General features: G+C 43.1%; 7 protein-coding genes, 2 long non-coding RNA genes and 1 other non-coding gene across 31 annotated transcripts; 5 read left to right on the top strand and 5 right to left on the bottom strand.

The window, feature by feature from the left end:
- Positions 1-55,399: 55,399 nt before the first annotated feature.
- Positions 55,400-72,990, bottom strand: LOC142082563 (uncharacterized). 2 transcript variants are annotated; one of them, XR_012673747.1, is made up of 3 exons: positions 72,685-72,990; positions 71,960-72,096; positions 55,400-58,073 (listed from the first exon to the last, which is right to left on the bottom strand). It is a non-coding gene; the product is annotated as an uncharacterized LOC142082563 (long non-coding RNA). The 2 variants fall into 2 exon arrangements; XR_012673748.1 differs by lacking the exon at positions 55,400-58,073 and adding an exon at positions 65,860-69,944 and having other exon boundaries at positions 70,312-72,096.
- Positions 72,991-73,232: 242 nt separating this feature from the next.
- MIS18BP1 (MIS18 binding protein 1) lies at positions 73,233-100,694 on the top strand. Of its 5 annotated transcripts, none has more exons than XM_075150680.1 (16): positions 73,237-74,195; positions 76,946-77,071; positions 78,165-78,673; positions 80,420-80,496; positions 82,515-82,645; positions 86,650-86,740; positions 87,138-87,301; positions 88,512-88,678; positions 89,638-89,746; positions 91,871-92,750; positions 93,659-93,831; positions 96,075-96,217; positions 98,354-98,505; positions 99,164-99,248; positions 99,886-99,947; positions 100,153-100,694. In XM_075150680.1, the coding sequence occupies exons 1-16, from the start codon at positions 73,628-73,630 to the stop codon at positions 100,193-100,195; spliced, it is 3,480 nt and encodes a 1,159-aa protein (XP_075006781.1). In that variant the 5' UTR covers positions 73,237-73,627; the 3' UTR covers positions 100,196-100,694. The 5 variants fall into 5 exon arrangements, 4 of the variants coding, with proteins under 4 accessions (XP_075006783.1, XP_075006781.1, XP_075006780.1 ...); XM_075150679.1 differs by having other exon boundaries at positions 73,238-74,195; positions 99,886-99,943; XM_075150681.1 differs by lacking the exon at positions 99,886-99,947 and having other exon boundaries at positions 73,238-74,195.
- Positions 100,695-101,049: 355 nt separating this feature from the next.
- Positions 101,050-180,967, bottom strand: FANCM (FA complementation group M). Its single transcript, XM_075150678.1, has 23 exons — positions 180,335-180,967; positions 179,435-179,607; positions 178,850-178,927; positions 177,995-178,153; positions 153,329-153,460; positions 152,417-152,549; positions 150,415-150,543; positions 149,814-149,915; positions 145,595-145,788; positions 144,743-144,949; positions 141,242-141,476; positions 133,558-133,715; positions 132,789-132,941; positions 115,337-117,323; positions 113,274-113,353; positions 113,090-113,158; positions 112,414-112,551; positions 109,551-109,707; positions 108,424-108,530; positions 105,855-106,421; positions 104,187-104,571; positions 102,346-102,637; positions 101,050-101,867 (listed from the first exon to the last, which is right to left on the bottom strand). Exons 1-23 carry the CDS (start codon positions 180,828-180,830, stop codon positions 101,720-101,722), a joined length of 6,279 nt encoding a protein of 2,092 aa, XP_075006779.1. The 5' UTR covers positions 180,831-180,967; the 3' UTR covers positions 101,050-101,719.
- Positions 109,582-113,068, top strand: LOC142082564 (uncharacterized). Its single transcript, XR_012673749.1, has 3 exons — positions 109,582-109,988; positions 111,037-111,177; positions 112,478-113,068. It is a non-coding gene; the product is annotated as an uncharacterized LOC142082564 (long non-coding RNA).
- LOC142082560 (heme-binding protein 2-like) lies at positions 161,531-172,398 on the top strand. The gene is made up of 5 exons (XM_075150676.1): positions 161,531-161,756; positions 168,652-168,743; positions 170,040-170,181; positions 171,605-171,788; positions 172,227-172,398. Exons 1-5 carry the CDS (start codon positions 161,531-161,533, stop codon positions 172,396-172,398), a joined length of 816 nt encoding a protein of 271 aa, XP_075006777.1.
- A 64-nt stretch (positions 180,968-181,031) lies between the features above and the next one.
- On the top strand, positions 181,032-186,015 carry FKBP3 (FKBP prolyl isomerase 3). Its single transcript, XM_075150675.1, has 7 exons — positions 181,032-181,210; positions 181,277-181,378; positions 181,460-181,567; positions 181,951-182,086; positions 183,084-183,151; positions 184,752-184,849; positions 185,773-186,015. Exons 1-7 carry the CDS (start codon positions 181,100-181,102, stop codon positions 185,825-185,827), a joined length of 678 nt encoding a protein of 225 aa, XP_075006776.1. The 5' UTR covers positions 181,032-181,099; the 3' UTR covers positions 185,828-186,015.
- Positions 186,016-186,531: 516 nt separating this feature from the next.
- PRPF39 (pre-mRNA processing factor 39) lies at positions 186,532-202,913 on the bottom strand. Of its 7 annotated transcripts, XM_075150669.1 has the most exons (15): positions 202,818-202,913; positions 199,341-199,695; positions 198,942-199,067; positions 198,183-198,301; positions 197,255-197,422; positions 196,301-196,466; positions 195,525-195,632; positions 193,158-193,322; positions 192,720-192,846; positions 192,358-192,626; positions 191,571-191,755; positions 190,090-190,164; positions 189,357-189,477; positions 187,321-187,379; positions 186,682-186,979 (listed from the first exon to the last, which is right to left on the bottom strand). In XM_075150669.1, exons 2-14 carry the CDS (start codon positions 199,668-199,670, stop codon positions 187,329-187,331), a joined length of 2,010 nt encoding a protein of 669 aa, XP_075006770.1. In that variant the 5' UTR covers positions 199,671-199,695; positions 202,818-202,913; the 3' UTR covers positions 186,682-186,979; positions 187,321-187,328. The 7 variants fall into 7 exon arrangements, with proteins under 7 accessions (XP_075006768.1, XP_075006774.1, XP_075006773.1 ...); XM_075150667.1 differs by having other exon boundaries at positions 186,532-187,379; XM_075150673.1 differs by lacking the exons at positions 199,341-199,695; positions 202,818-202,913 and adding exons at positions 198,429-198,591; positions 198,695-198,763 and having other exon boundaries at positions 186,532-187,379; positions 198,942-199,032.
- Positions 192,191-192,276, bottom strand: LOC142083315 (small nucleolar RNA SNORD127). The gene has a single exon (XR_012674015.1). It is a non-coding gene; the product is annotated as a small nucleolar RNA SNORD127 (small nucleolar RNA).
- A 106-nt stretch (positions 202,914-203,019) lies between the features above and the next one.
- On the bottom strand, positions 203,020-247,572 carry TOGARAM1 (TOG array regulator of axonemal microtubules 1). Of its 4 annotated transcripts, XR_012673742.1 has the most exons (23): positions 246,034-247,572; positions 234,644-234,800; positions 233,109-233,243; positions 230,764-231,060; positions 229,050-229,315; positions 226,905-227,137; positions 224,772-224,872; positions 221,125-221,286; positions 218,946-219,044; positions 218,336-218,505; positions 217,006-217,174; positions 216,542-216,676; positions 215,657-215,810; positions 214,965-215,070; positions 214,323-214,558; positions 210,617-210,775; positions 209,894-210,020; positions 209,467-209,585; positions 207,816-208,005; positions 207,429-207,522; positions 206,633-206,852; positions 205,748-205,834; positions 203,020-204,028 (listed from the first exon to the last, which is right to left on the bottom strand). XR_012673742.1 is itself a non-coding variant. In XM_075150658.1 (22 exons), the coding sequence occupies exons 1-22, from the start codon at positions 247,570-247,572 to the stop codon at positions 203,775-203,777; spliced, it is 5,115 nt and encodes a 1,704-aa protein (XP_075006759.1). In that variant the 3' UTR covers positions 203,020-203,774. The 4 variants fall into 4 exon arrangements, 1 of the variants encoding a protein (XP_075006759.1); XM_075150658.1 differs by lacking the exon at positions 207,429-207,522; XR_012673744.1 differs by lacking the exons at positions 203,020-204,028; positions 205,748-205,834; positions 209,467-209,585 and having other exon boundaries at positions 206,684-206,852.
- Positions 247,573-247,935: 363 nt separating this feature from the next.
- Positions 247,936-262,656, top strand: KLHL28 (kelch like family member 28). 8 transcript variants are annotated; one of them, XM_075150662.1, is made up of 6 exons: positions 249,085-249,176; positions 251,158-252,056; positions 254,539-254,982; positions 257,842-258,050; positions 258,534-258,582; positions 258,674-258,759. In XM_075150662.1, the coding sequence occupies exons 2-5, from the start codon at positions 251,158-251,160 to the stop codon at positions 258,557-258,559; spliced, it is 1,578 nt and encodes a 525-aa protein (XP_075006763.1). In that variant the 5' UTR covers positions 249,085-249,176; the 3' UTR covers positions 258,560-258,582; positions 258,674-258,759. The 8 variants fall into 8 exon arrangements, with proteins under 8 accessions (XP_075006764.1, XP_075006766.1, XP_075006767.1 ...); XM_075150663.1 differs by lacking the exons at positions 249,085-249,176; positions 258,534-258,582 and adding an exon at positions 247,936-248,045 and having other exon boundaries at positions 258,674-262,656; XM_075150665.1 differs by lacking the exons at positions 249,085-249,176; positions 258,534-258,582 and adding an exon at positions 248,158-248,514 and having other exon boundaries at positions 258,674-262,656.
- The last annotated feature ends 25,030 nt before the right edge of the window (positions 262,657-287,686 follow it).

Here is a 287,686-nt window from a genome sequence, read left to right as displayed (position 1 = left end):
GTGCAACACTGAAGAAGAAAGCAGCAGACCAGCAAACAAAGCTCCTCACCAGTCTGACCAGAAAGAAACTTCCTCAGCCTTTTTGGAAGTTTCCCTAGGACGCACAAGCAAGAACAGCTAGAAATTCTGCATTACCTCAGGGCCATGGTCCATGCTCTCCCCTCAGCCGACACAGGAAGGTTGGGCAAAAGTTAAAGCGCAGAACAGAAACAAGCATCCGTCTGGGGGAGCGTGCAGCGGGGAGACAGCACCTCCCGCCTCTGGAGAGGGCTCAGCTGATGCCCAGAAGGCTGGGGGTTTTGTTACTCAGTGCAGACAAACGTCAATCCTCTGCAGAATTACTGCAAGGTCCACAGTGACCCACAGGCCACCCGCTCTCCAATCTTCATCTTGATGATACTTCACGCTCCACAGTTTGGGTACAGTGGTATACAGCACTTGACACAGAGCTCAGCACTTCTCCTCCTTCTCAGCGCCCTCCATAGCAGAGTCCAGCCCTCCATACCTGTTTGCACCTCACACCAGTGCAGCACCTTCACAGCACGGCGTGCTCCTTCCCACCCAGCAGCTTCCCTGGTATGCAGCCTTTGCCGGCGTCTCTGACTTCGCCTTACACCAAAGCCCTTTCCAAGACCCCACACTGACACCAGCGTCAGTAGGAGCCATCTCCTTTCCCACACACATGGAGAACATCCCCAAGTTTGCTCAGCCAACGCCCCAAATCACATCAGCATGGCCACTAAAAGCCTTCTCTCCCAGGCTGATGAAGCAGATGGCAATTAACAGAGAGGTGATGACTGCCCAGAGCCCCACCTGTGCCTGTGCCGAGGTAGAAGCACAGGAGTCGGCTACGGTCTGAGGCTCCTCTCTAACTGCTTTGTCAGATGTTTGTTGTTATTTTTAACATGTTTATTATTAGTTACTACCCCTCCCCTTTTATTTTTTACATTCATCGATAGTGTAACTGGTGTGGCAGCCTCAAAGCTATTATCTCTTCAGGGAGACTATTATAAATTCACTTCCACCATAACATCTTATAGACATTGTTCACATTAGGTATAAAGATTTTATGGAATGTACTAAAGTTGGTGCACACAGCAGCAGTTTTTCAAACATAAACATCTTGGACACTTTAAAGATATTTCTTTCTAAAGACCAAGCAGCATTCGGTCACACTGCGAACTGCATGCCAGGGAAATATACATTTTAATTAAGTTTAAAAAAATAGTCAGGCACAGCTCTAAAATAGTTTTTGAAACTAGACATATATTGGTTTTTTTAGCCGATACAAAAATTCATTGTGCAAACAACGTACTTGTGGTATAATTAATATTGTATCTTTCAAGGATATTGAAACAACTGCTTCAGAAGGAAGAATTTAGTAAGGAAGTATGAGTGGGCTTCACTTACGCACTGGAAGTTGCAGGCAGTTCCAGTGCCAGGCCAACGCACAGCTCTCCTCTCCAGTGCCCCAGGGCACGGAGGGCATGGCTAGGAAGACACTGGACAGGTGCTGTGCTGATGCCTAGCAAGAATACCTGAGGTTTCAGTCATGCCCCTGGGTGGGAGCAATTTTTAACATAGCTTGGGGCTCATTAATTCAGCATAGAGCAGCTTGCTGCTGCCTTCTCATCTCTGTGGAGGGCAGAGGTGCCTGTATCACAGGATGGCTCTGAAACCTGTGCATCTGCTGCTCCTCTGCGTAGGAGCATGCATGAGAGCTAAGTCATCCCAAGATGCGAGTCTAAAGTGAATAAATCAGAGTGCTCTCAGTAATTGTGTGGATCGTCTCATACAGAAGTACTTCAGTGCTCTTAGTTCATGTGTAGCTTAATTCTCTGAATCTGTATTTGAACCTTTTATCTTCTTATTTTCTCATGCCTATCTTGCTCCTTATTCTCTTTCAAGAAGGATTTTGCAGAGACGCTCAGTCTTGGTCATTACAAAATCTTGCACGCAAGAATCCTCAGAGCTTTGTAGCAACGTGGGCAAAGCTGAATATGATTTTTTAGGACAATGTATCACCCTGAACAAGGATATCATCTGGACACATCCTCTCCCCTCGCCAAACCCAGCCCTTACTCTCCCTCTAGCTTCAAACTTTTTCATTTGGGATGGTGAATTCACCAGTGCCTCAGACAAAGGCTGTCACCAGCCACCATTTTACTGATTTTTGGGAGTTGTTGGCCATATTTCAATAAACTTTTCTTTTTTTTTCAGAGCAGACTGAAAAATGTTCTATATTAACCATGGAACTCATTTTGGGGAAAAAAAAAAAATCTTTTGTCGGCTCTACAATGCTTAAAATCACACATTTCCTCCCTGCAAAATCATTGCTTCACATTTACATCGTCGCCATTTACAGGCAGCTAAAAACCACATCAGAAAGCAGAAAGGTGGGAAAAGGGTCTATAATTCTTCCTGGGTTTTTTATTGATCTTTGACGTCTGTTCTTATCAAAACTCAGGAAGTGCCACCACAGCCACGGGCTGGGGGAGGAGGACAAGTCTAACAGCAGAGCTGCAGACATAGGAATGGCCGGCACCAGCACGCCTGCCCCAGCGTCCAGCGCTGGCCGCCCACGCGAAGCCGCTGAGTGGAGCAGAGGTGGAGAGAGCCAGGCTCCTTTCGCTCACCTGCAGGCGTCTGGGTACGGATGCGCAGTCCAGGCGCGTGCTGACTTCGGCAGCACCAAGCCTTGCTGCAGTCAACAAGCAAAAGAAAGCGAGAAGACTGATAAATAGCATGATAACTGCCCCTACTTGCAGGGAATTAGCGTCAACTGTAGAGGAAGGACTCTGGGCCTATAGAAGCATCTTTAAATGATGCAAGATTAGGCATTGAAGGATATGAAGTGAACGTACTCAGGACTGGTGGGATAGGGCAGAGCGCTGTCAGGGTGCTGAGTCCCTTCTGCAGGCCTCCCTCTTTGGGAGAGCTGCCAGTCCTGCCTGCAGAGCTCAAGGGGAGGTCTTGCACGGCACCTAACCCACCCAAGGCGACGGGGGTCCGGTGCAAAAAGCAGCAGGACGATAGTTGGGAGGGTGGGCAGGGCAGGGCTGCCTTGCCTGTTTCTGATAGCATAAAGGAGGTTTTTTTATTTATCCATAAATTAACCCTGGCAATAAACCGATACAGCTTCAAGGAACTCCAGCTCTTTGGGAACGGCGAATCCCTGCACAGGAACAGCAGCCACCAACAAGTGCTGCCTGTGGAACTCCTGGGCTTTCAAGAGCACAGTGCAACTAACACCAGGTTAGACAGGGGAGATGCTCAGAGAGATGCCCCAGCGGATTAGTACCCTGGCAGGCAGTCACGGGTGCTGTGTTAGCAAGCAGCGAGGACATGAGAAACAGCCTTGACACACTCCTCCTCCAGCACATGCCATCTTCAAATGACTGCATCACTGTGAACTCTCTCAGCCCGATGAAGACGTTTACCTGGACTCTGCACAGCACCCAAGAGCAACCAAGGTCTCATTCGGGGACTACAGCTGACTCGCACCTCTGCTCATCAGTTATGCTACCTCTGGTCAACCCATATGTTTTTTTATAGCTGCGTTTCAGTGGGGAGTGAGTTTATTTCCACTCAATTGTTGTTTTGCGTTAACATTCCTAAAATTCCAGCAGTTCCTCCTGCCATCTGAAATTATCATCAGCTTCAGTGGAGGGAATTGTTAAACCTTGCTACATAACTCAGCACTGCAGATCACCTCTTCCTGATGCCTGAGTGTCCTTTCTCAAATTGGTAATATTATCAAAAGAAAAAATAATGGGAAGTTAAGTGTGCAGGTAGTTTCCACTCCCAGCTGGAGAGAGGAAAACAATTAGCCCTGGAAGCTTTACTCTCCCAGTGAGAAGTATCCTCAGCTCCTTTTACACTGCAAATGATAAGTAGATTTATACACAACAGCATGTGTTAATGACAGCAACAGTAACTGAAATGAGTCTGGTAACACCTGACCAAAGCCTGTGAGCGCTCAAGAGATGAACCACATTATGGAGAAAGACAATCAAAGCCAACTAGTACATCCATTTACTAATTTTATGAGCTTGAGTCAAAGCCCACTAAGTCGATGTCTTTTTCCACTGATTTGCAGTGACGCCCACTGAGGGTAGAGTGAAAACAGGCATTAATGAACTATTTTAGTGTCTTTTTGCGAGAAGCTCACCCGCACGTACCCCCTGAGCGTCACGAGCACTGGGACGGGACGCCAAGGGGACCACCCTCCCACCCTTACACAGCACAGGGTCCCACCAGCCTCCCACCTCCCCGGCCGTGGGCCAGGCAACGCTGCCAATGGGGAGGCTGAGGGCTATGTCGGATGGATTAAATACGAGCCCAGAGAGCGCGTCCTCTCCTGCTCCTGCTGCCCTTGCAAGAACAGTCCTTTGTCTGCTCCAGCCCAGCAATTTGAACAGCTTTCTGCCCTGAAACAACAGCCACGCCGTCCCTCTGGATCCACCAGAAAGAGTAGTTCTCCATCATTTCAGGAATATTCTGCTTTTTTATGAACCCAAAAACAAACCCAAAGAGTAATGAACAGGACACTCTTTGCCATAAAATACGCTAGCGTTGATTACTGGTTGTGTTCTGTATTAAAAAAGATTAGTCAATACCATCAACTGCAAGTTGTACGTGTGCTGGGAACGGATCATTAGAGGATGAAAGACACCTGGACAAAAGGCAAAAATTGCTAAATGAAAGAAATCGGGTATTTCTCTTTTTCCTACCTGCATTCCTATACTCCCTGCACGGGAAACCCACTCTTCTAATTAGGTACTTGGTATATAAACTTAGTTGGTATAAACACTTTTCCCCGCAACTCCCTTCCAGCAAACACAGCAAGATGAATGTGATGATAGCGAGTGGTGTAATATGTTTTGGATTGGGACAATATGTAAAAAATCTTTGAGATTACATTGGAAATATTTCTTCCCCTAAGTGCTTTTGTAGAAATTGTTGACTGTTTTGGCTGAATTAAAAAGAAAAAGAAATAATTGAGGGAAACAACTGGCATAGAAAAATTTCAATTCATACAGTTAAAACTTTGCAAGGAAAACCAAATCTCATAAGGAAAATGCTGACGCTTAATGCAAAGCTATGTCACTTGCCTTAACTGCAACTTCTTACACAGTTTTACAAAAGTAAAGGTAATGGGTTATTTTCCTAGCCCTTATACTTTAGAACAGCATTTCTTTTATTTCTTTCTCTTCTTTCTCTCCAGGTTCAAGCCAGAAGAAGTCACTATATATACTACGATAAATAACATGAACATATACGGATGGAGAAGACAAACAGTAAAGCACCCAGCCATATACAGTATCACCAAGATGAAACATCTTAAGATTACAAGTAGTCTTCCAGTTGAAAAACCACCTCAGGGTAGGTCCCCATATGAGCTCAGTGGCTATACTGTCACCAGAGACGGGGAGATCCCCCCAAAAGCTGCCTAGGCAGCAGTCAGACAGGTCTCCTCCAGCAGTAGCATCAGCCATTCCACCAGCCCAGCTCCTCTGAATTCCAGGCTTGCACCAGGAATGTGTTTCCCCCACATCCTGCAGAAACCTGCACCGACACCTACCCCTGCACCCACATGCCTGTCATCACCAGAGGTGCTGCGTCCTGCCCCAGGCCAACCAGCCTAGAGAGCAGGAAAGCAGGAGAAAGACTTTGCTGAGACCCGGCCGCTGCGCTGGCGGAGAGTCGTCTGGGTCAAGAACTTTTTACAGTGCTGGAGGCTCAGGTTAATTACCACTTCAGTGAGCCAGTGGAGGCAAAGGTCTTAAAGACAGTGTGATTAATCATTAAAACACATCTAACCTTGAAACGTGCTTGCAGCTTTCCCCAGGTTTCCTGCGCGTGGAAGCTGCTGCGGTAGGAGCCTGAGTGTGTGCTCACCTGCAGCGCTGAGAAAGCAGCCGCTGATAGGGGAGATCTCTGTCTTGGACTAACGAAGCTGAGGTCCAGGCCCTGCTGGGAGGCATCCGTTTGCATCTAGGACTTGCAAAGATTTTTCAGAGGAATTCTCTACTTGTACCAGACCTCAGGGAATGGCGCTGTGCATCACACAAAGCACAGAGCAGTACGAAACTGTCCCGAGAGCGTGTATTATGTCTTTTCCCCAGAAACTGCTATTCTCCCACATACTCTCTGTCATCTCCATTGACCAAAGCTCTCCTCCCCTAACCCTCATCCCTCCTGCTTTTACCAAAGAGTTGCCCTGAAGAGACAGAAGTAGCTGCTCAGCACTCCAGACGGATCGCTGCAAACCCCCTGATAGTGAATCTGTCTCTCAACAGCCACAGCATCAGTGTACCTGGGAAAGCACGCTGCAGACAGCTCAAGGTATGTTCCCTCCAAGTCCTTCGTAACCACCAGTAAGATTTTGTTTAAATTTCCCTTAAATTACCCAAAATCAGACACAAAAAGCAGGGGAATTTATATCTCTGTTTTAAGCCCTTTTCTTCCATTTCTGTAGCTGTCTCAATATGGCAACATAAAAATTAAGTGAACAATTTATTAACCAAACAGAGTAGCAGATGCAACAGAAAGGCCTGGGAAGAAGTATTCAGGTGGGAGGTGGGGATTTTGTAGGCTATCGCAAGGAGACCTGAGGAGCCCCGTCCTGCCAGCCCCGGCAGCGCCCACGCTGCCACCCCTGAGCTGCTCTCTGTCTCCTGCAGATGTGCAGTTCTGCCCAGGCTCCCTCCTAGGAATATGAAGATGCTGTAAAACTTGTTTTTCAATCCTAACTTGCTACCACATTGGCTTCCTAAATACCCTGCCCTCAACATAGGAAAACTGCATGTTTTCTGTATCTGTAAAGTATTTCCTAGAGACACACTAATGGCTGAAGAGAAAAAAACTTCAGAAAGCCTGCCTTATCTCCATTAAAAGCTCCAGAAACTTCACACATAAAACTGGATGTACAATGCAAAGAAAGACTTTGAGACTCATTGCAGACTTTGCTCAGGGAATAAACACCACAACAGCTAGTGAAACCTGTCCTCAGATGAAATCCCTAGACAGTGCAGAGGGAAAAACCTCATCTAGGGCAGAGATACCCTGCAATACTCGAAGCAGAGATGTGAAGGGCACCGACCCAACCCACAAAGGGAACTACTCTGGATTCAACAAGCCATAAATCATCTACGTGAGTGACGCAGAAATCCAGACTCGAGGATTACTGCGAGGGTATCTGAAAGCAGATGCCTTGCATGCTGCAGCAACGACAGCTGTTTCCCAAACCCCACACAGCTCAGCCCAGCGCGAGGTTGCAGACTCGCCGCCGGCAGCACGTCCCATCTGCCAGTGGGAACTCAGTCTGGAGCATCAGCGGAGCAACAGCCCAGAGAGTAGATCCTGCTCTTGACGAGTCGTCTCCCTGCGAAGCAGACAGAAAGTATTAGAAAGCAATGGGTGGCCTCACTGGAGAGGAGAGCCTTAGTGCCAGGCGCGGCACAAATAGACTACGGAAAGGCAGTCTCTGTCCTCAGAGAGTTCATAATAACTTATGGCTGGGGAGAAAATGCCTGAGTATGGACAGAAACACAGAAAGCACAGGAGGTTTATTGATCGGAGTCTTAGGCCACCCACGATCAATCTGCTGTCAAGTATTTTTGCAAGGATCACGGCCCCTGTGACGGATTGGAAAAGCTGCCTGGGCACCTACAGAGAGCTCCTCCCTCCACAGGGAAAGGGAACGAGTGGAAAGGTGCATCTCACGAGGGAGCAGTTCAGCAAATGAGCAAGCCACTCGGGACTGACACAACGAAGAGCCAAGGCGGAGGGAGAAGCTGAGAGGAGGAGTGTGGAAGGGGCCAAAGAGGTGGGCTGACAAAGCCATCTGCAGCACCAGGGTCCGAGCCAAAAAAGCCCCGGTGCAACAACTGAGAGACAAAGCACTTCCTTCTACTCAAGGGTCTGGACGAGCCAATGCCCAAAGCACAGACACAGGGAGTGGTCTGTATCAAGCAAGGTATCAAGACGAACATTTCCCCACTTGACATTCACAGCAACACAAAAAGAGTATGAGGTATGACCCTTTCTGTGAAGGCTCTCTCCCAACTTTCCATACAAATACTAGGGACAAAGTTGGAGCCCAGTCATGCCAGGGTCCCTCAAGAACCAACAGAGAGTGGCAGGACTGCTAGAGCATGATTCAGGTCTTGGGTGGCCTGAGTTGCCCTTGGCTGGCCCCCAGTTCATCACGGCTTGCAGAGGAACACAAGGTGACCAGGATCTTTAGTTAGTCTGTAAGTGCCTGGAGATAAAGGAGACGAGTCTGTTCATTGACACTTGTGGGTAGGAACATGCCTACAAACATGTTAGCAAGCTATTTTTTAGGATTTGGGCAGGGCTCAGTTATGGTAACAGTCTTTATAAATCCAAATCCAGTCCCTCTTTTCTTGTTTTGCTGCCAGCAACACATGGCAGGAGGGTGGTAATAAAAGTTGGTTAGTTAATGGCTAGGGAAAGCAAAGAGTCCAGTGAAACCAACAATCAAATGAGTATGATACACTGGGAATCGTGACAGACACTACAGTACTGCCAACCCAAACTCATAATAACGACTGAAAAAAAAAAATCTATAAACCATTTTAATAGTTAAGAATTTATTTTCTTTACTTGAATTTTTTCTGAGCCTTTTATCTGTACAACCCACGAGCAGAGTAAAGCTCTGAACTGCAATATGACTTCAAATTTTTATTTGGAAACCGGTCTTCAATTATCACATGACTAGAATGTAAGGATTTCAGAAAAAGAGTTAATAGTGTGATATTCATGAAGGAAGTCACACATGAACACTAGAGCCTTTGGTTACGCTTTGATGGATGCATTTTCATGCAGCTGATCTCCCAGATCTTTAAACAACCTCCACGTTCCCTTCGGGCTGCAATGGGCATACAGGTTTGATGAAAGCGCCTTGGGTAACCGGCTGAGCAAATGACCAGCAGGCTGGGGAAAACGCCTTCGGGTATCTCTGAACATGCAAGCTAGCATTGGCTGAGCTGGAGAAGTGTTTGTACCTGTAAATGTACAATCATAACGGAAAATAATGCTGGGAACGGACTGCAAGAGGTCACCTCATCCACTCTCCCTGCTAAGGCAGAAGCAGGCAAATGCAAATCACTCCTAACACAGGTTTTTCTAACCCGCTCTCAGCAGTCCGGAACGGTGACGATTCCACGCTGCCCGCAGGCAGTCTGCTCCGGGACTCGGTGCGCTCTGCGGTTCTTTCTGCTTCTGCACTTACAGCCCTAACTACAGCAGAACAGACTAGTCCTGAGAATGCACATAACATTTTAAAATATAGGCTTCCAAAAAAGCAACACAAAAGGGGCATTAAATCATGACACCGGTTTGTTAAAAGTCTGATTTACGCTTCAGAGCATTCGGTGGATTATTTTTGGAGAAAGCTTCCAACAGTCAAGACCTGCAACCACTTAAAACTTTTTATTGGCAAAACCAATCGACCTGCCAACATTAAGCACAAGGTATTTAACAGCATTAACCATCCCATTATCCATTTCCTCACTTATCATGTTCTCTCGTATATGGAGTTTTATTGTGCTTTTTCTTCCAGCTCCATTAAATGCTGGTGAAATCACTGTCTTTTAGAAGATCGAAAATACCAGGCTGCTAAGGACAGAGGGAAAAGGAACCCAGATTATATTTAACTCGCTTACAAATTTGTCATTTAAGCTGCTAAGGCCATTAATTTGAAGCCATGATATGCCCATCATTTTAATTTTGGGTTTATTTAAGCCACATGTACATAAAAGAAGTAATTCCCAGGCTTTCTTTCACGTTATCACACAAATGCATTGCAGAACCAGTGCTAAAAGGATATTAGAGCAGGCACCCCTTAACTTTGCTGTAATTTACCAGAGTGATAATTAAACTCAATCTCATAGCGTTAACATGCTCTATGTGACGCGAAATAAATTCTGAAAATAGCATTTCTCTTTAACAAAATAATTGTAAAAGCTTGAAGCGGGCTTTAGCAGCAGAAGAGCTATGCCTTTGCACTGACCCCTCAGACAGCAGGAACGCCCTCCTGCTTCCCCGTCCTTAACGCCAGGCCAGGGCATCACCCACTGACTTCCCTGAAACTTGCTCAAAGGTCCTCAGGGCTTACACCACCCCGCCGCGAGCTCTGGGAGCCGTGCTGGTGCTGTTCTCCAGAGCACCCGAATAGTTACAACTCCCGGTTAAAAACTCCTCCATACATCAGTGAACGTGACGGGCTACTTCTGCAGAGCCCTTTTGGTCAAAGAAGGTGCCTTGAAGGTGGCGCGGAATTATTTACATCTCAGTTACAGGGCACTTCGGCAGGATGCAAACTCCTCAGGTGAGAAAATCACCAACCGAAAATAGAAAGAATTACTGCAGGGCACCTTGGTCTCTCTCCAGGAGAAGAACAAGTCCTTCCCCACTCGCCTTCATGCCAAAGCATTTCTTTCAGCTGAGACCAGAATTTTGTTTTATATGTTACAGCTTCCAGGCCTCAACCACTGAGAAGGCTTGCAAGGAGAGCTGGCTGTCTCCAAACCTGGTTGCAGGACAAAGTAAACTTGAGGCACTTTCTCTGCAGCCTGGGCTTCAGGGCAGCTGCGGGTGGCTGGATGGCCAACCTTCCTTTTTCTCCCTCTTGTCATCCAGCATGAAGAAAAAACCCTCCGCTCACGCTTCTGCTACCTCTGAAAAGCAGACCTTTGAAATTATCCTTGGCATAAGCAATGCCCTGATCACATCACTATTCATGGGAAACTATGTCAATAAAACCATAGCTCCAATTCTACAGAGATCCTGCAAAAGTCTAGGAAAAATTTGATGGTTGTTGTTACAACTTGAAGCATTTCTTAATGTCATGTGCTGTCAATACCAGATGCACACTCAGCTCTGATAGACGTTGGAGGCTGCAAACATCAATCACTACTTACAGAAAAGTGCCAGTAGCTTTTATTGAAATGAATCCTTCGATCACATTAAAACTTTTCTTCCTATGTGGATCATTTTTTAATTAAATTTAAAATAAGGTAATTGCCCACTTCAGTTGTTAAGATTCTCTGGGGGACACTTACAATAATAACCATGATTATCTAACATGGGGATTGCCATATGCAGCGTTCCAGATTGATCCACAATGGGGCACATTAAAAATCAAAATCCAAGGAGAGATTAGCACTCCTTTGCCAATTTAACATCTTAAAATGACTATTTAGAAACTTTTAAAGGCGTAATGAGACATGTGTGTTATGGCTGGTGAAATAAAAGCTAATGCAAATTGTTAGATGGGAGGAGGAGAAAGTAGTCTGGCAAAAGTACATGGACCACAGTCCAGCCAACAGGTAGACCAGGTACGAGATCACCAGTTTCTTGATCTCGCCTTCCACCAAAGCCTTTCTACCAGATATCAGCAGCTGTTATCATTTGGAGGCCTCCTTGATACGAGTACCGCAATGACAGGCAGAGGACCTAGAGCCGTCTGCAGTTGTAGTGACCATGAAACTGGGCTGCTGCAAGCTCAGAGGATTTGGGAATACACAGGGCTTTCGCAAGGAAATAAAGTTGAACATCCAAACTCCATTTTATCAGGGTGCTACACATGAGAATGAACTAGAGCCTTTTATAACTTCACAAGATAAGAGCCTAGGATCGACCAGCTCTGCCTCCTGTCCCTCTGCTCCAGGTTGCTCTCTAAAAGATATACACCATACGCAGCTCAATTATTTACTTCCTTGCTATGTGCAATCAATCATCTGTAGCACCATCACTGATAAAGAATATCCAAAAAAAGTAGAATTAAGAGTACCAAGACTGAGAGTGACTACTTAAAAATCAACTGTATATACATCCTTTTATGTCTTCAGTGCATATCCTTCTACCTTATTACCATGACACTAACCGAGAAATAATGGGGTTAAATATCCTATCACTAGATACAGGATTTTTGGTGGCAAGGAACACAAATATAATTCTTTTGCTCTATTTCCGAACAGATAACATTTACGGACAGAGCGCTTCCAAACAGTGTAAGTGGAGAGGCTGACTTCACGTCACCACATAGAAGGCCTGTTCTGCACTGGTATGACCCCATTGAAGCTGAGAGCAAATAACTGAGTGATCTTGGTACAGATTACAGTGGAATAATGCATACATTCAGTATATCATGTTCTGTTTGGTATTCATGTGAACCTTCTCCAATATTAACCTGTTTTATTTTGAAGGGCTTCCCACCCGATTGCTGAGGCACACTCATACTCATAAATGGTCCAACAGCTGTATGCACATGCTCACTTTTCCTTGGCTTCTACATGTGAAAAATCAGCACTCGCACACAGAAGAGTATCTGAAAAATAAGTGCCAGGTTCCTAAATGGGAGAGGTCATCTGGGTCCCTGACACCTTCTCTGCTCCTCTTGTTGAACCATAAAGGTTTCCATCTCTAATAGAGAGGTCTATGCAGACAGCATCAAGCTGTAAGTAAAGAAGCTCTAAGATATTTAAGGAAGCAATTCTTCCTGCTCCTAATCCTGCCAACACCAATTTCAGATCAAAACCATAAACCCCAGAAGTTTCTATTGGAATGGATTTAGTTATTATGCTAGCATGTAGGGGGAAAAAAAAAAACAAAAAACCACAGCACTATGCAAGCAGGGGGATGCATGCTTTGATTGTGACTCATGGGGTTTTCAAAGAAATAAAGGAAATTATCCCCTCCAAATTTCTTCAGTTGTGCTTTATGTTACAGCACCAGGCTATTAACTGTGTACAGAGCAGAATAGAAACGAGCTGTGCCTATTCCAGGGAACAATTAAACAGGGGAGTCGTCACCCTGATTTAGAGCAATGCAGCTAATAAAACTCAGAATGGCACCATGTTTGAATTTCTTCTCACAAAAAAAGGATGGGAAGTAGAAGGAGGGTATTCCTCAAATCTCTAAAATCCTGGAGACCAGCAGAGAAGGTAATGGTATGGTAACTAAACTTGCCGGTAGATTAGAATAAAGAAGCACAAGATGTAGTATATAGTGCAAGGCATTAGAAAGCACCAGAAATAAAGGAATTTTACAAGTACTTAACCTGCTGTGTTAGTTTTGTGTCAAAAGAAATTTAACTTTTTTTTAAGTTTTCCTTTTCTATTGCCTCTGTTTGAAACATAATCCACATGCAGTGCTGTCTGGCACGTATTTGAAAAGTTGCAGAGACCATAATCAGGCACTATTACCTCGCTCCACAATGCTTCCCCTCTCTTCTGGTACAACTGCAAAGCTGCTATATAATCCTCGGCCAATAATTTCTGTGTGTTGATTTAAAAGCATGGGAAGAGGAATCAATCTCAAAGTCTGTCGGCCATTTCGAAATGCCAGCTGGTTTCATCCCAATCAAGCTGGAGGGGGCTTCCTCACCAAGGCTTGGAAAAACTTAGTGTCCTCCACGCTATTTATCTTGTGAATGAGAGCACCTCTGCCACCTATATATGGGGAGTGCTTCAGCGAATATGTGAATGCCATCATCTAGAGAGCAGGATAGAAACACACCGCACAGACAGCGAGAACAGCTTCTCTTGCTAAACCTGTAGTGGAGATAATTGCTCAATAAGGAGGTCTTTCCTTCTACAAACATGCATGTGTTTAACTACAGTCCCGCTGAAATCAATGGCGCTTCTTGTGGATATAAAATTAAATGTTTGTGTTTGTGCCTGTGGAGCCCAAACACACAAACATTTTATGCCATCTGAAAGTTGTATTAATATGGAGATCATTGTGGAAAGCACTAGGGGATATTATGCTTTTATTATATCTAACATATGGAAAACATTTTATTATATGAGACGCAACATAATCATTATAATTGAATACTATCAAATGAAAAATCCCATATGTGTCTGAAAACTGTGCACCACTGTAATTACAAATGGAAAGTAAGAACATTAAGAATGAAAGGCTGGCAAAAATTATTCTTTTGCTCCATTTTGTTAGCTTTGCAATCCAGGCAACGTTTCCTCAGCAAGGTAAGTTCTTGCTGAAAAAGCAGTTAAGTACACCAGCAAGGGAGCAGAAAATGTTTTATATAAGGAGGAATTTTATTTTTTAAACTCCAGATATGCAAGATAACAAGTGTAAAACATGTATTTCATAAATGTTCATCCCAGCGTATTCTCACACCCACACAGCAGAGTGGGAACATGCCCCAGGGTGCTGCAGCCACACAGTATTCCAGTAGAAGAGCTGGGGTGGGAAGCACAGCTGATACCCAGTCCCTATCCCTACTGCACACGCACGAAAACCACGCTGGCAGAGCTTTTTTCCCTTCCCATCCTTGCCAGCGGTACAGCTGTTAAGGCAGTGACAAAAGCAGGACAACTGAAACAATGGGAAATGCAGTTATCGGAGGGCTCGGTGATGGAGCAGGCAGCCTGGCTCAAACAAACAGTGAGCACAAAGGTAAGTGACACTGAAGCAGGCAGTATGTATTCATCGTTGCATCCCGTATCAAGGCAGGGAACGACAAAGTTCCCATAGAAAATAAATTTGCCATCTAGGAGAACGGAGGCAGCTGCCAAGACCATGAAGCAGGAGTTTGAAGCTGGCAGTTTGCTTCGTTCTAGACAACCCGGCATTCACGTTAAAATAGGATACAAGGTTTGCAAAAGCAGGGTGATTCAGCACACTGGGTTTGTGCCAGTTTCAGAGGTTTCTGTTTCCTCATCGCTGTACCAGCTTCCCTTTCTCCTCTCAGCATGGTGAGCTTCATATGTGGGATTCATTCTTAAAGACACGATGGGAGGAAGAGACCCAAAGGAGGGCCCAGAGGCAGCTCCATCCCCTGCTCAGCCCAGCTGCACGAGCTGAGGTGACCCCCAGCCAGCCCACCCTCCCCACGCCTCCGCACTCCTACCAGAGGTTGCTACCCCACCAAGACATCTTTGCTGACCCAGTTCACACCGACTGCACGACCAGCAGAGACCACAGATGTGAGAAGAGGACTCGGCAGCAAGGCTGGAATTGCAACCCTCCAGCCAGCACTGCCACTGGCACAGGCGTACAGAAGACCAAGAGGGCATTAAGTGGCATCAGCCCATTGCTCACAAGGGCCAGATACTAGACCTCAGCCTCACCGGATAAACTACTGCAGTTTACCAACGCGCTTGGAAAGAACTCTGGCTTGGGGTCTGTCCCAAAGATCATGTCACTCTGATGGAGGACACAAACAGAGCAGTGAGAGTCCTGCGAAACTGGGTCCATCTACAGTGAAGTTAACTGAGAGTATTCCCCACACCAGTATTTGGCCAAGCGCTATTAGGAAGCTTGGTCCCAGGCAGCTAACAGGTAGGACAACAGTGGGATGATCCAAGGTGAAGTTGGGGATGTTCCATTTGGTAACCATTACGCAATACCCCCCTGCTCTGCCTTGCCAAGGTCACCCTGGCTCCAGGGTAAATACACTCCCTCAGCAGCTGGGTGAGTCCCTCTCACCTAACTTTTGCTGTTCGGGCTTCCAGAATCACCAACGGCAAGAAACGGGCTCGTCCCGTGCAGGCTGGTCCCACCTGGCTTGGCTCTGCGCCGGCAGAGAGGAAGCGATGGAGCTCACGCTCCCGGCGAGGCGGCTCCCTGGCTACTCCCCTGCTTAGTCGGGGTGCTTAACGAGCAGGGAGGCACAGCCTGGGGTTAGCACAATCTCTGCACTCATAAGCAGGGTTTTTTTTCAAAAATCAATTGAGATATAAATTTCATTTCAGTTCTGATATTCTTGATTGCTGCTTGCAGAAAAACATAAATAATTAATTGCATTAGAGAACTGTCACTCAGACCCAATTTTGCTTCACCAGAAGTAAAAAATGACCACTTTAAAGACAAAAAATTGGCAGGCACTTAATCTTTATTCTGTGCTGCTGTCTTTTCCCCTATTTTAAAAAAACCTGCTTCTCCATGTAACCAAGTAATTATTTTTGAAGAGTATTAGCCATCCTAATGCACGGTGATTTATCAATGGTGATAGGATGTTATCCCAGTTTGACCCTATAAGAGGAGGAGGATGCCACCGAGTCTCTTATGAAATTAATAGCAACAATGTCAAATCCTAGAAGGCCCGCAGAACTTTGCCAAGACTGAACTGCTTCCAGAACAACTTCAAGACCATTTTTAAAGGACACATAAAAGCTTTTTTTAATCTTACAGCTACAGCATCAAGACGTGGAGAGGACACGGAAGGTTTGTTTGAGTAAAGTAAGATCTTATCCCTACCTCCACTGGTTCTTTAGGAACATGCACAGAGCAGCAGTGATGGGATCAAGCAGAGCTTCTTCCAATGCTTCTCAGCAGCAAAGGTCAATTCATTAACTGATCAGCAAAGAAGAAAGCTCTCCTGCAGCCTGTGAGTGTGCATATCCACATTCACTTCTGGTACGTGCAACAGCACCCTGACATTAACAAAGTTACACCAGAGAACCTCGTTGGGATGACACCGCTCATTACTGCTTGAGGGCTCTGACACAGCAGCAATGAATCCACCTTCAGACTTCTACAAATCATGAAATACAGCGTTTTCCATGAACACTGATGGAAAATGAAAGGAATGATAGTGCATCGATATCGCTAGATTCTGCGTTCTTCTGCTGGAAGAAGCAGCTAGAGAATAATACAAGAAGAAATGTTTCCAGGACTTGAGAGTTAATTTGCACCTTCATATATGCCATATCTTCCTTGAGACCAGACATACAAATAGCCACACTTCACTTTTTTGTGTCTCCCTGGTGGAGGAACACACTGATGTGGTTTCCTACCCAAGCCAAAATAATAGAAAATTGAGTTTTAAACACAGAAATAGCAGATTCAAATCTCAAAGAAGGCCATAGCTAAAATGAAAAGCTGGACGCTCATGTGTTGATTTCAGCTCTTGTGACCGATGCTCGAAGAGCCACTTGTCTTGTTGGAGCAGGTAATGTAGGATGTTTCTCAAAGGGAAGAGCTTAGGCAGTGGACTGACTGTTAGTCTAGCTACTCTTTCCCTGCAGCCGAGGCTTCCAAACAAGACAGATTCCATGGTGGACATAAGGACCATTCGAGTCTGTGGGAAGGTGAAGCTTTGCTCGAGTATGCTTAATTTCATCCTTTGTAGGACTGTAACACCTAGATGCTCCATTTAACGTGAGAGCTCTGCAGGCACCTAGTGCAGACTTGTTGCTCAGAGCAGAGAAAGGCCACAGAAACAGTCATTCTGCCTGCGCTGGGCTAATGAGGGCTCTGAAAGCATACTTCAAAGGCCAGACGCATGCAAGCCTTCCTCCCATCTCAGCTGGGAGAGGCCATCACCAAGTGAGTGGAAGATCTCCACACAAACGATACATGATTACTGACAGAACTCACCAGTAGAGACTTCTCTTCTGAAATGTGTTGCAGGTCTGGTGGCACAGCCAGTGCATCACCCCGGAGAAACACAGCGCGCAGCGAGTGTGGATATGACTGTCCTAGCAGAAAGGAATTGCTCCAGCACTGTACTGTCGTGGGGGCAAACCAGTCAGCTGATCACAAAGCAAAGCTGCAGTTCTGCAAAAAGCCCTCATAAAACTCCAAACCAAGTGGTCAAATAAAAATAAAGCCACTGTTGCATTTTATTTTCAGGGTGGAGGGAGAGCTGGCTAGCTTAAAAGGAAAGAGAACGACTCTGAATAACAATGCTGTGGCAAGAGACACCAGAAGTGCTAACTGTAAACATGGGGTGGCTTGAGCAACAGCCTCCGAGTTCATTTATTCCCATCACAACTCCATATATGTCCCGGGGGGGAATTATTATTGAACAGTAAGAATGAAAACAAGTATTAAACTGCATAAAAAGATTTATTACCCTCACAGTTGGAAAACCACTTCAGAAAGGCACTTTTAACTTTAGACAGTCTCAAATTAAAATCTTCACTCATCTGTCCATTTTGCAAGGTAACTTCACTCCATGGAAAAACCACTCGATTTCAAACGCTTTAGGACAACGTGAACAACAAGCCAGTTAGCTCTGCTTCCCTCTTGCCGCATGCAGCAGCGATAGAAAGCCTGGCTGAGAGCACCCCACGGTCTCCTCCCCTACCTGCAGTAAGCAGATAAATTGATCTACATTGAAGTTACTCTCCATTTTATGAAATGAGGCTGTTTTGAGGATAACATCTACAGATACTGGTTCCTGAAGGATACTGTGTTCATTCAGATATGAATTTGAGATTACAAGTTAAAGGATAATTAATATATCATAGAATCATAGAATAGTTTGGATAGGAAGGGACCTTTAAAGGTCATCTAGTCCAACCCCCCTGCCGTGGGCAGGGACATCTTCAACCTTCGTCTTTCACTTTCTTGTCTGGAAGAAAGTGAAATGGTGCCTCCATCAAGAGAACAAACCACCTGCCTTAAAACGGTGTCATCTTAGGATGATGCACCAAAGATACTTAATCCAGTATGGCATCACATTCCCTGTCTGACCTGATAAATGAGTCTCCTTCTACTTCTAATCTGCACGGGAATTAAAGTCTTCAGACTATCTGTACCACTACAAATAAATTACATGTTTGTTTTAATGACTTTGAAATTTCCCTCTGACAAATTCTAAAGGTATAAATAATCTCAGAAGTCTTGCAGGAAGATAAACAGTCATGCTTTAATAATCATAATTCACAAAGCAAACAACACTTGGGTTTATATTGAAACACAGCATCATTCTGCCAAAAGAAGGGAAGATAGAATATGAGAGGCATTGTGTTGATTGTCTCCTAAGCAAGTCAGGTTTAGATGGGTGCCAGGGTGTGCAGTATGTACCCTGAGATGCCCGGATACAACTTACAAGCCCCAGAGGAAGATTTCTAGGCATGCCAAAGTCTTTGCATTTCAGCTCAAGGGGCAGAGCACCACGGGATGTATCGCACAATCTTGTATCAGAGCCAGCTTGCCAAAAACTAACATCTCACCAACATGACATGAAAGACTGACTCATAAGGCATCTCTCTTGGGAAACACACAACCCCTCAGAAGTGACCACTCTGTCTTTGTCTCATTGATAAAGCCTCTGCAATGAGAGAGAAACAGAAAAACAGAGACAGCAACCCCTTCTTGGCCTCCAGCTCTCCTTTGTGTGTGGAAAGGGAGTTAAGGACAAGTTGCTGAAAAGGATCACTATTTTCTTGCATAAGATGATGCAAAGTAGTGCACCTATTGGAATAACCCTACGTTTTCCCCCTATGCTGGCTGAACCAGGAACAAGGGTCTCAAAACAAGACCATCCCGATGAGCAAGAGACAGAGTCCCTCAAAAACCAAAACCCAATCCTGCATCAATGATGGCTCTCCTAGACGACTGAGTACCTTCTGTTAGGTGAAGAGGACACCATGCTGCAAAGTAATCTACATACAAAGTCCTTCCTTCCTTCCCCAGCTCCCTCACAATACCTCTTTCCTGGTTTTACACTTGAAGGTAAGATCAAAATAGACCTGACCATTGCAAATACATGTAATTCATCTTTCAAAGGCACTAAGGCCAAGGTGTGGGCAGAAGCACAAGGGTTTCAAGAGGTACTGCTGTTCAGCACAGAGATCAGGGCTACAGGCTGCTCCTCTTTCCCTTGCACCTACAGCCTCTACTCCCACGGAGCAAGGGCCTTGCTGCACACCACAAAGGGTCCGTATGGCAGAGAAAGGCATTATCCTGCTCCCTGCTTGTGGGGTGATCACCCAGCTGCAGTAGTGCTCTTCAGGCAGGGTGAGCTGTCCTCGAGCTGCAAACCAAACAGCCATCCAAAACAACTTCCCGAGGTATGGCCCACTACTGTTTTCTCAGGAAAAAGCAGGTCTCTGCAAGTGTGCTGAACGTCTCCCAGCTGCCCCACCAGAAAGCAAACCTGGGATCTCTAGAGCTGTAAGACATGAGCTACTGCCCGTTGCTGTAAGAAATCGTTGCTTCTCAAGTAAGACCAATAACTGTAGAACAGTAACATGCAAGAGACACTCTGGCTTAAAAGGGCTGGGGGGGTCCTAATGATTGTTTCTGGCGAAAACCAGCAGTTTTCAGCATCAGTTTTCCCTGTCTTTGGTCTCACACCAGTCCTTTCTCTCTTTTCAGTCTGTGAACATCTTCTGAAGAGCTAAAATCGACCTTTAGGTTGAGTGAGGAAGAAGTCCACAGTATGCTAAAAAATCAAGATTCACCTTCAGGAGCAAATAAAGGCATTCATCTTCCATTGGCAATTAAGTCAATTTACCTGAAGGACTGATTTTTACCAAGTTATTAAATCTGAGACTCATGGTATTAGATAACTCCGTTGCCTTTTACTTCTGGTTTTGAACCATCAAGTGGCAGAAGGGGAAATGAGTACGGCAGAAAAGAAAAACTCTTCCGAGGACATAATGGTCCATTAAGCAAAATTTTAAACCAACTTGTCTTTGGCTCTCTATTGCTCAAATGCAATTCTGTTCCTTCCCTTCAGGCTGTTATTAACACTTTTATAATGAGTAACTAAAATAAAACTCAAGTGAATAAATATGCTCAAGGCATTTTGTTATTTCTGCAATTAGGGACAAACTGCCACAGTAAAGCTAAAAGCATTTGGGAAATTATATTCAAGGAAACACTTACCATAACTACAGTAATCCTTGGGCTGCTCTTAGCAACTGCAGCGAATGCTGTGAAGAAGCTGGATCTCTGTCATTTGCCACTGATAAAGGACCATTTGTCATCTGTATGGCACTGTGAGGCATGGCAAAATTAAATAGTGAAGAGGATCGAAGTTCTGCAAAATCTTGTATTAGCAGCAATATTCACAAATTGCCATAAAGTTTAAACCAAAAGAAAACAAAACCAACCCCATAACTATTTATTCCTCAGAAGAGAAGCATTTGCTCAGGTGGGAAGCAGTCCTGAAAGGGGAGAGCCCTGTAATTAGGGCACCTGCGCTGCCCCGGTGAAATCCCCATACCCTGAATAAACCCCAATCTGTCAGGTGTCGGTTCAAGTTCTGGCTTGTTTTATCATTCATACACCTTTGATAACCAGCAAGCAGGAAGAAGACAGCCTACAGGCTTTTTTGACATGATGTTGGTCATGAAGACGAGACTTTGCATGCTGAGTGCCCCGGGCTCTGGGAGCTCTTACGGGGTCCCCTCCGGGACACAGGCACAGAAGCATGGTGTGAGGCTCCCAGTTCTCACCAATCTACACATGGCCTGTCTTCGTCACTCCTCAGTGACAAGGTTTTATATCAGGTATCAGAACTCACTCTTGTGAGTTTAGCACTACATACCCACAGGGCACCATGCCCAGCATTGCAGGTAACTATTACATTAACTTGGTAATTATTTATTCCAGCAAAACTCAAAGGGAATTTATTCTTGGAAGAAAGGATGGTAGAAAAAGGGGAAGTAACAGGCAGCCAGGTTTTACAAAAAACTAATTTTCTTCTGTGACTGGCTAACAGGCTTTTGGAAAACAGAAGACAGTAAATGTCACTTATTTTGACTTTAATAATGCTTCTGAGGCCCTTTTGCATGACATTTCCAAGCAAGCTAGGGAAACATGGTCTGGATAAAAGAAAGAAGAGGTAGGAAGCCAGAACATCATACTGAGAGAGCAGTTATCCATGACCCAGGGGGGCACGCTGAGTGTGCTTCTGCATCTCTCTGGGTCTGATACTATTCGACTTTTCCCTTAACAGCCTGGACGAGGAAAAACAGCACATGTGTGATAGGCACAGCTGAGACCGATCTGGGGCAGTCTGTAAGTAGCTTGGTCAACCAGACTGAGAATTCAAAAGCATCATGACAACTGGAAAACGGATTTGAAAAAAATACTTAAATTGAAGAATGAAAAGTGCCCAATACTACACGAAGCAGTACAAGCTGCAGAAGTACAGGCTGGGGAGAAAACGCGCTGGCCAGAAGCTCCTCAGAAAGGGGCAGGGTTTACAGTGGGTTGTAAGTGAATTGCAGTATTAGTTAGCAATTCCCAGTCACTGGGGAAAAAGGCAAATGCCAATCTGCGATGCACGAACAGCAGTGTGCTCAGAGAGGGCTGTGGAGTGGTCCTGTTCTCTTCAGCATCTTCCCTCTCTGCATAGTATGGCCCCAGGGGACCCGCTTCCACAGCCAGCCACAGTCCGGCCCAAGCCCCACGGAGGTCGGCAGAGCCACCGGGAAGCAGTTTTGGAGCATGATGTGTCCGGGCTAACCTGGCACACAGGGCTCGGACAGGTTTAGCCTGATGCCACTCCAGCTGCTTTGCAGAGCTGGCGTAGGCAGGCCCCTGCCTTTAGCAGCACAGACATAAGGGGGTCTGGAGTAATTGCCTCAGGGACCAGACTGCTACCTGCAATGAAGATCCCAAACATATTATTCCCTCTACCTAGTATCTCCTGCCTTCAGTCACCTAATCCTCTCCTTGTTTGGCAGCGTAAGAACAGCGGGGTAGCTGTCCTTCCTTTGGCACTGTCTTGCAACCTGTGCCTGCAAACACCTGATTTTCCACCAGAAAGTTTGATCAACTTGCCCAAAAAGCTTCCATCCAACAGTTATGATCCAGCTATCATAAATACTGCATGCAGGTGACTTCTGTCCTTGTTTCTGTTTTCAGGAAGACAAGACACTCAGGAGCACGACACAGTTGAGTCTCTACATTTCTAACATATGCTGATGATGGACTCTGATTGCCTCTGTAGTAATTTGGGTTGTTCTTGCATTTTATGGGCTTTGAATAGATTCCTTTACAGCAAAATGCTGCCTGGGAAATTAAAGGGCTGCTCCTTTTCTCTTTCAGATTCAGATCTTGAGTTCTTAGGTTTTGTCTTCTTCTTCCTTTGCCCTTAGCAAATCAACCGCATTTTCAATTTTGATAGTAATTTCTCTTCAGAGAAGAAAATAATTGATCAGGAAGCCATTTGCAAATGCGTTTCAAAAACAGTGTAATATGAATGGGAACATCTAACTACATGGAAGTAGAATAGCAAAACTTAACCGATAATAATTTCTGTTTCCCCAGGGTCAACGAGGATGAAGTTTCTGTGTGAGCCACTCCCCACGCTGGGTGCCCCCACGGGCAGCAGCCAGACACCTCAGGGGTGATGCAGTTCTAGAAGCGATTTGACCATTGTTCCACAAGAGCAGGGAGCTAAAACTGGTATGAAGTCACCTGCTACCTCCTTAGCAACCTCCCTCTCACAGCGAATGCAGTTTGCGGCAGGATCCACACGAGACATGCTCATTTTGCTTTTGCGTGATGAAATGCCCCTGCAGTGGAAGGGGTACGGTGAGAGGCATACTCCAGTGTATCTGGAAGGCATCCCAGCACAAACACAGCTCAACCCGCTGGACGCCAGCCTGAGCACAAGTAGTGGCTTCTCTCTCTGACAGTGAAAACAGGAGCCGAAAGACGAACCAAGCTCAACACAGGTGACGTGCCCACGGTCAGGAATGAAAGTTTCAGAAGCTGCAAAAAGCCAATTAGATAAATCCACAGAAGAAAAATCCATGAAGAATTGTTAAGCAGAAAGATACCACGGCTGATTCAGAAGGTCCTTAAGCCATAAGCTGCTGAAGGCTAAAGGAATACGCTGCAAAATTATCATTATAGACGCCCCGCCTCGTTATTATACTCTTCCCCAAGCACCCCCTCCTATTACCCGCTGTCAGAGGTGGGACACTGGGCTGCACGGACCTTTGGCCTGGCGCAGTGCAGCTGCTCCTGAGCTCTTTGGAGGTAAAAGCACGCACAGTGCTGCCTGCGCTGCGGCACCAGCACTGACATGCTGGTGGTACGGATGCAGGGAATGGAAATGTCACGCTGTCTCTCCTGCATGTCTGCTAGCTAGGCTACAAAGATAGAGCAGTAATTGGTGTACATTGCTGGAAGATTAATAACCACTTGAAACATCTTATGACATTGCATTTCATGCTATGGTCTGATGGACATAATCTGCCCATGATCCACACAAAAGCTGTTTTATAAATCAGTTAACAGTCATCAAAAGCAGCATTGATAATAAATGCATTATTTTTCAGTATTAATGTATTACAGCACTTTAATCCAAAAGAATTTTGGTTTTGTCACTTATAAATGAAAACCTTATCTCTCCCTGCAGTGGTAAAACATCATTTTTGTATGATAGATGTGAAATGCTCTCTGTATTTTTCTACTTACAGTGTTTTTGTTGCCAGATAGATTACTTTTAACATGGTTCCTTCAGATATTACTGAAAAGTATGTAGAAAATATCTGGATTCATATTCAATCACTCAAACCATTCATTCCATATAAAAGGCTAGTTTCACTTTAGGCTTTAAACCTACATATATATTATCAGACCATTTCCACGAATTGTGACTTGATGAGGCTGTAGATAATATGCACAGACACCACGCTTGCTGAATGCCAATGGCTAATACAAATTTCTTGAACACTAGAGTTTTCTTCTTTTCCAGCCGCAACTCTGGGAATGACGCCACTGCCTACCACCTCCGGGTTTGAACTTGCAATAGGCTGAGGCAAAAACTGATGCAAACAGGTCTAAAAGCATCACACAAGACCATCAAGAAAAGACACAGGAAGAAGAACTGAGTCTCTTCTTCCTATTCAAGACCATTCAATGACCCCCATAAGCAACTGGAGTGATTCACCCACATCTGGCAGCACAACGGCCAGGTTAAAGCAGGTGTCACTGGATTTAATGATTCCTCTGGAACACGAGGAGAGTGTTACTCGTCTCTATCCTTATTGCAACTAAGTGTGGTTTGATGCCTATTTCAGACCATCTCCCCTGAACAGTGATGCATGAGGCATGAAAAAGCACTCTCGCTCAGCAATGGAAAGTGCTGCTCTGTTGACTGTAAGGGTAAAGGAGGGTACAGGTCCAGTGGGGGCATGCAGCATCTGCTTCTGCTGAGGCAGGATGTTGCATACAGAGTCCAAAGGGACAACTCAGTATAACAGGCAAGATCTGCATTTCCAGGCCTAGGATGAGCTGTGTGTCGTGGTTTACATTTGCAGGCGTTGCCTTACGGCTGCTAGTTTGCAAGGGAGTCAGTAAAAGGTGTCGCTGGCTGCAGCAGAAACACACTATTATGGTCTTATGTGATGTGACACATTTTATTTGGTATGTCATACCCTCACTTGCGGAGGCTAACAAATGAAATCACAGCTGTCAACCATCCAAATTAAAAATAAATCACTCCACTGACCCTTGAACCCAAGCTGACAAGTCATTCCTCCACCCGACGGCATCGCGTTCGCTCTCAGTTTCCAATCCTCTGCTATCATCCGTGCCTTAATTTATTTTCGGCTCTGGCCTGCCAAAGCCAGCTCTACCCACCTTTAGCCACCCGGGTGCAGCCTCCATTTGCTGTGAGGGTGGTGGTGCTCACGAGCGCAGTGACCCACAGCCGCGCTGCGGGGCTCAGGGGAGATGGGACGGATGGGACCAGGCTGAGGGAGCCTTGCCCGGAGCTGCTAGGTCCGGACACGGCTCCTGCTCGCTGTGGAGGTGCTGTTCAGGCGGCAGTTCGGGGAGGATGAACAAGGGGGTCATCAGAGCCAGCTGAGCCCCAGACTAGCGCCCATGTTCCTGCGTGCCCTCTTCAGGCAGCTGGAGAACACCCTACAGACAGGCCCCGGTACTGGGGGTGACTTTAAACACCTCGGTATCTGCCAGGTGGGCACTATGGCCGGGTGCAAGCAACCCACGTGATTTCTAGAGTGTATTAAAGATAATTTCGTGATGCAAGTGATTGATGAAATGACCAGGGTAGATGCTCTGTTGGACCTGCTACTCAAACAAGGAAGAGAACTGTTGGATGATGCAGCCTTGGATACAGTGACCATGAGAACATGTGGAGTTCAAGATCCTGAGAGGAATGAGCAAGATAAACAGTGGAAATACAACTGTGGGCTTCAGAAGAAAATCATTTTAGCCTCTTCATGGACCTACTTGGCAGGATCTGAAAAGAATATGCCCCCGGGGGCGGGGTCAAAGGGGCCCAGAAGAGCTGGCTAATCATCAAGGACAGCCTCCTGAAAGCACTTCCAAAGAACAAAAAGTCAAGCAAGTGTGACAAAAGGCCAGCACGGATAAATGCGAAGCTCCTGACCGAGATCAAACACCATAAAGAAATATACAGAAGGTGGAAGCAGGGACAGGCTGCTCGGAAGGAGAACCAAAGACACTGCCTGTACGTACAGGAATGGAATCAGGAAAGCCAAAGCTCAGCTGGGGTTGAAGCTAGCAGGGCAGGAGACAGGCAGCGAGAGAGGTTTCTGTAAGTAAAGGGAAGCAAAGGAGAAGCGAAGGAGAATGTGGGCCCACTGCTCAGTGGGGCAGGGGAGCCAGTGACAAGTGACAGGAAAAGGCTGGGGACTCAATGCCTTCTTTGCCTCAGCCTTCACAGGTAAGGCTTGTCCGCGGGCCTCCCAGGTCCCTCAGCCTTCTGGTAGTCTGTGGGAGAGAAGCAGTACCCAAAGCAGAGGGAGAAAGAGTCACCGATCATGTAGCTGACTTGGATACACACGAGTCCGTGGGACTCTCTTGGGCTGTAGCAGTAAGAGCGTGGCCAGTAGGTCCCGAGAAGTGATCCTCTTCAGCACTTGGAGCACCACAACTGGAGTGCTGTGTCCAGTTTGGGGCTCCCTTGTACAAAAAGGATATGGACACATCTGCTGCCTGACAACACGTACACCAACTTTATTTTCAGTTATCTCATTTTTTTGGTTGCCTTTCTGTCCTGTAGACTGACACTGTGAACCCATAGTCAGATCTATCCATAAGTGAAGGCAACTGAGAAGAACCAATGTTTTTAATAAAACTATTTCAGATTGTATCCACAGAAGATGATATCATGGTTACAGATGAAAACCCCAATCTGTGTTTTCCATTTCAGACACATATTCTGAGTAAGAAAAGAAACTCCTGTATATTTTAATAGTGAAACTCATCAAGAACTCATGTTTCCAAGTAAACTGCTGCTAGGATGTTTAGCAGCATCAAAAAGACCTTCAAATAGAGTATTTAGCAAATAGCCTTGCCTATGAGAGCTGAAAGATTTGGCAACGTTTCGTAATTTATGTTCTGCTTTTTTTAGGGGTAGGTAATAAATCAAAGAATGTATTTTACCTGAAGATACGGAGAGAGAAGGTGCTCTCTGCTCTGCACCTTCATTATTTGTCTTCAGCTTCAAAGCATACAGCCGGTTGAAAGCTCCAAAAGGGACATATAATGATGCCCCGTAATCAGCAGAGTAATCATGAGATGGCTGTGTTACATTACTCTCTCCAGAATATTAATGGAGTGAGGACATTGCAGACTGATGTGCAACAAGGGTTTAAAATCCTTCCAAATGGTTTCTTAGTCCATTATTTCTTATGCTGTGCCACTCTGTTATCAAGGCTGAGAACAGTAGGAGAAGGCAGTCGCATAATATTTGCAGCCAGTTGAGAAGCAGTGCACAGTCTGTATCTGCTCTCTGCTGCATCTCCCTCCTTCAAAGAGCCACACATGCAGAATTAAAATATTGTGCGTTAAAAAGCAACAAGGTTTTGACCTCCAGAACTGATCCTGGACTTACTTAGGCTTTAGGCTGTCCTGAGAGGTGCCAAGTAGGCAGAGACGCGAACTTTGGCCATGGAGTCACGACGCACGTGCTCTCACCTGCTGTGCCGGCTGCGAGCCTGTGGTCAGCCCTTGCACAAAGCAGCCGCACCACCTGCACTTGTGCCGCATCTGCCCGGCCTGCATGGACAACGGACTGGGACTGTCCTATGGCCCCCAGCATACAGGGACTTCCCCTCCAGAAACTCGGGCTGCGTTCGGCAGGATGCATGCCCAGAGGTAAGCAGTATGGATGACGAACAGGTCTGGATTTGCAGATGGGCTCACACCACACTTACAGGGCTCGGGGCTGTGGGGTACCGTCAGGAAATCAGGGCTCTACAGGATGCACTAACAATAAGGAGGGTGATCCTGTGGACAAATTTCAGGTCACTGCCTTTGGTCAGGAAGCACAAACGGTCTCCCAGAAGACAGCAGATCAGGCATTTGATGCATTGAGCAGATACCCACAAACTTCTGCTGGGAGCAGGGGAACCATGCCCAGTGCTGGGCTGGACTGGTCAGGGACGTAGGAAGGTGACATGAGACCTGGGAAAGACAACCACTCCTTGGTAAAGTGTCTTCACAGGCCCAGATCCAAACCGTGGACTGTTTGGTATTGTCAGTTGTGCAGCTGGAAATGCAAAGGAAAAACTATTCACTCTGCTTCTGTCCCTGGGTCAGGAGGAAAAAGACTTACTAACGCTAAGAGCATCAGCTGGATTATCTGTATTGAAAACTTAACTTTCACTAAAGAAAATACTAATTCCAAGTAACTTCACAGGAGATAACATAGCTCTTGTTTAACAACAGCACACAGAAATCCATGCTAGCTAATGCTGAGCAGCAGCTGCAGCGCAGAGCAGCGCGGGAAGAGCCAGAGACGCGTCTGCAATTCACCTGGCTCTGCCCAGGCTGCTGCTGTCACGCTGTGTGCAGGTGCCAGCGGGCCGCCAACGAGGACAGGCTCCGAGATGTGAGCATGGGAATCAAGACAAACTCAAATCTCTGTCCTGACTGCTTTTTTTCGACGAAATTTTTCAATGAAAGACTATTTTCAAAACAGTATTCAGAAAAATGATTGTTTTATGCAGAACGTGCTTATTCAAAAGCCACAGCACTCCAGCTGAGCATGTCGAACAAAATACTTTCCATCACAAATGTTGCTCTCCTATCTTGGCACAGCCAACCAAATATGTGCTAATGCCACCCCATCTATGCACCAATCCCCGATACCATATACTATAACGCCTCACATAGGAAGGGATGCCATGAAATCCTAATGAGAGGGATGCACAAGGCATCACGGGAGATTAATCCAACCCAAACCCCGCTCTTAAGAGTCAGCACAACACAGCGCTCTGGCAGCATTTCTAGCCTTAGCCAAATGTTTCTATTTTTCAGGTTTTGCCAGGAAGTCGAGGACACATCTTGCAAGAAATGGTTTCAGTTTCCTCTCCTGAAATAATCACAGAAAAATTAATTTTTAGAAAGTTCTTTCTGTAATTTAATTCAAGTTAATTTGTCAGGGAAGAGAGGTTTGTTGTTTCACTGTGTTCTGGTTATTTCATTCAATGCCATTCTCTAGTTAAGCTGTACTAACAACCCTTAACTCTTACCAACTTATTTATTTCCATAAGTCAATACAGGGCTGGTGAGCAGGGTAACACAGACTTGAAGGGATACTCTTTGACCTCTTTATCTTCACTTTAGCAACATCTCCGACCTGACCTAACTTACTTGCCACAGAGCGATTAAAAAAATATGAAAAAGAGCAAGGCAAATGGCCGGAGAAGTTTCAGGTAGCCGAAAACTGCTTCACACGCTCCCGTTAATTGCATTTTTCTGTCCTATTCTCTTTGCATGCAATTTTGACTCCCTGACAGGAAGGCATTTGCAGAGGTAAGACAGTACAAAAGACGGAGGTCAAGATTGCAGATATTCTTCTGGGCAGCCCTGAAAGTTTTCTAAATTGCGTGTGTGTGTCTCCATGCCACCGGCGTGGGTACTGCTGAGGTTAGGTGTTGTGCTGAGGCCCTGCAGCCCACTGTGCCCACCGAATCCCAGACTCTCTGAACGGTGGAGGTTGGAGGGCACCTCTGGTCCAACCCCCTGCTCCAGCACCGCCTGCTCTTGGTGCAGAGGTGGGAGTGGCTGATGCCGAAATAGCTTTCACCAGCTGAGAGCTCACCTCCCCAGGAGTCCTCCAAGTACTTCCAGGCAATTTCAAACCCTGCCATAGACTTTAAGTGCACGAGGTGAAACAAGTGCAGCAGAGGATCCATCACAACCTACCACATTGCACTTCGGCTGCTGCAGCTTAGGAAAATGCTTATTGCTTGTGTTGATTTTAAAGCCTCGTCCTTCATGGGATGAACACTGTAATGTTTCTTCCCCGGGTGGAAAAGACTGGGAGGTCCACTTCTGTGGGACAATTCCATGGCATACCCTGCCTAGGGAAAGCATTTGCCTCAGATCCACACGAGGAGCTGACACATCTTGTCCCACCCACCTTGTGATACTAATGCAAGTGGAAGAAACAACTATTTTCTGTCCTCTCTAAGACTGCTTTATTGCTGTTATTGGCATTATTCCTGCCAACTGGTGCTGGGCACTGAACAGGACATGAAATAAAGACTGTTCTCGCCACCTGGTGCTACTGATGGTAATTACAGGAGAGCAGTTAAGGGATGCTCTAGATTTATGCCTCATCTGCCTTCTCAGGGAAGTTGCGCATGGGACTGGACTATTGTAATTGCCATCAGTAGAACTAGATGGAGAAAACTGTCTTGGAGCCCTGCTCAGTGCCACACAGGAACAATGCGGTAATAACACTGTAATAATGCAGTCTTTTGAGAGGACAGAAAACAGTTGCTGTTTCTTCCATTTGCATCAGCATTGCAAAGCGGATGGCCTGGGACGTGTGGTTTGGTGCAGATGCATTCCCCAGGCTGGATATCTGATTTGTTTTCCTAGACAAATCTGCTTGTGTGATGGGAGCTTTGTGTCTGCAGGAATGGACCACCTTCTAGATTCAGATATGCTAAATACCTTCCTGCTGTTACAGAGTGCTTTTGCTGGCACTTTGTGTGTGTCTGTGTGCCACCGTGCGCTACTTCATCCAGATTCTCATGAAGAAATAACTTCAAAGCCCATTGAAGCTAGCAGAAAACCTCCAACTAATATGAACTGGCTCTGCATCAAGGCTCCGGTACTCTGATTCTGAATCCACAGGCCAACCCACATCTAAAACTCCTGTCTCCCTGTGCCACACGAAAACAACATTCCAGTGTTCCAGCATGACACAGGTTCAGTGCAGGAGTTAGCTTAGCACTACTGCTAAGCCCTGGACTGTTTCTCAGTTTATCACCCAAGCAGGAGAAACTCTAGCAGGATTATTTGTATTTAAGTAGCCACTGTCCTCCTGCCTGGGTACAGGATAAAAGAGTGAAGCGCTGCTGCCTCATGGCAAGGAACCACGCTGTTCTAACAGCCCTCACGTCTCCTCTCCACATGGCACATCCATGCACTCACTGTAGAAATGGTTCCTTCAAACTACAGAGAACAAGTCCCAGAGCGTGATCTGCGTGGGAAGTTTCACATGGGGACCTCTCAGCATCGTCCCTGTGCAAATTCGGGGTGACAGTGATGTCCTAAGGATTTCACAGATTCTCTGACGTTCAGTGTTTTCAGTGTTTTGAAGTTCTTCATTCCAGTGACTGTGTGCTCTGTGCCCTGACTACAGAGCTGGGAAATGACCCCAGGGCCACCATTATACACAGTTCGGAGCACTCGCAGGAGGCCTGTGAGGTGTGAACGCTGCAGACAAGTGTGGTCTCGGGGCTGCACCACATCTACCCACTCTCTTCCCCCGCTGGGGAAGAGGGGACTCTACAGCCAAAGCTTTCACCAGCAGGCAGGACAGCCAAAAACCACTGCAGGGAGCAGACCCAGGAGCGGACTTTGGCCCCCTGCTATTAACACTACTGGATTTGACGGGAAAGAAAGCAACAGGCAACCAAGAGGGCAGAATCAGCATCTGGAACAATTCAATTTAAAATTAATTACATAAATTATGTAATGAGAAAAGATTAGCTAAATTAGTGTTTCTGTGTGAACTCAGAATGCAGATAGCATGACCACAGCCTGTGCCTTGAGCGCACTCCTGCTCTGCATTAACGCTCTCCATTGCTGCAGACAATATCTCATTTGGTGTAGTTGGCGACTGAAATATTTCAAGTTTCAGACAGAGATGAATTGAGGTCTGCAGCATTAACTCTTTCCCCCTAGTTGAGCCCCTGCCGGAGTACCCGACAGCACCTCCATGACACCACGACCGTCAGTGCCAGGCACAACAGAGCTCTGGCTCAACGTGAGGAAGCGTCATCTCGAGCTGACACTGTCGCATAATGGCTGACCTTGGGCTGCTTCTGAAGAAAATGAATTAGCTTACAGAGGTAGTCAACTGGAAAGCTGAAACTATCATTTTCCAAAGATATTCAGGGTAAAAAGCCTCAGGGACAATCTTCTGTCAGTTTCTGAGACTTGATTAACTGCCTTAATTCCACATGATTAATGGCTTTCAAATCTCAGGAGACCCAAGTCTCTGTGCGCATCGTATGACTGGAGTGTCTTTAAAAAAGCCTTTCTCTAAAGACCCCTACGAGTTGCTCGAGAGCCGCAGCCACTGGTGTCCCCAACAGACCGTACAACCCTGTGCCCTCCTCGTGCTCCCAGCGGCAGCTCTTCCTCCTCCTGTCCCACCCGCTTCACACACAGAGGGGATGCAGAGAGAGATCACACTTCACATCAACCGGGAAAAGCTGTTTGCCTACAACAGCTGGACAGCGGCTGTCTCACCCACTGAAATCCCAGAGGGAAATATGTCTGCTGGAAAAACGACTAGTGACAACCCCTCAATGAGTCCCAGCTTTGAGACACCCAACACTTTCCTCTGAAAGCATTTACGAGCTAGCTCGCTGATCTATGCATCGTGTCAGAGAGCTACGAGCACGAGCACAGCAAGGAACTGGGAAGGCAGGCGGGGTTAGCCCAGAGATCTCCCCTCATACGAACTGAAGGGACTCTCGTGAGAGGGCCAGGACTGTTATAGACAGCCAAGACCTGGCAGGGGTGAGAACTGACCGGTGAAGCTTCTGGTCTGCAGATGAACAGAGAGAAAGATGGGCCAGACTGGAGAACCTGCTGGAAAGATTGCTCCTTGGAAAGGACTCTCCATTGCTTCACGGCTGCTGAAGAGCAGCTTTGCATCACAGGCTGAAGATTGCCACCACTTTGTGCCCTGCAGCACTAACCAGGAAAGGGACCTCTGTGGGTGGCACTTCATCTGCGCAGAAGTTGGCTATCCAGAGGGACAAAGCCAGCCACTTACCATTTTCCTGCCAGGTCTTGGCTGTGGAGGACCAGATGTCTGCATCTCTCTCCACAGAGAAAAGGACAGACTCAAAAATCGAATGGCCTCATGTGGGTTGCTGTTTATAGCTGTGGTGAGACTATGTTAAATACCTCTTTGGTGGGCCCCTCCTTGCTTGCGTTCTGCAGAGAGAAAGAGATGTGGGTTTAGGAACACAGGGTCACTACAGTAGAAAAACCAGATAGAGTCACACAAGGTGGTGGCTGGAAGAGACCTCTGAAGGTCCTACCTCTCACTTGGTGTGAGATCATCATCAACACTAGACCCAGTCAGCTATGCCTTTGTCCACTGAGTCTGGAGGGGAGGAAGGCACGGCAGGGTGAGCTAAGATGAGGGGAAGCTTTTTTCCCAAGGCTCAGTTTTACTAAGACCTGCAGGGCCATGCTGCACATCAAATGCTATCACACCACACACAGGCTCTGGGCAGGGAGTTCAGCCACTGCCAGGGATCACTTGTCTTCCCTCATTTTGCTGACTTCTCAGCTCCCAGTGCTTACGTGCTGGGTTTGGAACAGGGAGAGCTGGCTTCTCCACACCTCGGTTCAAGCTCTTCACTGAAGAGCTGCAATGAGGGAGATGCAGGCACCTCGGAAAGAGGTCTGCTGCACCCAGAGTGGTGGGAAGGGAGGAGAGGCAGTGTTCATACCATCTGGCTTGGTGCTTAACCAAGAAGACCAGGTTCTGTCAGTGGGAGAAGGCTTCTAACCCCCCTTCACCAGCCACAGAAACCTAGTCCCTACAGTGGGCACCCTCCCAACCTGGACAACAGGAACACTTCCTTTTGCCAGGATCAAGTCAGCTAGTAGAAAAGCCTACCTCAGCATCTCTCTCACCACGAGAGGAGTTTGCTGGACTTTGGTGGATAACCACAAGCCACAGCATCCCTCTGTATCTCAGGGACCAGGTCTCTACTATTTTAGGGATGTCGTCTTCTCTTCTGCTCTCCAACAGAAATGACTCTAGAGCGTGAGAAAGGTGTTCAGGTCTGTATTTCCATGTGCCTCTGAGAACCACCAGGTCCTTCAATGGCCCTGGCAGGGGGACTGCTGTGCTAGCACTCTCATCCTGCTGACGTTGCTCTTCAGAGCCACAAATGACGCCTTGGGTGTCAGCCGTGACACCTATACAAGAGACCTGTGACACAGAGCAGAACAAATGGTGGAAAGAAACCTTAAGAAAATGATCAAAACTCTACTGAAGAGTTAGCAAAACCCTGCTGATTATGGCTGTTGTCCATGTGTGCAATAACAGTCAAAACCAATTTCATTCTCTTCAGTGATCACTAGTGGATGCTCCCAAGGGATCAGCAGTGAGGGGAAGCCCAGGCAGTATGGTCCAGTCTTGCAACCTAACGCGGTGGTCGAAATGCAAATGGAAAGAGAAGAATATGAAAAGAAAGAAGCAAGCATTGGCCTCGTCACCTCATATTACTTGCCACATCAGCATGTGTTCTCCAGATGAATAATGCTTGTTTCACAGTTCATGGTAAACATGGTGATGTTGAACTCTGGACTTCTTATTATAAACAAAATCAAATTAATGTATTGAATGAGTATGAAGTTGTTAAGTACACATGCACCACACGGGTCTTATACAAGACATCAGTAAAACACTGGTAGCTGAATCATTCATCACTTCTCAAAGGTTAAAACAGCAGAGCCTCCAGTAAAAATGCACAGTATTTTATGCAGCACAAGGTCCATAATGGATAAAAAATTCATCCCGTTTCTGCCCTTGTTAATAGAATGCAAGAACTGTGCATCTACAGGATCTATAAATAAACTACCAAGGCTGACTTGCTTCTACTGTACTTAATGGTAGGAAATTGCATAGAAGAGCTGCTCAGACAGCCAGTGACCTTGAGAAGTTGATGTGAAGAGAATACATACAGGTTGATTGCGCTTTCCTGAGGTGGGCTTCTGAGCGAGGTTATCGCAGCAAATATACAGCAGAGCTGAAATTTTCTGATTTGTATTATGGAAAGTCAGAACGTAGCTCAGATGAACTGAACTGAATTACACATGGATTGGATTATTATTTTTATTTATTTATATTTATACAGAAAATGAAAGTGCTGCATGGATCAATATAGTGTTCATTCTCAGAGCGAAACCTGGCTCTGTAGAAACAACTATTGAACTTCATTGGGCACCCACTCTCACACTTATTTATTTGTACCATTTTCCATTAAACGCCTCTGAGCTTTTGCTATTAAATGAATCTGTGCTGACTAAGGCATGGGGCAGATAGTTTCTGTTAACATACAGGCAACAGTTCATCTCTGTAGTGCTTCCCTGTTTGGGGCACTCGCTAGACTTCCCCCCTCTGCCCATATGCTCAGAGGCAGGCAGACATCCTAACACACTTAGGAGAAGGGTTTGAAGCTGAATTTGAGATCCCTGCCTGGGCGCTCCCTGCCACAGCCCACAGTGCCCATGCCTGACCCTGCTCTCTGGCAGGGAAAACATTTGATAAAAGGACAATACCATTACACCTAAGGACTTTACTTGGTGTTTCCCATTGTAGTACCTTGTTTTCATTGCTTACACCTTGGACAAGCTTTCAGCATCTTAGTTTACATTTTCTGTGCTAGGTCAGTCCCAAGCTGATCTTTCTGGAATGTTTCCACTGCAATAAGTAGGCTATTTTAAGAGCAATAGCAGATAAAAACATGAGGGAGGGTGAAGGCCCAAGGTCTGGCTGGGAGGATGGGGATGGGAACTGGAAGAGAAAGGAGGGAACAGTGTTGAGAAACCTGGATGGACCAGGCTTATTTATAGAAAAGTGCAGGGACTGGATGATGAGGAAGGATGAGGACAAGCAAAGAGAAGTCAAAAGCTCATGACTTTGGGGGAAAAGGGCAGTGCTTACTGGACCACAGCCTCCCAAACAAAACCTGCGCCTCACCATATGCTGGCATCCCACCGTACCATGCACGCCCTGCTCCCCTCAAGTGCTGGTGTGCAGATCATCCTTCTGCTCCCTTAGCTCTGCTAGTGACAGAGATCTGTACATGGATCTAAATGTCTCAGCTGTGCTGCGTGATTTAAATAAAGGCTGTATCACAATGCATATCTCACTCCTGGTTTGTTCAGAGGGAAGCCTTTCAGTGACTGTGTTATGCACAGACAAGCAGATCTAATTAAAGCTGTTTGCAGGAGTGTCAGGGATCTGTGCAGAGGCTGAAAAGGTCACAAGGCTGTGAGTGTCAATGGGACAACTGAATTTATTTTTCCACAAACACAACTAATAAAGAAACTTCAGTAAGGTCATAAATCAAGTGTTAAAATTTGAGGATACATACTGGTCTTGTGCCTAGACCCCTGTTGCGTATGCAATACATTGACTGATGGATTAGTACCATAGGATCATAGAATAACTCAAGTTGGAAGGCCTCTTGTCCAACTTCCTGCTGAAGCAGGGTCAGCCGTGAGATCAGACCAGATTCCTCAGGGCTTTATTCAGTCAGGTTCTGAAAATCTTCAAGGACGGAGACTGTACAATGTCTCTGAGCAACCTGTTCCTCTCCCGGACTGTCCCCATGGGAGTACAGCCTATTAACCACCACCACCCTCTGAGACCAACCATCCAGCCAGGCTTTTACTCAACTGTTTGTCCACTCACTCAGACTGTAATGTCCAAACTTGGAAACACAAATATTGTAGGACAGAAGAATATTGTGTTAAAAAAATTGCTAAAGTCAAGGTAACTGCCACCCGCTGCACTCCTTTTGTCTGCACATTCAGTCATTTTATCATAGAAGATAATCAGGTTGGTCAGGTGTAATGGCACCTTCTCCTCCTTCATGTACCCAAAAGTATGGCCCAAGGCAACTTGCTCTGTGATTTTCCCAGGGGTAGGTCCCTGGATTGTTCTTTCAGTCTTTTCTGAAGATGGCTACATCATCTGTCTTTCTCTAGTTGCAAGAGAACTCCCCTGATCACCACGACTTTTCAAAGATGATAGAGAGCAGCCTTGCAAGGACATCATCTAATTCTCTCAGCACTTTCGGATGCATCCCACCTGGTCCCATGGATTTGTATGGATCAAGTTTTCACAAGCAATCCCTGAGTAGATAGTGGATAACACTGCTGGTAGTTTTTCTCCTCCTTGAACCCCTTCTCCATGCACAGAGGCCCAGGAGACCTTGCTGGTAAAAACAGAAGGAAAGAAGGCATGGAGTGCCTCAGCCTCATCTGTATCTGCTGTCTCTAAATCACCCACCCCATCTAGCAACTGGCTCACGTGTTCCTTCTTCAGCTTATTATTGCTAATCTAGTGGTAGAAGCTCTTCTTGTTGTCCTTGACATGCCTTGCAAGTCTCAAATCCAGGTGGCATTTGGCTTTCCTGATACCATCCCTACAGGCTCAGACAGTATTTCTAAATTCCTCCTTTGTAGCCTGTCCCTGCTTCTCCCTCCCGTGTGCTGCCTTTCTGCACAAGACCCCCATCCTGACTTCCCTGCTTAGCCAAGCTGTCTTGTCTCCTTTGTTTGGGGATGGACAGTTCTTGTGCTTGAAGGGTGCTCTCCTTACAGACCTGCCAGCTTTCTTGAACATCTTTGTCCTTCAGAGCTGCCTCCCATGGGATCTCACCTACCAGTTTCCTAAATAAACCAAAATCTGCTCTCCTGAAGTCCAGGCTCTGTATTGTGATACTCTTTCATCACTTCCTTCACAATCTTGACTATTTCCCGGTCGGTTCAGACAAGGCTGGCATTGATTACCACATCCCCATTAGCAGTAGCTGAGCTCTGCAAGACCCTGATCATATTCTGCAAGGCTGAGCAGACTGGGACTGCATTCATAAGTGGCTTTAATGTTCATAAAGAAATAGTCTTTAATGACATTATCACCTTTTTTTTTTCACAAGGTCAAGACCCTGCAGTGATAGAACAACGAGGAATGAATACTGTTAAGTTGTGCCCATTTCAAGATCTAAGGATTCAGTTTTACTAAAATGTAAACCAGAAAATTACAGGAACACAAACCAGAGTTGAAAGAGTGTGGACTCTAAAATGCCACTGCCTTGCCGGTTTCCAGAGATAACATTAAAAAGTGCACTTCCTCTCTGCTGGCTCTCCAAACTTTGCCTGGTGTTTGCAAGTCAAGTTAGGTTCTTGTTGATTCATGTATCCGCAGGGAGCCATGACCGCAAGTCAAATTCTGCTCTGTTTCACAAGCAGATTCTCAGTAGCCTTTGGAGACACCAGAGGAAGCTGACACAACACCTATTCTCCATTGTTTGCTCCAGAAATGTTATTTCCATCTGCCTTCTGCCCAACCGTGTCTTAGAAAACAGTAACCACGAACTCTTTCCGCTGTTCCTGCAATGGGAATGTTACACATCAGCAGGGAAACAGCACTCTGTGGACATCCAAAAAGATAAAGCTGCTTTCCCCCGAAGCCTACTGCTGACTGCAGCACTGCCTGCAGGCTCTCTGAATTAGTCACAGCAACAACTCCGGCTCCTGCAGGAGATCTGGTAATCTCCTGCTCTCTCAGGGCACTGTCTAGTTCTGGAATGTCAGTTCCAATCCAACAACTGTCTCTTAAAACCAGCAAGACAAATGTTAACCCTTGGTTAACAAATGTCAACCCTTTGCAAGACAAATGTTAACCTTCCGTTGAGTCTTATCCCTTTAATTTGGAGTGAAACCGGAATGCTCAAAATACTTTGCAATAGCCAGGAAAAGAAGCATTTTAAAAACTTAAGTTTCCCAAACTCGTGGAAAACAAAGGCATCCCCAAATACTGAATGCCAACATGAAGATAGTCAGTGTGGCATGGTGGGACTGGCAGTAATACGTGCTGCCTCTGGTTTAGTAGATGACTTTGGTATGGTCACTCTTGCACCCCTAGCTAGGCTCCTCTTCTAAAAAATACTGAAAAAAAGGATTAGTGACACTGGACTCACTCGTAGCGTGCTGTGTGAATTGCACATGGCGAGTACTGTACAGATTCAGGTATCTGTATTACAATAAACTGGTCGTTACGTTGTGCCATTGCCAAAATCATTCTTCTTTTCCCAGGCAACATGGATCTTACTGAGACAGAAATGACTGTTCATTCACAGTTTAGAGTTATCGCAGGCTTTTTATAATCATTGCGCTTCTTTCTGATACTTGCACTATTATGAGTTTTAGTGCCAGTCCAAATTAAATTCATTTTACAATATGTATTTACTTTCCTGCTTCTTAATAGAACAATTTGGAAACCTACTGGCCGCTTTGAACAACAATACTATTTTTTCTTTATGGCAACAACATGGGTTCTGTGCCTTTCTTTTCTCAGGGATAACAGTCAGCCACAGCAGCACCTCAGCTTGCACAAGGTATTTTTTTACCTGCTGATCGCACACAAAACTATTCAGCAGTTTAGCATTTCCAAACTGTCATTTTGTCACACTACTGTCTGGTAATTACATTTATAATTCCTTATACTTAGGGGTGGGGGTGTGTGTAGAAATAGAATATCAAGTGAAATTTACTTTGTCTCCCATGTAGTGAGCAAATAAAACTTTGCTTATCTTATTGTAATTTCATGACCCACAGCATAAGCTGGTGAAAAAATCCTCAGTAATGTTATTTATCACTAACACAGAGTGCTGGACTCTTCCTTTAATCTTTGTTATGACAAAGACCGTAGAAAGGCTCCAGAACACATGGCTGGGAACACAGAGTCTTTGTGCCTGGAAGAGCACCAATGTTGCTTCCAGACCGAACAGTTTCTGCATTGCTCTCCCTTCACTCTTCTCTCTCCACACCTTAAGTATATCTATGTCTCTTCTTTCATAACAACTGTTTTTACAGCTGTTTCCTAGTCTTAAGTGATAAACATACTTGTGATACTCTGACTATTTCATACAGGTATCCCAAATGATTTGGGGAGAGAGAATACACTGAGATGAGGAGAACTTTGGGAGGAAACAATCTCCTTATCATGCCAGATGTCACTATGAATAAAGACCTTGGAAGAAAAAGTATCATTAATGCAGCTTAGGTGATGTTGTTTTTGCAGGTGTGCCAGCATCAGTGGAATACATTACAATGAAGGCTGGTTTTCTTTGCTGAGGAAAGAACAGGAAGAGTTGACAAGAGAGCTTGTGGAAATTCCAATCAGTCCCTTCCCATTTTCTTTAAAATGGCTCCGTGTCCTCGGGAGTGGTGCACAGCCTGGTGTGGTTCAAATGCACAGTTCAAATGAGGCATAACTCTGGCAGCCTAAGTGGATAAACAAAAAGGAAAGAACTTGTCCCATCATCGTTATTTCACTCCAAAGCGTGTTTACTGTCACTGAGTGATGATTCAGCTCCGAGTTCAGTGGCACTGAAGGCTATAAACACACAAAGACAGTCTCAATGAACAAGAGTAAGGAAAGTGATTCTTGCATTCATTTTACAGAGAGGACTAATGCAGAAAGCAAGGAATCATCAAAAAGACACTTGCTTTTATGCATTAGGTTACTGACTCTGCCTTACAGGATTGCTGACATGCATAGAGCACATACCAAACTGTCTGTCCATCTCACATAAAGTCCTGCCAGTGCAGGGAACCAAGTCCAAGATTCAGACGTCCCACAACTACACTGACGACAGTCCCATCCTCCCCCTGCTTCCAGCCTGCTCCGCTCCCGAGGACACAGAGCCACTTCTAAAAAAATGTGAAGGGGCTGTTCTGAATTTCCTATCTAATCTCTTGTGAAAAAACAAGTCAGAAAACATTCCCTACAGGTCCAGAAGTGCTGGTGGCAGAGAAATGTCCCTCAAAAAGCCATCCAGTCCTTGTGTGATGACACCCAGGACAGAAGAGTTGCTTGGGACCTGCCCTGGAAATGCTGGGAAGACCAGGCAGCTGCAGTTTCCCTCTCCACGTTTCCCCTGCGGCACTCTCAGACGGACGTATGCCCGAGGACAGTGAAAACATCGGTACAAAAGAGGGTTTGTCACCTCATCTTCCAGCCACCAGAGCTCATGAGCGTGGTGGTGCCAGAGGACAGTCCCTGGCAGCTCCCTTTCTACGATGGGTCTAAAATAGCAATGTCATTTAGCAAAGCAAACTTTAGTTTATAGGATAATTAATGTGAGGCAGCCATGAAGATATCCTTAGGAGGATCAGCAACATTCACCACAGTGTTAAATCCTGCTGTCAGTGCACTGTGAAATAAGATAAAAATAGACTGAATCTGGTGGCAGCCAGCACTGCCTGTGTGAAGCAATCCTGCCTGCATCCTACATTTTGGGGCTGGTAAGAGAACAAGATGGCATATTTCCGCTTCCTCAGCTCTGTTTCTACTGCTCTTCCTGTTTTAATTGAATATTGCGAGTGAAAGCTGAGGTGAAATTGCGATTTCAGGGGTTTACAACACAATATTTTCAGAGGAAAGCATGTACCATGAAGTTGCAATGTTCTGAAATTCTTCACAACTGCGAAGCAAGGTAGCTGCTTGCCCAATTTAACTCGTAAACCCTGAGGAAAGAGATCTTACAGGGGATGCTCTCCTCTCAGTAGGAAAACATAGATTTGATCTGTCAGCATCTATATCAATCAAATCATAGTTCGTGTCTTAATTTCACCAGAAGGGATCACTCTGAGTAACTGAAAGGGCACCATCAGGCAAGTTTTAAGCATTTGTGAAAATGAAGGCCTTCTCTGTGTTGCAAAAGACACCTCTAAAGAACAAAACTACTTCCAAAAAAGGATCATTCATCACTGCCTAAAATAGTAACCTTCAGTTCTGCAGCATCTAAAGAGTAAAATTTCAGAATCTCTTTTTGTACCTTTTGCCAATTCTTTAAAAAGAAGCCAGAGAATAGTTCAATAACATTCTATAATTAGTCTAATAATGCTCCTTTCCTTTTTTTGATTATCTACTCATAGGCAGAGCTGATTTTGTCTAGTAAGAGGGGGAGAATCAGGAATACTCCAAAAAAACCAAACCAACCCCACTACGGATCAGTTCATGGGATGGAAAGGTCTGGAACACCATTCCAGGCTACTCAGCCAGGGACTCACCCAGGACCCAAAGCATACCCTTTGCACACTCATCCTTACCTGCACTTCAGAAGAGCACTGTGCCACGGCCACTCACCTTATATATCACATTTTGCCTGCTTCAGAGTGCACAACCTCAGCCTAATGTGTAGTTCAGATAATTGCTGCTTTGTTCCATCTATCTCACAGAATAAACCCCAAATTAAACTAATAACCATTACTATGTTGTGCTGTTGTTCTGAAAAGTGCAAGAAAACCTGAAGATCCGTAATGTACCTGGCTCTAGCAAGGTTTTCATAATTAAACAGTTCTTCAGAATTTATCTTTTCTGCATTTACACAGAAAGACCCAAATGTTACAAAAACCTAATTTCTGCAGAGTAGCTCCATAGTATACAATGCAACAACAAAAATCTTATTTGGTATTAATCCCATTCATTATAGAATTAAAAACACTACACAAAGGTTTTCTTGTCCCAAATGTCTTTCAACTGTGCCCATTCTGCAAACATCTTGGGCTTCAATTCAGTAAACAATAAAACAAGACTGAAGCACACAGATACGCTGCCAAGTCATTATTTCTGTCATTATTAAGGTAGAAAGTTGACACCCTTAGCTAACTTGGAGCACCAAAACCAATGACCAGTAAATTGTGTGCGCCATGAATAACTCATGAGTCCTTTTGAGGGTTTTTTGCCAGTTCTCTTGAAACCAACCAAAATAATGCAGGATGATGACAAAGATGTATCATCTCTGTTGTTACGATGTGAGTCTTATCTGCCCAGCCAGCTCATTTGTCTGAAAGTAATCATTGTCTCATGGATGGTTTGTATTCCTGGTTTATGCTCTAGGAGCACTGTGTTATTTAGATCCGCACTCTGTTTGAAGTTTGAAAATAAGCTACCAGTGAGCTTCACAGCTCAAGTGGTGCCCAAGCACCAAGCCCAAGCCGAGGCAGAACAGGCAGTCCTGCTCAATATCTTCTAACTGGGTATTTCAAGAGCCCAAATAGATGAAAACATCATCAAAAATAGAGAAGACTTTGGAACAAGTGAAACAAGAAACAGAGAACACAAGAGGCCAGGAACAGAGAAGATTGCTGTAGACTTCCAGCCAGAAACCCTGGGGTGTTGTTATCAGATTAGCCAGAGTGACCAGTCAGACCACCCACTGATCAGTGCCCCAGAACCAGGTTTAAAGTCTTACTCTGCCCTACGGCTGTCCTAGAGCATCTCCAGCGCAGAGCTGCGTGCCCATGCTCTCAGGACTGCCTCACCTCAGGGAGCCTTTTTTGCGCAAAATCAAGACCCTCTAGGAAGTAGTTTCTGTGTGACCTCTCTGTCCCAAGATGTCTTCACAAGGACTGATAGGAGAGATGCAGCAGACCTTGTGCACTGTCCTTTTCACATGGCTCAGTGTTGCACAAGGGCCTGCTCCTCCCAGTGACATGGAAAAGGACACAATGCCATTAAACACAATTAAGATTTGTACTGTAATAAACTGTTACGCAGTAGTTTACTGTACAATCCAGCCCTAAACAGAAACTATGACATTCACGGTATGATACTGTCCCCAAAACCTATGTAAGTTGTGTGAATAGAGGTCTATGTTAATGACATCATCGTGACAGTGTGCATTTTCTGCCTAACCATTCCAGTTTTAATACAGCACTGTATTGCCAAAGCCCTTCTTAGCATCTGGGGAACGTGAGACTTTGTCGAGAGGGTGTAAAAATACTACCAAGGTATTTAGAAAAATCCAGACTAATTCTGAACAAACTTCTGAGCAGAGCAAATTAGCCCCAAAAGGCCTGAGCGCTAACACAGGTATCTTGTAACGGCACCTGAGTTCTGTCACGCACAGCAAGCAGGTATCAGCCTGAGATTGAACTGCACTCCTATACCAACGCTTTCTCCTTCCTACCTGCTCTGAAAATGTATTTCACCTGAGCTCCTCCTGGCTGGGAGTAGGAACAAAGAGGAGGGATATTTTTGTGGTGCTACAGCTTCTTTTGGAAATTTAATAACAATTTTAGAAAAAGATTAAAGAGTGTTTTAATCAACTTCAAACAGACAACAGATGTTGGCTTTAATAAAAATGAGTTATGAAAGAGAAGGGAATAACAAGAATTAATTAGAGGATGCTGAGGAAAGAAAGAAAGAAAGTCCAGAAATCTGACATTGCCTTACAATTAGTTTATAGATTAGCATCCCCTCAGGACAGGTGGATACTCTTTCTTTACTTGTTTTTAATAAAGACAGTATCACATTGGTATCACCAGTACCAAAAGCACAGATCATTAGCTCTCTATTTCAGTCGTGTAAACACAGCCCACAGAGTCATCACTCCAGCCTCTAGGAGCATCTCTTCTGAAAGCCAAGCACCGCGCCGGCAGTACGCACGTCTTCTGAACGCACATGCAGTGTTTGCAGTGCCTGGGTGCAAACCTCACTGCAGTGACAGTAAAGGAAGAACAAGTTGCTCACAGCAGGCTAACAGGTGAAAGGGAACATTTGTTCTGGTACTTTGGGGAGCAAGGTGATGGGTAATCAGCAGAGAAAAGAAATATTGCCAAATGAATGATGGAATGTGGACCGACTGTCTTTTTTCTTTTGCAACAGCAATAGACCCTATTGCAGGCCTCTGAATGACCTCCTCCAGTACAGCGACTCCCACGCAGTAATAATGAAGAAGGATCAGTAACAGGCATCACTGAAATTACAGGCTATGCAGAAGTCATTCTCTGCATAAACTGTAGTAGCTGCAGTAGTGTGGAGCTCTCTCCTCTAACATGGAGAAGCACTCCATCACAAAATACTGGAATGGGAAAATGTGCATGATAAAAGTGAAATGATATCCAGAAGCATCAGATATAAAACCAGTACAGAAAGCTAAACTGACCGCTTGGTCTTCTAAAATACATGGACTTGGAATAGAAGACAGAATGACTGTAAAATATTATATGTAGAATCATGGAAGGGGAGGTGTTAAGGAGTAATTCAGAAGTATTGGACCTCCCAAATGATGGGTGCCATTTCCCACAGTCAGGCAGGACAGTGTGGGATGCCAAAGCTTGCATCAAAGAACCCTTTTGCTTTGTTAAGCCCATTACTTAAGCAGGGTGTCCTGGCACAGCGACTAACAGTAACCATGAATAACAGGCCGAAGGTACAGAGGGACTCATCTAGAAGGACTCCAAAGGTATAACCTAAGGGAATCTCTCACTAGTGGGCACCCACGTCCTTTTATGTCCCACTCCAACAAAGACATCCAAAATTGAACAATTCTTTGAAAATCCAGGCTCTGATGCTGCATGGCATTATGTGGTTGGTGACATCAGTGTCACTGGAGTAATCGGAGCTAAGAGCCTGCTCAAAGTGCTTTGCTAAATGAAGGCTATGAACTGAGATGGGGGGAGGTAAGGGAAAGTATAGGCTTACGTAGTGCTGCAGGAATAGGAATAAGGCTTCACACAGGAGAAATCTCACTGGGGGGGTCCCAGTTTGGCCATAAGCATGGCAGTCACCTTGTGCACAGAGTTTACCTCTAAGCGAACAGAGATGTTTTCCATCATCAGGTGCAAACACCAGCAGCTGGCTACTACAGCAGTCATTGACAATCATGGTTAAATGGAACTTACTTCCCTGAAAGATGAGGGTTATAAAGACCTGACCAGTTTCACCCCTCCTGCTCTGAGGAACTATGTCACTGATCAGCAGCCCTGACTCATAATCCTCCACGCACCCTGCTGAGCCTCACTCCCCACCAGTGAGCTGTTCTCTTCACCTCCATGAGAAACTGTCACATGCAATCCAGTGCGTTGTCCTTGCGGATAACACCACCAGCTTCAGCTGACCTGCTAGATCCTTGCAGCCTGCTATGAGTTTTACTGGGGGCATCAAGCTGTACCTGCCACTGGCCATCTCATGGTCACAATGCCTGTGCAACCCAACACTGGAGTGAAGAAATCCAAAGGGATACCGGAGCACAGAGGTACCGAGTAGCCATAGCAACCCACAGTGGCTATCTATTTTCCTTCCTACTATGTTAGTGCTTTTCTCTTATGCTACTGATTTTCTATCATACTGTATAAGCCGCAGGCCCAACTGTTCTTCAGCCAGCTGAGATGCTAACATTCTTTGAAAATAATTTTATTAACAGGTTTTCTTCTCATCATCTTAAAAGCACTGCAGTGAACTTGGACTTTATCAAAAAAGGAGAGAGAAAGAAAGGAAAGAGATGCCACCAGTGCTTAGTCTCACCAGACTGCAAGCTGGTGTAACCATTTACGTATCTTACTCTCATTTACTAGTCTTATGTGAAAATGACTGACAGCTTCATTTTGCCAGGATTCCTGTGACTAGGAGAGCCGGGGAGCCAGCAGCCACTCCTGGTTCGGCATTTGTGCTCAGCCCCCTGACCGCAGGCAGCTATGGGCTCCTCCTCTGCCCTGTGACCAGCCAGTGGTCCTCTTGGAGACAGTAGAAACGATGGTGGAAAGATTGGACCTGGTCATGCCACAGGAGGGCACAGGAGCTCCTTCGGGCAAGTCAAGCAGGGACTGCAGGACTCGGTCTTTACATCTCAGAGAAGCCACGGCAGCAAACAGCTCTTTCTAAGCTTCACCCACTGGACTTGCTGGCGCTCTCCTCCTATTCCACTTCTGCAATATGAAGGGCTTATCATATAAAGGTCAGCCTTGACCTGTGGTCCAAACAAATTAATTTAGGGCAAAATTAGGATGAGAGAAAAACCATACAACTGACACCAAATTTCATCATAAATGGACTGATGAACCTCACCTTCAGAAAAGAAGAGACAGGTCATTCTGTCAGAACTGGCTGCCTCCTGCAGAATCTTAACGACTTATTTACTTATTATTTATTTACTATTCCTGTTAGTATGTAAGGAAGAGGGGACCGAGTGAAGAAAAGCAAGAAATGTATTTGAAATTTGTAATAATGTGTACTCCCTGTCACGCTGTATTAAAGTTCTGCCAGGCAAGCACTAAATTGGGATGTTCTACAAGAGTTAACTAAATACAAGGAAACCAATGTGCCATTTTTTTATACTTGCACCTAAGGAGCAGGAACGCTTACCCCAGCAAATGGTCTGCTGTCAGCATATGTATTTAGGACCAGCTGTGCACCTGTCCGATACTGCAGTAGCCATAGCTAGTGTCCCTGAACCCCATCTCACTGCAGAGGAACTTACTTCGTGTTACCATTATAAACATGAAAGTAACCCAGCTTTTTCCAGATTACAAATTTTAACTAGAAAGGAAACCTTCCTGCTTCAGAGTAGATTTGGGCTACTTAAGTTTTGGCAAAGAAATTATCACCCCTCTTCTACAGGAAGGAAAATTTCACTGGAAGAAAAACAACAGTGCTGCTTAATGAACAGGACATGCAGGTGTGATGAACCTGTGAAAACATGTCCGAATCAAACATCATTGCGTGAGGCCATAGCTGGTGCATGTCAGAAAGACAAAGTGTTCCAAGACCTTTGTCAAGCAAAACCTCAAAGCAAGATATATGAGGAGAAGACCATTTTATCACACACTGCCTAGAACAGCACTGGATAACATTTTCTGGAGGAGAAAGTTAGCTAACACCATCTCCTGAAAGGGGTTGTGAATTAGGTTCGGGAGCTTGTAACTACCTTCCAACTCTTTATGACTTTAGGCGAGTAGAAGCCTAAAAATTCCTTAAATTGTAACATGGGGTCACATGAAGGAAAAGGTTAATATCTACCACTACAGAATCACAACGTTGGTGTCACTGAAGGAATGCATGGCTGCTAGCTGCAGAACTTTAATTCCCTCAGATACTTTATTACTGATAGTTTTTCTGTGCAGTACCAATGGCAAGCCATCTATATGACTCTGGGACACCCAAAAAACCAAAATGCAAACATACTTACATTTCCTCCACATAGCTGTGTAAATTGCCAAAGACCATATCAACGCATTCATTTTAAAAAGGCTTGTTTGCACTGTTTCCTTGAAGGAATTTGAAACTGTTCTTTCTCCCTTCCCTCTTAATGGCACTTTGGAATTAGTATGTCATTGTGCGGATCAAGGCCATTTGCATGAATATAAAATATTCAATTAATAAGAGACAGGAATATTTAATCATGACATTGAAATGCTAAGGACTGCATTAACATTTATTATGCTCTATAAAGGAAGGACCTCCAGCACTCTGCCTGCAACTGTTCTATAATAGCTCTTCGGAGCTCGATGTGGGTTTTTGGTCTCTTTCCTAAACCAATGCTAAAAGGCAGTATTAATGCAGATTAAGCTAAATTTCATAACCACTAAAGTAACACTCCAAGAGAGAGTGAAATTACTAGCTCTTGATTTAAAAAACTGGGAGAAACATTTTTTTTTCCATTTTCAATTAGCAGAGCTTAGATGGCAGAGAATTATGCAGGCGAGTCTTTCCATTACTGGCTTAGGCCACGATGAAGAGTTATGAGATGCCAAGTACTGCCCATCTCGGAGCACGAATGTACCAGAGAGACTGATAACTCCAGAAGGAGACAGCCATTTGGATACCACTAAATGAGTTCTTTTTCAGGGTTTCAAATATTTACATCACCTTCAGCCACTTGGTGTATCAGTTTGCTGCATTTCATCATGTACTTCAGATGAAGAACAACAGTGGCATATACAGATTCTTCATAGATACACAATTGCTTAATCACCTCACATACCTGTTCCAAGTAGCCAAATACTTAGATGCTATCTATTAGGGAAGATATTCAACAAAGATGAATCTGCCCTATCCTTATGGTTTAAGTCACCAAACAGAAGACATCAACACAGCAAGTATTTTCATTTGTATAATACAAAGAGTTGTCTGCCAAAAATCAAGTGATGCAGCCCTACCTAGTGCAGGTAATTCCCTAGCATGGACAATACGAAGGGAGGTTTATCCACATCCTCCCCCATCCCTGACCCACTCTTCCATGGCACGATCCTTTTCCAACAAAAGCCCCTGCTTCTGCCTTGGATGTTACCTGGGTAACACAAGGACATGGGCTAGCCAAGGACTCACTTTCAAAGAACAGAATCATCAACCCAAGATTCAGGTTATATGGGGAAATCTAACACTATCCCCAAACCCATCCAAAGTTTTATTTTGTTGGTTCTGGAGAGTCCCGACTTCTGCTGGGGCTGCATAAGGTTCTTGTAAGGATGCTCACTGCCTCAGAGGAAGGTCCCACCACTTCATAGGTTTGGACCCAAGCGTTGTAGTAAAGCCCATGGTTGCTGTCATTGACAGCAGGCGGTCAAGACACCTTGTCTGGACTCTGCATTGATACCGTATTTGGCATATACACGAAAACAGCAAAGAACAAAACCTACGTGAGAAAATTACAGAGGTCCTTCTGACTGTGAAAGCAGCTTCAGAGCCCAACTCCCTTCCTTCATTTGGGAAAGAAGATTCTCCAAGATAATGGGCCTAGAAAACAGGTTTCCCTCTTTATAGGCAAATATTAATGTATTATTATTTAGGTACTCTTAAATGTCTTTCCCAAAGAACTTCAACTCTGGGCAGTCCCTGTACAAGACATACTACTGAACAGAAGGTCAGAAGATCAAAGGAGCGAAATAACACACGCACATGCCTGTGGGACTTTAAATAAAGCTACGCTGAACCCCTGACAGCAGTTACCTAAGAAGGTGTGCAAAGGCCTTCCCTTTCTGACCACGGCAGTGCTCTGTTCTCCAAAAGCCCGATGATTGATTCTTTCATCTAACTTTATTAATTCATCTGCACAGTATCTAGGAGTTCTCTTTTTGACTGATGGCAAAACTGGACCCATACAACTGGACTGCGCAGAGTTTCTCCTAAGTTGCAAGGAAGTGAAATTCAATTGGAAGTGAAAGATATTACAGATTACTTTAAACTATATTTTTTAGAACAAAAAACTGATCTTGCTAATAACAGTAGGGCCCGGATAGTGCACTCAATATGTATCTTCACCAAAGAATCACCGAAATAAAAATAGGCAATAATATTTCAACCTTGGTCTTGATAAAAATAAGAGCATGTCTAAGAAAGGCTTTAGACAAGTGAAGAATCATTGGCTTCATTCTAATGAAAAGGTCTGTAAATACGGCTCTTGATTTCCCCAGTTTCTTATTAAAGAAGCAAACTGGACTGAGGTGTTCGTACCCATCGGTGAGATGAAAGTCTTAAGATGCTAGAACTCCTAATCCAGCAAGATGAAAAAACAAGTAGGGCTATTTATATGAACCAGCCTCTTCAAAAAGGGTATTGGGAACACAGCATCTACAATTGCCACTTTGAAAATTGGTAGAAAATATATGGACCACCTGACATCTTAGAGGGCACATAGAGAAATATATGGGAATGTCAGAACTGTCAAAACCAAAGTTGGTTAAGACCTTGCAAATGACAGCAAAACAGCAGCAAACACATCACGTGAAGCACGGAACTAACCTGTAATGCGGAAATTCTCACGGCCAGCCCTGGCCATACTAACGTATTGATGCCAGGCTCAATCTTTTAAACCAAACGCTTTAGCAGGATTTATTAGCTTTGGGAGCAGTGCCACTCTGCATCTGTCACCAGGCCATCAAAAGCCCAGCTGGATGAGAGATTTCTGTACCACGCTCACAGCACGACTCAAGCAGACCCTCAAAGAGCTTGGCTTATTTCATTCAGGGAAAAAAAACCCAAACTACGCTGTAAGAGGGCATTTTTCCTCAGTGTATTCAGGGATACAAACATCAGAGAGGGAGAAGAGTTGTTAAAACCAAAAGGCAAAAAATGCTTGCAAGAGAGTAAATGGTATAAAATAGTCATAAACCCAGGCTGAAAATCTGAAGATTTATAATCCTGACAGCAGTGGAATTTTGAGACAGCCTCTCAGCAGTAGTGGTAGAGGCAAAAAATCCTCTGCCTTGCTTTAAGATGCAGTTTGCTCAGCCCGCAAGGATAATTATATGAGAGGGGCTTGTTAAAAAGGTTGGCCAGGATATGCAAACCAGAGCTACCTTACATCAGTGCTAGTATCAGAGAGGTCCCCATCTGGATGTCAGTTCCATATGTGGTTACCTGTATGTTTACAGGCAGTCCCAGTGTAGCAAAACCGCTCATTCAGTTGAAGTCAAGCACCTGCCGAAGCCAGATTTATGCTACCATCATAACTCAACTGGTAATATCAGGAGTTTGAGGCCAGGAGGTTGGCTGCTTTTTGGATCACCAAACAGCTCTCTGAACTTCTGCTTCAGTTTCATGGTCTGAATGGAGTTACTGATTGAAAAGGTTTCTCCACTGCCTCCCACTTTCACACCAACCAACCCCAAATATTTATCACCAATTTTATTCTGGAAAAGGAACGACAGAACTAAAATTCAGTAGAAAAGCAGTTACATGAGGAAAACGGAGTCAGGAGAGACACCTTGTAACCCTCGCGCTGCTGTTAGCCTGCCAGCTGACTCCAGGTATGTGCTTCTGCTGCTCCTCCATCCCTGCTCTGCCTGCTCAGGCTGAGCTCCACAGGGAAGGCACCGTACCCCAGGGGCCAATACCGTTTACCATCTTCATTAATGACCTGAATGATGGCACAGAGCACAGCCTCAGCAAGCTTGCAGATGATACAAAATTGGAAAGGGTAGTTGATAGACCAGATGGGTCTGCTGCCATTCAGAAGGACCCGGACAGGCTGGAGAAATGGGCTGAGAAGAACCTCATGGAGTTCAACAAAGGGAAAATCAAAGTCCTGCAACTGGGGAGGAATAACCCCATGCACCAACATATGCTGGGGCCGACTGGCTGGAAAGCACTTGGCAGTGAAGGACCTGGGGGTCCCGGTGTACAACTTGAACATGACCCAGCAGTGTGGCAAAGACAGTCACCAGCCTCCTGGGCTGCGTCAGGCAGAGGTTGCCAGCAGGTCGAAGAAGGGCGCTTACATGGAGAAAGTCCAGCAAAGGCCCACAAAGATGACGAAGGGACTGGAGCATCTCTCATCTGCAGAGAGGCTGAGAGAGCTGGAACTGTTCAGCTTGGAGAAGAGAACGCTCAGGGAGATCTCATCAATGTGTATGAATACCTGAAGGGAGGGTGTAAAGGAGACGGAGCCAGGCTCTTCTCAGTGGCACCCAGGGAAAGGACAAGAGACAATGGACATGAAATGTCATCAAAACATACGAAAAAACTTTTTTAGTGCAAGGGTGATTGAACATTGAAACAGGTTGCCCAGACAGGTTTTGGAATGTCCACCCTCAGAGACAGTGAAAACCCACCTGGACACAACGCAGAGCAACCTGCTCTAACTGACCTGCTTTGAGCAGGGAGTATCTGCAGACATCCTCCAACCTCAACCACTCTGTGATTTATCCACAGCACGGCTCTACTGCGCACTAGAAACTGCACCAGGCTGGATTGCCCTGAGCAAGGCATCCCAGAAACACATCGTAGTTGCCTGGAAAAGTTCATCTTCCTGCATGGACATGCTGCACAGCTTTTTGCAGGAAACTGAAAAAATGGGAAATTCAGAAATCTTGAGTGTGACTTGGACCTAAACTGCATTGTATGAGCTCTCATACCTGAAAGATATTTTTTCCCAGGCAGATGCCTGAGCAAGGCAATGCATTTGGCAAACATCCAACTGACTTGTAAAATGACATACTAAAAAAATGGCAATACCAATATGAAATTGTTTTAAGTGCTTACCAATGCATAATCTGCAGGTAGACAAAATCTACTTTGATAATGGCTTTATAATTTGTGTTGTGTTAAGAACAAGCATTAGCATGGCTAAAGATTCCTGCATTTTGCTAGATCAAAATGTCTCCTAAGTGACAAAAATAGAAAGCAGCGCTGAAGAATTTATCCCTCAGACAAAACAGACATTGCTTTCCCGTTTCTAATACACAATGCATACATATTTTAACATTTACAGTTAGCATCCACAAATAGCAATACTACTGCAATTTGATATTATTTAAAAGCAGTTGCATATACTTCACAGGCACTAGACTGCCCAAGCACTTTGCCTTTATTTTTAAATTTGTTTAAATTGTTTTAAATTCTTTAAATTGTTTTAAATTGTTTTGCACGTGCCTTTGGGAGATGTCCCTGGGGGTCAGCCTGGAACAGTATCTGAGAGGGGGGAACTTCTCCATCCTTCCTGTACGGCAAGATCACCAAGACCCATGGCTCTGGGAGCTCCTGTGAGCACCAGGCACTGGCAGAGGACAGCACAGGAGGTGAACAGGCTGAATTTGCCCACAGCAAGCCATGCTAGGGTCACTGATGTGAAGCTGTTAGTACTCCGCAGCTACGAGGGATTCAGTTGGGAAGGGGACACACATTCCAACTTGTCCAGTGCCGAGGTGAAACCTGCCTCATGGAGTGCAGGAGTCATGAAGGTCAGTTCTGCATCTTCTTTCCATGCCAATCTAAAGAAGCTTTTTCTGTGCCCAGCGCTTCCACTCCACAGCCCATGCCCACTGGCTCACTGCCCCACCAGCAGCAACACCAAACCCGTTACTCCAGCAATCAGCATTACATGCTACAGGCTGTTAATTCCCTGGACTTCACTAGTTTACCCAGGATCATGCAAAGAAGCTTTCGGATTTCTCTTTTTTCAGCAGTGCCTGCCAGGGCCACCTTGGCCTCTGGCTCCAGGGGGCTGTGCTGCTCCACAGCTCCCAAACCGGGACACTTCCTCTGCTCACACCTTGGTCTCACCTACTTCCCCCTGTGTTCACCTCAGCCCTTTTCCTAGCCCTCACTGCCTCCCCTGGACATATCGCTGCCCACAGAGAGATGCAGGTACAGAGAGATGAGGTGCCTGATGCAGCTCTGAGGCAGCAGCAGATGCAATGCCAAGTCCCATGGGGCTTTCACAGTTGTAGGAAAGGGCTGATCAATCAGAAAGGGTTCATCAAGAGCCAGGAGAACCATTAAAGAATTTGGAAGTTTGCCTTAGAGAGACTTCAGGAGTTGCTCTATTTAGCGTATCAAAGAAGATTAAGGAAAGACCTGATCACAGTCTATACAAATCAGCATGTGAACACAACCTGCAGAGCAAACTCTCCCACATAACAGGGCAGGGAAGGACCATCACCTGTGTTGGACGGACAATCAGATCGCCTGACAGGAACTGCCCCTTTTTGCCCTCATAGCCCATTTTTTTATGCTCCTTAAGATTCAAAGCCTGAAGGCTGAAATTAGACAATTTCAGGACATAAGTAACAGGAAAATTTTACTGGGAGGGAGGCAAGTAGTTGCTGAAGCAGCAGAACCATGGATGTGATGGAGGCAAGAACATGAGCATGGTCCTGCAGCTTGGACCTTGGCCACCCTTGTCCCCAAACTCTGCTCTGACAGCAGCAAGGGGAGATACTCTCTGTGGGGGCAGCAAACTGGGCCACTCTCTGTCGTCCACCCTCTCACACCCCCCAGCACCTACCACCACTGTACTGGGGATGTCAGCAGGTTGGCCCTTGATGACTCCTTTTTGGACTGGTCTCTGTCAGGGGTGATTTTAAGTTGATTGGATGCATTTCTAAATAGGTAAAGTGGAACAGAAGAATAGACTTCATTACACAAGGGACTGGACTGCGTGATCACAGTCACCCCTCTCTGCCCTCATCAGCAGTTAAAAAAACAGCCTTGCGGTAAGCGTTCCTCAGGGACACTGCAAAGCGATTCCAGGCAGCTCCCGCACAGAAGTGACCATGGCAATGTTGTTATACAGCCCACACAAGACCTTTCTCTGAAAGCACCTCACACCTAAAACCTTTCCTGGGTATGTATTTCTCAAGTGAAAAGAACAGATTTAAAAACACACAAAAGCATGCCAAAACCATAATTTTCTCTCTGAGATTTCTGTAGTCTAACTAGTGCCCTGGTCTACACCACTAATTAAAACAGAAATGCACTTCAGGACTGGTTCTGGACAGGCAAATTGGTTTGTGCCCTGAGAGCGTACCAAGGAAGCATCACTGCACGCTCCCCTTGGCACGTATTCTTTACCTGAGCATCCACTAGCAGCTACAGTCAGAGCAAGGGCACTGCCCTACACGGACCTCTGCACTGACCCACAGCGAGGCCATTGTGTCCCTCTTAAAATACTGGCCTAAGACCTCCAGCTCTGTCACAGTCTCAGATCAGTCACTCAAACTGACCTGCAAGATGGGGTCAGTGTATTTCTTCTCTTCTTTCATTCAGCAAGGCTGGAAACCCTTTGGACCAGGAATTCACTTACTGACCTTTGTTCAGCATTTAGGACAAATCACCTTTACTACAAAAGAATAAAAGAATCAAAGGTTTGTGTAGCTCAGCGCCATGGCTCCAATGCTGGCCTAAGCAGGTATTTTGGAAAAAAAGACAAAAGTAGGAAAAATACAGAGGACTCTGCCGAAAACACTGTCCTCGTTTGCGCCCTTTTAGGTCAGGGACTTCTTCAGATGCATAAGTTTTGACATATTTGTTTCTTCTGAGGTGATTTCTCTTCCATGAATGGAAATACTGCAATACAAATAACACTGCTAGGAAATTACTATCACAGCAAAATTCAGTTTCTGTAAGACAGCCCTAATTATGAGCCACAAGATTTTTTCAACTCCTACGTTACTTTTGCATAACTTCTTGCAAAATCTTGGGACAGGTTATGACACTGTGAAGCCATCTCACCTCTCACGGAAATAACGTCAAACTCTATAACCACAGTGTGCTGTTTGCTACTAACAGGCATCATAAATCTGTCTCTCCTAAATAAAAATCAGACACGTTTCCTTGCAATCAATGGAGATTACTTAAAGTGATCACTTATGAAATACAAAAGATAAGGAAAGTTACAGATACAAATAAAATAAACTCTTACCAATAAATAAGGACAACAAGCGTATTTTAAAAGAACAGTAACAGGGGAAATTATTGTAATAGCTTACATCCGTTCTTGGGAATGGATACAGTAACAGCGTTAGAGAAAACAGTCAACAAATATTTATCTTTTGTGCTTGTAAAGATACTGAGTGGGGTATTCACTTTTTACAGTAATAACAAAAATATTTTCTGTTCAACAATGACTGTTTAACTAAGCAGATTATTAATGCTAATCACAGACAATGTTCAAGAATCTTTAAAGTCATTTTTGTGAGTAGTTTTTCAAAGCAGTTCCTTGGCTAATTACATAAACGTTTACCAAACGTTTACCTTGGCACCTTTAGGAAAGGACAGAGGAGTGGAGGTCTGGAGAAGCAGAGGCTGGGATTGAAAGGGGCAAGTTGAGGGCAAGTTGGATGCCCCTGAAAGCTCCAGAACAGTTAACGTGGCAGACCAGACAGGCAAAATGAGGCAGGCTGATAGTGATGGAGTTCGGATGGTAGCATTAATTACCAGGATGTTGTGAAATTGATTGGATTTTATAAAAACCAGACCTGAATAAGCCAAATGCCTTATAGAAACATCTCATGCCACAACTGCAATTATTAACCAAAGTAAAAATTCTCATATCAAGCATCTGAGGACACACAGAGAAAGGTGCTCCCAGTAACGACATGAAATTCTTATTGCTCCTGTATAAGCTAAGCACTGATCTCATTGGAGAATTGAGTACAGCTCTGATCATCTGCTTCAAAAACACGAACTCAGACACAAACCGGTCTAGAAGCAGGAGCAAAGTGACATTGGTTAGTGCTTCCAGCTGAGGCAAAGGCTGAGGCAAACTGTGACTGCTCTCTAGAGATACACCAGGGAGTATAGCTAAAGCAAGCTAAAGGGCAGGGCCAGCACAAGAACCAAGAGTTATAAATTAGCTCTGAATATATTTACACTGGAAACAAAAAGGCAGCATCTAATCACTAGAGAAGAAATATTGAGGAATACACTCCAGTAGCAACAGTATGGCAACAGGAAAAATAAGCAACTAGTTAAAAAATGAGCTCAGCTTATGACAATGGCGGGATAGGACTGAAAGCAACAGTTCAGGAGTCCTTTATGGTACATGTTCCTAAGGAAAGGTTATGGCTGATCCCAAGGGAAGATGCTGAAGGGTTAGCTCAAGTGCCTAAGAGGTGAACCTCAGATGCGCAGGCAGGAGAACTGAGACTAGGGGCAGGGACTGGCACTGTCGGTGTATCCACCACTGGAGACCATCTTTTATGAAAGGGCTGGAGACCCAGGATTCAATCTCCAAGTGGCCTCTGTAAAAGCAACAGGAAGATCTGAAGTCTGGAAAACCTGCCCTGCATGGGGAGATGAGAGAAGCTTTTCATATTCCACTTAACAGAGTGAAAGGATGTGACCTCTTCACCACCTGCATGGGCTGAAAGTTTCTGGCATTATACTGCTTTTCATTCCAGCTGAGAAAGGAAGCGTCTGGAAACTAAAGCGAAACAATTTCAGGTAGGAGGTAAAGTACACAGTTTTAACACTGAGGTGACGGTCATCGGAACAACTTGGTAAGGATTGTGGTTGGTTTCTTAATCCGATCAGAAATCATTCCACAGAAGGTGCTGAGCTCTCCTATAAGCCAATGGGTCCAACTGAAACTAAACGGGACAGTAATTTTTATGGCCTGCATGACAGTAAAATTCAGCCTGCATAGCCAAAACACTTCTCTTGTCTCGGGATCCATGAGAGCGGGTGTAACCGGCAGCAGAGCAGAGCGTGACGAGGAGCTTTCAAAATTCAAGACAAGCTTAGCTTAGCTGTGCTCCACACAACACATTTTCCTGAACCCTTGCTTGTGCTTGTGTTTTTCTAAGAATCACAGATGGGGGGGCATATTTAAATGCTAAACATTGTAAGCATTATGATAACTGTGTTTGCAGCATAAGTACGTTTCAGGCAGAGCTGTGTGCTGGCCAGAGACCCCTGCTCCAGAGCCGGGTGAAGCACTGAAGGCAGCTCCTGCCATCTCGTGGACACGGGCCCTCCGCCGTGCTGCTCCGGCATCACACATCAAACCAGCTTTGACAAAATGCAGTGCTTTTCCTCTTCGGTACCCCCCCTCTGGAAATGCTTGTCAGTCGAGCCTTTCCACCTGGATGCAGAAGAAAATACTCCCTCACGTGAGGATCCCTGCTACCAGTGCACGTACCACCTATGGCATCAGGGAGAAACGCACAATCTGTTTATGGATTTTGTGAGACTTTGCAAGCCCAGCAAGACTTGAAAGGAAATACTTGGCATTTAGAGGCTGATCCCTAGAGCTTAGCTATTTCTGCCTCTACACCTAAGAGTGTGGGACCGTTTGTGACAAAATCCAATTTTGAAAGGTTTTACGAAGTCGATAATCTCTAAGCAATAACACATTTTAAAGACTTTTCTTATACCTTACTTATGCAAAATGTTACAAAGATCGAAGAAACTGTCATTTTTTTATACATTATCCAAATGTATCTTTGTACAACAAATTATAAAGTACCTCCTTTTAGTTTAAAACAAGTATATTGATAATGTTTGAATAACACCACTAATTTGGTTTTAAATTTTTTAAAAAAATGCTTAGCCAAATTAGCATGTTAGCAGCTTAATACTGTAGCTGAAGACATTTAGATCATGAATAAGATCTCAACACACCAAACAAAACTGGTTCTGAGTCCGTACTGGATATGTTTCTACCATGGCAATGAATGGGCCTTGGAAATTCTAATTAGCATACTTAAAAGCAATTTTAGGCTTTAAGTGTTTTTGCTTATTCTGTAAGAAGTTACAAATTGCCACACTACCAAGTATCCCCTCCTGAGTCTGCTCCTAAGCCACTAAAACCTAGAGCTCTCAGAGTTTAGCAGGTGTTGAATCACAGCACATACATCTTCACAGGAAAGTAAACATTCCCTCGTTCTTACTTTCTTCTCCTTTCTGTCTTCTCTGTCTGGTTCTCAACATCATCTGAGCTAAAAACCACTTCTCCTTCAGGACCTCTCTGCTGTCTGTGGCAGTCATTGTTGGCACCCCACTGGTCCTGCCTTCGGTCCCCATTTACCTCTGCGCAACATCAATCTCATTCACCAGCCCCAATTCAGCTACCATTTCTGTGCTGATGGCTTGCAGATCAGACAGGAGATGGGCATCTACCTAATACTAGGACAAATGGATCAGAGGTGGGGTCTTTTCCCCCTGTCTGGTCACTATTCTTTTCCCCCCAAACTTGAGTTTCCTATCCTCTATCAACTGTGACTCACATGAGCCGATGAAACCAAAAGTCTGTGGCCAGGAGTACGGGCTGAGTGAGGGAAGGAATAGCAACTCGGCTGTAGAGACACAGCACACCAGCACATCTTGTTTCTTTATGAAACCAGCCAAAAACCTTTGTATCTCGACCATGGGGAAGCTGAAAGCGCTGCTAACCACCCTGACCAACACTGCCTCATTGCTTTCCTCAGTTCCATCCCATCCACCTACTGTCTTCTGGCTTATACATTGCTTACATGCCTCTAGAACACTTGTGTACAGTGCCTGGCATAAGCAGTTCTGACCTATGACTGTATGTTATAGCTGATGTATAAACAGAATTATAAAAATAAAACAAGTATGCTCTAGCGTTTCTGAGGAGGCATTCTCTCCTAACCCTGGTTTGCTGAGCAGATGTCCTGAAACAGGAGTATTTACAGTTTTTATAGCTCTTTAGCTTATCTGTCATGTAATCACAGCTATCCTGAGTACTCATCTAGAGGTCACATTTGTTCCTCTATCAGTATTCCTGTGATGATTCCCCAGAGAAAACTAGTGAAGCGATATACACCCCGCAAGTAACACCAAGAAGTACAACAACCCAGAAAAAGCAATTTCAAGGCTAAGGTAGAAACATGTTTCTTACCTCAGTGTGACCCTGCCATCAAATCAGTCTGTGCTCTTGCTTGGCTCTGAGATTCATGAAATGGTATTGCTGTTGGAGCACACCAAGGCCAGTAACACGGCTGTAAATGCTCCGGCCGAGGCAGGCTCCCTCTCGGGCATACGTAGGGAGGAATCCACTTAATCTAACTTCAGTTGTCTGCAGCACAGAACTTGTGCACCTGCATTGATCATCTCTACATAGCCAGTGGAAAGAAACAGGCATTTGGACATCTACTTTTAAGTGGCTTCACAGGCTACCTTTGCCTCTCCTTAGACTATAGAGGAAACCTAGGGAAATAGGCTCCGTGGGTGTCTCACTGACAACTTCTACCTGCAGGGACAGCCACAGCCTTAGAAAACTCATGCCCTTAGGAGACAAAAGATAAGGGTGAACAAAAAAGGGGGAAGAGAAAAGGAAGAGGGAGGAACCCCCTTTAATGTGAGCTGTGCAGGCTTGCACTTGCAGTGGGAAAGGGAACAAAGGTTTGTAAAAGGAAGTGTTGATGGGAAAGGTGTGAAAGGGTGAAACACTGAAGCAATCCAAACAGAAATTATCACATCAATCAATGAAGGAACATGCTACGGCCGTCGTACCAAACACAGAAATATAATCCTGGTACCACAGTGAAAACTACTGTGTTAGAAGTTGGATCGCACTGGTGGGCAAAATAGGGAAGTATAGGCCATTCCATGCACCACAAGATCCCTCTGACCTCAAAAAAATAAAAGCAGGAATTAGGAAGGGAAAAGGGTAGAGAACATAGCTGAAAGGTACTGAGAAGAGGAGCAAGGTCTGTATCATTAGGGAACAGATAGATACAGCTCTCTGACCTTTGCTATGCACCACGGAGGGACCACCCAGGGACATGGAGCTCCTCTTCCATCTTCCCTTCTGCATGCCCACTCCCACACACCCCATCACCTTCTTCCTGCTCTTTCAGCTTTTCTCTTTATCCTGAGACCGGCTGCACTATGCAGCATTAAAAGAACACGGCAAAAGAGCACAATCAGCTCTGGTCAGCCTGGGATTTCTTGTCCTAAAGAAGCTAAGCGCAGGAGTTAGGCATGTCCCAAATCAGGGAAATGAGACAGTCTCAAGAACCGGCTGTCATGGTTGATCTGCAGGCCCAGAGCATTCAGCTCTGTTGCCGTTTCCTGACAGTAGCATCAGGAAGCTGTAATTCTTTTTATCCTCTCTTTTTATTCCTTCGTAAGTGCTTTTTTCATCACAGCCCTGAGAGGTAATTATCACTGGAAACTTAGACTTAAACAGAACCAACCCCACCTTCCCTTTTAAGAGTTAGCTTAATAGATAAAATGGCTTCTACAAATATCCTGTTCAGAGGAATGAGGAATAATTTGGTATATCTGAAGGCTGACTGCATTTCTGTTCCAATCTGTTTGCAAGGTACTCTATCTGGTCCAGTCCTTTCTCTTGTCCGTATCCTAGTTATATCCCAGCTCTTCTCCACTTTTTCAGGTCTTCGCTCTTGTGACAAAGAAGGACATAATCTCAAACTCCTAAGCCTGTGAGTCTGATGCATAACCTGTCGATTATGAGACAATCAAAGTGCTCAGTGTGCCACTTGGCCACTCCTCAGTGCCTGTGCTTTGTCTCTTTCCTTTCTGCTCAGCATTGTGGTTTTTGTTCCTGGTCAGCCCACTGACCTTGTACTTCTGTCTCCTTGTCTTGGCATTTACCTTAAATTAGAGGTTTTTCAATCTCCTGGCATTCAACCCAGGGCCCTGATCATGCTTCTGCCTTTGATTCAACATGCCTTTGGCTCATCCGGCTTCTTCTTGCTCAGACCTCAGGTCCTAATTTTGCCTCGGCTACCTTTGGCCTCTGGTTTCAAACCTCTTCCTGCTCAGCCCCTAATCTTTGATCCCAACTGCCCACAGCTCGGCTGGGATTCCATATCAGGCCTCACACTTCCTCCCCAGGGATGCAGGGTATCTCACTGGCTTTATGGAACCAGTAAGCCAACCCCAGCCTGTCCTCCATGATGTCTTGCCAAAGCATGGCTCTGTTCTGTTTCTAGTTTTCTTTTGAGCTTCCTGAAAAGTATAACAAATACACTGCCAAATGACAGGGAAACAGTAGAGGAACTTTAAAAAAAATGAACAGGGGATATTAAGAGACTCTCATTAAAAAGCAGATTGCTCAGTGAAATAACAATGAGAAGGATGTGAATGGTTACTAAGGGAGATGGACCTGGCACTGCAATATCTGATACTGATATGCCAAGCAGAAGAATAAACAGGAACAAAAATACAAGCCCTAGAGAGAAGCAAAAAGCTCTGAGCACCATTGCTAAATCAGCAGGAGAAGAGTTCACAGAAATCCAATTAGCAAGGCCAGAAGCAGGCCAGAATGTCAATCAGCACATGAAACAGCCAGCGTAAGGATGGAATATAATAAACACGTCTAACCGCAATCTGAAATACAGGCAAGCAAAAGCAAAGCATGCATAGTAAGGACAGAAATGGTTGGCTACTCCGAAAGAGGAAAAAATGCTCTGAAATGCTTAAAATAAGGAATCCAGGAACAGCAGCAGGGGCATAGGAGTAAGTGAGCTGTATAAGGCACGTATGACAACAACCCATAGTCTAACCCATTACAATTGCACAAACTTAAACAAAGGTCTTGGGATAACTTCAGCAGCAAACTAATTCTTGTGCAGTCCAAGAGCATTCCTCACAGCTCCTGACAATTTCCCCTCATCTGAAGGAGCTGGACCTGTTCCAGACCTTTCACCAATCCTGGCCTCTCTTCAAGCTCCCCATGGTAGATAATCCTATGCCATCCTCACTCTCCCTCGGGCTTCTCTCACGTGTGCCAGAAGACCTAGATTTATTTCACATATTACTTAGCTAACCAATTGTGTTGCTTCCACGCATCTTTCCTCCAGAAGCCAATTCTAGTAGTCAAAGGCAGGGATGCAAAATAACACCCACACCTGCTAGGCCAGATCTTCTCTTAGAAGAGTGGTACGATCATTAAAACAACAAATCTCTCCACAAGACTGAGTAACAGATTTTTGCTAATAGCACAGTGAGACAGATTCCCAATGGGCACTAATTGAGATCACCTTCTCAGCTCGTGTTGACATTCTTTCCAGCAGCTGCAGAACTAGACCAGTAGCTTTAAATCTGATTGTTGATTTTGAAAAAAGAGAAAAGCACCACTTCAGTCAGCTAGTTCAACAGCTTCATCCATCTTTCCTGAAGGGTTTATAACTGAAGCACATTTCTGAAAGTCTTTTTTTCTTTAAATGTAAATCCAAATGGTCTGATGGTATGGTGAAAAGATCCACAAACATTGCCAGCATTCCATCTAGAAAGTCTTCTGAGAAGGCAATATAAAACCAAACCCACTTCTTTCTTCTCTTTTTTTCATTTCATCATTTGCACCTACTGCAGAATATTCTCAAGAACAACATGTTAGCATATTGGTTAATGCAGCCCATGTCATTCAAGCTTTCAGTCCATTATTTGCCTGAATATCTCTTCAGTCATGAATAAAGCTTGAATAAAGGGCAAATCTTTCACAGCAAAACAAATTAGTTTCACTAACACATTTGCATTCCAACCAAAATTACTAAATAAGCATGAACAAGATGAATGCAAATGAATTCATTGTTAATAAAATGAGAGCAAAATTTATGCACCGAATAATAAATTCCATATATCCACTGCTGAATAGTACTGCCTGCAAAGTCCTCTTATGGTGCCTGCCTAGTGATATACAGCTGTCAAATCTCACATCAAGTTTCACTGATCATAAGGTGACACACGGCTCTTAAATGACTGCAACTGCTCTATTAAAATGGTGTTCATACAGTAATCTCACTTGCTATTCTATATGAAACAGAAGAAAGGCTAAAAGGGACATATGGTGACATGCTGCAGCAAGACAACATACTGGTAACAAGCAGCACAAGGTTGGCTTCCAGTGTGGCCTCTACTTGTCAAAAGATTTTGTTTGATAAAAAGCTGACTGGGATTCCAGCTGTGGAGAGGAGGCCTGAAGGACCAACGTGAAAAGCATTGGCAGAAGTTATTGTCCTGGTTTTGGCTGGGATGGAGTTGATTTTCTTCCTATTAACTGGTATAGTGCTGTGTTTTGGATGTAGTGTGAGAATAATGTTGATGACACGCTGATGTTTTGGTTGTTGCTAGGTATTGTTTACGCTAGTCAAGGACTTTTCATCTTCCCATGCCCTGCCAGATGTGCAGGGGGCTGGGAGGGAGCGTGGCCAGGGCGGCTGGCCCAGCTGGCCAATGGGCTATTCCATACCATATGACATCATGCTCAGCATATAAGGCTGGGTGAAGAAGAAGGAGGGGGGGCCTTCGGAGTGATGGCGTTTGTCTTCCCAAGTCACCGTGACGCGTGATGGAGCCCTGCTGTCCTGGGGATGGCTGAATACCCGCCTGCCGATGGGAAGTGGTGAATGAATTCCTTGTTTTGCTTTGCTTCCGTGTGCGGCTTTTGCTTTCCCTGTTAAACTGTCTTTATCTCAACCCACCAGTTTTCTCACTTTTATCCTTCCGATTCTCTCCCCCATCCCACCCGGCGGGGGGGTGACCGAGCGGCTGGGTGGTGCTCAGTGGCTGCCTGGGGTTAAACCACGACAGTTATTCAGAGTCTAATGGGAAACTTAATGCTGTCAAACCCTCACGGTGTTACCGATTCTGACGCAAAGCCATTACCTTTTATGGCACTTGTCTATCCCAGATCTGACTTTAGAGAACAATGTTCAAGTCTTATTTCAAAGTAATCTGTCAATTAGAATTACATTTTCCAAAGAGATATATGGGCCAAAGAAAGTTCTTTCAAAAGATTCTCTTCACATTGGCTCCTCTTCTCACTGTTTTAATTTTAGAGTTAGGTACAATTCGAGACGGCCATATACACCGTGTGTACCTGAAATAATGAGTAACTACATTTAGGAGGAACAGTGTCATACAGCCTTGGCTTAGTATTCATTAGGGACACTGTGACATTATCAATGTGAGATCACAGTTCTAGATTCCTTTGCTTAGAAGCTGTTTTCAGGAGTCAGCATAGCATGGAGCGGAACTGCTATACATGTAAATCTCATTTACTATCTATAAAGTCCATTAGAAGAATGAACCATTGTGAAAATATAACAATGAAAAAGAAACAGTAAGAATTAAGGGGTTACTGCAAACTCTGAATTTTAATGATAGAATATCTTTTAAGAGTGAGAAAAAAAAACTAGAAAAGCAGTAGAGAGCTGAAGACTAAGACTGCAAAGGAAGATATGTCAAGTTTTGTTTAGGACAAAACCACAGGGAGGACTTAGAGCAAATACTAAGAAATGGTATAGCTGATTTTGGTGGAGGGGAGGGGACAAACAGAGAGGGACTGGAAAACTTCCAAATAAGAAAAGGTTCCTGCACAGAACATGAAGCTTAAGCCAAGAACTTTCCTGTGTGCACAGCTTTACAGAGGCTTACTACACTGAGTACACAGGTGCATGCACAAGCTGCTCCAGGGTAAGCACAACTGAATTTACATGCATTAGCTGCTCCACAGAACTGCCTCTGCATATCCTGACCCCACTCCCTCAACACAAAAGGAACTATCATTTTTTCCACTGGATATGAACATCCCTGTTTTGGGAAGCAAATTGTTCACAGTGATTTGATGTGCCAGTTTTTAAAAAATGTTAGCACCTGCTCATAAATCCAGTGCTTTTCCAAACAAACAATATCCAGATCTCTCAAACATAACAAGTATTGTACTCCTGGCTAAGGAAAATCTCAAAGGTACATTGGAAATCACAGACCAACAAACCTCATTTATGCATAAACTATTTCTGATTTGTGAAAATCACCCAGCTTATTTAGATAAGAAATATGCATTATGACCTTTGCAAACTAAATCATCCCTCTGTCACATATCAGAATGAATAAGACACCAGAGACAAAACTGAATCCCTAGAGGCTTCTGAAAAACTCTTTACAAAAAGCAATTAAGGAACCAAAGTTATCAAAGGTAGTAATCAGTCTTGTATTAAAAGGTAGGTCCAGATTCAAAACACATTAGTCAATTTTCATGATGTCAGATGCTTGAGGAGTGACATTTCATTTCATTTATTCATTAAATTCATTTAATTATTTTTTTGATATCCCTAAACCACAGCCTCCTTTTCCACTCCCTCTTCCCTTCCCCTGAGCTGCTGGCTGAGAACATAAGTAATATTACACCATTCAAAGAGGCAAAAGGATAAAATAAAATAAAATCTGATGGCAGCAACCCATTGTCACCTAAAGAAGAGTGTGGTGGTGTTTTGTCAGTGACAGGTAGTGCTTTCACTAAGAAGTGTTTGTATAGAAAATCAGTATTTGTTTACTGCTCAACTGACAGACATACAGATTCACAAAAGACACTTCAGCTTTTTTTGTTTATAAACCACCTGCTGCTGTGAATAGCTATTCAGTTATCATTTGTTTCTACACCACCTTCCTGATGGAATATCAGCAGAACTTTTCAGAAAAACCAATACACATATTTGAAAACTGGGTAATTCCAAACTGTGCTAGATTAAACTTAAAAAAAAATTAAAAATAAACTTATTAGACATTTTGCAAGAAGTTGCACTTAGAAGACAAATCAGATTGTTCTGATATCAAAATCTGGAATGGCTTCTTAAATCTGGTTCATGTTTCCAGTAATGACAAGCAAGCCCTTGCAGAAGCCCCATTTTAGCCAAGCTGAACATGATCCTGTCAAAGGAATGCCATTGGAAACCACAGCATTACGAGCTGTACGAGGCAGCAGTGTGCTGGTGGAAGCTGTTGTTCTTCTTTCTTATTTTCCTTCAAGGGAACAGTAGTGTTATGCACATCCTTACAAATAAATTCACTGCGTTGAAGAGCATTTAAGAGATCAAAAACTTGTATGACAGAGGCCCCTCAACAACATAGAGCCTACTCATATATAAGATTTAATTCTCTCAGTTTTGGAAGGTTCTTCAGAATTTGTCCAAAGACATCCTCTGAGTCTGACAGGCGGACAGCAATGACATGCTGATGAAGAAACAGTCGAGGAAATGCTCTGTCAGACAGCTATAACCTCACTACTTTGAGACTAGTATACGAAGTAGAAGCACTGGGACAGTGCTTGCATCGAAGGATGGGAAGAAAGAAAAAAAAAGACGAGACAAAGTATTTAGCAAAAGGCCCCTCCTTGTCCAACAGCACAAGTTCCACCAGAGTTCTTGGGGTGATCATGTTTACATCAGTATATTACATTTAGAGCAAGGGCAAGTAAAGAAGCCCATAGGCGAGTGCACTTCAATTAATCAACATCATTTAAGTGAAACTTCAAATCTGATCTAACTTAGTTAATTTATAGGAAGGCCTTTATCTAGGAAGTCTGACCAATATTCAAACTAGCTGACTGTTAGCCACGACAGAGAGAGGATACAGGTATTGCTAGGGGTTCAGGAACCTGAAATGTTCTTAAAATTATTTGTTAAATGAGACCTTTAAATCTGAAACAAAAGATACATGCTAAAAGAACATCCTCAGAGAGCTGTCTCCAGTTGCAGGCTTTGGACTGGATCCAACTTGAGACACCTTACCGGTGACCCACTCTCAACAGGAAAGGCTCACATCTTTCTGAAAACTGAAACCTGTAATGGTTCTCACAACCAAGGACAGGAACAACTGAAAATCATCTGATGCTTTCACAAGTCTCGGACAACAATTATTCTGGTTGTCTAAAATATGTTCTGCAGCAGAGCTCCACGCGGCTCTGTTCTGATGCCAGTTTGACTGAAGTTTGACTGAGCAAGGCCTCAGCCTGCGATACATAGTCAATGTGTGAAAAGTTGTGTAGAAGTTGTGCTTAGAGTACTCCACAGATTTCCACTCTTCATTCTAATGGTATGACTGGTTAAACTTATGCTTAACTATGCTGACTAGTCCCATTAATTTATTAATTCTGGCTGGTGTTGAGAAGAGCAGCTAGTAAATGAGTTTTGTGGAAAGTTAGCTGAGAACACAAAGCTTGCTTTATTTGGGAGAGAAGGAAGAGAAAGTTCCTTATCTTTGGAAAATGGAGTACAAAATACTGCAGAGATTTCTCCCAGCAGAGAGCACACATAGACATGAGCGAGTCTGATGATCCAAAGGCATTCAAGAAGCACAACAGCAAGTGGGCTGAAATGCAGAACTCCCTCCACTATGCTTCTTTCACACAGAATACCCATGTTTTCAAGTGTTGCTCCCAGAGGTCTTTGAGCGTTTGAAATGCTTAAGGCAAACCCTCAGGCTGGAGGGAATCCTCAGTCACAGTCAGCAGGCTGGGAAAAAATGTCACCATCTGCCTCCACTGATGAAGGCAGACTCTTGTGCTTACAGACGTGATGTCCTTCCTGAGCTTGGCACTGCAGCCCTTAGCCACTGCAGGACTTGGTGCCCTTTACCACCGAAGCAGAAGGTCAGCCATGTATTTTCCAAGACAGCAGGTGGCAAGGAACAACCTTTTTCTACGGGAGGATGGCATCCAATTATCACCATCAAGATTTCTTCTGGTAACTGCAGCAAGTGACTGGCATAGGCTATAGCTTCTCTAATGTAAGTAAAAACATACATGTCTCAAAAATTTCCTTTAAGGTCATCAGAAAAGCTGTAAGAAACCTCCCCATCCCCACTTTGAGGAGGGAAGACCAAACTGCTGTGGCCAAGACCAGAGTGGTGCAGGAGCAGAGGCAGAACGAAGAACCAGCCTGAATGAAGACTTGGCCACATTCCCCAGACCCCGCTGTGCCTGCAGCTCGACCATCTCTATTGACTCCAGCAGGTCTCACAAGTAATTGCGACTTTTAATAATCAGGCTCTCAGAAAACTGAATATTCCCTGTTAGAGTCTGCCCATGAAAATGTTGCTTTAGGACATTTGCTGAGCTCTGTCAGAAGCAGACGGGAGACAGCACAAAGTTCTCACAAGGGAATACTTGCCTGCCTAACCACAAGATCATTTGTCTTGAGGACACTGACTGTTAATTCACTGAATACCTTCCAACTCCCTGGAAACTGAAGCAAGCTCAGGTAAAGTTTCCACAGCTAATAGCTTTACTATAATTGATTCATTCCACTGCCCCAAGATCATCCTACAAAAGAAACAGGAAAGTAAAACAGGCTAGAGTTCTGAGATGCAATAAAGTCCATCAGTAATCTGCAGCAGGAGAAGGTTTAATTAGGTTTAATGAAGATTATTCTGTATTTCTGGATTTTAAAGCCAGTAATAAACCATCCTGTATATACCTATATGTATACATATATGAAATATATGAGTATCTGGTTCTGCCTCCCCCCCTAAACAAAGGAAGCAGTAGGGGTTTTTTTCAGCCATACAAATAACTGATTTAAGATCTCAATAATCTGAATGAAGGATAAACTGAATGATAAAAAAGTACGGAAAATTAAGAAAACAATTAGCTTTCTCCCAGAAATGGGAGTATGCCTTTCATAAAAAAACGGGTAAAGCTCAGTAAGGGTATTGCCAGTAAGTTACACAACAGTTAGCTAGGCAGATGTGTAGATATGACCAATGTAATTACTAAGCTACCAGAAAAATAGCTCCAGAAAGGAAAGGAGCAATAAAGACTACGCTTCTTCAGAGCTTCACAATAACTACAGGAATACAGAATGGAAACCCTGAGGGCAAGACGACATTTCTTTAATTATCAACAGTAATCTATCTTGGCTAAATAGGATACAGTAAAAGATACTTAATTTTAAACAAGCTCCCTCCCTTTACTCTATTTCTCCCACTGGAACCTTGTTTTGGGAACACAGGACATTTGGCATTGTCTCATGGGTGCTGCAGGTGACGAAGGACTAACAGCAGCTGTTCGTCCCCTTGGTCTTTCATTCGTTAGGCATCTCTCCAGGACAAAAACATTACACAGAAGAGTGACTGCCAGACTGCAATAAGGTAAAACCACTCAGAGGACTCCAGACATTTATTCTTATGCCTCTACACTTATTATACATATATATAATTTGCAGGACTGCTTCATTGACAGTACCTGTTAAAAGGACCCAAAAAAAGAGAAAACCTTAAGTAATTCAATGAAAAAAAACATGAAAAAGCATGCACCCCTTAGCCAAACAGCAGGCAAGTTGGGTTTTTTTCAATTTAACCACACACTACAGATCTGTCTCTGAGGTTACTGGACCTACATGCAATCTACAACACAGACTTTCTGGCTCATATTTTTGCAGCTGCTGCCAAAATAGCTTATACGAGACCAGTCAGGAGAATGACATTTTAGATTTGCACGTGTGGCATTTCTTTCCATACAAGTATTTATGATCGTGGTGGTTGCTGAACCAGCTCTAAGGGGTCCACAGCAAGCAACTTACAGAAGCAGGTCTATTGATTGCATACTTTACCTAAGCTCACACGGCTCTAAGCCTTGAGTTCAGCAGCGTGGATTGCATCTCCACTGGAAACTAAAGAGGCAGAAAGTCTGAAAAAACTATCTTGGAAATCCCTTTATAATGCAATCATGATCTGTCCCGTGATGAATCCTTTTTTCCAGGGAGACTGTCATTGGCATCAGCAGTCTGCCCAAAGAGATGCCAATTTTCAGGTCCTTTCTTGTAATTGCTGAGATTGAAATAGATGCATTCTAATTAGTGAAACAGGTATGTCTCCTTTTAAGCCCACAGCACAAAGACCTGATAAAACTATCAAGTAGCCGTCACTGGGAGGTGTGGCATTGAGCTAAAGAACTTCCACTTTTTGCCTCCAGAGGTATCTGCTCTCCCGCAGAATAAGCTCTCCTGTGTACACAGCTGCTGTTCCAACTACACGCAGTACCTGAACTCACACTACCCAATGAAAATCAAACTATTCCACTCATTCTTTTTACCTTAACAGCTTTCTGTACGTAGTCTGGACTATTCCTTCTTCTCTATACAATCAACCTCTTCTCTCCATTATGGAACAAAGAATCAGTAAACAAGCTTAAAAATTATTCAAGAGATGCTATTCAGGAAGCTCCACTGGCGTCTGGTAGTATGTACAAAAGGGGACTTGCTTTGCCCTGTTAACAAAGTTTATAGTAAGTATGGGCATCTACAACTTTCTAAACTACACCCCCAAATCTCACAAACCTATCTTTTTTTAGTAGAAAGAAGGAACTACCACTCACTCAACTTTCTGTGGATCCTACTTTTTTTTTTGTCCTGAAAGGAAGAAAAAGTATGATGGCTTCTGCAAGTAACTGGAACAAAACAAATTTTCTTTGCTTTTGATTACTTCGGCAAAAGCTGATCTTATAAGTATTTAAGAAACTATGCTAGCACTAAGATATCATTAGAGATAAGGACTAAATTTGGGTTGAACGGGTTTTTTTGCTTTTTAAGAGGAGCTGAACCATTACAGTGCAATACACACCATTAGAAACTGATATTACAGTGTATTAAACAGATTGCTCTACTACTTTTGGCTTACCAGTGCTGTGCTAGCCAGGCTGAGACCACACCAGCTGTATGGACAGTCAATTATATATAAACCACAATAAGACATGTAACAACTAATGTAAAATGTAAAAAAAAGCTTTTTCTTGCCATTCTTGTTTTTTCATGCTTTTTCATGCTCTTCTTTTGTTTTCCCCATTGCCCTCCCCACCAACGGGACTACTAGCTGCAGTACTTCCCGCAGAGCACCCAGCTCCATGAACGGCTGCAGAAGGAACAGTGCAGGGAGCCAAGGCCAGCGGCAGACACCAGAAGAGCTAGCCCAGCTTGTAGAGCCCCCTTCTGTGACTGAATGCCTTCTGAAACGCTTGCTTTCAGCCTCCGAGTGTCCATACACCGCTGTGTAACAGGCAGTACTTGCCCAGCTTATTCACTCACAGATTTTAATCTCTGTAGCAGATATTCTTTCTCTTCTTTAACTGGGGGAACAGCTCAGAAGCACGTGAAACCCTCACTAAGAGGCTTCAAGGCCACATAACCTGTTCTCACAAAACATGCTTCTCACTGAACGATTTTCTTTATACCTCATGACCCCACTCCCCCAAAACACACCTACCTTTGAGTCTTAACACTGACAACTGTGTACCTGGGTTCTTCTCCTCCACATATGAATTCTTAGAAATTTTGGGTAGCAGCAAGCACAGGATCATTGTCTGCTATATAATCTGGGCTACTAATTAGCATATGCATTTCCTGTAAGAAGCCCAAAGACTTTAATTACCCAAAAGAAATTAAGTTGCAAAATACCAAATAGAACCCCAAAATATCCAGCATAACTTACTTTTTTTTTTTCCCCAAATGTAGCTATTCTTTATTAATAGGCATTTGGTCAATTACAGTAAACACTGAGGTAATTTCTTACCCAAAACTGAATTTCTAAGCCTACCTACTTGGACTAATCTAAGTGTCAGGCACACCTGATTCCACAAGCTATTCACTGTGCCTTCTCGTTAGCTGGGAGAGCCAGGCTGCTGGGTAAAGCTGCTTATTTCTGTTATATGTATTATGCAAGTAACTTCCCTCCTCTCCCACTTGAAATATGAAACTCTACCGCTCTACCTTTTGGCCAAGACAGAGACAATAGCTTTTCTATGCTTTCAGAGCTCTAATTACAACCCCCATTTAACCTAACGGTTATTGACTGGATTTATTGTTGCCTTTTAAAAAACCTACACGTAGTTACAGCTCGGGATCACTTTGCAGGCCAGGTCCTAGAAGTCTTGATACTGCTAAAATGTGCCAGCCAACTCTTTACACCCATTTCCTCTGCTTTTACTTTACCTGAACGCAGGAGCAAGGAGCACACGTGCCTCCCTGGCTGCGCCCCGGTTGCTGTTCCACCCTGCAGGCTCTGGCCCCGCTCTCTGAAGCACTGGGGCACTCCAGCTCATTTCCAGCACCCTATTCCAGGTCACCTGGGCCGACCCTGGGTCACCTGGGTCTGTCACCCTTCCCTGGCGGGCTCGTCCTCCTGACACTGACGGTGCCGCACTAACGGACACAATGGACGCCGGCTGGCGGCTTTAGGGGCCCTTCGCGAGAGGCGCCGTGCGGCAGAGCCCCCGCCGCCCAGCTCGCCCTCCTCTCGCCGGGAAACCTCCCCCGACCGCCCCTGTGAGCGCCAGCCCCGCAGAGGCGCTGCTGCAGCCACCCCCCATTCCCTCCCGCCCGGCGAGCCCCTCAGCCGCCAACGGCCGCCCGCACCTCAGCGGCGGCAGAGCCACGCCCACCGCGCGGGGCGGACTGAACCACCCCGGGGGGGGGGGGAGGAGCTGCAGCAGAAGGCCGCGCTGCCATCTCCCTAAATGCCGTTCCGCAACTTCCGGTCGGCAGCATTCCCCCCCCTACCATTGATTGTCCCCGCCCAGGCGGGCAGTGACGCCGTGGGCCCTCGCCACCAATCCGGGCGCAGCGGCTGCGCTCAAATCCTCTAACAGCTATGGCGGGCTGTGCCGCGGCGCGCGCGGGGCCGGGCGCCGCCGGCGTGTGAGGGGGCGGCGGGGAGCGACTGAGCGACCGCCGTGAGGGGCCGGGGAGAGACCGCCGAGGGGCCGGGGAGAGACCGCCGAGGGCCCGCCGTGAGGGGCCGGGGAGAGACCGCCGAGGGCCCGCCGTGAGGGGCCGGGGAGAGACCGCCGAGGGCCCGCCGTGAGGGGCCGGGGAGAGACCGCCGAGGGCCCGCCGTGAGGGGCCGGGGAAGGCCGCGGCCGGACTCCGCGGCGAGATGACCGTGACGCCCACCCGAAGCCCCGCCGGCACCCCCGCCAGCCGCCGGGGAGAGCTGCCGTTCCGGTCGGTGTCCCTCAACAGCATCCCCGCGGGCACGCTGACCCCCCTGAAGGAGCTCCTGAGGTGTCAGGGCACCCTCAAGGTCGCTCCGGAGCCGGCGGCCCGCGGGGAGAGCCGCGCCAGAGGGCCGGCGGCCGGCGGCGTCTTCCAGTCCACGCTGCTGGCGAGCAGCGCGGGCGGCGAGGAGCTGCTGCATGTCGGCGAGATCCGGGCCGGCCCCAGCCCTGGCCCCGAGCGGCGGCTGAAGCGACGGGCGTGCGAGCCTCCCGCCCACGAGTCCCCGGCCAAAATCTTCCAGCGGATGAAGGCCAAGGCCTTGCGGCAGAAGCAGGACTGCGGGCTGCCGGCAGGAAAGGCGCCGCAGAGGAGCTGCGGCAGCGACCTGATCCTGACTCCCACCCTCAACCCCCCGGAGCAGGGGCGAAGGCATACGAAACCTGCTACTGCAGGAGGTCGGCAGAGACCCGCCGAGGTGCCTGGTGGGTGTACCCGGCCAGAAACAGGTTTGTTCGATTGCTTCTGCGGGAAAGCTGTCTCCTATCTATGGTTTAGCTCTGTATGACGTCCTCTGCGTTTCGCTTGCAACTTCTCCAGGGTCTGGGAAAAGCAGCCAGTGTGTGTTCATAGGTGTAAAAAATGTTGGTACCAGTACTGGTTTTCCCCCAGGTGTCTGGGATTTTTTCTTAAAAAAAGTTTGGATAGAGGCTTTTTTTAATGCTAAAATGTGTCTGTACCATAGTTGATTTCTCTTACCCTTTCTTTACCTTAGAGGAATCCCTCCCATGGTATTTTCTCCCTTTCTCGCTCAGTCTGGCTTTAACTCCTCCCTCTGTTCTGTTTGTGAATGGGATTGACCCTTTGCAACATCAACAGAGAACTACACTTTATGAGTTAAGAAAATCAAAACAAACAATTACTTTAACTACTCCTACAGTCAATACAGAAAGGAAGGTGGAAGAACTGTTTGGGGTTTGAAGTCCTGGGGGGTTTCCCTGGGCACTCCGGTCTGATGACTTTTCCAGTGCAACTCCTGTGTCTGACTAGTCGGCGTTACGTGAACTTGGGAGCGCTGTGCCCCCTCCTGTAAGGTACTGTAGCCGCTATAGGCAGGTAGGAATGGCTTCCTTCTGGTGCATGTGTATCTGTAAAGGTAGCAGAGATATTTTAAAGAGGAAGATGTCCTGCGGTAGTGCTTTGTTATTCTCATGCTATGATCCCCTGGAGCGGGAGACCCAATGAAATACCAGCTGGTTTATCAGAAGGGTTATGCTTCATTGCTACATGTATTCCTGTGTGAAGTACAGTACTTATGAATCTCCTGTACTAAACTTTTATCCAGTTTTGGGTGGGGGTTAAGACCTACCTAGTTTGTCCGTGTTCATTTTAAGACATAATTGCAGAAAACTAGGCTAACTGCTCAGCCTCTCTTGGCCACTAGCATGGGCAGCTGTATGCTGTTTTCACTGGGGGGGTTTATCAAGTGGTTCTCAAAAGAACTTGCAGTTGCGGGGGTGGCAGGGCCCTCGTTTTATGGTTAGATAAGAGAAAGTCTTCCTAAGTCGTTGTGCTGCAACATAAAACCACTTGTTACTCTTAGTATTTCTGTTGGATACAATAAAAATGAGATTAAACCATTATTATGGTGAGTGGAAAAAAGGAAACATTGCACCCATTTTTAAAAAGGGTAGAAAGGAGGACCCTGGGAACTACTGACCTGTCAGCCTCACCTCTGTGCCTGGGAGGTCACAGAACAGATCCTCCTGGAAGCTATGCCAACACATGGAGGACAGGGAGGTGATTCGAGACAGCCAGCATGGTTTCACCAAGGGCAAGTCCTGCCTGACCAACCTAGTGGCCTTCTAAGATGGAGTGACTACATCAGTGGACAAGGGAAGAGCCACGGATGTCATCTGTCTGGACTTCTGTAAGGCCTTTGACATGGTCCCCCACAACATACCTCTCTAAATTGGAGAGATATGGATTTGATGGATGGACTGATTGGTGGATGAGGAATTGGTTGGATGGTTGCATCCAGAGGGTAGTGGTCAACAGCTCAATGTCCAGATGGAGATTGGTGACAAGTGGTGTCCCGCAGGGGTCCGTACTGGGACCGGTACTGTTTAACATCTTCCTCAATGACATAGACAGTGGGATCAAGTGCATGCTCAGCAAGTTTAGAGATGACACGAAGCTGAGCGGTGCGGCTGACACCTCAGTGGGCTGCATTACAAGAAGCGTGTCCAGCAGGTCGAGGGAGTTGATTCTGCCCCTCTACTCTGCTCTGGTGAGACCCCACCTGCAGTACTGCGTCCAGCTCTGGGGTCCTCAGCACCAGACAGACATGGACCTGTTGGAGTGGGTCCAGAGGAGGCCACAAAAATGGTCAGAGGGATGGAACTGCTATGAGGAAAGGCTGAGAGAGTTCGGTTGTTCAGCCTGGAGAAGAAAAGGCTTTGGGGAGACCTTATTGTGGCCTTTCAGTGCTTAAAGGGGGCTTATCAGAAAGATGCAGACAGACTTTTTGATACGTCCTGTTGCAATAGAACAAGGGGGAATGGTTTTAAACTAAAAGAGGGGACATTCAGATTAGATATAAGGAGGGTGGTGAAACCCTGGCACAGGTTGCCCAGAGAGGTGGTAGATGCCCCATCCCTGGGAACATTCCAGGTCAGGTTGGACGGGGCTCTGAGCAACCTGATCTGGTTGGAGATGTCCCTGCCCACAGCAGGGGGGTTGGACTAGATGGCCTTTAAAGGTCCCTTCGAACCCAAACCATTCTATGATTTTTGTAAAAAGTTAAAGCTCCTAAAGTTTTATTTCCTTTTTAACAACGGATTTCCAAAAGGTATATTTTTGCCCTTGCATCATCACATCACAAATTGATAATGACTTTTGATGAAATATCAAAAGGGGTTAGTATTGGTGCTACTTGTTAGACCTTAATACTATGAAACACACCCCATGTGTATGCACCTCCAAGCTCCTCTTGATTCCTGTGGGTTGGGTTGCATCCAGACATGCATACACACACCTGAGGGTGCTTCTCACATGCAGCTGAGGCAACATAACAGCTAACCCCCTGATGAAAAGGGAAAGGTCGCATTGCCCATCCATCTTGGGAAAGAAAAGAAAGCGTATTGTTTTATAGTGCAGTTTAGTATCTTACAAAATATGTACTTCGCTTCCCCTGCCCCCCATGTGAAAATGTTTTTCTTCCCCAAATTCCAAGATTTTTTGTATTACTGTTTTCTAGAATTATTTTGCACTCAGATTCCTGAGAACCGAAACACGAAAGCACTAGCTGTAGACCCTCTTGTATTGGAATCCCCTCAGAAGTTCTTCTTGCGTGTAAAGCGGAAATTGCAGCAGCAGCAAAAAGGTACTCGGTATTGCTCTTAAAAACACTTCAAAAACTTCCCTTGACTTCAGGGTTTCTGTTCTTGCTTATAATCTCTTGCGTGCTTTGGCAGAGTATCATTCTTCTTTCTTTGTAGTCTGCATGCAGTGGAAAATGGAGGAAGAAACCTTCAAATCTGCCTTTTTAAACCTGGAGATGGCATTAGACTTATGGTTTAGGGCTGTGGGCTTCTCACCTTGAAGCTTGCCATCATTAGTCCGTTTGAGTGCACTATCTCTTCTGACAACGAAAGCCATCTACCTTGAGGCTCCTGATGTGGTTAAGAGTTCTTTAGAGACTAGGTGTGATACTTTGCCATTTGAATGTGAAACTTGGTGGCAAAATCCTAAACCTCTTATTTGCTGGCTCTTTGTTGGTTTTTTTTTTTTTCCTCTTAGCTTTTAATACATAAAGAGAAAAGGCTTAGTTCCGTGAGAAATTCTCTTGTATTTGTTTTTTTTTCATACTGTTACTTGATAGCAACTCTGTATATGCTTCTGTCCTATAATTCAGTTTTGAAAATGCAGGTGAAGAAAATGATGCATGCCAAAGTCTTAGTAGTGTTCAACTTCAAAACTGAACTTAATTTATCTGAAAACTCAAACCCCAATGCTTGTAGCTCCCAGCATAGCGGCAGCATGGCTAGAAGTCCAGATCTTGAAGTCTGGAAAGATGAAAATATTTGAGATGTCGGTTTTCTCTGAAAACAGATTTTTTTTTTTTTTTTTTTTGCTCTGCAAGGAGGATTCATTAAAGAAAAGATAGGAAGAATGGTAAAGATATACTATTAATAGGTATGGTGTGCATTAGCTTGGTTTTGGGGGAAAGTGGGATATCTGTAAGTCTTTAACAGAGGGGTATTGATCTGGTGGTGAGGAAAAGCTAGTCCGAACAAATTCAGAGTGGCTTGCTGTTAATATTAACAATTGCAATAGGCAGTGCTTTCACAATTGTTGTAATGCTAATCAATACAACCTTCTCTTATTAAAAATGGAGCTAACTTTATGAATGTGGTTTTATTAGTTCTCAAATGTCACTAATTTCTTTGTTATTCTCTTTTTTTTTTAATGGGCAGATCCAACACCTTCAAACCCAATCAAGCAGAACATTCCTCCTTCCACAACTACAGAAAAGCCATTAGTCAAATCTGCTTTTGCTGAGCAGCTCAGGAATGATCCTACAGAGTATGTGGCCACTGATAGAGATGATGAGGATAATTTCCTTATAGAATCAATGGATGCTGATGATGAAATGTCTCAAAATACAGTGACTAGTTCTGTGAATTTAAACTCCGCCCCTTTTAAAAATGGGGATCAGTCAGAAGAAAGGTGGGGAAATGGAGAAGCAAAACATACTGAACTTCATCAAGACAGAAGAGAGTTGCAGCCAAGTAACAAGCAAGCTGCTCACGGAGTAGAAAAGATACTGGAGACTAATTCTCAAAAGCCCTCACAATGCTTTTGTAGTATTATGCTCTCTTCTCCCAAAGTCCACATTCCAAGGAAGCAAAAGCCGAAAGAAGGCTGTAAGATCCCTTTGGATAAACCTCATACAGAGCAAGCTGCTGGCAAAGCAGACAAAGAGGTGGGAGAACTTAATACTTTAGGGCAACTGATATATTCCTGTGGGTTGCTTGTAGCTCATAGTTGCGACTTACTTATTTTTTTCTTGTCAAAAGTAATGAGCGCTCAGAATGGACTATTATTTTATTAGATTGTACTGGTAAATGCTTTCCCATCAAAAGGATTTATTTTTTACCCATACTCTAAGGTGACAATGTTCAGGGTTTTTTTCGTTGGGGTTTATTGCGTTTTTTTTTTTTTTTTTTTTTTTTTTGATAAAAGAAGGCCTTTTGGTTTAGTATTCGTAAGCCACAGTATGGGCTGAAAGAGTTCTCTATCTGAAGGAGCCTCCTACGTCATCTCTTTAATATGTTAGTTGCCATGTGTTGGTATGATGGACATGAAACAAATCACTGGCCACTCCAGCTCTTGGCTGTCTGTGCAAAGCCAAGGAGGAGAGATCTTTCTGTAGGCTAGGGACGGTTCTAAAGTTAACTGCATCTGTACAGTTGATAGTGAGGTAGAAGTCTTGGCTTTCCTACAGAATATCCAAACCTCTGATGAATTAAGTGGGACAAGAATCTTTTCCTAGGAGACTAGCCTGCAGATCTTATTTTCAGTTCAATACATGCTTGGCAGTATTTACAACTTTTTGAATAAATCTCAAGGAAAGCAGTGTATTTTGAAGCGTGCCGCATTCCTCAGTGATTAGGCTAGGAAACTGGTGGAAGCATACCTTCCTAAGGGTTGAGTTTCCTTTGTTCCCTGGAGATATCTGTGGGATTGCAGTCCTCTTCAAATTACGAAAGTTAATTGTTTCATTCTCCCTCAGCGTTGTCAAGCATGTTTGATATGTTTTCCTATATTAAAAAAAAAAAAAGTTACCTTTATGATGAGCTTTGATTTAGATAAGGAACAGATATCCATTAATATTAAAGGTTTGTAGCTGCGTAGAAGGTGCTGAAAGAGATGGTATTGGACGCTACAGATCGGAACATCGAGTAGGTGCTGGCTCTACATGTCAGGTACCTTTCCTCAGTCAGGGTTAAACCATCAGTAAGATCTTTAGTGAAGTCAAGGCTGATGGTCAAAAGGTGAACATCATTAAAGAAAAGATCTGGAGTTTATTAACTGAGGTTGTGAGGAGAAACAGTGATAGTTTCAGATGTTAAAAAATTGTTCTCCGAGAAGCTTTTTTTAAAACAAAGTCGTATGTTTCACATGCAGTTTTCCAAACTGCAACTCAAGTGCAACTGGCTTGCTGGCTATTTAATGCAAAATGAAGGTACTGCAGCTGTATGTGTGTCAGTAGTTCGCAAGATACAGCCATTTTAATACTGTCTAAATTTTAGCAATAACGTAGCTAATAAATACAATTTTATTTTTTCATGGATAACTTTTTTCCTGAACAGTAACAGAGGACAAATGACAAAGCGTAAGAGGTATGGCATAGTGTTGGTCTTTTTTGTGAGGAGGTTTTTGGATTTGCTGGAGGTCTTGGCCAATGACTTTGTCTTCTGAAAGTCAACATTAAACTACTCAAAGTTTCTATAATTTAAATTCCTGTCTTCACTTGCGCATTAGATTCCAGCTTGATTATGCTTCAACATTTATGTGTATAATGATTGTTTTCAGTTTTTTCTGGTCTGGAGGATGGTGCCTAATCATCTTCTCAAGCTATACAGGAGTTAATTTCTATTTTGCTAATGCCTTGGTGATGTTGCATAGCTTAGTCTAATTTAAAAATGACTTTCTCTTTTTGTAACAGAAAAATGTCTGCCTAACCAGTTGGAGAATTAAAGTGATGGATGGTAACACTGCAATATGTGTTGAAGGAAAACGGAAGTAAGAAAAAGTTTTCTGATTTAAATGCAACGTAAAACATGTTGGTGGGCTTTCAGCATCTGAGCTGGAAAGGCTATACCGTCTTCGCCTGGCTGAATAGCTGTAGCTTTGAGACTTGTATTCTTGGAATGTCTTGGTAACTGTTGGAAGCAGTTCCACACACTTTTGCCACTTTCCTCCCCAGCCACAGGGAACACGGCCCTTTGCTTGCATCCTAACCCTTGAGACAGTGCTTACAGCTCTTACCATTTTTTTTAAACATAGTTATCTATCTTCTGACTAAGCATGCCGAACCCATTTGCTTCAGAGCCTGCAGAACGGCAGAGCTGGCGCGGGGGGGCTGAGGGACTGCACGGCTGGAGGCTGAGGAACGGTGGGGGAGGAGGAACCGTGGTTGTCCTGGCTTAGATTGGCTTAGGTGGTCATGGGATCTGCACCTTGACGGAACTAAATCTTGGCCTTTGGTAAATACAAAGTGATGTTATAGTTTATACTTCTTTATCAAGGAAGAGGTGAATTCCTTCATGTGTGCAAGAGGCAGAGTGCCTACATACAGAAAACTAATGGTTAAATAATTATTTCAAAGTCCAGTCCTGAGTCGATGAAAGAGCTTAAGAGGAATAAAGACAAATGTGTTTGTCGAGTAGATCCCCAAACTGGTGCTGACTAGGGGTCTTATGAGCTTCTGCTTAATTTCACAAAAATTCTATTTTGTGGCTGCTTTAAGTCAAACTTGGTGCAGACTGCCATCAGCTATATGTTCCTGCCATATCATTTGTGACGGCACTATTACTCCTACAGCTATATGGTGAACCATGGCAGCAGCTGATCCACCTGAAAACTGACTCTGCGGTTTTTTTGGTTATGTTTTTGGTCAGATTGTATTCAAATAGCTATAAGATCAGGAAAACAAGTGTCAGAACAAAGGAGTGATTTAGCTTGCATAAAGTTGTCTGAAGACATTGTGAGAATATACCCTAGGAGAAGAGCATGCTGCTATTTCTGTAGTTAGTAACTACCTAACATATAGTTACTTATCTACTGAAAACTCAGAACCTCACTCCACAGCAATAGCACTGTGAAAGGAAGTAATTCAGTATGCTTACTGAGAGATGTCAGGAGGCTACATGTTCCGTGGTAGGATTTGTAGTAGGAATTGACATTTGTTTCATGGCTGTATGGAAACAACTGATCCTCTCGCTTTGCACCCTTCACTGCTAGCAAGATGTTCTCTTTTCATTTGTGTTGGTGTGTATCTGATACATGTTGCTTACACATAATATATTTGATTTGTTTATAGACCCTCTGAATTGACTGCTGTTAATATTTTGTGACAAGTTATACAGTTGAATGTTTTCATTGTCGTCTTGGGTTTCAGTCCTTAATACTGTTCTGTAGTTTGGTCTGTTGGTTACTGTTGTAAAAGTATATTTAAAAAAAAAACCCACAACACCAAAAAAAAAACAAAACAAAAAAAACCCCCAACACTGTAGATTTTCTACTTTAATTCTTGGGTCTGTTTTTTATTTGTCATGGAGAAGTCCCTTAATAATTTCTTAACAACTCCAATTTTTGCACATATTAGGGCTCCTTCTTCAGTTGTTCTTGTCTTGAAATAGGAAGGTCAGAAATAAATACAATAATCATGGGGAAAATATACATTTGACCTGTACAATGGTAGTTTTGTAACTTGCATAATGGTATCACTGCAATAATGAGCTGGATGGAGCCCGTTAGTCCATCTTGCTTCTGCAGTCTAATGTCAAGCTAATATTCTGTGACTAACATTTGCAGTAGTTGACACATTCATTTTGTCTCCTGTCCAAGTATTAGACAAGGCCAGAACTGTTTCTCTTCCAAGCTAAGAAAAGAAAATCTAGCACATCCTGCCAGTGTCTGTACCGCTCATAAAATATGTAACACTGCCAGTCTCATATGGAATATCAATACTGTAGTTTTAAATTCCTTCTTCTGTGAAAACAATGTTTTATTTCTGTTCTTCATGTTATCTGTCTTAGAGATATGAAAGATCTGTCTTGGCATAGCAATACAATTGTGGAACGCATAGCACACAACCAAGTTAAAACATCATCTGGCAGTATCTACTTGCTACAGGGAAATATAGATTCAACTTCAATGAGAAAAGAAGGTAAGAAGATGATTCTTAATGTAACGTTTCAAACTGAGAAGGGCTTTAGATTTACGATTGAACATACTGCTGAAGCGAACATTTTGTCTTATGCTGTTAATTGGGCTCGGTGGGTATTCAGCACATGCTGGAAAGTGACTCCAGCATCAGATTTCTAAATACTATCTAATGTTCATTGTAGCTGGCATTTTTAGGGTGCTGCAGTTAAAGAGAGGGCTCTCGGAGCACGAAGTTGGCTAATTCTTTTAAGGAAATTGTTTTTTGTTAAGATTGCCTTTATGTAATTTTGGTCGATGTTTTGGCATTTAAATAGTGCTAAGACATTCAAATGGAGATTGTTTATACACTACGGAAATTACTCTGGTGTTCGCATTCTGTCTGAGACTTACTATTCAGTGATTAACGACCAGCTCCGCAATGCTACATGGCATTTCTGGAGACAGACTAGTTATGGTGTCAGTGCTTTATCATTTAGTAAACTGAACCATCTTTAGGGTCCAAGCGGTATGTTATACCAAATCCAGCAAAACTTCCTGCTTTGGATTGTTTTGAAGCATGTGGAATTTTAAAGGAGATTTAATTTACACACAAAGTTAAAGTTAGGCTAGGCTTTGTTCTATTTTTCTTGCTTCACGTGCATCCTCTGTCGTGTTCACTAGTAAATGAACTGCCATGTTAGTGCTTACAGGCAGCTCTAGGAACGCAAAGATCATCTGTGGCATAGATGGAATAAATGCTTGCCTTAATAGAGATTGCCTTGTGTGCATGATCACACCCTTTTTAAAGGAGCATATATGCACTCTTTGCTCTCTCAGGCCCAGCACAAGGCATCCAAAGATGTGTCTGTGGCTTTAATTTTTTCTTCTCATTTGCAGTATTGGGATGCATTCTGATAAATACCTGACTTGGCTGCTCTCTGACTTAAATTTTTTTATTAGTTCCTCTGCTAAATACTTATATTTGTTTTTATTTTAATATTCTGAGAAGGAAAAGTGACAGCAAGACAGAGCAGAGTGGCTCAAGTACTACAGAGGTTTCCTAAGCTTAAGAGTTAATGGACTGTGCTGGGTCAATTCCTCTGATCTTCGGACTTAGCCCTTACGGACAAACGTCCTTCCTTCTCAGCTTCCCCCTCGCCTCCCAATATCCCCCAACACACAAAAAAAACCATCATAGGGGCGGTGTGGAAAATACCCTGGAAATACCCTGAACAGATTCACTGCTGATATACGAATCAAAAGAAAAGTTAAAGACAAGCTAACGTAGGTCGAGAGGAGAAATGCCACATCTGAAGTCTAACCTGAGGACTTCCCTAAGCCAGTGGTACTGGCAGCCGGGAACGGCTGGCACTGCCAGCACTGGCACCATCCGTTTGTGAACAACGCTGCACCAGTGCAGAACTACTTGCCTGTGGAAAATATTTGACTGATGTGTACCGATACTCCAAGTGACTCTTCAAAGCGCTGAAATTATTAATGAAATGTGTTGCCGTAAGAGCATTAAGTTGTTTCCCAAGTCCGCTGAAATTAAGGAATGTGGAATTTGGCATTCCTATGAGGTAAACCAATAGAAACTGTAATAATGAGTGGGATCGGTGGATGTACAGATAGTGAGGTATGGGGGAAGGCATCTACAGTGCTGCTATAGAGGAAGTAATGCCTTACAATGGTGTAAGACCTCTTTGATGGGGCCCCTAGACTTTGGGCTTCTGGAAGGGCTCTTGGGAGGATTCTAAGGATGCGAAGTAGTTATGTGATAAGGGGGAGGAGCTTCTGTGGGTTTAAATAACAATAAAAACAAGAGGAATAAAAAGAATCCCATAATGATGTGGGCTGTTGAGCAGATTCATAAACTTTGTAGAAAAGAAGACGAGCTGGGAAGCAGCAGCTGTAGTCTGATGTTGCTAAGTCGCATCAGGATGGTGAGGGTGAGTGCTGTCCGCAAAGCACGTCATAAGAGCTTCAGAATGGGCATTACATTTATCAATGAATTTCATCATTTTAAAATGATGCATGTTGGTGGTAGGCGAAAGCATATTGTTACATATATCGCAGAGTGGTTTCATAGTTTGGTTTGGGAGGGACCTTTAAAGATCGTCTCGTCCAACCCCCATATGATAGTATATGATGATACATGATTGTAAGACTCTCAGTTCACTGTAGAAACTGAGGAACGAGGTTTGGGGGGTTTGATAGATGGTTCTATTAAGAGGTCAGCTTAATGCTCACTAGCAGTTAAACAACTTGAACACTGAAAGTGAACGGAACAAAAAAGCTGCTATCGGCTGTAAACCTATATGATACATGAACATCTTGAGGACTGAGTACAACTCCACATCTTTCCTTCCCCTTCTTGCAGAAACCCCAACAACCTACCTTCAAAAAGAATGCAGAAGTAGGGAATGTGTGGAGAAGAATGACGTGTTTAAAGTTATGAAAAAGCTTTCATAGGGCAAAGGACAAACTAAGCTAAGACTTTTTGGCCTGCAGAACAGGAAACTGGGGAGGAGGTGTGGGAGAGGTTAATGAAATAACAAAGGGAATGGAGATGGTAAATAAAGATCAGTTGTGTGTAGTCTCTTGCAATAACAGAATAAAGGAAATAAAAAAAACCTAGTAGAGGGGAAATAAAAAGTTTTTCATGCTACGTGCATCATTTGTGGAAATCCTTACCAGGATGTTGTAGATGCTGAAGTTTTAGATGAGTTCCATTGGAGACTGAGCAATTTCCTGGAAGACAAATTCCTTTAGGGTTTTTAAATACATAGAAATCAGTGTTGATTTCTCAGTTGGAGGTTGGGAGATTGCTTGGAGGGAATATTCCTGTATACTTGCCTTGCTTCTAGACTCTTCTTTGACTTCTACTGTCAGTATCCTTTCCCTGGTTGGGGCTAGATGGGCCTTTGGTTGTACACTAAATAAACTAATGGAAGAGTGCCTTTCTCATTTCCCGTTCTCCTGGAACTCGCTGTTGGTGCAGGCTGATGTTAATGGCCTTTCAGCTCCCAAGATTAACACTTTGATTTCTTTTTCTTTTTTTTTTTTGGCTCTTGTGCCTGTTGAATGCTTTCCAGTAAAGATACTGCCTCCCAGAATTTCAGATAAATAGGCTACTACTTAAGCTTGTTTTCTAATCACGTGTTGCAGGCCCTTCTTGTGTAGCCCATGACTCAGTGTCAGAGGCTGAACGCTGCTGGTTTTTTAGACATTGTGAGCAGGCAAGCGGTGGCTCAATGCTGGTTTTGTGCTCCTGCATCTGTACAGGTTCTGTCCTGTCAATGAGAAGCTACGTGATAGCCTGGTATCCACGAGAGTGTTAAACGTCCAATGTTTTGCTCAGAAAGGCTGGAGCTCAAGTGATGCTTTTTTCCTTGTCTGTTGCGACAAAAGATTACCTTATACCTTTGCATCGATATTTGGTTTTATGGTTGTTTTCCAATTTCAGAGACAAAACTAAAGTCATTCTGTTGTATCTGTACTACCTCAAGAACTTCCCAGGTTTATAATATTGTTGCTAGATACTTTCACTGCACCTGATCCCGATGCAGGTGTTCTTTGTCTAAGCCTCACGAACAGTCTTGTGCTCTTGACTGAACAGCTTCTGATTCAAAGCAAAATAAAGTTTTCTTCCAAGGGGAGTTCCCTTGATACGGTAAGACCTTGCCGGATCCCGAAAACCTCAGGCTCTGAGGGACTTCTGGCACTCTGCAGAGAAGCCACGTGCCGGCCCCGCTAGATGAATGGGGAAAGCTTACGCTCCTGCTTCCCAGGAAACTAGAATGCTGCCTCCGGACACTGACGACTGTAATTAATGGCCCCTTGGTCGACTTTTCTATGAAGTATGCTGTTCTCTTAAACTGGGGAAACCTGTCTCTCTCTACCCTTCAAAGATGTAGTGAGCTGCTGAGGTGCTTACAAAACCATGATTGTACTGGACATTATTTCTACCCTTTCTGATTAAAAGTATGGCTCAGCTGTTGTTAATGCTACTTTTGTTTCAAACAGGATTTCCCTACCGTTTCATCAAAAGATTTACTTATGGGTTTTCCAAAAAGTGGAAGGAATATGTTGAAGAGTTTCTTGAGGAAAGAAGAAGGTAATTTCTTTGGCAGTTCTGTTTCGTTGCAATGTTCTTCTAAGGGATTTTGCTTTTTAAGAATGCTATACTAGAGGAGTATAAAAGACTGTAGATGTGTGCATGAAGACCGTGTTCCAGGCAAACGCTGGTCACTGCTTTGGAAGGATACCCTTCTACCTTTCTTCTTTATACTGGTTTGGCTTTGTTCCATTGTTTACATAGCCCTAGAGTAACCACAAGCAAAGGCCTTCCCTGAGGCAGTGGCTCGCAGTGCCTGTGTGAGTACCGCTGCGCTGTGCTGTGGGGCTTTCGCTGAGATGAGGAGAAAACTTTGAGTTGACCTAAGTTAGTCTGTTGGTAAAGGGCAGCTTTTCCAAATGTTTCTTATTCCTTTTCTTAAACTCCAAATCATTAGGAAAGAACGAAAACAAAATACTGGTGAGGATGAAAATGACAAGAGTGACTCAGTGGTGGGTACAGATGTGTTGAAAAATGCAGGAGACTCAGCAAGAGATGTAAAAAATCCTGAAACCAGAAACACCACCTATGAAGTATTACCGACGAATGATGAAAACGCTTGTGAGTATTTAATAATCCTTTTCTTTGGAAAAAAGTTGGGGTTGTTTTGAGAGCTGTTTTCCCCAGCAAAAGATATCTAACGTCTGTCTGTTTTGTATCTTAATTAGGCTGTACGGAAGAGGTAACAAACTAGTTGGGTGAAGTTTTTTGTTTGTGTTCACTGAGACTGCAGTGATCAAGAGCATTGACTTGTTTCTTTATTGCTGGTTTGCTGATGTACAACAGCTACAGCAAGTGTTCAGGGCCTGTCCTGAGGGTTAACCTTGGGAAGGACGCAGGAGTCTGTTTTGGTCCGCAGTAGCGGAAGGCAGTGACTCCAGAGCTGTTTATTCCGACAGCAAACTTGACTTAATTTTTGCCAGTTGCTATTTTGCATAACGTACTCTCTTAGCCCTTCTGGGACGCCTGTGGGATGCAATACCTCTATCAAGGCTCCATCCGTGGGACTCCTCCCCTGCAGTGCCCACCCCCTTTTTGAGCTGGGTTAGTTTTAACTCATGTCAAGTCCTTGAGCAGGTTTATTTTACGGTATCTTAATATTTTTGCCACAGTTGAGGCATAGAGTGTGATAACAATTGGGGATGGATGGAATGGATTGTGGAAAAATTCATTACGTTGGCTTTGTTTCTAAAGGAAACGGTTGTAAAGCCATAACCTATTGATCCACCTTTTTTTCTTTGCCTGTAATGCAATCCTAGCTTTGTTACGGACACTAATAGCTTTTGCTTTTAACTTTGACTTCTTTTTAATATCTTGTCACAGGTTGCAGTAGGGCTTTGGCCAAACTTCATTGTACTATTTGTTAATACTGTAATCAGATTTTCTTGCTAACACTATAAAAACTGTTTTTTTTTTTTTCTCTCATTACAGTCAGGATTTGTTCAGTGTGACAACTTTTCTTTATCAGTCCGCTTCCCTATATGACTTTTAATGTATTTATAACCTTCTAAACAAAGTAAAAATAAAAAGTTCACAACAGTAAATTTTGTAATTTGTGAAGATTATTACTTCAATCATGTTAAGGTATGCTTATTTCTAACCTGAATACTTTTAAAAGAGTAACATAACATTGTAGTATATTTTATATTTTCCATGTAGTCAGAGCAAATGAGCTTAAACACAGCACTGCTCCTATGCTTGTGAAGTCTGCAAAGCTGAATTTTCAATACAACATTCGGGACAAAAGTGCGTTTCTTGTTTTCTCTTGTAGATACAACGCCGAAGCACAATTCCATATTGAATGACTCCAGCAGAGTTTACACTCGTAGTGGCCGTCTTGTTAAACCACCATTAAGTTTCTGGTGTGGGCAACGTGAGTTTGTTGATCAGAAACTAAATGTTACTATAGAAGAAGGTGGAATAGATTATTTGAGCATGGTAAGTGTCTTTTGCATATTGTTACTTAAGTGTCTTAAATATAATGAATAAACTTGGCTAGGTATCTAACAGAAAGAGTCCGGCTCTTTTAAGTACCCGAAGAGGCAGGAAATCTTGAAAACATAAAAACATTTTAAAACAAACAAAAAATAGTCTTAATCTCTGTATTATCAGATAATTGTTGTTGTCTGTAAGATGGGGATAATGGGGAATTAATTCTGGAAAAATGAGTGTTTTTTGGAAAGGTAACTATATCAAACGGGAAGTTGCACAGAGGTACTGGTTTGGGTCACAGAGGTCGCAAGTAAGACATTTTCTGTAATGTTGTAAAGCTGAGTCCCTGCCGCGGTGTTCGGTGACACGAAGGATGCCAGCGCTGCAGGTAAGCTCGCGTGTTAATCTGTGCTGTGCTCCGTGCTCCCCTTCCTGTGTAGGCTTTCACATTCATTAGGACCAGATACTTCCTCATTTCGTGTCACCCCAGTTTTGATTGGGGTGTGCTGTTCTTACTTATTATGACACGTTAAGCAACTCTTGATAATATTCTGGTAACGAGTGAAGGAAAACAGCATTCTCGGTGGTGGTTGTGAGCTTTTTTTGGTTTTTAATCTCTCAGATTAGTTGGCCTTATGGAAGGGGGGTGTACTAACGCTTGTCATCAGCTGCAGCAGTGAAGATGAATGCCCAATTTACCACCAACTCAAGCAGTTCTAGGTCTTAAGATTTTAATTCGCGTTTTAGAATATTGACATTTAAAGGGAGTGTGGCTAAGTTGCTCTGGTTGCATGCACTTGTGTAAACACCTGTGTTCATCAAATAGTATTTAGTAGATACTGGTCAATATAGGTGACTTTTAAATCTACCCATCCTGTAAACATTTGGCTTTTTCAGAGCTGGCGTCGGTAGGCTTGATATGTAATCTCTTGCAGAAGTTTAGATTAAATTGTTTTATTTTGAAGATGTTCAGTAGTGAAAAATCCCAAAGAAAGACCAGTTCCATCTCTAAGAAGAATAAAAAAGAGGAAGTAATGAAGACAACAGAAGAAACACCAAAGAGCCAAAGTAAAGGTAAAAAATTTTTTTTTTTCTTTTTTTGAAGTTATTGACTAGAATCAGTGGGATTATGAGTTGGGTGCTGGAGCAGTATGGTGATGTCCTGTTAATGCAAAGAAATTATTTACATCTTTTAATGGTCAATTCTCTCTTCTACAAAGAATTATCAGAGTAGCATTATTGCATAGTTTCCTAATTCTACAGCTCCGAATATAAATTACGTTTGTAAATCACTTCCTTATTTACATCATGGGAACATGCAGATTTCTTTCTGAAAATTGAAATGAAAGGACTATTTTTTTGAAGTGTCTGCTCCTGTACTTTGGATCTCTCAAGATAGCTGTTGTATGTGACTTGAAGAGAAGCGGAGTTCACCAGTCCAGTGAACTGGTGGTCTGGCTTTACTTTTTAAGCTGGATGAATTAAAATAAATGAAATGCCTACGTAGGCAAAAAAAAAAAGTATTAACAGAGTTTTAAAATCTTTATTTTTAATAAAATTTGGGAAATAATAGAACCCTGAAACAAATGTAAATATAAAGCAGAAGTTTCTCTTTTAAAGCAACTGTAATGTTTCCTGCAGAAAAGCTATTTGTAGCTCAAATAAAGCTTTTGGGATATTAGTGCTATAACCTCAGTCATAGCATTTTAGCACCGTTTTGCGTTTACTATTTTATTCTCTATCTGCTCAATACTTTCACATTCCCTTTTGTAGCCTTGATAATCCTAATTCTTTTAGTCGCCTGGAGGTAGTCTGTCATGGGAGCGACCTGGGCAGGAACAGGACGTCTCCTGTACGTGAGGACCCCTCCCCACTGCTGGCTGTACTCCCTCTGAGCAGAGGGACACTCAACGCTTACAGCTGGTTTCATGCTATAGAATCATAGAATCATTAAGGTTGGAAAAGACCTCTAAGATCATCCAGTCCAACCGTCAACCCAACACACCATGCCCACTACACCATGTCCCTAAGCACCACATCTACACGTCTTTTAAATACTTCCAGGGATGGTGACTCCACCACTTCCCTGGGCAGCCTGTTCCAAGGCCTGACCACTCTCTCAGTAAAGAAATCTCTCCTAATGTCCAATCTAAACCTCCCTTGGCGCAACTTGAGGCCATCTCTTCTTGTCCTATCGCTTGTTACTGGGGAGAAGAGACCAACCCCCACCTCGCTACAACCTCCTTTCAGGTAGTTGTAGAGCGCGATGAGGTCTCCCCTCAGCCTCCTCTTCTCCAGGCTGAACACCCCCAGTTCCCTCAGCCGCTCCCCATCAGACTTGTGCTCCACGCCCTTCACCAGCTTCGTTGCCCTTCTCTGGACACGCTCCAGCACCTCCATGTCCTTCTTGTGGTGAGGGGCCCAGAACTGAACGCAGGATTCGAGGTGCGGCCTCTGTCGTCTAAGAGTCATGTGTGAATGGATTTTCTCTGCTGCTTGACTGCCATGCGCAGGAGCAGCCTGCCTGCTGGGACCTGCTCTCGTGTCTGTATCACGTCGCCTCTTGTTCCTGAAGAATTTAATCCCGAATATATAGGAGTGTATGTGTGAGGGCAGAAGGCCTTTACTTAATCCTTCCAAGATACACGTATGGGAAAGGAGGCGTAGCGATCTCGGGCAGCTTCACTAGGTGCTGTTTTAACTCAGTCATGTTTGGCAAAGTTACGGACATCCCTTAACAGCAGAAATGAGTTTATCGTTATCTGTCAGGTAAATCTCTGGAAATGGGTTGCAGATAACCTGTGCTACGTGTCTCTTAAACGGGGAAGGGGCGGGCAGTACAGAGCATGATGAAATGTTTCCTAGCATCACCAATTTCTCTCTTAAGTGACATTTTGCTGTGTTTCGGAGGGAAGCAGCATTTAATTTATTTCTGTATCCCACCACGACCATTCAACAGAATATCTCCTTGTCCTGAAGAACTCTAGTGTTCTGTTGATGTGGGGAGAGGCTTCTGCAGAACGCTGGAGGTGTGCTGCTTGGCTCTTCCTGCAGACCACAGTCGCTGTAACAGAAAGGAGTTCACAGATCTTAACGAGTGCGGGATGCATGGCATCCTGCAGCAGGCTAGTCTTTGCTTGTCTGAGAACATGATTTGCATTACAACGTGTGATATTGTACTGACATCCTCTCTTTCAGGGAAAAACAATGAAAAAGGAGTAAGTTCCAAAAGAGAAACCAAGTCCGCTGGAAGCAAGGAGGCCAGGCGCTTTGTTTCAGATGATGATGAAAGTGATCGTGCAGTCGATAGTACAAAAATTAAAACACAGCTTTCTGTTGAGCTGACTGCCTTAAATAATGATGTACTAAACAAACATAACTCTAATAGCAGAATCCCAGGAATGACAAAGGAAAAGAGAGGAACAGAATATGGAGAATTGACAACATATCCGCAGGCTTACAAGTACTCTTTAAGGTCAGCCAAACAACTTCCTCAACACAAGCATTTAACAGAAGAATCATCAAGCAAAGGTGAGGAAGAGGAATCCAGTGAAGATATCCCACTGTCTATCAAAAGGAAAAATAAACCTTTGTTTAAAAAAGAGACTCAAAACTCTAAATCTTCTTCTCACTGTAAAAGTTCACAGGATGATGCAAACAAGGTGCCGTGTGAACGAAGGACAGTAAAACACTCTGCTGTCTCCCACAATGTGCAGCCGAGGCAAAGTGTGCCCGAATCCATCGATGGTTCTGATTTGCTTGAGGGAAAAACACCTTCTAGTGAGTCTAGTACTTCCCATCTGCCTGATAAGGCAATGAGGACAAGAAGCAGAATCAACCCTCCAAGGTATTTGCTTGAATCTGACACTGAGCCCCAAACCGATGAAGAGGAATTTCAAGTAAAACAAAAGAGTTCAAAAGTAGCTGATAAAAAAACAAATCGTAAAGTTTCTGACACTGCCAAGTCTTCAGCAGCAAAATCAAGAGAACCCGAGAGGGAAAAGGTGCAGAAATCTCTAGAACTTTTTCCAAGGGCAACTGATGGTTGGTCTGAAAAGGAATTACAGAAGCTGTACAGGCAAGTGGTTGCCCTGTCTTCACAGGGTGAACATTCCCTCGGACATCAGGAGGCATAATGTACTGGAGGGTTTGGATGGTCTGAATTTGGATTTTTCAGATTCAGTCCCTTTCACGTTATTTTAAAGGTTTCCTTTACGTTTCAGTTCCCTCTTACAAAATAAATTCTGTTAACAAAATAAAAAATAGTGAAATAAAGGAGACAACTGAGTATTTTCTAAAATAACTGTAGATGCGTGAGCCCATAGCAGCCCCTACCACTGTCATCAGTGTAAAGTGAGAGGAACACAGATATTAGGCAAAATTGTTTGAATCTTCTCTACCTGTTTTTCAAAAACACATACTTAATCTTGTTAGAAGTGAAAAACATTCCTACGAGTAAAACTGAAAAACAGGAGTAGGTAAACAATATGGTAAAAATATTCATATTTATGATTTAGACAGTAAGTCAGAGGTAGCATATTCTTTCCCCTGATGGAATAAAATGTTAAACATGGCGTGCTTATATATTTAAGTTTTGCAAAGGGGAGATTAATTGCAAGAATGTTTAATGCATTGTCCAATTACTTAAGCTACTGGGCAGTATTTAATACATACATGAAGTAATAAAATGACCATGTTTTGGTTTTGCTTCTTTTAGATTAGAACCCTGAAAAAGCATAAGCTTGCGTCTTGGGGGGGGGGGGGGAGGACCTGCTGCAAATACGGAAGAAATTTATCTTGTAACAGAGCTGTTAGCTTCAGTTGTTCAAATAAATTTGCACGTTTTAAAGACCCCAGAGGCAAGATTCTCTACATCCAATGCACAGTGGCCTTTCTAGGAAGGGCAGTTGGTCTCTGGGTGTTTGCATGGCAGTGTTGCGCAGGTTCTTCCGCATGATGAAGGTTGTGGCTTTGCTCTCTTGGCAGGGCCGTTGCTTCATTTCCAAAGCACAGGAATGGCTTCTGGGTGGAGGTAGCCATGGCGGTGGGGTCTCACTCTGCTGAAGAATGCCACCAGAAGTATGTAGAAGAACAACAGGCAAAAGGTTCCAAAACGCATGCCAAGAAGACCACCACTTCAGGAAAACCAGAACAGAAAGGTACCAACATCTTGGTTCTGGGTATATTGTTGTCTTTAAATAATTTTAAATTCAGTATTTATTATGTAATGGGAGGTACAGACATAAACACACATCAGAGTCTGACAGTGAAGGTGGTTATCTTCTATAGTATAAAGGTTTGTTGCAGAGGATGGCATAAATGACTGAAGTAACAAGAAGAGAAAGGGTATTTTTAGAGTTTTCTTGTTTTTGGCATGATGGGAAGACTTAAACTAGCTTTGCCACCTAAGCAAAAATAGCTATTTATATCTTAAGAGGCTCTTGGAGGCCTAGTAGATAACGAGTTACTTGTAGGAGCTATCGATCCAAAAAGGATCATGGGGCGCTTGTGCGCACTAAGGGCAGTGTGGAGTAAGAACAGGGAAGTTATCTTCACTGGTGTCTGGCCCTGACGTGCTTGTTACTGTTCTGTCCAGTTCTGAAGTCAGTAATTCATGTTTATGGAGAGCAAGTATGCCCTGAAGTGAAAGGCAGAAGGTGCTCACTCCAGTTATTGAACACAGAGGTGGTCACAATGATTTAGCAAGTGCTTAGGTAAGGAAAGCTATTTGATAGCAACTCTTCCAGCTGACAAAGACATGCCATCACTCGGCCATTGGAAGCTGAAGCTTTAAGTGTTAAGTGTGGGCAAGGACAACTCTGGTGATGTTTCTCAGTGTTTAAAGCTATGCATCGGTCTCCGTTTACTGAAAGCATTAAAATCATTTTTTCTGTCCAAATGAGGTGATCCAGGTTACTCACAGTTACTGGACTTCACGCGGGAATGCTTGACTCCAGTTCTGTCGCCTCCGAACCGTAGAACAGACTGGCTGATCTCAGTAGGTTTCCCTGCCCTTAAAGTCAGTGAACTGTGATTTTGTGCAGGCTTGGAAAAGCAGCAGACTAAGGGTTCAAGTGTGAGACAATGCACTTTATTTTTACTTGAATGTTTCTTTGAAATGTTTGTTGCAGTTACAGAATTTGTGTGAGATTCTGCTGGGCGTGAGTTTTGTAATGAATTTTATTTGGCTTTGATAGTGGTGGTATTGTTCTCAAGCGCTTTGGAGCATAGATAGAAACCATCTCATTTTGACTATTTTGGTATCAAAATTCCCTGCATTTCTGTGATTATGAAAGCTTTTTCTAATGTTGCTGTTCATTTCCCCACTGCTGATATCCTACAGAGAATTTCTTCCTGTTTCACCCTGGCATTTGACATTACCAGACTTCAGACTGCAGACTCTTCTGTTAAGACGACACAGTTGTTTTGGTTAGTGAGCGTTCGTAAAGGCTCAGTCTGTCACAGTGGTTTTAAGGGTTTTTTTTTACTTTGAGGAAAGCAATGTTTGGGACCTCTCGAACTCACCTGGGCCTTTGAATGCTAAGACACTCTAAAATGACTGTAGCAAAGCAAAGGACTGAATTCAGTCCTGCACGATACTTAGGAAGGATCCTTCTTGGCACTTAGGAGCTGTTCATTGGCTCTCTCTCTCAGGCGAGTGCATCCTGTTAACAATGAATCTTAGCGTAGGTACAAAAATGCTTTGTTGTTCTGAAAGTCTGTGAACTGCGGATTAATTTTCTTCTTTACTTGACTGTCTGTGTAAGCAGCTGTTTTAGTTTTTGTCTGAAGATGAGGATACTGGAAAGATGTTCTTCTAAATTTGCCCAGAAAGTCACTTGTAACGGAAAGCAGAGGATAGGAATACGTACGCCAGTGGAAGTGACAAAGTCCTTTCTTTCCTTCAAGTAGGTTTAGTGGCTCATTGTTTAGGCGTGGTAATTGGATTAAGGTTTGCAAAGGATACAGCTGTATATGCCAAAGTCTCAGATGAGCATTCCATAAACCTCGTGTCGAGGATGCTAAATTGGTCTCTGGGCAGCAGAGCCGTTGTTTGAGCACTTTATGCCTCTTGACATGGGTGATACATCTTGGTGTCTTTTGTCTCTGAAATGCAGATGCGTGGATAATTCTGTTAAAACAGCAATAAAATAGCTGATGCGTGTAAGACACTTGCAATGGCTATGTAAGGCTCTAGAGTAAGCTTCTGATCAAGATGTGGTAGAGAAATTCTTTTTGAAAGCATAAATTGTGTAAGAACACAAAGGATCGCAAAGAAGCCATAAAACACTTCCACAAAGGAGAGACTGAACCGTACCACTAGCATTGATGTAGTTAGCGAATTTTAAAACCATGCTACATAACTAATGTCTTAGAACAATTAATATTTTGATTCATGTAGATAAGAAAGAGCTGGTTATGATAACTGCCAAAGTGGGAACCTTCAAAAGAAAGGAGCAGATGAGAGATTTCCTGGACCATTTGCCAAAGGACAACCATGATGATATTTTCACTGCGACACCCTTTCAGAACAGAAGAGTAAAGGTAAATCTGGGAAAACAGCAGATATATGCGTATGCTTTTCTGGTTGGTATTTCAAGGGTGTGTTACAAGTCTGCTGGTTCAGTTCCATCGATAAAATCTTGTGGATTTGGGGGAAGAAGCTTATTTCCTGGATTTGTTATTGCAATACTTCGATTGCCGGCAGTGAGAACGTGTGGAATGTGGCTTCTGCAGCCAAGGATTACTGCTGAATGGGGGTGTAAAACCAGGCTGTGGGAGGGGTGTCCCTTCTGCCTCTGTGTGGGAGGAACTTCTGATGCTGAGCATTGGCTGTGCAGTGGTAGCGCTGTCCTGGGGACGACCGCTGGATCCTTGTGCTGTGGAACCGGGTACTTTCTAAAGTCGTGCTGATACTTAACAGGATTGTTTTCCTTCTCTCCTTTCAGCACATCTCACATGACATGAGAGGTGACCACTCACCTCTCGATGCTGTCTGGGTGGGTTTCTCTTTGGGAGTTCTGTTACCCTCTCGCCCTGGCCCTTGCCTGTTTGGCCGAAGAGCTGCCCCGTTTCCCTGCTGAGGCTCACCTGCAGTAACCAGAGCAGGAGGGGTGCCCTCCCCTCCGCTCCACGTGCAGCCCCCAAGCACACCGGCAGATGCAGCACCAGAGCTGGAGAGCGTTGCCTACCTCCCTGATAAACCTCCGCTTGGCTGTGGTGAAGCGCGATTGTGCACTCTAGATGTTAGTTAAGACGCTGTTTTCATTTTTAAGGAAAAAGCCACTCATTTATCAAGACAGTAATTTAATTTTTTTTCCCTGTAGAGAATTTTTGAAGTATATTTCATGACGCATCTTTCTTTTTGCCATTATCCGACTCTGCCTATTAACACTAGCGCCTCAGTTCCAGCAGGGACTCCGGTCGGCACCTGTATGTCTCTTGGTACGTTTGTTCTTTTGTGGGTTTTCTGTGTAGCAACAGTGCATTTCTTATTCTGGCAGGCATCCAGAAGTCGAGTAACGCCATGGCTCATTGGGAAGTCAACATTTAAGCAGTGGTACCTTCATTGCTTTCTATAAACTGCAGTGTGCTACGGAGAAATCCCCAGGACTGAGCGGATTGGCTATGAAAGAATCGATGCATCCATGTCCAAGACACCCTGTTTCTGCAGAGGGGTTCCCCAGGAGACTCCTCTTTTCATAGAATACAATTTCAGCCAGTGATTCAAAAGGGTTCTTGTCTTTTTTTTTTCTTTTTTTTTTTTCAAATTTGTTTTGCCTAGCTTGAGCTGTGCAAAAGAAACTAAGCTCCTTCTGTAGTGTATGGTGAGAGGCGTATCTCCAGGGAGAAATTCTGTATATTTAGGAGTCATGAGCGGATTCCCCTTCCATAAGCTATTCCAGCCCCTCCTTGAACCTGTGCGGACTCTCCACAGCTGCAGTTTCTTGTGCTAAGTTTCAGAGCTGAATTATTTGCCGTGTGAAGAAGCATAATCTTTTATTTGTTCTGAACCTGCACCTGCTGACTGCGTCCTCCTCTTCTCATGGGGAAGAGACAGTGAACAGCTGTTCTGGTCCCCGTTCACTCCTGATGCCAGTTACAGCTCTTCCTGCCCAGGACCTGCTGTGCTTTTGATCAGCTGTGGTGTTCTTCTCTGAACCTTTCCAGTTCTCCTCTTTTCAAATGGATGGACCAGAAGTTCACTGAGTAATCCTGAAATCCTCCTCCTGAGCAGTAATGGTCAGCTTTGAGCTTGTAATTTTAATCGGAAATTATTTTTTGAATGTGTAGTAGCAGCCAAAAAAGGCCAGCAAAATGTTGGGCGTCAACAGGAGGAGTATTAAGAGCAAGATGGAGGCATCATTTGGCTGCCATGTCGAGTCCTTGCGTACCTGCGTTCTGTGTACTGTGCACTTTGCTGGCTTCTGCGTCTCAAGAGGGACGTAGTGGAGTCAGAAACGCAACTGAAGTGAGCCAGGGAATGGAGCGGCTGCCTATTGAGGAGAGAATAGGAAGTCTGGGACTCTTCCCTTTGGGGAAGAGGGACACAGCCAAGGTTCGCAGAGTCGTGAAGAGGCTGTGTCCTATTGCCACTCTGAGACAGACCCGTGAGAAGCCTTTTCAGCAGACTTCTGTTAAAAAGGGCAGGTCACTGATTGCTCTGATGTGGCTTTGTAGTTGCCAACGTTCCGGGGAAGCCAGGATGATGATGACGATGACGACTTTGCACTTACGGACAAGCCGATCACGCCTTCCTCAGCTGTCTTCCCTATGGTGAAAACCCCTCAGTGTGAGCATATCAGCCCTGGTATGCTGGTACCCATCAACAGGTAGGAACTCGTACTACTGTCCCTCTGCTAACCTTTTCCTTTCTCATTTTCCCCAAGATTGTTTTTTGTCTTCTGAGAAAGATCACTCTCGGAACTGGGACACCAGTTCAGTTCCAGACTTAGAGCAAGCGTAGTAAACCCTGCAGTCCTTGAGGGATTTGTTTAGAGAAAGCTTTTTCCTTTGACAGCGCGTGCAGTTTGAGCCACTGTGGGCAACACAAGCAATGCCAACCGCATGGCCTTTTACTCTTGGAGAAGGTAGCGATTTGGGCTTCAGCCTCAGCAGAGGTTTCTCTCCTCATTTTGAGTCTTAAACCTGTTAAACCGATTGCTTCAGGCTTTACTGAAACTGGAATAATCTTGAAACTTGCAGAGTAACTGGCATTTTATCTAATGGACAAGAAATTAACATCATCTGGGAAGATGATGAAGCTTTGTCTTATACTTGTGTTAGGAGTTCCAGCATGTGATCTAATTAAGCACTTCTGTGTTGTTACACCCAGAGCTGCTGTTATATTTAATTGACCAACAACTGTTTTTAATGGCCATGCTAATTTTCTTTCTGAATTAGAGCTGTATGTGTAATGCCTTTAACTGTATCCAGCGGATTCTGTAGGCGGCACACCAGCGATGCTAACGTGCTTGATTACATCCACAGGAAGGATTACGACAGGCACGTGTTCAGAATGCAGAAGAACACGCGGGGCAGCAGAGGCACTTGGGACAATGTCAAGAAGAAGTCGGTAATGCTGGTTTCCTTGAACGTTGCCTAGTTCCACCTTAACGATGCAAAGCTTTGCTAAGCAGCAGGCAGAAGAATCCCGGGATCACAGACTAGTTCTGTATATTCAAGATGGCAAACAGGATCCCTCCTCTACCTGCTCCCAAACTTCTGGATTTTATATCTACTTCTCTTGGGGAAAAGTTCTCTTTGTTAGAAAAGAGCTATTTATTGTCAGGATTAAATATGTTGCTTTTTTTCAGGATTTGTAACTGCTTTTGAGTTCTGTGATCTTTAGGTACATTAAGTTCCTGTTACAGTCTTCTGTACAATGGGAAAGGAAACAATAATTCTCACCTTGTATCAGATAGTTCCTGAATTTATGTATTTATTACTTCAGTATCCTAGGTTTTGTAATTTCTCTGACTTTTCCATGAAAAGCTGAGATCCCAGAAACAGAAAAATGGTTTGTTCCTCTAGTTTAGTGAAAGCGTTTGTGGTAGTCGAACAGTTTAAATTTTTAGTTAAATTTTTAGTTGCGATAGGGCAACTTAATTCCAGTGTAAATCCGAGTCTGTGCCAGTCCCCCCTAGCTGTTCTGACATTCCTGTGCTGCTGAAGCAGCTGTTTGAGCAGAGCCTTTTTGTCCGTTCTATCAGGCTGGAGGTGTGCTTGGTACGCCAGCTTCACGCAGAACCAAGTTCAGTTTCGATAAAAGTAAGTACTCTTTGTTTCTCCTTTTTCACTTCAGGCTCCTTCACTTACTTTCACATCGCCACTGCCTTGTTGGGTGTCTGCAGTCTCTGCGTTTAATAATTTTTCTGCAGTCTGTTTCTCATAAGCGTCTTTGCTTTTTGGACCTTCTGTAACTGCTTTTTAAGCTCGGGCGCACACACTAATGATCCCCCCTGTTTTTCTTATTGCAGAAGTGAAACAGACCTCTGTTGTAGGGAAGCTCTTTGTGGCTGAGGCAGCAGATTCATCAGATGAAGAACAGGATGACTCCTATTTTTCTGTTTAATGAACTTTGTGGATTTTATTAGTTCAACACTTATGCTCCTCTCATATGAAGCAAAGGGGTTTGGCCACCCCTCTGACATGGTATTCCTGTGAAGTTAAAAGTTCAGTTTGGAAACCCTGACCTGCAGCATTTTTATGTGTTTTAACACCACTCTCATCTTGCCACCTATCCAGCGATGTTTGTCATTTTCCATGTGTACAAAAGGGCACTTTCTTGCCCAGGCTCCTCCTTTCCGTTGCCCTGTTTCTCCTGGGGGAGGGAGAAATGTACTCTGATACCAACTATGGGCAAGTTTTGATGTGTTTTAAGATAAAATATCTTTTGAAATATGGCTGTACAATAAATTTATAATGGTACAGTCTGTAACTAATTGGAATTGCTTTTTAATTTCCTCTACTGAGAGTTTGAATTTTTACATTTCCTTAATGTAATAAAAAAGGACAAGCTTATTTTACTCATGTATGAATCGGACTCTTTGGGGGGGAGAAGTAGGATTCACAAACTATCCATCAGTCTTGTTTCAGTTACCTAGGCCTGTATGTTTTCATCCTCTTTTGTCTTTAAAGAGGCGTGAGTGGCTGACATCCAGCCTGGCGCTGGTCTGTATTAGACCCACACACCTCATGTGTCAGCAAGGTTATTTACGTCTGTTAATCTCCCTCACTTCTCTACGGGCCTTTTTCTGGAGCGTGTTCACAAAGGGATGGGAAGGAGTAAAAATAAAAGGTTCTTTTGCCAGGTAGCCACAGTGTGGCAGCAACAAGCTGCAGCCTGTCGCAGAGCAGCCAGGCTTCACCCGGGGAGTCGCCTCTGCCTGCGGCCCCAGCAGGCAGGAATGGTGAAGCAATGGTCACAGGGTGGGGCCGGGAGAGGAGGTGAGGAGACGGCAGCTGCCAGGCCACCTAAGAACAAGGGAACTTACTTGCTCTCCAGGGCCCATCCAGCTCTACTTCAAACCTAGTAAACCTTTCGTGTTCTGGGCAAGAAGAATAAGGAGCATTTGGCAATTCACCTTTTTCCTAGGAAATAGGGCTACTGCTCTTGCAGTAGATGGCAAGTAACTGCAGGTAGGCTCCTTCCCCTCTCTCACCACCTTTCTGCCTAAGCCAGAAAGCTTTACTTTGCCAAAACACGTCAGCCATTATTCTCATTTTTAAAGAAGTTTTGGAATGATCGTACCCAGCAAACAAAAACCAGCCCTGCGCAGCGAGTCGCTTGCCTTGCTCGCCCTGTGCCGCCAGCCAGCCGCCTGGGCAGCAGCAGCACCGGCCCTGCTGGAGGCAGAGGGGTGAGAGCGCCCGGCAGAGGCACATCCTTGCGTTAGGAGACGAGCAGAGGTGGAGGTAGCGCATGCCAAAAGCCCCTGATGCTTCTGCAAGGATTTATTTACATATTTTACAGTGAATCAAAACTCAGTAAAGTGCAGTTAAAAGAAAACAGCCTGGGGGGCAAGAAATCAAGTTTCACTCCCCTTAGCTCTTGGCAGCTCCATTGCCTCTCCCCTTAGGGCAGAGGTTCTCAGGCAGCATCTGCACGTCAAAACCGTAGTGGAGGTAGCGGTAGATCTCCTCTGCCTTCTGTGGGCTGACCTGGGCGCCGGTGGCGATGTCCAACGGGGAGCTGTAAGAGACCACAGCAGGAGGGCACCTCACCTGCAGCTCTTTGGAGTCCAATGGGCGATTCGCGGACAAAAGGGGAAACTGCCAGTGTCCAGTGTGAAGAGAGCGACAGGAACGCCATGAGCTGCTGGTGGTCGCCTCTCCCCAGGTTTCTGAGGGCTGGGCGCACACCAGACAAAGCCTAAGAGAGCTGCAGAGAAAACAGAATGCTGGGAAAGGGGAAAGGAGAAGGATGGTGGAAGGAGGGATGGTGGAAGCGGAGCCCGTGTCATTGCCCTGGTCTGCTCAGTTCGAGGAGACTGAGAAATGCATAAAGAACAGGACTGATGCGGGGACAGGAAAGCTCCCAGGGAGCTCTGGCAGTAACAGAAAGGCACACGAAGGATCTTTGAGCAACCACCCCAGCAGATCCCGGATGAGACAGAGGAGCGAAAGGGAAGTCAGGCCTCAAAGCGCTTGCCATACATCTTTGCTGTTACCTGTTGGCCATCTTCTTCACGGAGTCAAAGTAATGGCACATATTGAGAGCAGCCAGGTAACTGAGATGAGGAATACTCAAGTAGAAGTTGAGCATTTCCCGTTTGTGACCCTCCACCTCTGTTGGCACGCAAATGGCAGCGTTTTTTCTTTGCTCCACCAAAACCAGGTCTTTCAGCAAACCGGCAGTTTCCTCTTGGCAAGAGCTAAAAAGAATTCGAACCCCAGCTTGGACCAAGGCTGAGAGGACACTGTCGTAGTACTGTGTCCTCTGGAAAAATCGTGACGTTTCTCCTGCAGTTAAAATACAGAAAACTCAGTGAGATTTAAGTGCTAAATTACTGTGAAAAATCTAATATGAATCACACAAAGCAAAACAACTCCAAGATTCCCTGCTTTGAGAACTCACAACCAAAAACAAGGTGAGGGAAAACATCTCAAGGAGAGGAGGCAGGAGGGGTCACAGGAGCAGAATTTACTCGGTTATTTGAGAGATGATAAAGTTTAGGAATTAACACTGAAATTGCAAATTAAATATCGTTAGGAGAGAGGATTGAGAGGAACACATGACAAGTGATAAACAACAGGACAGACCAAATCAGAAGAGGTTTGGTAATGCTACAAAAGTAAGAATGCATTTGAACACTGTCAAACAAGAAACCAGCAGCGCTCTGCAAACAGCGTAATGAGAAAAACTGGACAAAAAGGATGAAAATGAATGACACCTTCAGCAGCGGGGTAAAAAGGCAGCTCAAACGCACCCCACTTATCTACAGCCTCCACTGAAAAGCTACATCTTCAGTGACCAATTCTATCATTGTTTCCATATCTGAACCATCAATAACTTAGATTTACGTCACAAAAACAAAGCTGCATTCACAATTTGATTTCAATAGTGGAATTTTACATCTCAGAATATCTGTAATTTAATTGGAGTTGTGAGCTCTAGTTCCACATCCTCTGTGAAGCAGGTGCAAGTAAGACCTCTCAATTATTTTCTAGATGGCACTGAGAATTTCGTTTGATTGCATAATTTGGATCTTTTAGTATTAAAACAAATGGTCCAAACTGTATAAATTAAAGAAATAGTCTTGAATTTTCCACAGATGTTTAATCAAGTCAGGAAGCATCTTTGAGACTCCTCTATTCTGTGCTTTGTGACAGGAGGCAATAGCTCAAACACAGCCTTCCCAAAGTAACTCTTTGTAGGAGTGCCCTTTTTGTCTTTTTCTAAAAACTGGTTTCATTCAGCTGATTATCTTCTGCTTGTTCAAGCAGCTGCCATTACGTGGTTTGGTCTCTACATTTTGGAGGTAGACAATATGTGGGATGGTGTGCTCAGGCTGGCTACCGTTCTTGCTGGTTCTAAACAGTGAGAATTTTCTTATACAGTTTGATACCACTCGTTAGGTTACTGCTAGAAAAACTATTTTTCTTGAGTCCACTATTATTTTAGTGCTGAGCATAGATAAGATTGTGCCTGTTCAATAAAGGAACTATTCCTACCTTCTTGGTTGAAATCTGTCTTGAAGTTGGGGGTTTTTTTGCACATATTAATACAGTCAATTAATAATGTTTGCTTTTCCCTGCCTCAGTAATTAGTAAGCAACGTATCCCTCTGGATCCAGTTGTGTATCTCTGCCAATACTAAATGGCCCTCAAAAGCAAAACAAATTTTAATGTTCAGCTGATGACCTTATTAATGTAATACTCCTACAGAGACTAAAATACAGGTTTTCAATCTACTTTCCGTCCTGTATTATACACAAAGCTAGTGTGGCCAGTGCAAGCCTTGAGCAGAGACCAGTGTGTCCCCATGGTGCCCCTGCCCGGGAACACCTACCTGTTTTAATCCTGTCCTTTTCCACAATCACACATATTCTCTCAAACATGTTCTGCAGGCGCTGGATCCGCTGCGTCATTTTATTCCTGTTCACAGAGTTCAGTAATTCTGACAGAAATTTCCTTTCCACTGCCATGCGGTTGCTCACGATGTAATCGCTGCTGCTCAGCGAGCAAACCTGCACCTTTACTCCGTGAACGGCCTTCAAGGAAGAAATCACCTCTGCTCCAGAGGAGATCTCACGACTGTCTGCCAGTATACAGAGTGGAGGTTTTTCCTCCAGAGGGTGACGTGAAAACAGAGCTGTAGCTGAAGAGGGGTTTGTGGAAGCAGAACAAGGTGGAACTGAAGTGCTCCTACAGGTGTTCTTCAAAGAACTTTCCACCTGTAAATGTTTAAAATCACACGGTATTTCTAAGAGATCACAGAAGCATAAGGCCAAAGAACAACATGCCAATAAAAAAAAAATAAAGTTTTCAAATACTGATCCTTAACATATACACTTTGTTCAATGTTTTTTTTTTTTTAAATACAAGTAATAAAATCTTAGGAAAAAAGGTATTTTTTGATATTGCAAAACATTAACACGTTCAGATTAACACTTTAACCCCCTATAAACAATTTCCCAAATTAGTTGATCTAATTATTTAGCAGTTTGAATGACAAAAGCATGCAGCCTTCACTAATGAGTTCAACAAAAACTGAATACTGTAAATGACACAAGTCAGGCAGAAAAGCGTAAGAGATCAGGAATCCAACTATGAAGGGTCTTAATTTAGGACAGTGAACAAGTATTTTATAACTACAAAACCCAAAGAATTAGTGGACACTCTACTATTTGAAATAGATCCATATTCCTCCATGATCGTCAGACTCAAGACAGTATCTAATCCACAATTTTTATTTATTGACTGCTAAGATACTCTCCAAGTTATCCTGCGAGTACAAAAGCTTCCCATACCAAAGAAAAGGGAGACGATTGTCATGGTTTAACCTGGCCGGCAGCCAAACCCCACGCAGCTGCTTGCTCACTCCCCCTCTCCAGTGGGACGGGGAGAGAATCGGAAGAGAGAGTGAGAAAAACTCGTGGGCTAAGATAAAGATAGTTTAATAGAACAGAAAAGAGAAAATAATAATAATAATGGTAGAATATACAAAATGAGTGATGCACAATGCAATTGCTCACCACCCGCGCTGACCGATAACCAAGTAGCAATCGGCACTTCCTGGATCACGCCTACCCTTCATATACTGAGCATGACGTCACATGGTATGGAATACCCCATTGGCCAGCTGGGCTGGCTGTCCTGATTATGTTCCCTCCCATCTTGTGTACCTAGCTCAGTCAGTAGGCACGGGAGCTGTCCTTGGACTAGGAGGGCACTTAGCAACAACTGAAAACATCGGTGTGTTATCAACATTCTCCTCATACTAAATCCAAAACACAGTACTGGAAGAAATTTAACCCTATCCCAGCCGAAACCAGGACAACGATGTAAAGCAGTGTAAACAGAATGGACCTGCTCCTTTATCACCAGAAGCACACTCACTCTTGCTGCTATATTGCTGACAGCCCTCAAAACAACAGTGCAATGGGACAGGTTCCCACCGCGCGGGATTCTCCCACGCGTAATGAGAGGAAGGTCCTCGTTTTGAATTAACACTGACCTCAGCGGGAGCCTGGAGATCCTCTTTCCCTGAATCAGAACCAGCGAGCGCTGGTGGAAAGCGTGTGCTCCTGACTTGATGGTCTGGGTGAAAATCCAGCGTTTCAGATACTGAAGCTTTCAAGCTGAGAAGCATCTCACTCTTACTCTCCACAGACTGATGAACACCAGTTTCCCCAGCAATTTTTTTGTGCTGCGCAGAACAGACTGAAGGCAATGACTTGGGTAACTTAGCATTTTCCTGTTCTGCCCAGAAACAGTCTGTTTTCATGGGCTTCTCATTGCTGACACTTGTTTCTTCCCCGCTGGAATCACTGAGAACAATAATTCGGGATGGTTTCTTCTTTTGCATTGGGACAGGGTAGTTCTCTTCCATCCTGGCCTGGTTTAATTTTTTTCGGCGGCGAGTGAGGTATTGTTTTTTTCCACTAGTAAAACTCTCATTATTTAGGAGATCAAAATTAATGCACACTTCCTCCTCACTAGATTCACTTTTTTTGCAAGTTTCCTCTTCCTCCTCTCCAACACAGAAACTGTCTTCTGCATAAGTCTGGTCTTGCTCAGGAATCTGGCGGGGGGGAAAACCAAACTCAGTAAGTTTTGAAACACTGCAATGATTTTGCTCCTCTCCATAAACACACTGCGTATCCAATCCATCCCATGCACAAGTACCACGGGGTCTAGGGGCTTCTCACACCTCTCAAAACCTCCCCTGCGGAATATGCTCCGCAGTTCCTGAGCTACTTCCCTGAGGGCCCAACACTGGGGCCCTACACATTCGTAGCTGTGTCTGGAACGAGCGTACACTCAGATTTCAGTCAGGCTCATGATTCGTCACCAGAAAGCTTTTAATGGGAATATTAATTGTAGTATCACAATAGAAGCGAGTCTCGCTCGCTAATACTACTATCAAACAGGTTGGAATGCAGACAGGAGCAACTCCTTTGCGTGTCTCTGCACAGGGGGAAGGACTCTGAACCACCACGCTTGCACACTAGGGACAAGTTGAAGTTTTGCATGAAGAAAGGCAGATTCCACACCTTGTACTACGCGCATAACGAACTCCGCAGCACACGCACTATATGATGCCTTTGCAATGTGTAAAATGAAATAGAAGTTCAAGCTTTGCATTTTCAGCAACACTGCCTCAGCTGCAATAACAACAAAACTGACATAATAAGCCAAGGCTGCTTGGAAATTGAGTCCCATGCACGCTTCTTATCTGCTTGCAAATAATCAATAAGCACAACCTGAATTTTTGTGTGTTAACAAAAAAAAAGTTATTTATCCTTTTCATCAAATATAGAACTCCATTTTCTTGTGCTGAAGATGATATAAAAACCAGGAATACAGGATACAGAAAAAAAAAAAATGGGAGGGGGGGGAGATAAGGAACCATCCTGAGCATCCATTTTTCCAATTCTGTTTAGCTACTTAATTTCCCAAGGGAAAATTAAGTAGCTAAAAATACTGTGTAAGTGATTTATGTCATGTGATGTACGAAGAGTTCAGAGTAAAACAAAACCCAGAAGACAGATCACGGAGGAAACGTCTCAGCTGAGCACCGTGCAGTGCTCACATGGAGGGGAAACACAGCCAGGCATGACAGAAACAGAGCTAAGCCAGGAGCAGGCAGGATAAGAAGTTAACATTTTGAAAGAAGCTCCGTTACAATAATCCAGCAATGTTTCACTGGCACTTTCATGAGCACACAGAATTAGTGCATAACAATGCTGTATGTAATATGGCAAGAGCTTGGCTAAGGACCTGCTTTGGAGAGTCATTTGTGCTCAGTAGTTACCCTACGCGGCAGGGGCACAACTGGCATCTGGGGACCATGTAAAGGGTCATCTCCAGTAACACTGGGACACTGGACAGCAAGAGGCACCCTGCCAGAGCGCGCTGAGGAGCAACAAGCACTGTTAAATATGCTACTTTATTTTCTTGTAAATGTTTCCAAACTTACATTTCAGGAGCTAACCTTATAATTGCTAGAGAAAATTTGATCTCTTGGCACGGCTCCTTGTCTGGCAACAAAAGCGCGGGGCAATCTGACATACAGCTGGGTAACAGGAATATGCCCAAACTGTTACACCTCTATTTGGGGGATTGCTTGTTTCACCAAACTCAGGAAAGTCAGTTAAGAGCCTGGAAACATCACATGCTGGGTGACAGGACTTTTCCTCAGAAGGTGTCAGTCAGTATCCTCTGTGACAGTGGAAGACAGCGGAGAGGAGGCGATACACTTCCGACCCTGGAAGCACCGTGCAGTCCTACATCGATCAACAACGATCGCCACTCTTCAGTGAAAAGACTAGGGATTGGGATGCTTTCACTGCAGACTGGTTGACAGCCTCTCTCCAGCTGAAGAACAGGGTGTGTACGCTTCCATCAAAGCATACGTGTCTGCACGCTTTAACTTAAAAATCAAAATGAAGTCAAAAGTCTTTGTTAGAACTTATTATTCATCAACAATAGGCTGCAAACTACACTTCAAAGTAGGATTAGAACCTAAATACGGTCACACGCAATCGGAATTTCACAAGGACAGTAGTCATTTCGTTTCATACCTGTGAGAAAATTGCCATGTTGTTGAATTCACGATGAACCATTTTGTATCTGTTGCCAAGAGCTGGACTACGCACAGATTTCAGGTAAACTCCTTTCATCTCACAGTCTGAATTAAAAGAGGAAGATAAAAGAGAATACAGTATTATTAAGGATATAATTTTTAATTCATTATTGTTACATCATGTTTTCCATATTAAGTAATTCCTTTATAGCCTTCCAAAAACCTGTATTTCACAAAACAAAAATTTGAAATTCTCCAAACACCTCTGAAAATCCCAAAGCCAAGGACTAGGTCTACCCAGCTTGGCATCACAAAAGCTGCCATGTAGAAGGTTTTCTCAGCAGGCAGAGCTCTGGATGCCCGCAGCAGGGAGAAGGGCAATTTAACCACAGCAAAACCAAATCACTCAGTTTTCCATGTTGCAAGTCTCTCCCAAAACAGACACAACAATTGATTTCAGAGACTGTATGAGAAAGGGATAGGTTTACTGAAGCCCACACAGGATCTTACAGTGAACAACTCACAATTTCAGTGGAGAAGGAAAATCCTCAGCAACATCTGGGAATCTTAAATGGTAGTAAGATGATTTCGTCATGCAAATATCCCAGGGAAAGACAAGGTTCATAAGCACAGGGGTAAGTAAACCATCTTGGCCAAAAAACAGCATTACCTTGTCAGCTCTGTCAGTGTCAACACTGTAATTTTATCTTTAACATTTATTTCATATCATATTTTAGATCTCTCTGTAACAGAAGACCTGAAAAATTCAGAAATTTCTAAGTGAAACGGAAAATTGTGTTTCCCTTCAATCATAATGGTGTATGAGGGAGCGGTTGACTCTTAGCGAGAGGCGATCTGCCCCCGTGATCCTCAAAAAACAGACACCAGCCTGCTCAAAACTACTGCACCATAGAGACTCCAGTGAGGAACTTACTACATAAGAAACCCATACGAATACAAACAGAAAAGGTACAAACAGATAATGGAAAGCACCTGATTCACCACAGCTGAGGAGGTTGCAGCTTATTAGCTGACACATGCTGACATATTAGCTGAGTGAACGGCCATGCCATTTGCTAAGCAACACCCCTTATCTTAAAGCCATAAACAACTCTCCTCATTCACCATTTAACACTTGTGTGACCTCTACATCATCATTCAGGAATTGAGCAAGTGAAGAGTTCAGCTCGTTCTCTGCATCATCACTCTCATCAGATGAAACACTATCTGCGTCTTGCTGGGACAACTCTGCTTCTTCATCTAAAAACTGTCTTGCTGCATTCTAAAAATGAAAAAAATCCAAACAAAATTTTAGTTAGAAGGTGGCTCACAATTAACTAATGTTACATATGAGATCTCTGATTAAATCAGTTCATAACTTCAGAACATCAGCTGCTTAGATGATCACAGACATTAGGCTTCTAGCTTTGAAAAGAGTATCCATCACAGGGAACAGTGACATAAAGAACACAAAGTTCAGTGAAATACGTGACAGCTCTGAAATGTCTGTCCCACCAGCACAGAAGGGTGAAGCTGGAGTCCATTTCAAAGCACTGGCCAAAGGTAACCACAGTGTGTAGCACTGTTTGCACCTAGACTAGTTAATAGTACAGGAAGAATTTGCTAACACATAGTAGCTAAGCGACCCAAAAGTATTAGCTTATTTTGTAACTTATAAAACTAGTTTTACTGATTTTATTTGCTTTCAAAAATCTGGTTTGATTGTGAAGTGCTGGATTACTCTGAAACTTCAGATACAGACTTCACGCTGGTTTGCCCTTTCCTGTTTAGGACTTAGGATTAATTGTTTCATGAATTCATCACACAATGCAACTCATTATTGAGAAAATGCTCGACTTTCAGGGAAGATGAGGCACTTCACATGTGAACTGCAGTCCAGAAGACATGATACAAAACTTGGACTACGTTCCATCAAAACCGAACAATGAAACATTCACAAGAATGTACATAGAAACAAAACAAATTAGTTCAGAAAGATGTTTTGTCAGAGATACATTATATTAAGCTAAATTTTTCTCTTATAATTTCAGCTATAAAGTACTAAAGTAAAATGTGAAAAAAACTCAAAAAACATTACATATCCCAATTACTCCAGAAGAATGATTTGTTTGCCTTCAAAATACTTTGAATAGAAAGCACAAAGCTGTGAATTTTAGTTTAGTACATGGAAGACTAAGGCATCTGGTGCTACAATAAGTGACATCTCTGATTTTCAAATTTTCCCAAGTCTTTTAATTATTTGCTTACACCAATTAGTATGCTTGAATGACAGGCATTATTAATAGTTCCTTTTCTAGAACAGTTTTGATTATTCTGAAACACACTGGAGGTCACCTGTTCACAGGAAAGAACTCTCAATGCTATTGCCAATTAGTCTTAATCCTTCTTACTTGTGAAGGACTACAGAGAGGACAAACCCTGCAGTGTGAAAGCACTGTGACACCAGAAACTAACAGTCAAGAGTCTGGTTACACGTGGGAAACAATAAGTTACCAGGTTCTTAAATTATTTACTGAATCTTTGAATTCAGTGCCAGTGGCTTATTTTGGTCACCTTGGACTTCTCACAAACTCCGTTAACCTAATTGCAGATCTCTGCTGCACTTACAACTCCATTACCTGTACTTCCGACAGAACACCGTAACTGATGGTGGACTGATCAGAATGATTTTGATGTCTTGGATCTTCTGTGGATCTGGAATTCTGACATGTTCATCACTATGAACGTTTAGGTAAGATGATATGTGAAGGCAGAGTAGAATTTCCTAAGTATACAGGTAACACACTCTCTTTCCATGAGCCTTTTGGTCTCACATTAAAAAAAAATGTTTAAATAAAACTGAAAAACAGATTTTTCATCTACCTAATTCTTTGTATCCAGAACATAAAATACTGATACTATAGGGAAGTCTCCATAATGAAGATTATCTGTAAAACATTAAAAATATCCAACATAATGTGCCCCAGAGTCCTGATTACAGTAATTTCTGCTTAGCAGAACCACATCCATGCGTATTTAAAAGCTCTTCAACTTACTATGAATATATTATTCTGGCCCTGCAACCTCTCCTGCATCCATTCCTGATGCAGTGACAGATTAAAGTGTAAAATACTAAGTTTAAATTTAAGCTTTGGGGTCGAGGGACCATTGCTGTCTTAAGATGTTCAAAGTTGAAACCATTAGAGTAGGTGGTAAATTCAGATGATCAAATATCCTAATAGCGTAAGTTCTGGACAAGTACCGGAGCTTCCTGAGTCTGACTAATCTCTGAGTACCTTCTACTTGTAATGTAAATTGTTGTTTTGCTTCAGAACATTATTACGCAGGGCCCTGCAGATTCCTCTGGAAGTCAGGCAATGGACGTGAGGGTTCAGATCATTATCCAGTGTTTCAAGATGTCATGTCAAATGTTTGCAGCAAACTTTTGTGAAATAGCTAAGAGCCTCAACCCTCCTAAACAATGTCTTAAAAACAAAGAACTGCCCAACTGCATGCCTACTGTAAGACAGTTGTATCATGAGATCCTGCAAAGGCCATAAAATAGACAGAAACTCCATTTTTTAGGCCATAAAATACACAAAAGCTCCAGAATGAGTGACTCAATGACACAGTAAATTTTCGTCTTAAGTATGTGAAACCAGTGCTCAACATTTCTGGCATTTTCATGGTTTTTTTAAATTTAAATTCAGACAAATCAGAAAATATTTTCAGTTCATTCTTGCAATTTGAACAGAAAGGAGAATCTCACTAAGTCTCTTTCTGTCTCTTATTTTGTTTTTGTTTGGTAACATATGCTGCTTATGTTCAAAGAAGCATTCTTCTGAACTAGGTTTCACAAGTGCAAACATGCACTTACATACATGCACACACATATGACAATGCACAGCCATTATCTACATTGCAACTTCAATGCAAACTGCTCCAAATATGACCTTCAACGTATTAAGAGACATGTAACGTCACATACCTTGTATATAAAATTGCTCTTGACCTTTTGCCGTTTCCTACTTCTCAGCTGTTTTTTGTCACAGGCTGCTGAGCTGCTATTTGTGACCCTACTTGAGTTCTTGTGAAAATCCATGCTGTCATCACTGGACATGTCTGACTAGAAGAACATTTCACAAACAGTTCAATAAATAAGACTAAAGCAAGCAATACTTTAATTACACAGTCATCCTTCAACACCTGTTTTTTTTAAGCAACACCTGATTTTTTGTGATTGATTTGCTATGGCAAAATAATGCAATAATGCTAATCATCTTACTAAATATAAAAGGAACAGAAAAACACGTTATTTGGAAGAAAAATCAGGTCAACTGTGACATGAGGTTGTTTGGTTTTTTTGGTTCAAACCTTTGTGGAAGAAAGATTATTTTACTGCCTTTCACAACGGGAGAGGCTCAGCTCTCCTGCCTATAACAATAATTCACTGCCAAACAACTACAAAGTCATTTTTGGAGACCTCGGGAAAAAATTGAAGGAAGGGAAGCAATTACATTCTAATATGCCTTAGGTCAGATGGCATAAAATATTCTTAATAAGAACACTTGCCTACTGACTGGAGAAAGAGTGAATGTTTAAATATATACTCCATAAATGAGTTTGCATTATTTTTCTTCTGTCTCACCAAAGCACTTACTAACCATGTTAAGTGGGTGTTGACGTTTTCTGATGGCACGAATCGGCGATTCAAAATCACTATCATTCATAACCTATGTAAACAGAAATAAGTATAATTGCAAAGAGGATTTTTGTTTTGGCGTTTGACTTCCTTGTCATTTTGCTTCTCTTGTCTTTTTTTTTTTTTTTTCTTTTTCTAAGACTCACATCAGGAGACATCAAAACATTCTTTTTTGTCCTATTTTTTCTCTGGAAAACGATCTCCTCTTCACTCTCACTGCTGGTTCCTACAGAAAAAATAGTAAACAACATGCACAAGAAAATGCATTGTTCACAATACAATATTGCTATAACTGAGCAATCAAAATCTGACTCTCTCATAAAAGTACCTACAAAGGAGATTACTTATTGATCTATGGGGCAAATACTGTTCTCTTTAGCCTTGTTAATCAAAATAAATAATCTCCAGCTGAGATGTACAATAAATCCTAGTTCCCTGGAGGGTCTCTGCGTGGAAGTGATTACCCCAGGCAGTATAGATACAGAAAAAGGGAGGTGAAAAATGAAACCAAGAAAAGCAGCCCTTAGAAGTTGAGTAAGAGTTACACTTCTGGAAGCGTTTTGTAACACATATCCCTTTGGGTGCACTGAAACAAAACCAGAACTCACTAAAAACTCCACTTTCCAATTCCTTTTCAAACAACTGCAGCCTTTTTTGTTTTTACAAAGGACAGCCTTTATGAAATACAAGATATTCCTTCACATTCTGCATGACAAAGCTCCAATTCTGACAGAGAGACCTTGGACTCGGTGCAATAGGTATGCTGTCTATTGTAAATCCTTCCTACCCCAAAGCAGGCTCGACATTAACTGCAGCTACGGCATTCTGCCTTATTTTTAACTCTGTTTCTTTGGGAGTATGGCAGGATAGGGTGGGACGAAGAGTTGGTTCTGACTAAATCACTGGAAGGTTTGAATTTCTTTAAGGAAAAGCACAAAATTCCCAAACATTCCACTTATAACATAACATATTTAAATACCAATAACTATCATTTCAACAGCACACACTGCCCGGGGAGGTTTTCAAGACCCGACCGGACAAAGCCCTTAATCTGATCCAGGTTCAGTATTAACCCTGCAATTCTAAAACAATTAGAAGCAATTTGTTTCCGTCTGTGGTTTTGTTTTTGGGGTGGTTGGGGTTTTTGGGGGGTTTGTTTTGGTTTTGGTTTTTGTTTTTGTTTTTTTTTAAATGGATTACAATTTTTGAATTTAGCGAACTAACATATCAGTTTGAAGGTGTGATGATTCAGGAAGAAAGGTGGCATTCAACAACCAATCACCTTCAGAAAATATGATGACTATCAGACAAATTCAAAGAGAAGGAAAAAAAGATGCTTTAATCACCAAAGGGACTGTTTATGCTTTGTTTCAATGTTTAAGGACATTAACAAAACCATTCAGAAAAACTCAATGTGCCCTATGAATCAGACCGAGTACTATTAAGCCTGAATTATTTTGAAAGTATTTCAACGTTATTAGAGATAAACACGACAAAGTTGTGAATATGACCCGTAAGTGACCTACAAGTGAAGAATGATGGTCATTTATATATCGGCAATAGTTGAATACGAAATATTTTTTTATGGTATATTGGTCCTAAAACACAAAAAGACAAAAGGGGAGAGAGAAGGGAGGAAATAAAAAATAGAATAGAGCCTACAAACAGTCGATATTTTTAAGACAATCCAGGTTTGTGCTGAAGTTATAATCAGAAAATTTTAAATACAAGTCAGTTGTCATGCAACTAAACTGAAAGAAATCCATCAGTAGAGTTTCTATTCCTCGGGAACAATGATAGGAAAATATGAAGGCATGGATTCAGGGATTGAAGTGTAACAGACCCAGATGATTACGAATCCTCTCAGATACTGAGAGGATTAAGAAACGGCTTTAAAGGCAGCTATAGCTCACACAAGTATGTCTCACATGGTTGCATCGTTAGCACTTGTGAAGAGGTACGAGAGGTTTAATTGCGAGTACTTTCTCCAATATGCATGCATGCATTTCCGCCTCAATCGTATGCAGGATTAAGGTTCTGGAAAGTCTCCTCACTGAGCCAACTTCTAGTATTATAACCATTATTCCCTTTTCCTTTCATCCTTCCCACCTAAGTCATAAAACCAAATTGAGGATCCAAAAGATAGTGGATTCTACATTATTTATTTAAAGATGAAGGTATTAACTAACTGTACCACTGAAATCCCTACCTTCAGCAGGAAACACACGTGAACTATGAAGGTTGATTTCTTTCAGGTTTTCAGTTCTTCCTAAAGGGGAATCAAATGCATCCACGGCTGAACTCCCAAAGTTCTGCCTATGTGGGCTTGTATTTACTTCATCTGTAAGAGGCACCTCTGGAATTTCCTCCCTGGCACTAGGGAAGACATTCATAGGAATTCTTCTGATAGCTTCAACATTCATAACCTTTCTACTTGTTGGGGTAGAAAGTGCAGAAGCCAAAGCTTCAGGTGATCCACTTCCCGTTCTTCTGTCTCCTGACTTCAAGAAAGGCACTGCAGTGGTAGCATCCTCAGTCCCTTCTCTGTCATTCGTGCTCCTACTCTGGAATGGGAATGGTGTGGAAATGCCTCTTCTCTCAAGACTTCTGCAACCTCGTTTTGGAGATGTTTCAAGTCTGGAGCTATTCAGTAATTTTTTTTTATCAGTGGATTTAACATCTGCATGACTCCCTGAGGTATCATTTAATTTTCTGGTATTATTAGTATTTATAGCTTCTTCAGAGATTTCATTCTCACATTCTTCAACGGAAAATCCCAGATCAAAGTTAACAGAAAACAGTTCTTGAGAACAGTCATAAAGATCATCGTTATCCAGAAACTGCTCAGTCACACTAATATCACCTGACATTTCCATGGTTGTGGTTTTACTGCTTATTGGCTGCTCCTTGCAGGTTTTGTCAGCGTTCATGCAGCACACCTCTGACGGAAACCACTCGGATCCTCGCTCTGCAACTGGCCTAGCAACACTCGCACCTGAATCTGACTTGACTAAACACTTACTGTTCATAGAAAAGCTTCCATTATTTGTGTCACAAATGTGTTCATCTTCAAATAAACGGATACTCTTCTCTTCATCAATAATCGCATTTTTCTTGTTAATTTCAAGATCTTCTTTATCTTTTTGAACAAAATACTTATTTGAAGGATTATTTATCAGAGTGTGATTTATTGTTGGAGTTTTCTTTTGAATTTCAGTGAATTCTTCATTATCAAACAGACTATCAAAGCTGTCATTCCAGTGAAGTTCCTCTTTGGCTTTAACAACAACAGTCTCAGAAGATGATACAGTTTTTGAAAAACAGGTACTTACAGCAGCGCACAATCCACTTGTGACTTTCAGTTCAGGATTTTCAAAGAGCAGCAGTGAATGATCAGCTTCTGAGGATGCAGGAAAGACTTTGTCCCACAGTCTCTCTGAATAACTATCAGAAATAACTTTTTGAAAACGATGTATTGTTTCTTCATTTCTCATCGTGTTGTCAAAATCATAAAGTTTATTCAAAGAGGGAGGAGATTGTGATAAAAGCCTTTTCACATGGGAAAATATTTGTTTTAACCAAGAAGGCTCCTCAGATGGTCTCACAAGTTCAAATGAGTCCACATATGATTCAGGAAGATAAAATAAGTCAGAGGACACAGGTGATTTCTCAACTGTGAAGCTACTATAACCCGAATCTGCGTAGTTCGTCCCCAGTGACCCACAAGCTTTATCTACAGTTTTGTATTCCTTTATTGCAGCACTTTCATGAATTGCAGTACTTTCACTGTTGTCACATAGGTCAACATATTCATTTAAGTCAAATGTCACCTCTAGTTCCTTATCCTTTTGACTGCCCTGGTCAGTATTTTCAACCAGAGCAAGCTTTCTTGCTGAGTAAGAAGCCGAAGTATTAATATCTGTAGGTAACACAGGCACTTCCCAATTTAATCCAGAAGTTCTTTTGGGAGTCTTTGTTTTTGCTATTTTAAACGTGGAAAAGAATTCACTCCCATTATCATTTGTATCAGGTAAAAATGGTTTTACTTTTGATCTGTGTACCATGTCTTTTCTAGATGAGCGTGCTTTTTGATCAAAGATGGAGTTGGTCATGGAAAGATGACTTTTATTCCTTTGAACATTAACATCTTCAATATGTAAGTGAGGCTGAAGCTCCAGATCATAGCTGCAATCTCCCTGGTGACAAAGACAGTGTAATATTTACTATACATACAGGCTTACAAGGACCTGTCATAAGGATATTTAAAACAAGTGACAAAGGTTTTCATACTCCTAAAGGTTATTAGAAAGGGAAAAAAAAGCCCAAAAGGAAACTGCTTTGCATTTAAGGTCAAAACTTTCAAACAAAGAGTTTGCTGGCAGCTTAACTGCAAATCCATGCTTGGGTAGTCAAACCTGAATGTTTAAGAAAGACCAAAAGATACCATGCATAAATAAAGATGGCATTTAACAGAGCACCTATGCACAGTATTCCACACTGAGCGTCTGTGTCGTGCAGTTAAGATGCAAATCTCAGAACATTAACAGCAAGCAACTTCACTTCGCTAATAAAATGTGCAAGGTATTATGTCCTCAGACAGGCTAATGCTTACAGGCTGTAGTTCTGGGAGGACTAGCAAATTGAGAAAGGTGCTGTGAGCAGAAAAAAATCTTTTTCAAGCATAAGTAAGCCTGGAATTCCCTGTTCTCTTCGTACTATCAATTTGTAATTTGGCTATTGCCATTGATGACACATTAAGAACTTCTCACTTACATACTCTGAACTTATTTTTTTTTCACGGATGCTTATTAATCTTCTGTTCAAAAAGGCACTGACCTAGACAACTAACTCTTTTAAAAATATACTTGAAAAAAGCACAATAGACTTTGACATCGCTCCCAGTTAGGTATCCATACAAGGACTGCCTGGATTGAAAAGCTATTTATTTATTGTCCCTTTCACTCTCTCTTTTAAATTAAGATTTCAAAATTAAGGCATGCAGTCTCCAAAAGGAACAGTAAGGGTCAAATGAGGCTCTGAAAGCAATGGTTTGAAACACTCCTTCAAAGTTCAAACCTGTTTCACTAATAAATAAAAATAAGCATGTAAGATCTAAACAGAAGGTACAATTATTTGTTGGCAGTTCAGTCAGATGAATCTCTAGACTCATTAATCCCTGAAATGAAACAAGGTACCTTTATAGAATAGTGGGTGATAAAACTGACTTTTACAATAAAAGGTTACCTGCTTCCTATACAAGTAACATTCTCCAAAAGTCTTACCATATATAAGTAGGAAAAAAATAAGGTCCTCATAATCATAACCTCCTGAGCCCTCCTCACTGTCCAACAAGAGCAGTTCTACTTCAGCTTGTGCTAGCCATGCTGATATTCACTATTCAAACTCCAACATTTGTATCTTCCAGTAGCATCCCATCCTTCTCTAGCTCTTCACAAGCTAGACCCTTCACTCCCTATCTTATGTAGCCAAGCAATGCGCAGACTCTTCTCCCATGGGCATAACCCCTGGTCTTTATTCACAGAGAACATGACTTCTCATTTCTTCAACACCTGGTGTAATTGAGTTGCTAAGAAAGTTTCCAGAGCTGTTCTAACCAATGGCACTGTGACACCAACGTCTTGATAAAATTGGGACCCCTGGGACCACCGAGGCATCTCTTCCAAAAGAGATTGTGAAGAAATTAAGAGTCAGAGTTTCCACCAGTGGTACACCTGGAGCTGTTGTTAAACAACCTTTTACTGCTAGACTCCTTATAGGAGCCAGAGGAGTCAATCATGGAAAACAAAGTTTGAAAAATACTGTGGAAAGTCATTCTACCCCATTACACAAGGCAGAAATAACCATACCTAAAATTACTGCTGCCTGGCTTGTCTAAATGTATTCCTGAAAACAGGATTCGAAGCCACCTTCCATGCATTTGAAGACTGATCACATTCTAACACCGTTTTGGATCCTCTCTGGTTGCAGTAGATAAAGCATACTATGCAGTATTAATGGCATTCTTTGACTCTCAGTAATAATAATAATAAAAATAATTAAAAAATCGATATTTAGATTTTTATCACTAACTTCATACACATGCCACAGAAAGGATCATATGCAGAATAAATAAGGAAGAATCTGTGTACAGACTGTTTTGGGGTCGGGGCACAGCTGGTTACAAATCCTGTTTACAGCAATGACACGTGTGTCTCAGCAACAACGTATGCAATTTCTATATGGTCAGCACAGTAGAGTGGTAGAGTAGGAGGAGGAAGTTCAATTGCTAGAGATTCATCTCTAAAGGGCTGTGAAACACCTACTCCATTTGCCACTACAGAAGACATTACTCAGCTGCTCACACACTTATTGCCTAGGCTTAGGCCATCCATTTATAAACATATCCAAAGAGACTAAAAGTTAGGATTTTTTAAAAAGAGATCTCCTGGGGGATCCCCAGACTATACAGGCTGACTTATAAGAAGTCTTAATACAAAAATAGTGAAGAAAACAATGACTATGAAAGGGTTAAAGGATGATTTTCATATGTGTACGTTCTAAATAATTAGTTTCCCTCAAGCTGAGTCAAAACACAGAATCAAGATATGGAAGTCTTTGTATGAAATCAAAGAGCAGTAACAAATAACAACACTGCCTGGTCCAATTAACTTCACAAACATCATATGAGGAGATTACACATTTCGTTGACAAGGTAATGATGTTGATAATGATATGTTTAGATTTATGTAACTGACGACTGAATGTTGCATAATATTGCAATTAAAGTATCCAAGCATTATAAGAACACAATGTATATTAAATGGATTAAAGATTGACTAGCAGCCAAACCACTAAACCTTCCTGAAACAGAAGTAGGTGATGCTCTTGCCCACCTAATACACTTCTACGAGGCACATCGCAGATCATTCTTGGCCCTATATTGTTCTGCATTCTTTAAGTAACCCAAAGTAAAGCAACCCAAAACTAATCACACCTGCAGGAAAAGATGAGAGTTATGAGTAGGTAAAAGGATAATTCAAATCACAACTGAGCCAGAGGGGTAGAGCAGATAAGAGCAAATAATTTATGTTTTCATATGGCTAAACACAAAGTTGTATGTTTAGGACGGTAAGAGCTAACAGAACCATATCATGTCATCCATAGGACCTAAAGAAACTCAAGAATTAAGTTCCTGAATTGGTAAAGGTGGTATGTAATCTCTTGCTTACATACCTCAGGAACTAGGAGGTGGCAAATGTGATGCCATTTTTTAATGGTCAGGGAGGAAGCTAATAGGTTGCTAACCTTATATCCATACTGAATAAATTAGTAGAAGCCGTAACAGTTAATATAATTACCGGATGAGTCTTCTTCAGAAGTGTCAATATTTCTTTTGAGAACAAAAAATACAAACCCATTAGATTCTTTGAAGAAACCAACAAGCAAAAACATTGAGATGCTCTCATGTATACCATCTTCCCAGCTTTCTGAAAGGCTTTAAAAAAGTCCCTGCCAAAACCTTTAGAGAAACTTAAACAGAGAAAGCAAAACGGGGAAATTTCTTGCATGGATAAGTAACTGGGTACAACAGAGAAAGCAGGAGGAGTGAGGAGTTGTTACACTGAAGAACTTCGTTAAGCCACTGCATATACCCATGATTATGTTCTAACTTGGGAAAAAAAAAAAAAAAAAGAAAAAAGTCTAGCAGAACTGCTGTGTGCCAGGACAACAGTCCAGAAAACAAATTCAGCATCTAGGACAAACTTCAGTAACCTAATTTCAGGCTTACATGGAGTTATATAACTGCCCTAGTTCATAGAATGATAGAACCACAGAATGGTTTGGGTTGGAAGGAACCTTAAAGATCATCTAGTTCCAACTCCCCATGCCGTGGGCAGGGAAACCCTCCACTAGACCAGGTTGCTCAAAGCCTCGTCCAACCAGGCCTTGAACTTCTCTGGGCAACCTGTTTCAGTGCTCACCACCCTCATACTGAAGAATTTCTTCCTTGTATCTAATCTAAATCTACCCTCTTTCACTTTAAAGCCATTACCCCTTGACCTATCACTACATGCCCTTGTAAACAGTCCCTCTCCAGCTTTCTTGTAGGCCCCCTTCAGGTACTGGAAGGTGCTATAAGGTCTCCCCGGAGCCTTCTCTTCTCCAGGCTGAACAACCCCAACTCTCTCAGCCTGTCTTCAAAGGGGAGGTGCTCCAGCCCTCTGATCATCTTTGTGGCCTCCTGTGGACTTGCTCCAACAGGTCCATGTCCTTGTTATGTTGGGGGCCCCAGAACTGAACGCAGTACTCCAGGTGGGGGTCTCACGAGAGCAGAGTAGAGGGGGAGAATCACCTCTCTCAACCTGCTGGTCACGCTTCTTTTGATGCGGCCCAGGGTACGGTTGGTCTTCTGGGCTGCAAGCGCACATTGCCATCTCATGTTGAGCTTCTCATCAACCAACATCCCCAAGTCCTTCTCCTCAGGCCTGCTCTCAATCCATTCTCTGCCCAGCCTGTATTTGTGCTTGGGATTGCTAAGATTGATAGTTCAACTTAGTCATTCAAAATACTTTCTCTCAAACAAAATACTTTCTCCCAGTGAGTCTAGTTAATACTGATGGAGTGAAAGGACAGAATTATAATTATCACATTTTATCCTGAATGTGTACAACTTGTAGAATCTTAAATTACCTGATCAGCTCTTCTATAACCTAGTAAGCTCCAGTGTATACCAGCTACTCCGTAAATAGGTCATGCAGGAGTAGAAAAACAGGTCTCTCTCTTGTATTATTGTACTAAATCAATGACCTTGCTTAGAATTACTGATTCAGTTTAAAAAGCAATAGTTTTTTTAATACAGAAAATAAAAAGGAAAAGTAAACTTAAGATACTAAGATTTTAATTTCTAATATATAAATATATGTATATATACACACATACACACTCTGTTTTCTAGCATTTAAATTTAAGGCATCTAATATAAAAATTAAAATTAACCTCTCTTTCCTCATAAGCTGCTTTGGATGTACATTTTCTAACAAGATTCAGATGTCTGCCAAAACCCTGGTGATTTTGCTATTTAAAAATGGAAAGTCTCTAAACAGATACAATATAGATTTTAACAATTATAACTTCTTTAATCAAAAGGTTGATTGAAACAGAGGTAAAAGCAGCATGAACAACTGGCATTTAAGTCTTTTCTGACACAAACGAGAATGTATTTTTAGGACTGTTTTTTGGTTCAATCTAGGGAAGAAAGGCTTTTGGATTTTCAGCTTTCATACTGAGTGTTAAATCCCATGGATTCAACACTGCCAATATAGTTAGTCACATGGGTATACTTTCTGGTTAACTTATGTTTTAGCATGAATATTAACAAAAATTAATCAGTAAGGCTGGTGGTTTTCACACAATATTTTGCATGACTAGGTAGAGCAGATATCAAAGCAGCATATTCCAATCTATTTGAATGACAAGTGGTTACAATTTTTTCCTTGTAGGTGATCACTTGATCCCTTAATACACAATGGAAAACCCTTGTGTTTGCCCTCAGACACGATCCTCAACACGTGGAAGACACCCTTTCATGTATTCTGGACAACAAAATGCTATGCCTCAAATGCTCTCAGCCATGACCATTCTCCCCCACTCCCCACAAGCACTTTTTTAAGGTTTACGGATATCTCCTAGGCTATAATTATTGCTTGTAATATATCAGATATGTTAACACGCACTCGCTGAGGAAGCTGAAGTGCACTTCGATTGCAATGGAAGACTTCTGGAGGATAGAGAAATCAAAGCATGCAGTCCTCCTCCAGCTCCTCTCATTCCCACAAAAAGAGCTGCTGCCTTTCAGGAATCCTGCTCACTTGCTTAACAAACTGGGCTGTAGGCAGTAAAATACTATATTCCTCTCTGAAATGGTTTAACATAAAAGTATGTACTATACAGTATTTATTAGTGCCCAGTAACGAGACTGACGCACAAGAATGCAAGAGGACAAATACCCACAGCTATCAGACAAAGGCTACTTTAACCCAGTGTGTTTTATCTGACCAAGAATTGAGAAAAGTATAGAAATAAAGAAATTATAGAATGTTCCTTCCCCAAAACATGTCCATCTGCCTACCTAGGCTACTTAATGTGAGCTTACACTGGCTAAAAATTACGTTTACACCAATGACCTTAATGGCAGGGGATGAACTTTCGCTATATACAAGATATGGGCATATGACATATTTTGACCATCACATAATTTTTTCTGCTTTATTTTATATTCCTTTCCTACTGATTTCTGAAATTCTAATCCCTTTTTTGAATAACAGTGATCATTGAACTAATGGTTATGCAGAAGTATTCAAAACAACTCTTTCCTGGCTAAGGCAGCTTTCTCCTTCATTCAACTTTGAACTTACTGGTATGGAATTTAATTCACCAACTTTTTAGATCTTGCTTGCAGCCTACTTCTTTAGGAATTTTTGTAATTCTTTATGACCATCTTTTACTTTTATCACCAAAAATAATTTTTTACTGCTGTAAAAATTATCGCTTTTCCAAACCATTTACAAATAGGTTAAACAATTTTGATGCTTACATGATTTCACTGCTAACCTCCCTACCATCTGAGTACAGGCCAGGAACTGGTTGATGAACAGAATAATCAACCCCTCCTATTCCATGATAGCTTAGTTTCCAGAAGATACTCTAGGGGAAGGAACACCGTCAAAAACTTTTTTTGGAAGTTCAAGTATATTGTATCGGATGACCCTTAAAAATACATTTAGTTGATTCATGAAAGAAGCCTAAGGGACATAGAAACCACAGTTTCCCTCTACAAAAGCTGCAATATTTCTCTTCCTAATGATATCACATTATTGATGTATCTACTAATTCTATTGCTTTCTTGCTTTCAGGCAACTTGCCTCGAATGAATCATAAGCTTTCTCTCATGCAGCCACCCAAGTGGAAACCCAAGTTTCTTCAAAACCCAAGTCAGTGTCTGACACGTCCTACTGCTGCGACACCCAGGCTGATCTAAGCGGCTGGGAGTTCTTGAAGAGCTACCATCTGCTCCTGCTTAGTAGCAATTGGCTACTATTCATTTATCTGCTTGTACTTATTTTGCTGATACTCTTAATTTGAGAGAGTATCTGGCTATACAGCAAACACAGCTACACAGTAACACTCAAAAGACCCCTAAAAAGGAAGATTTATTAGCAAATTATGGGGTATGTACCCTACCAATTATGGGAACAGGTATTATTAAAGAGGCTACAGAGGCAAGAGAGTTCAAGAACATCTGAAGTGTCAGAAAATAAATTAATCTGTGGTTTAGTAACTGCTTATTTTATAAAACTTTCTGGACAGAAGCGATAGCTTGTTAGTATTAGAGGTGTCTGACCTGGTAACTGCAGATTGTTCTGTTATCTGACATCATAGGTAGGTTAAACGTGACATTTACTATTTGACTTCCTTAGCTGGGATGTCCCCATGCTAAGTACTGTAGAAATATACAGGGAGAGGGGGGAAACCCACCACACTACAGGGAGATATACAGCAACAGCCTGGATACCGATATGTAATTTCCATGAAAATATGGATAGCAAAACATTCCTGAATCCTAGTGGCCATAATAATTTCCTAAGCTAACTGCATTTCCATGCCAATATTAAAAATACAAGCAGCAACTGGATAGATAGCTGGACTGTTGCATCTAAAAGCAGTTTTTCAACTACAGTAGCGATTCAGTATTCTAAACAATTGTGATTATATTGCACTAAACTTTGTCATCAGTGCATTATTAGAATATCAAAAACAATGTTAAAATATTATCCCCTCTCTAAAACATAAATAGTATCTTCAAACACATTTGGTACATAGTAGCTCCTGCAAGCATTCCAAGACCATACGAACGGATTGCCAGTTTACACTTGGCACGCTTACTGTAAAAGTTTTGCCAAATCAGTCTTCTGTATCAGCTTAAGGAACAACCAACCAATTATTCACATACATAAATATTTTGACAGTTAGTGAAAAACAGCATACAACTATTTTAAATCCAGAAACCTAAATGCAAAATTACTGCACACATGCACACATCCCTAAACAAATAGAATAACAGTGGAACAAAGCCAACAAAAGTCATCAGTAGCCAGAATTGGTATGTGCTCTACTACTCTACCGACAGCAGGGAGGGACATCAGGAGTGCATACATTAGTAACAAAAACCCACAAAAGGCAGGCAGTATACAATGGTGTTATATATACCATACCACAGAACACACATGAAGTTTCTCTTGACTGTAGATTTAAGTTGGCAACCCTGTATCACATATTTGATATTTTATTTGGTTTCCATAAGATGTAGTATTATGGCATGTTTTCCAGAAAACTGAGATCATTTAACTTCGGTGGAAAGAATATTTTTGGCTGGTATGCCTGAACCTGTGGCACAAGGGCTATGGGAGGCTTTCACACAGCGCTGCACAGGAACACTGGGTCACCCCTAAACACAGCAGATAGGCTATCTCAAATGAACACAGCTAAGCCCTTCCAGGTGCCACACAATCTGCTCAATCCCCTTGTCCCTTTCACATGGCTGACACCCCAAAATCCTTTGCCTAATCACTCTTAATTCTCCGCTCTCACTGTGAGCACAAAACCCCACAGGATCATTAAAAACAGAAAGCACCTGCAATTAAAGGTCTGAACAATCTAAACCAGGTCTCAATTAGCATTTAGACTCAAAATATTTGGCAACAAGATCAGAAGAATCAATATGGCACAAGAAACTCTTTTAATTGGAGGGCTGAGATTTTTGGTCTTTCAGGTTCTCCCTGGCAGCCTTACCATCTCAGAACAAAACAAACATCCTTCCACCTTCACGCTAGAAGTGTGTTCCCGTTGGGTTTTTCTGGAATAAAGAACAAGCTGGGCCACCTCTGCACAGCTTTCTTTTGAGAATCCCAAGACAGAGTATTTGCTTTGACTATCTATTCTCTGCTGTTTAAGCCAGATTCAGTGCCCAAACAATACATAGTGTCCCACAGTTCAAACCAGCAGTTCCACAGATGCATTAGTCCGCCTGTCATAAACAGTCTAACTAAACGTCATTTGCTGTCTTAATTTTTTTGTTGCTGGCTGGGGAAGAAGTCTTGCCACATCTCAGATCAGGATTTTAACCTGAGACATACTACTGGTGATGAGTGTCTTAAAAAAAAAAAAAAGATAAATTTCATAGTCCTTATTTGAACAATTTTTCAACTTTGCATTCAGTGTCTCCTGGAAAAAAAGTCACAGCTGGCTGGAAACACTGTGTTTCCCCCCCAGAAACATGTCTGATTTAAAATTTCAAAATCATGGAAGGCCTTTTCAGGTTCTTTGGAATTTTAGGGTATCCTGGGAGCATTTTCCCCACTGTCAGGCATTTCATCCCATGAATACTTCAAGGCAACCTAAGACAGATAATAAATGACAGATGATTTTAGTGGCAGTTGTTCCGGGTTCATCTTCTAAACCCTGTCTCCCAAGGTGTTTGGTATCAGAGATTACCTGAGTGAAAAAGAGACAATCCTCCTAATGGGAGTCTTTGTGTTTTCTTTTGTCTTTCTAGGGAGAATAATTGCTCTGACTATAACTTCACATTGCCAGCTTTGAAGTGGGAAATAGACACTCCCACATTTGACAATATTATGACTTTTTAAAAGTCATTAAGAATTGCCTATCTCCCAGGAAAAAAAAAAAAAAGCACTTGCACTTCAATAATTTCCTGTTACTTATCCTCAGAAAACTGGACAAATATCATTTCAATAAACATGATTACTTTGCCCTGACCTTGTTTCCGAACAGTACGGTTTAATTTTCAAAAATGCTTAAAAGCTATTGAATTATTTTGCATAAGGACAACTTGATTTGTTACCATGTCACACAAAAAATCCCTGCTCGTAGCTAGCAGAAAATCCAATCCCATCTGCCCAGTTCTCGTTGCTGTAGTAATAAAGCCACACAGGCATTAAAGGCTTTTCTGCAGTGGATGTGCCTGTCGCAAGGTTCATATTTGGGATTTCTTTTTCTTTTTTATTTTCTTTTGATTGTGCCAACTTCTTTAAGTTTTTAAGAGCATATAAATACAATATAACTTTTTTCCCAAACATTGTTACTTCATCTATTTAAAAATATCTAAGCCTTTTAGTTGACTTTTTTAGTCTATTATGCAAAACTAAACTGCATAGGAGGTTTCTTGGAATCATCGAATGAGTACAAGGAAAGGAAAGCTACACATCAGGGAATTCCTGAGCTTTCTTCCGTAAGGGAAAAGAGAACACCCATAAAGAACACACAAATACTTCCTGAGCTAGCTCGTATTAAGTTATTACTAATCTCTGAATAAGATTCTTCTCAAGAAATAATTAGTTTCATCAGAAACTTCCAGATCATTTGGTTATTCATAGCAAAATAATGATTTGCCTGTTTTTATATTTTATCCCTCAATAAGAAAATAATCAATAGAACTGTGGTTTAAAGTTCAATATCTTACTTATTTAAGGAAATAGGTTTGCCTCGTATTTGTCTTAAATCCTTCTGCTATTAAGAACTGTACATTAACCTCAGACAGATTAGCAGTGGTATATTTGGCTATAGAATATTTATAGTAGGAACTTGGATGCACAGTACATACATGCAAAACCTTTGAATCACTGCTAAAACAATTGTTGTTTTTATCCACTCATTTTCATATAAGACTAACATTTTAGGTAAATTTTTACAGGCTTAATTTCTGCTTAAGGGGAATTTCCCAGAGGCTGGAGTAATATCCCTTTATCCTATCCTACTGTTTAATAATAGCACTTCCTACAATTTCAGAACACATCTAAACACTGCAATAAATCAAAACTTCTAAAAGTTTAAACTTGCTATAGAAACAATCTTCACCAAGAATGCCCAGGTCAACGTAGTCTGTAAAACACCAAGCTTGGATTAAGACTATCCCAATCTGTATGCTATATCTTGAGAACACATAATGCGTCTGGGGATACATTAATCCAGCCACAGCACAATCGCACTAAGCTAATGCAGGAGGCAGCAGGCTTGTCCCAGAACCGCCTGCGCTTTGAGCAAGCGCCGTGCATCTGTGGGGTCTCACTGTGAAACAGAGCAAGACGCTAAACAGGGTTAAATCCAAATTTGGCAGAAAAGCATGATTTTAAACCTCATGGTTTTCCCAATCTTATGCTGAACTGAAGTGCTCATGAAAATACAGTGGCAGAAAAAGACACGGGACTGGTGTTGTACAGCCCTGCACTTGCAAACACAGGCAGTTCTTTCAGTCGATGGAATTTTGCCCGCACAGCTACTCATACCTACACAGCATCAGAGTCAGGAATACAGCCAAGACATACCCACCTATATAAACATGCCTTAGTAGGTGTGCAGAAATTCAAAACATTGCCTACAAATCTCTAAGTTTCTTAAATTTTGCTGTACTTTTGCATTTTTAATTAATATTTTCTTCTAAGAACAAGCACTCTACAATATGAAAAAAAAAAATTCAGTGTCGTAGTTACTGTTGAAGTAAACCATGCCTCCCCATAGGACTGGCTATGGCCAACGTGGCATAATCAGTTTTTGGCAAAGCTTAATTTTTGAAAGATCCTGATGTGAAAAATTTTATGTGCAATAGTGTTGTGAATACTATATCATAAGGAAAATCTAAATGTGTGAAATTAGAATGCTACATGAATGTGATATTTATTCCAATTTTAAGTTTAACGTAAAAACTTCAAATCAAACTAGTAAGAAAACATTCAAGCTTTCAAGAGAATATCCGAACAAGCATACAAAACGCATAGGGATGAAGAATTCAAGACTGCCTTTTATGAATATGTAACCAGCTTTGTGGGGAAGAGAATTGCAGTGGATGTTGTTTATTTTGACTTTAGCAAGGCTTCTGACACAATCTCGTAGCTAAACTTGCGAGATATGGTTTGAATAAGCGCGCAATAAGGACGGGTAGAAAACTGGCTGGACCACCATGATTAAAGTGTTTTGAGGACCGGTATGAAGTCCTACCAGTGGCTAGCTGCTAGAAGTGTTTCTCAGAGGTTTTTAGTGTTTTAATATTTTTATTACTGACCTTGACTACAGCACAGAGTGCACATTCATTAAGTCTGCAGATGATAGCAGGTGAGGGGAAGCAGATGACATGCTTGAGGGCAGGGCTGCTGTCCAGAGCGTCCTCAACAGGATGACAGAAACCTCACGACAGGAAAATGAGACAGCAGTGTGCCCTTGTGGCAACAAAGACGATCGCACCCAGGCTCCATTAGCAAGAGAGTAGCCAGCAGGGCAAGGGAAGCGATTATTCTCCTTGTTCATCCTCTGTAAGACCACATCTGGAGTGCTTAGTCTAGTTTTGGGCCCCGAGTACAAGAAATATCTTGGTCTGGATCAAGTCCAGCAGAGGCAGCCAAAACGGTCACAGGGCTAGAGCACAAGGATGTACAAGGCAAGGCCAAGGGAACTCTGTTCATTCTTAAGAAGAGGGGGATCTTATTACCATCTTTATCTAATGTAAGAGCAGAGGGAAGACAGAGCCAGGCTTCCTGGAGGTACACTGAGGCCAGAGTTAATGGGCACAACATGTAACAAGGGAAATTTCGATTAGATATTTGGAGAAATTTTTTCACCATGAGGGTGATCAAATGCTAACCAATGGCCCAGAAAAGGTGATTCCAACCCTGAAGATGCTGAAGGCTTGACTTGTCAAGGCCCCGAGTCACCTGGTCTACATGGGCCTTGGATTGGACCAGACCACTCCACAGATCCAAATTGAACTGATCTATGGTAGCAGTGATGGCCCTCAAAGCAGGTGACATTCACTAACAAATGGTTTAGAACAGACATGTTTTTAAAAAAATATTTTATGCTGAAAGGTTCTTTGGTCTGATTTACTATATAATTACACCCATTTTTCTCTGTATGCGTTTTCTGATTCACCAGACTTGGGGCTATAGGAAGACTGAGTAAGGACAAAACTGGTAGTAATAGGAAACGAAAACCACCTCCCCCACACTCACATATGCTCCCATAGCAATATGGAATATTTGTTCTCTTCCAAATTGCAGGGCAACAAGTTTTTGCTGGTGTAGTCTACATGATGAGTAAGGACTGCCACAGCACAGTGACTGCTCCAAGGCGATTCCACTGTAAAGATAACGTACATCATTCACTTCCCTTCCCTTTGATGAATGTCAGTGGGAACACAGCCTGTCTTGGGAAGAGTATCAGTGCCTTTCAGAGAAGTCAAGGATGACTTAAGAAAATATTAATAAAACTCACATACAAGAAATTACTGTCAATGCTGACAAAATAGATTAAGACACATTGCATCTTTGCTTTTTATGAAGCAATTATGGTGAACCTTTGATGTCCTTGAACCTTGACAATTTGGTATGGATATAAGAAAGAGGCCAACAATCACTGAAGTTTAAAAACTGGGTGTCAGTGCCAATTACAGCTTCTGCCTTGTCAACCTTGTCAGACGTGGTCAGAGTTAGGGCTAGTGCTTTGTTTTTCCCTAGAAGAATTCAACAGGGTGGAGTGGTGTGTCATGTTGTAACCTCTCAGTTACAGTGGAGTCATTAGAAGGTGTTTTCAGCGTGCCAGTGACATCCAATTATAATTTCTCCTCTAACTGATCAGAAAGTTCAGCATCTCCATCTATGACTAGTTAAGACAGACCAGAGAAAGCTGGCTGGAAATCAATCCAGATAATGCCTGAAACTTTGAGCTGGGAGACAGCTGAATGAGATAACAGGCAGTCCCAGTCTTTCGAGTGCGAGAGCATTACCTACAATGCATGACGATTAAGCTGACATTTAGCTGTTAAATTAGAAATAGTGAAAGCCAACTGTTTATCACTTGTTATCAACTAATAGCTGTATGCTGGCCTTTCCAATCCAGATCTTCCAGCATTTTCCAAGACTCTGTTTGCAGCCTCTCTGCAGCACCGCAGTGTGCTGTACACAGGACTGCTCTGAAGTACTTGGGGAGAGAGCTCGTGTGCTACAATGGCATATGGCAGTGTGATTTCTGAGCAGAGCACAACACAGAGAATGCAGAACCACACACCCTCCCTATGCTGGATGGCCATCATCAGAGCTAAGCAAAATGTACCATGATGACCATGATGTAAAAAGCCATAGTTTTGGGTCCTGCCTGCTGAAGGGACATCCTCCCTGTTCCCTACACAGTAGAGAGCAGAGGTAGGTGAGTTGGGCCGACTCATTCCCGTGAGGGACAGTAGGCAGACCTATCTCTGTAGAAGTTCTGTAAAACTCTGCTTTGGCACAGTTCGGGAGAGAAGACTGAAGACTCCGTTGGTGACTCAATAATTCGCTCTGTAAAGTATTTTAAGGGTGCCAGATGTCAGTTTGAAGGCGCTTGGGAACCTGAAGAGACTTCTGGTATCAATATACTTTCACAAAAGGAACTTAAGTCACAAATACTTCAAGTGCCTGATTTGGTGGTGGGGAGAGAAGTCCTCAATTAGAAGAGCAATTCTAAATTTTTTAACCTTTTCTTTGCCTCTTGACTTCCTTCAGCTCTTTATACCTGAACTCTCCCCAAAGTTCTCTCTCTCTGGCAGTATGTTCTTGACCCTAGCTTGAGAACATAGACTCTCAAAGAAGTCAAGAATGCCATTGTTCTGTGATGAAGTGGAGAAGCTTATCTTAGCTCTGAAAGTCTATTTACAACCTTCCATTAATACACTTGCCTAGTGAGGAGTACAACTACAATGTCTCTATTCTTTTCCTTGAGTAGTCTAGTTATTCAGGAGACTCTGGCAGCTTAGCAACAGATTCTGATGACCTAGAAAACTTCAACACAATAAAAAGCAGCATGTGTGGAACATAAAAGAGCTAAACTGGAGGAAAACATAGTGTGGTGAACAACTGAAGTCTTCAGGTACTGTCAACAGATCCACCTCTACACACATTTTCTTGATGTGCCTTTCATTATAAAGGCATATCTGCTATCCATAACTGTTAGTAAACAAAATTCTCATCTCCCAAATGGTTTTCATCCATGTTTGTTTGACTGCTCTCCTCTTATCCTTTAATTCTTAGGAGGTTTTTAATTAAAGCTTTCAACAAAATAATACAAACCAAAAAGCCTCAAAACATGCAATACATTCCTGCTCATTTTTATGAGATGCATTTAATGTACGTACATGACACAAAATTATTTCCAATTCCTATTACACTCTGGAATAGTTCTACTATCACTCTTGGTGACATTGCTCCTTAACATATTTAGTTCTTGTATTTAATGTCTTTTTGTAAAAAATCGATACTTGGATCCATTAAAACAAGAATGATTTATGGGTGGGTTTTTTTTCTGTTTAGAGAAACACTAACTGTTTTTGAACAACTTCTGAGGAAAAGATTAAGAATTACAGAATACCAGTGGGAGACATTTTGAAAAAAAATTAAATACACATTATCCATTTCACAATGCCTAACTTAGCTCCATGCAAACACTTCCTCACTTTTTGTTTCAGCTGACCAGACAGAACTAGAACACTCATTTTTTTTTAAATATTCTAACTGTGCATTAAATACTTGTGCATGTTTACAGCCAGCCAAACATAAACTGCTTACCTGTTCATGTCTCATCAGTTCTATCATTTCCATAACACTGATAAAATGGTAGCAACGATCTGAGTGATCAACCATGGAGGTAGGAAAAGGACGATTCTGCCAAATTCTCCATTCAGATAAGGAAAGTTCATGAGTTGCCTTCTCTTCATGCTTCTGCAGTTTGAAATTAAGATTGGCAAGGAGATTTTAATTAAGAAATTGTTTAGCAAAACCAATGTCTACTTTTCCGTCAGGGACAATAAATACTCTGAATGTAGAAAAGTGTCTAAACATTATCACAAAGGTTTAAGTCTGGTCTAAAATAAAAACAATTCCATACTTTGTGTTGTTACGACTTTTCAAGGAAGACAGCTTGTTTTAAGTGCTGAAATGACACAAAAGCTCCTAATTTTTCCTCTGAATCAAAAAAGAGCTTGTAAAACTTGAGGTTTTCTTTCAGTAACACTTTTATAGTTATATAAACAAGGAAATGAAAAAGTGTGGATACAATACCTACATGAATAGAGCATCCTGCATGGAATTCTTAGAAACAGGAACAGAACTTATTGGATACTAAAAAACTTTAAAATGTATTTTTAATCTACAGACCTAACCTCAAAGACCTATTTCAAATATCTAATTCCTAAATTCTTAACCTCAAAAACCTACATATAATTCTCAAAATTGCATTTTCAATATAGATCTCCTTCAAATTCGTAGTTGCCTTTGTTACTTCGGGCACCCTTTAGGCCTCATGTCAAAGGAAACATTACGTTCAGGTTAAACTCACTGATATTTCTTCAAGGTTTTCTAAGGTTTCAAACTGAATTTGAGGCAGTATTGGTTCCTTCACTCCATCACTTTCCTTAATCCTGTAAAGTCTGTCCCATATTTCAAATTCCTCAGGCGATAGAGACCAATTCTCATGACAGTGTATTTGCTTTTGGCCTATGGGGGGAGAAACAATAACAGGAAAATGTTACCTACTTTAAGCAAAAGAATAAAAAGAACTTTGTGTGATACCAGTCAAAAGAAAAAATACTTTCTCTGTGCCACAAGCAAAACCAGATATAGAGAATCTGATGTCAGAAACAAGTATCAAAACAGTGTTGTACGTGTTATAATTACGGATAAATCTATCTATTAAACGATTGTTTTGGGGGAAGGCATCATATGAACAAAGATATAGATAGACAGACAGATATAAATGGAGAGATATACATATATCAAATACCTAGAGGCCCTGAAGACAGTATAGCAAACAGGGAAAGTATATGGCTTGAATTTCTAAATGTGTGTCTCAGAGACCTTGGGGAACAAACAGCAAATAAGTTGTTTTTTTTTTTTTTTTATCTTTTTCTTTTTTTTTTTTTAAGTTACTCTTTAAATACTGGAAAGCAACATTAATTTGTTATGACAAAAATACTTGTTAGTCATTTTGAATCAATCTCCTCTATTAAGGACATACAGATGAAAAGAGGACAGAAACAAAAGTACTATGAAAATTCCCCAGGAGCAGGGGAACAAAAAAGTGGTTTGTGAGTGTTATTTAGACTCATAACTGCAAGTGGGAAGTATAAGGCACCCGTGAGCACCACTGCTAGATAAAAACAAAGTAAGTGCTCATATGGCAGCTTGCTGAAGACAAGGCCCTGGTGCTGCTTGGTTTTAAGCAAGGACGCTCCAGTGACGAAGAGGAAATGGAGTAATTTTTGGCAGTCTGACAGCAAACCTTGATACCACCAAAAAAATGCAAAGTCCCTCAAAACAGCCATCAGTGCCAATAGCAAAGGAGCATCCAAAGAATCAGTGTTAAGTACGTGTTAAGAATGTGTTTGCTTTCAGCTCAGGTGTATGAAGCTTGAAGAAAAATAATTAAGTTAATTTGACAATCCCTCTGCAGACAGGATTTAGGGTGAATCTGCAGCCAACATCCTATTCTGAATTAATGCCATGCAAGAGGAATCAGCCTATGTTTCTCAATCCTCTCAAATGACAATTGCCAGAGACTGTGTCTTCACAGGATGGTGTGACAATGTTTATTACAGACTCAAAAACAGATCCCTGAGAGTTCAGAATACTAGGTTCAAGTCCTGTTCAGAAAAAGTCTTTCACTTTTCAGCTGGAAAAAACTAACCAACACTGAATTTTTTTAAGGCCATTGACAAAAAAAATCCAGAAGATCAATACTGCTACTAAAATATTTTTGACTCAAGTCTAGGAGGTGTTACACTCCTTTATAACTAACACAATTCAAGGACCCAGTAGAGGAGGAAAAAAGAGAGACCTGAAGGAAAAGAAAATTAAGGACACTTATCAGAAAAGCATATCTCACAGCCTTTCCTATTGTTTATAAGAACAGTTAAGTATCCAGCACCCACACACCAAGACAGAATGTCAGTCTTGGATTAGCGTGGAGTTCTGGACAGTGTTGCCTGGACAAGGTAGAAAGGAAAGGCCAGAAAGAGTCCTCAGTTGTAACCAAAACCTAACGCCCCTGGTCAGTCCAAAGTGACTTCTACTGCCTCACTTAATACTTCATAACCAAAAAGCAAAAAGATGGCCTACTGAGGAACCAAGAATGCATTTTCAAACAGCAAGTTGTTAGATAGCAAAAAGCAGGCACCAGCGAAAAACTGTGTAGACAAACAGATCTAGTTTGGGTTCCCTCTTGCTCTTGAAGATGATTGTCCAGACAGTGTACCGGAACTTTCCCTAACGCCTCAGGTGATGAACCACTGCCATCCAGACACATCCAGGGAAACAGCGAGAACAACAGGTGACTTCAGTTCTCTGTGTTTCACCTGCAGAGAGTAACTCCTTTGACAAAGACAAGAGGATTCTGCGATACCATCTGTCTAACATTACACAGGCATGAAGGCCTCCAGCAGCTGGCAAACTCTTTTTCAGCCATACAACCTAGTTGCTGTTACACAGGGAGGGAAACTGAACCAGGTCTCACACTGAAGGAAAATTACCTTAAAGCAAACTATTCTGCAAGTTCTCACTTCTACTTTTTAACATTTTAACCCTCTCCATTGTTGTTATACTCATCTTAGATGAGGAAAGTTGCCATAAGCTCTGACAGGACTGACGTTTCACATCAAGTGAAACCTAACTAGAATGGAAAGAAACAGGGACCCAGACAAATATGACTGCTGCCAGCATATAAGTAAAATACAATTTCAGACTTAAGGGCTAGCAAAAACAAAACAAAAAAACCCCCACCTTCTATTTTCAGTGTTCACAAACTACAAATTCAAGACTCTGTTCTTAACAGAAGGAAAGAGATGTCACGGAGAGTTCTGCACAGCAGTCTGAAATAATAGCTTGCTAAAATACAAGCAGGCTGTCCAGGGAAATAGGCATGTATTTGTATCAGGAATCATTACAGCTGAATGGAATACTATCAATTCTGCAAATTATGAAGTGCTTCATTTTTACACAAAGCCACAATTCACAGATTACTAAAACTCACTGTGTGGATGAATAAGAGTTCTCAAAACTAAAAAGAAAACTTGAGAAAACTTAAGAAAAAGATCCAAAGAAATTTCAAAAACACATTGACTAGATTAACAGAAATATATAATGAATAATAACATATACGCTAGTAGAGTTCAATTTATAGCTTAGACCACTATAGGTAATATTAGAGCAAAGGTAGAAAGTTTACATTCTGGTGGACAGACTCATTTAGGGAATGTAAAATATCACCAGACACACACATCTCATTAATGACTTACAGATAAGCTCTAGCTTTTTACAGTATTTTGTAGAAAGCTAAGCTGTATACTGTTGAGTAATTGCAAAGTACCAGGAGCTCTTCTTTAGCTCTTACAGAAAAAAATCCCCATCCTAATTGAGAATGATTAGGCTGTTTGCATGCATAGTCGAGAATTTAGTAGGGCCTATAGCGATAGGACAAGGGGAAATGGTTTTAAACTAAAGAAGGGTAGATTCAGACTAGATATAAGGAAGAAATTTTTTACGATGAGGGTGGTGAGACACTGGCACAGGTTGCCCAGAGATGTTGTAGATGCCCCATTCCTGGAAACATTCAAGGTCAGGCTGGACGGGGCTCTGAACAACCTCATCTAGTTGAAGATGTTCCTGCTCACAGCAGGGGTGGGTTGGACTAGGTGACCTTTAAAGGTCCCTTCCAACCCAAACCATCCTGTGATTCTATGATTACCATGTCCTGTTGAATTCAGTAATTGGCAACAGCATCTCCCCTTCATGCAAAGTAGCACATGCTCATTTTAAGGGTAATTATCTTTAAGAACATTTTATGAGTTACAAATGCAATGTACTACCAAAGACAAACATATCACTAACATCATTAATGTAATTTTCCATGTTTTTCTCCAGAAGCAAAATATTTTCCTTTCCCTTTAACTGGGAGGAGAGCAAGAAATAGCCTGGAGGGAGAGAAGAAGGTGGATTTAGTCTGTAGCTAGCAGGGAATTTTTCAGTTCTCAGAGAAATAACCTCTGTTTAAGGGCAAGAAAGAAGGAACTGGAAGCACCATATTGACCAGGACAGTATAGCCAGCCGTGATACCTCAAATCTAGTGTCATAAACTGTCCCTCTTCTCACTATGAAGCTAGCTGCTGGTGCAAAAGCAGCTTTCAACTGTCCAAAGGTTCTGCTGGTTTACCTAAGAAATTATGCACTGCCGACGCAGAATAATGCTTCCTTTACTAGAAATGTGTGAATGTGGGAGAGGGAAATGGGCAGGGAAGAACAACGGGAAGGCAACGAGCACAATATTGCTGCTGAGGTCACTTTTGGCTAGATTAAAATTGATATTCATGCTCCCATACACAGCACAAGAGGCTTGTTTGGCTCAGGCATGCTATAGAAGAAAATGCAATTGGTATTTTGGAGAAGCCATGTCATTGGCTGAAAAAAATAATTCAAAATAGGTGTAGCTGAAATGAGTTAAAAAACCCCCACCACCTGATTAGGAATTTTGTGTAGCTATCATCCTGAAAACATTGAAAGGTGTAAGCCAAGAAAGGCAAAGGTAAAACACTCTTTTTAAAAAAAAAAAAAAAAACAACAAAGAAAACCCAAACCAACCAAACAAAAAAACCCAAACAAACAAAAAACCAACAAACCGAACAAACACACTATGCACAAGGAAGCAGGCAGGTGACAATTTTCAGAAGCAAAAGGCCAGATGTTGTCTTAATCAGATGAAGACAGCTCTCTACTGAGAAAAGCAGGACAAGACAAAGCTGCTTCAAGGCAGATGTAAAGTGTTTTGTTCTTAACGCAGCACACAAAGCGGTGTGCCTTCCTACTACATGGGTACTGTCAGGAGAAGAAATCTGAATTTAAGGAGCTGAAGTACATGTGCATAAATACGTCCATGATTAACTGTTTTTTCAAACAAAAACATTGAAAACAACAGTCTTCTGCAGTATTTCCATAGTTTTCTGACAACCACTCGAGAAGGTAATGTGCATTATTATGCATGTTTAATTCAAATAGGAGATGAACTCGGAAAATTTATCAGCCATCCAAAGGCCTTGCCACAACTACATTAAAAGGCATGGACAACTGGAAAAGCATAAAAAACCCCACAAAGGTCTAAAGACTAAAGAAGGCATTGGTATATTTTAGAAAAAGACAGTAAAAGAAGATTGCATTGTTAAGATAAAAACAGCAATTAAAGAAATAATGTTAAATTGTAAAATCAAAAAACCACACAACTGTAGACAACCCAAAATTGATACAATCTGAAAAGGGGGGAGTAGAGTAATTGTGAAGAACCAGGAGAAGAAGAATTAACCAAATGAGATTTCACCTAGACAAATATAATGCAAAAAGAAAAACAAAATAAATTATTGATAGCTTAAAATGACATTCAGCTACCAGGAACAACAAGGTATGGGAAAAGCACATTTTAATGCATGTTAGCTATTTTTTGGCATGCCTATTGTGGTTTCATACCTCTCTCAGAGCAGGGAGATTGGCAGAGAACTTGCAAAGATAATGTTAGAGATGATTATCCAGATTTTTCAGCACTTTCACCTTTTCAATTATCTTGTGGGATAGTTATTCTCATTTTATAAAGTAAAAAAAGACGAGCATAAAAAACATGAGTTGTCTCCGAAGATACCTGTTCAGAGATTTTTTCCTCCAATGAGTCCAAGCCATTTTAAGCAAAAAACTATTCTTTCTTAAATGCTTTTTGATTTTACTGCACTTACTAATATGCTACTCAATTTTAGCAAACTCTTAAAAAAAAAACCAAAAACAAAAACACACAAACAAAAAACAAAACTGAGAGAAAAGAATCTCAAATTAGAAGAAAGAATAAGAGGACTGCTGAGTAATGGGATTTTTGCTCTTGTTGCTGTACTTTTTGAAGAAAAGCTCATACAAGTGAAGAATACACTTGGTTAGTGATGGGACAAGACAAGAATAATGTGTCCTGGTACTGACAAACAGATAAAAATTTATGAAAGAGGTTTTGAAGTGGAAGAATAGTGTAAAATTAATACAAATTGAATCAAATTAAGAAGAACAGGAAATACTTAATTTTGACTAGAAAAGAAAGAGAATGCTTGAAATTACTACGATACTTCTGCCCATCATACTTCAATTTCTGTGCACACGTATTCTTCCATGGACAAACTTGAATATCAACTGAACCTCAAGAACAAATGAAAAGTAAGAGAGCATAAATAAGAACATACACAGCTTATTCATTGCTGCTAGCTTTTTCAATTTTCTGATGTGGAAGAGGGCACTGAAATAAGGAGAGGAGATGCAAAAAATGCAAAAAAAAAGACCTTTCTCTTCTTTTTGAGATTTATCTTGAATATCATTAAAATCAGAAACAGCCACCTTCTTCATACAGTTATGAAGGGGACTTCAATACAAAGCCGGTACTCAGTAATTTGCACTCAGGTAACACTTGTTTGCAAGATGGGCAGTCAATCATGTTAAATCTTCGGCAACTGACAGACCTCCATGCACACTATTTTCTTCAATTGTGGCAGCTGCTAACCTATTTCACACAAAAGGAACCTGGTAATTACAGCTTTTGAAGTGCTATTCCCTCAGCAGGAAATATGTTCAGCATATTATCTTCTTTATGCACTTACTGCCTCTCATTTCCATTTTCTAGGACAGACTTACAAGCATTCTAAAACGATTATTTTAATTCCAGTTTTGCTCTGCTTATTTTCTTGCAAGTTGTGGCTGTTTATTTCATTCTCCATTTTCCTCACTGCCCACCATCTGGGTTGTGCACAAAACCCAGATAAGCATGCCTTACAGAAGGCTCCAGAGGCATAACGGGAAATGTAATGATCCAGAGCATCACCACAACTGTGCCACAGCTGTGTCTGCAGCACATGCATACTTACAAAGAGTTTGGGCTGAGGATGGCATGCACAGATTGATTTATCAATACTAATTCTTCTCCCATTACATTTCTACCCTGCAAAATGGGAGAAAGCATCAACTGTTTTGGAGGCCAAAGGGGAAGCCGATTTTTTTCTGCATGATTTTATAGCTTGCTTCCCCTTTCTGTGTTCAGCCTTTTGTTTGCCCTGGGTAGTGTGGAAAGAGTTCAGATGTAGATTTTGATAATAAGTATTTTTGTGATCAGAAGCATTTAAAACTCACTAACTCTAAGGTCTAGCTACCCAGATACTGAAATACAAAGTTTCCCAAGGCTTTTAGTTTCTTCTTTCAAGAAGTTGTTATTAGTCTTTACAGAAAGCACTTAACCAAAGAGATCAAGCATGACAATTTCCAAGTATTTACAAAACTTAGCTCTTTCTTCCTATCTTATAATTTTGTTCAGTTTACTGAGCATTTCAGTGCCATGGAACTGCATCAGCTAAAGATCTCTTTTTAGATTAATTTTCCTCCAAGGGTGTGTGCAATTCATAAATATCCTACCCTTGATTTCTCCTTTTCCTCTCCTCAAAACCCTTTAGTTTTCAAGCATTTCTGTTTTATTGTCATTTACAAAGGTATAAGGCATACTTTTCTTTATTAATAAAAACACTAAGCCTAACTGTTAAAGCTCAAAACCAGATTTGGTATAGAATTATCACTAAACATTTAAGTGACAATTATGCCACCTGACATAGGTATATCAGAAGTCTTTGGAGGACATAATTAACATTTGCCTCTTCTGTTTGTAGCTGGAGTTTCTGACCTTCAGTCATTGACTCCATGAGAAGCTCTATGGAGAAAGATAAAACAAATGTCTGATTTGAAGTACGGATATTTAAGGACAGAACTGTGATTTGAGGATGTTAAAGGAAAAGGATGAGGAATCAAAGCAGCAGTCAGCACAGTATCACAGTGGAAAGGCTACAGCTGACAGAAATTACACTTTTGCTAGACCCAAAATTCATGTGAGCACACAGTTTTGATATGCTGTAATATAACAACATGAGATAGCAGCTTACGCAGTGCTTAGAAAAACACCATAATCCTCTTACCAGTGACATAGGAAAAAAGAGCAGATTTATGCTGGAGGGAACTAGATCTTCTCTCTTTGGAAAGCATTCTTGAATTGCTTGGTTCATATTTTTCAGCACTAATAAACATTTTATGCAGCTTTGGAGTTATGCCTTGTGGAATCATACGTGGGCTATGCTGGTAAAAATGAAGCATTTTGTTTCCTGAAATAGCTTTGTGGATGCTCCTTTTGTTAGACTGGCTTTGATTGTAAGTCTGTAAAAGAGAGAATGAATCATATGTTGTTGGATTATTTTTTCACTAACTTGATCAAAAGCAAAAGAACACCTGAGTGTCTGTGGGGTTTCTCATTATTTTGTGTTCCGTCATCAAGATGCTTTTTGTTTTTTCTCTTTTTTCTTTTCTTCCCCAAACACAACTAAAACAAAATATGATGCAAGGCCCTGAGAGCCAACCATATTCCCTCTTCTGTGAATATCATCTGTTAGGTCAACGTAACTGCTTGTGCAAGTTCTTGAACTGCAAGTTCAAGACTTCCAGCATGCCTCCATATTATGGTAACCAAAGCAGAGACAGCAAAGGAACAGAAGGACGTAGATGGAAACAACAAAGCAGTAAAGTTGTATTGAGAATCTGATATTGAATACATTAAAACATAGCTACTAAGTTCAGGGTTTTTTTTCTTTTTTAAAGCACTTCCATACTAAAATATCTACGTCAAATTAAATTTGAATTATCATCGTTTTGTGCCTAGGTAACACATTCAAAGCAAATGTAACAAAAAGCAAGGAAGTACCAAAGAACAGTGATTGTTCTTCATGTTGCAAACAATACAGAATATAAAACAATGTACAGCTTTTTACACTCTCTAAATAGATCAGAAGTAGGCACAGCACTTGAGAGAAGAAGAAACACAGCCCTTACCTGGGGGAATTTACAATCTGCAATAGATACAGGGATGTTTCTCATGTAATCTAATTTACATCAAAGAAAGGAGGTCAAGCAAAGAAAAGGCATAAGATTATTTCTTAATGTCATACACGCTCCAAGTTCTTTTAATTACACTCCATTTTTATTGTGCAACACACAAACCAAGACAAAGATGGAGAAACTAAGGAAAGAAACTGGTCCCCGCTCTGAATATTTCTTGTCCTAATATTCTTCTCCGAGTCTCTGTTACAGGTCACCGATGGAGACAGCGTGCCCAGTTAGGCAGACTAAGTGCTCTGAATACGGTAGTATGGCAGCTAGGTTCTTTTGAGAGAGATGATCTTTGGAAGCCAGGATTAGAGGAGACGGACACAAAAAGATGTGCTCTGAATAAAACTGGAAGAGGTTAACGGCTAGCTTTATTATACCGTCCCTCAGGCATTCCGATATATATCTTTTAATCCTAGAACAGGCAAAAAAGTCTTTTTATGGAAAAAAAAATTGTATTGCCAAATTCATTGCTCAACAGAATTGTTACTTCACTGTTACTGAGACAGTGTGTTTCCTTTTCCTTTGTTTCAGAGAGAGTGTCAGCTTGGCCTGACCGGAGCCTGAGAGGCTGTGAGCTCCCCTGTGCCCTTCTCTTTGTATCGGTTTAAACCTGCAGCTAACAGCCCCCTTCCAGGCTGATGCACACGCAGCTGAGCTGTCACAAGACGTTAAAAATCCCAAATCAAAACACAGCACATCTTGGAATACGGCTGAACTAGAAAGGTAGAAGATTTGTAAGCCAAACGCTCAGGGAAGCCAGGGCATTAGCAGGGTGCAACTGCGTGACGTGCGCTGCATGGCTGAGACGCAGTGCGCTTCCATGTGGGTCAGCTGAACCGGGCGGGGAAACACGTGGGGAGGTGAGGACCGGACCAGAGGAATAAACACTTCTGTAACAGAAATTCCTGTCAAACATCAAACTTCCAGACCTGTATTTTCCAATTTTTCCCCCAAAAATGTCTTCAAAAGCTTTATAATTGACTTGAAGTGGTCTGATTTTTTAAAAAAGAAAAACAAATTCCCATGAATTAATATGAGAGCATTAATTACTTAGCTGCAAGTTATGTGATGGGGAAGAATCTCCACATTAACAGATCTGGAAGGAGACTCAATCAAAAACCCAACCCAAACCAAACCAAAACCAAAAAAAACCCCAAAAAAACCCAAACCAAAACAACAAAGCCCCAAAACAACAAAGCCCCAAAACAACAAAGCCCCAAAACAACAAAGCCCCAAAACAACAAACCAGCCAAACAAGCCAATATTGTTCAGCAATTAAATTTACTTCATGATCTCAAAACAAAAAAAATTACATAAAATTACTATCCTACCTGGGGGAAGGTTCTGCTTCAAAGATTTCTGAGAAAATCTGAAGAACCCCGTAATCCAATTGCTTAAGAGAAACTCCAAGGAATTTAAGGGACCATTTTAATATCCCTTTACAGAGCAGAGCTTTCAGTAGTAATCAGTCTTCATAAGCAGCATGAGAAAATATCTATTTACAAATACCATTCACTTTTATCATTTTTAACTCTCATCCCTTCAAAGCAGCTTTTTTTCCTCAGGCAGGATTTTTTGGACCCTCATTTAGAATTAAATCCCTGCTACCTACAAATTTAAACCAGGGGCACAACATATGGAAAAAATTAAATAATAGCAAGAGTCTGAAATTCTCGGTTTACAATTAGCTTACACTTAGATCTTGGACTTCTCTGTCATGAAACCTGATCCAACTCAGAACCAACCTCACAGGTAAACAAAACCAGCAAAGAACAAAATCAATTTTCAGCCAGAACAGTGAGGTGCACCCTAAAAATGGCTTGCATTCCAACAGGAGTTGCACGATGAAACTGTAAAGATGCAGGTTCGTACTACCCTGCCACCAATCTCACCCACGAGTGATGTCAACAGGGACTGCCTTGCCTCCTCCTACCTAAACCCTGCCCCGCCAGCTTCCTTGGATCAGACCTAGCAATCGCGCAGCTGCGGGATGAAGCTGGGCAGTGTGCTGGTACAGCTGAGGATCGGTTCTCCCAGCTCACAACTCACTGCTTAGATTTCCACTGGTACATTAGTTTCCCCAGAGGCAGCCTGCACTCAGAAACGATTAATTATACTCTGAGTTGAGTGCTGAGGTTCAGGATTTCCACTTAAGCTGATCTCTTCAGACCTCACATGCAAGTCTGCCACCACTAAGCACTTGTCTGAAAGCACAGTGTCATCAGCAGTTCAGAGCGAGACGCTGCCAGTCCTCCTGCTCTCAGAGATTCATCCCTATCTCTTCCACGTCTGTTTCTGTGTTTCGGTTTATCATTTACAAAATAAGTGTTATTAAGAACAAAAGCTTGAAGCCCTTCACATTGAGAAAGTGTACATATTTTTAGAATATTGTGGGCTATTATAATTTGCTGTAGGGACAGTTAAAACGTTGCTAGGAGTGCTGAGGATTGCTGTGATTTTTAATGCACAGGATACAGTTTCCTGGAACAGACTGAACAGGTCACTTTGTTTTCCCAGCAAGAAGCAAGCTATACACTCACCCGTTCCTCCCGCCCTTCGGCGAGGATGACAACGATCCTGCCCTGCCGCCTGCGCCCCGTTCGGCCCATCCTCTGCACAAGGCGAATTGGACTTTTCTGAGCGTCAAAGCAGACGATGAGATCAACTTCTCCAATGTCTAAGCCTTCTTCCCCAACACAGGTAGAGACCAGAGTGTTATACCCACCTTCACGAAAGCGTTTTACCACCTGAATAAATTATTAAAATTAGATTTAACAGGTTAGCCAGAAGGCCCCTTATACACTCTTTGCAGTTTTTCTAGGTTCAGACAGAAGTTGAAAACATTAATTTATATTTTAAAGCTACAAAACTCAGTTGTTCTGAATTTGTCAGCTACTTCACCGTGATCAAATACCATGCGCCAATGTTATCAGCATCAACATATCAACTCTTCAATTCTAAAATAAAGGAAATAAAGCACACTTTATTCTGACTCCAACCATGGCATTCTTCTAAAAACTGTCTTCCCAACTTTGCAATTAAACATTTTTTTTTCTAACTTTGCTACATCAAAATTTAAGAATATATCTTATTTTTTCTACTTACAAGAAAAAGAAATCCCCTAAGCAAGTATTCGAATATTTCCTCAGATTTTCAAATATATAAAAGTTAGCATTTGTTAATATAATGTAAATGTATAAAATATTTCTACTTATACATTCTGTTCAGTGAGTATAATTTTGGATACTCTGAAAGCAACTGAATTACACAGGAATTTACTAATGACACTTTAAAGTTCAGTCACTGCCATTCAATCTGTATCAGTACTCATGTAATTATTTACACAATTAATACTCTTTATCACTATTACCTAATACAAGTCTCATCTTTACCTCAAGTTGTTCCTTTTGTGTGAAGCCTTTCGTGCTCTTTCCTGTGGAGTGGCCAACAAACGTCATTACTCTAACAACTGGACTGAGCCGGGAAAGCATTTCTGCAATTTCTTGCACGCTATCTCGAAACGATGAGAAGATCATCACTCTGGTATCCACAGCGTCCACAGATGTGCTTTCAGTTGTGACTTGATCTGTTTAATTTTAAAAAGCCAGAAAAGCATTTTTATGCATGATTTAAAAATAATTACAATTAAAAAAGTAAGGACAGGTCATCCCATAAGCTACATATTCACAGCTCTCATCTCATTTAATGGGAAGATTCTGTCCAAGTATATTGCATTTTGATTTTAAAGAAAATTTGTCTGAAAAAAATCAATTTCATTTAAAAAAAAAAAAAATCTAAGTAAATAAATAAAAAAAAACAGTAGAGAAAACTGACAATTAGGAGCCTCTCAGCCTATTTAGACCAATCTCCCAGAAAATGCTCTGAGATACCTGCTCGAACAATTCCTCTTTGGAATCAAAGCAGTATTCTAATTTTGGAGAATTTACACCAACTATGGTGAGAATGTCTTATATCTGAGGTACCATTACTAATGTTACTTTGAAAAGCTCAGGTTTGATGGCAAGCATCTTGAAATAAAGTTTAAGATGCCTTCTTCCAAAGAGCTTACAATGCAGCTTTTAAATCTTCTACTTAAATGCCCAGAATTAGATGAGGTTACCAATATACAGCAAAAAAAAACACCCTACTGTTACCATTAGTCTAGGATACAGCATAGTGGAGTAAAATAGATGTATATCAGCTTTCTATGATTTACTACAGAACGTTGTGTCTAGTTCCACAGCTTAGGATCCTCATGACAGCAGAAATGTGCAAAAACTTCCCTTAATACCATAATCTGTTGCTTCTGAATGATCTCTCATCACAACTCGTTATATCTCTCATTTCAGCAGCAAAGATAACTTTTCCCTTTTCAAAGAAACAGGAAAAATAATTGCATTGATACATGGCAAACTGCCTTTGACCAAAACCACCTCTCTTATGTTACACCATCACGGATTTTGTTTTCTGGGTACTTTTTCTGGTACTCAGTACTTCTGGTACTTTTTTTTCTTCTTTCTTTAAACATATAAGGGTATCTGCCTTCATGAGCACAAGCAAAAGCTATCTAAGCAACATGCAAGTCTTGAACAGTCAGCTTCTCTTTATCCTATCCAAATACTAAAACAACATGTCCGTTACCGCGTGCCATGAAGTAAAAACTTAGTATGTTAAAAAAAGAGAATCTCTAAAAGGATATCATGAATTACTGAAATTGGCACAGATTGCATCCATTACCTAGACATAGCCCTCAGATGAAACCAGATTTCCAGGGATAAAGATCTCCTCTTTTACGCAACTTTCCACAAAACACCTTTCTCATTAAGAGAAAGGTTAGACAAGGAATTAAGATTCTCAAGACTGGATGTGTAAAAACATGTTTCCCTGAACACACAAAGAACAGTCACTTGGTGCTTCACAACAGTTTCATGCTACGCCTGTAATTCCAGTATCAAGCTGTTTCTTGATGTTAAAGCATTAAGTGTAACAGATAAGTATATGTATCTTTCTGATCAACTATCAGAAATTCCAGTTTAGTTTTTAGTTGTGCGTATCTACATGCAGAAATGCTTTCAGCAGCTTAAGTCAAAAAGGAGAAGCTGAAGCTAACCATTTTCCCCATTTGTTTTTAAGATGAGCCTTGAATTCACAGGTAGACTTTGAAGACGGCTGCCTCTGGTCAAAACAAATTTCACTCTTGAGCCTGACAGCCAAGGAGGTCAGACAAGAGGATCTCCAGAGGTCCCTTCCAACTAGTCTAAATTATTCTACGACATTCTACTGCACTGTTTCAGTAAATTGCAGGTGATATGGGAGATCATCTGTCAAGTACAGAAACCAGTCCCCAATGAAGGTCTAGAAAGGAAATGGTGAATATAATTCAATATTTTTAGCTAGAAACCGGACAATTGCAACACTGATATAATGTGTTCTGCATAATTTGCCATCCTGAGTAGACTGACGAGCTATATATTTCAGACTAAGTGCAGGTTGGATATATCTAACTTACATGAATTCATATTATTCTCCTCCACTAACTTTATTCTGAACAACATTATTCTATATCTATTTTTAGTGTATTCTCATAACTTGAATAGCGATAATGCTCAGTAGCATCTGCCTCTATATTGTAAAAAATGTTATACTGCTGCCATTACCTCCTCGACCTTATCCAAACCAGACTTAGAAAATTCAAGACATTAGCAGTCCATAATTAATCTGACAAGTAATCCAGGTATGGAAGATTAGCTGGGAGAAGCTCATTATGCTGAGCCAACATTTCTTAAGGGCTGGCCAGAATGTTATCGTGCAATTACTTGAATTGCTGGTAAGTGCATCTTGTAAAGCAGGGGCAATAGCTCTGTGGTCAGGAAGCTCAAACTCAAGCTGATTGATCACTAGTTAGAAATGGTTCAGAGTTTGCATAGGCAACTTGACACTACTCCCGTAAGTTCTCATATGAGAGGTTTCATTTCGAATGGAGGAAAGAGAGCTGGTGTTGTTTCCGATATGGCTAATGACTTAGGCTATTAATACTCTCTTTTTCTGTCTCAAATGTAGGGCTTTTCAAGGAGAATGCTTTGCAGAAATAGTTACTGGTTTTAAAAGTTAAACAGGCATGAACACAGTAAATTATGATTCAGAGTACTTCAGTAATGCATAATTGGAATAAAGCAGAGTTAAGTTCAGGGGCTTTGTTTGCTTCTGCTTTTTTTTTCCCTAGAGACACTACACACTTGTATGAGTTCCTGAAACAAATGCTGAATGTATTTTCCACTGCTCACATAATGATTTAGGCTTTTATTTCAGAGCCTTCTGATGGAGTAAAGATACATGTGATTATGTTTGGAATCTTAGTAAGTACTCAAGATTTTATTGACAGACTCATGACAAATTCTTGTCTGGAGGAGGGAGAAATCAGGACATGGCTGTGTACTCTATTCAGAGGCCAAAACCAGAATTTAGGGTGTAGCTACTTGCATACATGTAAATTTAGAGTTTATTTGCAAGAAACAGGGAATAAGGGTAGAAATACGGGTTTTGGATTATTGCTCAAAAGGTATCCTCAGAATGCTATGACACAGTGAATAATAAGGCAAATAAATAAAATCACAGTGTCTCACTATTTCTGTCAGTTGTCCAGTGCATGTGGGTTGGAGTTGCATAAGCTTAGGAGACACAAGCTGGAGCTCACTACATTCCCTAAGTTACTAGAATGCCTCCAACTTTGTGATCAGACTGCGAATGTAAAGTGCTTTCTAGCCTAGTGTTATACAGAAAGATTTCAGGATCAGTTCTTTGTACTTGTTTTAAATTTAACTACATGCACCTAGAGAACTGTGTTCAGGACACTGCTTTATATTCCCCATGGCCTTGCCTTGCATGTAGCTACGAGGATAAATGAGGTTACAGGGCTCAGGGGCAAGGAAGGACAGCAAGAAAACCTAACATACCTAGCTCAAGATATGACTAGATATGCTACCACAGCTTGCCAATTATGCTATAAAGGATTATTTATTTTTTCCTGCACAGTTACTGTAATTTTGTATTGATAACAGTAAAGACCTACGGTTCATGCCTACTGACTTCTGAGGTTCATGCACACAGACACAAAACACAACACCAAAACATTTGTATATTAATTACCTGTTAGTAATACTAAGAGACATGCCTGACCAACTTCAAATCCATGCCTCAGAGTTTGTCGTTCTTAGCAACAGGCTGGATATCAGAACTTTTATCCTCAAGCTCCATAACTACATTGCATCGAACTTTGCAGAAGGTAATGGTAGCACTGCACTGACAGATGGTTTCCAGAACAAATTCTGTGTCATGAGACATAGCAGCACTGGGAATGTTTACTATCACTGTTTTACTAAGCTGGTAGGATAGTTTATATCAAATTAATAATGATAGCTTATAGAATGCTTTTTCTTAAAGAAATTTTATGGTACAGTTCTTCTAAGGAGGACTTTTCCACATGTAAGATATACAAACATACAAGACAATAAAGGAACACTTGAACAAATTAGGAAATAAATCAGTAAGATAGTGTTTTCATCCACAGGTTCAACTGTTCAGATACATTTTCTTTGAGTTGTTGGTACTTACCAGAACATCCCTTTTTCCAGGATTTGAAGTGTTCTATTACAATTTCCTCCAATTTCCTTAATTTTGGATGGCTGTAGATAAATTCCTTTTTATTTTCAAACACTGAAAAGGGAATAAAGCAATTAAAGATGTAAGTAAGGTTTAGTATGAAGGTTTAGTGAACTTCATTTCCTCCCATTATAATTCTCTGAGTCAGACATACAAATTCCTGACCCTAGTTCTAATTGCATTCACCTAAACAAACAAATCAGTGAACTACTTACGGAAGCAGAATTGTTAAACCAAGTTTTTGAGAAAGTGTTGTTATTTTTGTTACAGTCACACTGTAAAAGATGTATAGTCAAACAGCAATATTTTAACCTTTTGTTTTAAATCAAATTAAAAACCTCAAACATAGAAAACTTGTTTGAAGGCAGCTAAAACGACCAAGAGTATAGATAGATAGATAAATAGATAGTCTGGGGAAGACAATCTGGAATAAAGAATACTAGCCAAGTCTATCATAACGAATAGCTTCCTGCATCTACAAACTATGTGGAGGTAGCTACTGTTTCATTTAAACAGAAACTAAATATTCTGTCCCTAAGAGGGAAATACTGACCTGTTTTACTCCTGTAAACATTTCCATTCGCTGAAGCCAAAGATGTGTCTGAAAACATGTCTCTAAGCTGCTGATACAGCTTCATGAAGTCCTCATTACGACCAAGTTCATTCTTCGTACGCGTTAACCCTTTGTAAAAAGTTGAAATATCTTAGTATTTAATCTCCAGAGTGAATATAATTTTTGTTATTCAAAAGACAAGCTTTCTCAGAAGTAGCAAGCTCCTTTCAAGAGCTGAAAGATACATGTTAGCTTTAGAAAATGTAATAAACATTGTTTGGCATCAATATTTTTTCAGAAAGGAAGACGTCATTATAGAATTTAAACATGAAAACATTAATTTAAACGTGAAAAACATATGTATAAACAGAAGCCTGGTCCTGTGGGTAAACTAAAAAGTTTTATGTCAACCATTTAGCACTAGAAAAGCCATCCAATCCAGAAATGTTGAGGATGGTGAGACACTGGAACAGGATGCCCAGAAAGTCATGGACGCCCCATCATTGGCAGTGTTCATGGTCAGGCTGGACAGGGCTCTGAGCAACCTGGTCTAGTGGAAGATGTCCCTGCCCATGGCAGAGGGGTTGGACTAGATGACCTTGAAAGGTCCCTTCCAACCCAAACCACTCTGCGATTCTATGATTCTATGAAGTGCTGCCAGTTACTCAAAGAGAAGGGATCCTAGATGAAAAGCTAGAATTAACAAGTTTCTTGAATGATTTTATGTCAATATGGAAAAGAATTTTGTTCTACTCAAACCAGAAATCAAACTTACCAGAATCAGTATAGAAGACCTATTTATTAGAAATTTTCCATCAGTCATCTTTCAGGCAGTTGGACTAGATGATAGTTGTAGGACCCTTCCAACTGAAATATTCTATTCTACTCTATTCAAATATTCTACTCTATTCAAATATTCTACTCTATTCAATAGCAGACAGGGATTTAAGGAACCTGAGAAACTAGGAAATACATGAAATGCTCTCCAGCGCCTAGGTCTAACAACAGCATTATACCATCAGAAATGTAAAAATCTGCACGTGTGAAAGTAATAAATTGTAAAAATGTCAAAAGCTTAAAATTAATGAGAAATTACTAGCACATGCATACTAGAAAAATATATTCTATAGATATTGTATAATATGAAGCAAGCATTGTATGCTTTCGGTTCAGTGGTAGGACAAAGCAGTGTCATTTTAATTAAGCAGTGCTATAGGCAAAGTAGCTTCTCTAAGTTACCACACAGTTACACAGCTAAGTGTAAACTGAAATGAAGCAAGAAACCTGAGAGGGACACCATAGGGTAATCTGAACAGCTGGAACCTTCCCCTCCCACATCCAGTGTTTAGAAGACACTTGCTGTTGGACTGACATGGCCAAGTGGAAATTTTCCCCCTCAAAAAAGATGTCAGTACCAAACCAGGTCTTCCAGATACCAATGACAACCCAATGGGTCTAAAAATGACTGTGGAGAGTTGCAAAAGACTCACAATAGTCAGCGATAGAATTAGGAAAACAAACTGAGGCCAGAACAGAAAACAGCTTTCCATTTTGCTTAGTGAGCATGGAAGATGTTGCCAAGCTAGGATAGAAATTCTAGTGTGATGTGTCCAAATCTGTAATCTTCTGGCATACATATGCATACATGAGTTTTGCTGTAGGGGGAGGAATTGTTTTACAAGATGAAATGATTTCTTGGTTTAAATTGTTTAATGGTTATTCTCTGTCTCTCCAGAGATATTACTGCCACTTACCCTGAGTTCTGTTCGTGCCTTATTTTTTTCAGAACTGCTGCCATATGAAACACATTTGCTTTCCTAAATATACTCTATCTTTAACATTGTGCTAACGTATTTCCAACAAGGATGAAGAGGAACAAAATACAATTACATTTGCAACCCATCCACTATATAAGCCCTTTTGTGCAAAACTAGCCATACAGATGAGGTAAATTAAATAAGAAGTGGAGACAAAAGGAAGGATGTTTATGAAGACATTTCACCTTTTGATCCATCCATAATTCCACAAAGGTAGATAAATAATGACCGTACTCCCATTTGCAGCAGCAGCTCAAAACCATGATATAAACTGATACAAAGTGCAAAATCGCCTTCAATTATGCCTTGATGTATTCCCTATGAAAACAAAACAGATGCATCATTAAATTAGGAAGTCAATAAGCAGCAGGAATCATACTGCAATTCTTATGACAGAAATAAGATTGACATCTGAGAAATAGAGCCAAAGCACAAACTAATGCACAGCGAGTAGTCTGTCTATCAAAACCTTTAGGAAACAGGTTACACAATTCTTAATGATCAACGAAGGCAATCTTTTTCCACCTTCAAAATGATCTCCAAAATACCTGTATTATCTTCCAAGCTCAATACCTTCCCATGCAGCACCACTCAAAATCTGACAGCTGAACCATTCATCAGTATTTGGCAAAATTTCCGGCACGTCTACCCAGGCTACAAAATTTAAGTCAGGAAAGTTGTCTTGCCTACTGTGAAGTGTATTTCCCGATATTCTTTTTAAGGTACACACTCGTGGGGTTTTTTTTTTAGGTAATATTCTTATTTAAGTTTGCAAAATTTGAACACTCCATGACAATTTACAGAAAAATAGGGGCAGTAATGTAGTTTTGAGAGGAAAGTGTAAATTTGGCAGTCAGTAATTACAATCTAAGTTCTCAAAACAATTTCACTTTGGAAATGGAGTTCTTCATCTTTTCCTTAACTTTTTTATATTAGCATTAAGAAATGTGGAGCAAGTGGGCATATTTTATTCCAGGGCTAAAAATAGACTGTTACAAAGGAAATCTAACTTAAAATGTATCAGGAAACTTTGTACACAATGGGGTATTACCATTTATTCACTACTTTAACAACGTGAAATAAATAAAGACATTTACCACATTTTGTGAAGACGGGTTTTTTCTATATTGATCTCTTGCTAGAATTATCTGGTACTTTGTAAGGCTGGGAATATCCCGCCTTGCTAAAACTCCTATTTTAATCAGGCGTCCAGCAAATGTTTCTAGCACCTGCAAACAAAACACAGAAGTATACAAGAGACGTGAAGGTAGTTTATTTAGCCCTTTAAAAAAGTAGTTTTATTTTTACAGATCTTACACAACAGAACACAAGCAGCTCATTTATTTTATTTGAAACACAGAATTTTTCAAAACAGACTGTACTGATTTCTGAATAATTTGTTACTGTGCCAGATGACAACCTGGTGCTCTGCCTCACCATAAGGTTCTCCACTATCAGGATGTTTCTAGGCTAATTTTCAAAATTTTTTTCTAAGATCAGCAGAATTTTTACAGCTTGGTTCTCTAAGGATTTGTGCCCTCCATCCTATAGACAAACACCCTCCTGCCCCCAAGATAACCCCATATCCATCAAATAACTGAGAAGTGGAAAAACACACTGTGCTTTTGTAACTGCACAAATACTGACCAAGCAGAGAGGAAACAAAACAGGACGGGTAGCCAGCTACCAAACTCACACTGCAGCTCCCTCTCTTACTGGTAACCTTAACTTCAATGGCGTTTCAATCTCAGGAAAACGTGTGTTTATCTTTGAGAAGTCTAAATTACCGCAGGTAGAAGACTAGCCAGCAGGTTAGAAAGTTGTGTGTGGAAGGGATGGGAGTCGGGAGGTCTGCTCAGAGAGGAATGAGCGCTCGGCAGATGGGCCCGGCACAGCCGCGTGCCCCATTTCCTTTGGAAGCCACGCCAAAAGACAATTTGTTTTTATACATCACATGTACCTGCTTTCCACATCGGTGAAACAAGGGAACTGACCTGCACTAATTCATCTTAATCCTGTTTTTCCTCTTTTTTTCTCAGCCTTAGGTGGTCAGGATTTTTTTTATAGACTTAGTTTTGCATGAGCGCTAACTCTGTAATAATTGCAGTAATCAGATTTGTTCTACAAAAATTACTTACAATCTGTTGGCCCACTTGGCTAGTAGCATTGAAAACATCTTAGTGTGCAATAACAAGCTTCTACAAAGGCAGTCTTTACTTACTTTGACAGCAGACAGTTCCTGATAGCTGCTTACAGGCATACAGTGTTTCCCAAGTTTTCTGGGCATTTTAACACCAGTTCAGTTGAACTGCACTAAGAAGGCTATAGCACAACAAATGCCTAGTCCCTTTATTGCTGTTCTTTCAGCCCACTGAAAATCAAGTCCAACGGAACCAATAAAAACAAGTGTAACTTTCAGGCCTCAAACTATACTGATCTAAGTACGTCTTCAGCTCGCAAAACCAAAATGCTCTAACAGGAAAAGAAAGTCAATTGTAAAAGTGCAATGCATGTTTATACACTAAGTAACAACACTCAATTTGTCTTCTTCACACATTTAGTATATGCTGGGTCTTTAGACCCTGTTAGGATACACAAATATTATTAGCAACCACACTCTACTCATACCTGGCCAATGCAGTGGCAGCTTAGTTTAACTCCTCCTCTCTGCTTGCTTTGATTATTTCTATAGTTTGGTACTTCTTTAGCTTCTTACTCTGTGTACAGTGCCTACATGGCACTAAGTCGCAAATCCTGAGAAAAGGCGTGGGAATAATTGCCATCGTCAACTACAGCAGCATTAATCCCCCAAAGAATCAAAAATGCAAAGAGAACTTTGGAAGAGTGAAGGAAAACTTGTAAGAGCACCAGCCAAACTGGGGAAACAATGTGCTGGGGAATTTCCAAACTGCCTGCTCCATGCCTGCAGGATTTCAAAAACAGCTAGCTGGAGTCAGCAGGCTAAGCAGATTATAACAGATAAAGGCTGCTGAGAAATAAGAGAAATGAAGCCTAAATTCTGAACGCTCTGGTGCATCTTAGGTTGCTCCTCTTCCCTACTCTGGGCCCTCAGACTGGGATACCACATCTCAGGCAGCTTGCTGCTGTTGCTCAGAGGAAGCCAGCTCGGCTCATCTGCTCCCGGCTGGAGGGGAAACAGGCGCAGGAGCAGCTGGGAGGCCACTGGGAGAGCTCCGAAGGCAGGGCGGTGCTGAGGAGCACTGCCCGCTCCGGGTCTCTTGGGGGAGTTGATGTCAGACCAGCTGCGCAGACTGAACGCCCACCAGCACTGAAGAGCCCCCAGGCACTTCCAACCTCCCGTCTTCAGGTCCACCTTTACCTACAGGGAGCCTGGGTCAGGGCCTCACACGGCTCCCCAGTCAAAGCAAAGCACAGTTAAGAGACTCCATGACGAAGCATTCCTGCTAATTAAGACTAATGGATTAATTAGACCAAATAAACCACTAACACCACTAACAACAAGCAAACACCAATTGGAAACTACAATATTGGTAGGAATTTCTGGAGGAAAGGAAAAAAACCCAAAAAGAAATCAAATGATCTTTTCTTAAAATACAGTCAAAAACATTCACTAAGCCACTTGGAAGTCTAAATGGACAAGAAATTAATTTCTCATATTTGGTTTACTTTTAAGAGTTTAAAATTCAAAACTTTGTCTTTTACCAAACAGTTTGTTATTGTTATGTCGTTTTAAAGTCTGGCCTGTACCTGACAAGTCACTTTCAAAGGACAGAGACAGAAATGTCGGTGCCACCTTATAAAAAAAGGTATATATAAAAAAAAAAAAACAAAAATGTTGACCATGCAAGGGATAACTCAGTGCTTTTAATTTAATGGGATACCTCTGAAATAGCACTTTACCCTCCGATCAAACCTGAAACAGTTGGACATAAGGACACTTGAAATGCTGAAGATCAAGCTTAAACTATGTCTCAAGTAGTGGAAATGGAGTCAGTCTCTGAACAAAAAGGTTTCTCTAGAAAAGAAATTAATGTTTCATTAAAAACTAATGCCCACATAAGTATAATATTTCAGCACTGGTTTATTATTTGCTATACTTGTTGCATAGCTTTTTGAAAAAAAAAAATTTCCATTATATGTACTTTTATATTTCATCCCTTGATCTGGTTTAGAACATGTAAGAAAATTATATTGTCACTGTTTGCTCAATGTACACCCCTGTCTGATTTAATCATCTTCTGCAAAACAAACCAAGGAAGACTATTATGAAAGACAGCAGGATCCAGTCACCTGGAGCTTCAAAACTAATAAGGAACAGTAAACATAACCTACTTAGAAGAGATACAGAAACAACCACTACTCAGAATGATTTATCTTGCCTCCATACCTTTATTTTTAATTAAAAAGATAATACTTCTGAAAAGCCTCCTCAGTCTTTCCAAAACATTTAAGTATTACTTTACCCGTTTAAAAACAGAACTGTAGAATTAATTTAAATTAATTGCTTACTAGAACTCATGGCTTTTTCTAGCTCACTAAATTGAGTTCAAAAAGCTGACAGATTTACTACCAATATATAAAATCCAACTGGTAAAATTATCCCATACTGCACTAAACTCACCAAGAACATAAAGGTTTTTGCTGAATGAGGTACCTTCCCCAGCAAATCACGCGGATTTTTTGAAGCTTGTACCTGAGTTTAGCTTATGACCTGCCATTTGGAGCTATGGCATTAGCTGAGGACTACCATGTGCATTATAAGCAGAACTAGCAAGGCAAAGAACTGTTACTGTTTCAGCCGCACCTCACTAAAAACTGCTATTAATCTGTTTTCTCTTGGCACAATAAAAAACAAAGGCACTAAACAAACGACCTGGCCTAATTATTTTACTGCAGATTTGCAATCATTCTTTACTAAAGAAAAACAAGAAATCTCCCATGCATAAATAACTATTTCTTTTAGAGCAGAGGAGAGGATTGAAAGAAACCAGCCACTAAGCAGACTGTATCTTCACAAAACAAAGACTGAGAAGGTCCGCTTCTATCCACAGGAAAGGCGAGGTGCCAGGCAGCTCTCCACAGCACTCCCAGCCTCAACTGACAGACCTGACCGGGTTTACACAGTCACACTGCACTTAAATAGAGCTGCCATTTCCCTTCACCTCCTTCCCCTGCTCTCCCAACTCACCCAGCTCCAACATTTTCCATGCACAATATGCCACAGACCCCTTCCAAACACGCTGGGGCAGACGCAGAATTGGTGTGCAAGAAAATGAGACTACGCTGTGTGCTGGTGAGCTAACATCCCACCTACAGGTGTGCAGAAACGTTAACGTGCCCCACCGACACACTGGTCTGCCTTAACAAGGGACTGCTAAAACCAGGAGTAGGGGAGTAACACAAGCAGCTCCACAACACAAATCCAGATTTTTGTTGTGGTGGTGCACCACATGGACATGACGATGCTCCGGCTCTCTGCTCCAAAGTTTCAAATTTTCAACAAAGGGAGCAAAGGAAGACAAGAAAGGGAAAGAGGAGACTTCTTCCAGGCTTTGGCTCCACCACCCACAGCTGGAAAGGCAGCTCAGAAGGTATATTTATCACAGGTCTTCACAATAGAATTGTGATCACACCGTCCTAGGGGAGAGCAAACAGATTTTGCAGGAAGGCATGAAAGCAACCAGGGCCTTCTATGGCTCCAGGGAAGAGCAGCCCCAGTGAAGGCTAGATGAAGATCTAGAGCATTCATTGCTTTGTTTTAGGACTGAAACTAGAAAGGTTTGGGTTTCACAAAGTGTGCTACCTTGAGAAGTCTAAGTGCCAAAACCTAATATTCCAGGAGGAAGTCCCAGGAACAAACCATGTTTAGTCTCTGCCAACCATAAGTCCAGGTTGAGTGAGAAAGTCTTGAGAATCCATCAAGAAAGAAAGTACCTGGTGATCCCAGCAGCGATCAGAGAACCAGCCAGTCCCACAGCCATAGGAGCGCATCTCACGGATGAGCTAGGGCAGAGTACAGATACCCTTTCGCTGACTGTAAAGAAACTTTTCAGGCACACAGAGTACATAGTTTATGTACAGCGTGAGAACAGTTTATTGTAACATTTGATGAAGCCTCTCAGATCATGGTATAGTACATCAAAGAAGGGAAGGAGGTCAATTATTAACAGAAAAAAAATATGGGTTTATGGCAGAGAAGGCAACTGAGAAAGGCATTTGGAGCTATGACCAGTGCTCAGTTTTAGTTATGCTCCCTGTAAAACTTCAGAGTCATGCCAAAGGCAGACAAACTCTAAACATGATGGAGAAAAGTGCTGTTTCGTGTAAGCTTTCTACTGATATTTTCTTACCTTTCCAATAATGAAAATAAAGCAACAGGGACACAGCAGGGTACAGTGTTTTTAAGCTGATCTTATAATTCTCCAAAACCAATACTGATCAACCTAATAATGATCTAGGCGCCTCTGAAAGTTTTGTTGTCAAGTTTGTATTAACTCATTTAGACACTTCACAGAATTCCCACTCTCCAGGGATTTGTTACACGTTGAACGTATACTGTTCTTCCCTGGAAGCTGGTATTCATCAAAAAGATACAATAGTTTGTCCTCTTTTAACATCTTGGTTTTTCTTCTATTACAGCATTTTTCACTTCTTAAAAGTTACAAAAAAAGATGACCTACAGTTTTTACTTTTCCATTAATTTCACTACGAACGTTTTTACTCTTTTACTTGAGCAGTTATAAGAAAGAAGTAGCTTTTCTGTATCAATCTGCCATTCGGTAAGAGTAAATGTCATCACTTTGCCACAGGACAGAAAGAAGCATCCTACTGAGGATGTTTCATATCCTCAATTTGCAAGGCTGAGTATTTGTTTTTCTTTTATATTCTTTTATATTTCTATAATATAAATATTTTATATTATACGACCTGCCAGGAAAGCACCAAGAATACAGCACTAACAAAACCATATTCTCTCAAGAGTGACTATTTATTAGCCAGCAGTCACACACAAAATTACCAAGTTGAGGGGAAAAACACCAAATACAACAAAAATCAGCTTTGTTCAAATCCAGTAACAATCAGTTACTCTATTAGTCTGGGCTGATAGCAGCATCTAGACACAGACCACAATACCTCTTCAGAACTCTGTCAAATGTAGCCCTTTGTACATTATTATCAAGCACATCAGAAACGAAAACCAAATCAAATATACAAGCAGTAATCTGTGCAGGTGGATATTTAAAATAGGATATTAAACTACTGGCCTTTTTCTCACAGTCAATACTCAGTGGCATTTCTCACAAATAGAAATTTGGCTGTGATTTTAGACAGTTTTTCTTGTTGTTGTTTTTTGGGGTTTTTTCCCCATCTTTAGCAACGATGCTTAGCAATCCTCTAAACAGAAATTATTTCATTTAAGCAACTATTTATTCTCATAATTAATGCTTGAACAAAAGAGTTGGGACTGTTTTCTGTAAGAAAGTGTAGAATTATTTATGCAGGACAGGCAGAGGAAAAGCCTCTACACATTGCCTCGAAAAGTCAGGTCTTCTCAAGAATAATGGTTTCCTGGAAGAAATCTTCAAGAGCCAGGATGCCCTCACTTGGTAGTAATAATCCAACTTCGAAAATTATGTGGAAAATTCCTTACCCACAAAACTGAAGTCAGCATTTGCACTGTACACACTACTTGCAGTGTACATTTAAGACACTACCTGTGACATGGATCAATTCATGTTGTGACTTCAAGGTACCTACCCACAGAAATGTAGCTGCCCCATGAAGAAAGCTCAGCAGCATCTTTGTGAGGGAAGTCTAGTAATTGTCAAAAAATACAGTCCACTTCAGCATGTTTTCAATGAGTCTTGCAATTCTGTGCACTATGTAGTTGACCATGAAATCAAATCATCAGGCAACCAAACACTTAAGCAAGCATCATCTCCAACATTTGTCAAGGGTTTGCCTTCTCAGTGAATTTCAGATCAGGGAAGAGCCTGTGATGTTGACACACTGCCCACAACTAAGAGGCCAAACATCCTCACGGTGGAACTACCTGCCTTACTTACCGCAACCAGTGCATTCCACTTTTCTGCAAAAAAACCCCACATGCTAAATTCACTAGGAAAGAACTGTTCTCTCAGAACATTCCCACTGGCAGTTGTTCCTCCATTTGCAAATTCTCAAAGAAACAAAGTCCTTGGCTGATCAGCTTTGGCTGACAGAAGAAACACTTTATAGAAACTGCAGGATTTCAGTCTGTAGTGTCAGAAGTACACATCTCTGGATTCTAAGGCAATTAATACTTCATTGTCACACCAAGATCAGCCCCTGGGGTTAGGTAACCAAAGCTGAGCCTGGGAGAAAGATACTGATCAGGAAGGGGAAAAAAAAAAGAAAAGGGAGCGGGGGAGATTAAGCATCACATCACAGAGTCAACAGTTACATCCCTAACCTTTGGTCTCCTCCTGCAAGCATCTCAACAGTGTACAGGAGAGGACTATTTTCCTATTATTCTAAAATTCTAAAAGCCCAGAGGTTCCCCTTTGCTGCCTGCACAAAAAGGACCACAACACTTATTTCACATTAAATTTAAAGTTAGAATGAAAGACAACTACAAATAAAACCACATGCTCCACAGAGACCCCTGATTCAAATTCAGATCCTGCTTTAATTGTCATAGCCATCACCATAACAGGTCTGCTCATCTACCTCTTTCTCATAAAGGCTTGCCTCAGCAATGGCAAAATTACGCAGCTGTCAGCTTCCAAAGCTGGATTTTCAATACCAAAATGACCCATGGCTTTTGCACTCCTAACTGGAGACAGTTTCGAATGACCTCGCAGACATCCTGAATAAAACGAAAGATCTGTCTTTCAAGCAGGGTTTGAAAATATTAAAAGAAAGTCACAATAAAGAAGGACTAACAGGACATGAAGAGCAGTGGGGAAAAAAGATGAAGAAGAGAATAGCTATGAAAGAGAGCATGAGTTAGTAGCGAAAAAACATACAAAACAAACTTCTTTAAGATCTATAGTGCCTGGATCCTACAGCACCGGGTGAAGCTACAGACAACCAGGACCGCTAGCAAAGTAGGGCTGGCGGTGTGCCGGCACCACCGTGCCGCAGCTCTGCCCTGTTCCGCCAGCCCTACCCCCGGACGGCACGGCGCACCTCCCTCCCGGCACTGCCCCGGCGGCGGGCGGGCGGAGGCGGGGGCCGCCCCTGCGTGTGCCCCCCCCGCCCTCAAATCCCCCGGCAGGGCGAGCCCTTCATAAAGCGGCGCGGCGGCGACTCCGCGCCCAGCCCGCCTCTGCGCGATGGAGACGGGCAGGTGCCGCATGAGCGGCGCGGAGCCGAGCGCCCCGGCGATGATCACGCTGGAGGACCTGGACGGGATGGCGGAGGAGAGCCCCGACTCGGCGTACCACAGCAACGGCAGCAGCCTGGAGGAGGAGGCCGAGCGCATGGAGGACGAGGAGCAGGAGCGGCTGCTGAGCTACTGGCAGAGCGTGGGCAGGGGGCACCAGGTGGACGTGCCCCGGGGTAAGAGCCGGCCGGGGCGGGCCGCAGGCGGGCAGCGCTCAGGCCGGGCTAAGCCGCTTACACCCACAACAGCCCGCGGGGCTTTAGGGGATTAGGGAGGCGGTATTTCTGAGCTCACCGGCCACTGCCGTAACCTTCCCAGTTACTTCTGACCTTCAGTCCCAGGCTGTCCCTCCCGGCAGCTCCGTGCGCTTCAGCGATGCTGGTGACAAGTTCCCCAGTGGGAGCCCCCGCACGCCTTTCACGCGGGGCCCGGAGCGGTGCTGGCAGGGCCCGGCGGTGCCACGGCAAGGCTCTGGCACCTACAAACCTCTCCCCTCTCCAGCGAGCCCGGAGAGAGCCTGTCTTCGGGGCTGGGACCCGGCTGTCTCCCTGGAGAGGGTGTGGGGCAGGGCCGGGAGGAGCAGGGGCCCCATCCGCTTCCTTCACCTCCCCGGCTGCCCCAGCAGCAAGGCTGCCGCCGGAGAAGGGGCTCGGGCTGGCGTTTCAGCCGTCTGAGGGAGATGGGTGGTGACACAGCAAAGGCTGTTGGCGATAAACGCCCATCGTAGTTCCATACACAGAAAGTCTGAGCTAAAGCTTTGCACAGGGCGATTCAAAAGATTTTTCCAACTTAGAGAAGCGGCTGTCGTAGTAGTGGATTGACCTATTTATACTAAAAAGGACTGATGTGAGTTTTCAGTCTTAATTAAAAGTTAAATCTGACTACCTGCAAAAGCATTTGTCTCAAGAATCTCTCCTTACTGTAGCTAAGAGGTTAGTGCTTTACAGAAAGACGGTTGAATTCAAAGATGGCACAGAGTAAATAAGTAAAAGCATCGACTTTGCTTTCTGACAGTAAGCCTCCCAGGCTTATCTTACTAAGAAATTGTTTATTTTCAATTCTAAGAAAGACCAAAGAATCTGAAAGACTGTACCAAGTCAGGTAACTCATAACAACCAGCAGAGAGTAACTGCAAACTTTGTTCATTCAGAAACTTTAACTCATCTGCACTGTCCTGCCTAGAGAAGTAGAGAGATCTTCAGCATCTCTACTGCTCAGATTAATCACCTTCAGAGGATGGGAAGCAGCAAAACCTTGAACAACAGGCTGCGCTAGACACTGCCAAAATGAAACGACTGTTATTTAAAGACATTTTCTATATTCCAAGACAGCAAAGAGGGTACAACCTCCTTTTCAAGTCATGCCTAGAAGTCTCATCTTATCTTTCTAATGTTTTAACAATGAAAATTAACACCCTCTCAGGTACTAAAAGAAGGGCAAGGTCAGTCTGAACAGAGTTCTCTGGCTTGCCTTGCTCTCACTGCCCCCTTCAGAGGGGTTTTGGATGCCCTGCACCAGCAGAGCCATCCCATAGTTTCAACACGCATTCCAGCAGCCGCGGGGTTGCGTCTGTAGTCAGAGCATCAAATCTGACGGCTTCTGACTCTACAGGGGCACCGAGGGAGGGCGAGAGGAGAGGGGCGTGCACGAGTGAGGCGTGAACACATGGATGCCAAGTTGCTCCTTAAGAGTAGCTTTGGGTAGCAGAAAACAAAATTCCATCCCACAAAATTATCTGGTATTCTGATACATAGTGAAACAAGGCATTGAAATTCCTAAGATTTATTAGGTAGGGTGTCAAGTCTCGGAAACATGTCAGAAGTAGTAATTTAGCACATTTCAGTTACTGTATTATAGAAGGTTTACTTTGGAACGCTAAGCAAATGTTACAAATATCTAAATAGAAAATATTATCTTCAGGTATTGTCCAGGGCAATATGTCAAGAGTGGACTGCATCTCCACTAGAACAGCCTAAGAGAATTTGCCAGATTAGTTTATGTGGTCCATTCAAAGTTCAAGCTAACTGTTAGTATCCATGTTTAGTATCCAGTCAGCTAAAGTGTATTTGAGCCTCAGGGAATACACAGAGGAAACACAGGGCAACTTTCTGGGAGAAATCCTCCCTGTCAGTAGGGAGTGGACTGCCTCTAGTGTGCCCCATCCAAGCAGCTGCCGTCACTGAAACCATGGTGTAAGAACACACAAGAACTTTACTTGGCTGACTATTGACTGCCAGCCTGGTAACTGTGCGGACAGAGCATTCGAGAACTTAACAACAGGATGCATATTTTCTGTAGTCTAGTGGTAAAGTCTGCAAAATAAGAACATTACCATCCCTCTCATCAATAGTTCTGGACTGCCACAAGCTCTGACACCTGTTTTGTTCTATGGTGACAATATACCTTTCAAAAAGATGACTTGCTTTGTAGTGTTCGTTAGCACCTCTTAAGGGTAACAGGAACACTGTAAGCATTCTAAAAAAATCTAAGATTTTGTGAGATGTGAACAACAGGTATTTATATGACTGGCATTTCAATTTATCACTGTTAACAAGATCTTAATCCTGTAGACAGACTGATTGGCCTATGCCAAACCTTGCAACAAGAAGGTAAAAGAAAATTAAAGGTGCCGGAAGGTATAATCTAACTTTCTTGGCTTGAAACTCCATTTTGTCTACTCCCAGTGGAAGCAGAAAACATGCTACTTTTAAAGCATGTTACAGCATGCTTTACTTTTAAATTTCTCAATTCTAATTTGAATATAAGAACATTCATTAACAGGCAAGCTCAGGAAAATTGCTACCCATCAAAACCATCTACTTGCTAAAGCATAAAGTTGTATAAAGATACTCAGTGTACAAAGCAGCATGCTCTGAGGTCAAGTACCCAGCTCTAGCTCAAAGTTTAGATCTGGAATTGCAGGTGGTTTTCCAATGTACCTCTCCTGCTGAGGTTACCTCAGGTGAGTGGCAGCAAGGCTCTGCTGGTACAGAGGCTGCTGGACAGCCATCTCATCTGTCGGGTGAAGGATGCCTGCAGGGAAGGACTACAGAGTCTCCATCACCAGCGATGCTGCCTCACGCTGAAGCCCACCCCAGCCCAGCACTGAGCCTGCTTCCAAGATGGTGCTCAAAAACACCTCCCAGCGCTGTTTCCCAATTACTGTCTCCAAGGTACATGTCTAGTGGTTCGTTTCACCATGAAGGTTTTGGCTCCCAGCATTACAAAGGCCATCTCCTCTACTCTAGAATGACAAAGTTATGTGTGCATGTACACTATTTAAGGGCACAGCTGACAAGTATATCCCACTTCAGTGACACTCCCAGCAGGTCCAATCAGACACAAATTAAGACGTGCAACAATTTAAATTGTTCAGTCTTGCTGCTATGCACAAGTCTTGTCAAGTGTGCCTTATCTATATAAATCCTTTTGTAAAGATTTGCCTCTTTCACAATACCTACTTATAGTAGCAACAGTAATCACAATTTTGAAATTTAATTAAATGAAGCCTTTACCTAGCTACACTGCTACAACTCGTCTTGCCTTGTTTTGTCACATCAGTATTCAAGTTTGCATGCTTGGACTGACAGATGACATGTCAAGCAACTCACTTGGTTTTGGGCAATACAATCTAAGTATTGTCCAGGTTAAGATATTTATAATCCAAATGTTATACTGTCATGCCTGACAGGCATAGATTCATGAACTGAAGAATAAAACTCCGGAAAGGACTTTAATTAGTTGTAATCCCTACCCTATGCATTAATATGGAAGTAAAAAACCCACACAGTTCTCAATAAAGGAATCAAAAAATAGAGTTAACATTTCTAGAGTCCTAAAATGTTTCCTAGTTCTTGAGTACTCTGTGGAAAATTCAGTGCTGAAGTCTAATCTACTTCTATTTTTCTCTCAGCCTCCAAAGAGATCAATTTTACCTGTCAGTTATTACTTACATTTTAAATGTTTCCCAATTACATTTTTTTAAAAATGTTTGAAATTAACTGAAGTGTAGCTTTCTCCCCTTTATTAAAAGGATCTTTACTGTTCCAAATAGTCTTAAAGCTAAAACCCCTGCACTGGATGCCAGGAGATGCAGGTTCAATTCCCAGCTCAGCTACAGATTTACTAAGTGACCTAGGCCAAGTTAATTCTCCTGCATCTTAATTCTCCTCTTCTCTGAAGCATGGATAATACTCTCTTCCCCCATCATCCTGCCTTTTCCACTTAAGATACTGAGGCACTTACAACACCCAAGAGAAGGGCTCTTATTTCAGTTGAAACTTTAGTCCTTTTCATGCATGTCTGATACATACCATGAGGTAGTATGGCAGAAATTCACATCCAAACTTTCAAACACTGTCTAAAAATTAAGTTTCTAATCCTCTATCAAAATGCCTATATTACTTCAACTTTTAAAGGCAAGGGACTAACTCTTTTGGAAGAGAGGCTTTCCATTCCTAAGGCTAACCCTATATACAGAGTTTCTAAGCCTGTCTGTTAGGGATCAACTTCTAAGCAGAATTTATTTATGAACTGCAGCTAGAATTGATGTCAAGGCACCCATAGTTGCAAATACACCTAATCCAACCATATTTAAATGACAAAACTGTAGGAGAACAGAAGTACTAGAATACGCTAGTATTATATATGCAAGCGTAATATATTTGCTCCTTTTATCCATTTGAGCTTGGCTGGGAAGTGTAACGATTAATACAGACTGGATGATTACTAGTGTCACTATATCTAGAAACAGAGGATAGGTTCGCTATTTAATTTCTTACAAAATGTGAGAATCATTCAAAAAGTCACAGCGCGTTTCAGTTCCATCTCAGTATTGGTAAGCGAGCATGCAGGTGCTTAGAGTTCTTCAACGACAGTCAAGTATTAACACTCTCCTTCACATACTGATCCGCCACCAAAATGTGAGAGCTCAGAACAGAAGTGATGACACGTTAGACTGTACTCCGAGCCCTTCTTGTTCCAAAGGGCAAGACAACAGACAATGGCAATCATAAGAAGTATGCAAAACACACGGTGTCCCTATTAGTCAAATAAAGTCCATACATTCCATTTAATCTTTACTAGTGCTTTATGGTAACTATGACTATTTGAGAACATTGAACCACTGGATTTCTTTCTGCCAGGTGTAATGGAACCTGACAAGACAGAACACAAGTTACGAAGCTTGCTTTGCTCTTCTCCCACCTTTATATAAGTTATGTTTCAATTTTGCTAGAATGTTAATATTCACTCTAAGTTAACAGTCTTCTGCCTCTTCCAAACTGAAATAAAAACTTTCATTTAATGTACTTGGTATCTAATCAAACAGCACATAAAACTACTATGCAACAAAAAGAAATTGTGTTAAATTGACACAAATTTATGTTCCAATTTCTTTGTTAAACAATCATGTCTTCTTAAGATACAGTTCTTCAGTGAAGTGTACATTGAGGAATTTTAAGTTTCCTCATTTTATATTTCTTTAACTTAACAGGACATTTTCCTCCTCCCTCATCAATAGTTTCAGCACTTTCCTTTTAAAGAAAGTATAAACACCTATTTACACTAAATAGGTATAATATGTAGAATTAACTAATACACAACTATGTAATAATTTAGGGTGTAAGGAGCCCCTGGAGAACTGTAATCTAACCCCTTGTTAAAAGCAGGGCTAGTTTTAAAGTTAGGTTGCTAACTTTCAGGTTCCAGGTTGCTCAGGGCCTCATCCAGCTGACTTTTAAGTTTTTCCAAGCACAGAGGCTCCATAATATCTCTGGGCCCCTCTCCCAGTGGTTGATCACTCACACTGTGATTTTTTTTTTTTTTTTTTTAATACCTAATCAGAATTTTCTATGTGGCAACTTATGTCTGCTGCCTCTCACCCTATCACTGTGTACCTCTAAAGAGTCTCGGTCTTCTCCACATCCTTCCACTAAGTAGTGGGGACTGCACTTCGATCCCATTTCCACACCCCACCTTCACTTTCTCCCTCCAGCCTGAGCACATTGGGTTCTCCCAGCCCCTTCTGCGCTTCACCCTGCCCTAACCAGCCGGGTGGCCCTCCACCAAAGTATCTGGAGTTCATCAATGCCATTGCTGTACCATGAAGCCCCAAACCAGGCACAGCATGTGAAATGCAGCTTCACGAGCACCGAACAGAACCGTCGCCTCCCTTGACTGGCTGCAGTCTTGCTGATACAGCCCAGTGTGTTTCCTGTTCTGTGAAGTCTCCTGAAGCTACAAACAAACATTCATGTTCTTTTCTACTTCTTAATGAAAACATTTGTTTGCCTTTTATTTTGAAATTCTCCCCTCCTGTGAGGTCTTACTAGAAGGGCTTGCATTAAAAAAAAAATAAAAATTATGCAATTCACTTAAGACCCAGAACTCCACTTTAGGTATACAGAAGCTGGATCACCACAGCATCACAGCCGGAACGCTCTCCATCAGTTTCGGTTATAACAGTCCCAGAGCCTGCACCTAGCAGCGAATCATGGAGAAAAGCGGTGTGGTAGCTGGGCAGCAGTAACAGCCGGGTAGCCAGGACACCCAGCTAACATCCCAGCCTGCCTGCGCTGCACCAGCCGCCCAGCCACTGTGGTTCTGAGTGACAACACGGCCCTCACACCCGACACCTGTCCTGACTAATGAGCAGCGCTGAAATGTGCGTAATATCAAACGCTAAAGTAAAATATGAGACATAAAACATCTTTCAGAAATGACAGTTTCTGCAGTAGTATTTCCTTGAACCTGTGAACAAGAGCAGCCGACTCAATTTACTTCTTCATGTGGATGCACATTAATCCAACACCGGAAGAGTTGCTAGAATTGGCAACATCTGCACAGAGCCAGAAAACTGGGCACCACCAAAAGCCTTCCACAGATGCTGGTATAATTGCAATATATGAGGAGTGGGAGAGCAAAATCTGTTCCTAACAGTACAGAGACAGAAGTCAGTTAACCTTTCCCATTAATATTGAAGACCAAACTAAACTTGTTGCAAAAACAAGATCCCCAGACTTATTTCTACAGCTTCGGGTCTAAAATGGGAAATGTGTTCTTTTGTTGCAGACATGGCAGAGCCAATTCAGCAGCTGACCAGAAATAACAATCCCCAGGGGAGACAGACCATCCCATTTACTCTGATCCAGCGCAAAGAAAAGGTACCATTTCCCTTCCCAGTTGAGGTTTTAACAGTGTTTTCAGTATTCATACCTAGCTTCCAAAATATGTTTCTTTATAAAATTATTTTAGCCATTTAGGATTTTTAACATCGTAAGTGCAAAGCATTATAACTGGATAACTACATTTCATTTTTAACATCTCACCACTTTTACATGTGTGAATTTTTCTTTTTTGTAAGGTAGAAACTAGCAGGAATGTCAGAAGATGGCCAGGAATTACAATTTTTGTGACATTTGATAATTGATTTAACAAAAACCCCTCATATTTTGATATTTGAAACAAAAAAGGTCTATTTTCTTCATTTAAATCAATGCATTTGCTTCTTTACACAATCACGTTAATAAAATCTTAGCAAAGAATACTTGAAAGAGATTAATATCCGAATTTAAAACCAAACAGGTACTTTTATATCATGGGTCATTATCAAACAAAGCAGCAATTTGCAAATCCATCTTATCAAAACCATCTTATCCTCTAATGAAAAATTGAAATTGATGTCCAGCAAATTGTTTACAGCTCAGGAAATGTGCAAACAAGCGTCTAACCTTAAATACATGACAAATCAAGAAAATCTTCACTAACCATGTATGAAGAATTCTTGTCACATTTCTTTTAAATAGATCTATATAATTTGAATTTATAAATGTCACAATTTGATTAGGTGTATTTAATCTAACAGTTTGGGACTCCTGACTATTTATGTTGTAATTGAATGCTTGAAAGCAATTTCTCAGTACTACTGTAATAACAGCAGATAAAAAATAAGGTTATTCAGTGTTAATTGCAACTAAACGTTTAATACTGCAAGTCCAAAAGATGACAGTTCCTTATTTAAAGGGAACTACCTAGAACTCTGCTGAAATAAACTTTGGTCGAAGATCAGCAGCATATCCTTTCTTGATTTATATGAGGAAGGACTGAAATTCACGTGTTCCTTTCAAGATCATTTCACTGACAGTTGAAAAAAGATGCAATTGTACTCAAGTAAGATGCATACACTGCATTGGTTTTGGAAATCTACTTATTATATACCAGCTTGGACCTTGAAATAAAGCACATGTGAACTAAGTATTAAACAGAATGCGCTTAAGGTATAGCTGACACTGACACTTAAAATCATTCCTCATGCTTGCTGTTCTCCTGGTCATACACCTAGAGAAGTTAATTTCCTGATGCTAGAAGTAAAGCACTGAAACACTTACTTTTATTTGTTTGCGCAGGTTTTTTAGATGATTAACTTAAAATACAAAATTATTATCTTACTGTGTTTGCAGCTTGGAGATCTGCTTTATGAAAAACGTCAGTATGGAAAAGCCAAATGGGCTTGTATAAAAATGAAAGAAAAACAGTATGAACAGAGCATATGCCTTGGATTCATGAAGCTTATGAGGTACATTTGTGAGCAGAATTCCTCAGGTAATTGGTACCACAATTCTACATTAACGTTAAAACATTGTATTTATGCATTAGCTCCTCCTAATTGGGGAGATACTTTTATTAGCTTTTTCCAAATACGCCACCCTGTCTATAGGGACTTTTTCCTTTAATACAGCCTTTCCAGCAGAGTCTAAACCAAAGTGCTGCTCCCTCTACATACGTGCTAGCAGAAAACATCTGCAGGAAGCCATCACTGTTTCCAGGAGCACTGTGACCATTACAACTGCCTGGGAATTGACACTGGCTATTTTTGTAGGCTGTCAGCTATAAATTAGGCTTTTGCTACAGAATTTTAGTGGTTTCGTTTTCACAGCAGTACTGAAATCGCCTATTCTAAGAACCTATTCAGAGTGTAATGCCAAAAGAGACCATAATGTTTTGCCTCCTTCGTTTTAGTTTATGATACTTGAATGGCGCATATCTGAATGGACACCAAAAATTTGTGTGGTTGAAGCATATTTTCTAGAAAGATAATCCAGTTTTAACTCAAGTACTTTGAAATAATGGCAAGTCCACCGTGTCCATGATAGCTTGTGCCTGCATGAAAAATGTGCACCTAGTTTCCAATCCAATTTAATCTGGTTTCAACTTCCAGATATCAGTTCTCATTTTTTTCATTCTCCAGTTGATTAAAAAGTTTTGCAATGCCCAGTGTTTTGTTCTGTAATAGTACATGTGTTATTGGCAAGTCAACCCTTAATTTTCTTTCCAAGAAACTAAAAACATTGATCAGGAAAGCTTTTCCTTAATCGGGTATTTCCCCCACTCTCCTCATTCTTTTAACACTTCAACATGGTTTAAAAGTAATATTGGCTCCAGAACAGTGCAGTTTTGTTTTCAAACTGTGTACAAAAGCGAAGTTCCTACTCCTAGTCATCACTGCTACCTGCATAGTCAAAACAGTCAACCTTTTCCTATAGCATTGCAAAAATACAGCAACATTTTTGATAACAGCAAATCCTAAATGAAATCACAATGCAGCCGCCTTATCTTGCCTACATTCTTTGTTCCCAAATATTTAAAATATGACACAAGATCAGTTTACAAGATAAACACAACCTTCTTAAGAGGGGGAAAGAAGTTAAGTCAAACTCCTACATGAAAACAGGAGAGCTCACCAAATACTACGTTTCAGACACACAGGCACACATATTTGCACATGTAGGTTTTAGAGAGACAGATATATATACACACACACATATATATACAAGGCATAATAAAATGCTACTTCCAACTTGGAATACACAACCCCACTTTCCAGAACATCCTACTGAATTCCTTTTAGTAACAGAACTCTGCTCTGTGGTACTCGCTTTTTATTACTCAGTATGAGTTCAGAACTCAAGCACAGTATGTAGACCTTCTTTTGTGTTTTCTAAAGAGTCATGTATTGTCTCCTCAGGACTGTACTTGGGGATAACAATACCCATTGTGACCATAGTCCATACAAATGAATCTCAATCGGAGATGACACAGTCAGTGACAGTAGCGTACTACCTGCCTGAAGTGCTGCAGGACGAGCCACCTCATCCTTTTGACTCTGACATAATCATTGAAGAATGGCCTTCTACTATTGTTTATAGTAGGTAAGAAACATTTTAATTTTGTTCTAGTAAAAAGCGTAAAAAGATGCAGTTTTCCATTTGGGCACGTTACATCTTTTAAATCAAGTTCTAAAAGATAACAAACGGTAAAAGTTGATTTTTAGTAATTGTTAAAAGCTGCCTGCTTTAAGAGACTGGGATATTCAGGAAATAATGGTTACCAACTTACTTGGGAAAATGATGCATCTGTAAATGCGAGATACAATAGCATCTCAAAACACAGACTGTTCTGTATAGCTGGGAGCAAAGTGTCTGACGTATCACTGAAACCGTTAAGAAAAAACTTACGTGTTTGAGATCAATCACAGTCAGGTAGTATCATTTGCGAAACATGACTAAATAATTTAGAAGGAGGCATTTCTAGGCTCTGGAAAAACTGTGGATTTTAAAAAGAACTTGATATGAAGTTGATTCTTACAGGAGCTTCAGAGGAGTCACTAATGAAGACTCTATAATGAGAGAAATAAACCTGTTGGCGGAAATTCTGGAGAGTCCCGAGTTGTGTTTGCAGGATACATTCATCATTGCAGGATATACGAACCCAGCTGCTGCCAACCGACACAATGAGATATGGTTCCTTCAAAGACCATAGCCTCCCATTTCTGATGCCTGTCAGTCACAAGAATCAGTTCTCATTTACTGGCAGAATCTTACAGGTGAATCACGTGATACTAGATATCAAACCGTCAAAGATTTTAGAAATGTGGCTTTTAGCCAGTTTAGCAAGGCAATCACTCCAACTTAACACCTGAAACGTACACAGTTTCCTATGTCAACTTTTACAGTTTTTAAACAATTTTTACAGAGATTTTTAGCACTTTAAAAGTTAGTTCACCTTATGTTTTTTGACAAGATAAGGGAGACAGAGACCTCTCTCCTCATCCGCTTATTAGCATCTCTAGACTGCTTGTGGCTTGGGACGGTCCTAGGGGAAAATCCTGGAGCCCCTGCCCTGGGCACCTAGAGCTGCACTAGCTGCACAAAGACCCTGCTGGGGCTTTCAGTGGGACACACATTAAAACCACCTCGCACATGCAGGCAGTGCTTCAGAAAAATAATGTTCAGGTCTTAATTTCTGAAGAGAACTACCAGGGATTAAACCAAGGAGTAAGACTAGGCCAATGCTGACTGCTTTTAACATCATCTGTGGAGCAGAGATTCTTAATGCTTACCTCAAAAAGCATTCAACCAAAGTACTTTTAACCTTGAGAAGAGACCAAGAAGGCAGAACAGTCCTAATGCTTATTAAAGTCTTGATAGCAAAAATTACAGGTTACCTTAATCACACACTCATAGTAATCCCATGACTGTATGCGGCATTCCCAAACAGAAAGTGGTTATTCTTAACTCTTCAGTTTTCTGAACACTTTCATCTTATAACTTCGCTGAATGTTAAAACACTGCAGTTGAAGTAAGTTAGTTGTTCAGTACTTTTTACACTCCTCTGGCAGTACCACACTATTAATGTTAGAAATGACACAAATATTCCACAGAATCACAGAAAAAAACTAAGCTAGAAGTGACCGCTGGCAGTCACCTGGTCCAGCCCTCTGCTGAAAGAAGGGCCAGCGTTGCTGGCAGAGCAGGCTGCTCAGGGCCTCACATGGTTGGATTTTGAGCATCTCCAGGCGTGAGGAGCTTTGTAACCCCTCTGGGCCCTGTTTCAGTATTTGACCACCCTTACTGTGAGAATTTTTCTTCCTAATATCTAATTTTCCGTGTTGCAGCTTGCTTCTTTTACCCTTCATGCATATGATAACTTTTCAAGGAGACAAATGCTAGCCTAGCACGCTGTGACTGAAAGACAAGCTCACGTAGTTCTACATGCATCAGAAAGTCTGAAAACAGCACTTGTGCTTTGCTACGTACTACAGTTAAAGAGCACCTACTGCACTTTAGAATCAGGGTAGCAAAGAGTTTTGCTCTCAAAAATCCCTTCTTAGTGTCTCCCGTTACAGATATGATGGTAGAGTTTAATCTTAATACTTAATAGAAGTAAATGTCTTCTTACATAAAATTTCATGAAGTATATCACCAACGTTATTTATTGATTATAGGATTTAGGCTTTGAACAGAGCTTTTGTGTTCTTCAGTTACAACATACAAAACAGCAACCGGAGCCAGCGTCTGGTAGCTTACAGTAGTGCTAACTGGCAAACAGAATGGATTTGTGTAGTACTTCTGACTGAATAAACGTACAGGTCTCAAGAACTTTAAGCCTCCTGGTTCCGCAAGGCTCTCTGCTGCACAAAACTGACTTTATGCTTAACCTAAAACGTCTTGCTGAGCAGCAGGATCAGAGAGTGCCGGCTGACCCTGGCTGATTGTGCTTAAGTGTGCCCAAGGTGCTCTCTGGTGGTTGCTGCCCGCAGAGATTACTAGGGGAGACAGCAAGGAGAAGTGGGGGGGGAAGGAGAGAGAGAGGGAGAAAAGCCTTAGTTTTAACACAAACAACTGATAGTCTTTGTGGGGAGGAAAAAAAAAAAAACCAAAAAAGCAATCCTCACTTTCTTCTTCTGAGTGTCTGATACCCCTAGCTGTTCAGATATCCTGCACTAGTTCAGCACAGACATTGTATTGCCACAAATTAACTGGATGTTAAACTGATGGAGGGGAATCTCAGAAAATACCGTGGGTTTGGAGTCTTTCTTATTCCAACCAGAAAGCTGTCAAATCTGGTTTGCCAGGTGACAGAACAAATGCTTGTGCCAGTTGTGGCCACAACTAGGAACCAGTTTGTCTGATGTGCTAATTTAAATGCACGTCAAACTACTTCTTACTTAACAGAACAAGAAGATGAAGATACCTGTCATGTCTTTCATTCCTCTCAATTTGTTCAAGATACAGGATCATAGGCAGGGAAAAAAATTCAGACTTCCTTTTCAATATGTTGAATTGTTTCCTGTTCGATTTTTATTTATTTTGATTTAGTTTTAACATTTCCTCAGATTGTTGGAAATGCCAGCCAGTATTAAAGTGAAAGCTAACCAATTAATGGAAAACAGTAAGAAGTTTTTAAAAACTGAGTTGAGTAGAGAGCCCAGGGAGGCATTAAGTAACAGGTTTTGTTTTGCCCTCACCTCCCCCAAGATTTTTATAAGAGCAAATAAAAACAATTTTCACCTTTGACAAGATTTTATGGCAAATTAAAGAAGTTTCTGCAATTTGATTACTTTTGCCAGAAATTATTTTAATGCTTTGGCACAACAAATGTCAAATAGCTATTGGAAGTAGTTAAATCCTCTCACCATAAAGTACTAGTTTGTACATATTTTACATTTTAAATGTCTACTGCAAAAAGCATTTGCTATATCTTTTGTCTCTTTCCATAGGCAATCTTCACCTAAATACTTCTGTGACTCAGCTACTTGTAGGTATGTTATAGAAACATTCTTGTTACTGAAACATAAAAATAAGGTATTTATCTGGATGTGCTGATATCCTAACTGCAGCAAAGTGTTCAGTGTTGTTTTATGTAAAACTGTGAATTCCAAGATAGTATTTATTTTGACTTATGTTAGATGGTTTCTGCTGCTGAGAAAGAACCAATTAATCTTGAGTTTGAAGATACACTTTATGGCTATGGAACATTGTACCAACTTCTGTAAATGGCTCTCACAAGCATGGGCACGAAGAATTATGTTTTTTTTCACTGACATACAATAAAGTTTACTTAATAGTAACACCTGTGAATGCCAAGGAAATGTTACTATTACTCAAATACATCATTTTAGAAAGTTTGAAAACATCATGTCAAGCATGATTACCTAATTCCTGTTATCAGAATAGGTATTCTATTATCCATCCATGGCTCTACTTTGTAAGCCATTAATAAATGGATTTTCACTTTTAATTTGAAGTTATTAGATTTCCACTATTCAAAAGAGATAATAAAACAGAATTCATCCATATTTTTGGAAAATTAAATGATGTAGCCTTAACAGATGAATGTTGTCCTGCATACTGTGTATTTTTCAAACAAACATTAGTGCCTAAAAAGTTTATTCCAGCTGTTGTGATACTCAGGGCCTTGCTTATTGTATTTATACAAATATAAACATAATTTTTCCAGCATTGCTGCATTGTGCTGTTTTACACTGTCCTTCATTTTCACTGAAATGTTGTCTTGTTTACTGTTACTGTTTGTCAAAATTAAAGATAATGATTCTATTGTGCAGAGTACACCTGGCTTTCCTTTTTTTAACAGACATACAAGTCCTTTTGCTATCTTTCCTTTGAATGGAAGCAGCAGAAGTCACAAGTTACTATTCTGATTTTACAAGAGTCGTTTAAATCCCAAATTTGAAATGGTTGCTCTAAGACACAAAAAACTTAAATAACTTTCAAAGCACATACATTCTTTGAAATAAACACGTACATTTGGAGCTATATGTCTCCGTGCTGCAGCCAGCAGGTCTGCTAGCAAACTCACTCCTCCTCACTGCAGAAGCCATCTGCAACCCCATCTTTATCAAGTGCCCAGCACAGTCTCCCACAATTCTTACTGCAGCACAGACTGGGGTGAGACTGGTTTCAGAATCAAACTGTAGAGCAGCAGTTCTTAACAAAGAGTGATGTATGTATCAGAGTTTTCTCCTAAATCCTGATGCCGTTCAGAACATACTTCACAACTGATTCTTTTGGTGGGGGACAGGGATAATGCAACATGTGTTTGTTGCTTCTATGGCTCTCTTGATCTCAAACCCATCCTGATCTCATACCACTCAGAAGCCAAAACACAGGAGCATGGTAAACAGTGTAATTTAACTTCAGGGCATGGCCGAGGTCCATCGCTGTGCTGCAGAAAACTGCACAACTACAGAAATACCTCTGCAGAAACTGAGGTACAGGAGCCACTTTTGAAAGTGCTGAGGTCTCCAGGACTAAGGCTTGGCTTGCCCACGAACGCTGGAAAAGGCTGGGGCACCATCCTTTCACACCCTCTGTGCTGCTACAGTGGGTAAAAGTCCTATTTTCTAAGTAAAGCCGTAGCAATACAAATGCAAATACCAAATCAAAGAAAGGAAATAGAAACCAGTGAAGCCACCGTGACAATTTAGTCAAAGTTAGTCTATACTCCTCAATTACACCAGATTAGCCAAACCTAAGTGCTTATTTCAGCTTAAATCTCAAGTAAAACACCTCAAATTAAATCCCTGCGCTCAATAGGAGCATTCAGAGGCACCTGTAGTGACGCAAAACTATCTTTAAAGTTCTTGCTATCTTATCAGTGGAACTTCCTCAATTAAATACACTCTCAGGTTACTGGTTTGAAAACAGCTGATACAATTCAATCTAGAAAGTGAATGAACAAATTTGCCTTCCAGTGGTCTTCACATATACTACACCAAAATCATTAAACTTTAACCAAAAGCATACTCTAAGGCCAACAGTGTGATACTAACTTAATCCAATTTTTTTTTTATGTCTCTTACCAAAACAAGAACATACATTTTGAACTTTTCAAAGTGGTATCTTATGTAACACCACTTGTCTACTAGTACCTCACTGAGAAGACACAGTCATCATTGACTGGCTAACAGTTCTGGTCCCTGCTAATCTGTCCTATATTTGGGCATTACCTACTAGTAAAAAAGAAAAGAGAAAAGCTCTCAAGAGAAAAATTAAAAACAAACAAAAAAAACAAACCAAAAAAACCCTCAAAACACAAAAAACAACCACAAGCCCAAAAAACCAACCAAACAAAAAAAAATCAAGGAGAACTAAGTACACTTACAGAATGACTTAGAGCTCTAAAGAATATTCTTAATCAGAGAAAATGTTTCAGTCAATATACAGTTTTCATAAGGCTGGCAATAACCTGGACAACACAAGCACGGCCATTCTCAACATCTTAATAAATTCAGAAGCCTTCAGTTTAGGTCTCATGTCAATTTGCAAGGACTCCTGAAAGAGGGTGAGAAAACTAATTCAATTGTAAGTTTTCCACCAGAGCTTTTTAAGATATTGCAAGGTAACAAGTATCATTGGTACAAAGTGAAACAGCAGCTGCTGTAGTTGAAACCATGTTTTTTTGTTTGCCTTATACTCAAAGGCAAAGTTAATTGCATAGGAAAGTGTTACCTTTATAAGTTATTGCTAGTCTAGACAGAGATGTTAAAATAGGAAGGGAGATTGTATATTTAAAGATACTGTCCATTTAACAATAATAAAATGCAACAACTCACCCGGATGTAGGCATTCTGAATTTCTACCAATTCTTCACCAAGTGGAACAACAATTTTTTCCACTTGTCGCTCATGAGAATAAGGCTGAATTTCTGGAGAATCTTCAGCACATAGCTCTATCTGAGCAATGAGTAAGTTGGAAATAACTTGCTGCACAGCCTGTTTGAGAAGCCACAAAAAAGACTGTATTTGCTTGTTAACACTCCAATGATGCAAGCCAGTATTACATGAAAGTAACAATTTCCATATTTTAACAGGCCTTGAATATAATTGTAAGGTAAAGGTACCTACTGCCTATAGATGAAAAATGAGAGACTCTCCACTTAAAGTTCTCAGGTAATATACAAAGAGCCAATATGGTAAGTTCATGAATGCAAAAAGCATGCAATTGCATGAGGGCTGGAGTGACAGAACTCTCCCTTTGGCTTTGGGTGTACCATGAATACCTCATGACAAGTAACCTGGAGCTAGGAGCTTAAACTGAATTTAGATGTCCATCCGCCATAGACTGAAAACCTAAGCCTCACTTACATTTACCCAACACACTACACTGAACAGAATACGAAAGCCATTTTGCATTGAGAGTATATTCTTTTTGGTTCAAGTAGGTTTGTATTCTCAAAAACTAAAAGGTATTATATCTTTTTAGAAAAGTCAGGAAATAAATAATACAAAGTCTATAGCATGAAAAAGACAAACCCTCAACAACTAATGGACTGTAAAGAGATTCAGTTTTTATGTGGAATTCTAATAGACTTCAGTATCCTGCACGGTGTTCAAAGTGTATCAAACAGTATTAAACATAGCTTCTACTGAAACTTTATTATTCCAACCATGCAAGTAGATTTAACTCACCTTTGTATCACTGCCTGGTGTGGCACTTAGGGCCAAGATCCGAAATTGATTTGTATACTTGCTTAGTTCCCTTACAACCTAAGAACAGGAAAGTTTCCATTAATCTTAAAGGAGATTATTTGCTCATACAAACTATATTGATGAAAATATCCACTAAGTAGAAAGAGCTTAACAAAATATTCTAAAAATATCTAAATTCAAATGGGAACCAGGAAGTGTTCCGTTTATAACCATTTTATCCAAGAACACTTAATCTTGATTAAGTATATTACCCCAGTTCCATTCAGCAGAAAAACCTTGGTAAATTATGAAATGATTTTTCACTTGATTTAACAATAAGATTAACAGCACATTAACTCAAGTAAGCTGCCAAAAAGTAAGTTTGAAAACCACTCTAAAAAAAGTAAATCATGGATGATTAGTCCCATGAAATCTGAACAGAGATTAGATGACAACCACCATGCCGATCAGCATTCAATCTCCCTACAGCAATGATGACAGTGACACTTTATGGAGATCCTGTAAGCGATTTTGGGGGAGGTTTTTTATAATCGTGAGACAAGAATGGAGTGACTCCAGCATTACCTGACAGTAAGCGTGATTTCCAAGGGCTTTGTGGGCTTCATCAATAACCAAACATTTAATCTCTACAGCAGGACATGTCCCACGAGAAAGATCATTGACCATTATTTGAGGTGTAAGGAAAAAGACTCTCTTGGTATTCCACAGTTCCCTCCGACTGAGAGCTTGGGTTCCCCCTGAAAATTAAAGAAATAACATTAGTAAACTGTTCTGCTGAGAACATACACGACCCATGACCTGAGAACAACAGCAGAAGGCTGACAGCGCTGGCAGACGCATGTCGGCTTTGGGAAGTGAGTGCCTTTTGAAATAGCAGACACCTTGATGCTATTCCTATCTTCAGGGAAAAAAGGTGAATGCAATGACTAGGAAGATTTTTTGCATTAAAACACTAAATCCAGAACCATGGAAAACAAGGCTAGAAAGCTCAAGGTGCCCCCTCGCCTCTCCAAGTTCTATACCTAATCCACACCATCGCTGACAATGATTTGCACTTAAAAACAGGTTATGGATTTAGTCATTAAGGCTATTACTTCAGTAAGCAATAAACTGTAGTTCACGGGGTTTGTAAAAACTTTAAAAAAATTAAAAAAAAAAAAAAGCCATTATTCTTTGTCTTACGTTTCATACAGAGCATATTTTCTGTGCAGACATTTACACCTTTGTGCAGAAACCCCAAGGCTCTGTGAACCACAGGGCCGCACCCCAGAGCGCCAGAAAACAGCGCTTCATCACCCCTATATTGGTGACCTGGGGTTTTAACTATTACCCCTAAAATTAACCCCTTAAAAAAATCTTCTGCCAAAAAAAGACGCAGCCTCGGTATTCGCGGCTCCTCCGAGGCGACCCCCGAGCACGACGCGCCCCGGAGCAGACCCGGCCCCGTCCCTGCCGCCGCCCTACCTGTCATCTCGGCCATGTGCCGGGCCGGGATCCCCATAACGCGGGCGCAGGCCTCCATCTGCTGAGCCACCAAGGGCTTGGTAGGGGCGAGGAAGAGCACCTTGCCGGAGGGGAACCAGCGGTAGAAGTTGTACATGACGACGGCAGCCACAAAGGTCTTACCCAGCCCGGTGGGCAGACAGACCAGTGTGTTACCCAGCAAGGCGGCGTGGGCCATGCGCACCTGATAACCGCGCACCGGGTAGTTAGTGGGGTAGATCCAAATGGACCCCGCCGCCGCGCAGAAACCCGCTACCGGGCTCGGGTCCGCCGCTACCGGGCTCGGGTCCGCCGCTACCGGGCTCGGGTCCGCCGCTACCGGGCTCGGGTCCGCCGCCGCCGCGGCCGCCACCAACAGCAGGTCATCGTCTGCCTCCGCTGCCTCCGCCTCCTCCGGCGCCTTCCCGCCCGCCACCCGCCAGGCCTGAGGTAACGTGCGCTGCCGCCCGCCGGTCATCCTCCCTCAGGGCGCCGCCACGCCGCGCGGCTCCCGCCCGCTCTGAGGTAACGCGCGCCAACGCGCACAGCTCGCCATTTTCTCTCAGCGCCGTCGCTTGAAAACCCCGCGGAAGGCGCCGCCGGGACGAAGGGGTGGGACGGGCCGCCTTCCGTCCCACCCCTTCGTCCCGGCGGCGCCTTCCGCGGGGCCGACGGGAAGGCTGGGCGGTGCGTGAGGAGGAGGCGGTGGCAGAGGAGGGGGAGGAGGTGGTGGTGGCGGGCGGGAAAATGGCGGCGACGGCTGGTCCGGCGCAGCCCTGGAGCGCTGAGGAGCTGCGGAGCGAAGCGCTGCCTAAGAAGGATATCATCAAGTTCCTTCAGGAGCACGCAGCCCAGGCGGTAAGGGCGGTGAAGGGGTGGGCGGTGGGGGGGGGTCCCTCCGCCGCTCACCGGCGTGTCTTGCAGTTCCTGGCCGAGCACAAGCTGCTGGGGCAGGTGAAGAACGTGGCCAAGACGGCGAATAAGGAGCAGCTCATCGCGGCCTACACGCAGCTCTTCCACACGCAGGTGCGGGGCCGGGGTCGCGGGGCTGCGGGCTGGGGGCGTCGGGCGGCGGCTGATGGCTGCCGCCCCTCTGCCTCCCTTCAGCGGTTTAAGGGCACGGACGGCGCGGAGAAGGTGACGGAGAAGGCGAAGCCCGCAAAGGCGGAGGAGGCCAAGGGGAAAGCGGCGAAGCCCGAGGAGGCCGTGGAGGAGGTCCGTGCGGCACCCCTGCCTCGCGGGGTTTGGGCGATCGCGTGGGGCAGCCAAATTAACCCGGTCTTCAAAAACCTGGTTACAGCAAGAAGTCTAGTGTCTGTACCATGCCTTAAAACCTTATGCGGCTTCTGTAACTTGAATTAATATGGGCCCTGTGCATCTCCCCCTAAGCTTGTCTTTGCTGAAAACTGCACCTATGCTGCTATATTTTCCCCAAATATTACAGCACTGCAATAACGCACGAACACTTTAAAACGTGCCATTCACTAACATTGCATGTGTTCATTTGGTGCCTTGAACTAAGTGGTTGTTCAATCCTGAGTGTAGTCGGTCTGAGACTAGTTAATGCAGCAGTCATAACTCTGTTTTTATAAACTTAGGGGCCGCCAAAGTATACAAAATCAATTTTAAAGAAGGGTGATAAAACCAACTTTCCGAAGAAAGGGGACACTGTTCATTGCTGGTATACAGGAAAACTACAGGATGGAACAGTCTTCGATACCAATATTCAAACAAGTAAGGTCATATTTATACTGTTTGGCTTTTGTTGCAAATGCACATAGAGCAAATTAGCTGGACTTATTAAGCAGACTTGGGCAGGCATTTGCTTCTGGAAGGTGTGGATGGTGGGAGTCCTGACAAACTGCTTTTGCCATCATGTTGTTGGCAGACTGGGGGTGTCCCTGCAGCCCGCTCCTGGAGCCTGATTTTCCATGAGGGAATGCAGGGCAGTATTTTAGGACTGGTTGGTGTCAAGTGACACCGCTGCATCTTGCCAGATCTCACATTTGGCATTCTCCAGGCTATAGATAATGTGAAATGCGGGAATTTAATCAGTACTGAAACTACTTCTGAGGAAAGCGAGTTCCTGCTCAGGGAGCTTCCTCTATCTATGGAACTCGAGCACCGACAGTGGAATTAGCGTCTCTAAATAGACGCATCTTGGTGTGCTTCTGTAATAAACCCTTAAACATGGAGGCACTGGAATGAGAGTGATTTCAAGTAGTCTGGTGTACCATATCCACTGTGGAGAAGAATGCTGGTATTTTTGTGACAATTTTTCGATCAGAGGATTTAGGTGTATGAAGTTCTGCAATACTAGAAACGCTTTTCCAGCAGTGATGTCCAACACTGAGAGGAACAGCAGGGCTGTCACTGGAATACTGTTTGTGAGTCATTGTACTTGTTGTATGGTGTTGTACGTTCCCTGTTGACTTTTTTTGCTTCACTGATGTGTTTATGGCTTGTACCATCAACTTCAGTAATTCAGAAATGAGTCTTTGAGGTTCACTGGATCAGTATCTGAAAGATGCTCATCAACTTTAGCAACTTGAACATTTAATGTTTTTAGTGCACCACGCTAAATTTTCCCCTAAAAACCTGACAGTGGGCTAAAAATAATATTATAAGAACAGATATTTATATAAAACATGATTGTAACACTAATTTTAGACAGAAGTATGGTATGTGCTGGTGTGATGTTAAAGCAAATGAACATAAAACTGTCTTTCAGGTTCAAAGAAGAAAAAAGCAGCCAAACCTTTAAGTTTCAAAGTTGGCGTAGGAAAAGTAATCAGAGGTGTAAGTAAACCATTCCTCAGAACCCAGAAAGTTTTCGTTCTGCAGGATTTATGGCTGGGGTGCGAATTTTGAGCTGCTGTTGTTGTTTCTTGTGGAGGTAAAAAGGCAAGTTGAAAGCATTTACACACGCAGGATGTAGTATTTATTCTTTACGGATGCATTCATCCGTCTGCAGCATCATTCCTCTCGTTGAGTAGTCTGTGGAGAACAGTGTAACAACGATGTGTTCCTCAGGACAAGCACAGCCTCTTGCGCCTGTCTGTCTAGTGCTTTGCACAACAGACAAGGTTATCGGGTTCCCGGGGCTCCATCGATCGGTGTGCTTTAGTCTGTCAGAAGACTGTTTTCTCTCAGCATCTTTTTGGTATTTGCCTCGGTGCCTCTTCATGTGTAGTTCATCCGTTAGCCCTGAACTGGATGCTGGAACTCTAGATTCTAATCGCTGTCATGCACTGAAATGAGTTGCAGTTTTGATGCTGTAACTCCTCTACTCTGTCCAGCACAGAGTGCTACAGTCGGGGAGGTGGAAGCTGTGTGAGGGAAATATCTAGGTAGACTAAAAGCACTCAGTAGAAGAATTGAGTGTTCTGCATGCTCATCTGCTTGCTTACATCTTGAAGTCACAGACAGCGGGGTGAACTTGCTGTGTCTGGGAGATACCTGCTTATGTGCAAAGCAAATGAGGTGCTTAACTGTCTCGCTGCTGCTGAGCCAATGGTGAAATTGGAGGTGGTCTGCACAAGGTGAGAATGCAAGAAGGGTCCTATGCTTACCTGACTTTAAAAAACAAAACAAACGCAATCCAACCCAATAGAAGTGTAATCTTCCTATGCAGGAAAAAGGCCTTTATGGGTGACGGGATTGGAGCTGGGAAGGGGAAAATGTCCCTGGGCTTGTGGCCAGCACTGCAGAAGCAGCCGTTGCCTGCGTTTTTCTTTAGTCTCTTGGCGTAGCGCTCCTGTGTGTGTGAGTGCCAGATATCTTCCTTAGGCAGTTACAAGGCACGAGCTGCAGCTGTTCATTGTGAAACGTTGATACGGTGCTAAGCTGAATGCCAGCTTTGGGCAGCGCGAGCCAGCCTTGAAGAGGGACAAGCACTGAAGTAAAATTAGTCTTTAAGCATAGGCCTTTAACAAATGCTAATCCACTGATACTGCAGAATGGTAGGGAAACGTGCGGCAGAGAGAGACAAACCCCATGGCACTGTGTGCGTGATGGTCTGCTGTGAAATGCATTCTGAAACTGGATACGACATTGAAACGAGCGTGTTACTCCATTGGTTCGCTGATGTCTTCACAAGATAAAAGCACGAATCGAACTGTGAAATACAGTAGAGGCTATTGTGGGAGCAGGGAACATCAGCCAAGGGGGAGCCTTTTCACCAATAAAAAGAATGTGAAACTACTACACAGCATACGCTCTGGGATGGGTGAGCGTGCTGGAGAGAATGATGTGGTATTGCACAGGTACTCACAGGAGCAAATTGGAAAAGTATACAAAATGTGCTTTTTCTTGAGCTCTGTAAGACTGCTGTGTTCTTCTGTTGTTTGTTTTGGTTCTTTATTTTTGCTTTGATTTTTTTTTTTTTTTTTTTTTTTAGTGGGATGAAGCTCTTTTAACAATGAGTAAAGGAGAGAAGGCTCAACTGGAAATTGAACCCGAGTGGGCATACGGCAAGAAAGGGCAGCCCGATGCTAAGTATCCTTCCACAGTCAGTTACTCATTAAGTAACTTGGAAATGCTTGGAATGAAGTGCTTTATGGACAGGGATATAATGGGGGGGAGCATTCACTTGTTACTCATAGCAGGCTTAGAATGTTAACAAATATAAAAAAATTCCGTGAACTTAATGGATGGATGAAATTGCCCATTTGTTTTGAAGAAAAACTCGTGTAGGGAGTATGACAGAGGAAAACTTGCTATTGTTTTCTGCCTGCTTTTTACTCTAGCTGCTTCCAAATGCTTATTCCTGCAGCACTGATAGGGATGCTAACCAGTGTAGTAGGGAGGTGGGAGGAAGGAAAGTCACCTGCTGCAGCTGTAGGGACAGCTGTTAAATTTTGGCTAGAAGAACTGGTTCTGGGATACAGCTGAAATGTGGGATTGAGTGAGGAATCCTGCAGTGTCTTATGTTTCTTTTCTTACCAGCGCTTCTGGAGGAAGGGAAGTGATTGTTCTCTCTTGCTCGAATCCTATGTCGTGATGATTTTAAAGGATTGTCTAGAAATTCTTCCCTCTGTAGTGGAGTAGGACAGTCCAACCCCCTCTCAGAGGAAGACCAGCGACTGCGGCCCAAAAAGAGAGACAAGGCTTAGGCAGTTCAGGTAGGGCGCAGCTGCTCACCTTCAGAGGAATGGGAATACGGAGAAGTATGTCTCCGTAAAGGTGTATCTGCAGAGCTGTACTCAGCGTCTCATGACAACTCATGTTAGACAGCAGCTGTGGTTCCACATATATCCAAGATGTTAAAACGGGTAGTGAAATACAAAACTGACACATGAGAAACAGGACAACAGGTGGTAAATCACTTAACATTGATTGGTGTTAACTGTGGGGGGGTTGTTTTGTTGGTTTGTGGTTTGTTTTTTTCTCTTTAAAGCTTCCTTAACTTGTGCAAACAGGATTCCACCAAATGCAAAACTTTTCTTTGAAGTGGAATTGGTGGATATCGAGTGAAATGAAGAGTTTCCTTTGCTGCTGGGAATCCATTTATGATCAAGAAAGCTTCTGACAACTGCAGTTTTGCTCTTGTAACTTCAGGATATAGTTACAACTGTGGCCTTGTACTGAAATCAAGTTTGTTTTCCTTGCTCCCCAACTGCTGTACAGTAACATACCACTAAAGAAAACATAGTTTATACATGCACGTGACTCCACTTCTTTGTGTATATGATCACCTTAAAACTTCTCTTACTGTGGGGGGAAATTGCATAGATCTCCAGCAAACTGTTAAAGGAGAAGTAGACCCATCTGGAACTACCACGACTGTTTTTATTGTCCCTTGCTGTACTGAGTGATCTGTAACTGAAAAGCATTGACTTCGATACCTAGCCCAAGTCTGCAGCACCGCGTTTCCCTTTCAGCTTTATCTTCTCTGTAGCTGCTGAGTTTCACAGCAGCACTCGCCCAACAATTTTAGTTAACCTAAGATATTAGAAGAGGAGAAGAGGAAAACATTTACATTTCTATTCTAAGCACTAAATTTCTCACAAGTGTCAGGCATGATGCCCACCCCCTTCTAGAGGAGAACAGTACGTGCCACAAACGTTCCCGAGGTGTTCCTGTGCTGTAGCCACAGAAGTTTGAACAAAACAAGTGTTGAACTGAGACTCTGGTGTTCTTACTCCTGGCTCAAATGAGGCAATCCAAGAAAGCTCAGAGGACTACTGAATTCCTTGCTTTTATTACAAAAATGGGAATGATCACTTTGATCAAAATGAAAAAAGTTTGCTCACACTGTGTACATGAAAAACTCTAAATACAAAAATCATCCCAAACACAGTTTGTGCTTTTTAAAAAAGAATGCAACATCATTTTGCACTGCATTTTAATTTTTGACCCCCACGTAGAATAGAAAATACATGTCGCAGCTTGCAAAGGCTGCCATCGTAATCTGAAGAGTTTCAATCGTAACAACATAAACAAAGCAGTCCGGGGTTTGCTCACCGGGGCACAGAAAAGATCTCGTGATGGAGCAGGTCGTGGCGTTTTGGTTGGAGAGCAGCGCAGGAGAGGACAGCCTTCAGCCTTGCTCCTGAACTGGCAGCTGTCCCAACCTGCTCGTTTCCTGCAGCAGCCGTTGGTGGCCAACACTGGTCAGCAGGACGGCTTTGGGAAAAAAAAACCAAAAAAACCGACAGCTTTGCTGATTTAAGTCTATGGAATCATTACAAGACTGAAAAAAATTCTCCAGATATCTCCATAAATTAGTGCAGGGAATTAAAAAAAAAAAATGCATTTATGATAAACTAGAATTGTACAGAGATACCATTTATCAGTTACCAGCACACAAATCTTGCTTCACACATACCCTGTGAACATCAGCTCATTTCACATGCAAAAGACCAAAAAGCAGGTATTACAACAGTTCTTTCACATCCCTAATTTAGAAAAATATATTTTTTTTATTCCATCTTTGTTGAAACGGCAGCACAGTGAACTTCACTCACTCTTCGGATCAAGTTGGATGATAATACTGTCCATAGTTCCATGCGTTCTGGTAATTGTACTAGGAAAAAAAACCGAACATAGTAACGTAAGTCAGACTGCCCATGCTCCACAAAGGATACCTGGTGGTAAGCTAGCTATCGTTCCAGAAGGGCACGGGGAGGTTCACCCTTTTGTAATTTTAACAGTTCTGAACAGAGCGGCCAGCACGGCTGTGCCAGTGTCAACGCACCGCGCCACACCCAGGAGGTTCAGGTCTCAGTACCTCTTTACCGAGGCTTTGGGTGCAGCCCGTACCTCAGCCTGGTACACAGGGTGGAACAAGGGAGGGTGTTCTCTGCAGTGCAAGGCTCACAGACTCCGAACCACCCTAAAGATCCACTGGAAGTCAGCTTGCTTATGGAGCTAGAACTGAAGTGTGGTTCAGTTGCAAGTCCAGGGTCAGTTTGTACCAAGGGTCAGCGCGGAGGCTGGTACTGTTGCCTGTCATGTTTTCAGTCGCTTAACAAACATGCATGTGGTAAATCTTCAAATAGGACAGGTCAGAGGTTTGCTCTTGCTCCTCGGAGCCCCTCTTTGGTGCCTGCTCTATGGCTCCTCATCACTTCCCTTTCAACAGAATCTCGTAGGAGGGAGGAAAAATGGGAGGGAGCAGAAGGTAACGGAAGCATAAGTTGTCTGCGTTGTAGCTCCATGTCCACTACTGCAGCACACCCCAGAAGATGGGAGAGCCAAGGCAGACAGCTCAAGGGCCCTAACACTGCTCCCTTCGAAGCCATCCGTTTGCGGCTAGCAGAGACCATCACCGAGACAGCTCCCATGGTCTTGCCGCAACCAGCTGTACCCCTGCTACCCCAGCTGAGCCTAGGTAGGTATTCAGCAGCGTAACGTTCTTGGGGTAGCATGAACAAACGCCTCCATTCCCTCGCAGAGTGTTTCTGTCTGCTGTTCTCAAGCACAGAAGGCAGACAGTGATGGAGTTACCATGTCAACCACGGGACTGAGATCTTCATCAACCCTGCTACTCCCAGGGTTCTGTGTCTGAAAACTTGGGGCATTTTGGCCTAGTGCTGAGCAGAGTTTCCCCCCACTGGGTGGGACACCTTTCACTGCCTGACTGTGGAAAGAATTGACCTTGATGCAGGCAATTCTAAAGCACAGTTACGTAGCGGCTGGTTAGTGTCCCATCTGCACACACTGTTCTCACTGGCTTGGTAGGCTCCTTACAGTCTAAGCAAGAGTTGTCATTAAACTGCTTCAGCAAAAGCCTCAGTTGGACCCTCTACGACTCACAACTCGGAAGAATAAGCACTCCAAGCCTGCAGTAGCAACTCTCATCCCAGCTGAGGGGGCAGCAGCAGTACCCACCTTTACCAGTATTGATCTCGTCCATAAAGGCAGGGGTGAAGCTCTGACTTTACAGCCCACCCCTTGGACAAGTCAGAACACAAAACGGACTATGAGTCTAGGAGCAAGCAGAGCATGTGCTGCAGGTTGCTGCTGCCACAAGCAGGAAGAGGAAACCAAGGTACGGTATTACTGATTCACTCTTTAAGACCCTACAGGGGACAAAATGAAATGCCATGCAAGAGTAGCCCCGAAAGACAAACTATTGAACAGACTGGTTTTGCATGCACTACGTACCAGTGCAGTAGAACCCATACTGAGACGTTACAGGAACTACTAGTTGGAGAAAGTAACTATCAAAATGCACAGTAAATTGGCATCCCAAGGCGACTCTCCTGGGCAAAACACTTCAGCACAGAACAGATCTACTGCCCTTAGCCAGCAACATCCTCAACTGCTGTCACACTTCCCTCCACGAGAAGAACTAGCCACCAAACTGCACACTAGAGAGAGATATTTTACACTTGCATAATAGCCCAAAGAGGAATCAACAAAAACAAGAGCTAACTTTTTACTCCAAACTTTCCTCGCAAACTGACACTGGGCCATAGAGAAACGTCACTGGGAAAACCACAACGTGGGTATGTTCAGAATGCGCGTGTTAAACCAAGGAACCAAAGCACACCCCTACCTGATACCAGGCATTGTAGTTATACGCTGCCTGATTGACTTGCATGTCTCCATCCATCATCTGTGCTGATGCCAAAGTTGGGTCATCTGTGAGCATTTTCTTTTCGTCCGGCTCCTCTGATCTGCAAAGTTAACATTTGCTGGTAAATGGTATCCGAGATCAAATTCTGAGCATGTCTCCATGTGAGAGATGTTATAACGGATAAGGGTAAGTAATATTTTCAAACTTGCTGCCCTGTCCAAACAGGGGAACAGAATTTGATCTAGAGAAAGACAGTAGTATATTGTGCTTCTGAACAATAGTCTGGTTTTTAAATTGTTCTGGTGCTCAAACTGAGACAGCAAAAGCATGTTTCTGCTTAGAGACTGAGTTATTTTTATCAGTACTGTTTAATTTTTCTGAGATACGTAATTCAAAAAGTTATTTTCCAATAAATCCGTCTCCAAATATTTTAGACAACAGTATAGCCCTATTTAATATATACTTTAAGTTGTTAAAAAAACATTGATTTTGTTCTTGCAAGCAGTAGGTTTAAAGCTGAAAAACATATGTATATACATTCATAGATTAAACAAAACAAAAAATAGCCTCTGAGACTGTTCTCTGAACTATTTTTAAAGCATTTCCAAAGTGCTTTGTATCAGCTGTAGTTCAGCATAGCACGTGTTCCAGCTACCCCACAGTGCATCATCTACCAAGGTAGTTTATACCCTCAGGTGAACAGACTTCCTACCCGTTCTCTGCTCTCCTTTTTAAAGAATCCTGCTCCTTCAGAAGTGCTTGGTGTTCATCATAGGCATCCAAAAGCCTGAAGAAGACAAAAAGAAATAAAGCTTTGCTCACCATTTTCACGTCAACATTTTAAACACACAAGCACCCATTTTAAAATGTCTACTTCAAACTGTAAAAATACAAAAATGTTCTAAAACAAACTCAATCATAATCAAATTTTAATCAGTGATCCACCATGAAGATGAGAAAGCCAAAAAACTTAATTTGAAGGGGGATTCCACAATGCGTAGTGAAAAATTTTCTGTGAGCTCAGAAATTCCCAACTTGCTCAAATTTTATCACAATTCATGCACTTGTTCTATAAAGTTTCTTTACAAAAGTTTTCTAAAACTTTTTTGTGATACAGCTGCTCCTTCCAGTGATAGCATTCCCTCAGCTGCGTGTTGATGCCATCCATACCAGCACTGATATTTAGGAATCAACATTTCTTTAAATACTGGAAATGAGTATCAAACAAAATTATAAGAATTCCAAAGTAGCACCTTACAGCCTTTTCCCAAACAACATGAGAAGAATAGGCATATTTAATGCAGCACAAAAGAGTCCTAACTAAAATTCCCAGGAATAGCTAAATATCATTTCATCTGCTGCATACCACAGTTTACAAGGTACCACATGAAAACCGCTTCTTCTGTCAATATTGCTCTTTGTGAAAACCGTTTCTTGTACTATTCTGTGCTCTACTATTATTTGCGAACTGGAAACTTCATTTTGTTTGGTCTATCTAGGATCCCAAACTTGCAATTCTTGGCTGCCACACAAGTTAGAATCAGCAGAAATTAAGGACAGCTATTGTTAAAAAACACACAAAGCAGAAAAACTAACTCATGGTTAGTCCTTCCAAGTTACTTAGCTGCAAGATGTAAATAAAAACAAGAGCTTTTTTTACAATAGAGAATTAAGTATAAAAAGTGTATCTAATATAATCAAGTAAAAAAGTATATCTAATACTTAATTAAACAGTTGCGCTTCTAGTATCTGATCCTCTCACATAAGTATACAGCATTGTTAATACTTCTGAACACAGAGAAATCAAATCAATGCGGTTTTGGAAACCTCAAGCAGCAGCTCACAGGGTATGGAGTATCAAATTATACCTGTGTCACAAAACACTTGACGTTCACTTTGAGGAACATCCTCCTTCACAAGACTCAGCAAGAGAAAACTACAGTATGAAGTTATGGGCAGCATAATTTTGCTCTATGAGGCATTAGGTATTTCATAAAAAAAGGGATCGTTTTCTCAAAATATATTCCTATTTAAAAATAGGAATTTGGTTTAGAAAAGCAGCTATCCGTCAACAAAGAACTGGTGGCACATAAGAAAATTTAATGGATGCCACTAACCCTACCCCTTCCCTACTACTTTTACAAGCACTCTTTTGGTGACCCTAATTTGGCCATTGCACAGATTACATCTTACTTGTTTACATCAGAACCAAAATCTTCAAGAAATTCCACTTTTCGCTGAGAAAACGTAATCCTCATTTTTATAGACAATGCGCCATTGACAGCTTTATCAAAACAGCTCAAGATGTTTTCTTCATTTTGCTTGAGATCGCCACTGTACTCCATTTCAAGTAAGTTGAGATACAGTTTCGTATTTTCCTGTTCAAAAGATGCATTAGAATTTGTACATCTTAGGTCATGTTAGGTTTTTGACGCTGAATGTATGTCTACTGGATGCATACTAGAACATTTACATCATAAATACATGCTAGAATAGTCAATAAAAAGATTTTCTTTTTACACTGGTCACCTTTGACCTGGTTTGTTTCACAAATAGATTAGAAGTGATCTAACACTACAAAACCAGATGTCACATTTTGCTAATAGTAAGCTAAAAGTATTTGGAGTGCCAGATATTTCTGTGGTTATACAAAACGATCTACGAGTACTGCCTACACGATCAATTTTGTTCACCTTGAGATGTGAACACGCCTATAATATTTAAGATTCTAAAAAGGAAAAATGCAGGTATGAAGCACACTGTGCTTCTGATGAGAAAAATTTGCAAGCTTCCAGATTTGCAAGCTGCAAATACGGCAACATCAGTTTAGAGGGACTGCTGTCTCCATGTAGTAATTAAACACTACATACAGTTACAATTCCTGTCATCATAGTTGCCATATTTTTAAAAAAATGGTTCAGAAAGAGAGAAAAATAGGATCTTTTTTTTTTATTTAATACAGCAAAGAGGGAACACATACTTTGTCAATTTCTATGGCTTCTGACAGCACTTTTCTTGCCTTTGGAAGATTTTTCTGTACTTTGAAGAGGTGCCGAGCTAATTTGATGGCATAAAACGACGATTCACTAATTGATTTGGCATTCCTAACAGCATCTTCAAGCAGATGTTCAGCTTCTTCCATGTTTCCATGTCTGCGTTCTAAGCTTACTCTTCGTAAGCGAATCATTGCTAGCCCTAGAATACACTCTTCAAACGTTTTCAAGATTCTTCTTGCTTCATCGATGTTGCCTAAAACACCGGTGAAGATGCTTTAAGATATGAGACATCCAACAGCCTCTTAAAAACAGAATCCCTCCCAGCAAGAACTAACGTTGCTCTTACCCTGCTGCTCCTCAAAGGCAGCCCACAGCATGTGAACCATTGGTTTCTTAGGAAGATGTATTGTGCAAGCCCTGCTGTAGACATGCCTCACTCCTTCAATACTATGATTCTCCATGTATTTGGCATACTATAGTTGAAAACAGAGCAGAGATGGAAAAATTTAAAGCTTGTATTTGTCTTTAAAAACATGACAGAACGATAAAATTCTTTTGTTTAAACCCATTCAGCACCTTTATTGAACCACTAGACTAGTTTCTGTAAGGAAGGACGTAGAGAGGCAACGAAGTTGGCATATGCAGCAGTCAAATCTGGTTGCAAGCAGACCATCTCCTAATGCAACAGATATATATGAACAACATTCCACAAGAGTACAAAAGGTTAGTCACTAGATCAATGTATGCAATCAGTAGGAGAGAGGTGGTAAACCACTTCCCTTACCTTAATCCAGAAGTCCTCATAGAGGGCACATGAAATAACACATCTTTCAAAGAGGACCACAACTCGTTCATGAGTGCCATTTTCTATCTCAAATTCTAAGTACTCTTTCCAGTTTTTCAGCTGAATTTTCTCCAGAGGTTTGACATGAAAGTAAGGCCTCTTTATCTGCAAAAGTCACAGTATCGCAACTTGTGACTAATAAGCATACCACCAAGTTGCTTAGAAAAAAATAAACAGCCACACACCATTCAAATAATGCCATCTAAATAAACAGGACTTCAGAATGATTATGTCATTATCTATTCAAATAAGTCTGCTGCCGTTACCCAAGTATTGATCAAGAGATTTTGCTGACAATTACATTCTAGGCTAGTAACTTGTTTTTCTAGAAAGCTTTTTCAAGTGCAAGCGTTTACAGAAGCTAAGAATTCAATGCAGTTACTCCCGTGCAAACCTGCGGTCACAACGTAACAATGACATTATAAACAACCACGAATATTGTCCACATTCATACACACAACTAAAGCACTTACTGTTGTACTAGTGCATATCCTACAAATGAAATTCAAAGTTTAGTTGAGAATCATGAAAAGGAAAGACAGAGCACTGAATTGAACTTCGTATTAAATATTTATATTAAGCTGATTAATCGAAGAGCTAGCAAGATTGCATTTTTATTGACGACTACAGGAGGAGCTGGATGGAACAGAGTTCAGCACGGACAATTTAAACATTGCTTTGAGCCAAACGTAGCACAGCATCCTTCCAGAGATCTTTTGCTTTTTCTCTCCTTCATCTTTAATTTTACCTGATTATTTCTCTCCTGTACTGCAATTCCATCTCAGATACAAATACATACAAATGGATAAAGAACTTACAGTAATTAAGAAATAACAGTCAACTCTTCAAGGCCACCTGAAATTTAAAGCCAATCACCCCCTTCGTGCTCCTCACTGAACTCTACTACGGAACCCAATACTCTTTTTCCATTTTGACAAATTCACAGGTGCACTGTTCCAGCTAAAATAACAGTAAAACAGGTCTAAGTGATCTCCTTCACTTATGTGACATCTGTTGCCTACCCACCTCATTTCTGTCCGTTATAAAGACTGTTTAACTTTATATTTCAAACTCCTCATAGATCCAACACGTTGGTATCTACTGAGCAGATATACTCTCTTGGTAGAAAAAGTATTGATTCTGGCCAGGAACAAGAGAGGACAGCCTGCTTCTTACACATTTTCTGCAGCATGCCCACCCTTCTAGCACTCTCCAAGTTTCAATAATTTGTAGCTTAAGGTTTCCTGAGCCAAGAATACTTATACTCACGTAACACAACGTTTTCCACAATACATCAGCATAACTGAGCTTCACCTACTCTAGTGACATGCTTCGTATGCTCTCTTTCCTTCTGCGACAGGTTAACTGGTACAAAAGTGACCCTGCAAGGTGTAGGACTGGTACCAGCACTTCAGAAAGGGTAACCCACCTGAGTTAGACCATGTTCTAGTCTACGGCGCTAGGACTGGCTATGTGCTCTGTTTTCGAGTGCCTTAGGCTTACAAGGTATCTGGCCTAGTCCAACAAAGTGCAATAAGCAACATACCAGTTCTGACATCACGTAACCCATTGAAGAGTCTCTGAAAATCTGTCCCAACTGTTTGATACAATGTACTTCATAAAAAGAAAGTAAATTTAAAACAAGAACCATGTTATGCAACATGGTATTTGCCAGGAAGGAAGAAAAAAAAAAAAAAAAAAAAAAAGACTGAGAATTAAAGACGCGGGTTGTTTTTTCAAAAGTAACCAAACTTAATGCTACACAGAAGTCGTCGTATATTTGCAGTGATCAAATGATTAGTTTAATTAATTACTTTTAATACATTATACATAGGACCTGCATGTTATGATGGCTACTTTTGGAAAACAAAAGTTAACTGATTTCAGGTTTAAGAGTGTAATGTTAAAATACAAAACCATACAAATTTCGTTCTCCTTTTAGGATAGGCTTACCTTTTCAATCAGAATTACCTTCATTCCCTTATTATTTTGCAATGCCTCACATGCATAAGGCAGTACTAACTTACATAGCATTTTATGCATGTATATTTAAAGACTTAGTAAACAATACACCATCTTGCCCCTCTCCAAATACTGCTTAAAGATTTTTAAATCGTCAGATGACAGAGTTGACCTCAAAAGTTGCCTTTTCACAAGAAAAATGGCAGAGAAGTGAAACTTGATCTTTGTTCAAAGCCCTACAACAGTTTAAATTGTAAGGCCTAACTGTTACTCACAATTCCTAGCTCCCAGTCTTATGTTCAAAACTCTTGTGCATGCTGCCTTACATAGAAAAAACAAACTTACCGCTTCTTCAAACGTCCACCTCTTACTGACTTCATGTTCATTGTGGTTAAACATTTCCTGATGAATCTCAATGATTCTGTGCCTCATGTTTTCTATCTCAGTGATTAGCTAGAACATAATTTTTAAAAATGTAACATAGGTAGACACCGCATCACCTTTGTAAATGCGTTTTATGATGACAGTAATATACATAAATCAACAGTATCACAGATGCATTAAATGTTACCCTGAACAGCCAGGGGAAGAGATGGGATGCTGCCCTGATGGTGCCTTGGCCCTTAGTGCAACCCAACTGAATTGGTTTTCTACCTGAAGTTTTGCTCTTACGTTAAAGATGATCGAAATTAAAGATTAATTTGGATCCACGTCAAACCCGGTTTCAGTACGTGCACATTTTCACAGTTAGCAATTCCCTTGGACGGCTCCAAGTTTTCATATGCCTTTGAAGGCTATGAACCTGCACAGACCATTGCTGATGAAGAGCTTTCTTAGACTACAGTTCCTAACCTGTTAACTGGAATAATTAATATTCATTCCTAAAGTTCTGTACATCACTTCTTTAATTTTTTAACTCCATTTCTTTAATACCTATGAAAACACTGGAAAGGTATGTCCTGTAGACAAAAGCCGTTACCACATGAGCCAAAGAACAAGGATATGCAAGAGAACTATGGGAACACCTCAGCTACAGATACACTAACTCGTCTGCAAATAAACTCGTCTTTCAGCCCCAGAGCAAGGCAAGAAACGCCAACAAATACCCTCTGCGTATGTACCTTGGCAGGGTCAGTTATATCTTCAGTACCAGAGGGCAGGTCGTCTCCGGGTTGCGCATCCTCCCCACTGTGGCCGTTCACAGATGCTAGCTCCCTGCGCAGCTGAACAAACTGCTCAGTAGTCAGAAGGTCTCGAGGCAAGTTGTTCTGTATATGTTCTTTAAACCTAAGAATAGTTACAAACAAGTCAACACAAATTCGATGTTTTATGTTGCAATACTCTGCATAACCAGAGCACAATAATAAATCCTAGTGGGGTTCTGCATTACTTTATCGATCTAGAGCAACACTGAGAATGCAACTTCTGGAGCATACAGACAAAATGCAACTTCTACCATCTATCAGACTTCAAAAGCTTCGCATTTCAAAGAGAAATGAAAGGATGATGATCTTCAGTGGCAAAGACAGACCACTTGCCATGTAAAATTGATGTCAAAGGACAAGATCAGTTTTAGAGGAGGTTACTGCCAAAACCGAAAGATCTGTAGAAATTATGGGGAAGACTGGTGCATAATTTAACTAAGGTTTCTGGTTCCCTCTTAACCTCTCCATATTAATGCAGAATTCTACTATCTAAAACTTAACCAAGTATTTCTCGTTAGTCAATTAAATTATTGTTTCACCACACATGAGCATTGCATGAGGAATTAAAGTTCAAAACTGCTCATTCTGATTTTTCAAAGACACCCTCTCTTCTTCCTCACAATTCCAAGGCTGGCCTTTATTCCACAGCAGAATTTGTCAATTTATCTAAAACCTAATTCCTAAAATGTGTACCAGTACTTTAAAACAATCAGTCAAACTGTATGAGTACATAAATAAGTTAATAAGTACATAAAACTCAGTAACTATTTCAAGCTCTTGTTCTGGGTGAACATTTTCACATTTACAGAAGTAGGTTAGCGTGTGCTTAAGAAACTCATAGCATTAACTAAACCTTTGCTTTCACTTTACCTCTGGAAATGATGACTGTAGAGTTGTGTTGGAATTCCAAGGATGCGGTCATATATGGACGTAACTTCCCTTAGGTTTCCCTGTTCGTTTTCCCAGTTTATATACATTTCCCATAGTCTGTCAGAACGGAAATCTGTCCCAGCAGCTAAGACTGCATGTTCATAGGCTCTGAAAAATGAGATAATTTTACAGTTGTTTCTGGATGTGGTGACAGAACAAGGAAGAAAAGTCCTGGCTCTTGTTTATTTAAAGATTACAAGCATCCTCATTTACTCACAACCACGCTTATACTATTTAAATTCTTCAAAGTGTTTTCTAGATATCTGTAGCAAGATCTCTAGAATTTCAGAAAGTTCGCGCTCACTTTTTTTTCCTCCACCACTACCACAACAGAACAAATAAAGGCAACAAAAAAAGCCACTTGCAGACACGCAAGATACTAAGAAAATACAAAATCTTTACCACTTGTATCTTGTACAGATTCTAAAACCATTACTTTAGCAGTTTAACACACAAAAGCTATACATCAATCATGCAGCTAGAAGCTGCTTCAGTTAAAGTTCAATTAAGGTTTTGGGTCAAACTTTAGTCCAACCTCTTACTCTTAACTGGACCACTGCCAGCAACATTCTAGCTATATCCTGAAAACCTCCAAGGAATTAAATTCCAAAAATTCTATGGGGAACCTGTTCCAGTGCTGCACTAAGTATTTCCTAACATTTTGTCTGAAGCTGTCAAGTCACAACTTTTGACCCTTGTATTGTCTACCCCTTCTTATGGAATTTGGCTCCATCATCTCTTAAAAATCCTTAAAGCAACCGCAGGCTGTTACTAGCTTGCCCCTTAGCTTAAACACATTAATCTGATTACACTACTATGCAACTGTATGTATGGGCTTCTCGTATCACTTAGTCTGCTTTGAACTTACCCTCGAATAGTACTGTTAGTTTCAGGATCGGCAGGGTCCAATGTCTCCTTTAAGAAGTTTATATAATGTATCCAAAGATCAACACTAAGAGGAATTGCCTGAAGCCCTCTGCGATAAACCTATGAAGAGAACATGAACTGTACTTCAAATACTTAATGGCGTCCTAATAGAGAGGCAACACTGTGTTGTCCGGTGAACCTTAGAAATACTAATTACTGGAATTTTGTTTAAATAATCTACCATTACCATTTGGGTGGAGGTTGGATAGAACATGGCAATGTTCTGATCTCCACGTGCAGAGTCTTGATCTTCAAAGCGCAGCGGTCCCTGCATTCTGACCAGGTTGTGTGGGCAGGCTTTGGGGTACAGACCATAGGGCACAGACCCATTAGAGCATCATTGACAGCGTCTGACCAAAAATGCAATAAGATGTAGCAATTGTGACCAGCAAACCAACTATATTGTTTTGAAAATGAGTAATAAATGTAAGTGACAGAAAAGCCCTGCCCTACTTGTTAAGCTGCAGTGTAATACAGAGGCTTGCACTGCAAAGCTTGACAAACTGTAGAGGTTTAACGCACCTGCCAACAAAGAGAAAAAACATTAGCTACAAATGCCACAGACGTGACAAGTGCAAACAAAATCCCTACAAACCTGACCATACATGGCAGGTACTGGCAGCCAAATGACTTGCGGTAGGTTAGTCATTATTTGGCTAACAGGACCAATGGCAATAGCTGCGCCCAGCTACCTACATACCTCATCAGACTGTTTAACGTTGTCATGTCGCTTTTCAAGATCTGCATACTTTTTCCAATATCCATAGCAATATGGATAATGCGTGAAAAACCTGTCAAATGCTTTCCTGGCAGCTGGTAAGTGGTTCTGCAAGAAATAGACAATAAAAGCAATGAATCCTTTCCTTAAAAAAAAACTTCACGTTATTTTAAAAACAACTATTGTTTTAACATTGTCTTAAAAATGATTTTTTTTATTTTGTGATCTCTGCTGACAACACTGGCAAGGGCAACTGTCTTAAAACAGTATATATGAAAGCCTGATGTACAGTTCTAGATTTGTCACTGGAATATCCATGACCTGTTTTGGTCTTCTTTGTTTATTTCTGGAAGGCTAAGGGAAAAGGGGCCACGTACTAACCTCCTGCTCTACATACTGTAGTAGATATACCCATCCTGTGAAATCCTGGGGATTGTCCTCTACTACTTTCCAGAACTTGTCAAAATCTGGAGGGAAGCAAGCCTCAATATCTGTTGTCTGTAAACTTTCAATATTTGGAATTTCACTCTCCTGTGTGTTCTCTTCATTCAAGTCAGGGGAACTGTCAGGTGATTGTTCCATCTCAGTTACACTCATAATTTCTGTACTGAAGTCCATATGCTGTTCTTCTGTTGCTGTTTCAGTGCCATTGTCTGTGCTGTCATTGCTTACAGTCGGCTTCTCCTCCTCTGTATTATCTGCGTTCTCCATAGCTGAGGTTACTGCTGTTTGGATCCTGTGGAAATAAAAAGATTCCGTATTCATGCAGTGAAGATTCAAGTAGAACTTGGGTGTGAATTACCAGCTAAGAGTCTCCCAAGTGCTTCAGGCATCCATGTATTTCACCACAAACCTTCATCAATTAGATCTGCTTCACGCATGAGCCTTACTCACAATCAAAAAAATGTTAATAGCAGTCATACATTTTAACATCTGCACATGCAAATCATTGTGGTTTTTCTAAAAAACTATCACAAGTAGCTGTTGAGGTATAAAAGTGAACAAATAGAGTCTTCCTATATGAGTCTAGCGGAAGTTTATTCCAAATAAAGAATTGTGTTCAAATTTATTCAATTCTCCTACTCAGTACAAATCAGTAGCTTCTTTGCAAAATAAATATACGTTAAAATGTACCCTCAGTGCCTAGCTGAACTGGTTTAAGCGGTAACTTTGAAAAGAACAGAAATACTATCAGCACTAGACTCGGTCCATATTAACGATGCCTATATAAACCAACCAGCATCAGAGGGCTGCAAAAAGCATTCAGGCTAGCCCCCCACATGCAGTCGCTCGCTCCCACACACAGCTCAGGGGTTCCTCCCGCCCCTCAGGACAGAAGCCACCTTCCTCCCACTCTTCATTTTGATCTTCCTGCCAAAGGCTGCTGCCCAGCCCTGCCCTCCTCCGCCAACGCCAGTCCAGCCTAACCTGGCTGCGTGCTGCTCTGCCAGACAGCGCTCGGCCTCAGCGATCCCGGCCGTCACCGCCTGAAGCCCGGGCGTAAGGCACCCAACTCAACCTTCTCCACATTCAAGCTAGATCCTAATGGCTAACGGACTCTAGGTAATACAATACTCATGTAGAATACAATAGCTCTTAGCTGTGAAAATATTTTGGATGAAGAACAGTGCGAGACCATCATCCTCAAATGCGGTCAAGTGCAACTGCCACTCCCATTTCCCTTCGGTTCTCCTCAGAGATGACAGCAAGCAACTTTTGCATTTTAAAAAAAAAAAAAGAGGTTCCCACTCTGTATCTCCAGAATTCTTACTCACTGAAAGCCTGAAAGGAGAACAAACAGACCGCTTGCTTTCACTTGAGCAAATACATCAATAAGCCACCAATAATAAAGTTGGGGAAAAAAGCTGACAGAAAGGAAAAATATCTATACCCTATCTTCAGCAGCTTCAACGTGTGAGATAACAGTTCATGTTTTCCTAGGAGTTCACCAAGCTAAGTAACTTTGGCGTAATGTTAAAAGGTCCACGTGGTCTACTCGGCAAGTTTTCTAATAACTGTTTTTTAAAAGTAATTACTTCTATTCTCCATTGTATACATCATCTGGCAATCATATAAATACATATAAATTCTTTCCTGTAAGGTAAACAATTCATAATTTTGTAACTTTTAAATGGCATGAACTGTTCATTTTTATGAACAGCTACCATATAAAGTCACACAAACACGATGTGACTACACGGAGCACTATACTGCTTTTGTTCTACAGGAAAAGAGGATGCTTGTGTAAGATGAGTGGTTTATTTCATTAATGGCCAGTTCTTCCTCCCATCTTGGGCCGCTCTAGAAAGCCTCCATCAAAAGCTGGTTTCTTTATTGAGCGTTGGAGACACGTCTTCAATATTGATTTTGAGAGTAAACATAATTTATAAGTTAAGACATTAAATAGCAAAGCAGTATCAGTATGCCTTTACTCTAGTGCAACATACAGAAGAGATCTGCATCATTAAAAACAGCTGCTACCATTCAGAGCTTACTTCTGTAAAGATTACAAAATCAAGGCATGAGAGGAGTGCGTTATGCAAACAGCAGCTCCCACACTTGAAAAAAATAGTTTCAAGGATGTTTACAGCTCTAAAATTTGAGAAAGCTAATGCAATTGTTTTTAAACATGCAATAATTTATGACCTAAACTTATTCTGATATTTGACAGATGTTTTCCCGCTCTAGCTGATTCAGAAGATGTATTCCAGTTTAAAAACCAACTCCCCCAAATCTAGCTGTCTTCAGATTAGGGGGAGGGAAAAAAAGAAAGAAGGAGAAGCAGTACTGGATCACCTCCGCGCACAACGTTTCCAGCGGAAACTAAGTCTGACAGTTCCCTTCCCACCAAGGGCGTTCTAGAACACCCCCAGGGAACCACGGCACATCCAAACTCTTACGGTAACTGAAGGTTACAGATGGCTTTTAAAAACAGCCGACGCAATCGACCCTGTCTGGTGCCAAACGAACGCCCATCAGTCCACAGAGCTGCGGACACGAAGCTGATGCACATCCAACCACAACAGAGTAACTTAATTCCGGGAGTTTTTACATCACGCAGGCTAAATAACTAAATAAGTATATCAGATAACTACACGCACCAGCTTTAAATAATTTATGTCAACATATATTATTTAGCCTGTTTCAATTATGCGTTTATTGCATACAATACTGGTGCTTATAAATATGAATGAACTAATGGAAAACATCTAGGAAAAAATACAAACGGGCAGCACCAAGGAATTTCAAGCGTCGTCTTACATCCCTCCCTGCTCTACGAACAACACGTCGCAGCCCTGATAAGCGGCTGCTTGGAAGTTCCCGGGGCAGAGCTGCACCGCCGGCGCTGGCCTGGTCCCTTCGCGGCTCCTGCCCAAAGACCAACGTTTCGGTGGCCAAAATACAGTAATAATGCAAGAAACCGTAAAGCACTCAAAGACCTTCCGTCGGCTATTGTTTGTCCAGAGATTTAGCGGCTATCACGGCACACAAAATAAAGATAAAATTCATTCCCGTAGATGAAAGCGCAGGCGGGCTGGCTTTGCCAAGCGCCCGGTACCGCTGGCCGCGGCAGGGCTGCAGGAGGCGGCAGGGTGGCTGTCGCGGCAAGCAGGGAGCCCCACGCGCGGCGCGTCCTCCCCTGAGGCACACCTCTCCCGCTGCCGCGGCCCGGCCCGGCCCCGCCCGAGCCCCCCGCCCGCCTCAGCCTCCCGCCGGGCCAGGCCGGGCCAAGCCAAGCCGGGCCGGGCCAGGCCTGGCCCTCCCCCGGACGAGGAGCGCACCCCCGGGGCCTAGCGCGGGGCCCCAGCCGTCCCCCCCGCCCGCCAAGGCCCGCGCTCCCCGCCCCGGCCCCGGTACCTGCCGCGGGGCCGGTCACCGCCAGCCCGCCGCGCGCCTGCCGCCGCCGGGCCCCAGGAAGAACGGACCGCGCCTGCGCGCAGGGCACCGCGCCTGCGCCCCGCCGCCGCCGCGCATGCGCCTGGCCGCTTCCCCTCCCGCCAAACGGCGACGTTCTCTCCCGCCTTCCCCCCCCTCAGGCATGGAGGCGGCGGCCGCAGCGTTACAGAAATAAACCGTTTATTCGCGTCAGGTTCCCGTGTAAAACGCGTACAGTACCGGCAGCGGGGGGGACGGGGCGGAGGGGGGGCGCGGGTGCCGCGGCCAACGGCCGCCGCTTTACAGGCATTGCCAGGGGAAGGGGAAGGGCTGGTTTCCCGCAGAGCGGGTCGCCGTGCTTCGCTGTGAGCTGCCGGAGTTGTACATTCCCGTGCAGGTGAGCATGCCCAGCCACCAAGCAAACGTTACAGGACCGTAACAGCAGCCTCAGCAAGCTAATACTGCACAACTGTGGAAGTGGATTAAAAAAATACATATTTGTCACAAATACCGCACAAAACCCTGTTGTACTGCATCGTTATCTCCAGGATTTTCTTCCACTTATCAATGTAAAGCTGAGTGCTAAAACAAGTCAAAACATGACTGTGTGATAAGTGTATTTATTCATTAGCAATCTGACATCCACTACTACCAACAGGGTGCTGTGCTGTATCTTCTACAGAAACGTGCCGACGAGCAGGAGGGACTTTCCCCCGTCACCGGGCGCTCCCTGGGCCGTGCTGGCGGCAGCGGGGGAGCCGGCCCCAGCCCAGCCCCGCGCCCCGCAGGCGCTCCCAGCAGCGGCCGTGGGCACGGGAAGGGCAGGCACTGCGAACCGGCACGGCGGGGATGGGCCCACGCCTCTCCATGTAAACAGTTGTCCGTCCGTCCGGGTCAGTCGGCTGATTGAGTTTTCACGCACGTGCAGAGATCGTTATTTTAGGTTGCTATCTCCAGAAATTCTTCTAAACTCTTCTTGATGTGCGGTGGCTGAGATGCTGCGTGAGTTAACAGACTTTCACCCATTTGTGCAAAAAGTGCTTTCGATAATTTCGCTGTGGCCGCCCGGATGTTTCCTCCGGCGCCAGGCAAAGAGCCGCTGTTCGTCATATTTCCCAGGAGGTGCCAAAGGACAACTAGAACCTTTTGCTCCACAGCGTAAGGCTTCCGTGGGTATAACTCTGTAACAAGATCTGCAAGAAAGACAACAGGTCATCCAGTGTTCGAAGACTATTTTTAAAATACAATTCAGAAGTGATCCCCTGCTTTGAGAGGAGTTTAAAAGCACTTAATGTCAAACCATTTTCTCAAAGCAACTAATGAAGGAATGCTTGCTATGCACAAGGGCTTGTCTGTTGTTGCAACAGCATCAGCACCCCAATAAAAGATACCAGCTTTCCCTAAAAACACCCCTTTTGTCATCTCTCAGGAGTTTACACAGCAGCACTGGTACTGCTGATAATTACAATTTTCCATTAAAGTAAAACAAATAAAAGAAACAATGTTTTTTTAAATTTTTTTTAGTTTGGGTTATCATAAGGACCTTTATTTCTCACAGTGCACTGTGTAACATTCGATATTTTATGATTTCCCCTCTATCTCAGAAATATGCAGTAGGTATTTGAGTTTAAGGAACAAAGTAGCCTTATACTATAAATATATACAAGATGAAGCATTTTCCCTATTTAGGCAATTACATCATGAATTAAGTATTTCATCTGCAAATGTTTGCCTTTTTGCTAGAACGGACTCTTCTGATACATAATACAAACTACTCCAGAAAATCCCAGCAAAAGATGAACTGTTTAAAAGTTGGTAACTAACACATTCAGAAAGCATAAATTTTGGAGTATTTCAAGAACAGACTGTCCATTATGTTATTTAGTTCAATTTCATAGCTACTACACCCAGAACTACTCTGAAAGTAAGCCAAATAATGTCTGTTTGGTTCAAGCATATTTCCCATAAAGACATCTCTTGTTCACTTAAAACATCAAAGGAAAATGCAGCACTTCTGCTAGTAATAATCCCCAATATTAAAATATGCATATAAATTCTAATTAAAATTTGTCTTCAATTTTTAAGCAGTTTGTCTTTAAACTTCTGACACCAGTTTAGGAAGAAGAGCATTATGCAGTCTGCCATCTTTGTGGTGACTGCAGCTCAGCTTGCCAGCTTCTCTCCTTTACAACTGAATGCCAATACGTCTTTGCAAGAGCCTTAAAATGAGAACAAGACCCACTGTGAAAAGGAAAAAGGTACAGAAGTAAAATTCAGGAGTTAGTGGGAGCCAGCCTTAGAGAACAGTGTCTTTTCTGTGCTGGGAAACCTCAGAAAAAGCAGTCACTCGTTCCTTTCATTTCTTCCTGGCAAGAGCAGGAGGGAGCGAGCACTGTGAGAGGGAACATGACGTGAAGCAGGCAAGCGAAGCAGGCAAGCGAAGCAGGCAGGCAAGCGAAGCAGGCAAGCGAAGCAGGCAAGCGAAGCAGGCAAGCGAAGCAGGCAAGCCTCCGCTCCTCAGCCAGCCCCGCGCCCCTGGCCCCGCGCAGGAACAGATGTGGCCGGGCAGAGGTAGGCATGTGGGGACCCAAGTCTCAGTACATCCCACTCAGTTACTGACAGAAGGAACCTCATTACAAAACAAAACTCATTCTCTCTGATTCCGTATTAAAATTATTATGAGCTTAAGGTATTTATACGTCTTCCAGGGGCATATCTGACTACATAATAATCTTTTGTTTTGTCAGCAATAGCTTCAATTTGCATTAGAAGTGGGTGAAATTTGACAACTGCTGCATCGTTGGCAACTGTGACAGAAGGGAAGATATACAGCCACCACCATCCTACAATGAACTTGCCTAATTAGGATGGTACACAAACAAACAAACACATAAAGTAAAACATCACTCTACCAGCAAGCTTTTCTGTCATGTCTTGTTTTGCTTTTCCATTCAGAAACTGGGCTTTTGTGCAGAATGGCTGGAGGAGCAAATAGTTGTCTAAATGCAAAGAACAAAACACATTGAAATTCTTAAACATAAAATTAAAACGGTCTGGAAATAAACACAATATGGAAAAATGTAAATAAGAACATTTCTTATGATATATTAACTTCAAAAAACACAGTGATGTACTTAATGGCATAAAAGCACAAAAAAATACTCTTAACAAGCCCTAACTCCTAGAATCTGGTAGAACATAGCATATTCATTTACTGAAAATACTAAGATTCTGCTCCAAAGCTAAAATAGTTGAGGAAGGAAAATAGTTGTGGCATACCCAAACCAGCGAGAATTCTAGTTCTAGTTGTTTAAGAGATTCAGCAGTGTGACAAGCTTCTGGATAATGAAACACAGAATCACGCAGAATGGTTGAGGTGGGAGGGGACCTCTGGAGATCATCTGGTCCAACCCCCCTGCTCAAGAAGGGCCACTGCAGCCGGTTGCCCAGGACCATGTCCAGACGGCTTTTGAGTATCTCCAAGGATGGAGACTCCACAGCCTCCCTGGGCAACCTGTGCCAGCACTCAGTCACCCTCACAGCAAAACACACCTGCTATGGAAAAATAACAAACCCACCTACACACTTATGACAAGTCCAGCTAGCTGTATTTCTTTAGTGGACTAGCAAAATACTAAGATGATTTGTATGGTTTAAAAAGCGTGAGAATAAAACCAATGATTCGTTACACAATGTAACGATTGGATGGAAACTATTGGAAAGAGTAACTCTTTAAATTTCGAATTTAATTAATACAATTAAAAATCTTGCAAATTAAGAGAGAGTAAATTACCTACCTAAGTGTTGACACAGAGCCTGAATAACGTTTGTGGCAGCTGCATAAATCCCTGGATTTTTGGAGTTCAGGTTGTTGTCTACCATGGCAGGAATTAACATGTTGATCACAGGTGATAAATTGTCTTTCAGCAATGGAATCATCTTGTGCATTGTCTCCAAAGCAACCTGATTGACTTTACTGTTTGAGTCATGTAAGCGAGACTTGAAAGCATCGAAGATCTGAAAAAGTATCCAAACAGCATTCATCGGAATTAACAATTAATGTTTCAGGTGGATATTACGTTTCCTGCTTATTGTAACACTTTAGTTGCCCACCTTAGCAAAAGACGGCTCTGATATGCAAATACCTGAGATATGTTTTTTTTAGCAAGTAAAGCAATGTTTGATATTTTTATACTGTGTATTATTCAATTGTATCTCATCTCATCTGAATTTGAATCATTCCTATACAATGTAAGGGAGGTAAACTAGCCATCTGTAACTTTCAGTATGACTAATACGTTCTGCAAACAAGTATTTTTAGCAAGACATAGCTCTATTTAGCAAAAAGAATGTTTTAAAGATTTCAAAAACATTCACAGTTAAGATACTGCGAAGTTTCACAGAAGTATTTCATAGTTCCACAGCAAAGAGACACTGCACTGTTAGAAGACAATTTTGGTTTTCCTTTCATTGTATCTATCTTTAGGTTACAACTTGTTGGACCTCATCATTGTATTTTTCTCCTAAAGAACCTCCTTTCCTATTAGAAAGGATACTTACTTTAAGTTTATCATAATAAAGACCTTTCCTCACCTTCTCCTAGATAAACAAAGCAGGCAGAACTTGAAGCTGTGTTGCAGAGACAGTTCCTCAGATCTTGATTAATCCTTGCTGCTCTTTTTGTAACCTGTTCCAATATTTTGATATTTACTCAGCAGAGGCATGAAAAACTGCACGCAGTATTCCAGAAATAGTTCAGAGTGCTATCTATAAGTGAAAACTTTCCGCTTCTTCCTCCTATTTACTTCCTTTACCACCTTTGTAGCTTACTTATCTCCCCCTTGAGCATACCTCACCTATTCCTCAATGTTTTCCTGTTAATCAGACATTCTTATTGAAAGGGGGAGCCAAGTTTTTTATCAGAAAACTTTGTGACACAACTTTAAATTCCTTTGAAATAAAATGTTTTCATACAGTTACCTTCACAATGTTTGCAACAACAAAGCCTTGATTGTTCTCTGTATCTGATAACAGCTGCTTAATGCCATTTATTCGATCACGGAAGTCTTTTGCATTCAATAAACCTATAATGTCTTTAACATATTCTTCACTTTCTAGTGAATTACGAGGAGCTGTTTTTCTTGTGACTTCACGGACTTCTGTAGTCTCTCTATTGGAAAGGAAGAAGTTATTCAGTGAACACATAAGCAAGCTGAAACAGGAGTCTTTAATCTCAGACTTTTTTTTTCCATGTAAGTGCAAATATCAGCAGTAAACAGAAAATCTTCTGATGAAGGACTTTGACTTTAAACATGGTGATTTAAAAAAAAATCACCTAATAGTAATTGTTGTTCCTAAAATCTCAATATACATTCCACTCTAAATGCACCTATCACACGAGAGATAAGCCTCAACCAGGCAGGAGCCCTGCCCTGCCAGAGCAGCGGGGTTTGGGACCACTAACTGTTGTGAACTTCCGTCACATCAATGGGTCAAAAAAAAAAGTTACTGTAGTTTAATTCTTTATTCTCGAAGTACTTTAAACACTGATCCCAGTCTAGGTGGCACCTAAGCAATATGCCATGCTAAGATGGAAATTGAACAACTCTTCATAGAATATTTTGAAACAAATTTTCGGTAGCATCTAATCTTCTTATATACTCATGGAAAGAATTACAAAATCTGTGGAATCACTTCTCTGTCCAGATAAGTATCCTACATTCACAGAGCAGTCCAGACAGAGTCGCTAGCTCATTCCTAACTCGTGAACAGAAGTCTTTGATGGAGAATGGAATAAGCATCTTTCTTGCATTTTCAAATTCAAACCTATCAGCTCTGAGAGAACAAAAGGCAGCATCAAAATCTCCTGTCCTGCTAGTGTATCACAGGCCACTAAAAGTACCTGAATCAAAGATAAGAGAGTCTTTGGCATAATGCAGTAAGTAGCACCTCTTCTAAGAAAGCAGACATGTAGTTTTACATGCCAAAGCACACTTTACCATCAAATGTGGAATTAGTTATTATTTTGAATAGTAGAGAGTGTGTTAAAGAAATCTGTTCCTGAATAGACACACTTTCTTCAACCTGGAGGCAGTCACAGCCCCTATGAACTCTATATTCTTGGATGCAGTTTTTTGGCTTGGTTTAAATTTTGTGGGGGCTTCTTTTTCAGTTCAATGGAAGACCTATTAGAAGACAAAACAGAAAACTAAAAATGGACAGAGTATCATCTAAAACCTTCAGCATCCCGAGTTAGGATCTAACTAAATACTTAGTGTCCAGGTAAGTGCACAAATAGATAATTTGTACTGTGGCTACCACGAGGCATGTTTTTTTTTCTGTAGAGTCTGAAGGGCAATATCTTGAACTGATGGTGACACGGATCTCCTGTGAATTCCAAGTGTTTTGTGTACCGTGTGTATTTTCATACGCAGTCAATAGACAAATTAACTTCAAAATGCACACAGCCATTTTAATATTACCAATTACTCTATTTAACAGAGTTTATCTGGGACATGTCAAGTTTTTCCTTTTCCTTCAGGTATGTTGAATTTTCACAACCTCTTCTTGTGGTGAGGCTATTCTGCTAGAGGTCAAGTTACTAACAGGGTAAAACACTGAAGATCATTACCTGTCAGTGATGTTGAGAGCATCTCTGGAAGTAGATGATGACCTCGAATGTCCAACACTACTAGTATGGGAACGTCTTCCTTTTGCTGAGGGTGTATCTAATGGCATCTCCCCCAAACCCTGCACAAAGGTGCAACCATTAATTAACATGGCTGGTAGAGTTCTGCACTTCTGGAGACCCTGTAAAAGCAAGTCTGACAGCCATGCAAAGTATAGTAGCAGAGTACATTTCATCCAGTGTATCTGCAAGGAGTTAAGGCATGCAGAGGGCAGCTAATAAGCAGTACCTTGCCATGCTGTAGTCACTTGATTACTTGTCTTGCTCTGAATACACTCCTCCCGTTCCCTGTAGGCTCATTGTCTACACCTAATGAGCACTAGTACAAGTTTATGTTTCTCTGCTGTTAAACAAGAGCTTTTCCATGTACCTTTTCACGCAGATTGCTAACAGATTCCTTAATGTAAGGCAAATCCTTGGTTGGCACATACTTTTCAAGTGTGTTATCAAAATCAGGATGAGTCATCATACTGAAGAGCATCTTTCGACCATAATACCTGCAGGGCAACAGACCATGACATACACACCCGTAAACACGGATTTGCTTTGTAACTCTATTGATAATTATAGGTGTGTAATTCCAAAATATGAAAGTGCAGGAAGATTGCTGTCTATATGTGTAACCAGACACCCTTTTCATCCTCCCACAAAGAAACTATGTTCAAGAATCACTGCTTAATCAACAACCAAGCAAATTAATGAGAACAGTCTTCCATTTCAGCCATCTTTAAACAGGATGGTCCAGCCTTGTCAGTCAGACAGCGTGGATCCCAGTGCCAGCATTCCCTCCATGGCCTTATATCTCATCTGTGCCCAGCAGAGCGTGTCCTCTGAGCCCCTCTTTTTCCAGCAGCCAGGGTGGGCACAGCTGCAGCAGGCAATTCAGGTAATTCCTGTCACCCATGCTTTCTTAACAGTCTTGGCAGTGTTAGATTAATGGTCGGACTCGATGATCTGGGGCTGTTAAAGGGTCTTTTCCAACCTAAATGATTCTGTGATTCTATCCTCCGTCACTGCAGAGGAAAACACACTGAGCTATGCAGAGGTTTCAGCCACCTGGAATGTGCTTACCTTAACTATTACCCTTACTAACCTTGTTTGTTGTGAACTATCCTGTGCAAACCTGGCTATTGCAGGGAAAATCCGATCAGCGACAACTTTGGTTCCAGACAGAATCCGCTCCGGTCCCATACGTTCTACAATGTCCGACAGGTGCTGGGCTGTGCATCTTCTCACCGCTGAATGCAGATGGCTAAAGAAAACACAGCTGCTTAGTAAAAACTCATCACAGGAGCTAAACAGCAGTATTTAAGTGCTCTACCAAATATGGTATAAGAGTTTTCTTTTTTCATCTTTAGCATAATCTACAAATAGTATACTGCTGATATGCAGATAATTATTCTGGCTGTATAGAAAAGACATTGTGGAGCAAAGACAAATAACTTTATTTAAAAGGATAATGCATTGAATTAAATTTCATTTCATTCACTTAAAATCCCAAACTACAATAACACAGAATGAAAAATGAAAAATTATATCCTTTTTGTTTAAAGTCAATTTCAACCACTAACTGCACCTTTTGGATTAATAAAACTAGTAATTTTCTTCTTTTTAGAATTTAATTTCTAGTTTTCCTTAAAATAATTGTAAAATATTTTAGAAAGCACGTTACTACGTGTTCTTTCCATCAGCTTTAAGAAAAACAAGTTCCTATGCTCAGAAATACATCATCCGTATCTTATATCAATTTAAAATCAAATAAAGCAGTATTCTATTGACTTCTAAAAATCTTGCAGAAGTCTATTTTCTACAAAACGGGGGCTGTTAAACACCTGTGCTGATGAAAGTGAGAGAAAAGCTGGAAGCAATTTTCAAACTCGTGCAGCAAACTAATGTTTTATATAAATTCTGCTGTACCTGGTGATCCCACGTTTTCAGAGTACACAATTCTGCAAATTCAAACTTTTCCAATTTTGTTTTCATCTTTGGATTAAAAATCCTACTTCGAGGACCTTTTCACTGCACAGTAAATGAGACGTTTGTATGGCTCATCGTCCATAGGGAAAAACACGTTTAAAGGAGAGAGCTAAGGAAAAGAATTGACTTGGTAAACCACATCAGTGGCTCCCCAGCTTTGCAGTTTGACATGAACATCCAGCGTTCTGCCTGAATGACTATGTTCCCATTTCACCACAATTTTCGTTTTCTCTGGTTCCATAGATTACCATGGCCTCCCTGGAAGTAAAGCTACCACTAGATTACACTGCTCAAAGCAGCTTCAGCTTGCGCAAAGACAACTAACCGGGTCTATTCAAACTGCAAAATGTGGCAGCTCAGAACACAGTCCAGGCTGCAAAATCTATCCGGTAGCGTGGCTGCTCCCATGCTGAACTCCCTGCTAACGTAGCCATCCTCCCAGCTGCTGCTGAGCTACCTAGTGTAAGACTAGCTTTGGCTCGTGCTCGGCACCTGCAGTTATGTCTGTACAGCAGCCACACGGCTCAGGAGCTTGGGAGAAGGGAAACAGCAACAGACTAACTCCTGCCGGGTGTACCGATGGGAAAACAAGGACTGCGGGGCTTCAAGACCTCACTCCGTGGAAGGAAATAAGCCCGCGCTCCCTACGGATGCCCGCTGACCGGCAAAATAGTTGGAAATCTTTTTGTATGCACATAAGACCTTAGAATTAAACACAATTCATACAGATAAGAAACATGATTTTAAAATTTCTGAAATACAATCACTTTCAGATCTAGTCCTGGAATCACGCTCTTGGATCAAGCATCTATTCATAGAGGTGAGTTTACAGTCCAGTATCTCACAAAGGCAAACAAAAACGTTTTTAATTAATCTTGGTAAAGTCAAAAACAACTTTGTAGCTGATGAAGCAATCAGTATGTCTGTCTACTCAGGGTTGCAAGCGTTAATACTTATGATCACAGTAGGCTTGAAATGTGTTGAGCAGAAGTAGGTAAATTTTAAAAGGTCTTATGAATTGTAGGCAAAACCGTAACTGTTAACTTGAATACGTAAGTTGTGGTGAATATAAGCAACTCAATGCATAACTCAAATTCAGAAAAGATACCCTTCGTGTAATTACACAGTTGCGTCAAACAACCTTTCCACTTCATACTGCAGACACAAGTCATTTTTCTCCCAAATTTCCACTTTGAAAGATAATTCTCGTATTCATTGTTACGGTCTCTAGAGAGGATAGCTCCGTATGTGCCGCATGGGCTTTGTTGCTAATATGGCCAGAGTTTCCTGAAGCCAATACTAGAAAAACTTTAACTCGCAGTGCTATTTAGGCCATCCACTGATGTGTCATGCATAAAAACATACTGTATCCTGTGATTTAGACACTGCTTTGACTGAAGTCTTCTTAGCTGTGAAGAAATTAATCCCTGCTTCAAATGCTGTATTCAGTCTCACAGCTCAGATAATTTCCATGCCTTAGATATCTGAAAATGTATCTGAGTTCACAAATTGGAGGGGTCAACTGTTTATAGGTCTAGAAGAATCTTAAGGATAGGTCAGTGTGTTTGAATCTGCCACTGAAAACGGAGAGATCAGATGTAGCCAATTATGATCATGAGTATTGCTCAGCCAAGGATTTCTGAAGAAAAGATGGGAGTACGTAAACAGACCACTTTACATGGCTTCTGAATTAAAGCGATGTGCAGTTACTGTCTGCTGCTCTTAAATTCATAAAAACAACTACGTGCGGGTGCGATTCATAAATAATTTTAATCCCAAGGCTGATATTTGCTTTTGAGTTTAAAGTTCAGGTAATTGCAGTATGGTTCTCATTGGCTTTCAGGAGACAGAATCAATACACTCCACAACAACCAGCTTCCCAGGAAACAAAACAGGAAACAAAACATTTTGAACCAAGACTAACTCTTATGGTTTGCAGCCGTGCAGAAAGTCTAAGGATTGATTTATAACGGAGCATCTGAAATACGTAATGGAAGGGATAGGCTACGAGAAATGTAGCCTATTAAATGTCATCTAAGTGATCACAGATAAATGAGACAGTAAGTACAAGTAGGTATGTATCTAACATACTGGAATGCCTAATGGCTTCATTAAGTATTGCTGTTACAGTGAATGAGGATACAAAAGAAAAAGAACAACACGCTTAACAGGGAAAGTGAAAGCAAGGAATGTAACTTCTACTACAGATGAGGTGAGATAGAGGTCAGAATCAAACCATGCAACCAGAAATGGAAACTTGTTATGTTTGAGGTCTCAAGAAAATAATGGCCACCACCCCTGTAAAGGAAATTAAAATGCAGACAAAAAGACTATTAACCAGCTAAGTCTAGAGAAGAACAGGAAATCAACCAAGACAGTTGCAGCTAGAGAATTGTATGTTATAAATCATCTTTCTAAATAAAAAGCAGTGCTGAAAACTGAAAAAGACAGGCATTCGATTGCAGAGCAAGTGAGAAATGAGAATGCTATGTGAGCTTTACTAGGCAAAACAAAATAGCAGTTTCCTAAGAATACTGTACTAACTGTGAATAAAATTACTGAAGTGTTGCAAAACGCCCAGAAAATATACCAAGCTCCAAAATCAACAGCCAACTTTTTACATAATGTACAGAAAGAAACAGGAGGGCTACATTTTACTTTTATGCTAACAAACGTTGTCCTGGGTAGAAGTTTTGCAGAGCTGACTTACTGTATTTTCAAATTTCTGCCTATTGTATTTTGATTTTTTTTTAAAAAGACTGTATTTGATAAATTTAATCTATTCACAAGTTATTTCTTTATAAAGTCTTTATAAGAATTACCTTTGCCCTCCATTTATAAGAGAACAAAGTGCACGTGCTGGAGTCACATTATTAACCATAGCCTTCAGTGCTTTGTCTACCTCTTCCCTTATAAATGTGTTGGATTCACCAGCTTTGTGCAAAAGGACTTTTACTGTATTATCTAGTTCTTGATCCATGCTCTTTTTCAGGTAGGTGAACAAATCCCCTAAACAGACCACAGCAGCTCGAGAAACACCTGAGCGTAAATTCTTGACCTGCACACAGGAAAAACCCAAACAAACAATGAATAATGTTTATAAAATACACTTTAAAATAAGCAAAGCTTAATGTTTCCCTTTGTAATTTTTAAGTAACATTAACAGCAACTGAGAAATACATTTCTAACTTGATTCACAATGTGTAAGAATTAAAATACATACACATGAAAAATGTTATAAAGTTACAATCTAAATTTTTTTCAGTCTCTTAGCAAATCAGATCAAGTGTTGGTATCTGAAGTATGCGCTGCTTTGCTGAACGACAAACTCATCCTTTTGAGACTGTCCAGCAGAGGAAAACTAACCACAGTTGAACATATCATTTCACTTCAGTGTATCTGAGAGTTATAAAATACATATGCACACATATGGTCAGTGAAATATTCTGATAGTAAAATTTAACCTCTTGAGCCACAGCCAAACTTGTTTCATGTAGCTTTGCAGTCAGAACAGTTGCATGGTAGGCAGACAAACATCTAACAAAGTTCAGACCTTCAATTTTCTTCTCCCTATGTAAAAAAAAAATTTAAATTCAAAACACTTGCAAATTTTCATAAAAATATTAAAACATAGAATTCTAAGAAACCAAATAGCAAACAGATTGTAAAATAAAGCAATGACATGTAATGTAAGAAATTCTTTCAAAGTGAGTCTTTCTTTTAATGTGATAGTAGGACTATTTTAGCATACCAGTCTCTCAATTCTTTCCTTCAGTTCTGTCCACAGCTTGCACTAGTGGCAATTGATGGATTACTTTCCTTCCCAAAGTTGAGAAGGCAGCAGCACTGTAACCCCATTTTGCCAGAGCACAGTGAAGCCTTATATTCCACAGAAAATAGCAAGAAGGTATTGGTGGGGGCCCTCTCCAGAACAGTGCTTAAACTTAGACATCTCTACATGGCTCTGAAAGCTTAGCTATTAAGCTTCAATTTAACTCAACAGTTTAATCTAGATTTGGACTGATAAAAACTTTTTTCTTTTTGCTCATATATCACTTGCAATTCTTCTCACTATTTTTGATGTTATGTCCATTTTGCTGTTTTTCTTAAAGCCTTCTACATTAGACTCAGGTTGTAGATAGATGTTTACACCTACCAGTCATCATCAGCTAAAAGTGTCAAAGCTTCTGTCAGTGCCGTTTCTGGTTTTGAAAAGGGCTGCAGCTCTGATGGGTCCATTATTTCTGGGCTATGAGTGACTGATGGGGTCCGATCTTTATAGCGTCCTCGTGCCCCATGAGAAATTTCATCTACAAAGTCATGAAGCATAACATAATTAGCATAATCTGAAGAAAACAATTCATTCAAAGGAAGGAAATATTAAGAGTTTGAGGTATATATAGACTGCTGCTACTAAGGGACCAGGTTTTCAAAAAGACCGCTCTCCCAGTTACATCCTCGATGATTCAGCATTTCATTCATATGAGTGAGTCTTTTTTGCAAACAACTACCACTTTAAAAAGTTGCAAACACAAATGTATTGGGTTTTTTAATGTAAAAATGGATGTACATGGTGCTGAAGAACAGTGTGGTAAGGCACAATATGGTAAAACTTAAAGAGCCACTTGAGAAATTCTGAAGACCTTTGACCATCATCAGTATGAACTTCTATTCTGAAAAGATTTCTACTCCATATTTTAAAGGCATCTCAGTGACAAAATGTACCCAGAAATGTTTTTCTTGGAGATAGAAGGGAGTCAATTTGCCATTAATACATTACATCATTTAAGTTGCTGAGCAATTAAAAAATGCTCTAGTGTTTCAGAAATCTTCCTAATAAATTACAGATGAAAAACATTTCAAGGGAGAACAATGAGGAATTCTAATCCCCTTCACCACCATCCCCAAAGGACTAATCTTCCAGAGCACCTCAGGTCTCCATTGTACATATTAATCATATTAAACCTGATTTTATTTTGGAACTGTCCCACTCCACATATCCAAATATTTTAACAGTCTTTAGTTTACTGTAACAGCTTACCGGAATCTAGCAAGGCTGAACATTTTGTCTTCTTCAAACTGGATGTTCTTTTTAATGAAGGATTCAAGGCAACGTTTTCTAATGACAAAGATACATTTCTTGGCGATGTTAATATATCCCCATAGAGATTTAACTCTAGAAAATAGAAGGAAATGTCCAAACTACAACAACAACAAATCAGAAAAAAGGAAAAAACTAGTATTTTCAGTCCTAATTTGTCTTTTGAAATTTTTCTTAACTTCAGTCTTTCAGATACTTCCCATAAGCACTTTACTCTCCACCATTTGCATTATAAGACGGACAACAAATGACTAAAGGTAAACTGCAGTGTAAAATTAATTCTAGTAATACCTTATGTCACACTAAACAGTCATAATTTTTGGTAATTATCACAGAATTTTAATTTCCAATTCAGTAGCATTTAACAGTATATTATTCATTTAAGACAAAACATTAATCCTCACTTTCTGGTGTCATTTTCTCTGGTTCATTCAGTTTAAGTCTTTCCCAAGGGTTTTCTTCCTTTTCTTCGAGGTCTTTGACTTCCTGATGTTCTTTAAGACTGTGTTCTTTTTCATCTTTTTTCTTCCGCCTCATCTTATCCTGGGCAGATTTTGACATGGCAACTTTTATCTGCAAAAAATTAATGCACCCATTATGATATGCACTATAATATAATGCACAAGCTACCCAGTAACTTATTACCCAGTTCTTGATATTGTCAAAGGTAAGCATGGAAAATTACTATTTTCACCATTATTCTACAGAGCAAAAGGAAATTATTCACATAAACATTAAATCCAATCCTGAAAAGAGCTGAATGTGTGCTGCTAAGTAGTTCTACTGGCAAAAAGAAGACACATTCTAGGTTTAAACATTGCAGGGAAATAATCACTTACTCTAAAACATCGGAATAGTTAGAGAACTAAGGTCTACAAGGAAAGGTCTTCTATTCCTTGGCAGCGTTGTGTAGTTTCCTAGAATTTTAACTAACAAATACACAGGCTGGGCTAACTCACTTACATTTAAGCACACAGTTTTTTTTTTTTAAACAGTGGTCTTTAACAGTGTGATCTGACCCTACTCTCTCATGTTTAAGACGCTTACAGTTCCCCATGAAAAATTAGTAACATTTAATACATTCCTCCATTTACTCCTTTGAATTTGATTCCTCCAAGTATTCATATCTTCAGTGGAAGTCAGAAAATTAAGACACTGTTTATCAATAACTTAAAGTTTTAGTCATCTTAAAATATTACTTTAAATGCTTTCAAAAAGACTTGTGATTTTAATTTCAAATTTTTTTGTATCACACTTCATTCAGATAAATCTTGCTCCGTGTTATAACAGATGTGAATAGTATTTAACAAAGCAGCACCACTCCTCATGAAACCATATCATGGGACAGATATCCAGACAGTGTTTTTTAAAAAACTTATGAATGGAGCTATATTAATACATCCATCCAGAAAACAAGACATGATCAAACTCAGCCAGTTCCTCCTTCTGCATTTCTATGTGCTGTGGGAGTCAGAGAAAAGGACATTTTCCATTTTCAGCCCTTCTCCCAGAGACTTCCGAGTTAGGTGGGGAGCTTCTGACACAACAATTTGCCATTATAAAATATCCAGGTGGAACCATAAAGAAAAAGCCGGGAGAAGCAGCTTGATGGCCACAGGCTATTTTAATCAAACTCTTGTTTACCATAACATAGAGACTGCAAAACTGTATCGAGCTGTATTCATACATAGGAAAACAGGAAGCGAGACAATAAAGTAGTTCTGAAATTCTTACCTCTTTTTCACTTTCAACATGGAAACGAGAAGCACTGTTCTGCTGGATGCTTCTCCCACAGATCCCTGATGATGGCTCAGTCTCCTCTTTGACAGCTTGGTCATCTCCATTCGCTACACACGTTATGGACTGGCTGTATGTTCGTGCAGAAGGAGGACTTCCAAAAACACCTGAAAGGCATATCACGTTGTGCCCTCACCTAAGTAACCATTTCATTCAGCAGAACCTAGCAGAAACTAAAGAAAACCAGAAGTAATTCAAGAAGATGAAAACATTGCTACTGCACTATTAGTGCCAATTTCCACCCAAAGGTACTCTTACCTTATTCTACCGAGTGGGATGGATACACGTACACGTGTGCACACTGGGCTAGAACCAAGACCTAACCTTCAAATTTGCTGCCATTCTTTGTTGTTGGAATGGAATAGCATATCCAGTAACTGGAAAACTTTCAAACATAATTCTTTTTATTCCCCTTCAAACTGGTGATTGTTCACAATCTAAAATGTTGTACAGAACCTAGTTTTCCTTTTCCCACTCTACAAAGGTACATTGTCCCTCATTTTAATAACATGATGAGATACAGGAGATAATTTCGGTTTTGTAATACCTTTACCAACAATTACAACTGCATCTTCAGACAGGACACTTGGTGAAATGAAATTTAGATTGTTCGTCTGTGGAAAACTAGATGTTGACTCGGCAAGACCTTAAAAAAAAAATCACACAATGTAAATCATGTAGTTTATGCTTTGGTACATGAATTATTCTTCTAAAATGTCATCATACTCTGACATCTGAATTTATCACTATCAGTCTATTTTCAAGTTACTGAAGGTAACAGGATTTACTAAATATTGATATCCTCAAAATCATGGAAAGCATATAGCAAACAAAATTTCTGCCAAAAGATCTTAAAGGAAACCAATGTTTGTAAGAGGATTTTTAAATCAACTGATTCCACTGAAAAAAAACCAGAAGTTTCTAACTCACTTAGTGGAAGTATAGCACTGTTTCTCACATAATTCAGCACAACTGAATCAAAACAGAATTTGCTAAAATCCTTTTTTCCCCAAGCAGCACTTAATACTGTTTCCTATATAAATTAGCAGTCCCTCAAATTCTTCACCAAAGGGGATGACATATATTATGTACTTCTATATTGGCTACACTAGTTGCAAATAAAAATGATAGTTTGTGACAAAAGAAGGACACCGTTTGCTTTTGCTATTTAACCTGAATAATTTGAAATTTCTAAACAGAAACGATGATTTAGGAAAGCCTGATTACCTACTAGAAAGTGCATAAATGAAGTCAGGGGACTACTGAGCCATCTCAGTTGAGAAACACCCTGGTAAACTGACAGCCCTCTGTCTGTATCTACAGCTGCTGTAACATCTCTGACGGTTGCAGGAAGGACCAGGCACCCAGACCCTGCAACAGCCCTCGACCAGGCGAGCTGCCGCACCTCAACAATTTGGGACTCTTGACGCTCTGTTACGCTTTCTGCCCTCTCCTCAATCTTTAGTTTGCCAAAAATAATTACAGGCAAGAGTATGACAGATGCCTCTTTACTTACAAATTATACATAGTTTTAATTTTGAAGCTCTCCTTTTTATGCTTTACAAGAAAAAAGATAAGTGAAAAGGTTTCTCTTGAAAGTGTTACTTTGTCCTCCCACAAACCCAATCACTGGCTTCTGAATGTTCCAAGTCTTAACATTCGAGAACTGTCAAAATTGGTCTTTTGGGATTTTCTTGAACATAATCTTGAGGCTTCATGAGCAATTCTCTCTTAGACTGTAACTGAATGTGCATCAAATGCTGGATCGTCTTTGGAACCTACCCCCAGATCAGGACCTTCTGTCCTAACCTCAGCTTCTAGCCCAAAAAACTTACAAACTTCCATTTCACAGGCATCAGAGGATAAGCAGGTGTTAACAAAAAAAAGAAGGATTTACAGAACTGATTATAAACTTTACTTCCATTGCTCAGCTTTAAATGTTTCACAAAAAATAGCACTCCACCATTTCTATAAAACCTTGAGCACAGACAAAACTGTCCATGTTTAATCTTGAAACAAGAGATGGAGAAAACAAAAAATCTTATTGGGACAAAGATCTTCATTATTCAATGTCTATTAACATGTGGAATATTGCTATTTAATTTTGCATTTGTCACTAAAACATGGTTACTTGGTACCTATTTTAGCCACCATGAGGGAGATCTGAACAAGAGACAGTGAAACCATATGCTCCTTAAACTGACTTCCGCATTTTACTTCTGATGTTAAAACAAAAAAAAAAGAAGTTGCTGCTCTATTCTAACAAGCTTAGAGTTGGAAAATACATCTATATCGTACACACAACAATTCTCACGTAGGGAACAGTAGCTCCTGGGATGCATTAAAATGACACAGTTAAAACTGAAAAGTAAACTATAATGGTTTAAGTTCCTTAATTTTACCAATGAACTACAGAGTAATTTAAAACCAAACTTTTAAAGCTGTTCATTTATTCAGACTGAGATATGTAACAGTTTGGTCCTTTTTTCATGCCATGTGCTATCGCTTGACTTTTAATTTTAATTTAATTGGCAGTCTAATTTCAGTTAATGACAGAAAAAAACCCAACTTGTTAGCGTAAGTATAAAGACTAGAAAAGAGGAAACCACACGAAACACCTTGAAATATATTTTCTATAAAACCTGTTTTACAAAAGGCTATACAAAGCCTCAGTTTTTGCCATAAATGAGAGCTCAAATGAACAGCAATGTAGCAAACTCACAAACCTTTTGAATGCTTAAAATTTCTTTGGTGTTCCATATTTTGACTTTTAAAAATAGTACGTGACACTTCTCCTTGCTTCTTGTCCTCATAATCTCCACATCCGTTGCCACAGTTCAAACGTTGGCCAACTACGCTAACATTAGAAGTCCCCTTATCATCAAATGCTAGCCATGCAAAAGGAAAAAAATCAAATATTAAAAAAAAATTAGAAATAGTTTTTCCTGTGTACTACAGGATTCTCGAATAGTTACATTTTCAGAGACCCTCAGACTGGTTTTATGCTTACAGTATGAACATTTTTGCCTACAGAAATCTGAGATGCTCAGGCTCTATTCATTTTTCACATGCAAAGGCTTTCATCTACAGATAAACACAAGTTGAAAATCTAACACAGAGCTTGAAAAATTATTTTTTAGTTTGAAGTCTTTCAAATATGAACAACTGAATACTAAGTGATTCAGCATTAAAAGCCAAATTAAGTCATAAGTCAACTAAATGAAAATAGTAAAATACTATTTGAAACACAAGAAATCTTTCCATTTACGTACCCCAGAATTCATAAAACACATTTTTATGTTACAATTACAGACAATAGAAACTGAGCATTTTTATGCCTGCAAAACTTTCTCAATACGTTTTAGTTGTGATTTAAAAAAAAAAAAAACAAACACCAACACTAATTACTTCAGGGATCCTTTCTGCTTTTCTAAATATCCCTAAAATTAAAATACCTAAAAAGACAGAAGTCTTTTCATATACATGCTTTTACTACATATTCCACAAATTCCATGGAATAACCCTGCATTTAACTGAAGGGATTGATAGGCACAATCAAGGTGACAGACTGATGTAACTCCAGTAATCCCCGGCGTCTCCCTGGGTGTGCTACGAGGGGTACGAGACAGCGGTGCTGCTTCCCACTGCCGCAGACCTAACGGTACTGATGCACCTCCTACCACCCGCCTGTGCCCATCTGTCTTGAAGTTCTGCACTGGCGGCCATCACTGTCAACCCAACCATGTCCTCAGGAGATCAAGAGCCATACTGAAACCCTTAAAAAGGCTGCTTGTGTTCTCCAGCTGAGAACTCGGATCAGAGCAGGCTGTTTTGTTCTGCTAGGGGACGGAAACCAAAGGGAATGTTTCGCTGTGGGATTCTTGAGAAGGTGAGGCTCTTCCAGCAAGGAACACTATGGACAGTGCCATGACCTGGGCTAGCGTGAGATGCTCTGGAAAATTACTATACGGCCAGACCCCCTGAAGGTCCAAGAACTCCTTGACCATGAATTTCTGCACTGTCCCAATGACGTCTAGGTGTTATAGTGTTTCATATATTAACATTAAGACCTCACACGTCAGAACTGATCCATCAATTGCTGTATTTGGTACAACAGCACCCTCTGGCCTCTGAAACTGTCAGGACCCCGGGGAAAGATGAGCTACAGGCCTGACAGCAGACAGGTTTTCAAGGTGTCAACTATTAAAAGCTGCACAAACTTACAAGTTACAGAAAGAATTTGGGAGGTAAGAAATGTCTGAGAGCTGCCATTCTATTATAATAAAGCTAAGAGCAGCTGATCAAATTCATCTTGGAGAAACATCTGAAGCAATCTGAGCTCAATTAGCAAGTTAATGATGGGTAAGGGACAAATAAATTTCCAGAACAGAAAAGAGGAAAAGTGTTAAACTCTTTAAGAAGAAAGAAAAAAGCTGAAGAAAGAGCCAGAGAACAACTGACCCACGTGCTGGGCAATTCAGTTCCCAGAATTGTATCAGGGCAAATACTGTATTTGGAAGCACCCACCAGAAAACAGTATGATCAGAGAAATCTGGTCTCATTTTACGACACAGCAACAGACCTTCTGGGCAGGAAAGAAGTGAGAGATGCCATATATCATCCCAGGCATATGTACGCACAGTAGTTACCAAAGCTTCATTCTCCAAATGGAGGGATGTATCAAGCAGGGTTCTGCTGCAGTCTGTTCAGGACCTGGTACTATCCAATATTTTGCCCAAACAGCTGGATAATGAGGCAGCATGCTGAATTCAAGTAAAGGTCAGCAAATGGGAAGCATACACACATGCTTGAGAACAGGACGTGAATTCAAGGAGCTCATAATAAAGTAGAAGAACAATCCAAGAAGAACAAGGCTCGGGTAGGACAGGACTGATTTTGCATGCTTTACAACAATGGAACCATAACTATCCTTTCAACTCTAAGTGCACAAGGGGTATTGTGCGGGTACTGCATTTCAAGGAAGAGGCAGATCTGTTGAAAGCAGCCTAGATGACAGCAGTTAAAAAGTCCATAAAGTTTGACCTATGAAGAAATTTAGAAAAAATAGGAGTTAGTCTAAGGGACAGAAAATGAAAGAGGAAAAGAAAAATACAAAAAAAGGTAGCTGCTTGGAAGAAGAAAATATTCTATCCTTCGAAATAAAACAAAAATGTAATGAGATAAGTTACAGCAAGGGGGATTTATGTTCAGTGTTAGGAAAAAAGTTTCATCTGATGAGACCAGTTAAATACCAAACTGATTTTTACAAGTTCTCCAAGTTCCAGTGTAAAAATTCAGAGCTTTTGGGGATTTGACTTGTGTGATGGGCCAAGTCCAGTGGGTAGTGAGAGCAAAGGACTTTTCTTTACCAGTTAGCTGCACATGTATTACATTGACCTTATCAGTAGTAGGCTGTCAGCTCTTCACAGGAGGTCCAGTGCTGTCCATTCTGGTTGATTAACTGGCTCAGTAAGCAAAACAAATGTGCTGCTCATTATTTTACACTGAAGGTCAACTTCTCACAGAAGGTCTTTTCATGTAACGAATGCAAAATCATTAACCACAACATGTATTACTATGTACGTGCAGTATTTGCTTTCTGACTTATGCTGTTACTTGACAAACCTATTTGTTAATCTACCCTGAGAAAAGTGGCCTTAGCTAAAATGAGGAGCAATAGCTTCAATTTCTGAAAAAAGATGATAAGCAATGTGATGGCTTTGCAAATTCAGGCCTGTAAGTTGCCTTCCAATCTGAACTGAACTAATTTTTGTAAACTTTTTGGAAAAAATACATAGCTGCTGAGGCTGCAAAAGGATGCAACAGAGAAGTCTTTGGGAAGAGAGGTCAGAAAAGACCTTTGTGGACATGGCTCCCCCAGTTCCTTTCCTCCATCCAGTTGAATCAAAACAGATTAAACATAAATAATCATAAACAATCGGTTTCTGCCCATTACAGAAATCTGCAGTTACCTGTACTTCACTGTAAGCATAAAACAGAACAGCATCACTTAACTTCAATTTCCTATCAGGAAATTAACTGCTTGCAACATTTTGACCCTTCCTACTCTTATCCAGCTGGAGTCCAATGAATTTTCACACAATACTCGTGTGTATTTTGAAGTGCGCATACTCACAGGTGACATTTGCATTAACGCATTTTATCCTGACATCGAAAGGCAGAAACCCTTGAGTTCCTTCCCACCTGCCGTACCACAGTATAATCTCAATTTGACCAAATAGCGTCTAGCAATTACCTTTTTTTAAGTGCTGAAAGGACATGAGCTTATTGAACAAGTAAGAACAGACACATCAAGTGATCATTCTGCTACATCAATGAAGCAAGGTATACATTGATATGCACAGCAAAATACCCGTACTGGAATTATGTTCTGCCACATTTGGGTCTCTGCTTCTTGCTGAAGATACTCTTGCAGGCTGTGATTTGCTACCAAGTAGTGGAAACGTGTCTGACCTGTTAAAATATAAAACAAAGTTTTATAAATACAATTCTACACACTAGTCAGAGCCCAGTTAAATAACACTTTGTAGCCAAGACATCAATAGATTTCAGTTTCTCATCCCCAGTGTACTTGGTAGACAAATATTTCCAGTATACTTCCACAAACGTTCACACTGAGTAGAAGAAAAAAATGAATTCAATAGAAATTACTTGATGAGCAGGTCCCTTATGAAGAACACCATAATGACAACCCTTAAGAGTAAACTTCACACCAGGACTAAATTTAGCGTACATTCAAAAAGCTAAGGAATCATTTGGCCCAGGGGACTGACGATGCTGGTTCCAATCTGGCAAAGAATGGCAAATGACAGTGACCAAATCCACTAACCTTTCACTCCCAGAAATGAGCTGTTTTCAGCTCAGTGTCTAGCACACAGACATTCACCAGGAAAATGCTGCTATCTATGAGACAATTTTGATACCTCTTTTTTAGAACAATGCATTTGAATACTAAAGATGATTCAGCCCAGAGCCCTGCACTGTTAAATACCACGTGTACCTACATAATAGTCACAGGGAAAGAGCAGCTGCTCCACTTTCTGCTAGGACTGAAATACACACAACTAGAAGACGTGCTTTTAAGATCTTGAGGAAATCTCATGCTTCAGAAACTTCACTAATACCAGTATCCCATTGCTCACGGTAGTTCATCAGTGGATAAACTGATCCTTCTAAAAGTCAATACACAAAAGAAGCCAACATTCTTGTTGCCCAACTACACAGATTTTATGAACAGAAAATGCCAATTTCCAATGCTCACAAACCAGCATCTGAACTAAACTCTCTGAAATTTTTATGAACATTCCAAGGCTTTTAAGGTCTTCTGGGAATATATTTTGTCACTTCTACAAATTCAGTCTTCCTGCCAGAGGTCCCCTCTCTTCCTTGCTAGTTCAGAATTCTGGTATCTTTGAATTCTGTAAAACATTAAGTTTGTGTGTCACTGAATAATGGAAATAGCATGTTGTATAGAAGGTGTCCTAGTCAAAACCTTGCCTGGAAGAACATCATACACGGAATTTTATAGTCTTGATTTTTTAGGTATTCTAGAATTTTTCATTTTAAAGATTATTTTTAAAACTGTGATTCAGCAGTAATGCATACAGGGAAGGTACATACATATAAATCACAGTTCTGAGACTTCACAGCTGTGAAAATCCTCTGTTTCTGAATCATTCCAGTTTCCCCATGTCTCTGAAACCTTTCTTTTGTATATTCCCTCTCTTCCTTCCTATTCTGTTAACACAGTTGTAAGCTACAAGCAGCTTTATCATGGGCTCCAAAAGCAGAAAAGGAGATTCTGTAGTGCAAAATTTGCAAAATTCCTCAAAAACTTTTTTATTTCATTAAAAAATAAAATAGTTTATACTGCTGATCACCAGCTGGGTCATTGCTCTTTACAATCAGAGTAGCATGTGTCATCACACAATTTCTTTTTATAAGAGCTCTGTGAAGGCATTTTAAATTAACAACAGTCTGTCAGTAACACAATGGAAACAGTTCATGATTCGCAATAAGAAGAAACATCTACATTGTCTTCCTTTTATCGCAAAAAACCAATGCACTCCTCCTTCGATTTCCAGGCTATAATAAGCAAACCTTATCCTTCTTCTTACTCATTCTCCTTCTTACTCCTTTGTTTAGGCTATGGTTCACATACCTTCTATGGCAATCTAAAGTCTTAATAAAACATTTACTGCCACTGGCAGTACTTCACTAACTGCAGTGTGTTCCTATGGCTGCACCAGGGAACTCTTTCAAATTAAAAGCCAGCACAAACTAGAATAATATAATTAAGCAGCTATTGTATAGAGCAATGTATTTTTAGATAGGAAAACAATTCACATATAAAAATTAAGCTATTAAGCAAAGCAATCATATAAAAAATATATTACAGATTTCACTCCCTGAAATATTTAACTAACACCAGCAGAGACTGTGTGTGAGAATTTCAAAGCAGCATTAACATACGAGTTCCACTCACGTTATTCTCCTTCTCTGGGGGACTGTGGACACAGGTGAAGCCAGAGACTCCTGGCTGTAAACTCCGCTCTCGCTGTAAGAGCCCGCGCTCGGGGAGGAAGTGTGGGAGGGGGAATCCACGGACAGATCAAGTTTAAGAGCAGAATCAGGACTTTCAAGCTCTGAAATGTTGCTGCTTAGCTTTGCCCTCTTCTTAGCTGCACTGCTTCGTAGAGATCTAAGTGAATTCTGCATCTACACAGGATTGAAAACAAAATGACAGTTTTTATTCACTGCATAGGAAAAAAGGTTTTTTAAGCAAAAGAAAATATGTTTCTGAGTGTTCAATTCACACGAGTTCGTGCACATGCCTCTATTGGGCAATGTGACTGAATATTTACATAGGCTATGCATTATTGTAACGATGCCTTTCACTGTGTTGCTTCACAAGAATAATCATGCTATTAAATGCAAATTCCCACAGACACATTTTGCAAAACACAAGAACAGATTCCGGCAAAAATACATCAGCTGCTCTTACCCTTCTTAATAAAGTGTTTGATGGCTGCTAGTACACACAATTGGGACCTCAGGCTTTTCACATCTGAACGGCACAAAGATGCAAGATATGCAGAAGTGAATCCTGAAAACCGAGCCTAGCAAGCACAGCTCCTACTCAAATAAGCAGGAAAATCTATTATGACTAGAGCTCTGCTGCATATTCTCTCCTCTTTTTACTGAATATATTTGATGTAAAAAAAATTCTTCCCCTATCTGTTTAGCACATAAATTACTTTCAGTAGTGACTATAGGATGGAAGATAAAGATGGCAAGGCAAAGCCATTAAGTCCTACTGCAACTGTTCTCAGATTCACAGGGACTAAAGACAGGATTTGAGATTCAAACAATTTCTATGAACTGTGACAGAAATAAGGACGTGTTGCACAGGACCATGAGGGGAAGATCATACAAAATCCAACCACATGTGATACCTATGCCTCTCACGTAACAGCATTGCGGTATTTTCGCTTTGTACTGATGAGGGCAGAGTGGATAGAGTTCCACCTCCCCACCACCTCCTGAAATAATCCAGCGAGCCTCTGCAGTATTTTTCTATGTCCTAGGCTGATGCAGCTATTTGGTATTTCTCAAACATCAGAGAGACTTGAGAAACAGAGCGAGTGACAGGATCCTTCGGCAGGTAGTGGGCACAGTGGCAGGGGTCGGCACACACAAGCACAGGCTCCACACACAGGGGATCCCACTGCACAACCCTTGCGACTGAGAAACAGCCATGCGGGATCTACAGCTACGCTGGCTGCAAAGTATTTCATGGACCGGTAAAGGGAAATGCTAGAATAAGTCTGTTTGACAAGTCTCATGGGTCACAGAAGGGAGAGATTTTGAAAGGTATTTAATATTTCAAATATTTTCTAAGTCACAGGTTGAGTGGCAGGCTTAAAACACTGGCCACTGAATACACATAATGGACCCAAATTATTACTAGTGGATTTCCATGTACAAGAGGGATGCTGACCTGCCAGGCGTAATGTCAAATGCCTCTGTGACATATCAAACAGCTGCAGGTGACACCACACTCATGCAGCTTCACATCAGTTCTTCTCATTTTACTCCATGAAAAAATGACTGACTTCTGAGAGAGCTGGGACAGGCTGCGTGGGTATCAGGGACAGCCCACTCCAGCAAAGCCGGGAGGCTGAGGAAACTCCTGAGTCAAATGAACCTTCATCAAGGAAGTTACTCATTATTTCAGGCCCTTTGCTATAACTGATGAGAGGATTATTACTTAAATCTGGCACGAAATTTAAAATGAAGTCAAGATAATGAGAACAGAAGCTGTAGAAAGGCCTGCAGTTCTGCCTTGGTGCTACCACAACTAAAAACATTATGACTTCGGCTCTGAGAAAAACAAGGGAAATCAAGATGTCTGGAACAAACACGGGAAGTACGCTTCAACATCGGTATTTATTGCTTTACTTAGCATCTACCAGACACCCAATGGTATCTCACTGAAAACCTGCTGTGCTGATGACAGTGTCACAAAATTTAAGTCAGAAACATTTATTATTTTCTGGCTCTTGTTTAAGAAAATAAAACATGTAACATATCAACTATTAAAAGTGCGTTACGTCATATTTAAACCAACCTCTTCTTGGTCCACTTCCTCGCCATCAACATTTAGCTCTGAAAGGTCAGCTGCAAGCTTCCTATCCACTTCATTCAGCCACATGTCCTCACACTCTTCGTTTCTCCACTTAGTCACATTTAATTCAATCTTGTCGGGCAGCGGGCTAGCGAGGCGGGGTATGGGGGGGACGGGTCTGGCGCCGTTCAGGCCCCTGCGGGAGGCGGGGTGTCTCACCAGGGTGGGTTTCAGCTGCAGAGGAGAATGCTTCTCCTGCAAATTCTCCCCTGGAGAAGACACAAGCAGATGTCAGTCCTTTGGAGGGGTGGCAGGAACACAGCACTCACCAGAATAAACTCCATGCCTCCTTTCTGTCACACCGGAAAAATCCTTTCATAATGAAGGGAGTGTTAAAAACATTAGGCTGTTACCAGACTCGCCTCCTTGCATGGTATTTTCTTTTACCTCCTGACTCTACGTTTTCCACCTTCCTGCATTTCAAGCTCAGTTACCAACCTCTTCTACTTTTAGTGTCTCCTTCTTTTAAAAAACATAAATTAGTGTTTCATGTACGTGCATACCAACATATACTTAGTACCTTTAAAAAGTACTTAACTTTCTTAATTAAGGAAAAAAGTCGACTGGTGCCCTAACAAACTCTCCTGTAAGCTGCTATAAAAACAATGAAGTTATTCTAAAGAAACAGAAAAAACCTGAAATGCATATGGATAATGTAAAGGAAATCAGCAAGTGATGAACACACATCTGCAAGACAAAATTACATGCATTCCAGGGACACGTGACTTCCAAAGAATTAATTTAGAAATTTTCTACATATGTGCAAAAATATATGTCTCAATGTAGATGAATTTTAAAACAGATTTCTTTAAATCAGTGCAAAATTGTATGTGGAAACTGTCACTTTGCTTACAGAAGGTATGCCTCACGAGTGATTAGAATCAGTTTAAGCTAAACAGATACTAAAGCTATTTTTAACCTAAAATAAGATTGCCTTTAGTAAGTATTTGAAAGAAATCAGATAAATTGTTTAAGCAATTGCAATTAAATAAACTTAAAACTATTTCAGGTTAACCAACGTCTGCATGAGGTCCTCAAAGACAGAGGAAATCAGACCATAAATAGCAGTCTCTGCCAGTGTAAATTGGGATGAAATCAGCACTGATTCCACTCATCAGATGTAGCTATTTGTAACGAGGTTTTAAAGAGCTATTCTGAGTGTGGGAAATTCGATACATAAGTTTCCAAAGGCAAATAAAGAGGTAAAAAGTCGAAATGCAATGAGTAATATTTTCTTGCACATGTATTAATTAGAGTATTAAAAGTAATAGTTATTTCTGTATTGGCTTTCTTTAAAAGTGCCAGATTTTGGGGGTTCATTTTATTTTAGTTTGAAGGCAAACTTTTCACTGATACATTACTGATAAGAAAAGCAGAGCTGGTGCATACTATGCTTTATCTCACATATTTAAAAGACAAAAGAAACAAAAGATGCCAGTATTTAAAAATACCAAAATACAAAGACGTCAGTTTTTAAAAGAAACCTCCAGTGATGTGACTAGACTACTGCAGCTACAAAACCCTCACGATTCTAACTGCAGTTGGGGCATTGCATAATTCCCCATTCACCTGCCACTGTAGGTTTTCTGACCGCTGCTTGAAGGCACTCAAAATGCAAACCTGAAATCCATTTTCATTATATCGACAACATTCCTACCTGTATTGTCTCCTGACTTTTGACTGAGAAGCTGCTTCTGTGAACTAGGCTTAGGCAGTCCTTCAAAGCTTTTAAGAGGCCAGGAGTTTGAGAAGTTCATGGTATTATCTTGTGACTTCTTTGGAGAGCCAGCTGGAGAGGAGAGGTGCTTTGGGCTGTTCCTGGGTGATGACAGAGGGTAAGACGGCAGAATGAAGGCCCCCTGGCTTGCATTAGGACCTTGGAAGGCCACCATATGCTCTGCTTGATTGCAAAAACTTCTCTGGGTCTTGCTAGAAAAATTGAGGCTGGCACAAACTGAGCAAAGAAAAAGAGAATAGTATTTGTGGTAATTAGCCTCTTTGACAGCTCTTATAATAATAATTTACAATGAAATAATACACCCTCTAGATAGTCAAAACTGAAGGTCAGCATTTTACCCAAGCAAATCGGCTAACTTCATTTTGCAAATTGCATTGTCCCTCAAAATATCAATTTCCTTTTTCTGCATTTGATCAAATGAGTTTGAGCCTAAGCTATTTTGCAGTCATGTTTTGAAGAATTATATTTAGAAAAACCAATGATACAAGTAGATTGAACGTGGTTCTATTGCTTGCTGCTCCACATTCCAAGCCTGCATAGCATAAAATTTGCAAACACCACTCTCAAAACTCAGTGATACAAGAGTACAAATAAAGCACAAATGTTATAAATTCTACTTGCTTCGAAAAAAAAAAAAAAAAAAATTCCCAGAATATTTTTTCCCCAGAAACCAGTAAGTCAAAAATGGAAAGATAAGTGTAGATTTGGAACTAGACTGTTCTAATTGTTTCCCATGAAAAGCAGATGCATGTTCCCCGCATGCACTCAAGCTTTTAACCGTGCAAGTGAAAAAAAGGACAAGTTTTAACAAAGCTCCTGTCAGCCTCTGGAAGGATCACTGTAAGGTGGGCTACCTCAGCAATCTCACTGAGAGTACAGCCCCACAACCAGTTCCACTGGCACAACTGGGAGAATGGGAAAGCACAGCGCGGGAGGGAGAACAAGTGCCAATGCGAATTGGGCTCGGGAAACCTATTAATTGTCTGTGTCACTCCAAAGAAAACCATTCAATTATGCCTTTAGTTACAGCATAAAAAATCCCTTTACAAATCAGATCGCTCCAAGGTCTCTGTCTTCTGCTCCTGCTGCTTCCCATGGCTGCAGCATCCCGGGCCAGCAGAACTGAGACAACCTAGTCAGGTGTGGGTTGTACTACCAGAGGAAGGCTCGGGTAAGAGTCATATCTGGCACAAAAACTGTTTGCAGAGAAATAAATCAGCAAGTGTGGGCAAAGTACCTGGAAGCCTTCTGAAGACCAAGGCTAAGAGAAGAGAACATTGACTTTGTAGGTACAGAGGCAAAAAACAAAGAGGAAATTTCTCCTTTCTTTCCATAGGCATGAAAAAAACACAGTATCTAGAGCATATAAGTGGCTAGAAGTAAACTGAGTAAACGATGTTCCTACATATCTTACAAGAAGGCTGTCAGCTCTGTCCTTGTCCAACACATCTGGACCACTCAAGGCAGCTCTGTCACAGATCTGGCATCATTACCATCTATTCCTCCAGACAGGGAGTTTATTCCTTCACTAAGTGTACATCTGGCATTTTTATTATTATCACTATTTAAGAACAGACAAGTTTCTATGTGTTACAGGTCCTGATTTATCTCAGCCTCCACCTCTAGGGTTAAGGTGCACTCAATCAAACCCCTAGCCTCACTTTTGAAACTAGCAGCAAATGCCGCCTGACATAGCAGCGCCCTGGATATCTGTCTAGTAAAAGCTGTACAGAGACCACCACGAATCAAAGTAACGATAGGAGAATTAAAAGCTTTACATGCACCAACACAGTGTCTGTGCAGCACACCGAGGTCACTTGCACCCGGCTGTTGTGCTCAGCAGACAGGAGCAGCCTGTGCCGCCTCCTGCTCCTGCTGAGACACCTCGGCTGCCCTCCTCACCTTGGAGGGGACCAAAGGAGGTATGTTGACCAGGCTCAGAGGGGCAAGGCTCCGACCTGGCCCTTGCTGCCAAGCAGGCTGGACCGATCTGATTTATACCATTAACAGAACTCTAAAAATCGATTTTTCAAAAAAAGTTCAGATTCTGTTGCAGCACCACCGATACAGTCAGATACCAACGGTGTGGGTTGCAAATTAATAACCACAAATGAAAAGCATTACACAGGAGCGAAGCACAAATATGTCGGAATAGAGACTGAACAACGTTTTAGTAACAGTTTTTATTTCTTAAGGCAGCATAGAAATAGAGACATTTCCAAAGTAACATGCGCTGACTTACGATACAGTTAGAATCCATATACCTTTGTCTTGCTGACAGTTATTTAATCCTAAAAATTGTAAATCAGAGTCCACACTACCACTCTTCCCACGTGTCTGTGTGTATCCAAGTGTTCCACATTTCCCTGAAATTTGCGGCTGATGAGAGCCCATAGCACCTTTCAAAAGAAAAACACAAATAACTAGATAAATTCTTAACATATGGTATTCAATGAAAAATACACAATAATATTTAATAGTGAATTAAGACTCTGCCTAACTTTCAGTGTAAAATACAACTACTTTCAAAGTATTAATTCAAGAGTTTCTAAGCAACCTCATAGTACTGTTCATAGGCACGCTCTGGAAAAATGGCTGGCTGTTCTTCCAGGGCACTTTTCCAACTCTGAGAATTGCAGGGGGGTCAAAAGAAAAACCCAAAACAATTGCTTCTTTGAATACATGACAATAAAAGGAAGAAAACACCTTAAAACCCCAAAATGCAGTGAGTTTCTTTAGAGTGATGTCACTCCTAGCACAGCAGTGAGTAAACTTGGCATGCCACACATGTCAGTGCTCCTCAGACAAAGCCGAGAACATAACCTACTGCCAAGTGAAGAGCATAAATCAGGCCTGGTCTTGCCCAGTCTATTCACATGCCTTTTAGCTATTAAAATACAAATTGCTGAGTCTACATTGCTTGCGTAAATTAAGTGGAGCACTATACCTACAATCTTATACAAACCTGGTTTTCAAAAACATGACATTTTTCATTTTTAAAACAATCTTTAGGGCTCACTCCTCAGACAGCTTTCCATCCTACCTGCTTATACAGAGCAAAAAGAGAAAATATGCAAATCTAGAACAGATACGCACTGGTCTGCTCTCCTGAACAACCTACCACACATAAATATGACCTTCCCAACATGTTGTCCAGTTTATGGTATTTCATACCCTGCCGCCACTATCAGCTAACTCTTGACAGCATACCTTTTATGGTAACGACTGCTATTCTAGCCAACAACATATTCCTGCTCAAAAGTCAGTAAAATTCTGTGTCTCCTTTTAATTTACGGCTTTACCTGCAATTCATATTGTATTTTACAGTGTGAAAGAACGTTTGCTGAATTACTTCTTTTTCGTAATTCTGCAAAAGCAGCAGAAAGCTCTCCATTTCAGGGATATCCCAAGTCCTTTTGTCCAATACATCTGTTCACACAACTACACTATTTCTTTTTGGTCTTGCTGTCTGCAAAAAAAAGCTGATCTACAAACTCTGTTGGGTCTATCTAAACTAGTGAAAATCTGTGTGTGTACAGCAGGACTGGAAAACAGCAGTCTAAGTTTTGAGATGGCGCACACTTCTCCAGGAGCATGGACGGGACTGCTGCCGCTTGCTTCAGCTGGAGGCGTAGTCCTGTGCCTAGCACTCAACTCTTTGTAGTAAATGAAAGTAAATAACAAAACAAATGATCAACAAATGATAAACCATACTCATGAAGCTACAAATTTATGCTCAGGTTCTTCTAAATTTATTTTGTAAACAGCAGATCAAACACTTTCCTGTGTTAATACTTACCAGCACAAACAGAAGAATGCTCAGAGTTAAAATCTATACTATTCTGAAATAAACTCCTCGAAGGTCTTTTTCTACTAAAAAACAACTCATCACTGACTGGTACTCCTTGAGAGGGCCATAACTTTGGAGAATGAAGAAAATCGTTGGATGTAGAGAACTGTAGGAAAAAGGAAAATAAAGAAACATACATCTGTGTGAAATGAATGCACAACCCTTTTCTGTACAAACAGCAGAATTACCCGCATAACTTTGTCATCTAGACCCCACCACAGCCCCGACCTGTCTCTCTTTACACAAACCACTGTCAATGTGTTAAGACGGGATTGCCAGAAAATAAAGGTTTTTCTTCCCTATCACTTAGGCAATGAAAAGCGAGAGAGTGTGTACAGGAGCCATACCTCTCACCCACAGCAACAAATGGGATTCATCATGCATATATCCACAGATAAAGCTTACTGAATGAAGAGAGCAAAAAGCAGAAACGGTTTCTACAAAAAAACCCCAGCAGACACCAAGGCTGGTGACAGTGGGCCAGAGCAGAAGCTCCGGGTGCGGCTGTCCCCGGCAGCAGCCCGTCTCGGGGAGCGGTGCGGTGGCAGGGTGCGGGGCGGCAGCCCCCCGTGTATTTATTGCCTGTGCACCGCAGTGGTGGGGGACGGGAGCCGCAAAAGCCACCGAAATTAGAGCCCACGGACAGAAACCACCAGGCGCGGGCACACGCTCTAGCTGCCTTGTTCCGCAGCGCGGCGGGGTGCGGGGCTGCAGGGGTGCCACGGGAGGGCCGAGGAGGGGAGAGCTGTCCCCCAGCGCCCCGGGCACCGACGCGGGGCGGGACACGGCTCAGTTGCCTTCCACCTCGTCCTCGAGGCGGGCACTGCCTAAACCCAAAGCACTACCTCAGTTTTAAAAAACCTTGATTCTATTTTCCAACATTAAACGGTCTCACCTAACCTAAAAAATCGGTAACATAAGATACGAAGCCTTTCACTGTCGTGAAACCAAGCGTTAAGTTTGCTGCAGCATGGCCAGGTCAACAGTGCAAAAATTCAGATCCTTCACACAAAAAAACTGTCAGAATTTTTTAAAACCTTAAAATGCAGTACAGAGCGCCGTGGCTCATCAATACAAACTGCCAGACTTCCTTTGTCATAAGACAGTCGATTTTTAAATGCATGCAAAAATTTTGATGAACATTTTTTATTTTCGTTTCCCAGCTATCCGATATTTTAAGCATCAGAAAGCACTTAGTTGGTTTCCAGTTTTCACTCTAATACAGGATGACACTATTCACACCGACGGGAAAAAAAAAACAACAAAACAAACTGGTAGAGAGTTGCACTAGTCATCAATTTTAAAAATTAAACATTAACATCTTGAATTACGTACATTAAGCTATGTAAGTGTTTAAACAGACAGCAGCTACTCGAGGTGTGAAAAAAGCATGCTTCAGATTTAGTCTAAAAGCTGTATTTGGTAATATCAGCACCTTGTAATGAGAATCAGTTATAGTTAAAGGAAAAATCTGAATAATATAAATACTCAGCAAAGAAAAGATCATGCTTCAAATAAAGCTTTCTGATTCAATTAGTAAAATCAGTAATTTAAATTATTTCCAGGCTATATTAACTCTGCTGTCCCCTTTCATAGACAAGGCTCCACACAGAGGTCAAAAGAGATGTCTGAACAGAAATGGAAATATTTGTTCAGTATCGGAAAGAACGGCATCACTTTAAGCTTAAAAACCTCCTTTACTCAATGCACTGGTTGTGTGAATGGAGAATGTGTAGTCTAACACTTACATAGTACATTCATTTATAAAAATATATAATTTTTAATTCACTGAAGATCTCGGTTCACCATAAAGATCGATTCTGAAACCGGGAATGCCACAAAAACTCTTGCAATATGAAACTGCAGCTTTCCATTGGTCCGTAATTCAATTTCTCCTCAAGTCACGTCCTGGCCCACACAACGCAAGTGGTGTTTGACACAGAGAAAACCGACCGGGCGCAAACTCGGCGCACACACGGCACAGACCCTGCAGCTCCGGGAGACAACAGCCAGCTCTGAGGTCTGCTAAGAGTTCAGTGCACCACGATACATCTCGTGGTAATTTAACAGATTACAATGTCTTGATAGTTAAATGACTGGGTCAAATAAACAGCAGCTAAATGGTCTGATTTAACACCTTGATGGGGTTTAATTTAGTATTTAATTTATATTGTAATGGGGTTTCACAAAAGCATCACAAAATAAAGCATGGCCAGAACTTAAAACTTGAAGTCATGAGATGAGTAGCATGGCTATGAGCATACTCTAATTGTTTTAAAATCATTATAATATTAACTTTGTCACATAATATCTTAAAAATTTTTAGAAATTTTTATCGTTATGGAATATAGACAAAAAACTTATTTAAGAGTTTCAACAAAACCTTCATGTCCCTTCCAAGTAAAGAAGATTTACAACACATTAGCCAGATATACATACAAGCCAAGAGAAATTAAATCTCCATACCCTACCAATGAGACTCCTCTTGAAAAAATAAGCTTCACAATTCAAACTTTTAAATTACGTGGTTCTAGTTCTGCTCCTTCTAAGACTGTCCCCCCTTAAAAATGAAAAAAAAAAACCTCACACACGGTACCTGTTAGCAGCAAATAAATAAGCAAAGCGGCAATTTGCCTGTATTTCCATTTAGTGCTTTAAAAAACCAAGCAGTTCCCAAAGGGACAGCTGTTCACCCCTGCACTGAGCGCCAAGGTACACAGCTACGTGGATGCAGGCTCTTGAATGAAACAGCTTCACTGTTCCTGGGAGCGTTCTGTGGTTAACAAAAATGGCAACAATTTTGTCTTTACTTACAAAAATGCATGTTCCAAATTACTGTTATGCACTGCATTTCACGGGCTCCAAGTTCAGCAGATATGATTAAAGTCATCCTCCTAACAAGTCAAAGTCTTGAGTCTGAAGCATTTTAAGCAAATCCACTGAAATGCTCAAAAGCTTAAAACTTTACATAAAATCTTCCTCCCTGAAAGCCAGGGCTAATGCAGGACCGTACTTTTTAATCAGCCTTCAGGGATTAGGCGCTCACTTAAAATATCTGTGGACAACTGCTTAGTTCAAAGCATACAACAGCGAGAGAAAACTTAAGGAGCCCAAACACAAAATGGATCATCTGGATCCCATTTTTAATGGACGACAGCAGAAGGAATCCAGCAGGTATGAAATTATTTAGTGAGACCAGAGCAGGAAATATGAAGCTTTAGAAAGAATAAGAGACAAGTTCCAATTGCTGGATATACATCAGGAACAATGACTTAAATCACAGCAGTAGCACCCACAGCACTCAGTGCTATGCTGGCTTTTTATCACCCGGGTACCCTGGGGGACACTAATTTTACTTTACAAATGAGGAAACGAATGGCGGCCAAATGGGTGAAGTGGTTTGTTCCAGGTTATTACAAGTCGGGATAAAGGAGGAGATGAGAACTCGGCATTCCTGCTTCTGCTATCTGCCTGCTAGAAAACACCACTTTCAATCTACTTATCTTTCAGTCCAGAAATAAATGTGTTTCTTGTACAAAGTACTTACGCCCTATTTTTCCATACAAACAAAACAATATATGCAGAAGGAGCAACTTACACAATGCTGACATGACTGTACAGCTTTGCTCAGTTGTTCCAATTCCAGCTACAGGAATAAAAATTGTCTGCTTTCTTGTATGCAAATTATAATTACAGCGATTATAAATTTGCTAAACATAGGCATGCAGGGTGATGGCACATAAATGCAAACTTAAAGCTGCCAGATTTTTCACCGAAGTAGATGACAGATCCTGGCAAAGGGATTTCTCAAAAGGTTTCAGGTTCATTTAAATTCTACTAGCACCACCAATGTCGGAAAACATTTGAATCCATCTACCAGAAGAAATATTAACTCAGTTACCAAAGCACAGCCCTTGCGAGTGACCCATCACTGACAGATGCTCTGGTCCTAGACTCCCTTCCCAGCTGAGCAGTGGTGCTGGATGAGACAAAGGTCCACCCCACCAAACACCCAGCAGCCATCAACAACATGCTCCCAGGGAAGAGATCAACGATAGCACAAGTACATAACGGTATCTTCCCAAAATACTCTTCCAGCCTCCAGAAAAACCATGGCTCATGTCCCAGAGACTGACACCTCAGCTCACAATGAAAGGATAGTTTTTATCACACAGACAGGTCAACCTCTGGGTCCCTTTACTCCTCGTTATCGCCCGTGGAAAACAAAAGAGTATTTGTTTCATAAAACTAACTTCACGGATCGTTTGAACATTCACTAAGGTCTTTATAAAATCCAGCTATTAAATTCTCTGGTTATCAGATCAGAACATAAATGGAGAATTCCACATGTATTGCCAAATAGTGCAGTTATGTGAAACTGCGCATAGCTTGTGTATACTTTATAACATGGCTTAAAACTTCAGTAAAATGTTCAAATGCTCTTGCTTCCCCCCAAAGGGCACTGCTTTCAACAGCAGGTACAGTATTGTATACCCACAATATATATGTTTCACAGGGCAAAAACCAGAGGTAACTCTTACCCTGCACTAATTACTAGGCTGTAACGTTATGTTTTACATATAGCACATTAAATTTTCAACGTAAACACTGGAAGGCTTGGCTACCAAAAGATCAGTGAGGGACTCCCAGCACACTGTTAGCTGATTTTGTGGCAACCAGTTTGTTTCTTCATGTTTTCAGCAGGGCAGTGGAGCTAGTAAGGTCTACAGAAGAAGTAGCATCTAGCTTTTTTATTTTGTACCCCAAACTGCAGAGTTCTGATAGCTTGCTTAAATAGGAATTATAGAAGATGAAAGTTAAAAAGGGGATGGAGGATTGCTAGTGCAGTGTTCTTAAACTCATTTGTGTGACCTCTCAAGAATGGCACAAGCTGGGAAACCATTGGAAAACGCAACGTTTAGTCACAGCAGGCTGATTTCAATTACCTAAAGTCAGCACCCAAAAGACCAGTAGATCATGTCAAGTCCTAAAGAAAACAACATAAACATTTATTTCGGGATAGGATCTGGTCTGGTTCAGATTGGAATTGTTTACACTTTCCAAGGCTAAGCCCAAGGAACGGGAGCAGACATAGTACATCAGTGTCTCCAGAAAGAGAACACTCACTTCAGTGACTTCAGACAACTTTATCCATTGGATTTACAGATAACAAATTGAACATCGCGAGCCTGGCTCTGCCAGCTCGGGATTATAAATGATCGGGACCTCACTGAAGTACAAAGGAAAATATTCATGAGGTTATACACTTTATTGCCACCCTGCATTGCCAAATATTTCCTATCTCTAGCAAACAAAGTGTTCCTCCGACGCTGTTACAAGGTTCCTGTAAGTATATGCTTCAGAATGTAAAACTGAATGTAAAAAAACCCAACCAGTTACTATTTTGTTAATTTAGCTAGAAACTGGAGAAGCTTCAGCCTACCGATACAAGCTGAGTGGTGTTAGCAACTACCTCTGTCCCGTGTAAGGACGAGGAGGTCAGGCTACTCAAATTTGGCTTTAGAAGAGGGTAGAGTCAAAGGCAGAGTCTGTCCCGCAGCTTTGACAGCTGCCAAGAACAAGAAACATAGAAGTACAGACAATTAAGCTTTATTTGATAAACTGAGGTTTGGCTTTCAGAAAGAAAGAAAAATGGAAAGCTGAGGTGCTATGAACAGCTATTAAACCATAAGCCTTCAATTTCAGTATATAAAGCCCTGAAGCATCAAATCGTGCACTTTAACCAAAGGATACTAGTTGTCAGAAATAAGACCCACAGATTAAATAAATGCTATAAATGTTTTAAGGGGTGTGTGCTGTATACCCCATGAGTGCCACATCTGCACCTCAAGGCAGAACACTGCTGAGCTATGTCACTGGTACTGGCTCCCCTTCCAGCAAAATTCTGTGCCTGCGTGACTTATTCCAAGTCAGCCGCAGCATCGGGGCAAGGCAGCTCCTCGGGTGACCAAACAGTCCTGCTGCACTCAATGCTTCTCTCCAGGTCTTTGGTGGCACTCTCTGGCTCCAAAAGACACAGCTGGAGGCACTGGTTTCCTGAGAAAGGCCCTGCAGCGTTTACCTATCAGTCACATCTTCTTCTGCCGTTACGACCAGGGAGAAGGCTCCTTTCCGAGCGCAGAACGAGGACATCCCCTGGAAGTTGAGGTGGTGGCAGTTCAAGCATCTCCGACTCTAGAGCTTCTCACTAAGGTGTTTGTAAGGTTGTAAGGTTGAACACAGCTACGGTCTCATGCAAATCTAACAAATTAAGAGAAACTCTGCGCTTGCATCTCTAGTGTCAGGCTAACCATTAGTAGCTGGTGATACCTCCGCTGCTCGAGGTGACAGCCACACGCGTTACCACAGTCACACCTGGACTTTGCGCCGTACAGAAACACACCGCGCGGGACGGACGCTCTTGGTTATGTCGTCAGTATAGTCAGATCGCCCTTCTGAACCCTGCAGCATAGCTGGCAACTGTAAGTTCACAGATGGGTATGAAACAAAATCAGTTTCAAAGGACTTCAGGGATTACAGAGAAATGGTTCATCCATAACCCAATTTACCATCACTGATAGAAGCTGCGTTTAGACAAACCCTTGAAGGAGATCTGCTTTATCTACATTATATTTTTAGTACACATTAACTTACACATGTTTTACTTCACATTTTATCTGATCAGGGAAGTCTAGACATGGCCTTGGACAATCACTGTGTAACATGACCTAAAAATACTAGTAGAAAAACAACTTTAAACATTAAGCTAATTTCATGCATCCTTTCAGCCACAGAATGACTCCAAAAGTTAATTTTTAAGCAAATTCATTTCAAAGGAATGTCTAAATTAATAATTAATTTTTTACATTTACATGAACAAGTCGACTACCGAATTTTATGCATGATATACCTTACTGAAAATAGTTAAGAAGAGATACAGGGCTAACTTACTTTCTTCCCCCTCCCACCACCCCGACTTTGATTGCTAAATGCCCCAAGGAAAAGAGCTTTATTTATACAGCTTATGGCAATCTCTTTCGGTTAAGAAGGAATGTCTTCAAGTACAGGAAACACTGTCCAAGTTTACTCGTCCCAGTGTGCCTTAAGTGAAAACACAGTTCACCTACTTGCATCGAAGATGCATACATGCCACAGGATAAAAGCAGTTTCATGGCACGGATGTAACACAACAAGCACCATCGAGAAGCCAGCAAATACTGTACCAAAAATCACAAAGCCAGATGAAAGGATGTCCCCTGCCCTGAAGAGCTTTACAATCTATTCAGACAGATGTAACAGATAAGACAAATGATCAGGATGTGAAGACAGGGTAACAAAGCTGTCAACCTACAGTGATCGGATAAATATTTCAATACTTAAACCACTGTGTTCTTTAAATTTCCATTACAGTACATGTGGGTCCAGCCAATAGAGCTCAAAGCCTCAAAAACAATTCATCTCATGCTAAATTAGGTCCTTGGTCACAAAGACAGCTCTCTAGTAGTTCTCCGTTGACTAAGGGGCTGCTTAAGCAATCACCGTGTAGGTAACTAAAATGAATCCCTACTCTTTTTCTCCCTTATACACGATGATGAGCAGCATTTGCCTTACCTTCTAATAAAAAGCCTCCCTGACGTACTTCTTTTTTGCCCTCACAGAGGGCAAAGATGCAGTAGCTACGTTAAATCATGCTTTTGTCTTTCACAGAAGCACCGCTACGGCCAGACCTTATCTTTACAGACATTGAAGTAAAAAGGAATCGTTGGGATTTGAAAAACTGAGTGCCACCACTATTTCTGAGTGACAAACAAGTGCCACCAGCAGCAGATAAACAACCGCTATTGGAGAGACAGATGCAAGATGATTACAGCAGCCAATACAGACTAAATTGGTACGAGACTGTACAGAGAAACACAGCTACTCCTCGAGCTAGGTTCAACTTACATTCAACTTAATATACCTTGAAAGAACTTGGCAGGTGGGCAGCTGTTCATCCACAGCAATTTTAAAAATCACATCTCCCAAAAGCCAGTTGAAAGCTAGCTGTAAAATCTTATGTCTGCCAGTAGTACTCTTCTTAACTGCCCAAGAAACAGCTTGCATTTTCACATGGACTGAAACAAATTTTCCAAACCCACTGAATGCAAAATATTAGCTGTTGTATTATATCAGTCTTCAGGTGTCTATTCGTAACTACAGGAACAACACTTTTGACATTGTTCTCATCAGGTGAGCCATTACCGCTAAAGCAAGCTGGTAATGCAGGCGTAATTTTGGTACCGAGTTCATCTATGTCCAAGTCAAAATTGGCAACTTTCAAATTCTATCAAACATGACACAAAATGTTGTTCTTGTCAGTACTTACCTGAGCGTAAGCAAAAAGCTATTCGGAGAGGAGTTATACGTCAATGTAAAATGAATTCTGGTTAACTGGAGGTTTCTGGTTATTCAGACGTCTTTCAAGTAAAAGTGCACAAGGAGCATTAACATGTTTCTTTTGGCAGAGTGCAACTGATGAAGTCTTCAAATTCTGACACCTCAAAGTTATCGATCTGCTGTCTACCAACTTAAATATGCAAGAAAACAACATAAAATGGAAGTGAGAGGCAAACAGAACAAGACAGAAAGCAGAGGGAAGAGACAGAAACAAACAGAATCTCTAGGAGGCCCAGGATGTCTTAGAAAAATAGTCATTAGATGCAAAAAAATTAGTTCTTACTAAAAAGGAATAAACACAGTACATGACAAACAGGATTTTCTCCCTGTAGAAGTATTTTCATTACCACCTACTGTATACTATGTGGCAGCAGCAAAAGCAAAGCAAGACGGGTTAACTTCACAGCTTGAGTCCCCGCGTAGCAGCAAAGGAAAAGACACTCAGGAAAGTAAACTGCACTGATAGTCACAAGTAGCTCCTGTTCAGAACAATGCTTTTACCGAACAAAGGCTGAACTGATTCTGTTCTAATTCTGCAAAAATAGATGGCACAAATCTAAGTTCTATATCTGTTCCTAAGTAGGAACAAAGTGAAATATTTGGCATAATACACAAGGATGTAAGAATAAAGATGATCACAAAAGGAAAATGTTAGTTTAAACTTGAAGTATTTGCATGATGTTATATAATTGGAAAAGTCTTCCAAGGAGAAAAGAAGAAAACCTGTCATCACACAAAGATTCAGCCACACAGACAAATGTTGGGGTGACGAAGAGACAAGCCAAGTGGTTGTCAGATGTAGGAAGTCAATCTGAAGGTCTTTCTATTTTTTCCTGTTAGGCTTTACTACTCAGGTCTCCTACCTGAGAGCTTCCTGCAGTCTGCTTATGATTTGCCCACCTTTGAGAGCAGTACTATAAACAAAGCCAAAAACCCACACACGCGCCCTTAGCGCTCCAGATGCCCGGCAGTTAGGTTGGTTTTCATCCCAATATTATGAGATGGGATTTACGCCCATGAAGTTCATACTACACATATAAAAATACATATAGTCTAAAAAATTTTTATCATATTAGTATCAAGGATGTTCCCTAGTAAACCGAGTACCTCATTATAACTGACTTGAAGCCATGAATATGTAACTACTTCCCCAGGTCAAATGTAACTTTAAGTTCACACCATTTCTAAATGTACTTTACATATGCAACAAAACAGAAACCATAAATTAATTGCTTTCTCCCCTTCTCTCTGGGGTTGGAAACTTTGGGCAATCCTCCCAATTTACAGGGATAAGAACAACCACATGTACAAAAAGGTTTAAAAAAACCCAAACCAAACCAAACCATTTGCACAGCACCTAGCTGTGACCTCGAGAGAGGGCTCAGGCAGAGGACCTTCCACCACTCCAAGCAACAGCCAGGTTTTGGTGCATGTGTTGGCTTGCTTTTTGTTTGCAGCCTACAGGAAAACACAAACCCAGCAAACAGCAGCAGTACAGAACTCAGCCCAACCTGCCTTGAGAATGCTGGCAATTAACTATTATTTCTACAAGTTGTATTAGTTAATACTGAAAAGCTGTTTCAAAAAGAAAAACCTTCTTTCTCTAGAGGCGTTTCCTAAATAACTTGTTGCTCAGACCCTATTTGCTTTGTAGATAAGCCAAGGGAACTCAGCTGCCTGATTCATCAACTCAAAAAGATCCAGATCTCTTTAGGAGTCTGAATAAACGTAATACACCAACAACGGACATGTGCCTGCGTGCATACAAGTATATACGTGAACTTCTAGGTTTCTACACTACAATAATGTTAACTCATGTTTCTTTTTATTAAGAGACTTTATCAAAAGCTAGCCTTCACAAAGTAGCACTGTTCATGACTCATCCAATACAAGAACAAGTTACCAAGCAACTAAGAATTACATGCTGAATATGTAAACGTGGTAGTGAGGAAGTCTATTCTATACAGCTTTCGATTTTCTAAAAAGATCTACTCGCTTAAACTCACTCACTGGAGATCAAGTTATGATAAATTAAACCTGTCCAGTTAAAAAAAAAACAAAAAACACCACCACAACAAATCCACAACAGAAACCCACCACACACAGATACACCCCCAGGTCTTAAACGTGAGGACGGTATATCCAAAACAGATGTCACAGAACAGAACCACTGCCAAAGTAAAAGGGACCTGAACAATTTTTCAAAGGATCCTTCCCTTTGCAGCTGCCGACATGGTCAGTAAGTGGTAAACCCAAAACTCGGGTCAATCAGAATTGCTATTTCAGCCTGACCTACATTTTTCCTAGTCGAATCAGACTGAGGAACAAGAGCCACACAGACATTTGGCAACCCCCAGGTTTTACTGCAGGTCAGTACACTGCCAAAAAGCACTGGCTCAGCCACACTCCAGAGCTCTGCCTTCAAAGCCTGAATTGAAGCAATTTGTCAGTTTTCCTCCAAACAGCTTCTGTATTTAGGAAAGCCAACATTTCTGCTTAACTCTTTGCAGACACATACTCTCAAACACAAATATACAAACAGAAGCTCTGAAATAGTTTCCCTGCTCTTGTACTCATTCCCTGGGTTTTAGCTAGCCATTGTCAGAGACAGGTCTCTGGGGTCAGACGTAAGAAGTGCCTCATGGAGTTCAGCTAACTTCAAAAAAAGATTTTTTTTTTTTTGTGATACGTTGTCTGGTTCCTACTGGTGTTAAATCTGACACAAGGAGTTCTCAAATTTGCCCTCCCAGATCAATGTAAGTACAGATCCTTGCACATAAAATATTAGCAGTATTAGCCATACCTTGGAAATACCTGTCATTTAATAAACCTTTGACAACTTTCAAATGTCCCTTTGGGACATGCCTTGGAAGAACCGAGCCCAGTGAGCTACGAGTACATACCTGCTCCACACCCTTTGTGAAAGGCATCTTGACTCCTGAACCACCTTCCCTGTCCCCAGCATGCTCATTTTCCCAAGGCAGTTTGTTTTTTCCTTTACCCGCACTCAAGACTCTTCTTGGACTTATTCCTTGATCGGCATACACACCATGTGAGCTGGAGTTTTGCAGAGCATCATCCCTTGCGTGATACCCGCAGTAACTGTGTGCGCTCTGAGTCCTGTTGCCCATCAGCAACCAGTCTGTATCTGCTCCGGGGGGTAAACAGGACCCCCTGTTATGACCAGATGAAGGCAAGGGCACAGCGTACTCTACAAACCCTTGGTCTACTAGCTTCGGCAAGGTCTTCCTGGCCAGCCTGGCCTGCACCGCGTGCATCACCCCGTCCCCGTTATCCTCAAGTTCCACAGCATCCACCGCCTTGAAGAGAAGGGTGGTTTTGCCTGGACCCATGGAAGACGCAAGCACAGCAAACGCTTCCATGGCGGCATGCCGGACCCTGCGCTTGCTGTCCACCAGTGCTGGAGCCAGCCCGAACGCCAGCTTGGCCAAGTCCAGCTCCTCACTGGGGTAAGTGAGGAGGGCCACGATGCAGATGTTGACCACCTCCTCGCGGACTTTGGAGTTCTTGTGCTGCAGATGCTCCTGCTGCAGCAGCAGGCCCAGCACCTGCTGAGGACCCGCTGTCTTCATCAGCCGCAGGAACAGGCGGTTGTACTCCTGCCGGATGGCCAGCTTGTTGTCTCCTAGGACTTTAGCAGCAGCCGAGACCAGAGGTGCCAGGAAGACCTGGACCTGGTCGCCCAGGCGCAGGGCCAGCAGATGTATCACCTCCAACGTCCCGAGCACCACCTTGAAGTTGGAGTCATCGAGGAGGGTGTAGAGGAAGCTGATGAGCCCCAGGAGGCTGGGGGCAGGCGTGGAGGCCACCGCAGCCTGGCTGGCACCTCCAACCACCCTCTTCAGCTCCTCCACAGCTTGCGTGCGGTTCTTGTAGTCCTCCTGGTCCAGCAGGCGAGCGTGCAGCTCCGGCGGCAACAGCCCGAACTTCAGACCGGCGCTGCCGGGCTGGGCGGGGGGCGGCGGCGCCGTGCCCTCGCCGACCAGCCGGCCCTCCAGCAGCCGCTGCCGGCCAGCGGGTGGGAACGGCTCGGCGCCGGGCTCCTCCTCCCGCTGCCCGGCTGGCCCGGGACCGCCCAGCTGCCAGGCCAGGCTGCGGGAGAGCTCACCTGGGCCGCGGCGGGCGGCGGGCGGCGGCGTGAGGGCGCGCAGGGAGGTGGCGGGCGGGCGAGGGGGGCGGCCGGGCCCGCGGCGCCGCCCGCGCAGGGCCTCCCCGCGCAGCGCCGGCCGCGGCCCCCACGGCAGCTCCGCGGCGTCGCCCGCCGCCCGCCCGCCGCGCTCGGGGCTGAGGTACGGCGGGAGCCGGCCACCGTCCCCCCCGCCGCCGCCGCCGCTCCGCGCCCCGCCCGCCGCCCCGCGCTCGGGGCCCGCCGGCTCCTCCATGGCGCGGGCGGGCGGCGGCAGCGCGAGGGCCGCGGCCATGGGCGGTGCGGGACGGAGCCGCCCCCGCCCCGGCAACGCCGCGCGGCAACAACACCTCCGTCGCCAGGGGCCGGCCTGCACCGCGCCTGCGTGGCACCGCCCACGGCGCGGCGGGCGGGGGGGGCTGGCACACGCCTCGCCGCCCCCGTTCCCCCTACGCCGCCGACGGCGCTGCGGAGCGTGGATGCGCGGCTGCAGAAGTCGAGAGCCGCGGGGCGGGAGCGGGCCGTGCCGGGGCCGCGCCGCCGGTGAAGCGGAACGGCCGCCTTCCCCCCCCCCACGGCGTGAGGAGTGGCACTGCCCAGGCCCGGGGGGTTGTGGGTGCACGGCACTTCCCCGCTGCTGATTGGGAGCGGGCGCGGGGCGGCGGCGCCCGGAAGTGACGTCTGCCGCTGCCGTCCGAGCGGAGGTGAGCGAGGCGGCGGCTACCGCGGGCCGGGCCTCGCCGCGGCCTGCGCCACCCCCGGCCTCAGGTGAGCCCGGCCCCACCCCGCCCTGCCGCGGCGGGCCCCCGCGGCCGAGTGGCTCTGCCCGCTCCGGCCGGCGCCGCCGCCGCCTCGGTGTCGGTCGCGTTTCTGCGCCCGTTTAGCAGCGCGGCGCAGACTGCTGTTTCCCGGTCTGGGGAGTGCGGGCGGGATAGAGCGGCGCCGCGCTGCGGGGTGCGAGCGGCCTCAAATGCTCGGGGGAGGGCGGCCGCCCGCCCGCCTCGGAAGACGCTGGTAAAAACGGAGCGGCGGCGGAAGGGTGTCAGCTCCGTCCCGGCGGGGCGGCTGGTGCACCGGCGCTGAGGAGCCCCGTGCCGCCGACTTCCCAGAGGCTGCCTGCGGGGGAGGTGGCAGGGGGGGAAGCCCGCTGCTGGTTTTCTAAGCCGAGCGCCCATGTGTGCGGCGCTTCGCCTCTGCCCTGCACCCCTGTGCCCTACACCGGGGCTGGAGCTTAAGCGTAAGGGTTAAGCGCAACGGCACGGAGAGCGTGAAATGTCATAAGCAAGAGAGTTTATGGTTGAAAATTATTTTTTGCGCTTTTTTTTGGCGTGCAGAAGGTGTTTTTTTGCGGTGTGTCGGGTGTTTAGAACCAAAGTTAGCTCGGCACTTAGGGCGGGTGCTTTTGAGGTTTTATGCTCTCTAGTGAGTAACAAAACCAGACAAGTCGCTACTGGCCTCAGCCATTTTGTAGTCTAAATAAGGAACTGGCGAGCACTTAAATACTACCTTGAAACAGCAAAGTGCCTGGAGCTCTTCCTGCTGTTTTCACATAAAGAAAGTGCTGTGCTCTGCATCAGTTACTGGGCATCGTCGCATACCGTGGTTTTTAGAAGAGTAAAACCTTCACTAAGCAAGCTTAGGTATTCACCTTTCTGGTTAACCTTTTTATTTCCAATAATTCTTTCCCTGCTATTCAAGATAAGCTTTACCCGCAAACTGTGAAAAGAATCTGATAGTCCAGAGCCTAGGGGCAACCATTTGATTTGTGTTGTGAGCACAAGTTGTTGGACTAGCGTATGTTTTTCAGGGCTGATTAATGTTCCAGCTTCTGATTTCTTGCTCAACAGTAAAGTAAATGCATGCAAGTATGTGGTGTGGGCAAGCATTGCCGTGCAGAAGGTATGCCAGAAACAACAGCAGGCACCTCTACCAAGTTGGTACAAAAAGTTTTATTTCTGCAGAATAACTTAAACGTAGTTGTTTATAACTTAAACGTAGTTGTTTATAACTGTTTTTACAGGTTTTGCATCTGAACTGTAATCATTCCTTTTTCCTTCCGTGTGGTGTTACCTTGTGATTTTATGATTTCTGCATGTATGTACAATCAGGTTATGAACTGAGCACAAACACAAAAGGAAAAGAAAGTGTTTTAGCTGCTGAACAGCTCTTCCCCCACCCCCATATAATTTGTGCTGCAAAAATGTTGTTATATGGAAAATGTTGTTGTATGGAATCTTGCCTTTTTGCAGATATGCTTAAAATACTTTCTCTTAGATATTTTTTTTTCCCCCCAGTATAGGGTTGTAATAGGAGAGGGATGAGCTTACTTATCTTTTAATGGGTAAGAGGTTTTCTATCGCTAGCTGTAAGCCTTCACTTCTCTATTCTCTAGTGCTATTATGTTCTGTATTTAAATGTTGGCAACTAATTTTATTCTTTCAGATTAAGCACTTTGTAAGTAGGCTCGCTGCAAATTAGATGTCAGTTAAGGAGCTGTAAAAATGGTGAACTTCTTAATAATAAGATAAAAGAAGTGAGGTCTTGAAGTTTGTGTAGTCATTTAGCAAATCAAAATTAAATCAGCTTTTCAGTTCAGAAATTGGGTGGTTGCAGTTGTTCTCTGTAGAACAATAGTTATATTTCCTCGTGGTCCAGGATCCTGACACATTCATACCCTCCACCCTCTCACTGGTATAATAATTCAGTCTGAATAAAGAACTGCAGAACTGCTTCTCCAACAGGTAGTGGTGGGCAGTACCATTTGAATTTTAATGATACTGAAATTAGAGCAGGTATCATAATGCCTTCAAGTGTCACGATGCAAACTATAAGTTTTTGGGAGAAGTGTTTGGGGGTTTTGTGGAGCTGTAGGTAGGAACGAGGATCCTTCTCTCTGCCCTTACTAGTGATGTTGGGAAGCGTGGGTAGCTGCCGGTGCCGAGAGGATGAGGAAATGGTGATGGATACCAGGATGCTCAGCCCATCCACCTGGGACCTGCTCCCTTGCTCACCCTGGGAAGCAAGTCACAGCTCCTGCCCCTCACCTCTTGACGGTGGAGGCAGGCCCAGCTTCCCTGGGTCTGATCTCTCTGGAGGGCGAGGGCATGTCCACTGGGGATTTTCTGTCATGGTGGAAGCTGCTCAGTGAGTGAGGATCGCCCCTTCTACTGTGCTCCTCTGCCCGTTCAGAGTACGGTAACCTCTGCTCCAGCACTCTGTTCCTGCAGCCCAGGGCCCCACTGGCTCGGTGGGTCTTTTTTGCCTCTTTGCGGAGAGGGAGGAACTCTTCTGTTCCGGGCGAGGAAGGGGGAACGGAGAGCTGGTCCCTGCTGACGGGTGGGGCCCTGCCTGCACCACTGGTTGGAGGGGAAGCACAGCAGGCCTTGGCTGCACTGCAGTAGCACTAAGTAGGCTGCAAGGCAAGTAGCAGAAAGTAGTTTAAGAACTTCTAAAACTTTGTCTCAAATAAGCCAGTTCTATTCTTTATTTATCTCTATTTTTATTTCAGTCACTGTCCAGTTCTCTCAAATATCTGATGTAGAATCCTATCACGTATTCAACGCTTCAGATAATATGCATTTTACTCCAGAACAAAAAAAAAGGGTGGTGGTTGTTTGGTTGGTTGGTTTTTTTAAGTCAAAGATTAATATGGCGTACACTATTAATAAACATTTGATTGTTCTGGATTTAACTTGCATGAAAAAGCATAGCACATAAGGATTGAAAAAGTAAATTGGAAAGTAATAAACCTAATTAAGATAAAAACAAAAATGGAAAAATATTTTTTTAAATGTTATGTATGGCATGTCTAAGTAACATGAGTAATGAAGCTGTTGAAATGAAGCCCTGAGTAATGCGTTAAAATTTCTGTTTGTCACAGATGGACCAGTCGTCTCCAACCTACATGCTTGCCAACTTAACCCACTTGCATTCTGAACAGCTTCTGCAAGGCTTGAACCTCCTTCGCCAACATCACGAGCTCTGTGACATTATCCTCAGAGTTGGCGATGTCAAGATCCATGCCCATAAAGTGGTGCTTGCCAGCATCAGTCCATACTTCAAAGCCATGTTCACTGGGAACCTTTCTGAGAAGGAAAACTCAGAGGTGGAGTTCCAGTGCATTGATGAGGCAGCACTGCAGGCCATCGTGGAGTATGCCTACACAGGAACCGTGTTTATCTCGCAAGACACTGTAGAGTCGCTTCTTCCAGCCGCGAATCTTCTCCAGATCAAACTGGTAGTGAAGGAGTGTTGTGCGTTTCTTGAAAGCCAGCTTGATCCTGGCAATTGCATCGGGATTTCTCGTTTTGCAGAGACCTATGGCTGCCATGACCTCTACTTGGCTGCTAACAAGTACATTTGTCAAAACTTTGAAGATGTTTGTCAGACAGAAGAATTTTTTGAGCTTACGCATTCTGAATTGGATGAAATTGTTTCCAATGACTGCTTGAATGTTGTGACAGAAGAAACCGTTTTTTATGCACTAGAGTCCTGGATCAAATACGATGTTCAGGAGCGACAGAAGTACTTAGCACAGCTGCTACATTGCGTTCGGTTGCCACTCCTGAGTGTTAAGTTTCTTACAAGGTTATACGAAGCAAACCATCTCATTCGTGATGACCATACTTGTAAACATCTGCTAAATGAGGCCCTAAAATACCACTTCATGCCTGAACACAGACTTTCCCACCAGACCATGTTGATGACACGACCTCGCTGTGCTCCTAAAGTTCTTTGTGCTGTAGGAGGAAAAGCTGGACTGTTTGCGTGTTTGGAAAGGTAAGTAATAGTAAAGTTGTTGCAGCACTTGAGTGGTGTGATGTTCATGCATGTTTGTTATCGCCCTGGGTCGGGATTAAGACAATCATTGAAGAGCTGTGGTTTGCAGGACTGTAGTTACTGCTTTCCTTCATAAGAACTCTTAAGTAGATTTTTTTTTTTTTTTTTGAACGAGGACGAGCACTGAATTCAAAATGCTTTTTGATTTCATGAGTAGTCATCTTCAATGTTCCGGGGTTTTGTTTGTGCCAACACAAATAGCTATAAAATCTTATAATTTTAATTCTGTTGATTGAGAATTTGGTTAATAAAAGTTTGTATGCTACTTCTTTATCCTTTCAGGTCTTTTCATTTTACATAATTTTTTCCTGATCTATTATTATTCCAGACAATCAAATCATAAAACTTAACCTAATATATGACAAATACGCTTCCTGATAGCTCAAAAGTCCTTGGAATTAAAATAGACTTAATTGGAGAAGAGCGAAGAGGTAATTCTTAGCAATTTCACGTTCTTGATCATAATGTAGTTATGACTTTAATCTCTGCTGCTGAGTAGGTGTCCGTATCCGTGCTGGCAGAAGCAGGTAACTGCCCACCTTTCTTTACCCGGTTTTCAAAATGAACCTCCTCTTTAGTCGCTGGAGTACATCACTGAGGCTAATCATGTGAGCAAAAGGAATGTAATAGAGAGAAAAAGAGCTTTCTTCCCCGTACTGGTATGGTTGGGTTTACTTGTAACATTGTATTAACATTTCCAGAAATGGTAGTTAAACTATGTGTGGATCTACCTATATATGCATACTCATACATACGTGTATAGGGCTTTGATGTTGAATGTACCCTTATCAGCTCAGTAAATGTTTTCTGTGTGAAGGCAGACTACCCGAACTGGTACCACAGCTGAATTCTGGGGTAATATTTTATTCTGAGATATTCTTTTCTGTGACAGTTCCATGCTTGCATATATATACACACACTTAAAAACCTGGGAAGATCTGTATGTTCTTTTTCCCTGTGTTTAGAGATGTTGTCAAAAATATTTGAAGTTAACTTTCCCATTAATAGGGACCGATAGCAAACTAGATGTTGGGACTTGGAATTGTGGGGTTTATAGATTTGAAAAATAAAGGGGGGTTTGTGCTTAATAAAAAATCTGTTTGTTTAAATGAATAAAGTTGTCCTCTGGTATTCTTCAGCTCTGTTTCTTTCACAGCATCTTCAATGATTGTAACAATACTACATACCAATCTAGTTTGGATTATTTTGATTTTTTTTTTTAAACAAAAATGTTCTTTGCTACTATTAACCATGTTTTAATGCACACAAAAATTTATTATTCATATTAGTCTTTCCTAAACTGTTGTTTCAGTTAATACTTAAGTTTAAACGATTGCTCTTGACATACCAAAAAAAAGTCACAGATAATTAAACAAATAATTCATAATTCAATTAAAATTGTGAAGTAGGAAACCTTAATTCCACTGTTCTTGTTCTACTTCTCATTTGTACTTGCAGGAAGGCTGGTTTTTCACTTACAGTTAGCTGCTGCTTCATAATAACAAAATTACTTGGAATATATTTACTGCTGCTCTTTTCTAACTGGGCTGCTGCTGTCAAGAGCCAGTCCCTGCTTCTGGGTTCTTAGTCAGTGGCTATCAGCTCTCCAGTGGCTTCATTTTCTTGTATGTTTTTTGAACAGATCATATTTCCTGTGTACTAGATATTTTTTTAAATCATTTAAGTAATTTATTAACTAAACTGTTTAGGTAGATTGACTAGACTTTAGGCTAGACCCACATATTTTAACACTGAGTATAATTAAAAGAAAATGCAAATAAGCAGTATTTTGAAAACAGATTTTTCAAAGTAGTTTGTTCTATTTTGACATTTTGTTTAAATTATACAGTGCATGTGAAATATGTATTTACAAAACTACAAATTGTACTTTCTAAATCTATGTTTCTACGTATATATAGACGTGTGCTTTCCCCTCTCTAATTCTCCTTTTCTTCCTCTCCCATCTCTGTGGCTGTTCTGACTTTTTTTTTTTTAGTTTACCCTTTTTATCCCTTTGGTTTGTATTTTTAGCTTACCCCAATCACAGCCTATCTCCAAAAGCTGCTGTGGCATCAGCACTGTATTGTCTTCCCTCACATTATCCACGACGCTGTCCTGCCTTCCCCATAGTCTGCCTGGTTTCTACTTTCAAAATTCATCGTTTCAGGGCTCGGACTTGGTGCCGTGGCTGCTTGCTGTGTTGCTGCATCGCACTGTACGCTGTGAGGCCCTGGGTTTTTAACTCTTTAGAACAGTAAATGGCATTTGATTTTAGCTTACGTTTGGGCAATTGGAACAAACAGCAAACGTCGGAAGGGACATATGAAATAATCTTAAGACTGTGTTCCTCGATGCTCATTTGCACTTCACAGAGCTGCCGAAAGTTAGGTTTGCTCACATAATCTTTGTTTTTCTATTTCAGTGTTGAAATGTATTTTCCCCAGAATGACTCCTGGATAGGCCTGGCACCTCTTAGCATTCCCCGCTATGAATTTGGAATATGCGTCCTAGACCAGAAAATATATGTTGTAGGAGGGATTGCAACCCACGTGTGTCAAGGCATCAGTTACCGAAAGCATGAGAATTCAGTGGAGTGCTGGGACCCCGATACGAACACTTGGACGTCTCTTGAAAGGATGTTTGAGAGCCGGAGTACTCTGGGAGTGGTAGTTCTGGCAGGAGAGCTCTACGCCTTAGGTGGCTATGATGGGCAGTCTTATTTACGAACTGTAGAGAAATACATTCCTAAAGTGAAGGAATGGCAGCTAGTGGCCCCAATGAACAAAACAAGAAGTTGTTTTGCTGCAGCTGTCTTGGACGGAATGATATATGCCATTGGTGGTTATGGTCCTGCCCATATGAACAGGTATGTGCTTTTGATGTGTGTAGCTCAATGCCATAAGCTGGAAATCAGCAAAACTCACTGTTAAGTTTGTGTTCGGCAGCCAATTAAAAAGATAGATTGGTAATCCACAATGCGCCTCATTAATCCTTGTTCTGCAGTATCAGTCTGGTAATTCAACTGGGAAATCTTTATTTTTAACTTACCTTTACATGTTCCAGCTCAGAGCTGGTTTGTTTGGGTTGTGTTTTTTTTTTTTTTTAAAATCCTTAAGAAGAGAAAATGGTAAAAACAAAGACATATACGCATATTACTAAGCAAGGTGGTGCAAGACACCTGACCTTGTAGACACCCAAGCTGGTTAACTCAGCAGATCAGTATTGTGTGCGCTTATTTGCTCAGGCCCCAAGGTAGTGTACTTGTGTCTGTGTCGTGGTGCTGCACCTCAGTTACTGAGCTCTCGGGAGAGGCTTGCTTAGCACTGTGCCAGAGCTGTGTAAATCCTTGTACCTCAAGCCTGCAAAATATTAGGATGCGTGGTTAACTTCAACATTGAAAACACTGATTTGAAATGAATAGGATTTTTCACATGCTTAATATACATAAAATAAATATATACCTCAGAAGGAATCTTAAAGTAGTCTTAATGACAATAATAAAGTTCAGAATGGCGGTTACTGGTCTGGCTCCTGGGTAGAAGTGGGTTTACTTCAGACCTTATGTTCGCAAGGAGGTTTCCTGGTAGCAGCATGCTCTTTAATTGTTCTGTTCCACATTGCTCTCTATGGATGGAGAAAGTTAGGTTTGCTCACATAATCTTTGTTTTTCTATTTCAGTGTTGAAATGCATTTAGTTAAGCAAAGAAATAATTTGTATTTTCTTTTCTTCATTAAAATGGGAACAAATTGGCTGTACGTCCCTCCAGGAAGCAAATCAATAAACTACAAGTCTAAATAGCTGAATAAAGAATGAAAATTAAAATCTTGCTTATAGGAAAGGATGCATTGATTGGTTAACAGTGTAGTATAACAACATTGCACTAGTCATTAATTGTACTTACTTTTTATACTTGATACACTTTTATATAAAACAGTTTGTGAAGCAAAGGATTGGTTTCCAAATAGGAAAGTATAGCTAAGTAGTTTTCACTGGGAAAATGCAAACAATTTTTTAAAATTACTGAAATACAAACCAGCCATAAGTTAAACTGTTTGGTACGGTTGTGACAGGATTTTATGAAACTTAATGTGACATTATTTTAATTTTTTGTATTTTAAATTACAAACTGTAATAGCAGTTGAAATACTTAATAGACAAGCAAGCAGTCTCTAAAAGTTTTCTGTTGACTCTAGGATTTCTTCACATGGGAATTTGACCCAGAATAATTAAGCTGCGCTCTTGTCCTGTGTGGTCACTCTTAGCTCCATACCGTCTTTGTACCCATACAGAACTATCGGCTTTAGTAGTAGATTAAACAAAGCAAAGTCAGTAGCAGATTAGATCAGGCATACCAGGAGTTACTGTGGGACCTCTGGGTGCTCATTCCACCACAGCCTTGTTGCACAGACTATAAAAAAAGGAAGATAATCAAGCCCTTGCTCTTGCCAGAAGTGGTTCCCAAAAGTTGAATGCTCGGTGTGCACACAGGCCTTTGCAAGGTAAACTCGGTAACCTTCTTTCAGGAAATGTAAGACTTATCACTGGAGCAATACGAAATGTCTTTATCAAGCTGGTACCTTTAAAGGGAAAGCTCTTAACAACATTAAAATTCTGCAGTAGCCTCACTCCTTGTGCCATATTGCTCTTCCTCAGTCAGAAAGGAATTGCCAGCAGCTCCTGTAGAGTTATTAGAATCTGGTATTTCGTTATTTGCCTTTTTAAATTTAATTTACTTTTTATTGAATAATTTTGGTTTTATTGATTATTCAAGGGCGCGAGTAATATGCCATGCCATACAGTCACTAGGCTCATACAAGCTCTAGCATTAAAAGAAAGCTGACTGCTGTGTAATTAAGCACCTTTTCTCCTACTCTGTACTGCTTCTGATTTTCTCTTCCCCTCTTTTCTGCGCCCTCATGCTACTGAAGCTGCACCTAGGACAGGGAATAGCTACGTGCCATGAGTGCGTTAAGGACTCTGACCATCTGTACAGCTCCAGTGATTAAAAAAATAATAATGATGATGATAATTCATTTCCATTTTATCCTGAAGGCCTCTTCTATCCTTGGTGTTTGATCAGCAACCTTTTTACTGCTTTTCCTGAGGGATATGCTTGCCACATTTTTTTCCTCTCTGTCTGTTATTTTCAGGCAAGCCTTCATGAAGTTTTTGATTTGATGCGTTACCCAAACAGATATGCTTCAGATCTGCATTGTGTTCAGTTTTTCCTGAGTTGCTTTTTTTATAAATAGCAGCAGTCATCCTTGAAAGAGCTTTTAGTTCTGAGGCCAGCTTTGAAAAGGCTGGCTTTGTTTCAATATGTAACCTGAAGGTCCAGGCTAGTGGCATGAGGACATTGGAGAAGCAGCTGAACTGCAGTCCCTGTGTCAGGATGAAATATGTTAAAACTGCTTTTTGGCAACACTCTATCGAGAACCTCCAGCTGCTTTGTGTTGTGGAAGGACCCTAGGATGTGATTGAGGCTTCTGAGGTGGTAACACTGGCTTTCGTTTCTTGCGCGCTACCATTGGGAGGTACAAAGCAACCACGCCGCAGAATTTTCCATCAGCTCAAGCACTCTTTCTTTGTGTGGCACTATTCCGGGGTGTGGTAATATTGGTTGGCAGAACTAGACGTACCTCTGACAAATGCAGATTCCTTGTGGAGTGAAATTCAAATGTCACTAAAATCCAAGCCTCACAAGTTGTTTGTTTGTATTTGCAGCATGGAGCGTTACGATCCAAGTAAAAACTCGTGGGAGACAGTCGCTTCAATGGCTGATAAACGAATAAACTTTGGTGTCGGTGTTATGCTGGGCTTCATTTTTGTGGTAGGTGGACACAATGGTGTGTCTCACTTATCGAGCATTGAGAGATACGATCCTCATCAAAATCAGTGGACAGTGTGTCGACCCATGAAGGAACCCAGAACAGGTAGGGACATACAAAACTCTCAGCAGTTAACTCAGATACCCGTTCAGAAATAAACTGCCCTTTGACCTGATAGAAGCTGCAGTAAAGTTGCAATGACTTGTCTACAGAGCATTGCACTTCATCTATGAATGAGGATCACTTAATCAGCTCTGTGAAAGAATGAGTATTTATTTCTCTATTTTTAATTACAGTCCAGTTTATTAATACTGAGCTATAACAAAAATAAAATGAAGTAGTATTTCTACTCTACCTTCTATTTTTTCATTGATTTTGAGTGAGTTTCAGCAATTCTGTGGTTACTGTTCTGTTGCGTTTTATTTTACATTGAGACTCAGTAGTGCATCCTCTCTTCTGTCTCCCTGACGAGGAGTGTTGGGACAGAAGAGCATTGCTTTGTCATAGGAAAGGGTGCGAAAACAGTAAAAAAAGAGTGTAAGACTTGAGCAGAGAGGGACTCTTCATTTACACCTGTTCTCTTTAAAGACAGCCCAAAGAAGGAGAGGCTGTGAGAACTTGTCTGTTCAGCCTTCAGGTGGGGGGGGGGTGGCTCCAATTAGGAGCAAAAATGCTCTACTTGCTTCCACACCTGGTGATCATGCAACTTCTTTTTTTCTTTCCGATAGGAGTTGGTGCAGCTGTAATTGATAACTACCTTTATGTAGTTGGAGGTCATTCAGGGTCATCCTATCTGAACACTGTACAGAAATACGATCCCATCTCGGATACGTGGCTGGACTCTGCTGGGATGATGTACTGTCGATGCAATTTTGGTTTGACTGCACTTTGATGAAAAGCAAGACTTTACGGACCTGATGCAAAGGTGGAGCTTAATCTGCTTGAAAATAAACCCTGCTGGTGGAGACCATAAGCCGCGTTTTCTGAAGTTGGGATTGAAATGAGGAAGGATTTGTTTTCTTCCGGTAATTGGCCTTTGTTACTTTAGTGACACAGGCAGAAGGAGTGGAGAGCTTGTTACCAGCTGGGTTTAGATAGCATCCTGTTAACGGCAGTGAATTTTAGAGAGTACAGTACATGCCTGGAATATGATTAGAAAACTTACTGTATATCTAACCCTTTCACTTTCTAGAGCTTTTCTCTCTTCCTCCTGCCTACTATGAAATATGAAGTTTACTGTGCTTGGGGTGAGAGATGTGTGAATGTGTTGTATGACTGGACAGTTTGCTGATAGTTGTCTGGTTGTGTCTTCATATTAAGAAAATGCCAGTGCTTCATAATTTTTTTTATGAACAGTAACTAAAGGGCTGCCTTGTTTCTGTATCTCAAGGTTTGTAAATAATAAATGCCATAGTATGTTGCCTGTACACTCTCCTTTGTTACCCACTTACCGGTAGGAGGGCTGGGATGGTAATTAGTAACTACTTAAAGAAATTTACAAGGCAAATTTATTGCCTCTTAATGAAATTTTTGGATCTGCTGAAGAGAAATCACATTTTTAACTTTCCCTTGTATTTTCTTTTTGTGGATAAATGAGTGCTAGATTAAGTGACTTAATCTTGCTAGTCTGCTGTGTGTTTTCAATTGTAATGCAAGGAAAAATTACAACAGTCATGCATTGGAAGGTGCCACAGCAGCATTCATAGCATGATATAAAATAAATACTCAAAAATGAATCCGTCCCATCCTTCTCCCAAGCGCACTTGTATCCATATTTCATATAAGTTCCTTTTTTAAAAGAATGTATGATTGCTTTTTCAGAGTGTTCAGATACAAAAATGGTGCTAAATGTAGGACTTAACAATAAGGCTGTTACTGATTTTAGTGCAGTATGCATAAAGCATGATTGTTTTGATTGTTCTAGTGGTTTTGTTTCTTATTTGCTTGATACATTCGTGCCTATGAAAACTGTCAAGAATAACACAATGTCCTGAATGAACTCTACGTTTGTTACTTTTTTTTTTTCAGAAGATCTATGTTTATTGTTCCTGTTCTCACAAATACATAAATAGGGAGTGAGTAGTGAGATCCCGTCTCGGGTTCTTTAGACAATCTTGCCTTTAACACAAGTCGCAACGAATGAAAAGCGCGGGGCATAGTTGCTCATCCCAAGCATGTGTCCTGTGTAACGGAGTACTGAAGGTCGCTTCCTGTGATTAACCAGAACCTCAAGAGATACAACTTTGTGATAGCCCTAAACTTAGTGAAAATTTGGGCAGATAAATAGAAAGCGATGCTGTGGGTTATAATCATTATTTAAAATAGATGACTGAATAAATACGAATTCTAGCTAATTTAGAATGTTTTGGGTTGTCTACTGATTTTATCTAAGAATCATGGTTATCTTTAATTTCTGTTTTGATGTCTGTATGTGTATTGCCAGGCCTGGTACTGAAGAATTTTTCTGCCTCCACAGTTATTTTCCCCTTGTTTTGACATGTTAAATTAATGTTTGTTTTCCCTTGTTTTTCAAGCCCATAGAGTATTATTTTTGAAGGTGCAATAATATTTGAAACAGTTGCTTTAAAAGCCATTTCTTTGTAAGTATGCTGAGTTGGAGGGTTTTGAGCGTACTTGATTTATTCTAAGTTCCTGCAAAGCTAATTGCAGCCAGGCAAACAGTGCCGTTCCTTGTTCTTCCATACGCTAACGTTCAGATTTTAAACAGTCAAGGTGGCGAGGGTGTTTTCGCCATAAAACATTATTCATAGATAACAGGTGTTTGCACAGATTATAAAATCCTGCACGTATTCTTCAAGTTCGGTAGAATTAAGCAGGACTTTAAAAGCAAATAGAATTAACAATTTCAGCATTTTCAATGCAGTTTATCTGACCCACTAAGGATTCTAGTTATATAGCAATAATAGCGTAATTTGATTGTTCCAGTGAATCTGTTGATAGGACACAAGTAGCTACATGGTTGTATGTTGCATGTTTGTGTGTGGGGAGGAGAAGGAAGGGGAGCAGGTTTGGGATTAAGGGAGGTGTTGCAGCCTGTTGCGCAGATTGCCTTCTCGTTCTCTTCAGGTAAATGCACAAGCTGAACGTTTCTGTGTGCTGTTTTACTTTTCAGTCTGTTTCACAGAGATGCCATTGCTTATCATATTTGCCAATATACACTGGAGATAAAGACACTTAACAAACTAATATTAAAATAAGAAAAATTCCTTACCTAAAAGAGAAGTTTCTGCCTTTTATTGATAGGAGGCTTTCCATGCAGTTCGGTATATACCGTACCTTTTAGAGTTTAACTACAGTAGGATTCCATGAATGAAGATGCTCATACATGTTCAGATTGGAAGTGTTAGTAAACGCTGTTTTCAGTTAGTAGAAAGTGGTGCAAGGTGTAGAAGTCGTTTTGACTTCGTCAGAACAAACAATCCGTAGGTCAGGGGGGTGTTGGTGGTTATTCAATGTTTATATAAACATCTTTCATTTATGGAAGTCAAAGCACTTAAAATGGCAAAATGTTTTATTCTCTTTACCTAGGCAGTGGCAATGTTAAATTAGGTCATAGAGATTGACCCCATATTGTGTAATGTGGTATTGCTAAACTTAAGATAGCAGCATAAGCAATTTTTTAGTATGCAGGCTCGGTATGAAGAATGGGAAAATTAAATACACTGCTGTTATTAGATGAACTGTTTAGCTAGAAATGGATCGAACCGTGTATCAACCTAGGGATCTTGTCACTTAAAATCATGCCATCTTCATTTTCTGTTCCGGGTGCTGCTTGTCCTGTTCACTGAAGTGCTTGTTATAGGAAGATCAGACACAGCAATCAGTTTAAATCTGCATTTAAAGAACAATACTCTCATTCTAATGTCTGTCTTGCAGTTTAAAAATTAAGGACCTTCAAATAAGATGTCATACAACTATAAATTATCATCCAGTTCTATTTCTTAATCACTCAAAATTATCTGTAAAGCACTTTAAAAGGGGTATGAGTTTATATGTGTACATACAGTTCTTGAATTTCTGCCTTTTTTTTTTTTTTAAAGATATTCATCTGTAAGCTTCTTGACAGTCTCTCCTACTAGGAATGCTTTTCTTTCAGAAAGTCTAGTTGGAATTTCTAGAGCGGCAAATGTGTCCAGTACACATCACAAACAGTTCATTTTTTCTGGGAGATAGCATGTTACTTTTGTGAATTTGACATCTGTAAGTCCCCATTCACTATATGAAACAATGCAAAATGTCCAAACTTGCCTTAAATTCTTGATATTTAACTGAAACGCAAAGAACTGGATGATAATTCCTATTTTTTTGCCTTATGCGCTGTGCTGTATTTTAAACCCAAGGATAACTATAATTTTTAGCGGGATTTAATAATTGTACAGAGAATACCAAATTGTACTCGGACTTGACCAGAGTGCTTTGGTTGGGAGTATAAAATGATATATGTAGTTTTGTGTACGTAGAGTGTTTTTATGTGTACATCTTTTTTAGCAGCAATGTTCTGGTTTTGTTATTGTTTACAAAAGTGGCATTTGAGTTCAACAGGAAAATAACTGTAACCTGCATTCTCGGTCTTTACTAGTGTTCTCAATGTGTTTGCTCTTGTGATAATGCTCTGTAAGTATTGTTGTAACTATTTCATTGAATGTGAAACAATTTAGTAAATAAACCTGCGGAAAAACTTATTTTTACACTCTCGTTGGATGGTGAATATAAATGCACTGTAGCTTTAGTCTCCTAAGGCAGTAACACCTTTGTGAGCTGTAATTCAAAAGCGGTGATACCTCAACCTGCAAGGTAACAGCTGGAGCTAAGGGGAGGTGGGGCGGGAGGATGCTTCCCCTTTTTGGGGAGGGTTGAGCTGGCTGGAAGACCCTCACCCCAATAACCACGTCACAGGGTCTTTGCCTCACTGGTATTAGAAGCTCCTGTGGAGAAGGATGTTAGTGTGTGGCTTGCTGTTTTCCATCTGTCCCTGTAGCCCTAACTATCGTCTCCCTGGTGAATCAGTAACCGTCGAAGGAGCACAAACCCGCTTGTTCCTGCTTCCCTTGGCAGAAGGGCACGCTCTAGAAAGCTCCCGTACAAACTGTTCTCTCCTGGTGAAGACCCAGCATCACTGAGCGACTGCAGAAACGTGATCGGTTCAGGGCCGAAGGGGTTTGCAGCTAAGTAATTTTAGTTTACCGTTAGACAGCTCTTCACAACTGTGTTTCAGGTGGTGGTTTCACTTCGGGTGATGATTTACGTGAGGTGACAACAGGCACCCCTCCCTCTCCATTAGTGAAGTGGAAATTTAAGACTTGGCAATTGTGCGGTGAAATGATTTTTTTGCTGGCTTCATCTAAATACAGGCAGAAATGGTTAATTTTTTTTACGCAGCTGAGAGCAGGGGTTAGTGTGCTGAACTCGCTTTCTTGCCCAAGGCCCGAATTCAACTTCTGGTCGCTGCTGTAGGAGATGCCATTCACCACCGGTACGCTCACAGGTACTCAACAGCAGTGTCCATAAAACGTGTAATCATGTCATCTGTCAACTCCAGCTAGAAAGCACTGCCTTTTATAGTCTTAGTCATGCTGAAGGTGGCACAAGAGGAAAATACTCAAGTGATTTTCTGTGTGTGTGGGGAGATTTACTACATTAATAAAAGACTTTCAAGTAATACCCATCAAGAACTTAGTTTTAGCTTTCCCTAAGTATGAAGGTTGCTATTACACACTGATGTAGCAGGTACCTCAAAACCCATTTTACAGATAGACAGGGCAGGAGAGGATTTTTTCCAGTTTATTTTAGCATAAAGTTACCCATTTTTAAAAAAACAGGATTGTGTCAGAAAAATACAAACATCTTGCATAGCATTTGACCAAAAACAGCACTAGGCAGTACAATACACAACTACTTTCTTTGGGTCCCAAGTATACACAGGCCTTAATTTTAGGAATGGCCAGGAACATAATGGTAAAAGGAACATAACTTAGGGGGGTTTAGCTGTCTAATATTAACTAGAGATGGCAAAAAATACAGAAGTCTGGTGCTTTATTTTTAAAAAAAGATGACATTTCTAAGCCCACCATAGGTGCATCCAGTGAACGCCGATTTGGGAAGCTGCAGTATAGTGCTTTTCTTTATTGAAGAGCATGGCACCTTCCAATAAATGTTGGAAAATAGAAAGTCATATGGATAGCACAAACATCCAACGTGGGCATCTGCTGCTGGAAAAAGTGTCTGGCAGGCAACTGCCCTCACACAGACAGGTCTTCCCCGAGCCCAGCTCTCAGAGACCTGTCGTCTGCTCTCGGGACCAAAGCAAGCGCAAGGCGAGAGGTTCCTCTGCTACCCGGAGGAAAGCTTCGGTTCCACCAGCCAGCTCAGCACCGCTTTATGACTCCTCTGCTCCGAGGAAAAAGGCAGGTGTCTGGCACTCAGATCTAGCAGTTTCCTATTTCTCAGTCTATAAAGGTTTAATACAACTGACATTCCTTGGAAAGCATCACGATGATCATCTGTGTTCCCTCTTTGCCCATCTAGTCAGCTGCGCCGTGCGCGTCGCTCTAGGTGGATCAGGCAGCCCGGCGTTTGATGCTCCTCGGCACCTGGCACCCAGATTTAACTGAACAGCCAGCGCTAACAGATGAGAAGTGGTAACTGGGAGATACGACAGACAGGGTGAACTGCAGCGGCATTACATGAAACTTCTCAAATGGTCACTTTCTTTGCTACTAAAGCTCCAGTCTAGAAAAAACCCAAAACTGTGTATTACCAGCCACAGTGCGCTCACGTTTCTATCAGTTATTTAAAAGTTTCAGATGAACTGAGAGTCCAAGTGACTGAATTCACCGTGCATTTATCCTCTGCTACTTAGTGGTCTCCTTCTCGGGTAAGGTCATTCCCATAGTTACAGACCAAAAGAAACCAACAAAACAAAAACTCCTCAAGTTTCTGCACTCCGTTCCCAGACCCCATCCCACTCCTCGTTCACTTTCCCTCCGCAGCACGGGCAGGTGGGGGTACCGGCCGTCCCCCCGTGCGAGCCCGGTCTCCAGAAGAAGCTGCTGTGAGCAGATGGGCAGACACCCAGCTCCAGCGGTTGACCGGTGTGTTTGAGACAGGACACCGGCACAGAAAAATTCAGCGATTGTGATTTTCCCAAGCCCGAAGAAGGGCTACTGGGTAAAACAAAAAACCAGCACGTTTCAGCCTGTACTGAATAACACCTACTGGGCACTCACCCAGCTCCGCCTGGGGACGGCTGCCAGCTGAGTCCAGACTCCAGGAGGAATTTCTTGGGGAAAACGGACATAATCGTAACCACTCGATCTGGTTATTAAACTGTAATAATCTGCAAGCGCAGAACAATAATGACAATTGTTTCTAAAAGTCATACACACACAAAAAAAAAATCACCCATTTTGTGAAAGTTCATATTTTTTAAAATAGAATAAAGATGATGTGTTTAAAAAGTATTTGTTTCTTGCCCACAACCTACCTGCTTGGAAATTCAGGAAAAAAATCGTTAAGTTGTAAGTTACAAATTTTCTTTACTGATTAAATTCAATATGTTCATGCATTATTCAACTAACAACTAAGAATACACATCTCAAAATATTGCTGTAAATTGAAAATTTAGGAGTTTGTTTCTAATTGTACATAAGGTAAACCAAAACAAATTCAAAGACCTTCTGCCTAGACTGAAAACTCTCTAAATAGAAAGAACAAATTATCTGGAAATCATTGAGGTGGTTCAGGGGACCGCTGAGGTGACCGGCTCCAGCCCTGGCACCGCACAGGCTGGAGGGAGGAGCAGGCTGAGGTGGCATCAGGTTGCTCAGGTCCCCGTCTCAGATGGGTCTCCAGAGAAGGTACAAACCCAAGCGCAGGCTGGGTGCGCGCACCGGCGGTGCCAGGGCTACAACCGACCCCAGCCGGAGCACAGGCGCGGCGGGATGAGCGCCCAGCCTCCTCTCGCACCCATTTCTTGCCGTTTTGAGGATTTCCCGAGCACAACAACCCCAGACCCTCTCTTGGTCAAACCTCCATTGCACGGACGTGACCTGCAATTGCCTCCCGCCCACTTTTAAAGCCCGAGGCTTCCTGCACGGAGGTGCAAAAGGCTTTTCTCGACGCAGTACGACGGGCTGCATTTCCACACCTTTCCTCCCGGCCGGGGAAGGGCGTCGCGTGGGTCGGAGCCGTCTGACGGCCGGCCCCGGAGCCCCGTGTGCTGCAGCCTTCCCAGGGGCTGCTCCCGCCTCCGCCCCCCCACGCTGCCGCGGCTGCTGGCCCCTTCTCCCCAACTGTTTGAAGGCAATTTATGATCAAATCTCTTTTTTTACCCAGAAATTGCTTTGATTTACCATTAATGGACTTTCACAAGCTCTAGCAGATACAGGATCAGAGTACTCCGATTTTAAGACTTGGCATAAAAACGATTATTGCACTGTAAAATGAGATGTATCCAGTCATTTAAAGTGTCTTTCCATCGTCTTGAACTTTGTCAGAATTAAAAATTGCAACGGTGATGTCTTAATGACTCTGCAAAGTAATTTTTAATAGCTGGAGAACTTGCCAGCTGCACAAACTGCAGACCCCATGCCTGAATATTTCCCAGCGTTCCTGTAATTCCTAAATGCCTCTGGCAAGTGACGAAAAGATTCGGAAACAGTATTACACAGTCCTCAGAGCACATGTGAGCTGGAAGCACACGTTCATCTTCCAGAGACAGATTAAAGTGTTTCCAAACATTAACATACCTGCTGCAAAAAAATAGGATATTGGCAAGATTGAAATAATTTCATTACATAATACGCTTGAAAATACAAATATTCCTCTGACAATTTCATTGCCGTCTTAAAAATAAGCAACACGGCAATGAATGACTCTCCTTTCAACTTGCTGTAATGACCATCCATCCAAACTGCTTTGGTGTTTCCATCATGCAGCCACCGAGAAAAACGCGCCCCTTCAGCAAACGGCAAATGTCCCAGATTCACCCCCGAGAGCCATGCCTGAGTTACGCCGGAGTCAGGGAAAGGGCAGCGCCGTGGGCTTTCCTATGGCGTGGCCACGCCAAGGAGCAGAAACCCTTGCCATAACCCTGCCACAAGGACCTCGGGGCCATCTGAGCAGGCTGTGCCCAGAAGAGCTCAGCCCACCCCTTGTGCCGTAACCGCCCTCCCCTCCCACCAGCCTGTGCCTTCCCCCGACCCTGGAGCCCTTCCTCCTCCCGATTCACCTCCCCGCGCGCTGCCCAGCTCCGGAGGAGACGTTCAGGGACTGCCTCCATCCCTGCCCGCCCGGCACCGCGCCGCGGCACGGGCAGCCTGCTGCCCAGGGGAAGGCAGCTCCCACCTGCCCGGACTCTCCGATTTGGGCCCTTTTCAGCCCCAGTTTCTCGCCAGGTCTGTCCCTTCTGCCGCTCCGGGCAGCTCCGCAGTGACGGTGCCAGTCCCAGCGGCAGTTTTGGGGCTGGAGGGAGGTGGGGAGTTGTAACGGGACTAATCCAAGGCGTGGATTATGCCAGACCAAGTTAACCATGTAGCATAACTTCTCTTATTCTTCCTCCCAAAGAAAAACACTTTTTCTTAGCTTGAGGAGTCACATAAATACCTGTCCTGGTGGTGGCGTCCCCGGGAAGGCTAACGACGGCCCAGCAGGAGCCCGGTGCGGCCCCCGCTCCCCAACCCGCGGGGCACGGCGTCCCCGCACCGCCCGGCCGTCACCCAGGCTGCGTCAGCACCTGTGGCAAAGCACCGAGATGCCAGTTTTATGCCATAGATTGTTCTGATCAGGTGCTCTCACACCGTAGTGTTCTCGGTATTTTCTTATTTTATTGTAAATTACCGTTTCACCTAACGTGCCAACTATAATTCCCTAGCTCACGCTGATGACCGGTACAAATACAGACAGCCCTTCGTAAGGCACGCGGTGCTCGCCGACGGTGGAACCCCGGCAATTCACCTCCTTGGCCCGGCGTGATGTGACCCTGCCGGCTATCGCGCCCGCCGCGCGGGAAGAGCCGGCTCCCCCACCGCCTCCGCTCCCGAGCTGATGCGCTCTGGGGTGAAGATGCCTTACAGCTGGTGACCCAAGGGACAGCAGGGTCTGGGGAAGGTGGAGGGGAAAAGGAAAGGGCTTCAGTTTCAAAACTTAGTTTTTCAGAGTAGGTAGAACAGCGTTTAACTAGAAGGGAAATAGCCTTTGCCCTTCAGTTCTCTAGGGGAGAGAAAAAACACCTCTTTTTTCCCCCTCTCGCAGAGGCATACAGCGGGTTGTGTTCTTAGGTGGTGCCATTAGAAATTCAAGTCCTGTGCATTTTGAAGTAGAGAAATGATACTGCTTTCGGTGATGTTACTTGAGAGTTAGAGTTGAGTGCATGCTTGAGTGCTTTATTTAATTGGAGACGAAATTCAAATACCAATAGCTTTGAGCTGCAAATTTGGGTACACATTTTAGTCCTAAAATCTCCAGGCTGCGGAGCAGTTGTTCGGCCCATTATAAATGTTAGGATGCTGCAGGTATTTCATTCTGATGTGGACCTGGATTTGCCTTGCAGAATCCCTCCATGCTTGTTGAACAATGCAGAACAAAGAGATCACATTCTGCATTATTAATAGGTATATTTTATGGTTCCTATGTATGCCAAACTAAATGCAATAGTCTGTACCTATCAGCTGCACTACAACTGGAGGCAGCAAGGGGACCGTGATGAAAGAATTGGAAGTCCTATCAAATCCCTCTCCCCACCTCCAAAGGCTGCACCACGCTCTCCTTGCCATCAGCAGAAGATTGCCAAGGAACGCGCCAGCGGTGGGGAAGAAGCTGCCCGTGAGCGGGTATCCCAGTGGGACTCCATGGAACAGGTTGCTTCCCAGGGATATCGAGGGTGCGAGCAGAGCAGGGATGAGCAGAAACATCTCATCTAAGGCTGAGAGAGCTGGGGTTGTTCAGCCTAGAGAAGAGAAGGCTCCGGCAAGACCTTATAGCAGCCTTCCAGGACTTAAAGGGGGCTTAACAGAAAGATGGGGACAGACTTTTAGCAGGGCCTGTTGTGACAGGACAAGGGGAATGGTTTTAAATTAAAAGAGGGAACATTCAGACTAGATATAAGGGAGAAAGTTTTTACACTGAGGGTGGTGAAACCCTGGCACAGGTTGCCCAGAGAGGTGGTAGTTGCCCCATCCCTGGGAACATTCCAGGTCACGCTGGACGGGGCTCTGAGCAACCTGATCTAGTGGAAGATGTCCCTGCTCATGGCAGGGGTGGGTTGGACTAGGTGGCCTTTAAAGGTCCCTTCCAACCCAAACTATTCTATGATTCTATGATCCTACAACCGCTGCCAATGCACGAGCCGAGGGAAGAGACTTCCACCAGTCGGGGAGAAGAAATTGCAGCCTCACAGCCTGGAAATAGAGGGGCTGCTGTCTGCGGGAAAGCGTAACAGTCAAACGCAGAAGAAAACCCTCGCTGAAGCTAAAACCAATTTACAGTTCAGGAAAAAGCCTGGGTAACCACCTGACCTGCTCCTCTGCCCGCGGGAGCAACTGCAGCTCTTTGGTGCAGGTGAGCAGAGCGTGCGGGGGGACACGAGTGTCGCTGAGCCGCCCCCTCCAGCAGCGCCTAGGAAAAAGGGAAAAAAGGAAAAAAAAAGTGGAAGAGAAACCTCTCTGCCCTGGTCGCTGCTGTTGTTGGACCGAATAAGCCCACTGGTGCCCAGAGCATCCCCAGGGAGGTGGGTGAGGGGTTGTGGGACCCCTCCTGCCTAATCTGGGGGAGCACCAGCACCGTGGGGGGGTTTGGCCTCAAGCAAAACACAGCTGGACTACCGAGTTTCCTGCAGATGGGAAAGATCAGCTCGGCTGCCCTTCCAGAAAAAGCTGAGTTGTGACCTTTCCTGCCCCAGCCCCGGCCCATCCCAGCTGCGGGTCACCGGCGTCAGGATCCAGCTGCGGGGATCGCCAGCACCGTGGGACGGGCAGGAGTGCCGCAGAGCGGGAAAGGGGAGGGAAGAGCTGCCTGCCTGCTCTCCCTCCGGGCACTGCACAGCCCTGAGCAGGGCTCTGCCTGGCCTATTTACCTCGTACGATCATGATAAACCACAGTTTTTCAGCTTCCAGCAAAAAATCTCTCAGTAACGTGGAGCCACGTTTGGATTCACTATTTGTTTTGGATATGCCTGTGGGGTTTTGTTCTAGAGAAAGGAAGGAGGGGGCATAGCTCAGCCCCCCCAAACCCACCCTGTGCCTGGGCTGCTCGGGGAAAGGTGGTCTCTCTGCATGTGCTTCCAAGAGCAAGGAGCTTGGCTGTGCCTGCTCCCCTCGTGCTGTGTGCTGGCACCCCAAATCGCAGTCAGCGCCGTGGAAGGTGCTCAGGGCCTCGAGGGTCCAAACTTTGGGGCTGCTTGTGGATCCCACGGATCCATCCCGTCACTTCTGCTGGCACCAGCACCCTAAAGTCACAAAGTGTTTTGTCTTCTTCAGGGAAAGTATTTGAGGATGCAAATAAAAGAGGTTGAAAACCTTTCTCCAAATGCCCCAGCCTGCACCAGTGAATAAACCCCTGCAGGGACTTGTTTTACCAGCGGGGTAATGCACTGCGTGTGTCTGACCTCCTGCTCTAAGGGTCACCTCTTCGGCACATAGGTTATAAAACACAGAAACTCCCCAAAACCTTAACCTGAACGGCATTTTGAAGCAGGGAAGCTGTACGCAGCACAGTCTCCTTGCACACCCACGCAGGCAGCATCCTTTTAGAGCAATGTGTGATGCAGCGGCTCTCCAAGTAATTTTTGAAATGAAGCTTGCCGCCGTCTCTTCTCCGTTGCAGACACCAGACCTGAGCCAAAGCAGGGGAATCGCCCGGCTAATGCACAAATCAAGTGCTGCTGGAAAGTCAGCACTGACAGAAACAGCGTGGAAATAACGCGGCACCAGGCACGAGCCCTCCTGCAAGCAGAGGAGGCCGAGTGGAGGCGAGTGCAGTCTCCTGAGCCCAAGTGCGGATCTGCTGCCTTGCCCAGGCGGCCACTGCCTGTTTTCCAGCCACAGCGATGAGCCGGGGCCGCAGGAGTGATTTGAAGGTAAGAGCCAGGCTGCGGGTGGGAGCGAAGCCTCCGAGCAGGTAATAATACACCAATTGCCTGCAACCGCTCGTGCGCGGCTCTGCCCATAAAACAGACGCTGCATCTCGAAGGAGGGGTAATGAAAGGCTCCTTGCAGCAGCCGCTTCCAGCCGAGTCTTGGCTGCAAAGGATTTGTCTGCCCCTCGCTGCCTGCCCTGCCCATGGGAATAACGTACACGCGTACTGCACGCCCTGGGGAGCTGTGTGAAGATGCCTTCGTGCATTAAAAGACCAAAGCAAGATGTACCCATGGCTGCTTCCGATGGTAGAGAGCGTTATGTCTTGTTACGCCTCGGTTGGTGCCTACAGCGATGTCTTGGCTGGTGCCCTCCTGCAGCAGGTCCCTGCCCTCCCAGCTGCCGGGTTGCTCTGTCTTAAAGCAGGAGGAGAGAAATCCCTGTGGCTGTTCCCGTTGGAACCCAGTGCCTCCCGCTCTGCGCAGCATTCGTGAGGTGAGAGAGGAGATCCCTGGTCCGAGCGGGGGCACAGCTCGGTGCGGGGCTGCAGGGACCCCACAAGCATCCCCAGAGGGAAGGGGTGCCTGGCAGGGGCTGCAAACCCCCACCGCCTTGCCACGCTCCACGTGCCACCCACGGGCTGCACAGAGGGGCCTTAAAGCATGGAAGCAGCTGAGCTGCAGCTTGGTTTTTTTCCCCAATTTGTCTTTAAAGGTTGGAGAAGGCTGCACATCCTCCGTCAGGTTTCTTCTTCTCCAGGGAGCCTTTCCCACCAGCGCTGCGAAGCCAGCCCGCCTGGGTATGACCAGCTAGGTACAGCTGGGAGCCGGGTTTCTCCATCCCGCTTGTCCCTGCTCCCCAGCCTCGGTCTTCCTCTCCTGCCCTGCCGCTCTCAGCCTTTCCTCCTGCGGGCTTTTTAGTATTGATGCTGCCTAAAAGTAGCATGAGTGGTAGAAAATACATTTGATGTTATGCAATTCATGTTTTACACCTTGCAGAGTGTTATCATCTGCTGAATTTTAAAATCAGGCTCCCTGCAGTCGGTCTGTGCCTTCCCGCAGAAAGCCGCCGTATTGCCAATGAGATTATCCGCCCTGCTGCCGGGCTGCCCCCGGCACCGGCTGCCCCATGTCTGCCGGGACAGCACCCCGTGCCGTGCCCAGTGCCGGTGCCCGGTGGCTAGTGCAGCTGCCGGGCTGCAGGTCCTCCTCCTGGGTCCGACAGCGTTCGCGCAGAGAAGTGCTTTCACGCTTCAAACAGCAAAGGTCGGGGTTTCCCAGAAGACAAGCATGTTTTTTAAAGCAGAGAAAGGTCAAAAGGAGGAGGTAAAACAAACCAGAAATAAGCGCTGGTTGCAGATGGCTCTGCCTGTCCCTCCGTGGGGGGACACGTGTGCTGCCCACGCCGCGTGGGACCGCGGGTCCCCGGGAGAGGTGCTGGTGGCAGAGGATGCCCGGGCAGAGCCAGGCTCTTTGGGGAGACCCCGTTCACCTGGCTTCAGCTTTCCAGAGAGCTGCAAACCTGCCACCGCTTTGTGGCACAACACTGCATTATTTTACACTCACCCACCACAAACTTAAAAAGACAATAATACTTGTTACGATTGCAACATGAAATACAGAAACAGCCAGTAGTGAGTGCCAAATGCTGGCCTTTGGGCCAGTTTAAATCTTTTTTTGTAAATCAAGATGCCTTTGCATTTGATTTACATGATTGTTGCCCTTGCACCCCAGCCCGGGCAGGATGCTCGGGGCAGTGTGGGAGCTGGGCTGGGTGCCCTGCTGCAGAGCAATGCCCAGCAACGCCCGGGAGGAGCGGGGAGAGGGGCGGCAGAAATCTGTGCCAGTGGTTCCCCCGTCAGGGACCGCTGCTCGCTGACTGGGCACATCTCCCATCACCTCCATTCCTCCTCCTTGTTTAACCAGCTGCCTTCCCCGCCTTCGCTAACAAACTGCCGTGCAATTTGCTTTTTGAAATGATTTCAGCATAACAGAAACAATACCTGTCAAGAACAGACATAGCCTGTTATTTTGGAAGTTTTCTGACCTTAAAAGGGGTAAACTTGAAAATGCCATGAGCAAGAAGTATGCGTTTAAAGTCTGACCACCACTCCCTGGAAAATTTGGATTCAGGACAGTGGCGGTTCCCTGCTGGACCTCGCCGTCAAGCAGCAGTAGCTCATTCACTGAATTACATTTTCTAACAGGGGTTTCCAGCACTGGAAATACTCCTTCCTCAGAAGCCAGGGGGATTTCTGAACGATTCTTGCTTTCTGGGACCTGGATGGACTGGATTTATTTTGAGACTAATTCCGTTCCAAATTTTGCTCCGATTAAAATCAACGCTGATCGCTGCATTGTGAGACCTGGCATGGTCAGGAGCTGGTGGCTGCTCCCGGGTGTGCGCCGGCACCGGGTGCTCCCAGCGCAGGGTGGCCTCGGGGGCCATTTTTTTTGGGAGCAGAGGATGCTCAGGCTGTGCTGAGCATGGTCAGGCGGGGTTAACTGGTAGGAGTACGGGGAGTGCTGAGCCCAGTTGTATGGTTAAAAAAAAGCACCTGAAGCTTCAGGCATCCTCCCCTGTCTCAGGGATGAACAAATGGATGCATTTCCCTAAATACCCTAAATAAAAAGTTAATGTCTTCAAATTACTAATATGAATATTGCCAGGAAAAATATAATGAGATAAAGTGTTGGCTTCCCTCTGCTCCCAGCACAGACAAATGTTTGAGTCACCGGGGGATGCTGAAAGCTCTGATCCGTCAGCTCCAAACTGCCCATCACACGAAAGCAGGCACACGGGGGCTTGCAAACACCCTGTGTGTCAGCCCAGGGAGCTTGGCTCTGGCGTGCAGGGCTGCCTGCCCACAGCGCAGCGAGAGGAGAGGCGGAGCGAGACTTTTATACTCATGTTTATACTTTTTACACTCTTATATTCTCAGACAGGCACCCAGACTACCCCCGAGCTTCAGGCTCTGCTCTGCTGCACGAAGGATGCTGCGAAGGATGCTGCTTTGCTGCACGAAGGATGCTGCGAGGGTCCCGGGGCCGCAGCTACGTTAGAGGCACTGCAGACGGGAACGGCCCAAGTGACATCGGTTCAGGGTGGCAGCCCAGCAGGCTCAGGGGTGCGTTTCTGGGGCAAGGAGGGGAGTTCAGCTCCTCAGTCCCCAGGACAAGGACATCGGGCAGAGCCCCATGCTGCCCCCCTGCCTCGACAACTGGCTTGTGCTGCTCGAGGACCACCTCGGTTTTGGGGACAGGAGAGGTCCCTTGTCCCTGCCCAGGGCTGGTACCTGAACCCGGGAATGGGAGACTACGTTGAGTGTGGGGGGATTTCCGTGGTGCCAAGGCCGCCTTGGTGCTGAGGCAGGGCATCAGAGGGCACGGGCAGCGTCCGGGTGCAGCTCCTCCCGTGACACACGGCCCTTCCTCGTCGGCTTCAATTCATCGGGTTTAGAAAGCCTGGAGAAAACGCGAGTGTTCCCCCGAGGAACAGCTTTCAAAGGCTGTTTGCTGGAAGATGAAAAGCCTCTTTTTGTTTTCTTCTTTAATTGCGAGCTCTTTCGCTGCGCGATAGCGGGGAACAGAAACCTGCAGTGGAGCTGGGCGATCACTGGATGTCAGTGTTGACTCACGCAGGGACAGGCACGGGTGGGGGGGGGTCTCGGCCCTCCCGGGCTTCCCCCGCTGCATCAACCGAGACTCCCCTGCCCGGGGGCGGCCGCCCGAGGGTTCAATAAAACCGAGCAACGCGGCACTCGCTGGGCGATTCTCTCTTGAGGCCGTGGGCACAGATGTCGGGGTGCGCCATCACCGTTATCTCAAGGCACGATGCTGCCGGGGGCTTCCCCTGGGGTTCCGGGGCCAGCCCCGCACCGTCCCCTATCAGCAGCCGCCCCAGCTGCCACCGCGGGGCTCCCCCAGCCCCCTTCCACCAGCAGCTCTGGCCTCGTCGCGAGGATGCTGGGCACCCCAGGACCCCCAGCCAGGGCTGCTGGTCTCCCTCTCCTTCCCCGCCAGCCATCCCTGCTGCTGCAAGGCCGGGGAAGGTGGGCAAGCGGGTCCTCAGCAGCTGGTCCTCCGTGGCAGGACCACCGGCAGCGAGTTGGGGAGAGGGCTGTGGGACGTGAGCAGCCCCAACAGCGAGAGCTGCTGGGTCTCGGGGAGGTGATACGACCTGTGGAAATGTGCATGCGGGAGCTGGGCGCTGCCGGGACCCCTCGCCCTGGGACGCTGCAGGGGGTGCCCCTGCAAACCGAGCCCTGGCAGGGTGGCACAGCAGCACTCGGGCAGCGCTGGGCTGGCAACGAGCCTCTCCCTGCAGATCTCAGCTGCTGAGGCTGCCCTGCGAGGCTGAAAAAGAGTCTGAAATAGCACAGCCAGGTCAGAGCAGGCCCCCATCAGCATAAGCCTCCAGCCCCAGCGCCCACCATGGGGATGGAGATGTGGAAGGCTCCTGCTCTTGGCCAGTGGTTGAAGGAGGAGGAGGAAGAATTGGGCCCCGCTGCGACAGCAGGGCGCTGGAGAGCTGCAGGGGGGGCCAGTGCCTCTGCTCTTCCCGGCTGCAGGAGATACCGACACCTCCGAGCATCCCAGCACCACTGCTGGGAAAAGTGCTGAGCTCGGCGGGGTGCTCCCACCTAGGCAGGCTGCCCCTCTCTCCCGCAGAGCCCACCCCCCGACCGGAGTGCCGATGGGTGTAGAAATGCCCCATAATGGCTTGTGTTGGATCGCTGTAACAGGAGATGCTATCTATCTGCTGGCTGGGAAATGTCGAGCTTTGCAGCCGGGCTCTTGCAATAATGGGTTTTAGCTGGAATTAAAGGTATTAATGCACCGCCAATCTCTTGCTGCAAAGTATTCCGCTGTGGCGGAGGGGTTGCAAGGAGGTTTATCTCCCCCTTCTCTTAGTCACCTGCAGAACATACTTTAATGAACCGGGTTCTTCCCAGCCAGAGTCGCGGCTCCCTCCCCACGGCCCCGGCGAGCTCCTGGGCCACACCAGCGGGCACCGGGGACCCCCTTCCCGCAGATCCACGATTTAATAACAGGCTCCATTGACTGTCACAGCAGTCGGCCGCATTGCTCGCTCATGTCCTCCTGCTCCCCCCCACCAGGTTATGTCTGCCTTCATGGATGGCAGAGGGAGCGTGTTGATGAAGGGGGTTCTGGTGTCTGAGACTCTTTCCTCGGGCAGGCAGAGGCTTTCTGCCAGCACAGCCATCCTCCGGGGTCCGCCCTGGACATCTCCGCAGGGAATGACAACTCCTAACTCCTACCTGGTTCTCACCTGCGGCTCTTCCTGCTGAACCCTTTCCTCTGCTGGATCCGTCCAGCTTTGCACGTCCCAGCGAGCATCTCCTCCTCGGCAGAGCTCCCACCTCTTCTGCTCTCCTCGCCCAAGATCCCGCGGTGGGACCCCCCTCCTGCTGCGCAGCCCCCGGCCCCTCTCTAGACCTACCCACACATCATATGGGAGAACACCCTGGTGGGTGAAGGTCGCAGGTGCTGTCCGCCCGGCCAAAGCCACTGGTTGACCCCAGCTATGCTCCCACAGCCGTCAGTGCCGGCAGCGCGGCATCCAGCCTCCTCTCACCTCCCGCAGGGCCAAAAACCGGAGGCTATGAATAAGTGTCTCGTAAATACAGCATTCTAGCTTCTATTTCATTCCCATGTGGTACTGGAAATCAAAGTTAATATTTGGAGGTATGCTGGCGCATACACAAAGTATGTGTTGAGTTTTCTCAGCCTTACTGTTTATTTTAAATTCTGAATTGTCCTAAATGAAAAAGTACTTTACTTACTTGTGCAGATTAATTTGGAAAGCTAGAGATAATAATATTTTATAAATTTAGCATGAATTTCCCAAAGGTTTTGTGGTTATTCAGATTAAACTAATTCAGTTCAGGCTGGTACCCAACTAGGAAACAAACAGTCGTCTTTTTTTTTTTCCTTCGAAGTCCTCACCAAGCTCAGCGAGAAAGCTGTGAAAACAAGAAATGAAATGAAGGTGAAATCCCAGGAGAGGGGAGGCTCTGCAGGCTGAATGCACCCAGACCCAGGGGACCGGCTCTGGGTCCTCCTCGTTGGCAGGGTGGGGTGGCAGGGGAGCGGGCTGCTCCCTGCGGTGGCTTGGTCCCTGCGGTGGCTTGGTCCCTGCAGTGCCTCATCTCAGCCACCAGGCAGAGGGGAGAAGGCATCCCCTTGCCCCAAAAACCTTCCCATGACCATCCCCATGCCTGAGGCTGCAGGAAGGGGCAAACACAGCAGGGAGAGGAGGGGCTGAAGGCACGGCTCCTGAGGCACAGCTCCAGGGAGGGTGCGGGCACCCCCTTGCCCAGCCTTGCTCTGGACCACGGCGTGGCTGGGCTGGGATGGGAAGGGCATGTCCATGGTATGGCCCTGCCATGCCAGGGCTTTCCCCGCCGCCAGCGCGCTGTGCTGGGAGCAGGGCAGCGGGCACGTGCCCTGCCAGCAGGTAGGCTGCAGTAAAGACACATCGGTTTAAAGCACGCGGGACGAGGTGCCCTGCAGCGTGCCTTGGAGGGGGGATCACCAAAGCCACATTAGCAGCTCAGTGTTGAGGAGAGCTGCTTTGGGCAGCGGTGACCAGCCAGCGGCACAGAGGACGCTGCTCCGCTGGGGACGAGCCATCCGTCACCGTGTCCCTGTCCCTGGTGATCTCCGGGCAGTGCCAGATTGCAACAGAGGGATGGACCGAAGCTGGCGCTGGCATGATGGGGACAAGGTGCTGGGAGGATGCACCGACAGTCCCAGTGCAGTGCAGGCAAGGAGCAAATGCCAGCTCTGGGCAGAAACCACTGTCCCCAGTGTGGGGACTGGGAGGGCACCAGTTTGCTTGTTCCAGTGCAGGAGTGACCCAAAGTCCCTCCGTGTGCCAGGGAAGGAGTGCAAAGGCACGCGGGTTTTGCCTAATTTGTACTGAGGACACATATGCATCGCAGCAAACTTTGGCAGCTCCCGGGTCTCCCTGGGGGCAGCGGCATCTGCACCGGCTCGGGGGCCAGGAGGGGCCCAACGCGGTGCCCAGCGCCGTCTCACCCTGCGCCGGGGCAGGGGAGCGAGCTGTGCTTTTAGGGAGAGTGTCCTGCTGACGAAGTATTTTAAGGCATATCTGTGGGGGTGCCAGCTTGCTGGCGGTCCTGTTCCCATCATCTTAAACAGCGAATATTTTGTATTTCCACATCAGCGCGGGGAGGATGGAGAAAGAGGAGAAGAGAATGAATATTTGCAAGAATTTCTTTAATTACCATGAATCACTGCAGCATTTAAAATACTTGTCCTGCCTCTGATAGGCTGAATAATACGCCGTGGTCAGATATTAGCATTCAAGCCGGATAGCGGGACGGAAGGGCTTCGGCAGTGGGAATAAAGCAGCAGACGGCATGTGCTGACAGCTGCGAGGAACGCAGCGAATATTAACAGCGGCAGTTGGAGAGGCCGGGAGAATGGCAATTCCCAGGTGTGCCTTCCCCGGCGCCGACTCCCCTCCTTTGCATTCACTGCAAAGCTTCACCGCCTCCGTCTTTACACAGGCACCAGAAACCGGCCCGGGCGGCAGCAGGGGGAGCGGGGAGAGCCCCCCAGGAGGACACCGGGGGCACGAGGGTGTCCCTCCTGCCCCCAAAACGTGGCCAGCCAGCCTGGGAAGCAGCGCGGGATGGCACATGGCACCTTCATCCTGCAGATCCGCCGTAATGCACCCCGGGGAGCGGCCGGCCAGGTCTGCAGCCGTGTGGCCACCCCTCCAGTTACAGCAGTGTCTAAAGCGGGGAGGACTGTACCCCAGCGGGTTAGGGGCTGAGGGCGGTCAGATCCTCACCCAAAATCTCCAGCAGTGGTTTTTTTTTTTTTTAGTTTGGAGAATTAAAAATGTGAGCAGTCCTGGTAGCACAGCACGCTCCTGGCGAAGCTGGTGCCTTCCCACCGACATCGGATGGCACGTGGAGCTCCAGCCGTTCCCACAAAATGTGGTGGATGAGTCCTTCAGTCCAGTGCTGCTTGGAAAAGTACCCTCTTCCCAACGGCAGTTGGGAATAACCCCTCCCCTGTCCTCCTCCTCCCTCCCACCCCTCAGCCAGCGCTGGGCTGCGGTGGCCCGGGAGCCCCGGCACGGTACGGGCGGTGCTCACACTCCTCCCTAACCCGTCCCGCACCCACCTCTGGGTGAGATCAGCGTCCCTCGTTCAGCCTTCTGGGGATAGTCTGTCTCTTTTTAAACAACTTCTCCATCCCTCTGTGTTCTTTATCCTGGTCCAGCTGGGGGACTAATTGTTACGAGATGATGTAAGGCCCAAAGTCTTCATCATCGCTGTCGCTTGCCTTTGCTCCTGGGTATGACATCTGCAAGGTCTGTAAAGCTGGCTTTCCCCCCAGGTCACGGCTTTGAGAGCCACAGTCATTACCAGGACCGGTAATTGTTGCTTTGACCCAGAAGCATCGTGCATATGGCCCCAGCACGGAGCTTGCGTATTCCTCCTGGCGAGAGGAAGTCTCTGACAGCGGAGGAAGAAGAATAAAGCCAGAAATGATGGGGTAATCAAAAAGTTTTCCATGCAGGGTTAAATACACGTGATGCAGGAAAGCAGGGTATTTCTAGGCACTGTGGGATTGCTGCGTGGGCTGGCTGTGCATGCGAAGGCGTCCTATTTCCGAACCGACAGCCCCACCGGGTGCAACCAAATCACGTCCCGTGCCCACAGTGTGCACCCGCTGGCACGTGTACGAGAGCCGAAGAACCCATTAACCTGCTATTTGGTGCAGTTTAGGTGCTATACATCTGTCAGCATGTTCCGTATACCCAGTATTCAAGCATCACAGTTGAAAATATATTTGTCCACATGTGCCCCTCATCTGGACAGGCGTCCTCCCCCCTTTCTACCCAGGGAAGCGTGCGGGCACGGCCAGGCTCGCCAACACTGCTGCATGGGAACTCGGTGCCGGGGGGACCCGCAGGATCCCCCCACTCTCCCGGGGTCCCAGCCCAGCCTCTCGGGGCCCACAAACCACTTGGCCAGGCTTTTTTTTTTTTTTCCCAGTGAAACATGTAATAGAAGGGACTGAAAAGGGGGTTGTGGGGAGCAAAGACGCAAGTCCGCAAGCACCTCGTTTTCTGAGGGTTGAGTTTGGGAAAAATAATGCCCTGCACCAGTGAGATCTCAGAGAAAAAAGCGGGTTTGTACGAGGTGGGCTGGGACCGTGCTGTGGTGCCCAGAAGCCAAATGACGAGTTGTATCCCGAGTCCCTGCTTTGAGCCTGGATGTGGGACTGCTGTGTGGATGTGATGGTATCCGGTGGCAGAAGCAGGGCTGTCCCGACAGGGAGGAGATGGAGCGTGGGATGTGCAAGGAGCAGCAGGCACCGCTCCTGGAAATGCGTCTCTTGTCAGGTTTTAGACACATTTTGGTGGCTTGCTCTTGTTTTCAGCCCTGTCCCGCCTGGCTGTGTGTCAGCAATGTGCTGCAGCCCACGGAGCCACAGCCGCTCCTGGGGACGGGGGGACAAGCCTGGGACGGAGAGGCTGGAGCGGTCACAGAGGTGGTAAATCTGGAGGCAGAGATCGGGATTAATGGGAAATAAATCCAGGGACAAGCTGAAACAGGCTGGTGACATTTCATCCCTTTGACCTCCTGCCTTCCTGCGGGAGATTACATCTGCCTGCTGCGCTTTGCCCTGCTGAAGGATCCTCAGCTCCGGTAACGTGGTTTGCACAGCAGATAGACGAGGGATCTCTGACTCTGCCGTACGCGATCTCCAGTGCCGGTGGTTCCTGAGACACGTTTGTCTTCGCTGATGGTGTTGATTCATTACGACTTTTCCGCAAGTTCCTTAAACCCCCCTTTAGTCAGACGTAGCGCAGAAGGGGGGAACGTCAGCACCGTGCAGGTTTAGGTTTTTGCTCTGAATTGCCGCTACCGATTTCATTTATGACTCAAAGCTGGGTTTTCCAAAACCATCCAAATTTTTTGGATGAGCATCTAATTAGGTGAGTGGGAAAGGTTTAGATGCTCCTTTTCTGTTAACGTGGTCATCTGCCTGTCCCAAGTCCTTAGGAAGGCTGTCAGCGGCTCTCTAAAGAGCAAGATGTGCTGATGGTGATGGAGAAGCGTTTGTCTGGCTCTGGCAGGGGGGCTTCGGGCTGGCAGGACCTCCGCACCCGCTGTCCCACAGCCCCCCCGCCTCGCCGCTCCTGCCGGCATCTCTTTTGCACAGGGACCCCCAAATACTGACCCCGCGGAGGTTGTGCTATAAGTATTTGAAGACAATAAATCTGATCTGTGTTATGTTACTAAAAAGCTGTCGGGAGGCTATAGAGTCAAAGAGCCCACGGTTAATCCCGGGAGGTATCCGGGTATCTGGCTTTTGGTCCCTTTCTTCCTTCTGATGGCTTCTTTCTTCCCAGGGATATCACATTTTATCTGCATTCAGAATATTGTAGGATAAAGAACAGTCTAGCTGCTTTAATTTAAAGTGACAGACCTTATCACACAGTGTCATCCTGTATTTCCAAGAAGAAAAAGAGAAATAGAGTGAGAAAATGGAAAAAAAAAATCATTTTAATACTCCCTGGAGGTGCTGTAAGATGAGCTGTGACACGGGGGTGATCTGGGAGACGTGGAGCCAGCGCCGGGCTCTGCTGGGTGTCAGCACGCCCCTGAGCAGCCCGTTTCGGGGCCGGGGTGGCACTGCTTTGTAGGAATTCAAGCTCGGAAAGCCCAGGAGGGATCTGGTAGGACTGGGCTGGGGGGGAGTGAGACTTCCTATGGCTGTGCCGGTCCCAGGGACAGTGCCAGGAGTTATGGGGTGTATGGGGAAAAAGCAGCGTCGGGAACGGATGGGGGGGATGAGGCTGGTGTCCCCCGCGCTTTGGGAAGCGTGCTGCCGATCTGGGAGCAGCCGGGGGCTCTGCACGACGCTGGAGCCGCTTTGGGAATGGGGTCACTGCCGCGGGGTGTGGGCAGGTTGTGGGATGTGGGGGAGAGTATTTTGGGATTGCACGGGATTTATTCTGGGATGTTCGGGAAGGAACCGAAGGTGGGGAAAGGGATGGATACAGATGATTTGGGGGGGAGCAAGCGTGGGGAAATAGTGGGGTAAAGGGACAGAAAGGGCCGGTCCTGTGCAAATGGTGGCTGGTGGGTGCATTTGTCTGGCCATGCCTGTCCTGGCTGCTTATGGCACGGCACGGCCCCTGGGTGAGGGGCTGCCGGTGCCTGTGGGCACATGGGGTCCCTGGGGCAGCACCTGGAGCAGGGCCGTGCGGGACCGTGGGCGTGGGTGCAAGCGAAGGTCCAGCCGGAGCAGCCAGAGAGCAGGTGCAGAGACCTGGGTGTGTGCGTCTGTCTGTCCGTGTCTGCGTCTGTCCGCGTGTACATGTATTTTTAAAGTGCTTTTGCAGAGGTAAGAGTATTCAATGACTTTCGCAAAGCCATCTCAGTGAGAGAGTTTGGGATTTGAGCGTCACTTTGTGCTCAGAGGATGCACACACCGTGTTGCAGAGTCCTTCAGCAGCCCTGGCTGTTCCAGGGTGGGTGCCGAGGGCATCAGCTGCAAAGAACCGGGGTGTCAGAAAACAGGTTATTGATAACCCCCATTCTGGCATTGCGGTGGAGCGTTTCCTCCAGTGAATTGCACCCGCCCTTACCTTCAACGTGGATCTGATGATAGCAAACTTATTTTATTCTGCAGAAAGAAAAGAAAAAAAAAATCTTTTTTTAGGAATATCCTTTTTTAATTACTAAAAAAGAGCGAGCCTCACTCAGCAGAGAATTTGATTAAAAGTGAAAATTTTTGAGAGGGAAAAAGGTTGTGTTTAGAAAACAGGAGATTTTTCCTCTCGCTACAGAAGTATAAAAGATCAAAAGAAAACTTTCAGCATGGGCAAGCTCCTCCATCCCCAGAAGGAAAGGAAGTCATAACGCTGCCTGCTCCTGCCTGCTCCTGCCTGCTCCTGCCTGCCTCTGCGCCATCTCCCATCCCTGTATCTCAGGAGTCCTTGCAGTCAGCTCCCTGCCCCTCGGCAGGGCAGGCGGGGGGCTGGGGGTGCGGGGGCAGCGGGATGGGGCCGGTGTGTGGCGGGGGGCTGCGACATTTGAGTCCGTGCAATGAAATTGCTGAAGGCCCCTCTTCACCCTCGGCGGGTGTTTGCTTTGCTTTGGTACTGAGGTGTTTGACTGCAGCTTTGTGAAGGCTGTGGAAACCCTGAAAGACCTCTGCGTCCTCTGTGGCTTCTGATTAGCAGTGATTATGGCCCCCCGGGACATGAGACCTCCCGGACTGCAAAGTCACCTGGGCATAACTGAAGGGGTTTGGTGCGTTGATCCCGTACTGGTGGCAGCAAGGGCAGGGGCTGGGGCGGGCAGGGAGGCTCCTTGGAGGGGTGAGCAAACCCCCGTGACATGATGCAAAACCCCATGACACAGTGCCAGGCTCACCGTGGGGTGAAAACCCCCATGGCAGGGTGCCAGGCACACCACAGGGTGCAAAACCCCATGACACAGTGCCAGGCACACCGTGGGGTGCAGACCATCGTGGCAGGGTGCCAGGCTCACCGTGGGGTGAAAACCCCCGTGGCAGGGTGCCAGGCACACCACAGGGTGCAAAACCCCATGACACAGTGCCGGGCTCACCATGGGGTGCAGACCCCCGTGGCAGGGTGCCAGGCTCACCATGGGGTGCAGACCCCCGTGGCAGGGTGCTGGGCTCACCGTGGGGTGCAGACCCCCGTGGCAGGGTGCCAGGCTCACCATGGGGTGCAGACCCCCGTGGCAGGGTGCCGGGCTCACCGTGGGGTGCAAACCCCCGTGGCAGGGTGCCAGGCTCACCGTGGGGTGCAGACCCCCGTGGCAGGGTGCCAGGCTCACCGTGGGGTGCAGAGCCCTGTGGCAGGGTGCTGGGCTCACCGTGGGGTGCAGACCCCTGTGGCAGGGTGCCAGGCTCACCGTGGGGTGCAAACCCCCATGGCAGGGTGCCGGGCACACCAACGGGTGCCAGCCTGCTCATGCAGCACGGGGGTCACCCTCCTCTGCAGGCCGCTGCTGACCCCCAAATCCAGCCGAGCTCAGCGTGGCTAAGCTGGAGAGTAAATGCTGGTGGGAGCAGAGGTTACCCGCGCTGTGCGAGGAGTGACAGCAGAGACCTGAAGGGATTTGGGGTGTTTTCTAACAACCCCCGGGGGAACACACGGCATTAAACTTGAAAAATGTCTTGTGCTGCAATCAAATGGGGATTTTCCTTACAGGTAAGGAGGACTTTGTACACCGTGTTTTCATGTGAGAGAAAGATAAAATAAATCCCTTGATATCTTCTGGCATTATTTTTCTGCTGTTTTTTAAAAGATGCATCAGTGTTGAAGTGGAGGAGGTCGGTGACAGCACCGACTCATCGCGCAGCAGCGGTGCCGGAGCTGGGGTTGGGATGATGGGACGAGAGGAGGGGGTGAGGGTGACAATCCCCAGCCTCAGCCCATGCGATGGCACATTGCGGGGGGCTGTCCCCTTGCTCGGGGAGAGCTCAGCAGCTCTTTGGCATTGGCCACACTGGGTGGACAGGGCAGAAAGCGGGTTTTGGCAGCACCGACCAGAGCCGGTGATTTTTGCGGCGGGCAGGGGGCCAGCTGCCCCCCGGCCGGGCTGTTTGCTTACTGATGAGACTGTCAGGGTTTTAAAGCAATTCGGACAAAAGGATTTTAAGCTCCGAAGGGATCTTACATGTATCCCTGTGACATTTGACATGCTAATCTTATGGAAATAGATTAATTACAAATGCTATTTCTGTAGGCTTAACTTACTATCATAAGGTCATTGCTAAAGGATAAAAGCTGATGAGATTGTACTGAATAATAATGCAAGCCACAGGATTTCTCTGAACGCTCAAGCAGCGAATTACAAGTTTCACGGGAGGAGGACAGGGCAGGAATTAGTGGGGAGCTGCAGCTCTTCCAGACTCTGGTGCTTCAGACGTGTTGGAGCAGCTCCGGGAAGCCGGCGTGCGGGGTCAGCTCCCCGCGCGTGGTGCTGCAGCGTGCGGGGAGGATCCGGCTCCCGAGGGGCGTCCGAGCCTGCCCCGGGAAGGCAGTGGGGGGGGTGGCTGGGTTGGGGTGCTGGCCCCGAGGAGCACCCCCGTGCTGGTGCATCCACAGGGATGCCGAGGGCAGGCTGAGCCCCTCGGCAGTGAGCGGGTGCGGGATGCCGGCGGGGGGCAGGAGGTGGGCAGAAGGGAGGGGTGACGTTAGCTGAAGCGAGGACAGTTGCGTAAGCTCGCTTTGTCGCTTTTTCTCTCCCTCTCTGTCTCTCTAATTCCAGGGGAATAATGCAGGCAGATGGGCGCTAATATTGGCTCTGTCACCGGAGCAGACGACGGAATTTGCTTTTAGTCATTTTCATTTCAGTTTATCTGGCGTTTGCGCCGCGGCAGCGTGTTGCCATGGGAATCGCCATGTGCGGGCAGGCGGCGGGCACGTGAGGGGCATTGCACAGCCACCGCTGTGCCGGGGACAGCGGGGACCCGGGGACCCTCCTTGAGGTGCTGTCCTCCGGCTCTGCGCCAGGAAAACTCCCTCTTGCAAGCACTGGCCGGGGGTGTTTGCCGTCCGCCCTTGACATCACCCTGTACCCCAAATCCCCCGATTGATCCGGAGCTGGAGGGAGCTGAAGGGGCTGCCAGTGTGGCACCACCCCGCTGCCCAGTCCATCACCGCCCTGCTGTGGGGTTGGGTGACTCCGTGTAAACAGAAGGGTGAAGCCTGTCCTGTGCCACGGAGAAACAGCAGTGGGAAGCAGGAGATGAGCTTTTGGCAGGGAAGCTCCTCGTAAAGGCTGCCCACGGCTCCCAGAAACCTCCCGACCAGGGGACGGCTGCTGCAGGCGGGCTGCTTCTCTGCATTCGCTCTTGCCGGGTGTCAGTCGCTTGGAGACGTGAAGCAAAATGCAGGTGGCCAGGACAGTCTGTCTCATAGAGGGGTGTCGGTGGAGCTGCGACAGTGACATCCCGGCTGAGGAATGCTGATGCTCTTGCAGGAAATCACATTATGCAGAAAGCGCAGGTACCAACGCGGCACTGCGCGCTCAAGGAGCGGGACAACAGGGCAGGGATGGGGGGGAATGCAATCCCACCTCGCTGTCAGAAACCCACCTGCCATCAGATATGTCTGGTCCTCACAGCGGCGGGAGCAAGGCGCTCGCCTGGCTCTGCCGAGGAGAGACGGAGCCGGGGTGTGTGGAAGGTGTGCTGGGTGGGCTTGCTCAAGCCTCACTCAAGCACCATCTCCCAGGCTTCATGCCAGCCCTGCAGCCAGTGGTCTCCAAAATATGGAAACACAGACATGACAGCCTTCATATCCTCAGAGATGATCCCTCACCCTGTGCCAGGGGCTGGACACCGGTGCCGGGACCATGGGGTGCAGTGGTCCTGGAGCTGGAGGGTCCTGGAGCTGGAGGGTCCTGGAGCTGGAGGGTGTCGCTTGCAAGGGGCAGAGCCGGAGCAGTATTTGTTGCACATCGTGTGTTGGCGTTGGTGTTTGCTTTGTGGGGCATCAGTAAAACAGTTCCTTTGATCCCCAGTGCTCGTGTCTTTCTAAAAACAGGTCATAGGGGGTGCGGGAAGCTGCCCGTGACGGTGGCGGGCCATGCGTGTGACCCTCCACTGGGATAGCGACTGACGTGAGGCTGGGGTTTGCACTTGGGAATTAAGCCAAGGGACAGGTAAAGCTTCCCTTCATCTGGCCTTTGGCTTCCAGGCCTGAAAGGTGCTGAGCAGACCGGAGGGTGCCCGGCAGATGGTAGCAAAGCTCTGCTGCAGCCCATCGCTGCGCCGCAGCCCCGGGCCGGGCAGGCAGCAGCCTGCAGAGCAGCGCTCTGTGCCTTGAATTAAACCGCTCTGAAATGCACTTCTTGCACATCTTTCTAGAAAGGGAAAAGGTGCCTTTGCTCGGTCCCACCCAGAAGCGTGTTCCCAGTGTCGCTGCAAGCCCGAGCGGGGCCAAGGAAGGAGGCGCATGGCGAGGACCCCGGACTGATGGCACCGGCCCCTGACGGGCAGCCGGGATTTACCTGGAGGGGTCACTCAGGGGGTTTAAACGGCAGCTCCTGGTCTCCTTTAAAACTAGCCAAAGCAGATTTATAACTTAACAGCTGAGCATTGGCAAGTATTTTGCACAGCAAGCAGCGCTGTGAGATGAAAAGACATTTTCAGTAGCACGTGACTCTCCCTGTCTTTTTTAAATGGCATTAGGTAAGAGGTCATCTGTGATTTGATATCATGGTACTTGCAGGAAGCTACGAAGAACAGGGCTACCTGCAGCGGGGGTTAGGATTTGCAACAAATTTTGTACAGACAAAAATCACTGGCAAACTCAGCTAGTCGTATTTTTCTTGGCAACGCTCCCACGTGGAGCATTGCTGCTGGGTCCGGGATCACAGACCTCCAAGCAGAAACCTGCTGCTCCAGGGGAAAACCAAGAGCCAAGCTGGGAGCTCGGGCAGCTCCGTGAAGCCTCCCACCGGGGCGGTGGTGGGAGATGGGGCAGGGGTCCCATCGGCTCTGTCCCTCCGTCATCCTCGCTGGGGCACCCGCCGGAGCTGGGGGGGCTCAGCTCAGCGCGGCGGGGGCGTGCACGTGGGTCGGGAA

Source organism: Calonectris borealis, chromosome 5 (genome assembly GCF_964195595.1).
Source record: "Calonectris borealis chromosome 5, bCalBor7.hap1.2, whole genome shotgun sequence".
Classification (NCBI taxonomy): domain Eukaryota; kingdom Metazoa; phylum Chordata; class Aves; order Procellariiformes; family Procellariidae; genus Calonectris; species Calonectris borealis.
The sequence above is the reverse complement of the archived record's forward strand: the minus strand, read 5'-3'. Positions and strand labels throughout refer to the sequence as shown.

Coding starts and splice junctions, on each gene's coding strand:
- PRPF39 (XM_075150667.1), bottom strand. CDS start 199,670: ATGGAGAACGCAGATAATACAGAGGAGGAGAAGCCGACTGTAAGCAAT. Junction 192,847..193,157: donor ATGAGGACTTCTGGATTAAG/GTAAGGGAAGTG, acceptor TTTCAACTATAG/TATGCCAAATACATGGAGAA. Junction 189,478..190,089: donor AAAAGGAGAGCAGAGAACGG/GTAGGAAGTCTG, acceptor TTAACTTTGCAG/ATCAGAGGAGCCGGACGAAA.
- TOGARAM1 (XM_075150658.1), bottom strand. CDS start 247,572: ATGGCCGCGGCCCTCGCGCTGCCGCCGCCCGCCCGCGCCATGGAGGAG. Junction 221,287..224,771: donor AGAACATAATTCCAGTACGG/GTATTTTGCTGT, acceptor TTGCATGGCTAG/CATTTGATGATAAGGGGACT. Junction 208,006..209,466: donor GCTCTCAACATCACTGACAG/GTAATGATCTTC, acceptor CCTTTCCAATAG/AGAGACTACAGAAGTCCGTG.
- FANCM (XM_075150678.1), bottom strand. CDS start 180,830: ATGACCGGCGGGCGGCAGCGCACGTTACCTCAGGCCTGGCGGGTGGCG. Junction 149,916..150,414: donor TGTTTACAGGAGTAAAACAG/GTCAGTATTTCC, acceptor TTCCCTTTTCAG/TGTTTGAAAATAAAAAGGAA. Junction 113,159..113,273: donor ATGTTTTGATGTCTCCTGAT/GTGAGTCTTAGA, acceptor CTGTTTACATAG/GTTATGAATGATAGTGATTT.
- KLHL28 (XM_075150660.1), top strand. CDS start 249,133: ATGCATGCAAGTATGTGGTGTGGGCAAGCATTGCCGTGCAGAAGGTAT. Junction 252,057..254,538: donor CTGTTTGCGTGTTTGGAAAG/GTAAGTAATAGT, acceptor TTTCTATTTCAG/TGTTGAAATGTATTTTCCCC. Junction 258,051..258,673: donor CATGAAGGAACCCAGAACAG/GTAGGGACATAC, acceptor TCTTTCCGATAG/GAGTTGGTGCAGCTGTAATT.
- MIS18BP1 (XM_075150679.1), top strand. CDS start 73,628: ATGACCGTGACGCCCACCCGAAGCCCCGCCGGCACCCCCGCCAGCCGC. Junction 86,741..87,137: donor TTTCTTGAGGAAAGAAGAAG/GTAATTTCTTTG, acceptor CCAAATCATTAG/GAAAGAACGAAAACAAAATA. Junction 93,832..96,074: donor AGGAAAACCAGAACAGAAAG/GTACCAACATCT, acceptor TGATTCATGTAG/ATAAGAAAGAGCTGGTTATG.
- LOC142082560 (XM_075150676.1), top strand. CDS start 161,531: ATGGAGACGGGCAGGTGCCGCATGAGCGGCGCGGAGCCGAGCGCCCCG. Junction 168,744..170,039: donor TGATCCAGCGCAAAGAAAAG/GTACCATTTCCC, acceptor CTGTGTTTGCAG/CTTGGAGATCTGCTTTATGA. Junction 171,789..172,226: donor TCTACTATTGTTTATAGTAG/GTAAGAAACATT, acceptor TGATTCTTACAG/GAGCTTCAGAGGAGTCACTA.
- FKBP3 (XM_075150675.1), top strand. CDS start 181,100: ATGGCGGCGACGGCTGGTCCGGCGCAGCCCTGGAGCGCTGAGGAGCTG. Junction 181,379..181,459: donor CGCAGCTCTTCCACACGCAG/GTGCGGGGCCGG, acceptor GCCTCCCTTCAG/CGGTTTAAGGGCACGGACGG. Junction 181,568..181,950: donor CCGAGGAGGCCGTGGAGGAG/GTCCGTGCGGCA, acceptor TTATAAACTTAG/GGGCCGCCAAAGTATACAAA.